A 243,971-nucleotide genomic window follows, 5' to 3' on the forward strand; every position below is an offset into this window, starting at 1 on the left:
AGGCTATGTTTAAACCTTGCAACAAGGGAGCAATGCCCCATATTTTTTCCTCTGCATGTGTGAGTCAACAAGTCCTGATTCCAGATCAGGGAGGGACTACAGCACATGCGGAAACAGAATAACAGCAAGCTCAAATAAAGTCCGTGATTTGAGCGACTGGAACCCAGGAGTATCCTTGCAGTTAAGAAATGGTCTCAGCTTCCAAAGCAAAAACAGAAGACGAAAACCTTTATGCTTATAGCAATGGTTGTCCTGTTCTTAATTCATTGGAGAGTTTCACAGACAATCTTGCTCACTGCTTCAAACACAAATTACTCATAGTTTTTCCACATGAAAACTTAACTCATTTTTATTTGTTTTATACACTAACTCTCAAAGGCACTTTCATGTAACTAACCTCACATTTTTCCTCTACCACAGGGGAATGCATCAGAGAAGGAAGCAGGTCAGCCCGCCTGGGAAGGTTCCCCAAAAGAGCAAGGATTTCCTCAGTAGTTGAGGAGAATAGCCAGGCTGACTGACAATTAACCAGAGCCTCCAGTTGACTGGCTTTTGTTCCAGCTTCCTCCTGCTGCATTTTCATTGTAGAAGCAGTTCCATCCCTTCACGTGCATTTTTTTTCCCTCTTTGAGGAGCTTAATGTAACCGGAACGGGAAAACAAAATACCATCCCAGAATACTGAGAGAACTGATAGAAGCAACAGCTTTGTTTTTGTTTTGTTTTTAAATCAAGTGTGCCAACCCTAGGATATAGAAGAGAAGACATTGTACCTGTATTCAGGAAAGGGAACAATGAGGGCAAATTCAGAATTATTTATCTGGTTTAAATGGCACATAAGGATTTGAAAAACATTTTGCAGGGAACAACAAGACACTTTAGTAAACAGGAAAATGGGACAATATACACTAATTTGAATAGAACTGCAGCCTTTGTATGTTTGCTTCATCGGGTAGCTGAGGTACTAAACAAGGTAGATATATTCATGTATGTCCTAACTCAGCATTTGAAATGGCAAGTTTAATTAAATTGAAGAGATGAGGATTAGTACAGATGGCAAGGAAGAGGAACTAGTAAGGATGGTAGTGGATTGTGCTCAAAAGAAAGCAGACTAAAGAGATGCTACAAATGGAGTCCCTGAGCAATCAGCCATAATACTGTTCAGTTTAATAGTTGTTAGTTGACATTAGAGCAAAAACATGAGTATGCTAAGAAAATTTGCTGATGAGACAAACCTGAGGAGAAACAATACAGATTAGAGTCAGAGTATGTATCAGAAAAGAATAGATGGCATGTAGAAGCAGACTAATAAAAAAGGGATGGAATAGGAGTACAGAGTTCAAAATCATGAGCTTAAGGACTTTGAAGTGTTAATTTTAAACTGAAAGCATCAGCTGGAAAGAAACGACAAGAAAAATTTGTATCTGCCCAGCCCGTCAATAACAGAATATCCACAAGGCATCAATCTGAAGAGATCAAGAAAAAGGACAATACTCCCAGGGGAGTATCAAATGAGTTTGTTTTTGTTTTTTGTTTTTGTTTTTTTGTTTGTTTGTTTGTTTTTTCCAAGAGGAATCTGGAATATAAATGCTGTCGCACTGGTACTATAAAGACATCACCTAAAATACTGCATACAGTTCTGATCACTGATACTAAAGAAATATAAATTAAACCTGAAATGCGCACAGAGAAGGGCCAGGAGAGACAGACATGATTCTGTCTATATGTTACTCTATTAAGCAGACAGTCTATTTTTGCCTATTTCATTTGCTACATCATCTTAGGACCCCTAAGTTGAGTATTATGAAACCCTAGTTGAAAGTAAGACCTTTGAATATAAAAAAAGCTATTAATATAACTTTCTCAGCAAAACCCACATTAAAGTAATAAAATAAATAGCAGCTGATGGAAGTATTTCTAAGCTCCCTACACTTCTCAGACAAATGCTTTCATGGTTGACAAATTTTGATATTTTTTAGCTTAAATCTACGGAGAACCATATCATATTTATAGATTCTTCAAAACCTCTTATCATTTCAAAGTGTGGTCTCACAAGTAGTCCAAGAAGATGGCATAGCAAAACTTAACCAATCCTTTTTTCCCAAATTCAATGTTGACAACATTCAAGTACAAAAAACAGCATTCATGAAAAATATGAAAGAGTAAGAGATAAGTTATCAAAATACTCATCTAAGACATGAAAAGGTGTTAAACACCACAATTATAACAACAGTTTATCACTAAAACCCAAAATAAGTATCCTCTGTACTATCACCCTGCATAGCAGAAAAAACAAATACAGAGATGGCTGCAAACTCAAATTATCAGTTCCTAATAAATAAAATATTTACATCCTGATATCTACATTTGCTGTGGGTAGTCCTATAAACTAACATGATCATTTAAGCCCTTTAACTCTACTGATAAAATAATTTCCGTCTGTAGATTTAACAGTAGGAGAACACACTGCAAGATTATGCTGAATATGCTGCATACAAATTTAATGTATGATTCTGCCCCAGATGTCCCAAGGCAAGCATCTTTACTAGTAGAAACTTTAAAATACTGGCACAAGTGATCAGTCTCAAGCTTGAGCAAAGGTGAAATGTTGCCAATGTCTGACTACTTGTCTTGAATTTATACCCTTTATATCTCTGTATAGTCTTCTCTTTGCTTCTATGACTTGTTTGGTTATGATCTCCATGTAACTATGACAATAATGAATAATTCCACTACATGAATGACTCATTCACTATTGCTTCTTGTGCTTAGCAATATAAATAACCAAAGCTCTCTCCAGCACCTTCACAGTTTTTTATTTTATAGTACATTTAAAGAAAGAAACGAAGTAGAGTAATTCTACATATTGACGAGATTTTTAATACTTGTAGCAAACAACTTTAGGAACCACCTTCTGAAACAGATACACCCTCAGAATCTCTCCTTCCCACCCCCTACAGCTTCTTCTCACTCTTACTGTCACACAGGAGACTAAGCAGGCAGAAATGTCTTTACATGACGCCGTATGGTACGGAACACCCCTTTGTCCAGTCGGGGTCAGTGGTCCAGGGTCTGTCCCCTCCCAGCTCCTGCTGCACCCCCCAGCCTCCTCACTGGCAGGGCAGGGTGAGAAGCTGAAAAGTCCTTGACTCCGTGTAAGCACTGCTCTGCAACAATTAAAACAAGTAGGAGACATTTCTTCTCAGAAAGAGCAGTCAGGCATTGGAACGCATTGTTCAGGGAAGTGGTGAAGTCACTGTCCCTGGGGGTGTTCAAGGAAGGGTTGGACCTGGTGCTTAGGGACATGGATTAGTGGGTGACATTGGTAGTAGGGTGATGGTTGGACCAGGTGATCTTGGAGGTCTTTTCCAACCTGAATGTTTCTATGATTCTGTGTTACACTGATGAGAGGCTAGAGCCTGAGCTGGAAAACATGTGGAACAAGGTAGATAAGGCTGCAATTTGCAAGGTCCTGCAGTTTTGCCATCTAATCTAACCCATGAAAACAGCCTAAAAGAAAGCTGGAGGGGGACTCTATCAGGAAGTGTAGCCATGGAACCAGGAATAATGGCTTTGAACAAATGGAGGGGAGATTTAGATTAGATGTGACATGGGGAAGAAATTCTTCACTCAGAGCGCAAAGCGCACCTGGGAATTAGGGCTGAAGATGCACCTTGCTTCTGTTCTTTTCTGTGAAGAGTAGCATGAAATTACCTAAAAACCAGTGTTAAAAATAAACCCAGGGCACAGGATGGGAGGTGCAGGGCAGTCCCTGTGGCCAAGGGGCAGCCTTTCTCTCTGGCAAGCCAAATGGCCCAGGGGAGCCAGCCCCAGAAAAGGGGCCCTCACCCCCCCCAACCCTCCTCCTTATTCCACGTGAGGGCATCTTCCAGGCTGCTCCCAACACGGCCGCCTTTGGCCGTGTGTGGGCTGCTCCATCACAGAGGCTTGCTGAGGTCACAGTGGCCACCACTGCCCCGCCTTTGCTGCGGGCCCTATAAAACAGGACCCCTGCAGCTGGCCCACCAGTCGCTGAGCTTCTAGGCACTCTGACGGCCAGCATCTGCGGCAGGAGGAAGACCAGAAGCAGGAAGGCGAGTGGCAGGCCTCCTTGGTGTGAGGAGAGCAATGCAGTCTGAGGAAGCACTGAGAAAGAACACACCTAACAAGAAGTGTCGTGGGCAGAGGGAAAGCGCCTGTAGCACAACTGACACCAGTGCTCAGGGGACCTCTGGCACCCAGCCCACAGACACTTACAGGCAGTACCACCGGCACTGCAGCAATGCGGGGAACAGGCCGCCCCCTCAGCCACACAGCGACAGGGGGCCTGGGCCTTCCCGTTGGTGCAACGATGGCATGGGGTGAAGGCAGGAGCGTCAGCCGGACAGCCGTGTGGAGATCAGGTGTGCCCATAATCCAGAATACAGCGTGGGACCCAGGCATGGCCTTAAAACAGACAGCAGCGTCAAACCCACGCATGAAAATCAACCCGACAGTGGCATGGGACCTGGGCATGGAACTGGGCGACCCCCTGGTTCAGCACCCTGGCCTGAAAACATTCCAGATGGAAGGCATCCCGTCTGGGCAGTTCTGGGTAAGGACTGGCTTGTCCTGCTGCCAAACACCGTGGAGCCCATGGAGCTGGATCCACGAGATGTGGAGGAGCCGATGGAAGTGGATCCACCTCGGCCAGAGCAGACCTGGGACTACCCTGGCATGTCATTGCTCTCTGGCATCAGAGCGCTCAAACAGCATCGCAGCAGTGCCTGGCGAGCTCCCTACTCGTTGCTCAAGCTCCATGCCAAGCATTAACTTGGAGCCGCCAAACGCCATGGACATCCCGCAGGATTACCTGCAAGACATCCCGGCAATAAACCACTCTGTTGCTGATTCTCAGGGCTTGCGTGACTGCTTCTTTCCCTACCCCTAGCCGTGGTGCGAGAGGTGGCATCCCTTGTGCACAGAGCCTCGAGGAAGAGCACAAGAGAGGACCCAGCTCCCTTCGGGCTACTGCGCTGGGGTGACAGGAGGAGTCCCCGAGGGCCACCATGCACCTTTAACATTTGTGAAAATAAACTGAGGGATGAAAATAGGAGTGTGTGATTATGGGTGGCTAATTTCTTATATTAGGAGTGAGTTTCTGTATCTGAGTAATTGGCAACGACAGACGTGGAGAAGGCTGAGGTACTCAGCAACATCTTTGCCTCCATCTGCACTGGTAGGCGGGCTTCCCAAGTCTTTCATTTTCCCGAACCCGTAGATGGAGGCTGGGGGGATCAAAGTCCCACCCACTGTAAGGGAAGAGCAGGTTCGAGACCACCTGGTGAATCTAAAAGGTGCAAGTGTATGGGACTTGATGACATGAATCCCAGGGTGCGGAGGGAACTGGCTGATGGAGTTGCCAAGCCTCTCTCCATCACAGTTGAAAAGTCCTGGTAGTTGGGCGATGTCCCTGGTGAGTGGAAAAAGGGAAACGTCATGCCCCTACTCTTCAACAATTAAAACAAAGAATTGAACAAAGAGCACTACTCTTCAACAATTAAAACAAGTAGGAGACATTTATTCTCAGAAAGAGCAGTCAGGCATTGGAACACGTTGCCCAAGGAAGTGGTGAAGTCACCACCATCCCTGGGGGTGTTCAAGGAAAGGTTGAACCTGGCGCATAGGGACATGGTTTAGCAGGTGACATTGGTAGTAGGGTGATGTTGGACCAGATGATCTTGAAGGTCTTTTCCAACCTTAATTTTTCTATGATTCTATGACATTAAAAAAATAAAAATAAAAGCTATTCAAAGCCAAAACATTTACAAGATTGCAAATCTTCACATTCCCTGATCCTCCGCACAGATTCGTTCATATGTTGAGCTTTGCTTGCACTTCATCCCTACTCTCCTGGTCTTCTCAAATGTTGTTTGCAACTGCCTTTTCCCAAATGGCAACCTAGCCATCATTAGAAAGATGTCAGAATCCTCTGTCACACTGGCTGTGTTTGACAACGTCCATTTCAAGTATCCCTTGAATACTGAGGAACCAGGCCTCTCTTTCCTTAATTTTATACAGACTTTAAAACTTTCCCAAAATCAAATGATATAATTAGTCTCAGTTCAGACCAACCAGTAAGCAAAATCAAATGCAGGGAGCATGCTTCACAATACAGCTAAAGAGAGATGATTTTTCTTTCATATCTTAATTTCAAACTGGTTGACGATACTGAGAGAAGGCTGTCATTATTGTAGTGTTACTCATCGCTGCTGAATCCCTAAGTTCTAGGATACCTATATACCTAGTCATTCACTCACACCGCATGCAGGCAAAAGATATTTAACACCCAATAAAGTTGCCAATGTAGGAGAAACCAGAGATTAATATGGAGCCAAACTACATTATCATTCCACTTAGAAAGGCAGTCCCATCTAGGCCAGAATCAGAATAGAATAATAGTCCTAGCATGAAGAAAACTTGCTCTCACAGTCATCATGATGTGTTGACTCTGATGATAAATACGGGACCTTCTGTAAGCCAATTAAATTCTAGTTAATTGCAAGTTGGGTTTTTTTTGGATACAAAATTATTTTTTGAGTGTAATCTCCATCTATTTTTTTTCTTATGCTCCTTCTGATCTTGTTCAATTTCAGAATTAACAGGAAATGCCAGTTGCAAGCCTCTTTTCTTCCTCTTTTCTCTTTCATCCTGCTCTCACACCCTCTGCCTTCAAAACAGCAAGAATACAACCAACACTGCTGACAGATAACAGTGGTTTGCTTAGTAAGTTTACCTGTCGCTACCGACAGGATATGAGCTATGCCAACATTGCACAAATTTGCAACACTTTTCTTGTCTGCAAGTCATCTCTTCACTGCTACAAAGGTAGACATCATTCCCAATTTCCTGTAATTTACAACTGGGTCCATCTTTGCTGTACCAGAAAAATGAACAACTGTAGGTCTAGCTGTCAGCTCCTTCAATCTATAGTCATCCAGAAATTTTGCTTGCCGTTTCCTTCCCAGGAGACTAGTTAAACAGTAAACCAATTACCTGTCAGTGTTTCAGTTTTGGGTGGATTTTCTTCCGTGTGTTCGAACTCATTCCTACATATGTATTATTAGCCTTTCTTTTAGTAAAATAAAGCTATTAATTTGAAAATGACATTTCTTCCTGGAACTTTATACTTGCTGTTGTCACTAACGCCTAGATTGCTCAAGCACAAAAAGCTAAGAGCTAGCAACACTCTAAAATTTTCACTTAAAAAAAATGTTTATCGAATAGCAATTTTAGAGTCAGTTTCTATTCTGCAATTAATCTGCTTATTACTGCTACACAAGCAGGGCAGAGAAAATTATCACATTTTTTTCCTACATGAAAAATACAACCCCTAGTGTCCAAGATATTAGTTTGTGTGTTTTTTGTTTTTTTTCCTCCTCATATTAAAACTTAATTAGTAGATGTTTTTCAAAGTTTTTGTTGTTGTAGTTGCTGTTGGTTTTTAGGAAACATAATTGATTATTTTTTTTTTCCCCACTTGTATATAAAGGTAAACCAAACTCAATAAAGCTGTTTACTCTGGGGGGAAATCAGGGAAAATGTTCCATGCCTCATTTTCATGTACTAGTAGCAACACCCTGGGGATACAGAAAACCTCAGTGCAGACTGCAATACAGTATGGCTGAATAGCTTATGTAAGTACGTGCACCAAAAAAATCCAGCTACCCTAAAATCACATGCATTTTGTATGATGAGGAAATAAAAAAAACTTCACAGAAGGTACATCTGACTGGATCAGCAATGTCTTCCTCTGATTTACACTCGCTAAAAACGATGTAACTTAATGCAGAGCAACTCCAAAGGCAGGCTAGTGGTGTGGAGACACTCAGACCGGTAGTAACATCTGAAATGAAGACCAAGTTTCAGACATCATTATAATGTGGCAGAATTCTGCACCTAAGCATAGAAAGAAAACATTAGATAACTAACCATCAAAGAAATTTCAGAGGTAAAGAGACTGCATTCCAAACTCCCTGTCTATAAATATCTTTCTAGTGGGATCCTTTGTAGTTAAAATTGTCCATCTCTAGCTTAAAGCATATGCAGAGTGAAAGATATTAATGTTTCAAAGCACAATAAATCTGTGACCTACCATTACCTAGGCTGCAGCAATTTTATAAAAAAGTTTAAAATATTGGTAAGAGCTCCCCTTACTGGTCTGCCTTTGAATTGTTAAGCCTTCAATCCTGAACCTCTTCTGATGTGAGACAAAGATGGGTAGAATATTAATTCTATTCCACATGAAAAAAAGAGCTCAGAGCGCCTATTCCTTTTACTTTTCTCATCAGTTCTAAGTCATAAGACCAAAGATAGTGTCTTTAAGATGACTTAATTTGGGACAAATTCTCCAATTTATTGAATCCTAAGCGTGTAAGCTTTGCCAAAGTCTGAACTACAGAACAGACAGGGAGACCCAATTCTGACACACTCAATAATGCCTCATTTCACAGTAAACTCCACCAGCTTTAATGGGATCATTTGTGGGATAACGAACTAGACATTGGGGAGAAAAGATCAGAACCTGCTGTGGAATTGGAAAATGCAAAAAGATTTATTACAAGAAGTTTACTGTTTTTCTTCAATGGCCTATTGTCTGTTTGGAAGAGGAAAATTTACCTCTCAGTCTCTGTTTGTATATGTATTTTTACGTGGACAGATTATATCAATATATTTTTAGATTAGGTTTTTAAAGATTTACTTCTGCAGGCTCAGCCTCGAGGCTGACTGAAATTGGACACTTATGGTGATGGTGACAACTAAGAAAAGTTAAAATAAGCCATTTTTAATGATGCCATGAAATCCCATTATCTACAAGTCACAGTAAACAATCTTGTTAATGCATAAAACACGTTCTCTAGTTTGTTCTCGCGTACTTGAGGTGGCCCCACAGAGTTAACATGAATGAGAAAAAACAGTAAAATCTGTTGTTATGCTGCATTAAAAAAAAAAAAAGAATCAGAAGATATGCCTTAGAATATACCCTGCAATTCTGCAAAAATTGTAAAATTGTTTCTTAATGTACAGAGCTTGGAGAAATTTTTGTACGGCACATCACATTGTAGCCATCTGGCTTTTAGCAGTGTGCTACATGGAACAAAAAACAAACTATCATTATACATGGAAGCACATTAAATCAAATAAAAGCCTCATCATTCTCCATTACACATGGATTCAGATGCTTACCTCTTTATGAAAAAACACTGACAGCTTAGCTGCAAAGCCACTTAATCTGGGTTCTCTCAGGTAAAACGGTATAATTTGCTGAAGCATTCTCTCAGTTTTCTTTCAACAGTTCATCTTTATGCCTACATCAATTCTCTTTAAGGATGTTTGTTTTTTTTCTCTATTACTGCACTGGACAATTAGTCTCCCTTGGCTTGCTGTTGCGCTAGAGGGAAGGAAAGGAGTCTTGTGTGCTCATACCACGACAAGAAATTAATTATAATCTGCATTTGTGTTTATGAAAGTGATATTGATCAATCTGTTTAAAGTTAATTACTACTCAAAAGCAACTGTTCATATCAAAAAACACAACCAGGTGAACTTACAAGTTTTTTTAGAACTACTAAGTATAAGTAATTAGAAGGTAACAAATGAAGTTCAAGTAAGCGTCCCTTAGGTGATAGCCCTACCATGCTATTCCTCCATTAGGCTGTATCACAGAATCATTTAGGTTGGAAAACACCTTCAAAATCATCAAGTCTAAACATCACTTTAACACTACCAAGTCCACCACTGAACCATGCCCCTAAGTGCCACATCCACACATTTCTTAAATGCCTTCAGGGATGGGGACTCCACCACCTCCCTGGGCAGCCCGTCTGAATGCTTGACCAGCCTCTCCACAAAGAAATTCTTCCTGACATCCAGTCTAAACTTCCCCTGGTGCACCTTGAGGCCATTTCCTTGTGTCTTGTCACTTGACACCTGAGAAAAGAGACTGACACTCACCTCACTACAACTTCCTTTCGGGCAGTTGTAGGGAGCAATGAAGTCCCCCCTAAGCCTGCTTTTCTCCAGGCTAAGCAATCCCGGTTCCCTCAGCTGCTCCTCGTAAGTCTTGCTTTCTAGTTCCTTTTTCTAGGTGTTTTCAACTCAGACTGAAGGCAAGATGCTGAGCACCACCTCAACTCCTAGCAGTGAATGCTCATGAAGATAAGGTGTGCTGCTTCACCAGGAAGCAACAAAGAAGTCTGTCATTCGAGCTCTGTTTCCAAGGCTCAAGCAGGGCCTGACCCAAGGCCCTAAGCTGGATACCAGCAAAACAAAACAAAACAAAAACTTCACTAAATAAGGATACAAATGTTAAATTACTATTTAGAAGACTTGCTAAGGGAGTTGAGGTTGTTCAGCATGGAGAAGAGAAGGCTCCAGGGAGACCTTACAGCAGCCTTCCAGTACCTAACGGGGGCCTACAGGAAAGCTGGGGAGGGACTCTTTGTCAGGGAGTGAAGCGACAGGCCGTGGGGTAATGGCTTTAAACTAAAAGAGATTAGATTAGGTTTAGATTGTACATAAGGAGGAATTTCTTTACTCAAAGGGTGGTGAGGCCCTGGCACAGGCTGCCCAGGGAAGCTGTGGATGCCCCATCCCTGGAGGTGCTCAAGGCCAGGCTGGATGGGGCTTTGGGCAGCCTGGTCTGGTGGGAGGTGTCCCTGCCCATGGCAGGGGGTTGGAACTGGGTGGGCTTTAACGTCCCCTCCAACCCAAACCATTCTGTGGTTCTATTCTAATGATCACCATAACCTTCCTCATCAAATTCGAATGATTCTGGTCTTTGAAAAACATAACAGATTGATAACACAGTTTCATTTCCTGAGCACTACTCACCAATACTACTTCATACCTAAAAGAAAGCTATCAAAAATATTAAAAATTTGTAAGTGTAAATAATCACCATCTCAAAAGGTCTTGACAACACATTCTTAAAGCTAGCATTTACTTTCCTCTCATCTGGACAACAGTTACATATTTTTTAAAGCACAAAACTTCTGTGATTATATGCATTAAAAAAGGGCTTTCCGGGGTCCAAACTTACCCAACCTCAAAACCCTAACCGTATTTTGTGTTTTTGTTTTGTTTTTCCTCATGGGATTTCCATCATCATGCTAACAAGATTAAAGACTTTTTCCCCCTAGTTCTTTAGACCCCATAAGATAACAATTTGCTTATTTATATCTTTTAACTTGTTTATTCTTCCATTATAAGATCAGTTAAGTCCAGTTTGATTGTAGGAAAGATCTAAGGCTCTACAGGTTTAGAAGTTGAAAACCATAAACCTGTTTACTCAGGAAAAAAAAAATGGTATAAGAATGCATGTATAAATATTTATACAGGGTAGAACTTCTATCCCTCTGTATTACACAGGCCAATTATTGCCAGAAGCGTAACCCAAAATATATGCAATAATAATGTCGTACAGTTAACCATGAGAAAAGACAAGAACTGCAACAACTTTACCAGACTCAAAATGAAAAATCACAATACACCTGTAGCACTAGACATGCTAAATAGACAGAAGTTTAATAGGTGTAATTCTAACATGATTTTTCAAATACTGTCATTTGATGAGAAGGATCATTTACCTTTCATTGAAATCTGGATAGAAAATAAAGTAGGGTTTCAAAGAAAGGATAAGACACTTAAATAAACCGTATTAAATTATCATAAAATGTTAAGACACACTATTGATAAGCACCTAAAGAACATTCAACAAAATTAATTATGGGGTCAGTATCTGAGCAATTTCAAGAAAGAGTTTAGGAACCATAAACCATTACTCTCTCTTCAAGACCACTTCCTCATTGGCATAGATAACAATTTTCTACTTTTTATTTCAATAAAAACACGTAACTGGTTCTTGATCAACATGAGCGGGGAAGCATTCACTTGTAAAAGATGAAACAATCTGGACCCAAATCCATTGTTCTATACAGAGAGGCGGGGGAAAGAAGGGGCAGGAGTGACAACTCCAGAATTTACAGGAAGCTCGATTCTACAGGATTATTCATTCTTCCACGGAAGCCTGAATATATACAATTTTGCAGAACCTTCTTTAGAAAGATTTTGATCAAAAACATCTAATAAGATTTTCTCCTGAAGCTTCAAAATTCTCAAATGAAAGAAGAAAAACACCCTGCTATCTACTGGATAACCAAAAATGCAATGGTGTGAGAGTCAGATATATTACTTAAAAAAGCCATTCTATTTACAATTGTTTTTTCCCCGAAAGGGAAGATGGCATCTCTCCAACATCGATGAGCAGCTCTGAAAACCAAGCTTTCTTTTGAAGCAATGTCCTAGAAGTCTTTCAATTATAAATGATCATTCATAAATCCAATACATTTGGATATTCTGGATAGGAAGCAGGGTAAGAAAGAAAAAATGTAATGCATTATTCTCGTTTCTGTAACCTGTATCTGTCATATTTGTAGACAGAAACCTTTGCAGGTTTTATCATCATGCACTAGCTGACTTACTGAATAAGCCAGTGTTTAAATTAGCAAGTTACAGATGCAAACCTTCAGCATAAAAAAAATGAGGCCTTTTCTTTGCAGGTTTTATCAAACGAGCAACAGAGGAGAAACAGATAAACTGAACCAAAAAAAAAAAAAAGAAAAAACCAAAATCAGATTTTTTGTAAATAGAGCAACCAATTCTTTATTTTCCCCTTCCTGTTCACATAGCTTCTTGTGATTAGGTAGTAGCTTCAGTAAAAAAAATACAAGCAGTGACATCTAAAGGATTGGTCTCCAATTTATGTTCCCCTTTTAACTTGCTATTGTTGATGGAACTGATCAGTTTACAACTCATATGTTATGATGCAGGGTAACAGATTTTGCCTCTACCTGACAAAACCCTAAATTCCCACCAAACTCCCACCACACTCCCCAAACCCAGAACACAGAAACCATAGCCTTAGTAAAACTAGACAATTATTATGGGGTATCTGTAAAATGTTTGACAAAAAATTTTGATGTATAAAACTCATGAAGTTAAAACAATATCCGATTTCTTCTGACCATACCTTCAACTTACAGGGATGTTCCATCAAGCACAGATACTTTAACAGACATCCTTTACATTCTATCAGTCACACTATAACCAGATTTAATCAATTCCACAGGAATATAACATGTCAGGAAAGTTCATACAGCATTCCAAAACTGAAACACCACTCTAGTTTTTGGGTCATACCATTTAACAAGATAATCCTAAAGGAAAAACAGAAAGCATGCATCAAAAAAACACTCCATGCAAGACCTCAAGTATATCATTTTATGGATTTTAATAATGATACCATAATCTTTCAAAGTGAGAAACAAAATTCAAGAATATTTTGAAAATTATCAATTTTCTAGAATAGCCACTTTCACGTAGAATTTACTAACCACGATTTATCTGTTAAAACAGTAACAACCCAAGTTATTGAAATTCACTATTCCCAAACTGGCAGTAATGTCATTTCTCTAGACTTTTTACTTCTGAGTAATAGGAAAAGAGTTCTGGTCCATTAGCTCGCCCACTCTCTCCTGGAGGAAGTTAACCAACTCGGCTAAAACAAAGACATGAGTTTCATCCAGGTCTTGTATGATGAACTTCTTTCCCAGCGCATTTGACTCATCCAAGTAGAGCAGAAACTGCTTCATTGCTGGGTCGCTGTAGAGACAAACACACATCAGATTGCGCCTCATTGTAATAAGATACAGCTAAAACCAAACCAAAACCCACACCCTTTTAACACATTCCCAAAGTTGTTTGGGAAATAATACTAACGTCGAGAGCTGCTTACAATCTTAAGACAGATTATGAAGCTTTTGAAAAGGTTTTTTACTCTGGCAATAAAAAATTGTTCTGGTTACTGTAGAGATAAAAACATAATTTATAACCATGTCTAAAAAGAATAGGCTGCTTGATTGAAAGAGAAGTGCCACCACACTGCTATTACAAAAATAGCTTAAAAAAAAAAGCCTCACCTTAACAAGGTGAGTTTAAACTTACATTTCTGTTTTCAGAAATAGCACTTTGAACCATATTTTTCTTTAAGTGTAACCAAAACCCAGTAGAACAAACACCTTGAAGTAGAATAGTACAGTAGGCAAGTGGTCGTATATGAACTTTACATTTACCACACCAACTGAACAGTCCCTTCTTTGTCATGATATCACCTTGGAAGTTAAATTTAAATGTATAGAAGAGAACATTTCAGAATTATGCAAATTACATAACTGAGATGGTTGCATTATACTGAGCAGCTAGATAGAGAAAAAGTAGCTTCAAAATATAAGCTTTGATCTACTGAATTTTTTTTATTTTATTTTTTTAACAAAACAGGAAAAGCATGGGTTTTGGTAACATTTAGTATTAGATTGCAATAACTGGTGCATGAATACGTGCAGAAAATACAGAAAATTGCAGTTGGATAGCTCAGAACACTTTAAAAATACAAATATGGTTGTTTTGACAAAGTAGTAATTGGCAACACCATCTCAAAAGAATTCCTTGGTCAACTGTCTCTTTTAAATCAGAGGAACAGGAAGGATCAGAGGAACAGGCCATCAGAGGAACAGGAAGACAAAGTAGAAGATCTCATAAGGGCATCAAGAACTTCCCGAGGCCGATACCAGCGTGAGCCTAACTGGGAATGAGTGGCAAAAGCACCCTATTGTGACTGGCCCGGATGCTCCGTGCATCCTTGGCATAGGCTACCTAAGGAGAGGATATTTCAAGGACCTTTTTTCTTCAGGGAGCCAATATATGCAGGGGACTGCCGGAGATGATTTTTCCCACTTGTTCACTCTCCCTTTCTCCTTCACCTGCCTATTCTCCTCCAGGCTAGTTACGATAGCTCTTCAGGTCTTTCAATATCCTGTGGATGTTCAGACCAGCATGTTCTTATTGTAACATCTCCTGAGTGCGCTTCAGGTGTTGTCCAAGGTTAACCAACTACTTAGGAATGCCATCCAGAGATCTGTTCTGAGGCAGAAGAGTTATGAGTGGCAGGCAGTGTTGGAGGATATGGGCAGGCATCTAGAGCAGTGGACATCTCCAGTGCTTGGGAAATTCACCCCTGAACAGGTGCAAAATCCTAAAAAAATGGAAGAATGAAAGGCTTGAAGAAGGTGTGTCATCGCCCTAGCAATTCCAGAGAGACACAAATCACTGCAACGTGCTGGGGTTTGGCCCAATGCAGTTGCTCACCACCCACTGACCGATGCCCAGCCTGTCCCCAAGCAGCCGGTACCCCACAGTACTTGTCCAGCATGACGCCATACGGTACGGAATACCCCTTTGGCCAGTTGGGGTCAGCTGTCCTGCTTCTGTCCCCTCCCAGCTCCTCCTGCACACCCAGCCTCCTCACTGGCAGGGCAGCGTGAGAAGCTGAAACGTCCTTGACTCAGTGTAAGCACTGCTCTTCAACAATTCAAACAAGTAGAAGACATTTCTTCTCAGAAAGAGTGGTCAGGCATTGGAACGGGTTGCCCAGGGAGGTGGTGGTGTCACCGTCCCTGGGGGTGTTGAGTGCTGACTGGAGTGCTGCAGTGACTGGCTATAGGCTCTTCAGAAGGGCCAGGCAGCAGAGAACGGGTGGTAGTGTGGCTCTCTATATTACAGAGTGTTTTGATGTTGTGGAACTCGAGACTGGGAATGGCAAGGTTGAGTCCCTATGGGTTAGGATCAGCGGGAAGGCCAACAAGGCAGGCATCCTGGTCGGGGCCTGTTATAGTCCGCCAGACCAGGATGAGGAGACGGATGAGGAGTTCTACAGGCAGCTGGCAGCAGCTGCGAAATCGCCAGCACTAGTTCTCGTGGGGGACTTCAACTTCCCAGACATATCCTGGAAATACAATACAGCTCAGAGGAAGCAGTCTAGGAAGTTTCTGGAGAACGTGGAAAATAGTTTCCTGACACAGCTGGTTAGTGAGCCTGTTAGGGGAGGTGCCCCGCTAGACCTTCTGTTCACAAACAGAGAAGGACTGGTGGGAGCTGTCGTGGGCAGAGTGACCACGAAATGGTAGAGTTCTCTATTCTTGGCAAAGTCAGGAGGGGGACCAGTAAAACTGCTGTCTTGTTTACCAAAAGGGTTGTTAGGCATTGGAATGGGCTGCCCAGGGAAGTGGTTGAGTCACCACCCCTGGAGGCCTTTCAAAGACGTTTAGATGTAGAGCTTAGTGATACGGTTTAGTGGAGGACTTGTTAGTGTTAGGTCAGAGGTTGGACTAGGTGATCTTGGAGGTCTCTTCCAACCTCAATGATTCTGTCATTCTGTGTGATTCTGTGTTCAAGGAAAGGTTGGACCTGGTGCGTAGGAACATGGTTTAGTGGGTGACATTGGTAGCAGGGTGATGGTTGGACCAGATGATCTTGGAGGTCTTTTCCAACCTGAATGTTTCTATGATTCTGTGTTACACTGATGAGAGGCTAGAGCCTGAGCTGGAAAAGATCATGTGGAACACGGGCAACAAGGTAGGTAGGGCTGCAATTTGCAAGGTCCTGCGTTTTTGCCACCTAACCTTACCCGTAAAAGAAGTGGCCTAAAAAAAAAAAACCAGAAACGGAGAGGGACTCCATCAGGGAGTGTAGCCATGGAACCAGGAATCATGGCTTTGAACAAATGGAGGGGAGATTTCGATTAGATGTGACGTGGGGAAGAAATTCTTCACTCAGAGCGCAAAGCGCACCTGGGAATTAGGGCTGAAGATGCACCTTGCTTCTGTTCTTTTCTGTGAAGAGTAGCATGAAATTACCTAAAACCCAGTGTTAAAAATAAACCCAGGGCACAGGATGGGAGGTGCAGGGCAGTCCCTGTGGCCGAGGGGCAGCCTTTCTCTCTGGCAAGCCAAATGGCCCGGGGGAGCCAGCCCCAGAAAAGGGGCCCTCACCCCCCCCAACCCTCCTCCCTCTTCCACGTGAGGGCGTCGCCCAGGCTGCCCCCAACACAGCCGCCCAAATCTGGCCAATCAGGGGCCGCTCCATCACAGAGGCTTGCTGAGGTCACAATGGCCACCACTGCCCCGCCTTTGCCGCGGGCCCTATAAAAGGGGACCCCTGCCGCTGGCCCCCCACTCGCTCAGCGACTAGGTCCTCTGACGGCCAGCATCCGCGGCAGGAGGAAGACCAGAAGCAGCAAGGCGAGAGGCAGCCCTCGTTGGTGTGAGAGGACAGCGATGCAGTCCCAGCAAGCACCAACAAGGACGGCAGATGACAAGAAGGAGAAGCGTCATGGGCGAAGGCAGAGCGCCGGCGGCACAAAAGACACCAGTGCCCAAGGGAGCTCTGGCGCGCAGCTCCCAGACGCTTACAGGCGGTACCATCGGCACCGCAACGACGCGGGGAACAGGCAGGCCCCTCAAGCGCACAGCGACAGGGGGCCTGGGCCTTCTCCTAGTCGAAACGGCGGCGTGAGGCAAAGGCAAGAACATCAGCCAGAGAGCCGCAAGGAGCATAGGCGTGATCATAGCGCGCGACACAGTGTGGGACCCAAGCATGGCCATACACCAGATGGCAGCGACAGACCCACAAATGGAAACGAAGCGCAGAGTGGCACGGGACCTCGTCGTGGAAGAGAACGAGCCCGTGGTTCGGCACCCTGGCCTGAAAAGTCTTCTGAACAAAGGCATCGCGTGCGGCCAGGCCCCAGCAAGGACGGGCTCAAACCTCAGCAACTCCAAGCCGAGCGCCGTCCTTCCCCCAAAGCAGACAGCGACTCGGGCCATGGGCCTTACAATTCACGCAACGGTCGCGTGGGGCGAAGGCAGGAACATCGGCCAGACAGCCGCATGGAGCAGAGGCGTGCCCGTAGTCCACAACACAGCGTGGGACGCAGACACGGCCAGAAACAAGATGACAGCGTCGGACCCACGAACGGAAATCCACCGCAGAGTGGCACGGGACCTACGCGTGGGAGTGAACGACCCCGTGGTTCGGCACCCCGGCCGGAAAGATCTCCTGATCGAAGGCATCGCGTGCGGCCAGTCCCCAGCAAGGACGGGCTCAAACATCGGCAACTCCAAGCCGTGCGCCGTCCTTCCCCCAAAGCAGACAGCGACTCGGGGCATGGACCTTCCAACTGTCGCAATGACGGCATGGGGAAAAGGCAGGAACGTCGGCCAGACAGCCGCACAGAGCAGAGGCGAGCCTATCAAACAAGCCCGGACACCTATAAGCGGTACCATTGGCACCGCAACGATGCGGGGAACAGGCCATCCCCTCAAACACGCAGTGACAGGGGGCCTGGGCCTTCCCATAGTTGCAACAGTGGTGTGAGGCAAAGGGAGGAACACCAGCCAGAGAGCCGCAGGGAGCACAGGCGTGCCTATCACAGGGAACACAGTGCGGGACCCAGCCAGGGCCGTAAAACAGACGGCAGTGTCAGACCCACGCATGAAAATCAACCCGACAGTGGCGTGGGACCAAGGCGTGGGACCGGACGACCCCCTGGTTCGGCACCCTGGCCGGAAAACATTCCAGATGGAAGGCATCCCGTCTGGGCAGTCCCGGGCAAGGACTGGCTTATCCTTCTGCCCAACACCGTGGAGCCCATGGAGCTGGATCCACCAGAGGACGTGGAGGAAGCAATGGAAGTGGATCCACCTCCACCAGAACAGACCTGGGACTCCCGCAGCATGTCTCTGCTCTCTGCTCTCCAAGCGCACAAACAGCATCGCAGGAGTGCCCGTCCAGCTCCCTACTCGTTGTCACGCAGGCTCCATCCCAAGCACTAGCTTGGAGCCACCGAATGCCACGGACATCCCGCAGGATTACCTGCAAGACATCCCGGCAATAAACCACTCTGTTGCTGATTCTCAGGGCTTGCGTGACTGCTTCTTTCCCTACCCCTAGCCGTGGTGCGAGAGGTGGCATCCCTTGTGCACAGAGCCTCGAGGAAGAGCACAAGAGAGGACCCAGCTCCCTTCGGGCTGCTGCGCGGGGGGGGCAGGAGGAGTCCCCGAGGGCCACCATGCGCCTTTAACATTTGTGAAAATAAAGTGAGGGGTGAAAATAGGAGTGTGTGATTATGGGTGGCTAATTTCTTATATTAGGAGTGAGTTTCTATAGCTGAGTAATTGGCAATGACAGACGTGGAGAAGGCTGAGGTACTCAGCAACATCTTTGCCTCCACCTGCACTGGTAGGCGGGCTTCTCAAGTCTTTCATTTTCCTGAACCCGTAGATGGAGGCTGGGGGGATCAAAGTCCCACCCACCGTAAGGGAAGAGCAGGTTCGAGACCACCTGGTGAATCTAAAAGGTGCAAGTGTATGGGACCTGATGACATGAAACCCAGGGTCCTGAGGGAACTGGCTGATGGAGTTGCCAAGCCTCTCTCCATCCTAGTTGAAAAGTCCTGGCAGTCAGGCGATGTCCCTGGTGAGTGGAAAAGGGGAAACATCACACCCCTTTTTAGAAAGGAATGAGAAAGTCAGGTTGTTTATAAAGCAGAGGAACTCCTACTCAGACTGGGGAGGGAGAAGAAGACGAGATAGGCTACTCCAAAGTGGCTGGGCCATCAGAGGAACAGGAAGACAAAGTAGAAGATCTCATAAGGGCATCAAGAACTTCCCGAGGCCGATACCAGCGTGAGCCTAACTGGGAATGAGTGGCAAAAGCACCCTATTGTGACTGGCCCGGATGCTCCGTGCATCCTTGGCATAGGCTACCTAAGGAGAGGATATTTCAAGGACCTTTTTTCTTCAGGGAGCCAATATATGCAGGGGACTGCTGGAGATGATTTTTCCCACTTGTTCACTCTCCCTTTCTCCTTCACCTGCCTATTCTCCTCCAGGCTAGTTACGATAGCTCTTCAGGTCTTTCAATATCCTGTGGATGTTCAGACCAGCATGTTCTTATTGTAACATCTCCTGAGTGCGCTTCAGGTGTTGTCCAAGGTTAACCAACTACTTAGGAATGCCATCCAGAGATCTGTTCTGAGGCAGAAGAGTTATGAGTGGCAGGCAGTGTTGGAGGATATGGGCAGGCATCTAGAGCAGTGGACATCTCCAGTGCTTGGGAAATTCACCCCTGAACAGGTGCAAAATCCTAAAAAAATGGAAGAATGAAAGGCTTGAAGAAGGTGTGTCATCGCCCTAGCAATTCCAGAGAGACACAAATCACTGCAACGTGCTGGGGCTTGGCCCAATGCAGTTGCTCACCACCCACTGACCGATGCCCAGCCTGTCCCCAAGCAGCCGGTACCCCACAGTACTTGTCCAGCATGACGCCATACGGTACGGAATACCCCTTTGGCCAGTTGGGGTCAGCTGTCCTGCTTCTGTCCCCTCCCAGCTCCTCCTGCATGCCCAGCCTCCTCACTGGCAGGGCAGCGTGAGAAGCTGAAACGTCCTTGACTCAGTGTAAGCACTGCTCTTCAACAATTCAAACAAGTAGAAGACATTTCTTCTCAGAAAGAGTGGTCAGGCATTGGAATGGGTTGCCCAGGGAGGTGGTGGCGTCACCGTCCCTGGGGGTGTTGAGTGCTGACTGGAGTGCTGCAGTGACTGGCTATATGCTCTTCAGAAGGGCCAGGCAGCAGAGAACGGGTGGTAGTGTGGCTCTCTATATTAGAGAGTGTTTTGATGTTGTGGAACTCGAGACTGGGAATGGCAAGGTTGAGTCCCTATGGGTTAGGATCAGCGGGAAGGCCAACAAGGCAGGCATCCTGGTCGGGGCCTGTTATAGTCCGCCAGACCAGGATGAGGAGACGGATGAGGAGTTCTACAGGCAGCTGGCAGCAGCTGCGAAATCGCCAGCACTTGTTCTCGTGGGGGACTTCAACTTCCCAGACATATCCTGGAAATACAATACAGCTCAGAGGAAGCAGTCTAGGAAGTTTCTGGAGAACGTGGAAAATTGTTTCCTGACACAGCTGGTTAGTGAGCCTGTTAGGGGAGGTGCCCCGCTAGACCTTCTGTTCACAAACAGAGAAGGACTGGTGGGAGCTGTCGTGGGCAGAGTGACCACGAAATGGTAGAGTTCTCTATTCTTGGCAAAGTCAGGAGGGGGACCAGTAAAACTGCTGTCTTGTTTACCAAAAGGGTTGTTAGGCATTGGAATGGGCTGCCCAGGGAAGTGGTTGAGTCACCACCCCTGGAGGCCTTTCAAAGACGTTTAGATGTAGAGCTTAGTGATACGGTTTAGTGGAGGACTTGTTAGTGTTAGGTCAGAGGTTGGACTAGGTGATCTTGGAGGTCTCTTCCAACCTCAATGATTCTGTCATTCTGTGTGATTCTGTGTTCAAGGAAAGGTTGGACCTGGTGCGTAGGAACATGGTTTAGTGGGTGACATTGGTAGCAGGGTGATGGTTGGACCAGATGATCTTGGAGGTCTTTTCCAACCTGAATGTTTCTATGATTCTATGTTACACTGATGAGAGGCTAGAGCCTGAGCTGGAAAAGATCATGTGGAACACGGGGAACAAGGTAGGTAGGGCTGCAATTTGCAAGGTCCTGCGTTTTTGCCACCTAACCTTACCCGTAAAAGTGGCCTAAAAAAAAAAAAACAAAAACGGAGAGGGACTCCATCAGGGAGTGTAGCCATGGAACCAGGAATCATGGCTTTGAACAAATGGAGGGGAGATTTCGATTAGATGTGACGTGGGGAAGAAATTCTTCACTCAGAGCGCAAAGCGCACCTGGGAATTAGGGCTGAAGATGCACCTTGCTTCTGTTCTTTTCTGTGAAGAGTAGCATGAAATTACCTAAAACCCAGTGTTAAAAATAAACCCAGGGCACAGGATGGGAGGTGCAGGGCAGTCCCTGTGGCCGAGGGGCAGCCTTTCTCTCTGGCAAGCCAAATGGCCCGGGGGAGCCAGCCCCAGAAAAGGGGCCCTCACCCCCCCCAACCCTCCTCCCTCTTCCACGTGAGGGCGTCGCCCAGGCTGCCCCCAACACAGCCGCCCAAATCTGGCCAATCAGGGGCCGCTCCATCACAGAGGCTTGCTGAGGTCACAATGGCCACCACTGCCCCGCCTTTGCCGCGGGCCCTATAAAAGGGGCCCCCCTGCCGCTGGCCCCCCACTCGCTCAGCGACTAGGTCCTCTGACGGCCAGCATCCGCGGCAGGAGGAAGACCAGAAGCAGCAAGGCGAGAGGCAGCCCTCGTTGGTGTGAGAGGACAGCGATGCAGTCCCAGCAAGCACCAACAAGGACGGCAGATGACGAGAAGAAGAAGCGTCATGGGCGAAGGCAGAGCGCCGGCGGCACAAAAGACACCAGTGCCCAAGGGAGCTCTGGCGCGCAGCCCCCAGACGCTTACAGGCGGTACCATCGGCACCGCAACGACGCGGGGAACAGGCAGGCCCCTCAAGCGCACAGCGACAGGGGGCCTGGGCCTTCTCCTAGTCGAAACGGCGGCGTGAGGCAAAGGCAAGAACATCAGCCAGAGAGCCGCAAGGAGCATAGGCGTGATCATAGCGCGCGACACAGTGTGGGACCCAAGCATGGCCATACACCAGATGGCAGCGACAGACCCACAAATGGAAACGAAGCGCAGAGTGGCACGGGACCTCGTCGTGGAAGAGAACGAGCCCGTGGTTCGGCACCCCGGCCTGAAAAGTCTCCTGAACAAAGGCATCGCGTGCGGCCAGGCCCCAGCAAGGACGGGCTCAAACCTCAGCAACTCCAAGCCGAGCGCCATCCTTCCCCCAAAGCAGACAGCGACTCGGGCCATGGGCCTTACAATTCACGCAACGGTCGCGTGGGGCGAAGGCAGGAACATCGGCCAGACAGCCGCATGGAGCAGAGGCGTGCCCGTAGTCCACAACACAGCGTGGGACGCAGACACGGCCAGAAACAAGATGACAGCGTCGGACCCACGAACGGAAATCCACCGCAGAGTGGCACGGGACCTACGCGTGGGAGTGAACGACCCCGTGGTTCGGCACCCCGGCCGGAAAGATCTCCTGATCGAAGGCATCGCGTGCGGCCAGTCCCCAGCAAGGACGGGCTCAAACATCGGCAACTCCAAGCCGTGCGCCGTCCTTCCCCCAAAGCAGACAGCGACTCGGGGCATGGACCTTCCAACTGTCGCAATGACGGCATGGGGAAAAGGCAGGAACGTCGGCCAGACAGCCGCACAGAGCAGAGGCGAGCCTATCAAACAAGCCCGGACACCTATAAGCGGTACCATTGGCACCGCAACGATGCGGGGAACAGGCCATCCCCTCAAACACGCAGTGACAGGGGGCCTGGGCCTTCCCATAGTTGCAACAGTGGTGTGAGGCAAAGGGAGGAACACCAGCCAGAGAGCCGCAGGGAGCACAGGCGTGCCTATCACAGGGAACACAGTGCGGGACCCAGCCAGGGCCGTAAAACAGACGGCAGTGTCAGACCCACGCATGAAAATCAACCCGACAGTGGCGTGGGACCAAGGCGTGGGACCGGACGACCCCCTGGTTCGGCACCCTGGCCGGAAAACATTCCAGATGGAAGGCATCCCGTCTGGGCAGTCCCGGGCAAGGACTGGCTTATCCTTCTGCCCAACACCGTGGAGCCCATGGAGCTGGATCCACCAGAGGACGTGGAGGAAGCAATGGAAGTGGATCCACCTCCACCAGAACAGACCTGGGACTCCCGCAGCATGTCTCTGCTCTCTGCTCTCCAAGCGCACAAACAGCATCGCAGGAGTGCCCGTCCAGCTCCCTACTCGTTGTCACGCAGGCTCCATCCCAAGCACTAGCTTGGAGCCACCGAATGCCACGGACATCCCGCAGGATTACCTGCAAGACATCCCGGCAATAAACCACTCTGTTGCTGATTCTCAGGGCTTGCGTGACTGCTTCTTTCCCTACCCCTAGCCGTGGTGCGAGAGGTGGCATCCCTTGTGCACAGAGCCTCGAGGAAGAGCACAAGAGAGGACCCAGCTCCCTTCGGGCTGCTGCGCGGGGGGGGCAGGAGGAGTCCCCGAGGGCCACCATGTGCCTTTAACATTTGTGAAAATAAAGTGAGGGGTGAAAATAGGAGTGTGTAAGTGATTATGGGTGGCTAATTTCTTATATTAGGAGTGAGTTTCTGTATCTGAGTAATTGGCAACGACAGACGTGGAGAAGGCTGAGGTACTCAGCAACATCTTTGCCTCCACCTGCACTGGTAGGCGGGCTTCCCAAGTCTTTCATTTTCCTGAACCCGTAGATGGAGGCTGGGGGGATCAAAGTCCCACCCACCGTAAGGGAAGAGCAGGTTCGAGACCACCTGGTGAATCTAAAAGGTGCAAGTGTATGGGACCTGATGACATGAATCCCAGGGTCCTGAGGGAACTGGCTGATGGAGTTGCCAAGCCTCTCTCCATCCTAGTTGAAAAGTCCTGGCAGTCAGGCGATGTCCCTGGTGAGTGCAAAAGGGGAAACATCACACCCCTTTTTAGAAAGGAATGAGAAAGTCAGGTTGTTTATAAAGCAGAGGAACTCCTACTCAGACTGGGGAGGGAGAAGAAGACGAGATAGGCTACTCCAAAGTGGCTGGGCCATCAGAGGAACAGGAAGACAAAGTAGAAGATCTCATAAGGGCATCAAGAACTTCCCGAGGCCGATACCAGCGTGAGCCTAACTGGGAATGAGTGGCAAAAGCACCCTATTGTGACTGGCCCGGATGCTCCGTGCATCCTTGGCATAGGCTACCTAAGGAGAGGATATTTCAAGGACCTTTTTTCTTCAGGGAGCCAATATATGCAGGGGACTGCTGGAGATGATTTTTCCCACTTGTTCACTCTCCCTTTCTCCTTCACCTGCCTATTCTCCTCCAGGCTAGTTACGATAGCTCTTCAGGTCTTTCAATATCCTGTGGATGTTCAGACCAGCATGTTCTTATTGTAACATCTCCTGAGTGCGCTTCAGGTGTTGTCCAAGGTTAACCAACTACTTAGGAATGCCATCCAGAGATCTGTTCTGAGGCAGAAGAGTTATGAGTGGCAGGCAGTGTTGGAGGATATGGGCAGGCATCTAGAGCAGTGGACATCTCCAGTGCTTGGGAAATTCACCCCTGAACAGGTGCAAAATCCTAAAAAAATGGAAGAATGAAAGGCTTGAAGAAGGTGTGTCATCGCCCTAGCAATTCCAGAGAGACACAAATCACTGCAACGTGCTGGGGTTTGGCCCAATGCAGTTGCTCACCACCCACTGACCGATGCCCAGCCTGTCCCCAAGCAGCCGGTACCCCACAGTACTTGTCCAGCATGACGCCATACGGTACGGAATACCCCTTTGGCCAGTTGGGGTCAGCTGTCCTGCTTCTGTCCCCTCCCAGCTCCTCCTGCACACCCAGCCTCCTCACTGGCAGGGCAGCGTGAGAAGCTGAAACGTCCTTGACTCAGTGTAAGCACTGCCCTTCAACAATTCAAACAAGTAGAAGACATTTCTTCTCAGAAAGAGTGGTCAGGCATTGGAACGGGTTGCCCAGGGAGGTGGTGGTGTCACCGTCCCTGGGGGTGTTGAGTGCTGACTGGAGTGCTGCAGTGACTGGCTATATGCTCTTCAGAAGGGCCAGGCAGCAGAGAACGGGTGGTGGTGTGGCTCTCTATATTAGAGAGTGTTTTGATGTTGTGGAACTCGAGACTGGGAATGGCAAGGTTGAGTCCCTATGGGTTAGGATCAGCGGGAAGGCCAACAAGGCAGGCATCCTGGTCGGGGCCTGTTATAGTCCGCCAGACCAGGATGAGGAGACGGATGAGGAGTTCTACAGGCAGCTGGCAGCAGCTGCGAAATCGCCAGCACTTGTTCTCATGGGGGACTTCAACTTCCCAGACATATCCTGGAAATACAATACAGCTCAGAGGAAGCAGTCTAGGAAGTTTCTGGAGAACGTGGAAAATAGTTTCCTGACACAGCTGGTTAGTGAGCCTGTTAGGGGAGGTGCCCCGCTAGACCTTCTGTTCACAAACAGAGAAGGACTGGTGGGAGCTGTCGTGGGCAGAGTGACCACGAAATGGTAGAGTTCTCTATTCTTGGCAAAGTCAGGAGGGGGACCAGTAAAACTGCTGTCTTGTTTACCAAAAGGGTTGTTAGGCATTGGAATGGGCTGCCCAGGGAAGTGGTTGAGTCACCACCCCTGGAGGCCTTTCAAAGACGTTTAGATGTAGAGCTTAGTGATACGGTTTAGTGGAGGACTTGTTAGTGTTAGGTCAGAGGTTGGACTAGGTGATCTTGGAGGTCTCTTCCAACCTCAATGATTCTGTCATTCTGTGTGATTCTGTGTTCAAGGAAAGGTTGGACCTGGTGCGTAGGAACATGGTTTAGTGGGTGACATTGGTAGCAGGGTGATGGTTGGACCAGATGATCTTGGAGGTCTTTTCCAACCTGAATGTTTCTATGATTCTATGTTACACTGATGAGAGGCTAGAGCCTGAGCTGGAAAAGATCATGTGGAACACGGGGAACAAGGTAGGTAGGGCTGCAATTTGCAAGGTCCTGCGTTTTTGCCACCTAACCTTACCCGTAAAAGTGGCCTAAAAAAAAAAAAACAAAAATGGAGAGGGACTCCATCAGGGAGTGTAGCCATGGAACCAGGAATCATGGCTTTGAACAAATGGAGGGGAGATTTCGATTAGATGTGACGTGGGGAAGAAATTCTTCACTCAGAGCGCAAAGCGCACCTGGGAATTAGGGCTGAAGATGCACCTTGCTTCTGTTCTTTTCTGTGAAGAGTAGCATGAAATTACCTAAAACCCAGTGTTAAAAATAAACCCAGGGCACAGGATGGGAGGTGCAGGGCAGTCCCTGTGGCCGAGGGGCAGCCTTTCTCTCTGGCAAGCCAAATGGCCCGGGGGAGCCAGCCCCAGAAAAGGGGCCCTCACCCCCCCCAACCCTCCTCCCTCTTCCACGTGAGGGCGTCGCCCAGGCTGCCCCCAACACAGCCGCCCAAATCTGGCCAATCAGGGGCCGCTCCATCACAGAGGCTTGCTGAGGTCACAATGGCCACCACTGCCCCGCCTTTGCCGCGGGCCCTATAAAAGGGGCCCCCCTGCCGCTGGCCCCCCACTCGCTCAGCGACTAGGTCCTCTGACGGCCAGCATCCGCGGCAGGAGGAAGACCAGAAGCAGCAAGGCGAGAGGCAGCCCTCGTTGGTGTGAGAGGACAGCGATGCAGTCCCAGCAAGCACCAACAAGGACGGCAGATGACGAGAAGAAGAAGCGTCATGGGCGAAGGCAGAGCGCCGGCGGCACAAAAGACACCAGTGCCCAAGGGAGCTCTGGCGCGCAGCCCCCAGACGCTTACAGGCGGTACCATCGGCACCGCAACGACGCGGGGAACAGGCAGGCCCCTCAAGCGCACAGCGACAGGGGGCCTGGGCCTTCTCCTAGTCGAAACGGCGGCGTGAGGCAAAGGCAAGAACATCAGCCAGAGAGCCGCAAGGAGCATAGGCGTGATCATAGCGCGCGACACAGTGTGGGACCCAAGCATGGCCATACACCAGATGGCAGCGACAGACCCACAAATGGAAACGAAGCGCAGAGTGGCACGGGACCTCGTCGTGGAAGAGAACGAGCCCGTGGTTCGGCACCCCGGCCTGAAAAGTCTCCTGAACAAAGGCATCGCGTGCGGCCAGGCCCCAGCAAGGACGGGCTCAAACCTCAGCAACTCCAAGCCGAGCGCCATCCTTCCCCCAAAGCAGACAGCGACTCGGGCCATGGGCCTTACAATTCACGCAACGGTCGCGTGGGGCGAAGGCAGGAACATCGGCCAGACAGCCGCATGGAGCAGAGGCGTGCCCGTAGTCCACAACACAGCGTGGGACGCAGACACGGCCAGAAACAAGATGACAGCGTCGGACCCACGAACGGAAATCCACCGCAGAGTGGCACGGGACCTACGCGTGGGAGTGAACGACCCCGTGGTTCGGCACCCCGGCCGGAAAGATCTCCTGATCGAAGGCATCGCGTGCGGCCAGTCCCCAGCAAGGACGGGCTCAAACATCGGCAACTCCAAGCCGTGCGCCGTCCTTCCCCCAAAGCAGACAGCGACTCGGGGCATGGACCTTCCAACTGTCGCAATGACGGCATGGGGAAAAGGCAGGAACGTCGGCCAGACAGCCGCACAGAGCAGAGGCGAGCCTATCAAACAAGCCCGGACACCTATAAGCGGTACCATTGGCACCGCAACGATGCGGGGAACAGGCCATCCCCTCAAACACGCAGTGACAGGGGGCCTGGGCCTTCCCATAGTTGCAACAGTGGTGTGAGGCAAAGGGAGGAACACCAGCCAGAGAGCCGCAGGGAGCACAGGCGTGCCTATCACAGGGAACACAGTGCGGGACCCAGCCAGGGCCGTAAAACAGACGGCAGTGTCAGACCCACGCATGAAAATCAACCCGACAGTGGCGTGGGACCAAGGCGTGGGACCGGACGACCCCCTGGTTCGGCACCCTGGCCGGAAAACATTCCAGATGGAAGGCATCCCGTCTGGGCAGTCCCGGGCAAGGACTGGCTTATCCTTCTGCCCAACACCGTGGAGCCCATGGAGCTGGATCCACCAGAGGACGTGGAGGAAGCAATGGAAGTGGATCCACCTCCACCAGAACAGACCTGGGACTCCCGCAGCATGTCTCTGCTCTCTGCTCTCCAAGCGCACAAACAGCATCGCAGGAGTGCCCGTCCAGCTCCCTACTCGTTGTCACGCAGGCTCCATCCCAAGCACTAGCTTGGAGCCACCGAATGCCACGGACATCCCGCAGGATTACCTGCAAGACATCCCGGCAATAAACCACTCTGTTGCTGATTCTCAGGGCTTGCGTGACTGCTTCTTTCCCTACCCCTAGCCGTGGTGCGAGAGGTGGCATCCCTTGTGCACAGAGCCTCGAGGAAGAGCACAAGAGAGGACCCAGCTCCCTTCGGGCTGCTGCGCGGGGGGGGCAGGAGGAGTCCCCGAGGGCCACCATGCGCCTTTAACATTTGTGAAAATAAAGTGAGGGGTGAAAATAGGAGTGTGTAAGTGATTATGGGTGGCTAATTTCTTATATTAGGAGTGAGTTTCTGTATCTGAGTAATTGGCAACGACAGACGTGGAGAAGGCTGAGGTACTCAGCAACATCTTTGCCTCCACCTGCACTGGTAGGCGGGCTTCCCAAGTCTTTCATTTTCCTGAACCCGTAGATGGAGGCTGGGGGGATCAAAGTCCCACCCACCGTAAGGGAAGAGCAGGTTCGAGACCACCTGGTGAATCTAAAAGGTGCAAGTGTATGGGACCTGATGACATGAATCCCAGGGTCCTGAGGGAACTGGCTGATGGAGTTGCCAAGCCTCTCTCCATCACAGTTGAAAAGTCCTGGCAGTTGGGCGATGTCCCTGGTGAGTGGAAAAAGGGAAACGTCATGCCCCTACTCTTCAACAATTAAAACAAAGAATTGGACAAAGTGCACTACTCTTCAACAATTAAAACAAGTAGGAGACATTTATTCTCAGAAAGAGCAGTCAGGCATTGGAACACGTTGCCCAAGGAAGTGGTGAAGTCACCACCATCCCTGGGGGTGTTCAAGGAAAGGTTGAACCTGGTGCATAGGGACATGGTTTAGCAGGTGACATTGGTAGTAGGGTGATGTTGGACCAGATAATCTTGAAGGTCTTTTCCAACCTTAATTTTTCTATGATTCTATGACATTAAAAAAATAAAAATAAAAGCTATTCAAAGCCAAAACATTTACAAGATTGCAAATCTTCACATTCCCTGATCCTCCGCACAGATTCGTTCACATGTTGAGCTTTGCTTGCACTTCATCCCTACTCTGCTGGTCTTCTCAAATGTTGTTTGCAACTGCCTTTTTCCAAATGGCAACCTAGTCATCATTAGAAAGATGTCAGAATCCTCTGTCACACTGGCTGTGTTTGACAACGTCCATTTCAAGTATCCCTTGAATACTGAGGAACCAGGCCTCTCTTTTCTTAATTTTATACAGACTTTAAAACTTTCCCAAAATCAAATGATATAATTAGTCTCAGTTCAGACCAACCAGTAAGCAAAATCAAATGCAGGGAGCATGCTTCACAATACAGCTAAAGAGAGATGATTTTTCTTTCATATCTTAATTTCAAACTGGTTGACGATACTGAGAGAAGGCTGTCATTATTGTAGTGTTACTCATCGCTGCTGAATCCCTAAGTTCTAGGATACCTATATACCTAGTCATTCACTCACACCACATGCAGGCAAAACATATTTAACACCCAATAAAGTTGCCAATGTAGGAGAAACCAGAGATTAATATGGAGCCAAACTACATTATCATTCCACTTAGAAAGGCAGTCCCATCTAGGCCAGAATCAGAATAGAATAATAGTCCTGGCATGAAGAAAACTTGCTCTCACAGTCATCATGATGTGTTGACTCTGATGATAAATACGGGACCTTCTGTAAGCCAATTAAATTCTAGTTAATTGCAAGTTGGGTTTTTTTTGGATACAAAATTATTTTTTGAGTGTAATCTCCATCTATTTTTTTTCTTATGCTCCTTCTGATCTTGTTCAATTTCAGAATTAACAGGAAATGCCAGTTGCAAGCCTCTTTTCTTCCTCTTTTCTCTTTCATCCTGCTCTCACACCCTCTGCCTTCAAAACAGCAAGAATACAACCAACACTGCTGACAGATAACAGTGGTTTGCTTAGTAAGTTTACCTGTCACTACCGACAGGATATGAGCTATGCCAACATTGCACAAATTTGCAACACTTTTCTTGTCTGCAAGTCATCTCTTCACTGCTACAAAGGTAGACATCATTCCCAATTTCCTGTAATTTACAACTGGGTCCATCTTTGCTGTAACAGAAAAATGAACAACTGTAGGTCTAGCTGTCAGCTCCTTCAACCTATAGTCATCCAGAAATTTTGCTTGCCGTTTCCTTCCCAGGAGACTAGTTAAACAGTAAACCAATTACCTGTCAGTGTTTCAGTTTTGGGTGGATTTTCTTCCGTGTGTTCGAACTCATTCCTACATATGTATTATTAGCCTTTCTTTTAGTAAAATAAAGCTATTAATTTGAAAATGACATTTCTTCCTGGAACTTTATACTTGCTGTTGTCACTAACGCCTAGATTGCTCAAGCACAAAAAGCTAAGAGCTAGCAACACTCTAAAATTTTCACTTAAAAAAAATGTTTATCGAATAGCAATTTTAGAGTCAGTTTCTATTCTGCAATTAATCTGCTTATTACTGCTACACAAGCAGGGCAGAGAAAATTATCACATTTTTTTCCTACATGAAAAATACAACCCCTAGTGTCCAAGATATTAGTTTGTGTGTTTTTTGTTTTTTTTCCTCCTCATATTAAAACTTAATTAGTAGATGTTTTTCAAACTTTTTGTTGTTGTAGTTGCTGTTGGTTTTTAGGAAACATAATTGATTATTTTTTTTTTCCCCACTTGTATATAAAGGTAAACCAAACTCAATAAAGCTGTTTACTCTGGGGGGAAATCAGGGAAAATGTTCCATGCCTCATTTTCATGTACTAGTAGCAACACCCTGGGGATACAGAAAACCTCAGTGCAGACTGCAATACAGTATGGCTGAATAGCTTATGTAAGTACGTGCACCAAAAAAATCCAGCTACCCTAAAATCACATGCATTTTGTATGATGAGGAAATAAAAAAAACTTCACAGAAGGTACATCTGACTGGATCAGCAATGTCTTCCTCTGATTTACACTCGCTAAAAACGATGTAACTTAATGCAGAGCAACTCCAAAGGCAGGCTAGTGGTGTGGAGACACTCAGACCGGTAGTAACATCTGAAATGAAGACCAAGTTTCAGACATCATTATAATGTGGCAGAATTCTGCACCTAAGCATAGAAAGAAAACATTAGATAACTAACCATCAAAGAAATTTCAGAGGTAAAGAGACTGCATTCCAAACTCCCTGTCTATAAATATCTTTCTAGTGGGATCCTTTGTAGTTAAAATTGTCCATCTCTAGCTTAAAGCATATGCAGAGTGAAAGATATTAATGTTTCAAAGCACAATAAATCTGTGACCTACCATTACCTAGGCTGCAGCAATTTTATAAAAAAGTTTAAAATATTGGTAAGAGCTCCCCTTACTGGTCTGCCTTTGAATTGTTAAGCCTTCAATCCTGAACCTCTTCTGATGTGAGACAAAGATGGGTAGAATATTAATTCTATTCCACATGAAAAAAAGAGCTCAGAGCGCCTATTCCTTTTACTTTTCTCATCAGTTCTAAGTCATAAGACCAAAGATAGTGTCTTTAAGATGACTTAATTTGGGACAAATTCTCCAATTTATTGAATCCTAAGCGTGTAAGCTTTGCCAAAGTCTGAACTACAGAACAGACAGGGAGACCCAATTCTGACACACTCAATAATGCCTCATTTCACAGTAAACTCCACCAGCTTTAATGGGATCATTTGTGGGATAACGAACTAGACATTGGGGAGAAAAGATCAGAACCTGCTGTGGAATTGGAAAATGCAAAAAGATTTATTACAAGAAGTTTACTGTTTTTCTTCAATGGCCTATTGTCTGTTTGGAAGAGGAAAATTTACCTCTCAGTCTCTGTTTGTATATGTATTTTTACGTGGACAGATTATATCAATATATTTTTAGATTAGGTTTTTAAAGATTTACTTCTGCAGGCTCAGCCTCGAGGCTGACTGAAATTGGACACTTATGGTGATGGTGACAACTAAGAAAAGTTAAAATAAGCCATTTTTAATGATGCCATGAAATCCCATTATCTACAAGTCACAGTAAACAATCTTGTTAATGCATAAAACACGTTCTCTAGTTTGTTCTCGCGTACTTGAGGTGGCCCCACAGAGTTAACATGAATGAGAAAAAACAGTAAAATCTGTTGTTATGCTGCATTAAAAAAAAAAAAAAAAAGAATCAGAAGATATGCCTTAGAATATACCCTGCAATTCTGCAAAAATTGTAAAATTGTTTCTTAATGTACAGAGCTTGGAGAAATTTTTGTACGGCACATCACATTGTAGCCATCTGGCTTTTAGCAGTGTGCTACATGGAACAAAAAACAAACTATCATTATACACGGAAGCACATTAAATCAAATAAAAGCCTCATCATTCTCCATTACACATGGATTCAGATGCTTACCTCTTTATGAAAAAACACTGACAGCTTAGCTGCAAAGAAAAGAAAGCTATCAAAAAAAAGCTTTTACCTAAAAGAAAGCTATCAAAAATATTAAAAATTTGTAAGTGTAAATAATCACCATCTCAAAAGGTCTTGACAACACATTCTTAAAGCTAGCATTTACTTTCCTCTCATCTGGACAACAGTTACATATTTTTTAAAGCACAAAACTTCTGTGATTATATGCATTAAAAAAGGGCTTTCCGGGGTCCAAACTTACCCAACCTCAAAACCCTAACCGTATTTTGTGTTTTTGTTTTGTTTTTCCTCATGGGATTTCCATCATCATGCTAACAAGATTAAAGACTTTTTCCCCCTAGTTCTTTAGACCCCATAAGATAACAATTTGCTTATTTATATCTTTTAACTTGTTTATTCTTCCATTGTAAGATCAGTTAAGTCCAGTTTGATTGTAGGAAAGATCTAAGGCTCTACAGGTTTAGAAGTTGAAAACCATAAACCTGTTTACTCAGGAAAAAAAAATGGTATAAGAATGCATGTATAAATATTTATACAGGGTAGAACTTCTACCCCTCTGTATTACACAGGCCAATTATTGCCAGAAGCGTAACCCAAAATATATGCAATAATAATGTCGTACAGTTAACCATGAGAAAAGACAAGAACTGCAACAACTTTACCAGACTCAAAATGAAAAATCACAATACAACTGTAGCACTAGACATGCTAAATAGACAGAAGTTTAACAGGTGTAATTCTAACATGATTTTTCAAATACTGTCATTTGATGAGAAGGATCATTTACCTTTCATTGAAATCTGGATAGAAAATAAAGTAGGGTTTCAAAGAAAGGATAAGACACTTAAATAAACCGTATTAAATTATCATAAAATGTTAAGACACACTATTGATAAGCACCTAAAGAACATTCAACAAAATTAGTTATGGGGTCAGTATCTGAGCAATTTCAAGAAAGAGTTTAGGAACCATAAACCATTACTCTCTCTTCAAGACCACTTCCTCATTGGCATAGATAACAATTTTCTACTTTTTATTTCAATAAAAACACGTAACTGGTTCTTGATCAACATGAGCGGGGAAGCATTCACTTGTAAAAGATGAAACAATCTGGACCCAAATCCATTGTTCTATACAGAGAGGCGGGGGAAAGAAGGGGCAGGAGTGACAACTCCAGAATTTACAGGAAGCTCGATTCTACAGGATTATTCATTCTTCCACGGAAGCCTGAATATATACAATTTTGCAGAACCTTCTTTAGAAAGATTTTGATCAAAAACATCTAATAAGATTTTCTCCTGAAGCTTCAAAATTCTCAAATGAAAGAAGAAAAACACCCTGCTATCTACTGGATAACCAAAAATGCAATGGTGTGAGAGTCAGATATATTACTTAAAAAAGCCATTCTATTTACAATTGTTTTTTCCCCGAAAGGGAAGATGGCATCTCTCCAACATCGATGAGCAGCTCTGAAAACCAAGCTTTCTTTTGAAGCAATGTCCTAGAAGTCTTTCAATTATAAATGATCATTCATAAATCCAATACATTTGGATATTCTGGATAGGAAGCAGGGTAAGAAAGAAAAAATGTAATGCATTATTCTCGTTTCTGTAACCTGTATCTGTCATATTTGTAGACAGAAACCTTTGCAGGTTTTATCATCATGCACTAGCTGACTTACTGAATAAGCCAGTGTTTAAATTAGCAAGTTACAGATGCAAACCTTCAGCATAAAAAAAATGAGGCCTTTTCTTTGCAGGTTTTATCAAACGAGCAACAGAGGAGAAACAGATAAACTGAACCAAAAAAAAAAAAAAAGAAAAAACCAAAATCAGATTTTTTGTAAATAGAGCAACCAATTCTTTATTTTCCCCTTCCTGTTCACATAGCTTCTTGTGATTAGGTAGTAGCTTCAGTAAAAAAAATACAAGCAGTGACATCTAAAGGATTGGTCTCCAATTTATGTTCCCCTTTTAACTTGCTATTGTTGATGGAACTGATCAGTTTACAACTCATATGTTATGATGCAGGGTAACAGATTTTGCCTCTACCTGACAAAACCCTAAATTCCCACCAAACTCCCACCACACTCCCCAAACCCAGAACACAGAAACCATAGCCTTAGTAAAACTAGACAATTATTATGGGGTATCTGTAAAATGTTTGACAAAAAATTTTGATGTATAAAACTCATGAAGTTAAAACAATATCCGATTTCTTCTGACCATACCTTCAACTTACAGGGATGTTCCATCAAGCACAGATACTTTAACAGACATCCTTTACATTCTATCAGTCACACTATAACCAGATTTAATCAATTCCACAGGAATATAACATGTCAGGAAAGTTCATACAGCATTCCAAAACTGAAACACCACTCTAGTTTTTGGGTCATACCATTTAACAAGATAATCCTAAAGGAAAAACAGAAAGCATGCATCAAAAAAACACTCCATGCAAGACCTCAAGTATATCATTTTATGGATTTTAATAATGATACCATAATCTTTCAAAGTGAGAAACAAAATTCAAGAATATTTTGAAAATTATCAATTTTCTAGAATAGCCACTTTCACGTAGAATTTACTAACCACGATTTATCTGTTAAAACAGTAACAACCCAAGTTATTGAAATTCACTATTCCCAAACTGGCAGTAATGTCATTTCTCTAGACTTTTTACTTCTGAGTAATAGGAAAAGAGTTCTGGTCCATTAGCTCGCCCACTCTCTCCTGGAGGAAGTTAACCAACTCGGCTAAAACAAAGACATGAGTTTCATCCAGGTCTTGTATGATGAACTTCTTTCCCAGCGCATTTGACTCATCCAAGTAGAGCAGAAACTGCTTCATTGCTGGGTCGCTGTAGAGACAAACACACATCAGATTGCGCCTCATTGTAATAAGATACAGCTAAAACCAAACCAAAACCCACACCCTTTTAAGACATTCCCAAAGTTGTTTGGGAAATAATACTAATGTCGAGAGCTGCTTACAGTCTTAAGAAAGATTATGAAGCTTTTGAAAAAGTTTTTTACTCTGGAAATAAAAAATTGTTCTGGTTACTGTAGAGATAAAAACATAATTTATAACCGTGTCTAAAAAGAATAGGCTGCTTGATTGAAAGAGAAGTGCCACCACACTGCTATTACAAAAGTAGCTTAAAAAAAAAGCCTCACCTTAACAAGGTGAGTTTAAACTTACATTTCTGTTTTCAGAAATAGCACTTTGAACCATATTTTTCTTTAAGTGTAACCAAAATCCAGTAGAGCAAACACCTTGAAGTAGAATAGTACAGAAGGCAAGTGGTCATATATGAACTGTACATTTACCACACCAACTGAACAGTCCCTTCTTTGTCATGATATCACCTTGGAAGTTAAATTTAAATGTATAGAAGAGAACATTTCAGAATTATGCAAATTACATAACTGAGATGGTTGCATTATACTGAGCAGCTAGACAGAGAAAAAGTAGCTTCAAAACATAAGCTTTGATCTACTGATTTTTTTTTATTTTTTATTTTTTTTAACAAAACAGGAAAAGCATGGGTTTTGGTAACATTTAGTATTAGATTGCAATAACTGGTGCATGAATACGTGCAGAAAATACAGAAAATTGCACTTGGATAGCTCAGAACACTTTAAAAATACAAATATGGTTGTTTTGACAAAGTAGTAATTGGCAACACCATCTCAAAAGAATTCCTTGGTCAATTGTCTCTTTTAAATGCAGTGTAAGGACCAACACTCCTTTACCTAAAAGGTATCTATGACAACAACAGCTTACACTATGAAACCAAACCCCTCACCATGCTCATCCACCAGCAAGTCGAAAAAACAATCTTTAGTATTAGCCTCAAACTTGTACAAGTATGATTAGAACAAGATGAGTGTAGAGTACAAAATAATTTTGAGGCAAGGAGAATGGGAAAGTCTGTAATCTCTATCTTCTTTAGCAAAGTTATTCCTTATGTGTCCTGGCATGTGAGAAGAGAAGTAAAAGATTACGCAAAAGATTTAAGACAAATCAGATAATAGAAGTATGTGGTTCCCAGCCTTCTTCCACACACCCTTTTTATGGGTGCATGAAGGTTTCTTTTTGCTTGTTTCATTCAGCTGTATCTTACCAACATGCCACTAGTACTAGACGGCACTTGTCCTAGTTGGTATGACCAGCCTGATGATGTTAGGCAATATGCACAGACTAATTCTCACAGAATCAACATACAAAGCTGTAATCAGTGCTAGCAGATCTATGCTACAGCAGAAACGCTGATCTTGTTCAGTATTTGAAGGTTATAACCCTTGATATTTTATCCCAAGAACAGCTTAGCTATATACTGGAATAATATAAAAAAAAGACCTGCACGGGATCAGCATTTCACTGTTTTGTTTGTGTGACTTAAAACAGTCAGAAGCAATTTTTTTCCCCCACTCTCTGCCTGCTTGTTTTCTTGAACATCCTCAAAAATTTGGGTTGTAAAAAATTTGTATTTGAAGTGTAAACAAGGGGACAGTTTTGCAAGAATCTTGCATTTTCTTCTAGGATGGAATTTTGTGCCCAGTCATTGGCTACCCTTATGCAATGGCAGGGAGAAAACAAGAAATATCCAACACAAAGATTAGTTTCCCAAGGGGCTGTCGAAACTGTCTGATGGCATAACAAACAGCGTAAATTTGTTATCACATAGAAGATTCCTTTCCCTTCCAGGGAGGATGATTAAGTTCCATTCTAACACTAACAGGAAAGTGGCCACAAGGCTGTACAAGAACACAGATCTTTCAGTATGTGAAAAACAAATAAGGTGCAAAACACAGCGTTGTGCTAATTGCCTGAGATATCAGAACTTCTTGCTTTGTCAGTCAACAGTTCTGCTTTGGGCACCTTTACATAGTCACCGAAGCACCTACATAGCCACATAGACGCTTTCTTGTGTTCAGGTTTGTCAACGTACTACAGTGGGGACAAATTTGAGCAGATAAGCTCTTTATTATGGCAGAATTCAGGCCCTGAGCTGCTCACACACAGCCATTAGATATCCAGATGTGAGCTGGCCCACGTCTGGTCAGCCTGGAAGTTAAGACAGCAAGCACACAGTTGCTTCTGCCCTTTCGCAGTTACAGCCTGTAAACGTGTTTACAATTTAAGTGTACAGCAGATATATTATGTCATGTAATGATTTGCAATGCCTCCACAAACCTTGACTGATGGTTCCTTTAATGTGGAGGTAAGCAATTATCAGATCCTCAGTCTAGCCTGCATGTAAATAGATGTGTTGTGTGTTTATCAATAACTTATTTGTACAAGTTACAAGTGTACTCCTTTTAGAGCATGATCTACAGAGCCACACATCAGCCCTGCACGGAATTTGGGCTGGAATTCATGAAAAGAAAGCATGGAAAATGACCTATTTTCCCTCTGGAATCACTGAAGGGACACGTGGCCCAGGAACCAAACCAAAGAACACTACTTGCAAGGAACAAGAGGAACATGTGACGGTGGAAAAACAGCAGTGGAAAATAAGTGGCTAAGTGGAAAATAACAAGACCCTGGAAAGAAAATCCCGGAGTGCCCGCAGCGGGGGCAGGGCGCCACTCACCACTCGATGAGCACGCCCTTCAGCACGTTCACCATCCTCGCGGCTCTCGCACGGCTCCCGGGAGGCACGGGCTGGACACACGCAGGCAGGGGAGGCCTGCAGGGAGAAGGAAGAAGGAAGGAGAACGGAGCCGCGGCCGCACCCGGCACCGCCGGGGCCCGGGGGCTCGGAGCCCGCCCCGCCTGACGTGAGGGGGGGGGGGGGGGGGGGGGGGGCGCGATCCCAGGCCCCCGCTCGCTCCCGCCGCGCGCGCCCCCGCGCCGCACGCACCCGCACGCACGTCCCCGCCGCTCCGGCCGCGCGCGCACAGCGCAGGCGCCAGGCCGCGCCCCGCCCTCCTCCGCCCTTCTCGGGCCCTCAGTGGGCGGGCGGCCCGCGGCGCGCTGGCGTCACGGCGGGGCGCGAGGGGAGCGGCGGGGCCGGCGGCGGGAGGAGGCGGAAGGTAGCGGGGGGGGGGGGGGAGGGGGCGCGGGGTTGTGAGGGGGGCGTGTGGAGAATGGCTTCAGGTCGCCTCAGGGGAGGTTCAGGTTGGCAATGAGGAGACATTTCTTGTCAGACAGAGCGGTCAGGCGTTGGGACGGGTTGCCCAGGGAGGTGGTGGCGTCACCGTCCCTGGGGGTGTTTAAGGAAAGGCTGGACGTGGTGCTCAGGGACATGGTTTAGTGGGTGACATTGGTGGTAGGGGGATGGTTGGAGCAGGTGATCTTGGCGGTCTCTTCCAACCTTAACGACTCGAGGTATTAATAGAAGGAAACAAAGAAGTCCCCCTGTTTTGAGGAATTGGGCGCTGTCCTTAAAAGCAATCATAAGTTAGTTTTATTCCTCTTCTAGAGACTACCTTAAATTCAATGAAAGCATCAGGGGCTCCCGTGTTCCGAGATCAGACTTACTGATCAATATTTACACACGTGATACTTTGTCATTTTCAGTTAATTGTCATTGTGGCAATACAGGCTGTATTTGATATAAGGACATCTATATTTTCAACATAATCACTTGCTAAATATGTTAAATATTGATAATGGTGTGATTTAAACCTGCTCGAACAGATTCACTTAATATTTCAATCAGCATAAGTGTATCAATGCAAACAGTAAAATTTCACCTATCATAAAATTTAATTTCGTGTTTCTTCTGCAGCACATACAGCAACAGATTTTTGTGAATTTTGAGGTTATTATAAATGTGTAATATTCTTAGTGGATTTCAGCGTAATTCTTGCGCTGAAAATATATTCAATCTGTTAAGAATTTAGATGAAGTCTTCAGCAGAAGTAACATACAGAATTTGATTATTGTTGTTGGTAGCCAAAGCAAATTTGTATATTTTCGTAACTTTAGGTAAGTTTTTCTTCTATAGATAAAATGTAAAGGCCTAAATTGCCTTGTTTCTTGATGTTTCTGATGACAAAATGATGTTCTTGGGGCCTAGTAAGTCAAAATAATAGATGTGATAAGACAGAATCAATTAAATAAGGCCTTTAAAACCACTTGGTTACTGAGCTGTATTAAAATGTGTGTCATACTGAGTACTGTCTTCATGGAGATGTGACCACATCTGGTATTTAAGGGAGAGTTACTAAGAAGTAGGAAAAGAGAACTTAATTGGGGAAGCATGCTTACTAATATCAACAGTAACACATAATTGTATGAAACACTGCTGTAGACTTCTGTAATTGAAGTGCAGCCTATTAAATTCAGGAGTTTATAGACTAGTTTAATTAGAGCGTTTTATGTGGAGCAAAATGACATAAATATGGTTTATGACCTTTGCTTTTTATTAAGACCTTTATTATTGTGACCTTTGCTGTAAAAAGTTGAGGGGGTGAACTACTATGGGTTTCCTGTTGTAATTCTCAAATCAATAATTACTTTTTTTATTATTTTTTTAATAGAATGTCAGTGGCTGCTTACTGTATATTTTGCTGTAGGCAGATAAGAACCTCTGGTCCACCCACCCAAAAAACCTTACCGTGGAATGATATAAGTAAGTACAGTTTTGTAAGTATCTTTCAGAGGTGCTAATAAAAAGGGAAGAAATCTGAATTGGTATAACGCTATGCATAATTAAATGCTACAAAAAGATCTAAATCTCTGCATAATTTATGATCAGAAGCTTTTATTTGCCTGAGCTGAATGTCTGCTTCTGACCTGGCTTTGCATAGCAGTAATGATACCAGTAGGTTACCTGGATGATGAGAGTTTCCCCAAAATACAGTCTCATTAAATTATTTTAAACTCAATTTTTCATCCTTTTTTTTTCTTTTTTCATTTTTTTATATCTATCGTGCAATGAAACTATTGTATCTATAAACTGTTAGTCACGGGGCAACACTTGAATAAACATTTAAATTTCTTTTGTTTCTTTCTCCATATTTACTGATTTTAGTTCTGCAATCTTCCCTGCTAAGTTCCTGCTTTCTTTGGTACCTTCTGTAGAGGATGAGAATTCTTACAATTCTAAAGTTTATTTTCCAGCACTGAAAGATAGGATATTTCCACTTCTGCTTGACAGGAAGCATTGCATTTATTTATTTTCTCTCTCTTCAACCTTCTCCGCCAGTTATTTCTTCAGCGTGTATCTGCCTCTTGTCTGCATGGCAAGGTTCTTAAAGCCTTGCAAAGGCAGAACCTGGTGACAGTGGGTATGGGGCAAACCTCCCAGTTCTTGCTGAAGAAAATCAATTTTTCATGATAGGTGAGACATGTTCCATTGGGTTTGCGGCTACTGTTATTAATAGAGTTGTTTTGGATTGAGATCCTTACATCCAGATAATCAGCTGAACTCTGTCCAGGACAAATACTTCAAATCTGACAGGAATCTTGGGATTTAAAAGGGAAACTGCTGCAAGGGGCATGTGTTCATTCAACTTTTTCCTTTATAAATTAGTTTCAATGGAATTATTTGAAATATGTATTTTCTTAGGGTGATTCTGCAGGACTTTTCACATACAGTGAAGAAACACCCAAGTAATGTAAGGAAAAGTGAACTTAAAATAACATGGAGTCTCAAGTGAATGCTAGTGATATAGATAGAATTGTTACTGTTAATTCCAGCAGCTAGGCAATGAATCAAAATCAATTATCAAAGTAAATAGCACTGATGAGACACGTTTTATTGCCTGGTTTAGGAGAGCAAGAAATTCTAACTGAATAATGTTTTCATTATTTGTAAATTTATATAGGGATTTCCTGAAAGCCATGGAGAAATAGAAAAACATTAAAAAGCTTACTCTTAATTGCTGAAATTCTTACTGTTTAGTAATCAAATACCAAGTTTTTATTGAGATGATGCACATGACTTTGATGTGATTTTTTTTTTTTCCATTTTTCAAGGAAAAGTTGCAAAGGTAACTGGATCACTTGTACTAGGGTAAGTTGTAACTAACAAGTTTATATGTAACTTATGTATACAGTTAAAATTTTAATGCATGTTACTTTCAAAAATGTGACTATTATGGGACCTCTAGGCATGATAGAATATAGTTTTGAAGCATATTCTCCGGTAATTATTTTATTTATTTATTTATTTATTTTTCTATACTGTTCTGAGTTGAAGTAATTTGTAGACTCGTGTATTTGGTAAAATCTGGTGTTCACAAAGAATGATTTATACTAAAATGATTGTTAACATTTTTGCCGTGGTTTTTATTTTGTAAATAATATTCATGTACAGTTCTCTTTTATTTAAAGAGGTTTTGTATTCATTACATATGAAGTTCTGTCCTTAAAGAAATTACTCCAAATCGATACTCAAGCTATACATCAAGAAAAACTTAAGTCCCATGTATATATACGAACATCTTCTCTAAATCCAAGTGAATATCAAGGTAAGATACATAATTGTTTGGAATCTAAAAATAAAATTTTAAGAGAATAGAATATTTCTGGAATTCACCCTTATATGAAGGAAGATATATTTCTTGAGATCTGTTACAAAAATAATATTTCCACAAAAATAATATCCTCCACAATGTCACCTAATTTATTTTAAGCTGCTACCTGTTTTTTTTAATATAGTCCTATATGCACTTACATATATAATGTACTTTATAGCTAAGTGTGTGTGTATATATATATATATATACACATTTTTATATATATGTGTATATATATATATATATATATATATATATATATATATAAAAGAAATAATGTGAGATAGCGGTCTTTCAAACTTCAAGTAACCTGAAAATACTCTTTTAGGGATCACATACCATGCCAGAAAAGAAATCCATAAAGCAGTGAGGAAAATTCTAGAAACAGAAGCTAAACTTTTCTGGAGACCTTATAATGGTAGGTATTAAAGGCACAGCTTTATCCATGAATATTGATTTTGAATAGTAAACCGTAAGCCTTTTAGAAGGTAAAATATTTTTTCTTAAGAACTTAACATTTTCTATTGTGTTTGAAACAGCGGAAATACTATTTAATAGCTTTTAATATAACTTCCTGTATTAATACAGAATATTGATTTTATACGTATGGAAACCATTCTTTTTCCTTAAGGAAGTAAAAGTGATGGTTAAGAAGAGATTTGTTGAAGAAATTTGAGATTATTTTTCTGTTACAGAAGAGATTTGAAGCTTATGATGCCAAGTTAGTATTTGATTCCCAAATGTCGTATACCAAAGGATTTTTTTTCAGGGAGTGTAGTGATAGAACAAAGGGTAACAGTATTTAATTGAAAGACGGTAGATTAAGATTAGGTGTTAGGAAGAAATTCTTTATTGTAAGGGTGGTGAGACACTGCAACAGGCTGCCCAGAGAAGCTGTGGATGCCCCATCCCCGGAGGTGTTAAAGGCCACGCTGGATGGGGATTTGAGCGACCTGGTCTGGTGGGAGGTGTCCCTGCCCATGGCAGGGGTTTGGAACTGGGTGTTCTTTAAGGTCCCTTCCAACGCAAACCATTCTGTGATTCTATGAAAGGTGTTTTGGAGTTGAAATAATCACTAAAATTTCATTTTAGAAAAGTATGTTATTCTTTCATCAGAATTGCCAACATTAACTTAAAGCAGCACGGTCTTTTTATAAAGGCATGTGTCACTGTTTTTTAGAGTAATTTAAAATAAGAAATTCAATTCTAATTAAGAAACTGCTCCTCAGGCATACTATCTAGCCTCATTTAACTGTCTGTTAAATGGTTACAACAATAAGTACCTCCAGTACAGTGCTATGTAATTAATTGTTCAAGGTCAGAGCTTCAAAGTTGCTAACCATTTTCAGCTCTTACTGGAAGCTGATAAATCTGGTTGGTAAGTGCCAGCCAGTACGTGTATGTAGCAGATATACAGAATTCCAAGTCAGTGACATTAAACTGAATTAAAAACATCCAATTATAAATTAAGGATCAGCATTTTACTAATGTCATTGTCATTGTTTATTGTACCACTTTAATGTTAAAATAATATACTCCAAATTATTGTTAACAGCTAATATTGAAATATTCGAAGGAACAAATGTTTTTATTCAAGGAATAGAAATGTGACTGTTAAAATGCTCTTTAATAATAATAATTTGGTTTTTATTTGTTTTCCGGTGAAGAACACTTCAGTACGTTTGATGGAGAAGATCATGAATGTGCCTTATGGCTCCTCTTGAAAAGGACTCAGTCAGAAAACAAAGAGGTGCGACTGCAGGCTGTACAGGATCTGGCAAAGAACGCTCACTGGCATGGTAATGTCTGCTGATGTAGCTTAATTCAGCTCAGAAACGCAGCAAGTCTCAGTTAGCTGCTGCAAATCCTCTGCCAACACCAAAAAAGCCTAGGAGCTGTGAGGAGTGTAATACGCTCTGTAATTTGGTCTAGAATGTGTTTTTATTTACATATCAAGCATGTTTTTTTCCTAATACCCTCATACAGAGTGTACATCTGCAGTGCAGGCCTCTCTGGTTCCCCACCAGTGAGTTGCAAGCACCAGTTAGAATGACGTCGCCTTGGTGTTGGAGAGCAGTTCAGGTTCATTATTTCCTTGGTCTTTCTATTGGGACTGCTAACTAGGTCGCTAGTTCTGGCAGAGATCATTACAAGGCTCTGTAGCAAAGGGTTTTAAGGCTGTTCTTCAGTTAATAAGAATTGGGTAGGAGCTGATAGGCCATCATAGCAAGGTAGTAATGACAAACTAGAGGTAGAGGACTTGCACGTGCAAGCATTATTTGTAAGCTCTTTTCTATCCTGGTTGTTTTTGTCGCTTTAGTAGGAAGAAGTTCTAAGGATTCCTAACTCTTCACAAGCATATTCCACAGAATTTTAATGTTTTGGTATTATCAATTCCATTATATATCATAACTTACCATTAAATAGGGAAATCTGCCTTTCTTTTATGGTCTTTTCCCCATTGTTACCCACTTTCCTGTCATGTAAACCACCCTCTAAAGCCTGGTGTAGAATTTAAGATCCTTAAGTCTCTCTGTTCCTTTAGCAGCAAATATCCTGGAAACCCCAAGTAGAGGTTATGTGTATGTCCTTCTCCCCACACCATCCCTAGTCTGGATAAACTAGACGATTCTGTAATCTTGACTCTGATTGTTCTGGTAATCCATTTGGTTGAGGACCTGTCACTCTTGCTGTGCTATTCCACAAAATGGGATTTATGTTGTTCCAGACTGTCTCTTTCAATTCTAATTAATTACCCCAAACTGTACATCAAAAAGCTCCGTTTGAAAACATTTGAAAGCTAGGAGGTACTCATTTAGTATGACTGTCTTGTGTTTATGGGAGAAGACTTACCTGTTAGCAGATTTATCTCAGAATCCTTTCTCTGAAGGTCTCCCGTATCATTCAATGCACAAGATGGCCAGTACACAGGAATCTAATTGCCCTTTGGTATATTCTTTTCCCTGTAGCATTCATTGCTCTAGAATTTGGATGTGTTAGAAACCAAAATCATTTTTGTCAACTACCTCATGAAGAAAATGGCTTTTTTTATCTGATATTCCAAAACCTATTCCAGTGGAGATTGAGACTGAAAGTATGTGCTTTTTTTAAAAGTGTCAGTCCACTTACAATATTGTATTTTCCTTCAGTTTGCCACTTAATTTCAGTCTGTACCTTTCAATTTCTCCAGTTGTAAAGTAGGTAGGGTTTGGAAAGGAACACTGGTTACTGGTTACGTCGTTTCCCCTCAGCAGGATGACTGAAAGTTTGTCCTGTATCTTCAGTAAGGAAGGGATACTTAAAACTGCACTGTGATAATATCTTGCATTTTCTAAGGTTACCCTATTTTTTTTTTTACTTTAACAATTGTGTTGAAACACAGCTTTTTATATTGTTTAAAGTTATATGCCTATGTCTTGGCAGCATTTGAATTTAAGACTCAGATTTTTAATACTGTATGCACGGAAAAAAAAATCAGATGCCTTTCAAGTTTTAACTCAAGTCTGGGGTTTTAAGCTTGGATTTGTAGTCCTTGCATTTTTTTCACAGTGGCAATACTGAACATTTGCTTTTGCATGTTTTGTACTTATATCTGAGGATCTTTATCAAACTGGTGTATCATGAACAATTACTGCTCAGGTATATTTTGTTTCAGCATAGTGCTGGTCTAACAAGTGCTGTTTCACCTTTTGGAATTCATGACTGATCAGAAACCACATTTAAAACCAAAGGAGATATTTACAGTCAGTTTTAACCCTAACGCTGAAGTTTTTGTACTACAGATTATCAATATGGTACAGTTGCTCAAGCCTGCGATCAGAGGACTGCTATAGGTTTGGCTCGATCCAAAGATGTCGACCTTCGCTTTTTCCTGCCTCCACCATCACTGCCAAAAATGAAGAATGTAAGTAAATGAAAAGTAGGTATTAGTTGATTTTTGCTTACTTGTTTGTTTTTAGGACTTCCCTTGTTTGTGACCATACTGAGTGGAGTTCTCCTGGAGAAGAAAATCAGTACTGAAATGAGGACCAAAATACAAAACTATAATATAGTGGTACACCTCTGGAGTATATCTGTATTAGGGAATGGCGTGATGCAAAAAAGCTAGGAGTGGGGGTTTGATCAATTATTGTTCTTTGACTGTATGTCCGAATTACATGTTCAGCAGCAATGAAGCTTGTTCGAGTCACAAGTCTGATGCATGCGCTGCCTGTCCGTACCTGACAGGCAATGCAAAGCAGCCTTATATTAAGTCATCCTAGATTGCCTTGTGGACAGAAACCTCCATGCAGAGAGCACTCCTGGAGGACCTTGCATCCTCACTGTGCTCTGAATAGTGCTCTGGCACACAGCTGTAACCTTGGCTATGTAGGTATGGAAACCGTTTTTGAGTGTACCATATGACTGCCAAGTGCAGATGCAAGGCAAATTTGCTTCCTGGAAAAATTTTTCCAACATGTTGAGTTACTAATTTAGTAACACCTGCTTTTCACCAAAACCACTTCTGTCTCCTTTTGATATCTTAACCTACTTATTTTTGCATTTAGAAATCATAGGAAGTGCTTGGAGATGAGCTTTGCTGTTATTACTATGAAGTAAGCTTTAACTGACTTATCACAGTACTTGTTAGATGTAATTGAATAGAATTCCAACAGAAAATTCAGTTAGTGTGATTTTTAGCTACAGAAATGCTTTGTACCTTGATACAGTGACTCAGATTAATCAGTTAAGCAAATTTGTAACTTCTGGAATATCTTTAAGTTACCTGTCTTAAATTCCTGAATGCTTTCAGAGATTCTGAGTTGGAGATATGGTTCTTCTCCATCCTTTTTACATACAGTAATGTCTACCTGACCTGTTTTCTTTATATCTAGGCATGCTATAGGCCCACCTCTTTTTTCCCAGCTTTTGGCTACCAATCTATTGGATAGATTTGACCTTGCTTTGGTTTTATGTAAGTCACTAAGTATGTATATATGATGTTTTGAGCAATCCTGGCATCAGGTCAGCTTCTTAAATACACAGAATTGGCACACAAAGCCTACGATAAGAAGTCTTCTACAATGCTAATAGAACGAATGCTGGCAAAAGTTACTGTCATAGAATACCTGTACATCTTAGGCAATAAAACTCTGAAAATCAGCTTTGATTGGTAGTGACTTTTTTCTTTTCAGCTTATTATTTTTGTAGCATTACATAATGGTGAATCTGTACCTATCAGTTCTGATGTACTAGGTTATACTAGTATACGGTTGTGTATATGTTTTTTTTTTTTTTTACAGCAGTATGATTGCTGGGTGATTGGAGTTACAGTTTCCAAGCTGTTACTTAGGAAGTTGAAGGAAATCATCGTGGCAGCACGTGTTGCTCTGCACATCAGACAGATCTCCATCTCTGTTTGTAGCAAGAATTAGAATAACTAGAAATTCTATGTCTGTGTGCAAATAAAATTACTTTGTTGAATCTGTTCTCCTGTCACCTACCATGGATTACTAAATGAGCACCTGTATGAGTATTTTGAAGATAAAAAAGTAATAGTGCCTGTAGTTTTGACTAGTAATCTACACAGTCATTTTAATACAGCAGCATCAAAATTACTGTGTAGGTATGGGTGAACTTTTAAGCTATTTGCGCCAAGAGCATCCCATTCTTTCTTTTTCCCTTCCACAATTACTAGAAAAAGGCCACCAAAGTATGAAGCTTAAATCTTATTTTTCATCAATCATCTGGTTTTAGAATTATCAGCCTTCAAAGTTTTTACAGGAGTATAACTATTAGACCCAAGTTGCGGAGCACTGAAATCCAGTCCTTATTAATTTAGCTGCTTGAATTATTTAAGATCTTTCTGTTCTTCTGTATCATGTTTTGTTTCATGCTTTGGACAGAATTAACAATTGTTTTGTGTTTATTTTTCACAGGATTATCTCATAGAAGATCAGCTTCGCTTGTTATTAGTGTCTTTACCTCAGACTGGTCTTGATCCATGTGTCCAGTACTTCACATCTCTTGCTTTACGTGAAAGTAGTCAGACTCTTGCTGCACAAAGGGTGAGTTTCCATCTGCAGAACAGAACTATTTGGTTTCTTGTTCCTGCAGAGCTCAAAGATACAAATTGATTTCCATATTTTTGAGCATTATAAGAGGAAGAGAAATACAGAGACATTGTGACGTTACAACTTGGTAAAATCTCTTCTATGTACAGTCTGTGTGTTTGAAAGCTTGTTTATTTTTCCCAGCTGCACTAGTTGGTCTAACAAGAGTTAATCTACAAGCCTTCCCATAAAGCAGGTATTTCAGCATTTTATCCAGAACACTTCCTTCCCCTTGCAGTATTCATAAAGTGATTTTTCACATTTCATCTTACCGTTGTTTGTTCTTTTATTGCTAAGAAGATTCAACATTTTTAAGTCTTACTAGCAAACTAATAATTTATGTGCACGCCAGTGGTAGTAAACTCTGTTATATCTGTCACATGGAAGTGCCTTCCTGTAACAGGTTACTGTTGCCAGAACCTGAGTAAGGAAGTTGTGATTTTTGTAACAAGTGAGAGTTTATTATTTTTGAAAGATGTAATAATAAAAATGACTGTCATATTGTAATAACGATGCCTAACAGGGTTTATTTAGAGATTTCAGAATGCAAGAACTCTTTATTTCCTATGACACAAACAATATGTAATATTTTTACACTGAGATTCTATTATTGTTTACACAGCAAGGGCTCTTGCTACAAAAAGATCTCTGGTAAGGCCACACTTGGAAATATTTTGCATAATCACACTGTCCTAAAAAATCATAGAATCATTAAAGTTGGAAAAGACCTCCAAGATCATCTGGTCAAACTGTTCCCCTACCACTAACATTATCCACTAAACCATGTCCCTAAGTACCACATCCAACCTTTCCTTAAAATTGTTCTTTCTCAAAGTTATTCTGGCCTTCCTACCATATGATTGAGACAGACTGGGCTTCTGAGACTATGCTAAGTGCTGAAGACCTTATTTTCCTCCTCTTCTAATTTTTGCAACTATGGAAGTCTAGCTGAAGTCTGAATCTCTCTTCCTTACCATTAAGCAAACAATCTTAAAAGATGACATTCATTAACATGAATAAAAAACCTACATTTTTCTCCCTTTATTGTATGTTTTGAGGTTAATAGACTATGGAGACTTCTGATTGAAAATCTATTTAATAATTTCAGTTAAAAATAGACATTTTTATGGTATGCTGCTGTATAATTTGTACATTTAAAAAATGCGTATATGCTGAGCACTCTGTAGCAATTTCTATAGATCATTACACACTTAACATTTTACTTTAGAAATGCTTATTTTATGTAACCATTTGGAATGTGTTATCATTTTCACTGATTCTCATTTCAGGGAGGCTTATGGTGTTTTGGGGGAAATGGACTTCCATATTGTGAGACATTGAGTAAAATTCCTTCAGAGACAGTAGAACTCTTCTGCTTGCAAGCTTTAGTGCAACATTCTAAGGTAATATTTCTATAACTGAAAATCTACATTTATAAACACTCCTTTCTAAGGCTCCCATGTACTGGGAAGGAGTTATTTTCTTGTCTCCCACCCCTCATCTATTTGTAAGAGCTTTCAGACAACTGAGACTGATATGAATCATGTGTGTAAGTTATCTAAGTTCTGTTATTATTTCTAATTTGCCTGTAAAAGTTCCCCTGTAATATGCCTGCATACATCTGTAAGTCCTGTTGACTTAGTGCTTTAACAAATGCAGACGATTGTTCTGCTCAGACTGTTGAACTACTTGAAATTTCATCATGCCAAGTGGTTAGTGATCTCGTCTCCCACAGATGTGGAGGAGAGTAGAGTGATGATGCTCAGCATCTTTCAGGTTGTCAATCTGTAGAAATCATGCTTGTAATTTAACATATTAAAATATTTACTCCCTTTTTGACTATGACATAATAAATGCTAGATTAATAAGAATTTTTATGTAATAAGGAGTGTGTATGACATCAGCTCCTAAAAGCTCCCTATTTTCTGTATTAAAAGCATCACAAAGAACCTTTTTTAGAGCATCTATTTATTGTTGTATTTGCTGTATGATGCCAGGTTTCTTCTCACTGTGATAAAATTGAAGCTCAGGGAGGCCTTCAGCTGCTACAGAGGATATACCAGCTACGTAAAGACTCTGCGAAAATACAGAGGAACATAATTCGCATTATTGGAAATATGGCTTTGGATGAACGCCTTCATTCATCCATAGTACGTGCAGGTAAAAGGAAAGAAAGCAAGTGCAAGCAGCCTGAGCGTTAGGTCTCTATATTAAATTTTCAGTGGATTCAGTACTATTGTGAAATGCAAAGGACTGTGGTAATAGTGTGTCTTTTATGTATGTTTTCTGTGTGTGTCTTTTTCTTACTTGTTTGTTCGTTTTTACACAAAACATACAGATAGTTTAGACTGTTGATTTAAAAACTTCTGCATGCTGTCTAGCCAATAGACGTCAGTGCTGCAGAGGTCTTTAATGAATGGTGAAAATTTGGACGTTTTTGATGTTTGGTTCAGGTTACTGGCAAAAGTCTTTTGAATCTCCTGCTCTCACAGATCATCTGCCTTATAGATACTACATTTTAATTAAACCGTATTTTAGTCTCATGAAGGACCAGCTTGTAGTCCTCACATTTTGGAATAAAGTAAAACGTGGCTTCCCAATCTCCCTTGTTTTGTGTTAGGCAAGTAACTTCTGGTAAGCTTTGCTCTGAGGCCCCTTTTATTATTTTATTAGGCCCTTTATTTTATTGGACCCTAGAGATCAGAGTGAAATTCTTCCTTCTTGTTCTGCACCAAACAAATAATTCCCAATGTTTTATTAGGAAAGAAATAAAAAGAAAAATGGGAAATATCGATATTCTGCTTTTTGTGTGCATCCAAGCTGGTATCTACCTCTTAACCAGTGTGCATTTTTGCAAAAAGGAGAAGTAGCAGAGGTACAGTGAAAGATGATGAAGATGACTGAAAATTTGCAATGTCTGTGGTATAAAGAACAAATGACTAAGACACTTTGCCTGGAAAAAAAATGAAGGAGAACATGGTAAAGATTTGTAAAGTCCTCACTGGGGTAGAGAAGGCAGAGAGGGAATGATAATCTGCTGTTTCTTGTAGTGCAGGACCAAAGGTTCTTGTACATTAAGTTATCAAGAGGTAAAACAAATAAAATATGCATTTTTTCCATATAGCACATAACTAAACTAAAACTTGATACAAAACATTGTGGTTGCTGAAGACTTGCAAAGCTTTGAAAAATTTATTAGAAAAATGAATGGAAAGAAAAATCCATAAAGCTTGTATGCACGGATGCTGTCTGTATCTCAGAAAATCCCAAGCTGCCTGCAGAAAGCTGAGGAGGAGTAGTGGAAAATCAGCACTATATACTTGTCTTTTTATTGTTCTATTCTTTTATCTTTCTACAACTGCCATTACTGCTGTCTTTTAGAGAAGGACAGCTGGGACTGCAAAGGCCTTTGGTCTGAGCTGTAAGACCATTCTTACGTTACTACGGTGACTCATGAAACCATATTTATAGAGGAAGAGATCATAACAGAAGAGTAAGGAGGTCTCTGGGACAAAGCTGTTAGTATAAACAGAATTTTAGGCTGTGAACTGGACTCCAGAGATGAGCAGCTGGATGCTGCTGCTGCTGAACCGATAAGACTTGCCATTTGTTGCTAGATGATGCATAGGAAGAAAGAACCTCTGCCCTGTGGAGAAGGACTAGCGAGTACTAGTGGATGATGAAAAGCTTGATGTGAAGCAGCAGTGGGCGCATGCAGCCCAAAAAGCCAACTGGGTTGTGGGCTGCCTCAAAAGAAGAGTTGCCAGCAGGTCACAAGAGGTGATTCTCCCAGTCTGCTCGGCCCTCATGAGGCCCCACCTGGAGTGCTGCATCTGCCTGTGGGCCCCCAGCACAGGAGAGTCACAGACCTGTTGGAGTGGGTCCAGAGAAGGACTGTGAGGATGATCAGAGGGCTGGAGCACTTCTGTGGAGAAAGGCCGAGAGAGTTGGGGTTACTTAGCCTAAAGAGGAGAAGGCTCTGGAAAGACCTTATTGTGGCTTGCTAATACATGAAGAGGGCCTACAAGAAAGATGGGGAGGGACTCTACCAGGGTGTGCAGTGAAAAGACAAGAGGTAACCATTTTAAACTAAAAGAGGGTAGATTTAGACTAGACATCGGGAAGAAATTCTTCACTGTGAGGACAGTGAGGCACTGGAACAACTTGTGTGAGAGGTTATGGATGCCCCATCCCTGGAGGTGTTCAAGGTGTGGTGGGAGGTGTCCCTGCCCATGGCAGGGGGTTGGAACTGGGTGGGCTTTAAGGTGTCCTCCAACCCAAACCATTCTGTGATTCTGTGGACCTCTACGGCTTTTTTCCTTTGCAAAAGCTGTTTGCACAAGAGGAGGAAGAAAAGTGATCGTTGTATGATTCTTGCACATTGACTAATATATATTCTGCTTAGAAATGTAATTTAAATTAATAATTCTTATTTAAAAAAGGACAGTTCTCAAAGGTACTTGGATTTAAACAAAACTCACGTCAATTCATTCTTTCCCTAATTCCACAATGAACTATCTGGAATTAGCAACTTACTGGTTATACTAGTAGCAACATACCATGCATTATTTTGGACCAGTGGTCATTATTTAATTTTTCTTCTTTTTCAAAACAGCCTCCATTTGAAAATGTTTCTTCAAAGTCTTTCCAGGTTTTATTTATGAACTTGACTGTAACGTAATTGTGATTTATATACCGCTCTTTCTAGGATTATCAGGATAACAAGAATTGTCAGGATTAATATAAGGAAATAAAACCTGGCAATACAACTTTTTAATCTATTCTGCCAGATATTTACTTATTTTTATATTAATTTTAAGTTTACTTCTACTTCTTCACTTTTATACTCTGGGAGGTTCAAGTTTTGGTGTTTGGGGGGAAGTGAGAAGAGTCAAGCAAAAAATTAGGTAGCAGACAAGTAAATCTTCTTTAAAATGTTTCAGGTTCAAAACTGTATCTTGGACTTTTTCTCAGGTATATTCTGATGAACATTCTTAATCTTACTTTTTGAGTATGTTTACTCATGGTTTGCTGTAAAAAAGCAATTTTCAAACATTTCAGCATATTTTCTGCTCCTTTCCTCTCCCTAGTTGGATGGTTTCTGCAGAAGGTCTCACTCTGGCCAGGGCATCGCAGAACATCTTGCCAGCAGCATGAGCAGGGTAGGGCCTGGTGTGGTGCTGAGACTGCACCATGGTGGGGAGGAAAGCAGAGGCAGAAAGAGCAGAGGAACCTAGTGACTACCAGGAGCTGTGTTGCTGTCTCTCCGTGAGGTAGCTGGAGTGTAAGAAGCCAGAACCTTCACTGTGGTAGGGACAGAGATGAGCCTGTGTAACTTCTGGTGCCCCTGGGCTCCTTCACGTCCTGCTGTTTGTGCTGCTCATGCATCGTGTTCTCACAGCTGTTCCAGTTTGCAGCCTAGCCCCTACCCAGCTATCCCCTGCTGAGGATGTTTTCCACGAGATTCTTGGCAGCACTTAAATTATTCTTCAATCCACTCTAGGAGCGAGCTTATTTTTAATTTAAGACATTTTTCTTCATGAAAAAATTTTATGTCAGATTTCACCCTTTTCCCTTTTTGTTTGTGTGTGTGCTCTGAATACTCTGTTGGTTTTTGTCTGCCTAGGTTTTAATGTTTTTTCCCTCATTCATCACAGATCCATGCAATCAATCTGACTCAGTTTTCTCTTAAAGCTTTTAAATGTCGTATTTGTGTGTGTGTGTAAAAGATACTCCTTTGCATTTCTCAGCAGTCTATGAACATCCTCATCCATATCTAAGAAACTGTAAGTGTCACTAGGTGAGATAAGAAAAAACAGACACTTTATAGTGAGTTAGCTATGACTTAAAACTTTGAGGAATGTATTCAAAGGTTTCCGTCATTTATTCTCTTACGTTTGTCAAATATAAATGGTATGTTATTGTTAGAATAGTGGGGGCATTTTAATTCCTTAAACAAATTTTACACACTCTGGTATTTAAAATTAGAAATGGCTGTTAACAGCAAGCATCAGTTTTTCCACCTGCCATTATTCTGCTGGGTTGTTTTCTTTCTTTCCTGTGATTCAAGTTTCATTTTCTCTTTGAGGACATTTCTTTTCACTGTCTTTCTTGCATCTTACCTGCAAAAAGAGAGTTGAGATCTGTTCTTTCTCTTTGACTACCGTGCTGACCTGCTGATACACTCGATTTTCCTTCTGAGAAGGGGTTCTGCTTCAGATCATAAGCTGAACAGTAGTAAAATACGTTGCCTTCTCACCACTCTGGATTTTTAATTTTAGCATTTTCACTTACCTAGCACTGGCTTTCCTGCAGTAAAGAGAAGTGGGTTGAAATAATTTGTTTTGATATTACCATTTTTATGTTCTATTTGCACAATTATTACTTTGAAGGATGATGTTTCTGAATTCTCTTGTCTGGCTGATGTTTCTAATTAGTTAACCTGCCGCTTTATTTTTTCAATGTAGGTTGGGTTTCTGTGCTTGCTGAAGTAATGAAATCCCCACATGTCATTCAGTCTTCTCATGCATCCAGAGCTTTGGCTAATCTAGACAGGGACACGGTACAAGAGAAGTATCCAGATGGTGTTTACATCTTACATCCACAATATCGTAGCAGGTAAAGCAGAAGAAATTGTACATGCTGTACTTGGAGTTACTTGCTATAACATTCAGTTAAAACTGCAGAAGAGTTGAGTCAGAATGCAGCTGTACTCCTGTCACCTGTTCCTCTGGCTCTTTGATAGGTTGAGGTGACTTTTATTTAGATCCTCAAATAAGAGAACGATGGAAGTGCTTTAGAGCAGCCCGTAGCTGTGAAAAGAGTATTATTGTATTGCTTGGAAAAATCCAGACACAAACCGTGAAATGAATTATTGCTTTGCATACGTTTAACCTTTGCACTGGCTGTCTTGGGGCACAGTGCCTTATAATTGTTCTGTTGGCAGCTGCATGTTGGTGTAAGCTGCAGTAAAAGAAGTCTCCTCACCTTTTAGTAGTGATTGTTTATCAGCTTCTTTTAGTAGTGATTGTTTATCTGGGACTGAAGCAGTCTCCAACATGGTATGTCGCTTAGTAACTATTATGCCGTGGGTCATTGGTGCTAGTCACTGAAGACAGGGGAGTCAGGGAAAGTCTAATTTGATGACAAAGCAGGAACTGCTAAGCTGCATCAATAGTTGATGCAGAGAATGGCATTTTTCATTATAGAAATATATGAAATAAGAGGTTGGTACTTTCCGTACCTCTTTCTAGATCTCTCTTCTGTGTGGATCCCTGTTGTCTTGATCTGAGTATCCTCTTTGAAATATCATGAAATGTCATGACGTGTTGTCCATAAGACAGGTAATCACGTATAGTGTTAGAAATAACATTTTGGTATCCCCTGGGTTAAATGTTCTGTGTAAATTTAATTTGCTAAAAGAATATGTACCATGCGTCTCTTTAAAAATTCCTTTCTATATCAGTCAGCCCATCAGAGCAGATATCCTTTTTGTTCACGGTCTTTTGGGAGCAGCATTTAAAACCTGGCGACAGCAAGACATTGACCAGCCTTTGGATAAAAAGTCTTCAGAAGTGGAAGAGGAATACAGCCAGTGCTGGCCAAAGGTAAAAGAAAAAAAAAAAAGACACGTTTTCACATACAGTTGGTGTTTTCTCTTTGAGGAGAAATGATCCAGATGATCTAGAATTACGCTGTCGGGCAGTTGTCTATTTTGAATCAAATGACTTTTAATCTGTTACACAAGTAGCTGTTCTTGAGTTCCTCATGTATTTTTGTTAGCAAGCTGAAGTCTTGAGCAGGTTCTTGCAACGGAAAATTCCTGCTCAAGTTAGTGCTCTCAACATCATTCTTCTGCTGGTGAAACAGGAGGCAATGTCCACCTACCTCATACTGTCATTCTTTTTGATGGAATGTTACTGCTTAGAAAGATACATAAAATTACATCTTTAAACAAGTTAACTATGTTTTCTTATGTCAGTGTCTGAGTATTTCAATTTTTGCAGATTGCTACATAAATATTATTGGTAAATAAGTCATTACTGCTTCAAACAATTCATATTGGTATAACCACCAAAGTACCTCTTTAAAACTTGAACTAATCATTCTTTGGTAGTGTTAGTAATTCTTGTGTCACCCAGAAGATGGAGCCAGGAATGCACAAGTTAATCCATCTCCAGCTTCTACCTGCTTTTGGCTAAGGAGCTGGCTAGAATTTGCCAGAATGCAATAAAAGAATAATAGTCTAGGTGTAAGATGTGTTGGGGTTTTAATGAAGAGCAGAAATCTTGCTTGATACTATCCTCATAATAACGGAGCTTTGCTCCGTTGCTTAGAAAGTGCTTGCAAGGGTTTAAGTACTTCAATTATAAGCTCCTTCTGGTGGTGTTTTTTCTTTAATTTAGACATGGCTGGCTTCAGACTGTCCCACCCTTAGAATCATATCTGTGGAATATGACACACGTTTGAGTGACTGGAAAGCAAAATGTCCTGTTGAGCCTCACAGGTAACAAATGAAATGTTTGCAGTTTGAAGGGGAAGCAGGAGGGAGACCTGTAAAGCTAATTCTTTGGATCACCTAGGGTGAAACAGTGAAATTAACTTTTCCTGTTGCCTTTGAAAATCAAACTTAGAAAAACCTAGGGTACAGTCATGGTTTATGTGAACTTTTTAACCTCATGACTTAACTTGTGGCAACTTCCTAATTTCTGACAGCCTGTTCTGCTTCATGTTTAGAGCAGACACTAAACCATTCTATTAGACGTAGATACAACATCAGTTTTGCATGTTAAGGGGAGTATTTCTTAAACTTAAAAATGACCCAACCTTCCTTCATAAGCACAGCAAAAACGTTTGCTGTACTATGACCTTATACTCATGGTAAAACAAAGCATATTATTCTATTCAAGAGATGTTAATTCCTGGAAAGAGATTCCAATAAGTCTTTGACAGATGAAACGCAGCAACTGTTTTAAGATTTAGTCTTAAATAAGAGTGTTTTAGACATTATTGAACTCGGAATTTTTGTAAGAAATTAAGGTTTAGACACACATTAAGAAATAATTCATTAAATCTCAAACTCACACTGAGATTTGGTCAAATAGTGTAATAAAACCACTGCCCTCTCAGAAGAATTGTGTTTTACTGACCACAAACCAGATAGATCAGAGGAAGACACTACCTCCAAACATGTTACTTCTAAAAAATAAAAATACTTTGAGCCTGTAAAGAGGATTTGGTTTGAATGGATTTTAGACTCAGTAATTGACTTCAGTGATCTTTGAATCAAGTCCTAATCTGAGTCCTTCAATCTGTTACGCGGATACATAAGTGTGTAACTAGATTCAGCTCGGGTACTTCCATAAAAGGATGTGTGTGATTGCTGACAAGTTAAGAATATGAAAATTAATTGTGTTTTGTGTAGGGGAGAAAAAAAGCACCATGCGTATAAGAGCTTGAGAGCTTGGCACTTGTTAATTCCCTCCTCCCTAATGATACACAACAAAATGATGCAATTATTGAATGGAAGTAAAGATATAAGCGGGGAAAAAATAAGGAAGATGTGGCTGTTAATATCTCTATTTGAAATTAGGCAGAACAGTGACAGTAACAAACACGTAGATGGGTACCTCCGCAAGAGAACTTTTTTCCTATGTCCATCCGGAGTATGTATAATGGAAAAAATTTTGAAAAAGAAATAACTGTGTATGTATTTGTTTTAAGATGAAGTCTTTTTCATTATGAAATGGAAAATTGTTACCTGCTGCATACAGTCACCCACACATACAGTATTTATCTTATACTTTGACATGGTTCATAAAAATGAAAGATAGTGAAGATATTTTAACTTGCAGCAGCAAAAATGTAGCAGTAGACTCACAACCTTATAATTGCTGTAAGTGTATAGGCTCATTTAGAGTTTCAAAAGTGAGGTTTTTAAGTCCCTCAGCTATCCTAAAGCCTATTGCTTAGCTGAAAAAACACAACCGAGTATCCTTTTCGTATGTGTTATCTTAGAGCTATTTCAAGTGAGAATGCTGAGAACCAAAGGAGATGAAGTGAATTAGGCTTTGCACAGTGGTTGCCCCCATATCCTTATGTTTCCATTATCAAAGCGTCTTTCTTCTGTGTCTGATTATTGTTACACTATGCAAGGAGTAATGATGTCACCCTTTCAAGCTTAGGTTGGGGATTGGGTTGTTGTGGTTCTATCACAGATTCATTTTCAACCTTTAACGCGTAGCTTACTTATCCTTTCCAGAGCTCAGTCTATTTGGTTATAAAGTGGAGATCATTATGGTTTTATCCTGTTCTAGTACAAAGAATTTAAAGATAATTATTTGGAAAAGTATTACAGACATCATCTTTCATTTTTTTTTAATGTATTGGTTGATCATGCAATTAGTTATTAATTTCCTGAATAACTTTGCTCCACAATTTGAGCATTGTTTAGCAAAGTACAATTTTGTCAGATTATTAGGCATATTCTTGTTTCAGGGGGTAAAGTTTATTATGCATTGATGATGCTTTTGTAAAATTAAAACATAATTTTGTAAAAATGTGTAGCTACTTTCATTTAAAATTTTAAAAAGAGATTTGCAGAACTAAAGCTAAAGGAAATGAGTGAAATTAAAATAACGCTTTCAAGCAAGACCAAGAAACTGAATGTATTTAAATTCCTATCATCCTTGTGAAGCTGACCTTGCAAAAGTTTTTGACAATTTTAGTTTTCAATGTAGTAACAATAATTAAGTGATTAATGTTTTATCTACTGAATTCACTTTCATGAACCTGCAGCACTGAAAATTTATTCTGCTTAACATTGCTATTCAACTTATGCTTCATTGTGCCTGTGTTTGTTTATTCTTTACAGGAAGTCGATTGCTTACAGGAGCAATGAGCTTCTTGAGAAGCTCAGAGCTGCTGGGATTGGAGATAGACCCCTAGTATGGGTGTCACACAGCATGGGTGGTAAGCATGTTGCCTGTCTGATATAATGTATTTATCTGCTGTTACATTTCAGAATAAGCTGGTAACCAAATTCAGTCTGAAAAGCAATTATTTGGAATAGTTTAGGTAAAACTAGGTTTAAAACCAAGTTTTTTTACCTGAAACCTAGTTTAGGTAAAAAAATTACGAAGATCTAAAAATGCAGAATAGATTTCTACTTTTCTTGTTGCATTATATTCAATAACACACACTGAATGGATTTGTCTCCTGTTTGTTTGTACTGTGCTGATTTAAAAACACAAAATCAATGAGTTGAAATCCACATAAGTGGCAATTTAGAGGCAAAATTTTCTCCATGATCTGTCATACATTAAATGTCATTAGCAGGCTTAAAGCGAATCATAAAAGTTTGTAGAAATGGATTTGCGTCATTCGTTGACATTTCATTTTAATGTCTCTGTCATTGTTTCTGACTTAATCTTACAGATTTGACAAACCAAGGACTAATCAACTGAGGCAAGAATATGCTTTAGTTGCTTCATGGATAATATAACATGATCATTATTTTCACGGTGGTTTAAATTCCTGCATTAATTCAGTTTCTGTTGCCAGGTCTTCTAGTCAAAAAGATGCTGGTGGATGCTTCCAAGAATCCAGAAATGGATAAAATTGTAAACAACACAAGAGGAATCATATTTTATAGTGTACCTCACCATGGCTCCCAGCTGGCTGAATATTCTATAAATGCCAGATATCTTCTCTTTCCTTCTGTGGAGGTTAAAGAACTCAGCAAGGGTATGCTCACTTTGCTTCCATTTAACAGCAGGGATCTGTGCTAATCTGTTCACGATGTTTATTAATTTTTTTATCGTGCTATCAGAAAAAGCTGGATTAAAAACAACAAACACCCTTCTTATGCTTGTGTTGAATTGACAAGAGTAACTTTTTTATTTGATGGCAGATGTGGGGGGAAAAAAAAAGGAGTCAGAGCAAATTTATAGAAGAGTAGTTTAGTTCATTTAGCAAGGTAACGTGCTGGACTTCAGAATCCTATCTTCTAAATAAATTCCATGCAATGCAGAAGTAAACAATGTGTTCCAAATGATTTCTGGAAAAATGAATTATTTAAAAAAAAAAAAAGAAAAAAGAAAAAAAGATTCTTTTTACTGGAGTCTTTAGTTTTTCCAAAATATCTTGTTGGGAATGGAGTCTTGCAGACAAAAGTTCTAATCTTCTGTTCAAGATACCACTGCAAAAATTATGTTACTCTTTCTCAGATTCTCCTGCCCTTAAAGAGCTGAATGATGACTTCCTGTCTTTCGCCAAAGATAAGGAATTTCCAGTGCTGAGTTTTGCCGAAACCTTACCCACGCACATAGGCAGCATGATAAAACTGCATGTCGTACCGCTAGAATCAGCAAGTAAGTCAACTTTACTTTTGTATATATTCATGTAAGCATTGATTAGGAGGAAGGATTCTATGGTAGAAAGACCTAGAAAAATACACGTGTTACATTTTGTTGTGTTTTTTTTGTTTGTTTGTTTAAACTTTTGGCTGAATTTAAACTACAGTCTCCCTGCTGAGATCAGAGGGAAGCTATGTTTGTGTCTTACAATACCAATTGTTTGATTTTTCCAAGTGCCAGTAAAGCTTGCTTATTGAAAGAAGCAGGTCTAGTGTTACATTGGTGTAGTCCTTTCCTTTATAATAATGAGTAACTGTTGTTCATCCTTGCATAGGTAGGCTGAATAGTGTTTCAGAAGCTCCCAAAAATTCCAGCTATTTTCTCCTTTTAAAAAATAACAGTGAAAATTAGTAAACTGCTTATAGAAATAAAAGTCACTAACCTGTTTTGCATTGTTAAGAAGCCTTTATCTTCCATATTTAAGGTGGTTAATTAACATGGTTTAATATAGAGTTTGCTTTCTGAAAAGTTCCCTCCACCATTTTGCCTTCAGTAGGGAAAAAAAAAGAGGGCTGGATAACAGAGTGCGCAAATAAGCACTGCGTGTTTAATAATTTTGTAGTATATTTCTCCTATTGATGATACAGTGCAGCATGTGAGCTCTCCCCAAAGTGTTTGTAGGGTTCATGATGGTTCAGTGATACCCTGCTCATTTTTTTTCAAAAATCAGGCTGACGAACAGTACATTCAGTGTTTCTTACATACGTGTGTGCATGTGAAAGCAAACCTTGATCCTGCTCGAGTGTAATTTTGTGTGGCTAAAAATACAAAGTTCCAAGCAAAATGAAGGATTTCGCAGGAAACGGAATGAATAGATAATAAACTGGAACGTGACAGTTAGAGCAACCTAAGTGAAATGTAAACTAGTGGTGATAGCTGTCAGGAAAGAGTGAATGCAACAGTGTGCCCCAAGATCCATCACTGAAAACGGAATGCTTGTATTCTACAGCCCAGCAAGGCAAGCTTTTAATCTCCTTGGAACTGTGTGTAGTGATCTGTGGCATATTTCAGCTTCACCCTAGTTCTCTTTTTAATCTCCACATCAAAATACTTCATAAGGAATATGGGCAATTAGTAGTGATGTATAAAACAACATTGATTTAGACTTTTTCAGAATGTGGGTACCCTGGGTTAAACCCTGTCCGTGTATGTACATCTGTGAGTTCCTGATAAAGATAGAAGAACTCTGGACCTAATGGTTTACAAACAACGTGGGTTTTGCAGCAACGTATATAGCCTATCAGGTTATTGACAGCATGTATTGATGCTTTTAGCACGTTAAAAAATAACCGAGCAAAGCCAGTTAAACAGAAGGCAGGAGAAATTACTTTTGAGAGATAAAGTGCTAGCACAACACGTGCTTTTCAGTCTAGGTGATCTTGCAAACTTTGGTAGTTTTTTCTTCATCTCTTTTCTCTCTCGCAGGGTTAGGTATTGGAGACCTTATTCCAGTGGATGTAAATCATCTTAATGTTTGTAAGCCAAAGAATAAGAATGCTTTCCTGTACCAGCGCACGCTGAAGTTCATTCAGGACGTTTTAGCCACAGACCTCGGAGACTGAGGTTTTTGCCATCCTTGTCTACTTATTTCCACTATTTGGTGTAACACAGTAAGTTCTCCTAACATTTGTTAGAAGATCCGCAGAACCACAGAGATGCTATGTCAATAGTATCTGCTGCTAAAACAATTTTTAGTACATCTCCAATTTAGAGACCTCTCTAACTTACTTCTAAAATATTTTCAAAACAAATACAAACTGAAAGATAGTCCCATAAACTTGGCAAAAAGAAAGTGAATGTTGGCTTAGAGTAACTGTGATCTGTTGACAGAAAGTGTGCAAATTCTCCAGCAATCTGGCAGAGAAGGGATGGGGAGTCGGTGGAAAATAAGTTTTACTCAGTGTACAGATATCCCTTTGGAGTAGCAAGTAGACTCTAGAGGGTGGCTGTGCATCTCCTTTTAGCCAGGAAAGGTTGCTCTGAAGGTAGGTAGTCTCATTAAAGTCAGTATACATTTGGGACTAAAGTCTTACGTTGAGAATCAGAAACAACTGAGATGGTTATTTGTTGAGTAAAAAGGGGGAAGAAGCATGTGGCTGTCTTCAAGCTTTGGTTTACTGTCCATGTTCAGTAGTGTGTGACAGAAGCCTGAGGACATTTATCCAAGTGAGTGAAGGTAGCGTTTCAGTTAGTGGCCCAAGTACAGGCGTTTTTGTAATTTGCCTTGGTGAAAATGCAGAGGATCCCAAACATTTGGTTTCTGGAGGCCCAGGTGTATTTACTGGTGTAGATACAGCGAAAGACAGAAGTGGTGTCTTGTTTGACTTTATGTTAAGAATACCTTAACAGTACTGATGAGAAATAATTATTTTTAGATGAAAACGTGGCACTGCTCAGCCACTTTTTTAAAGGCACAGACAGTTTGCAACATAGTTAAGAGAAACTAGTCTAACTGTGGTCTCCTTCCTTCCTTCCCTTCCACCCCCAACTCTCTCTGAAGACAAGCATAGGCTGTGGTTAGGCTATGCTCCCCTGGCTGACGAGTTGTTAAATAAGGCCTGTATTGATGACAGGCTGAAGACACCTCTTAGCATCGCTTATGTGAGATGGATCTGATATTACTGGCCTTGCAATTACGGCTATAAGAACTGCCAGAGATGCGATGCTCCTTGCAGTTCTGTGTGGGCTTGGTGCAGGGGTCAGTGGCCATTGCAGTCCTGCCAGGTTCTGAGGCCCCCTCAGCTCTTCTCACTTCAGAGCACTCTAGTCCAGGAGGACACTACATAACAAGATACATCTTTAGAAGTTGAGCCTTGACCTGCTGGAGCTGCGTGGTAAAATTCACAGCTCGCAGCAGTACAGAGAACGTGCAGGACTGCACTAGCAAAAAGAGCATTTTTCCCCCTAAGCAAGATACAGGAAAGCACGCTAGATGGCAGTATTTCAAACAGAAAATGTACCAGAATCTTTCCTAATTTCTAAAGAGGTTTATCCTGTTTACACCGTGGTTTAAACTTCAGAGTGTAAATATATCAGCACACTTTGTATTCACAAAGTAAAAGGTATGTGGAATTCATTGTCAATAGACTGGACTTCTAATAACTGTGTTCAGTGTGACAAGTCTTGTATTGATTTTAATAGAGTTCTTTGGCTTCAGGGGACTCAAATCAATGACATAACATTAATCTTGTTCAGTAATGCATCTGTGTTTTGTTACTGTAACTGGAACTTGTGAGACAACTTTCTCCTTTTTGTTATTGTGTGTGTATATACGTGTAACTTTTAAAACTAACTTTCAGGATGTTTTTTCTGCGTATGGTAATTAAACGTGTTTTTAAAAATGTATTAGATAAGCCACAAAATGTATTAAAGGTGAACGATCTGTGAAAAGAACGCTCTGCTTTGTGTTCACGTTTATTGAAGACCTGCATTATTTCTCAGTGATTGTCTCGTGCTGCAGCAAGGTAATGTTTTCCCTTCGTCTAAAGGAAGAGCATTGAGGGGTACAGTTCGTCACTGGTGTTCTGCCAGACTGAACAGGTTTGCAGTTGTGCTTTTAGGTTTTGCAGAAGTGCCTCCTGAACTGTGTACAGCCACTGGCTCTAGAGCCATACGGGTCTGCTGCAGCGTTCTTGTTCGCTTCCCGTTAGACACGTAAAGCTCTTGTGCTTCTCTGGTGTCGCGTTAATTCAGAATATAGTACCTCTGTGCAAATTCTTGCAACTCCAACGTTGTCCTTAATCCCACCCAGCTGGGAACCCCGCTGCAGATGTGGCTAGGAGGTATGTGGGAGTTGTCTGAGGAGGTGGGAGTTGTCTGCGCTGTGGGACACAAATGGTAAGGCAGGAAGGGAACGCTGAGAGGAATTTGTCAGTCCTCCTGCGTGGGGTTGTCCGGCACTGTTGTGTACCTGTACTGATATTTCTAGTAGCAACAGTGATCAAGTTTTAATTGCTGTTTAAACAGGCTTTCACTGTGATTTGCGCTTTGTGGTGCTAGGCAGTGTAGCTAGTTAGGAAAGGAGAATTTTTCATTGGTGAAAATGTCAATTTTGTACAAAAAAAAAGGAAAAAATAGTTTTATCAGTATCAGTAGATATTCTAAAAAAAAAAATTTGGTTTCGGTTCTCTTTTTTCGTTTTGGTGAGCCCCTACCTAAAAAGCTCATCAGACTATAAGGAGCTGGCTGACTATTTGCAGCTGGCAAAATACAGTTGTTGTTTTTTCCCTGAAGGAAAGTTGAGAAAGATGTTTTGCATTAAAAGCATACATGCTGAAGGAAGGTTTCTTACCCACCTTATCTTACTGCTCTACTGTTCCAAAATAAGACACCGCTCTTGCTGCAAAGTATACATCTAAATAGTCAACACTGACCAACAGTATAAAAAGCTTAAATTTTAAGCTTTAACTGTATTAAATTTTAAGCTTAATATTAAATTTTAAGCTTAAACTGTAACCAGCTCTGCTGGTTACAATTATACAGTGATTGCAGTCCATTGGGTATGATAGCTACTGAGACTCTCACAAGTAACATTAATAATGAGATGGAGAACAAACGAAATTTGACTAAAGCTCCCACTTTTACTTCCCAAGCTTCTCCGTGTGTGACTGCACTGATTGTTGTGGAGGTTTTTTGTTCTCCGTATCTTTTATAAAAATCAGCGCTGCTGTACTGCCTACAGAAAAGGAGTTGATTTCCCAGAAATCACTAGCCTGGTGGAAATGGCACTTCCGTAGCGTGATGTGAGCAGGAAGCTGATGAAAACAAATCTCAACAGAAGAAAAGGGGAGCAGGTATGGAACAGTTACACTGTCGGTCACTCGGCCTTTGTTCACGTTGTGGTGGGGCCGGGCTTAGTCCAGAATAAGTAGGAAAGAATCCTCCCCCTCCTACAGCCTGAGTCTTCTGTGATGGTTCCCCAAATGCAGAGCAAGCCTGGCCCTGCTTCACTTGTCCAGGTCACAAGTACCTGCCTCTGAAAAGCTCCTGGCTGATGTGTTGGGCACGGTGTGAAGGGTAATGCAGTGCGGGAGCGGATTCTTCATTCTTTGCTCCGTCCTTTTCAGCTGGACTGTTACTTTCCCTTGGTTTGCTGTGATTGAACAGCGTGTGCTGTCACTGGTGGTGTAAAGTAGGGATTTGTACTTTAACGGGCAGCTTGCCACATACACAGACATAAGGGGAAATGGTAAAGGCCAGATATTTTTCTTAGTCAAGGAGAGTAATAAAGTAGATTTTATTTGACTTGTGTAAATCCACTTTAATTGGCTTTCCTGCTAACACTTTCATTACCATGTAAATTAGCTGTCCTAGAGCTGCTAATTATCTTAGCAGAAGATGTTGGCCATGGTCATATAAGGTACTCTTTCTTTTTTATTGCTCTTAGTGTTTTATACTGAACTGTGCCCATAAATAATCACTGCATTTTTAAGGGGAGGATGACGAGGGTAAGGGGCTGTGTCACATTGTAGGGAGTTGACTATCCTGCTGCTTCGTGGTTCACCAGCTGGCTGCTGTGCTGAACTGGCACCTCTGTAAGGAGCTTAGCTCTGGGTTTTATTGGTGTTGGGTGCTGGGGAATGAGAAAGCAGAGGACGGCAGGTGCTCAGACAAAGGCAGCATCCTCCCTTACAGGATGCCGTGTGTTCAAAATTTGGTCACAGCCGTGAGATAGCGAGGTATTAATAGTAGGGAAGTGCCTGAATCCCAGTTTCCAAGCAACTGAGAACAAGTCAAATAATTTTCCTGTAGGGGAAAAAAAAAAGCTCTGAACTTTCTTTTAATACAGCTTTTCTGCAGAGAACCTGAAAACGAGAGAGGAATTTTTTTTAGCCTTACCTACTGCTTTAAAACATTCTCCTTAAGAGAGGCATCAAGAGCTTTTATTATTAAATTAACAAATTACCACAAGATGTTGCAATCATATTTAACTGCTTGCTTCAAACAAATGGCACCTCTCCAAAACAGTTTTACTGCACAGGTGAGGTAAGAGCCTGCACAGCTACGGCAGATGACAGACGTTTTAGCACCATGGGTATCCTCACCGAAATCTTGGGCTTCTGAGAGGGATGACTGATGCTTCATTATGAAGATCAAGCCTGCTTTGAGCTGAGCAGCCACACTTCATGAGCGCACCGTGGTAAGTGACCGATAGACAGACTCACCTGGAACACTGTCCCCATAGGCTCAGGTGGAAAAATGCAAGGGGGAAGCACGGCAGCAGTACGCACAGGAGTACTTGCCTGGAGGTTCTCCAGTGGTACCAGGGGTGATGCTTCCCCTGCTAGGGTGTCATATTCTGAATCATGGAACACGATCACCTTTTAAACTTTTAAACAAATGCCTTTTGTTTGCAAGAACCTGCATAGAACAGATTATGCAGTCTTACACTGCGTTTTACCTGCCTCCTAGGGACACTCCCTCTACTGATGCACGGTGCACCCGAGCAACAGATCTGTTTATACGTGCTTCTGAAATTTGTCTGTAGTCATAGATGCAGTTGCCTGTTTCTAGCTCCACTTCTAGTTTGCCCCACTCACAGTCACAGCTCCTCGGGTCGACTTGGCCCTCTGCAGCGTGGCTTAAAAAAGCTGCTGAGGTTAACAGGAAGCACGTGGCAGATTCTTCCCAGGTACGGAATAAACAGACTGCATGGCTGATGTCTGGGCAACACTGCTTGTAGTTCTGCTTCCATTCTCATAGTACACACCTTCTGTTTTCAACACAGGACTGAGGTAACAGGATAAGTACTAGGGGTCGTCAAGACTGCAGTTATGTCTGGGAAGACAACGCCTAAGCCTTTCCCCAGTGGAAACTTCCTAGCAGAACACTAGCAGTGCTCCTGCTGTAAGTTATGCTGGTGTGTATTCCCCCTAGGGATGTTTGTTCCAGAATAACTATAGCGGTCTAACTAGTCAAGATAAGGGTGCTTTATTTTAGGTGACAGAAATAGGTTAATATATATTTTACAGAAAAATGTTTTTCTTAATATCTTTTTTTCCATATATCATTACATGTTCTAAAATATGACTTGTAACTGAAATAAAACATCTTAAGATGGATTAATAAAAAGAAATAACTTAGAATAAAGAACTTCTCAAACAGACTGTAGATAGTGTTAGGTTGCTCTGTACACGTCCCTCCAGGGGCAGCATCTTTGTCTTTAAACATGGCAATGAAATGTAGCACGGACAGATGGTATTTCCTTAAATATAGAGCTTTGTGCAAAAGGTTTTTATTTTGCATCATAATTATGGGGATTACATTAAGGGGACAAATTTTACAATTCTAAATTATTATTTGTGTTCGCCAAGGCGTTTTTGTTTTGCTCTAAGACAAGCAGTTTGTCGAACCCTTCTGACAGCGCACCATTGTCTTCGTCATCACTGAACGTAACCCAGTGACTGAAATCTTTTGAGCTGGGGACTTTTAAGTTTTCTGGAGTATGTGCTGAAGAAGTAGTTGATGCTGCCTGTAGGGAAAGATGGCAGGAAGAATCCAGGTCCAAAAGACTGGTGTTCTTTGCAAGGGAGCTGGTATCTGAGAGCTGGGGACACTGCCCTTCTGGTAGAGGAGCAGGACCCTGAAGGTTCGCGATCCGTTCTGTATTTGGTGCCAACTGTTTCCTTGTACTGTTTTCTGGGCTGGCAGAGAACGTAGGGGCTAAGAGGGCAGACTGCATGGGGGCAGCATGAAGGACATTGGAGTCCTGAGGCTGGGGGCAGAACCCAGGATTGTTGTTGTTGGAGTTGAACATTAACCCTCTAAGAAGCGGGCTGTCACTGCTCTGCAGAACTTGCAGGTGAAGAGCTGCAGGAGCCGACTTCTTTCTTCGTGGTGGCACCTTCGGGACAAAGGATGTGCTCTGGGGAGGCAGCGCACTGGCCTCAGCTGTGCTTGGTGAAGGGAGCTGCTTCTCACTGCTCTCCTGAGGCTTCCCAGGTTGTGCTGTTCTGGGCTTTGGGACTGGAGTAATCTTGGTCGGACTAAGAATAGCTGCGGCTTCTAGCCAGGGCTCTGTTGAGCCAAAAGGATTCTGTGCTGCCTGTTGGTCAAATTGCTCATCTGTAGACATGGCCTGAGGGGGGGAAAGGAACAAGAAGTTTGAGAACAAAAATGGTACCTTAAGCTGTGAGTCACTTTTAGCGCAAGTTTTATTTATGGCGTTACTGAGAAAAGCTGACAGTTCTGGAAGAAAAAAGCAGTACAAAGAGGAGGCTTGACAGCACAGTTTGAAACTGTACCTGCTTAGTTCTGCCTCAGCCAGCGTGCCTTGGACCAGTGTTCATTTACAGGGTGCTATGTGAGGACAAGGATCCTACAGCCTGTTCACGCCCTGTATGAAAAATAGCTCTTTCTGACCATCTCCCTTTCATGGTAGGATTTAGCTCCAGGCCAAATTGACGCAGTTCTGAGGAGTTATTTATTTGTTACATCTCCCTGCTGACTAGTATTATTTAAGCAAGAATGCACAGGGAGGGCTAAATAAATGGGGGGGGGGCATTAGCTCATGTCTGTGGGTATGTTCTGATACATAAGGTTGGAGGACAATTAGCCTAAGCTAACCCAAGAAATGCATTAATGGCCCTGTCGTGTCTCACTGATGCTAGCAACTGAAACTAAAAGTAAACTCTTCAAGTGCAATTTAGAATATATCCGCTATTTAAAAATACGAAACTGGAGCCCACATCAGACCAAGAGGGCAGGGGTTGCTTCAGATTTCTCAGTGTACTCACCGTGACTGAATGCAAACATTTTAATTCTTTATTGCTGTCCCATAGTGCTAAAGATAATGCACAGGCTTTTTAGTCAGTATTTCACGACAGGCACATCCCCTGTCATTTCTGTCTGTAATAACGCATGCTTTTGAGTGTGTGGCTGTTTGAACAGTTGAGGTGGGTTGGATAGAGGCGTTCACATACAGGACTCACATCTGAACTCACTCAGATGGAGGAATGTGTAAGTCTGATATCAGAGTCAAACTGAAATAGATAAATTCCTGCAAGAGATTTCATATAACTAACACCAAGACAGCACTTTGCAGGAGGGCCCTGGGAGCGGGTGCAAAATAAACAGGAAACAACTAGACCATTCGTTGTTATTGAATGATTAAGGAAAAAGCACACACTGGTGTCTGTTTTTTTCTTCTTTCGTGTTTTTGCTCAGTGGAGATAGCACAAACTCCATTACAGAGAAGGGGTGAATGCCTTGGCAAAGGAAGGTAGGGCAGGATTCCTAACAACTTGGAACAGAGCTTGTTGAGGTTCTGTCAGAGGAGGACTCTGAAAGGTTACATTTGTGCCTCTCTTGTACTTAAACGGCTTTCTCCATTAAATAATCATTTCAGCAGCCCTAGGAGGTGAAGAAATACAGCCATTGTAGAGACCTGACAGATTAAAAACCCATGCCTACGGGTGAGTATTTTTAAGAACTTCAAGTGTTGAGTAGAATCCAAAGTGAAATGTTGAATCCCATTATAAGGCATGTGAGAGAAGTTGGATGTCTCTGAACAGGACACAGAACTGTATACGGATCAAGAAGCTGCCACAATACCGATCAGCACACTCTTGATGTGATTAAAAGTAAACACTGATAAAGAAGGGATGAGTCTTAAATCCTGCACATCAGCTGCCTCTTGCTAATTGGGATTCGTGGCAGAACTCTAACCTGAAGATGTATGCCTCTGCTCTGCCTGTTAGTAAGGCAGCTAGACTCAGTTCTTTAATTTAATACTCAGCCAAAGAGTGCTGATACTGAAAACATCAGACATTTCTAAGCAGTTTTGTCTCTGATTTGAGCTACAGTCTTCAGATAGCAGAAATAACTCAAAAAGAAAAAAATAGAACTGTTGAGATTGACAAACAGTAATTCTTTGTATAGCAAGAAAGTCTTTCTTCCCAATTTTACTAAAAAAACTCTAGATACGTGTGATGTGAAGATGGTTCTGATGCTTCATAATCAACAGAGTAGAAACACAGGAAGAGAAAAAGCACCATGGGAGATGGCTCCCAAATGAGAGTGCCCTTCTTGGTGTACTGTCCTAGAAGTAATTTGCCTGACAAATCTGGTGGCCTTCTATGACAGGGTTACAGCTTTAGTGGATAGAGGAAGAGCAACTGACATCATCTGCCTGGACTCATGCAAAGCATTTGACACTGTCCCACATGCTATGCTTGTCTCTAAAGTGGGGAGACATGGATTTGACAGATGGACCACCCTGTGGGTAAGGAATTGGCTGGATGCTTGCACTCAAAGTTGTGGTCAACGTCTCAATGTCCAGGTGGAGATCAGTAATAAAGGGCGTTCCTTAGGAACAGGTTCTGCTCATGTGAGACCCCACCTGGAGCGCTGCGTTCAGCTCTGGGGCCCCCAGCACAAGAAGGACATGGAAGTATTAGAATGAGTCCAGAGGAGGGCCACAAAGATGATCTGAGGGCTGGAGCACCTCTCCTATGAAGGAAGGCTGAAAGAGCTGGGGTTGTTCAGCCTGAAGAGAAGGCTCCAGGGAGACCTTACAGCGGCCTTACAGTGCCTAAAGGGGGCCTGGGGGAAGCTGGGGAGGTACTCTGTCAGGGAGTGAAGCGACAGGCCATGGGGTAATGGCTTTAAACTAAAAAAGGTTAGATTTAGATCAGATGTAAGGAAGAAATTCTTTACTCAGAGGGCAGTGAGGCCCTGGCACAGGCTGCCCAGAGAAGCTGTGGATGCCCCATCCCTGGAGGTGCTCAAGGCCAGGCTGGATGGGGCTTTGGGCAGCCTGGCCTGGTGGGAGGTGTCCCTGCCCATGGCAGGGGGCTGGAACTGGGTGGGCTTTTAGGTCCCTTCCACCTGAAACCATTTGGTGAATCTATGAAATGAATGTGATGCAATCTGGAGATACAGGGGAAGTAGAGCATTGGAGACAAGCCATTTTTACATTCAGTTCCATACACTTTGACAGTGTTTAGACAAAACAGAAGAAAAGTAACAAAATCTAAGAGAAGAGACCAACAAACAGAAAAGCTGAGTAAGGAACTCAGGCTCCTTTCCTTTCTGCCTGCCTGGTATCTTGTTATGCCCTTAAAGACTGCAATACATGAAACCATTTCAGTGCCTGTTGACTAAGAACTGGGTACGCTTTAAATAACAGGGCTTCCTAAAAACTGTTCAGCAGCCTGCCCCTTTTGCCATCTTCACCCTGTGTAAGGAAGGTTGGATGCCTTTTGCTGCAACTCACATTTTCCATCTTGACTCCGGTCCTTTGCAGAGGTGCTGGCTTCTTTGTGGTTGGAACTTTAGGTGGTGGGCGATGGGGCACAAGCGCTGGTCCTGCCTGCGACCCTGGAAACGATGGTGATTTTGTGATGCTGGGGAGAGGCTCGGGTTTGGTCACCGTTTGGTTTCTAGCTGGAGCAGGCTTCGGTGCATCTTCCTGTAATCCTGAAAAGCAAAACCAGTTACTGTCTTGGCTTGATCAGAAATGTGGCATCAAGATGATTTCTTTCACAATCGTGTTTTCCAAACTGTGTGTGCCTGAAGGGAACAGTGCTCAGGCATGGAATGTCGGGTTTAGAAATAAACGGACCTTGGCGAGCCTGTCTCTAGAACGTTTACATTTGTAAACAGCAGTTAGGGAAAAATTTCCCTGTTTGAAATACTTCGTGCCAACACAGCAGTGCTGCGTCAGCCATTTGGCCCAGTGGATGGACCCTGCCTGGGGGTTCTGAAGTACTGGGCTCAAGTCCTGAGTCTCCTTTTGCCTGGGTTTCCTGATCTGGATCAAACAGATAACAGCACTGAGCACCTCTTGGAGATCACTTTGTGGAGAACTGTAAATGCTACCGCGTGGTAGAGCACAGGCAAGTGAAAGTGATGCTGACCAGGTGAGTTTCCTTATGCAAGCTGAGTGAAATGCTTAGTGTGAATTTCAGAATTAACAGGGAGTATATCTGACTTCACAGATAAAGGCACGGCACTCTCTGAGTAACAAACATCAAAATGCCTTAAAGATATTTCTAATTAAATTAGATTGTTCCAGACTGCATTAGCTGTATTTACAAACAAAAAGGGCCTTTTTTTTCTTGTAAACAGAGAGCCTTGCAAACTCACATAGCAACCTCCCATCATACTGCATTCTTTCTTTTATATGCATCAAAAAAAAAAAAGACTACTTCCAACCCTGGAGGGTATACCTACAGGGCTCGAGGTTCAGAAACGAAGCTCTACCTAGTTTCCTGTTCTAATTTGCCCTTTTATCTCTAGGGCCTAGGTACAGATCCTAATACATGAAGTAGCCTTTCAGCAGAGATAATCAAGCTATAAGTAGCACAAACTTCTATCTAGGTAACAACTACAATTCCTGTTCAAATGCGAGCAGAATCCAGGTTATTTCCCCCACAGCTGTACTTGGTCTGTAAGTTCTGCTCGGAATAGTGAGCATTCAATAAATGGAGCAGCAACTATCTTTTATGCAACTCTCAGGTAACACAAGCAGCTGAGGAAGATCCCATCTTTATCTTTCAATTTTTCAGACTGAATCTGGACATAAATAACCCAAGCTGCTCCTAGTAACGGCTTCTACAAGAAAATATACAACTCATCTAGGAAAAAAAAAAAGGCTAGCATTATCAAAACTGACAGGTAACACTAAGCACAATCTTGCAAGAACGTGTATGTCAGTGTTCAGCTGAGCTTCTGAACAGAACTAAATGCATCTGGGCTATGACAGGGGAAAGATAAATACACCTACAGACTTCTTTATTTAAAGATTTTTGGAAGTCCGTTACAAAGCTGTGCTCACCTCCTTTAGCTTCCATAAGACATCTAATAGCTTCTTCTGCTTCCTCAGCTGTGGTGGTTTTGATCTGCTTGACGTTGTAAGGTTTGCTTATCCCAGTCCGGACTTTAGGCTTTAAAAAAATACAAGAATGAGTAATCTGGAGAGAACTGTTCTTTCTGGTACACCTGTAATCTTACAGCTAAGCTTACACACCTGTAAAGTTCTGGTTTTGCCAGTGGCTATTTAACAATCTATGAACTCTATGGAAACGGTGGGGAGTCTTTTGGCAGGTATTAGGTCTTGGTTATCTGCTGAGGAGACGCGTGGATGGCTTATGACCATATCTGGTCCCTCAGCCATCCCTTGTTCAGTGTGTTAGGGTTTCCATCTAAGAAGAGAGGAGGGGGGAGGTGTTTCCACATTCAGGTCCTGGTTTCCCTGCTGAGAGGGCTGGCAGCCTTGCTGGCAATGGTGAACTTTTCCCGTATGCTAGACACTAGTGTAGCCCATCCAAAAGAGGTAAGAAAAGAATTAAAGCACAGGGCTCAAAATTCAAGTTAGCATCTGTCAGAAAGCAACATGTGAGATAAACCAAGAGTGCCCTGGTTGTGCACTGTTCTCTCTCCCTTTCTTTGGCCTTTTTAATTTTTTACAATTTAATACATTTTTTTCTGGGGTGCAGCACGTCCTGCAGTCTGGTCTGACAGCACAACGCATTCATCTTGGCCTTTCTAGCTCAGGCAAGCGATCGACTTCCTTGTATGACAGGTGGATCATGTACGTGATGCTCGGTGTCTGTGTGGATGGGGGGGAGCGGGATGATGCCACGTGGCAGCAGGGGCAGGGCTCACCGGCTGCTGAGGGGCTCCAGGTAGCAGCTTCGCCGTTGCCAAGATGGAGCAGGTGGAGTGGTTTCCTGAGGAGAGGGAACCATCCGAGGAGGACTTTTTGCCTGACGTTCCAGCTGAAAGAGGAACAAAACCGGCCTGTTAGATTCAACAGCTGGCACAACGTTGTACCTGCTATGGTGCAAACCCCATGCTCTTTGAAAGGGTTTTTGGGAAATGAAGGAGATGCTGCCACCCTCCTGCTCCTCCAGGCAACGGGCACGTTTAGGCAAGACCTTCCTGAGGGATACCAGGGACCTTGAGTCCCTCTGTCCTGGTGCCAAGAGCACAAACACTTTGATCTAAGATGAGTCATGAGCTGAAACTGTTACTGGTTTAGTGTCAGGTGAAAAAATAAAATGAGGATAGCTTGAACTGTTTCAGGAGGCAATTTCCTAGTTAGCCTTGCTTTCGTTTAACAATTCGGTTACCTCAGCTGAGCGTTAACACTGCCTTCCAGGCACAGAAGTACTGATACCAGCGAGTCTGACAGAACTTTTAAATTAAGACTGGAAAATATGTAAAGAAGAGAGGCTTTGGGGATGAAAAAAAAGCGGTGCATAGCTTGTGTTACGCAGAAGGCCGACGTGATTATGCTGATCTAGCAATCATCACTCATCCAGAAGCATCCATAAAAACAGGAGCTGTACAGCACTGATGGCCCCTCAGGTGCGTAGAGTTTTGGTAAACAGCTCCATTCTCCTTGTGCCTCACTGAACACAACAACAAGCAAGAATTGCTTGCCAGGCAGAAAAGGACAGATACTGTGCAGAACAAGAAGTTTTGTTAAAGCTTTTTAAAAGAAGACTACAATTAAGTCAGAAACAAACAAAAAACTGTAAGAAAACATAACTTTTTAAGTCATCAGGAATAAATACTGGAACTATTTTTATTGAGTGATGAGTTAGTAAGGTCACTCCATCCTCACTAAAGCACGGGGCCTTTCTCTGTGGGGCATCTGTCGTCCTAAGGACAGACTTTCCCCCATTGCTAGCTGCAGCCATAGTCAGACTGAGACTGGGAAGCGAGTGTATCCACAGCCTGACGTTTCAGAACAGTTTTACTTTCTTTGTCACCCAGCAATGGCACATAAATAACTGCTGAGTTGGGGAAAACACCCAGTTAAGAAAGTGAAACTCACCAGGAGGAGGAGGCCTCTGCGGTGGCTGAAGCGGCCGAGGCCGGTTAGGAACGGACAGGGACCTGCTTGGAGAGCGGTGGTGGCGCTCCCCACTTCGCTCCAGCTCCTGCTTCAGGTCAGCCAGGGCTGTATCATCTAGGGAAATTATAGAAAGGGTCTGTGTCAGATACTCACTGGAGGAAATGCACCAAATCTGGGTGGCTCCTTTCATACTGTTTTGCTCCCCCGAATGTCTCCCAGTCCAAGAAACATCTACCCTTTTGTCAAACATTTATTTCTCTTTCTCCTTCTCCAGCATTTATCGGCATTGCCACTGACAAGAAGACTGCCCGCCTTTGATTTCAGGGTTACTGGTCACCTCGTTACACTGCCAGCTTTTCAGAGGCAGACTTCAGCAACTGGCATCATTCAAACTGTGACGTGCAGCCACGAGAAGGCTCGTCATGGTCGGTTCCCTGCTCCTCCTTCCTGAAGACTGAAATTCCCTCTGAAGATTGGGCAGCTTTCCTTGCTCAGAACTGTTTTCATGCCAGAGAAAAACCTGCCAGAATCGCTCACTCATCACATCTCTGCTTTCCAACAATGTTTTGTAACAGGAACACCTGCCTCAATGTGACAGCCCTTGATTGCACCTTAAATGACTAGGCTATTGCCCTTTCATCCCACCTAAGCCTCTCTGACAGCTGGAGAGGAGAGGAGCAGGGATTGCTTATTCTCCCAGTTGGCTGCGCTGAGGTCTTTCAGCTCGGTTCTCTCACCTCCCTTCCCTGCCCAGCCATGCGGATACGTTCTCTAGGGCCATAAATCCACTGGGTTTAGTTTTGTCCCTGTGGTTCGGAGAGGATGGGGAAGGAATTGAGAAGCAGCAGTCCCTCATGCTTTAGGCATTTGTACAAAAATTCCCGTTTTTCAAAAAGCCATGCTCTGCAGGGAATGCTGAGCTGCCTCACAATTTCCTGCTCCCACTCAGCACCGGATGGCAGCCGCAGAGACGCAGCCTGTGATCTGCCCAACCTACCCCCTCTTCCCTCTGCATTTTCTGTACTTCTAAGCAACAGCTATGGTCTCATCAGTAGGATCCAAGGAGTCATGCAGACACCTAAAGGCACAGCTTGAAATTCTGGCAGTAACACTGAGCAAAACACAAAAAAGTCAGCCATCGCCACTCAATCCCTCCCCCCTTAAAAGACTGCTGGTTTTTGGCAGTGGCTCCCAGGAACATCAGTTTTGTGAGGCTATTCTCTGACGTCTGAAACACACACACACGCACACCACCGTGCTCCTGTCCTCGGTTTCCGTCCGTGTCTAACACCAGCTCTACAATCACCATACCTTTGATTACAAGACACTCAGGTAGAATTGGAAGCTTTATGGAGGCATCTGAAATTGCAGAGACTTTCAAGATGGATTGAATGTATCATATTTTGACTTGTGTGAGATCGTGACACCAACCTTCACCTCCTTCAAACTATACTTTACAGCCTCTATTTACTTTTTGATATCTTTGCTGGAGAAGAGTTAGCGTGGGTGAAAAGAATCACTGCAATTCTCTGTGGCATAATGAATCCTCACAGAGCAGGCCAGAGGTGCTCGGAGGGCAACTCATCCTATAACACAAAGTGATTGTTTTCACTGCATTTAATAATGACAGATCGCTCCTTGGCTCGGGGCTACGTTTCTGGGTCTGTTCCCACGTTGCACGCGGCATGTGACTTCAGGTGGGCAGGAAAGCTGTACATCACTGCGATGGCTTGGAACATCTGTCTGTGTAAACTTAGCAGTTTTATTTAATCTTTACGAACTCTACTTCTGACTCACCCTTAGAAGGTATTAAAGTTTGCACTTTTATGCCATAAAACTCACTTCTGTGAGAGTGCAGAAAGACAGCTCCTGAATCACTGGGGAAGTGTTTAATGTGTGATCCGTCCTGTCTACGCTTGGCCAGTAAAGCATGTCCTGATCGCACCCCAATGTAATAAAACGGCTGCTGTGGCTAGTTCCTGCTGCAGTTTATATCAGTATTCTCTTCACAGCATTAACTTCTCTTTACCAAGTAATTGCGTAGTAATATGCAAACAAGCCAGGTGACCAGACAAAAAGGGCAACACATTTGCAAAGCACTAAAAGAATGAATATACCTGCAGTGTGAACCTTGACTTCTTCAGAAATAAAATAGAAGTATAGGAGTAATTTTAGGCTTCTTTTGAAGTCAGTTTGAACAAAACTTCCTGGACAGTCCAGCTTACTCCAGACTGCACTGCCACATCTATTGCTTAAAGGGTAAGCAATACCCTTTATGTATACAGGCAAAGCCCATCACCAAATCAACAGCAATCCTTTCGTTTGATTTTGCTCTGTCCCTCACCAATGAGAAAATAAAGTACAGATGATTTTGTATTTTATGCCCTGGTGCTGTACAACAGCACCAAATGGATAAAAAGACTTAATTTCTCATGACTTTAAATGGAAACCAGCATTTCTAAGCATTACTACTTTGCCCTGGGCTGAAGAGAAGGAGAATCTAAGCTTTATTATTTGTATTGTTCTTGTTGCCTGAGGGCCTCAGTTACAGTCACAAACTTGATAGGGGTTGAGCACTGTACAGATATGTATCAAAAAGATGATCATTATCTTTGAAGGACCTACAATCAAAATATAAATGAACAGGGAATACAGACAAGAGGAGAACAAACAACAAACATTCAGGTCTTACTTTAAGGAATGTACATAATTTACCTTTGTACAGCTGTGGGTTTTGTCCAGATTTGTTTGAAAAAGCTGCGGATGCAAAGTGTCCAGAGCCATCAGGCAAATCTGCTGAGTCTGCTTCTAACTGTTGACACAAAGCATCATCTAAGTAATCATCTTCATCCTCCACTATATCACCTGAATTAAAACATAAAATACACAGATTTAATGAGCAAATACATTCTCCGTCTCTCCTTATTATCAATGAATTAATTTAATATACAGGTTGGGCAAGCTCTTTTTGTAACCTGCACTTCACTACATTTTGTTTCTACACAGACAACAGTACCACACGTAGGATTTGCTAACATAGTTTCTAACACTAAATTGTTAGGATAATCCTAGCAATAGTTCTCTGCCCAGGCACAGTGCTAAGGCACGGCTTTAGTTACAATCTTCTTTTTAAGAAGTGTGGTTTTATTGCAAACGAAGATACTGATTGCACTCATACTGTACCTGCTCTGTGCAATCAAAGTCAGCGAAGCAATTTCTCCCAGCTTAGCTTAGAAACCTGCTTCTCACCTTCTGAGTCATAGTCCAAACTTGAGAAGTCAAAATTTTCCTCCAGAAGACAGGAGTTTGCTGTGGGGGACATGGGGACAATGCTGTCCCGTTTTCGAGCAATTTCCTCCTGAAGTCCCTTTAGCCAGTCCTTGGTCTTGGGTCGGATCTTCACTGTTCTGCCTCTGACCTAAAACAAACAAAATTGTTTCCCCTTTGCCAAGTGATTTCACACAATAAGTACACCTGAACAAAATAAGCAAGTGCTGACAGAAACTGATATAACTAAAGCTTCATCTCAGAAGATAAACGAAAAGGAAGCACACTTCCTACCCCAATAACCAAGTTTTCAGACTGTAACAATACTCTTGAAAGAAAATTAGCTTCACAGCTCAAAAGCTGTGCTGCTGCATTTGGGAATTACTTGAGAAATAGGTGAAACATCAGCTATCATCAAAATGATACTGTGATAGTAATAATGGTGTGGGAGGGTTCCATTTTTGAGTCAGTAACTTTAAAACAGGTAGAAACTTGCTACCTGCTGCAATCTGTAAGGAGAGTCTCTCCTCAGAAATCCCAAATATGATGGTTTGTGTATATGTAAAGTATATTATTGAACAGATTAAGATTGCAGCTGCTTATGTGAGTTGCTTCATGACATTTTGGGGTAAAGTGTATCCAAAACAGCAGCTTTGGCAGCCACATTCATTTGGAAAGTTCCTGCCTCTGGTTCTGAGTCTCTTGACACATTGCACACATACAACTGTGTTTGATTTTGTGCTATAAATTAATTGATTAAACGAGCCCAATTCAAAGATGAAACTCCAAATATGAAAGAAGAACAAAGGGTTGAATCCATTACTTCAGTGTTAAGTTTACAATGCAGCCCCACACACAGTCAGCATGAATGAGGGGGTTGATGAAGCGTAGTGTCTGTGTGTGGGAAGGAAGAGCAGGGGCCGAAAAGGTAAACACTTACAGCTAGTGCTGAGTTTACCGTGGAGGGCAATGAATCACGTTGTTCCAGCTTGGTAGAAGTTTATTTCGTACACTTAAGAGAAACAAAAATCTCTAAACAATAATCAGGAGGATGCTTTGGCAACAGTATCAAGTCACATAACCTCTAGAGAACTGCTTCAAGTGCCAAAACAATGACCAAGCCCATGTATTCTGCAGCGTTATCGCAGGCCAGTTCCTAAGCACTGCTTGGGAGCTCCGAGAAAAGTGACTTCCTGCCCTCCTGAAATAAATATTTCATTAAAAGCCTCAGCAGCTGCGAGAGCTAAGGACTTTGTAAGCACTACACTTCTTCAAAATAACGTCACTTGATTTAGCTAGAAACTTAACTATCTCATTCTAAGTAACCACTTCTGAGAAATCTGGTAGGAAATTACGATGATAGGTTTGAGGTGGTCTTACCTTGACACCATCTATATCCATAACACGAAGTGCTGACTGGCTGTCCTCAAACGTCACCAGCATTTGACCTCCACTGATCCTAGTAAAAAAAAAAAAAAAAAAAAAGGCAGAGGAGAGAAAACAGCGCATTTCACTTCACAAGTGAATAAAAAGCCTTAAGTGCAACCACAGTACAGCTATTTTATTTGGTTTTCATTGTGGTTTTACTCACAATTTTTCAAGGAGGAGCAAGTGACCTCCAAGTGAATTCCAGCTGAGCCCTTCCTCTTCCCCCACCCTCTCCTGTGTGACCCCAGCATCATGCCCTTAACTAGGCTGTCCCTGAAGCAGCAGTACTAACATCTCAGCAGATATTAATAGGGTATCTAGTCTGCTAACCATACTCCCTCTGTACTACCTTCCTTGGCTCTGCATCTCTCTCACTTCAGAGAGCATGCAGTGTCCCCAAGGATTAGTATCCAATCAAGCTGTCAAGCAATTTAAAACAAAAACAGGAACTAAAGCATCTTCTTTTCTTGCTCCATTCCTTCACAAGCAAGGTGGTGCTGCTGTTCCTGCAGGGCTGCTTTTGGACCCTCAACTTGTATTTGGTACTTCATAATACCTGATGGTCATCATTTTTCTCTGTCAGTAAGTGGGTTAAATAAAACATAACTTTCTGGTCTTGTTTTCCAGGTCACCTTTCAGATCTTGCCCAGTTTTGCCTGTGTTTCTCAATAATGGAAGTCTCATAACTATGCTGGAGCCCTGTACAGAATCAACCAGACTAAATTGAACTGCTCTCTGCGGTGTTCTGCAGAAGGATCAGGCATCCTCCATACACTTCAAAAACAACCCAAAACAAGCAAAACAACCCTCAGAAGAAATGAGAGCCAGCCAGGAAATCCTAGTGAGTGTGAAAGAGTGCTGGAAGACAGCAGACCTCCTCAGGGGAAGTGAAGCAAGGCCAGCAGAAGCAATGCCCGTAAATGAGGCCTGAGTCTAAAGGTGATGACTCACATGAAAGCCTCTGCTTTGTGGTGCTGTACTGAATAAAGTTCTCTTTCATTTAGACAGGAATGCTGGTAGACCCTTTCTTTAACGGGCTGACGAGAGGTAAAAGATACTCAAAACATGTGTATATAAATTTCTAATGAAGAATTCAACCTGCAGTAAAGGAATTCCACGTACTACTTCCTAATACAACATAAATTCTGTCGGGACAAAAAGGGAATTGCTAGTCTGTGTTTCTGAATGATGATGATATGCCATCTCAGATCCCAGATTTACCTGACCAGAACAATAGTGCCATAATCCTCAAACATTTGCATGAGCTCTGTACGCAAGTCCTCAGGAAAATCATTTTTCTCTTCTGGTGTTGGTGACAGCAGATTTACCACTACTGTGGCATCCAGCGGTCCCTGGAAAGATGACACTTCCTGGAAAACACTCTCACGAGCAGCTTGATTAACTTCCTGAACTTCCACTTCTACAATAGCTAACACAGGCCTACGTGAAACAAAGGAAAAATGCTTATTTAAAATTAACATAACCCAATAGGAAATGCTTATATAACATTAAAAACAATGTTAAACAGTAGGACATGCAAGAATTTGGTTGTGTGAAGGACAAACATATCAACTCTATGTATCTGTGCTCATTTTTAACTCCACAATGTCAAAGTTCATTACAAATATTTAATTAAGCCTGGTATACCTCAGAAAGAAGTGATTATTATTTATCTTCTACACAGAAAGAGAGGCAGAACAAATTACTTAAGGCCTCACAGCAAGAAAGCACTGCAGCTGGCAATATAGCCCAGAAGTTTGGAGTCTGATGGACTGTTTCATTTTTCCTGTAGTGGAAAACCATGCCTTGAGTAGATTAATTATATTCACCAGTCCTGCATAAGCTGAGTGTAACAGTAAGGACACACCACAGACAAATTCAAGTAACAATTGTGTGTAGCACTTCTGGCTAACCGCTAGACAAAAAATACCAGGATACTTCGCTCATTCTTAGACAGATGTTTCCCAAAGCACCTACAGAATAGGATGGCAATACATTATTTTCTGCTAGACATGGCCACATAAAGATGTCTGTCTTCCAAAACCTAAGGACAAAATTCTCTATGTGTATAATGTGGTAGTAGAGTAGAGTAGAGTAGAGTAGAGCAGAGCAGTTGGAAGGGACCTTCAAAGATCGAGTCCAACTGCCTGACCACTTCAGGGCTAACCAGAAGTTAAAGCAGATTATTGAGGGCATCATCCAAATGCCTCTTGAGTACTGACAGGCATGGGGCATCAGCCACCTCGGTAGGAAGCCTGTTCCAGTGTTTGACAACCCACACTGTAAAGAAATTTTCCCTTATATCTAGTCTGAACCTCCTCTGGCTCAGCTTTTCACCATTCACTATAAAAAAAAAAAAAAGCATATAGGAAAGTTAGCTATTTCTACAAACACAGTGAATCATAATGCATTTCCATATGTCACAAAGATATAGCTAAGATATAGCTAAGCCTTTTTCTTCCAGCACAAACCTTGGGAAAACAAACCTGCTGACTGTAATTAAAAAGCACTTTTTGCGGTCAAGTTTGCTGAAATAGAAAACCAGCGTACGAGAGCTGTGTTTCACAGATTGCATCCTCAGGGTCCTATATAATGAGTGCGGCAGTTCCACTGTGCTTTGCCGAACACAGCAATGTCAAAGCCTTGACACAGAGAAATTGATTGCAAGAGGCATGTTCTTTCATTGCTGGAGGAATACAGAACAGTCCTCGCATGCAAGAGCGCCATGAGGAGCACAGAACCAGTTACGGTGGGTCACCGAGCGCTGCTGGGAGGAACAATATCATAGTACTTCCAGAGGGCTAGAAGGGCTGCGACAAAGATTATTCTGAACACAAGGGCACTTTCAGGGTGTATTTATTAGAGAATTTGTTTCACAGAAGTGAAGCAGTAGCAAGCTTACCAAAGAAAGGTCATTCATATCCCTAAAGAGAAGCTAATGAGATACGGACCAGCCAGAGGCACTGGTCTTTGTTTTCACCTCCTTCTGCAATCTCCATTTCTAAGGGAAGACCAGAAGCTTAACACTATTACTATGAAGAGGTCACACCTGGCCCTATGTACACGGCTTACACCTCTTCAGGCCACACTGGCCCACCACCCTCTCCTCCCACAGCAAGCTGAGTGGGAGTCCATGAAAGCAGCCTGGTTTGGTATTGGAGCTTTCCAAAAGCAAGCAACAGAAAGCCCTCAATTTTCTATCCCTGTTGCTGCAACTTATCCAACCCTTGCTGAGATTACAGTGCAGCAGAAACAAATGCAGAACCACAGATACTCTCCACCATGGTAAAAAAAAAAAAAAAAAAAAAATCCAAACAAACAGAACAGTGAACAGATAATAAGCATGGAGTGCATGTTAGAATCAGACTCCATCCCTCACTCTGAGTCAATTGAGTATGACACATTCGAGCCTTGTGGCACTTCTGATTATTTGCTTAGGACTTTACCTGTGGTCAGATGCTTGTAGCTCCGCTCTCCCATAGTACATCAAGGCTCCAGGGGTCCAAGTGTGCCTGACTTTAGTTTCTGCATTCAGATCACTGTCTAGAAGATTGATCTCTCCAGCTGTGCAGCACAAAACATAATTTCAAACCCACTTAAAGCTGTTTTTACTAACAGTGAAGAGAGATTTTATTAAGAAATACTTCGTATACCCTAGCAGTGGGAGGTGTTTGTTTTTTTTTTTTTTCACCAATTGTTCCAGTGTGTGCCATTCAAAGAGGAGCTTGTATCCCAAAAGATTTAGAAATTAGGAAATAGAAAGCAAAATACAGAAAGGACAGGGAGTGCAAAAGAGACAGGTGATCACTAGATTAAGCTACCTGCAAAATGGTAATCTGAATGTCCCTCAGTCAATTACCTGCACAATTGGGGTTGACCAAAGGTCGTATTAGTATTTTTCCTCCTGGCCCCTTACTGAGCATGGAAACAGACACGGTACTTGTGAAATACACTGCATACCTGAATAGTACGCAGGGAGTGAAGAGAAAAGGAAAAAGCAACCTCATGCAAATCCAGACTAAAAATACTTTCTTTGTAAGGCACTAAGGTGACAGAAAATGCTCCAGACATTATGCTGCAGTGAGGTATTACATTGCTGTCAATAACAATAAAAGGTTTTAGGTTACTGTTTGGGCTAATGGATAACTATATTTCTTGCCTGCAGAGCTGAAAATGAGTTAACATGGAATATGGCATTTCTCCCTAATCACTCACATTGGGGCTGCACTTTCCTTTTAGAAAGCAAGCAGTCCTCTAGCCTATAGCTAAAAAGAAAAAGAAAAAAAAAAAAGAATGGGAAAAGAATTGGAGGTGAGAGGCAAAATAGCTTTGCCACCAGCAGAAAGGAGAACTCTGGTGACAAACTGGTTAGAAAACCCTAGCAGGGCTGGGCAGAGGGGCGAACAGCCATATCCCCACATGAGCTGGCTGTGGGAGGCCTATGAGCTCCAAAGCGAGGAACCTGCCTCCACTCCTACACAGAGTGGGCTCTTGCAGACCAGCTAGATGGGTCCCACATTCTGCGTGCATGCCATTCACTGAAGTCCTCCCAGGGACTAGTCTTGCCATGCAAAATAAATAACAAGCTTTGAAAATGCTGAAGGGTTTTCCTTCTCCTAAAATAAGGACAGCCAGCACAAGAGGGATGTTCACTTAATGTCTTAACTTCATTATGTCTTCTTACACCTCTATAAATTGTTTAAGCTCCTTGTTTTACTTTATTTTGATTTCCTTAAATAAGTGTGAATAACTCGGTATCATACCAACATGTCTTCTCCATTTTCCTTTGTAGTTTTTACACTTAATTAGAAGTACTCATGGTATGACTTCGATTACAGGCAGTAGCTCCCTGACTTGTGAAAAAAAAATCACATCTGCAGGCACAAACCAAATTACTTCTCCAGTGATAACACTTTTAATATGAAGTTGTGCAGACTTTATAAACTCTTGGACACAGATGTACCTACAGACTGAGAGAACAGTTATGAAAACTGTCCCTGGACACACAAAGAAATACTTTCTCACCTTGCTATTGTATCTTCTGAATAACAAATGAAAATTGTATATGTTAAGTCTGTTGTGCTGGCCACAAATGATCTCCAAGTACTTTCTAAGCACTAATTAATGAAATCTCCCCCCACTCCAGAAACTAGCAGAAATGTTCCTAGGAGTTACCAAGGCACAAGAAGTTACAGAAAAGTGCTTACACAACTACTGAGGACAAGACAAACTATGAATCTAGCCTTTATAGCATAGAAACTTTATGTGGAGTAATAGTTCTGTTGAAAAGCAACACAATAATTTCTAGATTGCCACAGCTAGGTTGTTTTCAGTTCCTCAGCTAGCTCCTACCACCTTTTCAATCTGTATCATGAAGTCTTTGTTCACACACTCAAGAATAAAGGGCTCTCTATCTCTGCAAGTTATTCCAAATAAGCTGAAATAACATCTTTAGTAAAGCCACTGCAATTTGACTAGGCCTAGGAGACACATGTAAAGATAGCTCTCGAAGCCCAGAATTCACAAACTCCCCCTTCCTTACACGGCTTCTGGATGAAAATTGAAACAATTTCCAAATAAGGAAAAAAGACCCTACACACCTGTTTTTTCAAAAGGCAGTTTCTTTCTCCACCAAAGAACTCGGTCAGTCCAGGCTGGGGTTCTGCACTTATCACTTGTATCGTAAGCCTCTGAGCCAACGTCATATTTATATGTTGGTCCAAAATTAATAGTCCCTTCATGGAAGTCTTTAAAAATCTATGAAAAGAAATACCATCTCTTTGATTAAGTTATAGATGAGGTAGGTGCCATTGTGATCTATCAATTTTCTCGTGAACAGGCAACATTCTGACTTTTAAACAAATTACTACATTCACGTACTACACACAAATGTCTGAAAACGTGTCTCTCTCTTTCTCTCATGGAATTAGAACAAGCCAACATGAAGGTATTCAAAAAGATGGTAACTTTAAAGCATAAGCAAATGAGACACGCTGCCTTACTTTTCCACTGGATTTTTGCTGTTGCAGTTGATCAAATTCCAGAAGTGTTTTCCAATCTTGACGTTTGAGAAAATAAAAGACTTCCTCGTATGTTAGATCAATGCGATAGTTAAAATCGCCACACCAGAAGACATAGTCGTGTGAGAACACATTCCGTCCCTAGTTTACAGTTACAGAATATGGTTAATGTTAAATCACATTCAAGAAAACAACTTTTAAAGTGAAATGTACAACTCGGTCTCTCTGGATTACTACATACTGAAACACATACTTACCACATTCTACTTATTAAAATTCATCTCAGAAAGGACTAGTTACTTCACTGTCTTTTGCATCCCACTGAGATGAATTTTGTAAACAATTCAGTTTACAGATTCTGCCCCCTCTTTTCTGAAGGTATGTCTAAACTGGGACTTCAGTTTTAAATTCACAGTTTAGCTATCATGTATATACATTAAAAATCTGTTTTCCTAGCACATTTCACATATATATATTTACTTATTCTAAATAAAACACAAAATGTGCTTGCTACATGTACCAAGGCACATTAAGCAACAAAGATCTTGATTAAGAACAAACTCCAAATTTGATCTTAGGTGCACATGCCATAGTTTTGAAAATGTACTAAAATAAAATATCAATAAAAATTCACTCCAGTCCTAAGTTTACCATCCTATTTTCTATTCAGTCATTTTCTTTCAATCTATAAACCTCTTAAAACCCAGGGATTCATAAAGGAAACGTTTCAGAGCTGTAGCTGTCATAGCACTAGAGGGCACTCTTTATACGTATTATACACACGAGGTACATTTAGCTACTGCAAGGGTAGAGGACATAAAATAGTTAATGAGGTATTACAAGGAAAAACTACTATAAGCACAACTTTATGATCATATAGAACAGATATTCTATGCAGGACTTCCAAACTGTCAGTATTGTTTCTTACACAAAACACAACTAATTAATATGCTGCATGTGCCAACTCTCTAAACCTTGCAAACCACAGGGAGTTAAAATTTTATGCTTTGCAACCTAAATGCCCTTTTCTGCTGACTATCCAGAACACACAAACTGGTCTTTTCCCTCCCTGGTTTAGGACCTTTCCCAGGGGATCTGGAAAAGAAAACTGTGGAAATTAGAGCAACCAACATTAAGGGAGGCAAAGAAGCACTATTACCATATCCCATGGGTTAATTGCTGGCCTGAGGAGATAAGTGTGAAATAAAACACTAGAGTGATCGATTTGACACCATTCACAGGAAAAATTATTCATACAGACCAATAGTGTCTACTTGCCACACTGAGAAATGCCAGAAGTTCCTTGAAAGTGACACATTCCAGAGGACAAAATGAAGAGAACAGAATGTACCCCTCTCGCTGACCAAGAACTGATACACCATACCCAAGCAGGAGCAGCTGAAGCACTGCTGTACTGAGCTGCACGGATGGTCTGTTAGGAACCCCCGCTAACTAGTGCCAGCAAGAGCTACCAATACCAGGCTCTCTGGCTCTACCACCAGTCACCTAGATGTCATCCATCAGGCCTTACAGATTTGTCAGTTAAGCCTCACTGTCCTGAAAGATCAACTTGAAAACTCTCCAAAGGCCAGGACTTTCCAAGCAGTGCAGCACCTGTATTTTCTGAAAGGTGTACAACTTTTGTAAAGCGAGTGCTATGTTGGGTGCTAAGACAGCAAAGACATCATAAGACCAACGTTCACAATGTAAGGATACAGCCTTTACCTCCCATGTTTTCAGCATATGTACACTTTCTCTTACCATTGGGAAGCTGAGTTTCTGCGTGATTTCTTTATAGTCGTCATTCCTCTCCTTCACCTGAGTCTGCCCAGCAGTTAAGTGACTGCATATAAAGCAGAAACTGGTACTATAGAACTGAAAACGAATGCTCACAGCCCCTTTATTTCCAGCCTTTCCTCCCATTCCTGTCTTCACAGTGTCTATTGCCACATCCCTGTATAAAAAAGAGAGGGGGAGAGAGAGAGAGAGAGAGAAGAGAGGAGAGTAAATGGCTGCAGGGACAAACATTCAATTAACTTTTACTACAACAGAAAGTTAAAGCCTGCTTACAGTGCCATGTCCCTTCCCTCCATAAACTGATACCTGAACAGAAAGCGCGCTGTTGTTTGGCACAACTTTCGGACTGTGACGTTTCTTAATGTTCACATACTTAAGTTTCAAATGAAGTATAATTTAACAGCCTAGAAATAAAACTTCTTGAAATTATATTACCCAACCCTCTTGTCCTTCCAAACATTACAGCAAAACATTATTTCTGAAATAGTGGGTTGGAACTTCTGCAGGATATACATTTCAAGTTTATCTTCATCAGGATCTTAGTGACATTAACTAATTTTGCCATTACATTCCCCTTTACAGTTTTGACCACATGGGAATCCATTTTCAGACAGTTAACAATTCAGCTGGTGTAACTATGTGTTGGAACCCAACTTTACAGCTGGCGCCAGATTTTTCAGTCAATTGAAAAGCAACAGATCATAACCCATAATTTGTTAAATCAGATACAATAAAATCAGTGATTATTGGATACAACTGTTTATACCTAACTCCTAAGATGAGTTCTGTTTTGATGACAAATTGCTTAGGTCTTCCATGTTGCTAATTACATGCTGCTTCACTGTCATGATTAGCATACACTTAGACTCTTTACTGAAGAAAGGTGACTTGCTTGGCAAAGCAGGCCACCTGCTTGTAGGATAATTTCTCTCAGACAGACAGCCTACTTGAAGAATAAACCATGCCTGTCTGATCAGATAAGCAAATGATGAGATCACTGCTGCAAATCAACCCCAGCACTGTGTATATGTCCTTCCCATTGAGAAAATTTTACTTTCCAGATAGAAGTCAAGTAGCTCTAGACTAGAGTACTACTGGCTTTAAGCAAGGGTCAGGGGGAAGAACACTAAGTCATTGCTGGCAGGCACTGATGATTGAATGATTCAAGATGTTACAGGCTCTCTTTATGTCTCTCTTCATATTTTCATCTTTCTTTTTCCCCCATCTTCTGTATCTCTTTTCCCTGTCTTTTCTACCCTCCTGCCCCTTTTTCCTCTTTATTTTCCCGTCTTTCCTGACTGCAGAAAACCACCAGAAGGGTGGTGCCTCAGGGAGGCAAAAGAGGACCATGAAGGTTTTCTATGAAAAGTTGGGTTTCAAGTGCTCTGAAAGAAGCAGGTGTTCAGTCTTTTCACTCTGAGGAGGTCTTCCTTCCTGCTGCCTGCCTATCCAACTGCTGACTGATATTTATCTTACTTCCATTCATGGCAAAGGTTATGTTGAGATAACCCACTGTACATTCACCTGCTTGTATTTCCTCAGTCCTTTCAGTGCTGTATAAACTTCTACCATTCTCTCATTTTATTTCTCTACTCTCCCACTTCTGTCTGAACCTCTTCAATCTCTGTAAGTACAGAAGCTTTTTGTTTGCACTTCTGATCATTCTTGTTTTCCTTTTCTGGACATGGAAAAAGCTACAGAACCATACAGGTTAGGTTTGATTACACTCAAATAACATGTGAGTGTAATATGTATAATATGTACATTATGAGTGTATTAGTGTATTTATGTAATTATGAGTGTAATAATGTGTAACATGCACACAAGCATTAAATAACAAAACTCAGTTGCTACAATCAAACTCTTCCCTTTTTCTCTCAGTTTCAAAGAGCTACATCCAATTCCTATCATCTTGACAGCTGCAGGGGAACCACTGTGCTATTCTGCTTCTGATTTTGATCTCCATTTAAACCATGCACTTCCTAGTGGATTATTCAGATTTCTGGTGAGCCAGGTTACATACTGGCAGAAACACTCCTCCTCTGGACTGTATCAACAAAATAATTCATTTTTAAAATCACACTGAAGAAAGATTACTGTGAATGCAGCCATGCAAGACCGTTAGGTTTACCAGGATGGCATTACCCTACCTAGCCTACAGCAAGAACTTGCTGTTGCACAAGCTCTGCACTGATCTTCTCCGTAGATATGAGATCAGTGGGAAGAGAGGGCATCTCTTGAAATTTTAATCACAAAATGCAGTGCTTCTAATGTGGAATGGAAAGCACTGTTTAGATCACTCTAGACTGTAGGACAGATAGATGCCTTAGGATAGATCTAGCTAATTACTCATTTCCTACCAACTCTCAGTTAGTGAATAATTCTTGCCCATGGCAAAGACATTTTATGCACAAATCACTGTGGCTTGGTACTCTTTACCTTTCCTCTTTAATAAAAATTAGAATCTTCTAGGGGCAAGAGGAGTTTGGTCAGGCTCCAGGGACATCAGTTCTAGCAAGCTGAGGACAACCATCTCTGCACCCTCCTAACTAGGCACATAGTTCTGTTTCATGTGAACTCTGGTAGAGACAAACACTTGAAGGGCTCTTGTAGCTCTCAATTCTGTAACATGTCAGTGGGCAAAATTAGCTCTCTCCCTTCACCCTCTCTTTCTACCTTTTCCATCATTCTTTTCAAGTCTGGAAGCAGACCTCTTTCTGCACAGAAACAATAAGGAGAGGGCTAGAAAGTAAAACCTTGCTCTTCAGGCAGAGACAGGCACATGCCTTCACTTGATGCTCAAAACACTCTTGGACTTACTGGGTCAGGTCATTCTTTTTCCAAAGAAGACAGTAAACCCTAAGTGCACACCTAAAGCATGCCCGACCAAACACGCTACCTGGAAACAAGTCTCTCCCACACTGGAAGTCAGGTCTGTACAATTCCCGTCAAGCTGAAAAATCACTCCTGCCCTCTTAGGCCAAACTCCAATAGCAGACATTACTGAAGATGCAAACTTCATTAATTATTTTTATTACCTGATGAAGGGGACATGAAAGGGCCGTACGAAGATGAAAAGACAAACACCAACAAGTTGTGCTGATGTCAGCTGAATGTAACGATGAGTCCTGGAAATTGCTTTTTGAAGCTGTTCTCCCCACATCTTTCTATTCGTTGTACTGGAACAAACAAAAAATCATTTAATGGAATCAAAAGAAACCACATACAATCAATGAAATGAGCAGATTAACTGTGCTTCAGGTTTACAGACAACCCATTAGGCTCTACACATGCTGCCTCCAGAAGTGGAAGTGCTGCAGGATGCATGTCAGAGACAGCTTGTGAGCCAGCCCAGACAAGCAGGGTCAGTGAGCCAAGGCACAGGCAGAAATACAGCTATCCCACTTCTGGACATGAGATGGGATTTTGTCAGCTATGTTAAGGAATGATCCATGCTGTAAGCTGACTGTAGTAATTATTAAAAAAACAAACAAACAAACAAACAAACAAACCATGTCAAATCTCATGACTTGTAAGATTTCTTGTGCTCAGTAAAGAGACCTCTGGATCTTCTCTGACTTGAAGGTGACTGGTTCTCCTCAAAGGAGTTAGCTATCAACTGTTCTCAGCTGAAGCCTTGTGCATCTACCTCCTGTTTTTCAGACCTAGCCTTTTCTCATCTCCAGAGTCAACTGATACATGCAGGTACACTGACAGCTCAGTTGTCCTGCTAAACACTACTGTAAATAGTCATGCCTAAAAAAGACAACTGGTCAGCCTAATGAATCAGCGTGGGAAATACCATTTTCAGGATCTACCCCAACTCCTCCTTCAGAATTGAAGGGACTCTCATGGATCACAACCTACTGTATACGCTGACATGCTAAGCTCAGACTTTGCCTTTAACTCCTTGAGCAATAATTTTCACAAATATGACTAGCCACAGGGACATTTTGTTCCTTTTTAGAATTCCCACATGAATGTCAATTATGTTTAGAGACACCAAGCACATTTTTCCAACACTAGACAGGGGTTTAAGGGCAAGTGTTAAAACAATGTCAAACATCAGAATCCTTCTCTGCCAACGCAAAGATTTAAAAGACTTAAAAACCAGTGTGTCCTACTGTATGGAGGCTGAAATAGCACTTCCAGCACAGTCCCAGTGCCATTTGTTAAACATATTTCTAGCTATGATAACATGCTACAGACTTGGAAGGAAGCATTCTGTATACCTGACCAGACAAAACGCAATTCTGGAGGCTTTTGTTGGATGGTTCTTTTGAAGAATAGGGTTGTTTTTTGTTTTTTGTTTTTAACCTACCTGGCATTTACAATATTCCCTGCACTTAATTCAACCATCTCTTCAAATCCCACTGCAAAAATGTCAGGAGGACTGCTCTCATCATCTGTTGAGAAGGGGGAAAAGTCACACAAGAGTTACTATTTTGTTGTTTCTTCTAACGACTTGTTTTCTAATTTCTGCCAGAGATCATTCCTGTAGTTCTATCTTGTGTATTCCCTGCCAAGCTTATACATATTCATTGCTCCTTTAATCTAATCTCACAAACAACCCCTGCAGTTCCTCTGATTTTTTTTTCCTGCCTTTCTCCCACCAGTTGGTCTCCATCTCTCTTGCAGGAAGCGGTTCAGAACAGAACATTATATTGTAGCAGTGTTAAGATGAGAAAATATTCACTGTTCTTTCTCCCTCACCCCACACATACCAAAGGCCCAACATCTCACCACCCACCATTTTTCACCCACTTTTCACCCAACTTGCTTATCCTTTTCCTTTTCTTTTTTAACACTGATTCCTAAGTAACTGAACTTACTGCCCATACCCCAGTGTGTCCCTTCCTTCTCAATGTATTTAGTAAATTTATCTGTGACTTTAAGGAAGCCTTCAAAGTTTCTCCTTATCTTCTTAGGTTAGGTCACTCTAGAGCACAGTCTCTGCCTTCCCTGGCCCAAACATTTGGATATTGCCACGTAAAACACCAAAGATGAAATGCTCTCATATAATAGTATGAAGCACATCTGTTGACCCATCAGATCTGTCCATTGCCTGATGGGTTGTGGGATGTTTTGTTTGTTTTAGATTTTGTCTTTTGTTTAAACAGTCATACGCCTAAGATAACAGTACCTTAATTCAACATGAAGACCTGAATTGTAGAAAACCATAGGAACTTAAGTCAGACCTGACTCAGAAAATAAGAACAGAAAGAGAAGTATAGTATACAACTACTCTTTATACATACCAGTGTCAAACTAGCAGATGCCAGCTAGCCTTCTTTATTGGCTTAACATTGGCTTAATGTAACACTGTCACATTAACTACTTTCCATTAGTGATTATGAGCATCTGTTTTTAAATACTTAACTATTTATGCATGAACTGCACGGACATTACCATGAATGCAACCATTTGTGCTGTCATACCCTAGCTCTGCCTTCTTAGCTTCAGATAAAGACCAAGGAAATACTCTGAGAGCACTTAAGTACATAGCTCCCACTCAAAACGAAGAATCAAGGATGGAGAAATTGAGGAATAACAGAGACCACGGGATACAGAATAAGCAGATACACCCCATCATGGCATGAAAGAGATCTCTAAATTCTGACCTGCTGCAGGTTCAAAACAGGATCACCTGGTATAGACCCACAAATTGTTCTGACTGTAAGCAACCCTCCACATACCACTCCATTGCTGAGCAGAGGCTGGACAAGTCTAAATGGAGCTGAATACATCCCTTAGGGTTGACAGAAAATGCCATCCAAGATGATGTCTTGACTTTGAAAGCACCAGCTGGTCAAATTTGGTGTCCCAACTAGCTGTCCATAGAAATGCAAGTATTTCTTGCGCATTTTGACTCTGAAGTCTTACCCTGAAATTCAGAAACTCCAGAGAGCTTAGGAGAATCCAGCAGCCAGTCTGTCAGCTCGCTGGTACCGAGGATGTTGCTTCGAAACTGCTTCCCTCCGTTCACGTTCCAGGTCCCCATGGCAACACGAACACGCTTGAAGCTTGTGAATTCAAACTGACGCTCTGACATGGCCTTCAAAATACTCGGAGTTACTGATGGAAGAGGGGACAGAGAAAAAGGGCATGTAAAACAAAAATGTGCGGTAAAAGGAACGAAAGGATACAGCCAGCAGTGACATGTAAGTCACTGTGAAGTAATGACATTACCCTAGCGGCAACAACGCAAAAGCTAAAGACTGACTCCAGTGGCAAAGGCAATATCTCTAAGATAATTGGAGCCGATGCCATCAATTCCTCTTCAGGAAACCAGGCACCCTATCAAACCCTATCAAAGCAGTTTTATCTATAAAAGATGGGTCACTCACTTTCAGCGTGTTTTCCAGCACTTCTTCCAGCAATGATCTAACAAATTATTTTTCCTCCCTTAGTCTTATCAGTTTAGCCTACAGAGACTGAGCTTGCCACAGCCTACAACTTAAATCCAAGCCGTAAGAAATTTAGAGTGGGGGGAAAGGTGGAGAGTATCTGAGTCTCACATCGCATCTTCAAAGCTGGCACTGTCATGGCTCTCTAGCCTGGTCAGAAGTCCTTAAAGTAGTTTATTTTATTTTATTTTCAAAAGGATGCAATTGCTTATATGTGACAGTCAAAAACAGACAAAAGAAAACTGGAGGGTTTACACAGGCCTTACCCAGCAGTGCAGTCTGGTCCATAAGCATTTTGCCTTTGTCTGCATATTCCTCACTAAAGAAGTCACCCATGAGTAGCAGCTTGATGGCTTCCTGCTTTACTGCATCAAAAAAATTTGACTGAATGGTACGAGACACAGACCGGGCTCCATCCTTGAGTTTCCCAACCTACATCAGACCAAAATCAACAGCACAAGTGACAATGTAGAGTAAATCAGACACTTTTCTTTACAGTCACTTCTGAGGAAACAGAAGTTTTGCCATTTTTCTTTACCTTGTGCTTTCCCTCAAGGGCACGGCTGCCAGTAAACACTCTGCTCAGATTATGACCGTTGAGAGTCCACATTGCTTTGTACGATTCCACAAAACGCTCAACTATAGATTTAGAGTTCAATCCAAGGCTCTCTAGTTGAGTAAGCAGGATCTGGATTTGGTGCAGAAAAACAACAACAACAGCAAAAAACAACGTTTTCAAATATGTTTTTGTTTTTTATTCTCAGTTTAAGTATTCCAGCCAATGTGATTCTGTAACACAGAGCTGGCAACAAAGACTGGTATCACTGAGGCTTATGCCCCCTTTCTTGTCTTTCCTGTGGAACAGGCAACTTACACAGCACGGGCATCCATGAAAGGTCCTCTGACAAACTCACCTCCAGTGCAACGAAGGACTGTACGCTATTAGTACGATCCAGGCAGTCCAAACAATTCATTCGAAAAGTACCTGTCTGCAGACTTCGGTAACCAAACAAAGGAATAGGGAGGAAAAGAAAAGGTATATTTTAAAAATAACAAGGTATAAAGGTATATTTTAAAAATAACAATAAAAATAACATGTTGATTGAACAAGATCATCAAGTGTTCAGCCTGAATATACCCACCCACAATTTCACAGTGCAAGCACATTGTGCATAGCGTATTCCATTACGTATCTTGACTACGTCTGCAACACAGTGTCAGCGAATCCATGTACTGGCAATTTTCCAATTTCTAAACAATGCAGATGCAGTTCAGCTAAATAATCTATCTAGCACCAAGACGACACTTCATCTAAAGATTATATTTCAGGATGGTCATTTATGTTCCTGGTCCAAACCCAGTGATGAACCAGGGAAGGCCAGGAGGGGTGATGCCCAGCTATGCTTAGACACAGAGGCATGGTACACTCACCGTGGACTTACATTCTCGCCCTTTGCGAAGATGCCGAAGTCTTCCCAGTGTAACTTCAGTTGAGGCCTCAGTAAATTTTCCAGCTTTTCGGTTTTCCCACCTTTTGCAAATTGGTGGTAGTCAAAGTTTATCATGGGAGTGTCTGCTGCATGGGAAGAGGCCCATAGCAGTTTCTGTTTAAAAATTGAAAGAAGAAGAACAAATCCTGCTCAAGCCACAGCATAAGGATTGATGCCAGCATGCTTTTCACTGTTAGTAAACTCAGACAGTTTACCACAGTTTTAATTTTGACAAGTTCGCAAGTTTGAAATACCAGACATGGAAACAGCAGTGAAAGTTCCCTATTTGTTTCCTTTCCAAAGGTAAACTGGTTTGTTAGACCCCAATTTTCCTGCAAGGGAACTCGAACTGTAGCTGCAAAGTTTACCTCAGAACTGCTGCTGTCTGTGCCTTGGCTAGTGGCAGCCCTGCAGCAGTGGCCTACTACCTCTGTACAAAAATAGTGGTGCTCTGGGCCAACTCAGGACAAGGGCCCTGATAGGAAGGATGTCCAGAGCTTCTTAAGGTACGTGAACATAACCGTGCACAGGTTTATTTTGTAACCATTCCTTAAGTGCCAAGACATAAGAATATGTGGCCCTAAATTTAGGTGGAGTGTAGCTGGGGAGGAAATAAGAGAGAAATGATGTCCCAGGAAACATATTATAAAATTTTGTGGTAAACCACAAAAGTGAAAGAAGAGACACAAATAGCCTCATTATTTCACCTCCTATTTCCATGACCTCACATGCATTTCCGTAATCACCACAAATCTCATTAATGTATCTGTAATAGATACGACAATAACACATCCTGCTCCTCATGGCAAAGCCAGAGAGAATTGCTATATTAACTCTAACTATATAAACCTTTGTCTATGCCCTTCCCATCTGCACATTCTCATCTCAAGAGACCGATGCTTTTTCCACTTAGACTGTGATACAAACTGAACAAAAACCCCTCTGATATTAAGAGTGTAGGTGCAGCAGTTACACCGGTATAATTGTATCAACTTAGCCCTTCAACCTTCCTTCCAGAAACAAATCTAAAGGTGCTGTGTGATGTCTGGAGAGGAAAATGTAAAATATATTTCATTACACTATTACAAAAGTCAAAACACTTGGTATCTGTTTCATTTCTGTCAACTTGCTGTTAGAGCCACTGGCGATGCACTTGACAATGGCGTTTACCCACTGCCTCAGTGTAAATCATGGTGTACACTACAGCAGTGCTTTTACTGTAAACATAATTACATCTGTTATGGGTGATGTTTGTGAGAAGAAGAGCATTACTGGGAACACTATCGATTTCTGGCCTGGTAACAGCTGATTTGTGTAACAGCTGAAGTTAAGCTGGTGATTTCCAATTTTTTGTTTGCTTCTGTCGCATAACCTAATGGTAGTGCACGCATTCTGATCATGGGAACCCAGTAGCAGTGTCAGTAATTACAAGAGTATTTTGATATTTTGAAGCAACTCAGATAAGACATGTTAAGATTGCAGCAACCATTGGGAGAAGAGTACAAGCACCCAAGGGAAGATGGAGAAACAACGAAATAAACTAATGACAGGAAAGAAGAAAAGTTTTAATTCCTGGTCATTTCCCTATAATTTCTTTATTTTTAATCTGAGCCCTTTAAAATCAAACTAAAAACTACATATTCTTTCTAATCATTCATTTATTAAATCACAAAGGTAAAGACAAAACTAAGAGTCGGTTGGATTCAGTTGGTACAAATCTTCACTTTCCAATGCTGTCAATCCAACCCCTTTCATCCAAGAAAGTACCTTCTTTTTTTAAAACAGGGATAAAGTTTAACAATTTAGTTAAACCAGATCTTTATTTAAAGGAAATGAATGAATGCAAGGTGTTTACTCCAGAAATGTCCTATTTCTGACTTAATTTCAGGTTGTATGATACTGACCAGAACACTGTCTTCAAGAACTAAAATACTTGATAAAATATTGGTATTAAATTTACAAGAAATGTCAGGTTTGTATCCTTATAGTTATTTCAACTTCTTACTTATCATCTCTTACCACTAAATTCCAATGTTTTTCCAAAATGAACTATAAAAACTATTTTAAAGAGAACAAAACCAATAGGCTATAGAGGCTTAGCTGTGTCAAGCAAAAATTCAGTAAAAAGCTGCAGTCAGAAGCTAGGACCTGACTTCATTTCTGTACCTTCCTCACTGGCTCGCTTACTTCAGTCACTGTCTGTGGCCATATTCCATACAGGGGGACACCTTGATTGTGTCATTTTCCACTGGCGAAGCTGGTGATTCCTACCCGCTCTTTCGGAGGGGGAAGAAATGGTCACACAGAAAAACTGCCATTAAAATGCTCCTTGCCTCAAGCACATTATTCCAATAGAGAGGTAAAACAAACAGTAACTATTATTTCACACGAATTTTCATTTTGCTTAATTTCACAGAGTAAACATTTGAACTCAGAACTGTTTTATCGGTCTTTACCAATGATAAATACATGTAACACTTACTACAGGTGTGTACGTAAAACATTCTTCATATTATTCTTTGTAAGATATACTCCAAAGTATGTAGGTCTGACTTCTAAAGCAATTAGGCACTTAGGAGGCAGACCGCCATCAGCCTCCAGGCAGATGCAGGCAGCTGTGCACTTGCACAAATCCTACTGAGTTACAATCCCTAGCTTCAAGCACACATTAGTTTTAAAAATCTGGCCATCCTGCACTAAAATTCACTGCAGCTTTAATTCTACAATGCTTGACATCCTGAAAAGACAACCCAGATGCTTTCAGTTATTAGTTGTGCCTAGGGACATTTAGGGGGAAGGAAAACCTCTCTCAATATACACCAGGCTGTGATCTGGTGCTGCGGCAGTTAATTCCCGTCACAACCAGTACTGGATAGCTGTTTGCCATTACAATCAGAGCTTCCTCTTAGTAAGCCAGGGTCAGGGACTGATCCCAAAGCAGTTCATAGAATCACAGAATCATTAAGGTTGGAAAAGACCTCCAAGATCATCTGCTCCAACCATCCCCCTACCACCAATGTCACCCACTAAACCCTGTCGCTAAGCGCCAGGTCCAGCCTTTCCTTGAACACCCCCAGGGACGGTGACGCCACCACCTCCCTGGGCAACCCGTCCCAATGCCAGTTCTGACAATCTCATGAGGCACCTGACTACAGGTCACTGCATTGGTGACTACATACTATGACAAAGCTGACCACAATTCATTTTTCCAAACATGCACTACTTCTTAGGATATATAGGGCTTTTTTTTTTTCTTTAAAAATAGCCTGGTTGAAGAGAGTGTGTATAAAGATATGAGGAAATAAGCAAGAAGACAGTGCTGGAAATCAAGCCCCTGAGACTATAACGCATCATTCTCCTGTATCTAATATCTAATAAAGAGACAACACAATTTCTTCAGATGTAGTATTCATCATGTACTTGTCCAGAAAGGGAACAGAACATGGAAGCTCAAGAAGTCAGCAGTTTAACAAAAAAAAAGAAAAAAAAATCATTCTTTTTACCTTGAAAGCTCTGTTAAGCACCTCCTCTCCTCCTCTGCTTCCCAATAGGTTAACAATCACTTGTTTTCCATATTGCTCTTTCAGAAGCATCATATGCCTACAGCAGAAGTAACCACAGTAAGCACAGAACATACAGAACAAAACTATGTAACATTGCCTGCTACCTTTTTCAAACCACGGAATGAGAGATCACTGGTTGTTCCATCTAGCAGGTTTCAGCCCCAGCAGCTATAGACATCTTCCTCAGTTTCCTTGCAATCAATTATTAAAGTGCAAGTTGTGCAAGTATGAAATTAAGGAACATGGTATTTTGTGCTATAAATAAAGAAGCATCTTAGAAAGCAGGCCCCAGATCTTTTATGTCGCTGTTAGCTTTGACACTGTCCTTGCGTGCACCCACCTCTTGGCTCTCAGCCTGGAGGCTGCACAGGACAGACAACCAGAGAGGAAAACATATTACAACAGGAATTGCCCTGCATCTTAGGGATGAGCCAACAAAGAGCCAGTGGCAGCAATGGGGTCTAGGACTCCAGTGTCATGGCCAGAGAGGCACAAACACGTCATAGGTGACAGGGCTCAAGTATTTCTGAGCTACTGCAACCCTGAGATAGTCACTTGCAGCTTACTTTTAATTATGGAGGAATGTTATTAAACATAAGTACTGCTACACTGGATCAGACCAAAGGTCCCTTTAGCCAAGTGGCCTGGTCCAGATCCTTCAGGACAAACACAAACAGGACAAGTGATATTTCATCTGGCATGTATTGCCAGCCTCTCAAAGGCTGACATTTAGGGACTTGCAAGTCGAGAGTTTTTAGCCAGATACAGAGGCACCCATTCTCCCCTCAATACATTCTTTTCAAGTTGGTATGCCTGTGCTACAGGAGCTGTGCTAGTTTATTAATAAACAATAAGATCTTAAAGACCTCTTATGCCACATACTACCACCACAGTGATAATTAAGAGGAAGACGGATAAGAATAGACATGAAAAATAAAATATCTCACACAAATGAAAAGCTATTACATGCTGCAAAGCAACAAGGAATGGCCAAATGTCAGAAAGTCAGCAAGTACACATCTTACGGCATGCATTCTTAAATCCTATAACCAGAAATAAGCCACACAAACCATGGAAATGGAGAAATTAAAGAAAACGTTAGCAGCATATGTTTCAAGAAACACGGTAAATGTATTTTCTGGTGTTGTTTGTGCTTCTGGTTCTGCAGCTAGTTCTCTGCATACCAACTCTTCCTGTACATTTGCACACCTCGGATCCCACCATAGGATCCTGTTTCTCCACTTATGTTATTTCTGAAGACCAAAACTGCTGACACTCAGGTCATCTGCTTGAGTACTATGAGAAGAACTCCCCAAGGGTTTATCAGGAAGAGGGGACGAAAAAAGATCCACTAACAAGATCACCATTCCCTTCTCACAGTGCCTTCTCAACACATTAACCTATCAGATAGGAAAATCTAACAGGTTAAACCCACTCTAACACACTGTAGCAGGCTGTTAAGTCTCGGTGCCTGTTTCCATATAAGTAGTTGCTTGTTCTTTGTCCATTTCCAAAGAAGTGTCTTTTGCAGTTCTGTAAGCAGAGAGATTCTTAACTTCACCTAAACTAGAGGCTTTTCTGTGTACAGGGAGAAGAAAGAATAGTGTGAGCTGATCCTCATGCTCATGTTTCTTAGAAGAAACTAATTCACCAGTTGCATTGAGGTCACAGAGATCAGATACTCTGAGCTAAATGGTGTTACAGAGTTGTTCCTTGCTGAGGTACTCCCAATTTGTGGGGAAGCACAAAGAGGATGCCAACAAGTTACTGTTTTCTTTTTACACGAATTACCTCTGCTGCAGAATGCAAACCTCTACAATGAAGATTCAGGAAACTGGCAAAGCAACTTAACACGGCGCCAGGTGACAGCAAGATCATGAGCCTCAAACACATTTGAATTCAATAGGATTTATGAGTCTTAAAGAGCTTTCAGAATCTGGACTAAGTCCCTTTGGAGCAGGGACTGCTATGGTACATAGACCGTTTAGATTGCAGTCCCTGTTTGGGGTCCTTCTGTGCTGCAAAACTATTAACAGTTACTGAGGTCATGTTTGGTAAAAGTTGCAGTACGTGGAGCCATGGAATTAAGAGGACTCACCTAAAAGCACTTTTTAGCTTGGACATAAGATCTCGTTTGCCAAAACCAGAACAAAACAGAAATGAATCACATGACCTGGCACTTACAAGTTGAAATTTTCCAAGAGGCCAAATCCTTCAGGCAATGTTTTCACTGATGTCCGTGGGAGTTTGCCCTTAAAGGACAGCATTTCAGTCAGATATTCCAAGAAATCATGCTGACAGATGGATTTTTTTACTGTTTCCAGCTGCCACGCAGTCTTAATGACTTAAAAAGGTTTACAAGTCAGTCTCTGGGTAAAGCAGACCATCAGCATGACAACATCACACAACACTGGTTAGAGAATAACATGCTGTTATTTCTGTGTAGCAGTACAACGGTGAGAAAAGCAAATCCTGAATGGTTCGGAAGCAGTGTTTGATTTTTAACTGTCTGGGTTACAGGGGTAAAGAAGAACACATGCTCTGTGTACTGTAAATGTAAATTCACATCTGTTGAAATGTTACAAAGGGTTACACAGACCTTTCTTTTTCATACCACTCAGCATTTCTCAGGTTTTTCAGAAAGAAGGTAGGAGACCAAATTGTTTCAATTGGCATTGAAAGAGGAAAAGAAAATGCATAAAAATAAGTCAATAAATAAAGTAAACCTACATAATCCTGCAACACCTGGGAGACTGGCTACCTCATATAAGGGATGTTTCACATCTCTAAGGATTTACTAGGAAGGCATGAAGTTGTGGAATCTTGGTTAAAGACCAGGTTGCTGTGTTATTGCCAAAGTTGAATGAAGCTTACCTGTCAAAGGCAGGAGCATTAGCTTCCAGACCTCTGTTAAGCCTTAGATGATGAGAACCCACCTAAATAAAATAATGGAAAGAAAAGAGAGAAATTTGCTGAAGTCCTAAATCACTAGATGTCTCCCTTTTTCCTTCAGAGAAAACATTTCTTTAACAGCACCAGATACCCCTAACAGACTCCACACACCCACACATATAATATACTTAACACAAACGCCACAGCTTTTATTAGACAACAACATTTACAATTACAAGTGAAAACATGATTATTATTAAGCAAAGGGATATCTACACATCTTTTTAATGGCCAAATAAATCATATCCCCTTGCCAACTTCCTCTAGCAAATATCCCACACCGTATCACACGAATATGCTGTGTGCCCAGCACTCTTCCTGCTCTTCACTCATCAGAAAAGGCTGCAGTTATGCCATTTCCACGGACTGTGTACTGAGTTATTTCATTGTTCTGTTATTTACAGAAACTAGAAATTATCGGAACAGTCCTTTGAAAACTTGATGGTTAAAATCCCGTACCATCAATCTACACTGCTAATTGTTTTTAAGATCATGTATTGTTTCCTGTACACCATCATCTTTCTTTATTTTTCATGAGGTTGGTTTATGCAATTCTTCACCACCATATTCACCCCCAGTGCCAGCACACTCACATCCAAGGAGTAAGAGTTACTAGTATTCACCAACATAAATGAAAGCTGCACATTCTAATCCAGATTAAGCAAAAATGCAGATCATGTCCTTGCTAAAAAGTTGAAAATTCTGTTTAACCAAAGATGCTGTACACTAGCCAAAAATATTTGGGGAAAAAACTCTATGGCTTCATAACACAGAGAACAACAGTGCTGGATACAGCTACAACATGGGAAGGAAGCGTGCACAATCACAGGGACAAACCTCCTTTATAAAAAAGTATTGCCCTGGATGCTGCTAACAGAGGGAACAGTCATCTTTCTTTTGTACTAAATCCAGTAGTCCTGAATGGTTCTTAGGTGCTAGATGTAATGATAAAAAGTATCAAATGATCTTTGAAGAATCTAAAAAAAAAAAAGTTATATAACATCTTCTCTCCACTAACACATATGCATATATGTGCGTACTCAGTCTACTTGCTCATCCCTCTGCTCAGAGGACGTGAAGCGTGCTAGGATGACTCTTATTTGAGCTTTTAACTGGTTATAAACTATAACACATATGTAACCTGCTACGGCTGATGCATTTATCTCCTGATGAAAAGCTACAACTTTGCCTTGCAGAAGATCAGATCATCGTTACTGTATGATCAAAATCTAGCAAACACACCATCCCAACATTATACTTTATTTGAAGTTAAAGTGCTCCTGGTATCGATAGACTCCGGTTTTATTCTGCAGGTCAGTATCATGAGATGGCATAATGTTCCTGCTAACCAGGCATTTCATAATGAAAGGTTATTCCAAATCAAATAAAAAACATTATAAAGGCATTGCTGCAACCTTCAGTTTAGGACATCAGGACACAGTCCCTTACATAGACTTTCCTGCAGAGGCACACAAACACATTAAATGTTAAACCTCAATAACTATAACTATTTGCCTATTGTTTTTTTTTTTCCTGTTTATCTAAACATGAACAATTTCCTACAAAGTAAACCTGAAAAGAAATAGTTCAGCATTTTCAAAGAATGAGCTCTGCATCTCATTTTAAAAAGTACATAAATTTTATGGAACTTCTAAATTATAAGTAGCAAGAGAGGTAAGCAAGGTAGGCTTTTTGATTTATTTGTTTACCTGCAGCCCTGGTTGCTCCCAAAACAGTGGAACAGAACCTCTGATCTGCACAAAGGAAGAGACGTCATCATCCAAGTAAATTGTCTGAAAAAAATAAAATAAATGGAAGGAGTTCTCCAGTTAGAGCTATCAGTCTGTGTCTCCTTCATCAAACGACAGTTTAAGACACTGAATACGAAGGGTGAAAAAAGTAAACAGTCTATCTCACTGTATCCCCTTACCGCTCAGCCACTTTTCCATAGTCTCACACACAGTGGAACAAAGCACAACGTATTTGCTTTCATGTCAACACAGCAGATTCAATTCACTACTCACCGGAAATAAGAGAGAATTTAAAACACCACCACTGGCAATGTGGAAGGGATCTTTCAGCCACAATGAAGATGGATTTGATCTACCAGTGAAGAGGCTCGGGAAGACCAGGACAGTCTCCCTCTGTCTCTCTCAAAAAATTTAACTGCAAAATGTCATTGCTCCTTGTGACCGGTGATGGGTAATGTCAGGTGTGGGATAAGCTTATCCCTTGCTTTATTTACTATTTCTTATTTCACTGCATGTCTTGCATGTCAGAGTGCCCAAACAAATCTCAGTGAAACCAGCAGCTTCGCCACTCCCATCCCGAGATACAGTGAACAGTATGTGATCTATTTCTCTTCAACAAGGTTTACAGTGAAAGGCTCCAAACTCTCCATTTCATTCCCAGACCAGAATTCAACCTCTCCCTTTATACTTTCTATGACCACAGCTAACGAACTGATTTCTAATCAAATTCACGTGAAGTACAAAGACCAATTTCCCCTTTACCTTCCCCCTCTGCCGCCCCCCAAGCAAAGCATTGCATTATATGTTAACTTAGCACAAAAGGTACTATCTTCAGACAGGGTATAACCACAGAGCAACTGTGCAAAGCCTGGCTCTCTCTCCTGGCCTATACTTAGCAGTGGAATCCTGGCTGTTTTCCACATGTGACACACGATACGCATGATACACATCTCTGTTATCTCCTGCATCGCGGCGAGTCTTCTGCAGCCCCGGGGAGGCATGGTATCCATACAGGTCACCCAGGTAGCTGCTTCTCTAACTGCATCATATAATTTAGCAGAACAGCTGCCAGCTGGCTGGTAACCCCCAAAATAGAAAAGAACATGAAAATGGGTTACCATACCGCTTTACTGCGGCTTGTGCTTTGGGATTTGCCACTAGGCATTCTGGTTGGGTGGCTCAAGCGAAGCGCCTTCATTTACCTGAACCCCGACCTTGACCTCACCACCAGTGTACAATTTCTAAAGCTGCATATGTGAAAAGAAGCATATACCTACATCAGAGAGGTAGGTATTCAGATATTTTGCCAACAGTTACAATATTTTTGCAGAGCACTCACAATTACCCCCATTTCACTAAGATGAAAGTTTTAAGTGGCTTTGCCAAGGACACAGTCCGTGTTCGAATGACATCTAGCCCAGATGTACTGCAAAATTGTGTTTTTCACCTCACACCAAGGAATTAAGAACCCTTCTATGTTGTATCTCATCCTCCTACAACTCCTGGAAGAGAGGGCAGGTGCTTCATATTAATTTGTTGCTGACAGAAGTCTCCTGGTGAGGCCTCACAGCTTCAGAAATACGGGTCTAAAACACACTCTCACGATAAAAAATTTTTAAAATTGCCCGTACCTGAATGCAAGAACTAATTACCATGGCAACACTCTTTCTTTGCATTTCTGTGCTCAGAAGAGAGAACAGAATCAAAGAATCCTGGAACATCCGGAGCTGGAAGAGACCCACAAGGATCGTCAAGCCCAGCTCCTGGCCCCATGACCATCCTGCAGCTGGACTGCTGGAGGAGCGAGCAGGCCCACCTGCTTCCTCTTCATTTCCTCACTGCAACAGGCTGTCACAAGGTGAGTCAGTGACTTCTAAACACTGAATCATCTTTTCATGCGCAGTCACGGACCCTCAGGAGACAACTCTAAGGTAAAGCAAATTTGTGTCACTCCGCTGACAGCCCCAGCGTTTTCCTGACTCATACTAAGCAAGGATCTGGTCTTGAATCTATACAAAGAAGAGATAAGACTGGCTCGCTTCAAAATTTGACAATAACCACCTTAGTGATGAGTTGGAACAAAATCTTAAGACTTGATGATGACTGCAGACAAAGCTTCACATGAAGTACAATCTGGCCACTCAAACAGCTTACCACAGAGGATCAGTTTCCTTACTGTCTTCTGGAGCATCCCGGTTTCCACAACTAACTGAAAACTTGACAGCTCAAATATCTCTTTGGCCAGCTCTTTTTAAAGTCTCAGCTCCAAATTCTCTAGACCTACTGATTAAAATAATAACAATTCTAATTTTAATACCTGAAGTTTAACATCTTCCTGAGCTATACTTTAAGTGGCAAGTATTTCATCACAGTTTATAGATCATGAGTATATATCCTGCCTTCTTTACGCCAAATACAGAAGAAAAATACTGACCAAACATTTCTGCTTTTCTGCATTAATAGAATTTATATTCTGCTCATAGTTCCATTTACCAGTGATTCAACATTGTCAGATTTAACAGATGTTTGTTTCTATTATTATTCACGTTTTCTGTTCACTGTTTCTCACCCATTATGTCTTCTGTTTTCTTCTCTATTAAGCTGTCCACTGGAGAACCGAAAAAAAAAATCATTCAAACTATGTGTGGATCATTTCTGTCACATAAAAACACGATGCCCGCAACCTAATGTGATGGATGTGAGGTCCTCTGTCAAGATGAGGTCTAATATAGAGCTCCTCTATGATGATAAGGCATTTAAAAAAAAAAAAAAAGATATTTATGCACATTAACATATAACTTTTAGAAATTCAGATGAGGTTTTTGAACTGGGAGCATGGCCTCTTCAGTACAGATCACTCACAAGAAAGTTCTCCACATTAGCACATTTTTTTTTTTTTTTTTTTTTTTACAGAACTCTTCATTCTGTTCTCTGGAGCAATTCTGTGGTCTTTCACAATTCTCTCACCTCATTCTCGTGACCCAGATGAATCCAAAATTATTTTCTTCAAAGCTGCCAGCGAGTTGGAAAAAGACCTAGTATTTTTTTAATGAGTGGGAGGATAACACTATTTTTGCAAGTCACTCCTTCCTAAACAGACTGTAAACATTTTATTAGGCATTACAACTGTGCAAACCTTCCCTGAATTTCAGCAATATCCATTATCCTTCATTCACCACTACAAGGAACATGACCCCTGATCTTGACACTGCGTTCTGCTATGCATGCCCCTTGGCCCTAACGATAACAGTGGCAAGAACCTTCCTCCCAGCAGACGTCCTAACTGAGCAGGTTCAAAGACCAAGATTAAGAAGGCTTCCCAGTTCAGGAACAGACATTGTCTTAACACCTATATACACTATAATAAAACAATTTTTTAAACTCTTAAATTAGCACTGATAACACAACCAGGTTATAATTACACTTATAAATAAAAGATTCCAACTTTGTTGCTTATGCAATTCCAGCATTTATGCATGGATAAGTACAGAATTTGTTTTATCTTATTCTTCTAACTCTTCATCATTCACAATGTCGTGTTTTCTACAAGCACATATCTGTCCTGCATTTTTTGTCATTCTAGTTTTGACTTCATTGCCCTGTGCCCTAGCAGATCCATTTCTCTTATTCTAAAGCACTACACAAAAGATGAACAGTGCTTTAAGAAGAGAAACTATTCCTTCTTAAACTACAGTTTATTTCCAGAATTTTCATGTCCTCTATTTTCCTGAAGTCACGGACATAAAATACATCCAAGAAGATCACATGGGTTTTCCTCTACCCATTCAACAACAATCACCTATATTTTGAACAACACTTTGTCATTAGGGCTGATACATATTGCTAATGTTATGCCTTTGTCCTTAGGCTTCAAAGAACTACCCAGTTGTGGAATCTTATCTTTTGTCTTACCTCCAAAATGACAGCAAGCTCTTGCCTACCTGTCCCAGGGAGAATGTTCATTCTTATCAAAACCTCAAAACACTGAAGGAGGACTCCTTCATTGACCTCAGTGGGCCTGGGCCACAGAACAATCCAATCCATTTAGCTGGATGGATTTATTTTCAGACATGTTTCCTGCAGTTTCCAGTCAGACAACATAATAGCAACTGGATACTTAGCCCATGTGGAGGACCTCTTTGCCTTGACGACAAATTCCCTGTCCTCTGACCTGTGGTGTTAGAAATTGCCATGTGTTTCTTTTGACTCCTGCCATCTTAAGATTCTTTTTGTGGCTTCATCCTCTGACTCTAAAGGGTGCTGATGACTCAGGAGGACAAGTTTCTCACCCTTTATATTCAGTGGTATAGGGGCAGACCTCACCCCTCTGATCCAAGCACCTCTGCTGGTACACAGTGAAAGCTCACGCTTCATGTACAGGTACTGCTTATTGGCTTTGACCAAGAAGCAGACATCTATTTCATCTAGCTGTTGTTCTAATCCCAGTGTGCTGCTCCTATTCATTGCTCAGGATAATTTATTCACCAACCTCTATCTCTCACTCAGCTTCATTAGAGGGAAATAATTATCCAGTCACAACTTCCAGTGGCAGAATTCGTCACATATTCAAGGGACACAGACAAAACACACACTTGCATGGCTGTTACTGAGATCTCCAGCTCTGCCACACAACTCACAAAGAGCATGGATAACAGATGGCCTAAACATACCTCTCCATGAGCCCCTTTAACTCAGACCACAGGATCCAATGATATACTTGCCAAAATAATCTTCTTTGTCCTGCCTGGGGCCACAGTAAGACTGGATCCAGAAAATAAATCAACCACATGATTGCATCCATTCCTCTCCTGGAGAGCTATCCAACACGGTCTAAGAGTTATTGTGAAACAGGGATCATTTTTCTTAATCAGTGCCCAACATTTTTTCTCAAACTGGTATAAAGGGAAGGTTAATCCAAATTCATGGCATTTCTTTTTGAAGTCTGTCAAGGTTTCCATTTTAAATGCTTCATCAAACAGTTCCATGAAGGGGAGAACAAATGAAACCATCCATTAATTTTCGTTAAATTGGAGTTGTTCACCTTACGTCATACGCTAAGATATTAAGAGTTTACCCCCACTCTTTGGAGGATAACTGGGGAAGGAGATGAAACGTAAACAGTGACAGGCACAAAACTAAATGAGGAAAGCATGCCTTCTTCTCAACGTTATCAGCAGAGAAGAATTCAAAGAATGCGATACAGTCTCAACTCAGCAGATTGATAGGGGAGGTGATGGGAAAGGAGAAATCCTGGCAAAGAAAACTTTGTCAGCGGGTACCTCTCAAACATGAACAAAGCAAAAATGTATTGTTTAAGTTATCACTGGGAACCTGACTAATTTTAAAACTTTACTTGAGGATTATCTGCAACACTGCACTTTGTAATAGAATGGCAGCCCTTTCTAAATACTGGCAACAAAGTTGGAAGTACACATTACAGGGATTTCCAAAAAGCCCTCCCTTCATGTTTTATTTTTGTCTTTCCTACTTTTTTTTTTTCTTTCTTTTTTCTTTGTAAAGAAGCAAGCCAAATGATCAAATATCCAAGAGATCCACTGGTAGAGGGTTGTTGGTTTTCTTTGTTTTGGTGTTTTATTTTGAAAAGCAAAAGTGAAGTGAGATATTTAACTTTTCCCCCCTTCTTCTCAAACACTGTGAGTCACAGCAGTTAAGTGAGCCCACAAAAAAAATGACTCATTGCAGAGCTAAAATGCCACAAGGCTAACTCAGTAGGAGACAAAAGCATACCATCCATGCATAAAAGAGCTGCCTGGAGATAAGACTAATTGTTTCTCCCTCTTCTAAAAACAGCAAAATGTTAGAAGTAATTCCTATAAAGGGGGGAAAAGTCCTGGCTTTTCAAAATCCTAGGGTGCTATTTATCCATGAAAGCACACAGCCAGCATGCCATTATACTGTAGAGGCTGCAGCAAATGGAAACAAAATGTTATTCAGCCAAGATATTACCTCATAGGCGATTAGTCAGTAGTCTACTATGAAAGTAGGAGAGAGTTTATTCTAGGACTCTTCCTTCCTCAGCTAAGCGGGTGCCAGCTTGAACTAGATCTCAGGCATCCCAGCGGTTAGCCCAGCTTTGCTTTCTTAGGACACTTAGCTTGGTAGAGCTAGTGTTTATCACCACTAGCAACAGCAAACTTATTTTCATCTTTAAAAACAAAAAAACGAAACCACAATCCTTTAAAATTGCAAAGCCTTGTGATAATTTTCAACCTACTCGAGCCGTTCACCCTACAACCATTTCACTCTTGCTCTTTTTCTTAACCAATTGCAATGCTCAAAAGCCTTCAGTCCTCCCACCTCACAGCAGCCCCTGGCTGAACTGGAACAAAGCACAGCAGCTCCTGTGAAGAATTTGACCCAGCCCCAGCAAAGGGAAGCATTAGCAACCAAGTGCTCTTTTGCCTTTCACCAGGAGCCAATCCTCAGGGTTTCTGCTGTGATGCAAAGGCCAACTTACTTTTCATGCTAATCATTTGCAACATAATGTACTCCAAGAATGTAATTCAATAGAATGAGCAACTTTTGACCCAACCAGTGAGCAGGATTGCAGAAGTACTTCCTATAATTAGACAACTGTTAACTGTAGGGCCATAAACGTGAGACTGACTTGAAAGAAAGCTGACAACCTTCTTTAACATTTTCTTTCCTTTGCATTTCAGTGAGAGAACATTCTTCAGATCCTCAGTAATGCACTTTACACTAATGCTTGTGAGAAGGCACTCAACTAAAATAGCAGACTGTACCAAGTTATTAGTTAAAATGGCACGTCCTTTTTTCTGTTTCCAAGTCCTAGAGGAAAATTCCACATTTTGGTGAGCAGACCTATCTGCATCTCCCAATGCGTTTTGAAATGACTTTTTAGAAAAGATGTAGATGCTGCAGGAGTCAACTTGAAGTTTCTTTGGAGCAGAGGCACAAAAGAGAATTGTTAGCAGAGAATTCCCTGGCTGACATTAGAGACCCAAACGCTGCAGGGGAAGAGTTTGGCATCCAAAAAGCACAAGTCATGGAAGCCCGAACACTAAGTAGAAAGCAGCCAGGCCAGCCTACTGAAAATGCAGGCAAAGCAGGAAAAGAAGGGATATATAAATGACAGAACTGCGTGAGCTGCTACACTCACTCAATGCCATGAGGAAACTCTAGTGCTCCAGGAGGGACACTTTGGAGGCAGGTCGTCACCCTCAGCAATCAGACAGTCCTACAGTGACACAGCTCTAACTCTCCTGGAACATGTAAAGACACAGCTAGCTTAAGAACCTCTATGCCACACTCAACTGTGTCATGTAGAGAGGTTTCACCAGCCTCCCCTAAGTAATCCACTTCAATTGTACCTGTACATGCATATGTAGGCACATACATACAGAAAAATATGTTATGCTACATACACGGTTTTGTAGAGCTGCCCAGAAGACACTGAAAACAACTAAAGCCTATGAACGGATCCTTGCCCTTTGTTGAGAACTCCTACCAGCCATTTATCTATTCCATTTATGGAGACATCTATTTCTGTATATTAAGTATGATGGCTCTGACTGCTAGTAATTTCTGTTTCTATTCAAAAAGGAAACCACTCATTTCAGCTGGCACAAAAGATTTCAGATTCTCCAGGGTCCAGTGCTTTTTGTTCATTTTCAAAGTAGAAAGCTAAACCATGTACAGTAAAACCAACAGCCTCTGTGTTATTTTGCTTTGCTTTGTCAATCAAGTGAGCCTGCTGAATGTATTTCACCCATATATTTCAACCTCATCTGGAAATAAAGTTTCTACCAAAAATTTACAAAACCTGCACCATATCATCTCTCTCTGGAGAGAATTAACCCACAAATTAAAGGGGCATATAAAGCAAATTCCATTCTAAAATGAGTTGCACTGGAATTTGCCTGACTGTGAGAAGACTTTTTTTTTCTGTTTTCTTTACTGGCCAAAGAGGACTTTACTCCTAACAACCACAGCTCCTTCTCTGGGCAGCTTTCTCCTGACTAGTATGGATATATCTGAGCACAGGGAGAACATTTATCCAATGTCCTCTAGCATGGGAAGCATGACGAATTTTAGTAAAACAATAAAACATACATAGAATGTATAAAAGCACAACGTTTATTCTGGAATAGCTTTTAAAACACTCATTTGTGTAACACATGGGCCTCATGACTGATACTTCTAAGCAAGTCTCTTGTAATCAAGACCCTTCCTGTTACACATGTTGGTTTCACATGAATTAACACCCACAGCTCTCTGAGTAATTCAAAAACCCATGTTTATATTTCACCACAATATCAAATGGCAGTGACTTTCACATTCAGGAAAAAATCAGAAGTATGAATGAAAACACTGTGCATGGAAAGGCCAGAAATACAGAAAAAGAACAGATTGCAAAGAAATGCTTAATGGGCATAAATAGATCTGTTATGCAATAATATTTTTAATATTCTTGGGGAAAAAAATGCTGTTCTTGTTGGAAACCCTATCCCAGCTAAACTAGAGTGGAGTGACTTATTCAAGGCTATTGGATACATTTGCTTACCTGCTCTGTCTCAACGAAGTTAGACACATGTCCATCATCATTGACCCCTCGAATGTGAAACCGAGCACCAGCTCGGTCACAGCTGATCCGAGAGATAAGGCAGGCTTTTGCCTTCTTGTGGGAAGCGTAAACAGTGCGAACGTCCACTACACCACAGATCACTTTCAGCAACCAGTCAGAGCAGTTCACCTGGTAGTGTTTGAAGGGGACATGCAGTAGTTGGTTCCTGTAAAATTCAACAAGACATATATGGTGTACTCAGTAAAATAAGACCGACAGGCATGGGTCCCATCCCACAACAATCACTAATTTAAGCAAGTTTTTGTGACCCCTTTTCTGTTGCAGTTATACCTTATCTGAAATGAGGAAATATCATTTAGGAAAACGAGTATTTACACAATAGGAAATGTTTGTGAACTGCTACAATGAAAACAGTGTGGCAAATTTTAATAGCTCAGCTACTGCCAAACTGCTCTCTTTGCCCCTCTGCCTTACAATTCAGCTTATGCAAACATTGTCTCTTTTAACTCCAGATGTCACAAAAAGTGCTATTGAAATTAAGAAGAACGTCTGTTTTAACCTTCAATTTATTTTAAAATCAACAACCCAAGAAACCCATCATGCTGGTTAACAGTGATGCTGGTCTCTTCTATTATGACTTATTCCTCATCTCATTTTTCAAAATGTGACTTTAGTCACAAATGAGGGCCAAGAAGATCCCTCTTATGATCATTTATGGCTCAACAGCAGATCTATACAAGAGTTATTATATCTTTGGAAAACCCCTGAAGTACTGTTCTTAAAGAGTACAGCATTTCTCTGACAGGGTGAAAGTCAATCCTACATTTTTAAACTAAATACGTAACTAAAAAAAGCAACTCTAAAACAATTTTTGGTATCTCTACCAGCTCCTTTTCCTAGCTCTATTCAAAGAGCAAGTCCCAGTGAGGACTCAGACAAATTCCATTAGATCTTTTTTTGTTGTTGTTGCAGTTCATTTAACAGACAGGTTGCATTGCTTATAATTAAGGCTGTCTGAAGCTTTTCATCATATAACCATTTATCTCACTGTTTGCTTTTTCCAAGAATCTGTTGCTCAGTTTAACATTCCCCATATCACATAAATGCCTTACAATCAATTTTCTTTGGAACACCTCTTTGCCCTAAATGTGACGTTGTCACCATTCGTGCCTGCTCTACAACACACAGCAAAGTGGAACCTCTTCACAGGGTACTGCTAGATTAGTCAGAAGCAGCAAAGAGAAGTTCAAATACTTATCTTCCAAGATGAAACATTTCAAAAGATGGGACAGGTAAGAGAGTTGCTTTTTTTATTAAGAGACGTTGTCACCTTAGGAGATTCTACACTGGAACACAGCTCGTTTGTGTCACATGTCAGACTTGACGTGCTTAGAGAGCTTTTTGAGAGGAATGCGTAATTAGCACAGCTGAAAGCAAGTTTTTATTTACCTCCCTTCTGGGTGAAACTCAAAACTCTGTATCTTACCATTTGTAAGAGAAGGGCAGAAAGACTATTTAGCCTGACTGAACTGCTCCTCTCATGTTTATTTATCACCCATTATGAACTTTTTTGACAATTTGATATTCACCTACTTTAGGCCACAAGACGTATCACACATTCTAGCAGTACACCCACATTAAACTTGGGCAGTTATTTCCCACCTATACCATACAGCACTCATTTGTTTCCAGTACAGCTATGTTTCCTGCATACCTTTTTGTTTAGAATAAACAAACAAACCTGCCAGAACTTGTAAAGCAAACAAACTGAATTGCTTTAATGGGGAACCCACCTAACAGAGACAAAACCCAGCAGTTGTGTTTTCCTTTCCACTCAACTAATATTTACAAGAAATGCTTTTACTTTGCTTTGTAAGGACAAGAAAGTAAGAATTGCAAAGCAGTGGATCACTGGAGTTTCCTTCTGTGTAACATACTTTTACACTGAGCTGCAAACATATTAATATTGATGCTTTCAACACAAAACTAGGGCACATTATTGAAAGATTGAAATGCAGACTTTAAACTCATACACTCTAAAAAATATTTTAAAAAATAAAAAATATATGTCTATGGGTGATGTGATTTATGAACAGTTCAAGTGCAGGTTACTGTTAGATAACTTTTAAAGTAAATTATTACCACAAGGGAAACTATTCTTAACACACAGAGAAACATTTCTGTAGTGTGAACAAGAAATCTTGTGTTTCCTTCTTAAAAACACAAAAAATCCAGTTATTAGAATTGCATTTCACTGTCAGACTGATTTTAATTAAATGGAAGTTACTTTTTTGACACTGTTTTACCATGAACTCAGTAAGGCCACAGGCCCCGTAAAGTGACATGACAACGAAATGAAAGGTGGCACACCTGGAATACACACGTTCATTTCTCTCTGAGGACGTTTGACCAGTAACATACAGATGGGGCTGACAGAAGACTTTGGTACAAACATGCAGTACTAACCAGAAGAACGAGTTACCAGATTCATAGTGGTTATCACCCTGCTTCTGAGCTCGCACAGTCAGGTCAAAGTTTGAGCCTGCATTAGGCCAGGAGAAATAGAACATCCCAGAGTTCAGTATTTTCTTCAAGGCAGTAACACGCTCCTCTTCCTTTGTTTCTTCCTGGAGAGGACAGAAATCTGTTGCAGTAATTTTGTAAACTTCAGCGTCCAGGATTTTTCCCACCGACGAACAGCCTGTCACCAGGACCAGAAAGTGCAGCCGAGTGTTACCTAGAAGGCGATAAGTTACAGAAGGGTTACAGGAGGACACAGGCTTTGTCATTTCCAATCAGTCTTGTCATATGTAATGCTGACAGGGCTCCAGCAGAGGACAGTATCTCTGCTTCAGGAAAAAGAAAAAAAAAAAAGACAAACCACAAGCACATCACCAATGCTCATTTACATTTCCAAGTTCCTTTTGACTGCAGGTAAATGACCAAATTTGCATAATAATCCACATATTTTTACATTTCTATCCTTTGCTGTATTAGAGTGCATTTTTCCCCACTTAGGGCGAGCTCTGTATTGGATCACTACTCAAAATCAGATTTCACCCCCTGGAGAATGTACACTTTTCACTGGATTTGATTCAAGGAAAAGATAAGAACTCTGATCAATTATGAGATAAAGTGTGAACCTCCCTATGTATCTTTCAATTGACTTCTGAATTTTAAAGATATCAAGCACTCAAATTTCTTACTGGTTTCCTCTGAAGCTGGCTGTTTTCAGCCATTCAAAAAGTTTCAGTATTATCAGTTCTTGAGATTTTACTTTTTTGTGTCACAAAGCAGAGTGTATGTGATTAGATGACAACCTCAAGCATCATTAGAAACAATTCTAGCTCTCACGGTTGTGAAGGAAAGCATGAAATCACGAAGCAGCTGAACTCCAGAGCCCCAGAACTAAAAGACAAATTTTGAAGTTTGAGAACACCACCACCATCAGATTTCTAGTACACAGAGGGATTTCAACCTCTGTTCATTCTCCTTGAAATGATAAATAATTAAGAAGCAGCAGAACAATTGTTCTTACAACACTAGTTTTACTTGGAAGAAACTATTTGATTCCTCCGCCAATCTCCCCATGGCAAGGGGGCTGGAATTAGATGATTGTTCAGGTCCCTTCCAAGCCAAACCATTCTGTGATACACTTGAACTGGTCTCGTACAGAGACAATGCCATCCTACAGAGCCAATGCCACCCCAACGCTCTCCAGTCAGTAAGAAAAGGTAGGAGTGAGCCAAGATTTATTGCTTTACTAAAGCAGAAACAAGGTCTGACCTGCCAATAGCCTGTCACTGTGCCCTAAGGGCACGCTTTGTAGGACTGCTTTTCAACACTCCTCAGTGGAAAAAGTCCAAAACCACAGACCAGCTCTCACGCAACAACTAGTTTGTTCCTGAAACATCAGCAGGGGAGCCCTTGCTTCCAGATCGCACAGTGGGCTACAGAAACTGAAGTCGGGGTGGTTTTCAGCAGGGCCAGAGTATTTGTGTAGGCACTTGGGGCTGGGACAGCAGGACAGGGTGGGAGGTTAGACCTTATTCATTCTCTTCTGCTGACTTCGGTTTTGCATTTGCTTCAGCCCAGTGTAGGTGGTGTTTATCAAAAAGCTTTGTTCACCACATTTCTTTCTGTAACAAGGGTTTGCTGTGTTCTCCTTTCTGAGGGTTTTAAAGCCCATCTTCTAGACCTTTCTAGATGACACAGTAGCAGAGGGTTAGAAATACTTATAACCTGATAGTTTTTTCCTCCTTTGCATATGAATGTACATAATTACAATGGATTAAGTTGATGACTACATCAGTTATCACAGTGTTAGTTCATATCTTCATACCATCTCTTGCAGCCAATAGCTTTTGTGACTGGTGAAACCCTGCAATACTCATTTGGAAAAAATGTATAGAAACATTATTAATATCCTTTACTATCAGTCAGCTTGAGGGATAGAAAACCACTAGGGTCAGACCTGAAGAGCTGTCTGGCTGGGATGCTGAGACAAAGAGTACAAGCACTTGCACTGGCTTCAGCGACCTTTTCTAGAGGATTCAGAAGAGAATGAGAGGGAAAGTCAACATTAAAATAACCAATAAGTACTAAAATTTAGTACTGGTGGGCTCATTATCTGTGGTTCTGTCCTTCAAGGAGCTTGTAACCAGAGGGAAATAACTGGGTCTAAATAAAGCAATTCCTTAGTTTAGGAAGGCAGTGTAGGAAAAAAGCACAGCATGAGGGAAAAGATGATCAAATCTATATGTAGTATTGCCTTACCTAGAAGCTTGCTAATCCCTGGCAGAGACTCTAGACTCTTTTCACTGCCTCCTCCACTTATTTACTCACTCTCCAAAAGGGAGTCACATTTACGCATGCAGAGGTCCAGCATCTCTCCTCCCCCAAACCACTAGCTACTGAGCTCAAAAATAGAAATCACAGCTAAGGAGCTGCCGCATTGTCCCCGATGCGTGAGGAGACTGGCAGCTTTCTGAAGCTGTGACAGTCTTTCCTGCCACCGTGTAGTAGCCCCTTACTTCCACAGAATAACTCCATCTGCAGTACTTGGAAAGGAGTAGCAAATTATGGAGAAGCCTTCATCCTTCACGTACTTTTCATGACACCTTAGAACAGCGACAGGCTGGCAAAGGAGTGCAGTGTTATGTCTCACACTTACATCCTAGAACATTAAAGAAAAACGGGGCAAAATTAATGCTACCAAAACACTATTCAGCTATCCATCTTCTAACCACGTCTCCATCAAAACCTAAGAAATTACTTATCACTAAGCTACGCAGCTGTACACAGCAAAATACAGTTTTCCTCTGTACTTCCTTCTTCGCCAGCACCTCAGTTTATATATGGGGGTCTCTTCTTTCAATCCCAAATCTGTTTTTCCTCACACTTTCTCGCCCCTGTGTCTCTCTCCCTTTGACTCAAGCTGCCAATGTTTTTAAATATACTGATAACTGCATTGGACAAGTTTGTGATGGAAATGATAACCAAGCTACAGCCATTCATGGTTTCACTTAGGCGTTTTCTCAGCTTGAAAATGCTATTCCAAAGGAAAAACAGAACTATTACATATCCAAACAGTACCTCGTATGGCAGAAACTTAACATTCCCAGACGTAAGACAGATGCTTCTGCTTATTGCTAGTCACTGAAAGTCTGATTATCATTGTGGATATACTAAAACAAACAAACAAAAACAAACAAACAAACCACAATCCTTTTACATCTAAACTTAAACTTTAAAAAGCCAATGTGGTTTCTTTTCTGGTATGTAAACATCAACAGGCCATAAGATTTCCTGTTGAAAAATAACTACTTAACATGGAAACAGAAGTATCAACCACAACCCTACCTAAATGCATTTAAATTTACAAGGAGAAATTGCTCCAACCAGGACAGATGCTGTTACTGGTGTAAGTAACTTTTACAAGAAGCAAAATAAAATTGATTTTCTAAGAATTGCAGATGCTAAGTTCTTGGGTAATTGTTCATTCAATGGAGGGAATATAACATTTTTAGCTGACAGGAATTTACTGAAAAATTCTTTTAGTTCCTACACAATTCATTTTTATTATCCAGTAAATCTCACAAAAGAATGCAAGAAGTTGCATTCCTGGCTTACTAAACCCTCCCCCACAAAAATCTCCTGCTCTCAACACAACACGAAATTTCCTACGGTATAAGGATTTGTGAGGCCACAGCATGAGAAAGAGAGGATTTTTTAAAAGAATTGGTTTTGCTGAGCTAACTATGAAAATATCACAATTTTAATAAAATCGAAATACCCAGACATTCCTTAAAGCAAAAAGGTATTTCTCCTTAAAACAGCCAAGACTATTCCATTAATTCCTGCAGCCTTAACTTTTTCAAAACTGCAGCTCACTACCAATACATTAAAAATATTACTGAAGTTTCCAGTGAAACTGTTCTTATGCAAGTAGCACTTGAAGTCCCATACTAACACCAGTCACTATGAAAATACTTCAGACGGTCCAGTCAGATCCACCTGGCAGCAGCATTATAAAGCACATTATGGGACTACAACCCTTGAAAGGAGTTAAACAGTATGCAGGGTATTTATGCTTGTTCTGTCCAAAACATCAATAGCTAAATGGATTTAAAAAAGAAAAGGGGGGGCGGGGAGACAACTTTTAATCAAATTTAACCAAGGCTTCCTACTCTCAGGAGCTCCCTGCATATCTGGACTAGGAGACAGACCAAACTCCAGTCTTATTTCTTAGAACAGAAGCCCACAACTGTTATCCCAAAAAAAGTAACTAAGTATACTGGGAGGAAAATTATGGTAATTTTTCCTTGATGTCAACGTGCCGTACAGTAGCAGAAAGCATGCTGCATTCAGCTGACAGCTGCAAAGTGCACGATAAATGGGACCAGCACTAAGGTCAATGAAAAGCATCCCAGAAAACTTTTTTCCTGTGAAGTGCTCAAGGCTCCAGGTGTGGCTCCTACCCTTGACTTTGTACCAACAATCATATCAGCTGTGGACTCTACTATGTCCTCACCTTAGAAACCAAATATCTTTTCTTTAAAAAAAAGAAAAAAACCAACACCTTTTACAAGTAATTTAATATACAGTCCTACTTTTTATTAGCTTTTCTAAACTTTCCCGTAGATGAAAGTGATTTAGGAACATAAGAATTGCAACAGAAGATCACGACTGTAGAAATGTCTCTTGTTTCCTTGGGATACTATCTTGAATGTTTTAAAGAAATCTCTGAAAAGATATCGGAGCAAGAAGTGAAGTGTTCCTTAGTGCCCATTCTTTCCGTAGCAATACACCTATGAAAAAGCAGGATCTACTGAAAGTGCTGAAGAAAAAAAAAATGTTTAAAACTTATTTATGGATCAAATCTTGATCTCAGATACATGGATATAAATGTTCGTGTATTGTGACCAAGATCATTATTTTGCCCTGTTACAGCTATAAATCACCGCTATCATCTGTAAAGAACCCTTTCAAAGAAATATTAGAAATGTACTGTTCGCAGCAATACGCACTGAATGCCCTTTTATTGGGTTGCGCAAGGGAGGCAGAAGAGGGAGAATATTTGGCAGAGAAACAAGACGAAAATAACTTGTATCCTTTCTTCTTTTCTAAAAGCTCTTGTGAAGCCAACTGCCTTAATGGAAGTTCAGCAAGCCTGCCACAGGAAATGCAGTTCTGGTACGTCACACCTACAATAATAAGCTGCAGTTTCTGTATTTAACCTGTCTACATGACTCCAGACAATTGTTTCCCCTGCAGTTTATGGGATGACTTTAGAGCTGCCCGTTATGAGCTACAGGGAAAAGGCAATATCCAATTCTTATTTTGTCCTTTTTAACTGTCAATATTTCACTCGACTGCCTTTTCCTTTTATAAATGAATCCACTCCAATTTTTATTCCTTCTCCATTCCAACAGTCATGCCATTTCCTTATGTTCCCTCGGCATGTTCCATTTCCAGTGCATTTCATCTTCACTCCCCACATATCTCCACTTCACTTTATAGTCCACTGAAAAACAGTTTTCAAAGGTATTTACGCCTCTCATCTCCCTTCAAAATTAGCCACAGAGTGAAGCAGAGGATCTGATTCTAAGCAACAGGCTGAAAATCTCTGAGGAAATCTATAGCAGAATCATAAAAAGAACCAAGATTTTCCAAACTACAGTTTTAGCCTCAAAGACGCTCTTTCTCCCTCTCCTAAGTAAAATTATATATTAGGAAATGATTAAAAGGAATAGAAAACAGGTACTTAGTTGTCCTTTTTTGCTTTGAGAATTCTTCCTTTAGACCATCAAACACATTGTATGCACAAAAGCAAGAGTATATACAGCCAAGTTAATTCAGAGCACCTCCCCAAATACAGCAGCTGTATTAAACTAAGCAACCTACATGGTGATGTTGCCAAAATACTACTTTATATACGAACCTGTTCCTGACATCACAGTGTTTAAAGCAAATGCTGCAAAGTCAGCTCTTAACACTTTGCTTAAAATGTATTTGCCACTGCAAGATCTTCTTTGGCAGCAAAATCTTGGCTGGGATACAGCTCCGAAACACTGTACAATTCATCCTGCTGCCATCCATCTCACAAAAGAAAGCAGAAGAACTTAGTGAGTCATGTTAACAGACATAAGTACATAGAAGTGAATGTTATCACTGCTGGGAAACATTAACTTTGTGAGTCAGCTTCACATATTTCATCTACTTTCTTGTGAAAAGCATGATCTATTCTGGCACGCTTACAATGTGATTTATTTGGATTCCTAAGTAGCGATATTTACAGATTAATTGAAGTGCTCAGAGACATCTTTCATGTCTTGAAAAAGTCTCCCCTTCTGCTCTACAAATATGCTCTTTTAATATCCCTGTGGAATGTACTTATACAAATATTTTCAGTTAATTTATTACTTGTGATCTGCAGGTTTCCAGCTGTAAAAAAAACAATAGAGATACTTCTGAACAAAATGTATCTGATAACTGATGGTCAGTGAAGAGCTGGCCGATTATGCCCTTGTTTGCATAGAATATATTACCTAAGAAAGCAAAAAGTTATATTACATACATTTTTGGTAGTGTTAATCTTTTACGTAAGCAACAGCTAAAAGGATGGCGTATACTTACGGGCAAGATGGAAAAACTAACTGAGACTGTGAAAAAAATGGGCTACTTCTTTACTGGTCAAATAGCAGGCAGGCAATCATCTGTGCTTTTTTAAACATGTTCGGCAGCTGAAAATCTTTGCTTACCTTTGCTTACCATTACAGCATGACCCTCCTGACTTTTCACTCAGTCAAAATTAGGAGTTGACCTCCAGCAGTAAACTTTTTTTTTTTTCTATCATCCAATTACCAATACAATTTTAAACAATCCTTTCCAAAGGAAGTCCTGTACCAGGACTTGTAATTTAACAGTAGGACAAGACAAAGGTACAGTGACAGAGCTCAGAGATGAAAAAAACTCACTCTTCACAGGCACTGAAGTTAAGCAGGTGTTGTTCAAAAAGAAGTAAGGACATGGCAACACAGAAATAGGAGAAAAGAAGAAAAGATAAGGCTGAGTATATTTCATATCCCAACTGAAATAATTCACATTCTAATATGAAGACTAAAACCAGATATATTTAGTTCCCATCACGTACAAGAAACTACTCTCATTTGTAGCTTGAAGAGCTTGACTTCAATAGCTGCATTCCTTTGCTATTACAACAGGATTAATTAGACTACTATGAGGAAAAACAGGTCCAAGTGCCAAGAAAAAACAAACACAAATCCTCCATTTTTAATTGCATTAACAAATTGATATACATCTCCATAGAAATGCCTAATTAATTCCACAAGAAACGAAACAAACAAAAAGCCCACATTCATTTAAAAGACTAGATGGGCCTAGAGTTTTAAATTACGACACAGAAATCTTTCAGACTGCAGCCACCTCTTCAGATCAATCTTGCATCATATTCCTTGAGCCATAAAATGGTAGGTAAGCTATAAAAAGATACACTTACATGTACTGGTCTAAATAAGCCAGTGCTTACACCTCCATTGCCTTCCGCAGATTCCTTGATTAAGCACTAAGTTATATGAAAATCAGTCTTGTCATTTCTCCAAGTCAAAATTAAGGTTTACTCTAAGACCACGAGATCAAGTCTTATACAGCTTTCCTTAATGAACACAGAAAATGTTTGAACTATACCATGTTTTAATACCACTAACCTTTTGTTTTAATGCATCCTTTTCATCAGTGGATTTGATGTCTGCTGTGCAAGGTACTATTACCTTCGAATCAGTGACTGCAGTCCTGTGCCTAAAACATGCTATTTCCATTAAAATTCCTGTAGGCAGCGTAATAGCAAAACCTCTGCTAAATCAAGATTCCCAAACTGTACAGAAAATTAAAGTAATGACAATAAATATTCCTTACTATTCCTTACTAGTTGAAGTTCAAGGACTGCTTCTGCAAATCTTTTTCCATGTGAATTACACAATTAAAGGCAATTGGGCATTATAGCAAAGACTAGAAATCTGCAGTTTCAGATGGCAATGATTAATCACTGTTTAAATATGATCCTTCAAAAAAAAAAAGTGAGAAATCAGTTTGCCTTGGATGATTGCAGTAAAAAAAAAAGACAGACAATTATCTTCAGGCAGCTAAGAATGTCAGACAAAACAAAAGCAAAAAAAAAAATCCAAAAATGCTTAGACTATCACTTGGCAGTATGCTTTTGGCACAGCATAGAAAAAGAAGTAGATCTTTTCCAGACTACGCATAACAAGCTGCAATTAGCTTTGAAATGTTAAGGAACTGGACAACTTTAGCCATTTGGTGCTACAGCATGCCAGCACTGTCTGGACATTTTTATAATCTTAGTCATACAGATGGTCACTTACCACATTTAAGCTGAAGCTCTCCTAAACAGCCATAAGCATCCATGAGTTTTTCATATTGTCCTTTAATTGCATCCTTTTCTTCTGGAGCTAAGATACAAAACAAAAGACAGCAAACCTTAGTGTTCTGGTCCTTATCAAATTTTAAGATTGCTATAGTCTACACCAATCCATCCCAGCTGATCTCAGTCAGAAAAATAATTACATTAGTAGAGTTAAAATGCTGCAAGAACACAGCATGTGTTGTTTTAATGCTTAAGAACGTTAAAAAGCAATGGGACAGAAGCATATAGCCTCTCCTCCCACCAACCTAGAAAAAAGAAGGGCACGCACTACTTTTCCAGGACACATAATTATTAGTAATGCCCTAATTCTACGGTGGAGATGTTAGCAGATGCCACGCTAGTTTCACAATGTGTAAAGGAATGTATACATATATTTAAACTTTACACTGTTCAAAAACAAGAGCAACAACAAAAAAATTGTCTGGCCATGAACTAAAATATATCTTTTCCTGATGTACAAAAAGAGACGGTTTCTGTTTCCAGATTCTCACAGCATAATTTCAAACAGAATCAGAATCTTTTATGCAAGATAACATAATCTGATGTAGGCAAATCGGATGCTGATTTCTAGAGGAACTAAACTTATATCTCAATCAAGTAAGAACTAACTGTTTAAAAATAAATAAATAAAATTAGAGGATCAAATGCTGTTGTAAGATTTGTGTATTTCTGCAATAAATGACTTCAATGGGCACAAGCTGAACACTTAGATTGACTGAGTATTAAGCCAGAATATGCCCCAAGCTCGTCACTGCTACTTTAGGGAAAAATCAAGTACTTCCTGAACCAGTAAGCCTGCATTTTGTATATATTTCCTAATGAGGAGCAAATTTAGCCTCATGAATGAATAAAACAAGACTGTGACCCTCAAACGTCCGTTTACTCCTTGACTGCAAATAAACAGACACATGGTTCTTTCACAGGTTAGCTAATGCTTTAAAATCTTATGCTCCTTGCAAACTTCAGCAGTTAAAAAAACTTAAAACCCCCTGGCCGACAAATGACAAGCTGAACTGCTCGAAGTGGATGAGAGAAAATAAAGCAGCAGACTTTTCTTTATGAACGTCAAGAGGCAAAGTAGCTCAGTGAGAAGCATGGAAAAGAAATAAGTATCTCATCTCTCTCTGACATTTTGAAGTGAAGGCAAGGACGCTTCCACTTGCACAATTCCTGTAGTCCTTAGTAGAGGCAACCCCCAGAGGAAATGAAAACGCATTTGTCTCTTGTTTTTGCATCTGTGTTGAATAAGGAAGAGTTGTTAATTCTTTTCTCAATTTTATTTTTGCCACCAGGCTTTCACAATCTATTTTGCTTTCTTACAAACACTGAGTGAATCACACAAATCCAGCAAAATGTTGATACCACACACACCAGTGAAGTAAAACATAAGCAACAGGAAGCAAATAAAGGGATTTTTATTGTTTAATGTAAACCTCTGGAGAGCAACAGTTTAAATATTCAATAACAGCATCTCTTAAGAGCTGAGACTCTGAAAGCTCACTTCAGACAAAACTTCTGCAACAACAGTTAAGATAGAGTGTCTCATCAAAAAATAAAAAAAGATTGTCAGGCCTTTCTTGTGTATTAAAAAAAAGACAAAAAGAGGTTAAAAAAGTAATGTCTCTCTGTCATATTCAGTAACTAGAAAAAAAAGCAGCAAAAAGATACTGATATTTTTCTTAAATTTGTTCTCCTCTTTCAAACTCTATAGTTTGAAAGAAAAAAAGAAAAAGCATACACTGAATTCTTGCTCCAAACATTCCACCTTTAGGAAGAAATAGGGAATGACAGAAATAGTGAGAGATTTAGATCTCAGACTGATGCAGGACCTTGCAAACCTTCAGACTAGACACAACCTGAAAGCATTTAAGAGACATCTTGAAAGCACAGCGATACTCTTCAAAATAAAATTACGAGTTGGAAAGCTGGCCATTAACATGCCTGGTAACCACATGATCCAAAAGAACAGAATTTGTGGAAATAAGCAACACAAAAGTCATGCAGCTAATGGCAAGAAGCACCTGACACTGGCATGTACAGAAGCCACCAAAGTTTCCTCGGTCAAGCCAGCAGCATCACACGCACATCAGCTCTTGGCACGGCAGTTCTCCAAGGGCAGACAAACAAACAGCTGGGTTTTGCCGACAGCTGTACAGGAACAGGCTGTGTCCTGGGCAGACCAGTTAAAAGAGGATTTACCAGCCCAGCAGCATCAGTCAGGGCATCAGTAGCAGAGGAGCTTCCTGAAAGAGAGGAGCAGGCTCCCAATGCAAAGCTCTGGGAGGACTCTGGGCTCTGCTGCCTCTCTTTCTGGCTGGCTAACAACTCACCAAAATTTATACCATATAGCAAATCCTGTTATTTTTTCTGGGTTCATTTTGCTCCTAAACCAATTTGGATTCAGAAACCAAAGAAGGGTCAAAGGGATCTTCCCCCGACCACCTCTGTGTGCCCCCTGGAGAACAGCGCGCTCCTCAGGCCTCACCCAGCAAGCAGACAGCCCACAATATGTTACTGCGCAGAGACCAAACTTTTGTGTGGAAAAAAAACCATAATCTGTTATAGAAACTGAAGACTGCGGTCCCATTATACACCCAGGTGCTTCACAAACTCCTGAGATGCACTTTGATCGCTGCCCTTCTGCTTGGGCCAGGGCCCAGGCCCCGCGCAGCAGGGGTCAGGCACAGTGCCCCCCCGGCACAACCTCCAAAATGGCTCCTCGAGGTCTGGGGGGCTCGTTCCTCCCTCATGCCCCCCAGCTCGGCCTGGTCTCACTCTGTGCCCTGGTGGTGGGCAGGTCAGAGCACGGTGCCTTCCCTCCAAGTGCTGGGGAGCCCTAGATGGATCCGCACGTATCCCAGCCCATCTTCGTCTTTTTGGAGGGAGGAGGAGGAATCCCCAACAACCACTATAAAAAATGATACACTGAAAGGATGGCCAAAGCGTGACTTTAAAGAACATTGCAGATGACTTGTGCCAATGTCATACCTTATTATTAAAGAGAACTATTTAAAAATCTTTAAAATTTCTTAAAGGAATCTAAAGTTTCACCAAAACCTGGCCTTAAGCATCTCCTAGACTATTTGCAAGCAATGCTAGGACAATAGAGACAGCATCAGAAAGCAAGTGACTAGAAACAGAACAAAGCTAGCCTATGTGCTATTGCCTTCACTGAACAAAGATCAGAGGTAAGGGGAAAAAATACTACAGAAGGATTGTTGATACACAGGGAGAATATAAAGCATATTGGACAAGGCTGAACAATATTGTAAACACTGCCTTAGTGACAACATTTGACAGCTGGGTATGTCCAAAGACAAAGGTCTTTTCTAATCAGTAACAAAAAAATTATTTATGTGTTTTTCTGTTGAAGTTTCCATTGGCAGAGTTTTCATTCTGTAAGGGCTCTCACAAAAGGCCTGAAATGCAGAGGCAAGGAGTGCTGTCTGCCTAAAAACCTAGGACAAATAATGGAAGTCTAACTACATTCTACTCACAGGTAAAATCCTTCCTTTTTCAAACAAGAAAGATGGAAATATATATATATATTGTTAGTGGAAGTAGGTGCTACAGAAGTTATTGAAATTTACCATGAAGATGTCTACTTGGAGGACAAGTTGAGTTTTCCAAATACATGGTGCATTTGTTTATTGCTTAATAATGGCTTCAGGTACTACAGAGTACACCTGGTAATTACCAAACTTCGCTAAAAGCTTCCCACTGATACTTTTTAGCAATCTTTCCTTCCACTAAACATATAATTGAGTATCCACCCTTCTGCACTAATTGCAACTGTGTTGTATGTTCATAACAGCGTTAGAGAACTGCACACAGTGTGCATTCCTCAAGCGCTTTTTTAATGTTAATTATTTAAAATCTCCTGATGTAAATTATATATAAGGTTAGCATCTTAGGTGAAATTATTAACTCTTGCAAAACAAAAGGTGCACAATAATTCAATAAAAACAAGCTATAATAAACTCAGCTGAAAGTGACCTTTTTCCAAGCGTAAAATGTTTCAGAGCCAAAGGAAAACACCACGAGACGACATATACCTGCTATCCAAGTGTGACTTCCTGCTTAGACAGGCTGCAAATTCGATTTAATGGCTAGCAGGAACTGGCCAGGCATATGCAGTTTCCTTTATCCAGCCCTTCCTTAGGGTTCATCTCCTGGGCTTCAGCAGGAACCACAAAGGCTCTCAGACACGCCGTGCCCAGGAAGCTCCGTGACTGCAGGAAGGGGGCAGAAAGGTACCACCAGCCCAAGCCGAACATTAAGGACAGACATAGAAACACCTACAACTTCCAGGTAAAACCACAGAAAGAGCTCTTTAATAAAAAAAAGCCTGGGACTGGTTTACAGATGCTGGCTCTCCCCTCTTTCTTTAGCCTGACTCTGGAAATATTTAGACACCTGCTTAGCCGTAGGTACAGCCTTGCATACATGCTCTGAACTGTTTGTAAGTATTTGTAGAACCCAATTGGATTGACGTGACAAGGGTATCAAGGAGCTTGTTTCCTTTATTTGTGCTTCCTTCAGCATTTTGGTGACAGGTGTGAATTTTTATGAGAAAGAATAAATGCATAATCAAACAAGTTTGATACACAAAAACACTTGAGAAAAAAAATATATACACTATGTCCAGCATAATAACCTAGAAATATGTTCAACGTCTGGTGTTATATGAGTTCAGATCATTAACTTGCTTCCAGCTTCTGTTTTCTGTCATCCTCAGACAAACCCAAAGCACTTTGTTGTATTTTCATTTACGTTCATAGTCTTTCACTGCTGAAGTCTTCCCATTCATATCCAATCCAAGCCATGTAGGCATTGTGCAAGTCAGGCTGGATTATGTAATAGCACATACATCAAGCAATATAGGGTTGGGAAGAAGTCTGTGGGCAGAGTTAGAGTTAAGAGAGTCTGGATATTCAAAATGTTAAGCAATATTTTTTACCATATATATTTCCTAGAAAGTGTATTGCCTTTTTGAAAACATTGCAAACAAATCAAAAAAGGAGCATTTTGAAAAGGTTGGTTCACCAGCTTTCTATATTAGATGGAAAACACTGTTTCTAGTAAGGGATTATATTTTCATACCTGTATATTAATATATTTATTCACAGCCAAAGAAGAAAGGGTTTAAAAAAAAAAAAAAAAGGTTTGTACTGGCCACTCCTGTGGTCTGCAGGCAGTCAAGAACATAGAGATAAGTCTCTAAGTCATTTCCCTAGAACCTGACCATGTGGTTCCTGTTATATATCACATATATTAACACAGAAACACTGACAGTGTAACCCAGAAAAGCAAGGCTTCTGTCAAGTAGATTATTTCTACTGCACGGTTTGTAGGAATCCACAAACAGGAAAAGTTTGAACACCACTAAACCACAGAAAAAATTATATTTTTTTTTCTTTTTAAAAATTGTAGTAAGTTTTAGAAATACAAATATAATAAGGAGACTAGTTATATAAATATCCTGGCATAAGAGTAAAATGAGTCATGCTGTGGGGCTCATTGTTTTTGATAGCACACAGAAATATATTCACAATATGTTTGCACAAGTATTAATGTTTGATTTCAAAAACCCCGCTCAGTGACATATTTGTACATATAATTACAAAACTAAAACTAATTGTAAACATCGAATGTACACACAGCACAGAAACGGCTTTCTGTACAATAAAGATCCGTAGGTAAATACCTGCCACTTCCTGGTTTTGCATCCCTGCTCCGCAAGGCTATGCCCTGATTTCCCCCCGCCCTAGCAGGGAACCACACAGCTCTACCTGCAACCAGGCTGCAGGGGAGGCACGGGGCTGCTCTGTGGAGCACTCCTCTTGACTGCATTTCACCTGCTATAATAAAGTTAAATACCTATATTTTCAGCACTTTAGCTTTAGTATAAAGTTCAGTTCATTTATGAAGTGTTAAAACTGTAACGTGTTGAAAGTAGCACAGCATTTTGAATCTATATTCCCCCTTGTGTAAGCAAAAGCTTCTAAATCAATGACAATTTTTCCTCAATCTTCACGACTGTAAGTTTCTTCTGTAACAGAAGCTACTTATTGATGTTCTAGTTCAGCGAATTCCTGGAAGAATTGTTTACGCTGTCACCCATCCTTCTGGACAGGACTAAAGCCTTAGGGTTGCAAAATAAAGCCTCTTGCAAAATGTACTTTTAAATGCAAAACAGCAAGTTTTACCTTACAGTGTCATCATGAGAAGAGGAAGGGAAAAAACCTACCGTCCTTAAAAATACTGTTTAACTGAAAATTGTGTGGCCATCATATTGCATCACTATTCAGAAATGTTAATCTTCTACTGAGGTGTTTTATGGCCAGTAACAACCCAAAGCCAGTCAAAACAGAATTCGTGTTGTTTCTGTTGTCACCCTGGCTGTGGAGTTTCCTCTTTGCAATTCTTGTAAATTTACCATCACAATACCTACTGCTGTTTTTCCCTCCTTTTCTGGTCCTTTGCTTCATAAAGAGAAGAAATGAATTAAACAGGCTCAACTGGATAAACTAGCTCTTCCTACAATACAGGAACAAACCCAGGCAGGAAGAGAAACCAGATGAATTAAAATGACAAAGCTATTAACATGGAGTAGGTTGGGTGCCAATGCATAAATGATTACAGTTATCTCAAGGGGTGACATTGGACTTTCAAAAGGCATGAGAAACAAGCCTTTACACTAGCCACCATACAGACCATTACTTCAAAATTCATGTAGCAAATTAACGTGTATTTTAAAAGAAACTGTATAAGTTCTCTAATCACTTCTAGCTATGGCTATTTAGATGAAGGATAGCAACACTGGGAAAGAAACATCTATTTTAAGTTGGTGATTCCTTAAATTAGTAGGATTACAAATAATCTTCCCAACTACTGGTCATACAAATGGCTTGGGGTCGCTAGATGAACGCTGGTCTCTCAGTATTATTCATGCACATTGGCTTTAGACGGTGGAATTGCTTTGGATGTATACCAGAATAACAAAAGCCAGATCAAAATTCATTGATGTCAATGGAAAGTTTTAATGTCAAAACGTTTTTGGACCAGGGAAAGTGAGTAAAATGCTGGTCAGTACTACCAGACCTATCGCTTTGACAGTTCACTTAAAACTGACAGCAAAACATATAGAAAAATGTAACACATTTTTCTGCACATTAATGTCCACCGTTACCAATGAGTCTAAGAAGAAACTGAACCCTCAACGTATCACACAATATAACAGTCCCATAACAATTAAAAAAATGCAGGCTGTGACAATAACAACATCTTTATCAGGACACATCAAAAGATTTGCACTCTTGGAGCTTGTTCTTATGCAAATCATTGGCCTCCCGTATAGCTTGTTGGTTTTCCCCGTTCATATAAATCCCTAACACCTGGAAATGGGGCATTTTGGCCTGGATGTCCTGCCACAGCCTGCCATGGAAGATCTGATTCAGCCTCCTCGTGTCCTGTTGCTCTCCTCAGTGATCAATGTGACCGGCATTGCACAAAGCGCAACGTACGGACAGTTTTTACCACAAAACCCACGGTTTAAGCCTCACCCCTTTCCTTTGAGCTGCCTGAACACAGACCCCCCCCACACCACAACCAGCGGCACCACTGCAGGCGCAGGTAAGCGCTACGTGCCGAACCAGTTAACCTGGCACAAGCACGGCACCTTCCCCTGCATTTTTCGTGCCCAAACACTCTCAAATCACCCCATTTTTCTGCGCTACCGCTGCATTAACTCCTGGGCGGCAGGTGCCAAAGCCCAGGACGAGACAATCCCCAGCACGCCCGTGAGCGCCTTCCACTGCCCGGGCAGAGAGCAGCAGGCCCGGGGGAGGGCTGTGAAGGGCCGGGCTCTGCCGCGAGCGGCTCGGGACGAGTGCCCCGAGCCCGGTGCCCACCCACGGCCCCCACGCGTGTACCGGACCCCCCGCATGTGGCGCACCGGGTCCCCGCCCGCCCCCGGACCCCCCGCATGTGGCGCACCGGGTCCCCGCCCGCCCCGCCGGGCACTTACTGAGCGCCGCCACGGTGCCGGCCTCCAGCAACAGGCAGTCCCGGCGGCTGCGAGCCTCCAGCAGGGCGCTCGGCCCCGGCTCCTGCTTCCAGAGCAGCCGCAGCCCTTTGCTCAGCGCCATGGGGGCCGCTGGGCACGGCGGGGGAGGCTCGGTGCCCGGAGGCCGCCCGCGGCAGGCGGTCACCTCGGCGGGCCGCCGGGAGGCGCCCGGCGGAGAGCTGCCGGCTGCCGGTCCCCCGCCGAGTCCGGGATCGCCCTTCCCTTCTGTTCCCTTCCCCTCCCCTCTTCCCTTTCTCTTCCCACCCACGGTCCCTTGGAAACTTTCGAGAGTCAACTTTGTCCCTCCGGCTCCCGGCAGCTCCTCCTCCTCCTCCCCCGGGACAGGTAGGAGCCGCCGGGGCGGGGAGGAGGAGCGGCGGCCGCCACCGCCCCGCTGCCCTGCCAGCAGCCCTCCGCGTGTCCTCGGGCGGGGAGTCGTGTGCCCCCCGTGAGGCCGGGGACAAGCGAGGGGCCCTGGAGGCACCGCAACCCTCTCCCCCGCCGGTGCGGGAGGCTCAGGCCGCTGCCCCGGGTCGGCTCCGTTCCCCCGCCGCTTCCCGAGCGGAGCGGAGCGGCCGGGCCTGCCCCGGCATGGCGGTGAGGCGATCCCCGCCTGCCCGTCACGTCGCGCCCCGCGGGCACGGAGGGCTGCGGCCGGGCCTCCAAAACGCTGTCCTGCCGGCTGGCAGCAGAGCTTTTGGGGTCGGAAGGCGCCGTTTTCCCTTTTGACTTGATTAACGATCAAAAACAGTGCCCCTTCGTGTAAAAATACTACTTTTTTTTCTTTAGTTTTGCAGGATTCCTGTCACAAATCTATGCTGAGACTGCACGGGATGAAGTATTTGTAGAGTTCAGCCATAAGGAATAGATCGACGAGGTTAGGCACACATGCAAGTACGTGCAGATGAGAGATGATCTGATGTGCTTTCTATCAGAAAGAGTAATCCTGTTTATACGCAGATGAAACAAGCGTGATGAGTGAGAGCGTGCAGCTTGCCCAAAGTCTGGGGGCCTTGGAGGATGTAAGAAAGAGTGCGAATTAATCACGTGCAATTTTAAACAGAAAAGAGAGACATGGTTTTCTTACAGCTGACTTATGGAAAAAGCACAACAAGAATCTGTTTACATCTTTCACTGTGAACTCTCTTCATAGAGAAAAGTGCCTACTAGAGATGAAATGCTGAAAGAATCACTTAAATAATCAGAGATGCCAAAGACAACTCTATCATATGATTTTAAAAAGTTGCCCTGGATCATTCACTTACGTGTTTAAAAATAACAACAACAAAAAGTCTCTTTTGATGTTTCTTTTGCCCTTGAGGAATGATTCTTCATCATCCTCTGTAAACTCCATTATGAGAGTAAACCATCACTTTGAGGGCACTGGCATGTCACTCTTGCCCATGTTTGTAATTCATTAGCAGTTTTTGTCAGTAGTGCTTTTTGCAGCAACTCACAAGAACACATCATTCTCCTAGTTAAGTTAATTTTCTTCATAGAGGCGTATAGAATGCTGTGTTTGGGATTTTTTAGGAAGGTGTTGATGATAACATATGAAAACATACTGATGTTTTTTGGTTGTTGCAGAACACTGATTGCACAGTCAAGGATTTTTCAGCTTCTCATGCTGCCCTGCCAGTGAGGAGGCTGTGGGTGCACAAAGAGCTAGCTGGGAGGAGACACAAGTTGGACAGGGAACCCAGAATAACCAGAGGGATGTCCCACACCATGTGGTGTCATGCTCAGCAATACAAGCTGGGGTAAAAAAGGAGGGGGACATTTAGAGTGATGATGTTTGTCTTTCCAAGAAACCATGACATGATGAGCCCTGCTTTCTTGGAAGTGGCTGAACACCTCCCTGTCAATGGAAAGTACCAAACAAATTCCTTGTTTTTCTTTGCTTGTACACCACAGCTTTTGCTTTACCTAGTGAACTGTCTTCATCTCAACCCACAAGTTCTCACACTTTTAACCTTTCTCATTAAAGAGAATGAGAAAGGTGAGAGACCACATCCCAGCTGGGGAGAGTGAGAGAGCAGCTGGGTGGTGCTTAGCTGTCTGCTGGGGTTAAACCACAACAATACATAATTAAGGATTATTAAAAAAGCATGTTGTCAGAGTTGTTGAACAAAATACTAGAAGTGAAAGAACTGGTGCACCTTGGATAATAGTGTTTTCAGCACCTCAAATGCATGTGAGGAAATGAAGATATGAGAGGAAAACTCAGATGAAGGTGGAAAAATGGACCCCCTTAGCAGCATGAATGACAAAGCTCATTAAAAGAATCCTTTTTAACCTGCTATGATCAGACCTTTTTGGAGGGTTCTGGGTACAAAACATCCAAAGTACAGAAAGATGTGTTTTTAAAGGAGTGATGTCACAATTACTGAAAAAGCAGTAAGTCAGTTAATTAGATATCTCACAGGTCAGTTGCCTTAGAAACATCACAGAATGGCTGAGGCTGGAAGGGACCTCTGGCGGTCACCTAATCCAATGTCCCTGTTCAAGCAGGGTCACTGAGAGCAGGCTGCTTAGGACCATGTCCTTTTTTTTTGAAGACCTCCAAGGACAGTGAGGGGCTTGACTGATATACAAGGGGGGCATGCAAAGGTTTTCTTTGCTTTGTTTTATGGTAGACAAAATCTTTTCACCTAACCAAACCAACCGTCACTCAACACAAAAATCCATATTTAAGTGAAAATATTGAGATTAATGGCTCACCATTTAGGTGGTGTTTGGAGCTGAGCTGTCTTTTGCTGTGGAGCTTTTATATGTGAGTAACATAGAAACTGATTAATTCCTGAGCTGAGGAGTCCCCCAGGTGAAATCATTCTCTTTCCCAGAACAGCTGTTTTCACATGGGCCATAAACCTTTATCGACTCCTTGACATTTTTTCATTTCATCTTCCGTTCTCAGTGAACTTTTCCTTTCCTTTAATCATTTGCTTTGATAGTTTCTTCATATTACTCTTCTACTCATATTTCACTCTTCACATTCATGTCTTTTTTTTTAATCACCTTTTCTACATCTGAGCAGCCACAAATATTTTGCATCATTATCTGAATGTTCTCATAGCTAAATATTGGGAGGTGATGTTCTGATGTCTCTGCTGCCTCTAGCTGACAGAAGCAACAGGTCAGTGGGCGAACTCTGCTGTTCTGCATGCAGGGAACAGCAGGAGTGTTTGAAGAGTGGATTATCTCTTGGCAGCAGTAACGCTCCTTTGCTTTCCTGTTTTCCTTCCAACTCCGTTTGTAAGTCCTGTATCTACGGGAGAGGGAGGGAAATCCTTCTATCGATCTCCCTATCAGGCAGGGAGGAATTCTTAGGATCTCTTGTTTGCTGACCACAGTTATGTGAAATGCAATTCAAACAAAATTGCAGCTCTGATATGTTAGAAGGCTAGCCTCTGTGGTAGAAGGATAGCGTTCAGCTAATAAAGTTTGCTTCCTGTTAGCTCACCTGTGGTGAACTGTGTTGAAGATAATATATATATACTGTATGTATATGGATTTTTAAGCCTAGTTCTTTTGCTGTAATTAGAAATTCAGATGTTACCTCAGCCGCCATGGGCAGCTGTGATTTCTGAACACTTCTATCTTCTAAGTCATTACTCAGTTCGCTCTTATTTTCAATCCCTTCATCTCCCCAACTCCTTGTTTACCTCTGAAACTTGCTGTGCATTTAATGACTTCCACTCCTAGGTCCTTATGGAAATGGATGTTTACGAGGCCTGGATAACCACCTTAATGACAAAGAGTCCTGCGTGCTGATTAGCAGGTGGCTTTGAACATCGGTCCAGAGACACGGATCACGTACGTTGATCAGAAGGGCACAGAAGGGGAACAGCAGAGGTGTTAAATATCAGAGTGGGGCAGAACTGGGGAGAGCTGGTTGTGTTATGCCTAGCTGTCTACTAGGATGCCTGGAAGAGCCCTGTGAACTCCATATTCTAGGCTTTGGGGCATGGAACAAATGAATGTCCATGTATTCATTTGTCTTTATGTGCTATTGAGTGATCTATGCAGGCAGGGGGACTTTCCTACAAAAATGCTGATAGACAGTAGAAACAAACAAAAACCAGTGTGGAAAAAGAAGCAATGGTAATTCTTTTTACAGCTCTGAAACCAAATATCAAAGATTACTTGTGAGGGCATTTCCTGGAGACTTAACGGCCACCTGACATGTGGTCACAAATGGCCTTAGTGGTCACAAATTCCTCAGGAAATGTGCGTGCCTGCAAGGTCATTGAAAATATTTTGGGTTTTGCCTTTTTCTGAGAAACTTGTGACTACACAGAGCAAAGAAGAAATAGGGGAAATATCTCAGCCTAGCTTTTCCTGCATGACATCTAAAACAATAAGTTTGTGTTGCTAATATGCAAAACCTTTTATTGTTTTCACATTTTCTGGTTAATATTGGAGTAACTTATTTTAAGCTGAATTTGCCACAGAGAAGAATTTGCAGGCTGAAGCGCTCAAGTGTTGCTCTGAAAGTAGCTGTAGGTTTTTCTTGTCACCTCTTACATTCCCAGTGAAACTGAGAGAAGAGGTTTCTATTCTAGTTGGTTACGCTTGTCTTGCCTGTGTAAAGAACTTTGTGTGCAGAAGACATCTGGTACTTTGTTACAGAAACAGTTTGATATACTTTGAGCTAGGTCACCGTTTCTCAACAAAGTCAACAACATCTCCTTTAAAATAACTCTGGGAAGTGTAAGAAGCACACGCGATAAATTAGCATGCTTTATTTGTCTGTTTAGAAGCTGACAAGGAACATTTGACCTTGCCAGGAGCGTAAGAGGAGTGATGCAGAGACACTTTCTTCACTTAAGACAGTGGCAGTATTTTCCACTTGCCACTCTTTTACAGCCTTTCCCAACGAGGGTCCCTTACTCCTCACCCCTGCAGTCTGTGATCCTCACAGCAGGAAAAAGAAACTAAATACTAATATTTTTGTATTGGTATTACCCTTTAACAAATTATTTGGAAGGGAGATGGATGGGTTAACGAAGCAGACCTGATCTTCCAGTTTAGCAGAACACTTAAATGTATGCCTAGCTTTAACTATGTGAGTAGTTTAAATCTCACAGCGCCTTTCTTGGGTGAGACTTGTCAAGTGAACAAACATTGCAGGTTCAGCTGCTGAAGGTGGTTGGACTGGAAGCCAACTGGCTTTAGACTCAGCCTCTCTGGCCTCAGGCTGTACTTCCAGACTGGCAGAGGACTGGGCTGTGAATTCAGGCTCTGAACTTGTACCAGCAGTGGCTGAGGGATGCTCTGGTGGAGTGCTGACCGTTTTGTAAATGCTGCTAATGAAAAAGCTGTGTGTGAAGTCTTGTTGGGAGGTCAGTGGAATTTCTCACCTCCTCTTCCACTTACTTGTAGTTTAACTGTGTGTGTGCTAAATCAGAGATCTATCTAGCAAGGCAGGCACTGCATTTGCAGAGACTAGCCTTTTCTTAAGATACTATTTTCAGTAACAGCAGCTGTTTTAAATCTTAACGTTCTTCATCCCAAAACTATGTGCAGATGAGCAGCGTTAGTCAGGCGGCATTTTTTCAGGCAGTAATAGTGACCAGACAACCAGATACAAATGTTATTCTTTCTTCCAGACTGACATGCTTATGATTAGTTGTAGGTACTCCTCTCTCATGTTCAAAGGACTAGGAAGCCACAAAGTTTTCCACAGCTTCTTGCCTAGTCTTCTGGAACTCCTTATAGGAAAACCAAGATGCTTGGTAAAATAGAAAGTTCAGATTTAAAGTGAACTGTTCAGTACCTACGCGGACAGAGATGTCGCATGTAAGTTGGCACATATTTCTGGTGAGCAAAAGGTCTTTTTTATCTTCTGTCAAATTGTGCACACTTCTGTTGAACGTGAAGAGCGATAGCAGCTTTGTGATTACCCACATCAAGGTGTATGGTTTTGATAAGGCGTAGGAGGCCTCCCTCTTGTCCATGAGCCAACTATGAAGAAAATTTCAGAAAGAGGCAATCGCAGACTGCCTGTTGTGGCATTTCTCTTGTATGTGGCACATACCATCATTACAGAGAACTGCAGGAGACAAACCGCTGGCCCAATGCAGCGAAGTCATGCCTAAATTCATTCCTAAATAAGAATTGAACTGTTCTATTAATTCTCCCTATTTGTAAGAAGGAAGAATAGAGACTTCCTGGTTGTTTAGAATCTGTGACTTTCATTGTCTGTTGAGGTGTTATAGCTAGCTAAACAAGCAGGTGAATACAAGGGTAGAAAATGCACAGATACAACGAGAAGCTGATTATTATATAGAAGATTAATGTACATGTAAATAATTGAAAAGAACAGAAAACAAGCTTGCATTTTTTTTTTAGACTAACCAAGTCATACAAAAATTGGAAAAGTTGAGGAGAAAATAAAGCCAATCAAGTCACAGCAGGGTTTCATATATACAAGGTTGATTTTCATGGCACAGTACGTGATGTCTTGAGAAAATGTTAGCTTCTGATCCCTTTCACTGTGATTCATATGTAAATGAATTATGTTAACACAAGAATCTTCCATTAGTTGTTGTTGGGTAATACGGAGGCTACCCATCAGAAAAGAGGAGTATAAAGAGCAGATGGGTCCTCCAGTGAGGCACTTAAAAACGAGGGATGGGAAGAGAGGGCAAGGATAACAGAGCTTCCATGCTCAATATGTAATTCTAATTTATGTTAATTTATTTAAAGCTTATTTACAGTCTGCCCTCAGTGCAATTGGACATTTGAGGGTGCATATATTCTAAGAATTTCAGTGTATAAGCATTACTGGGAGTTGTTTGAACACTTGTGAGGATAATTGGGCATTTATTTTCACTGCTTGCTATTTACATTCGTAGCATTTTCTAATAGGATTTTGTTAGTTAGGTGAGCACATCTTCTGTGTCCACAGAAATGCATATATAAAGGCAAGGAAACTGATATTTTAAAGTAGTCTTGAGCCAGTCGTTTTTTTTTTCTTGCACACATAACACAAAGGTAAAATAAAACTAAACTTTTTTTTTTTTTTGTGAACAGAAGTGACCGTTGGACACAACTTGTACAAAAGTTTCAGATTTGCTCAAATATTTAGGAAAAAAAAGAGGGTGGGGAGGGAAGAGAAGAGAATGGTCTGTTTGGAAAGCACCACTTTTATATGACCAAATCATGACATCAGTAGGTTTTTAGAAGCTAAGTGCTTCCCTTGTGAAACATGACTTTGTACCAAGAGTGCATGAGATCACTGCTTTCCAAAAGAAATAGCCTACTTTGGGGAACACAAGGCAGAAAAGCGTATTGCTATTCTTTGACTCGTACTTCCTCTTGTGTGGATGAATATATTATCAGCACTTTTACTTCTTGTGTACTTTTCTTCAGAAAGGTCTCATAGGTCTTTCTTTAAAAGTGCTTTAAACAGCGCATGTGGCAGCGGGGATCTGTGCCCGGAGCATGGCAGAACCCAAGTGCTGTCTAGCAGCCAGTACCACCACCCTACAACCACTGACAAAAGGAGCCTTGTATCTCTGCGATTAGGGTAATTTTTCCCAAATCTTAAATATAATCCAGAAACCCAGTTCTCATACCTAAGGTCAATGGGAAACATTCCTTAGGTGCAAGGTTCGGGAGTTTTTTTGCTGCATATTCCTTACGATACAGGATTTCTAGGCAGTGCCTTTGATAACGGACCTGGATCTGGTTGTATACCAGATATTAACCACACAGAAAAATGCCGTGTATTCAGTCACCCTCTCAAAACAACCCAAACTGTCCTGCGCACACACATTCTCTCTTCTATTATCACATCACGTCAACATTTTTTTTCCCTTTTAGTTGTTTCCAGTACAACATATGTGGTGCTTTTAAGTTCAAGTTAAGCCTCTTTCTCTCATTTCATTCTATAAACAGACGCTGTGTGGTATTTATGCCTCATGATTTAGAAAGCCCTGCCCATTAATTTTCAGATTTGGGATGAGTTTCAGACCAGAGAGCAAGGGGAGCAAGAGGCAGTGTAATAACACATTCATGTGAAGGAAGGAGAACATTTTCGTTTACCTGAAAGACTAAGGGTTGTTATTTTTACTATTTTCTGTACATTTTTATAAGTCTTGTAAAAGTGGCATTGGGCAATAAATCTCAAAAATTCTTCTTCTTGTCAGCAGCTTTATGACAAACTGACTTAGACTGAGTAGTCTGAAGTGACACTGAATGTGAACCAGTTCAAACCAGCGTCCTCAGTGGGGTTCCTCAGTACAACACCAGCCGTGAACTGGAGAAGTGCTAGGCCGTGTAGGAGAAGGAGCAATCTGGCTAAGGAGCCAAGCTGCTTCACAGCCCTGCAGTTTATTTGCATCTATATGGTGAGTGCAGAGGGAACAGCGTTGCTTTTCTTGAAAGGAAAGGAGTTCTCCAGGAAGAGCTGTTATTTCTGTTAGCACTGCTGTGAAGGGGGGGCTGGCTAAATAGCACAGAGCATGTGAGGGGAACGGACCAGAAAAGAGAAGTACTGAGGAAATACCATGGTTTAAAGTCATTTGAACAACTGTTTTGGTATGCTGTATTATTCCTAATGCACCCGTTAAACCCACGGACAAGTAAGCAGAGAGGCTTTCATGTGGCTTGCTCGTCAGTATTTGTTTTTTGACAATTTGACTTGTTTGTTTAGGTGTGCCGTTCTGCTCCAGTAAAAAAGATTTTGCATTGCTTTTACAAAAAGATTTGCTTGTACTTCTAACCCTTGCCATGGCTGCTGTTAACATACAAACCATAAGGGGAGTTTGAGGTTGGCTAAGGGTTATCCGTTCCTACCCCAGAGTGCACAAGGCTTGGATTACACTGTCTGTAGTCCTCCTGCAATCTCTGCTGGTGTGAGGACTGCTCATAGCACACGTGGCAGAAGCGTTCACCCCACATAGGCGGGCAGGCTGGTCTAGAGCTCCCTGACCCTGCTGATTGAAGGCTGCAGGAATTACAGCTGAACTCATTTTAAGACTGTTATCCTGCTCTTACTCCAGGGAGTGAGGCTCAAAAATTGCAGGGCAGAAGGGGGGTGAGAAACCAGTGTTCCCTGTGGCCTGCACTCTGTTCCTAGGACGTTTGCTGGCTTTTGGTTCCAGCTACTGTTCAGGACTTCCCGATACCCCAGGTGGGAAGGGGTGACCACAGCACCTGGGCAGGCCTGAATAATCCCAGCAACATGGTTAGAGCAAGGGGGGTGAGGGGGAGTGGAAAGGGGGCTCATGAGCGTGGCTGGAAAAGCTTCCCACTCCTTCCACTGCCTTTACCCGTACTCTTTGTCACTAGCCCTCCCTTCTCCCTGCTTTGTTCTCTGCTGCTTTCTGTCCAGTCCCTCCCCTGGTCTTTACTTTCTGTTATTAGTGATCCTGGTGCACGGGGAGAGCGGCATCTTGGCCATCCCTGCAATTCCTTCCTGTGGCTTTTAAAAAGATGGGCGCAACAACAGCTTTCATGTGCTTTTCTTTCAGAGTAGCTTTCTCTGCATATTTTGGTAGGAGTTCAGCTGAATTCTCTCTTTACTCCTTCCAGAAACTGGAAATAAACTTCGTCTGGGCCTGGAGATTTATTGCAAACTACACAGAAGGGCCAGAACTGGTGCAGAGCTTTTCCACATGGAAAGACTGATGCAGAGAGCTCATAGTGTGCCCAAATAAAAGCAGAGATGCTCCGTCAGCCTAAAATGCCTCCTAGACGAGAGGGTAACTAAAGCTTGGTTCAGTCCTAGCAGCTCAGAAGGCTGACCAGGCCAGCAGCCACCTCACACAGCCGCTGTTGCAGGGTGCAGAGCAGTGCCCAAAGGCTTTGGAGGATCTTTGGCTGCACACAGGGTTGGCCAAGGTGCCCTTGCACCCTGGGGCTGATGGAAGCAGACAGAGGTGACACATGTCCGTCCTGTCTTTCCCCATGCCGGAGAAAGGTTTATTACTAATCATTTTTATTAGACACTAACACTAGGTAATTACAATATGAATGCGGTAGCTCATTCAGAGAGGAGTGGTGCCAGACAGCACCTACAAACACAGCTTTTCTGAACTGTTCTAGACCCTCAATCCCCTCTGAAACCAGTGCAGTCCTCACAAGTTGCCCTTTCCTCATGATGGATTTGCACCACATCAGAATAGATGCCACACATCCATGCTGGAGGTTTATGTTGCACCATAGCATTCTTTAGCTAGCAACTTCCTCTTACTGATCGTGAATTTGGTTTAAATTTTGGAAGACTTTCTTGGACACTTACTTTTTTTTTTTTTAAATCCCCTCCTCTTCTCCTTTCTGCCAAGAGTTAAGGCTGTGTTTATAAGCAGCAGCTAGCCTGGCACTAGTTCTTACTAGTAAAGCTTATCTAGTGCCAAGTAAACACAAGCATGTGCAAGCCAGGGAAGAAGCTTTCTATTCCTACCTCCTTCTCAAAGGCTTGCCTTAGATGAAAAAGTCCCTGCTGTACGTTTGGTAGGTGCAATTGGGGAACAGCCAGGGAAGTGTCGCTGTTTAAACAGGGAAGACAAATGAAGAGCTTCCTTCCTTCTCATCTTTCTTTGTAGGCACGATGAATCCTGAGTGATGCAGTCCTGTGGAGCAGGATCAGATGGACCCTCCTGGGGCGGGGTCAAGCTCCACAGCCCCCCCCGACAGCAAGTTGTGTGGTTTGTATTTTGCTATTACAGCGCAACAGATGCTATATTTAACTTCCTACTTCTCTTCCAGCTGTTTAGTTTTTAAACAAAATCTGAGCTTAGAAATACTAGTCAGCTAGTCACAAACAAATCATCAGTTAGAAAGCTGTCCCTGACTCCTGTACAGCCCTCACTTCTGAGGTGCCTTCCCCTTTGGCAATAGTTTAACTGTTTGGTGAATCATTGCGTTATTGGATGCACCAAATTTGACGAGATCCTGGGTCTGGCTTGGAAAGAATTTCATTGAAAATAATGAAATAGATGAACAGTGGATAAACAGGGGGTCTTGTTCTGGGCTTCTGAAGGTCTGTGCTTCCAGCATGTCATTAGGAATCATAGTGGCAGTTAAGAAAAAAGTGGGTGTGGAGAGGAGGATTCTCATATAAACATTTCAGGGGACTTTGAGAAATGCCAGTAAATATTTCAGGTTCCTAGTACAGTTGTGACTGCAGGTATTATGATAAGGAACCTTAAGCCTAACCTAAGCCCTCCAGACAGCCCTACAGAATGGTGAGAACATACCAACAACAATGTCCTTCTGCCCTATGAAACATGGGACCTCAGAGATGCCGACAAAGTGAATCTAGTGCAATTTACATTAGGCACACAAGAAACTTTCACAAGTCCAGAAAGGACTAGATGAGCAGACAATACACAAGGATCACATGGGAGCAGGGAGGTCCTCTTCCCCAAAAAAGCGTAAAGCAGAGAGGTAAGCAGAATGAAGTGATGCATTTTACTTAACTTTTTCAGTTCATAGATAGTTCACCTCTTTTTAATTCTATCTAGATTTACAAATATTACAAAGAGTTTGTGATTTGTTGAGCTAGGCTTGAAACAGAAATATTATTTGCTAACCATTTTAGCCTGGTTCTTGTCCTAGGATAATTCATAGTCCTAGGAGACCTTATTGCTCTCTACAACTGCCTGAAAGGAAGATGTAGGGAGCTGGGGGTCGGCCTCTTCTTGCAGATAACCAGTGATAGGACTAGGGGGAATGGCCTCAAGTTGCACCAGGGGAGGTTCAGGTTGGAAATGAGGAGACATTTCTTCTCAGAAAGAGCGGTCAGGCATTGGGACGGGTTGCCCAGGGAGGTGGTGGAGTCACCGTCCCTGGGGGGCGTTTAAGGAAAGGTTGGATGTGGTGCTTAGGGATGGTTGGACCAGATGGATCTTGGAGGTCTTTTCTAACCTTAATGACTATGATTCTAAGATGCCACCACTCTATTACACAAAGGGCTATAGAGCACAACATTGAGTGCCTTAACTGACCTTGAGTACCTTAAGCAACCTAGTGATCTTGATGTGATTACAAATCTGAAAGCCTGATACTTAGCTTCTGCATTAGAAGTACCATTGTGTTTAACATCCTGTTTCATCCACAAATGTAACTTTTTTTTTGAACAGACTGATCTTCTACTATAATTGATTACAAATGAAAGGCTAGCCCCTCAAATTATAAAGGTCCCCTTTTCAGGCCTTTTATCCTCTCCTTTAGCACAGAAAGAATAAGAGCGTGCTCTTGACAGCCCCTATCATGTAAACTCCAGTCTGCTGCCTTGCTATTTTCGAGGTGCCTGTGGGTGACCAACTTCATTAGTCACTGAGGCATCATATAATTGCAGGTGGATGTGGGTGGACGCTATGACAAGCAATTTAATAGGTACTTTTTGCACGTGTCAGAAACTTTACCATTACAAACCATCAGGAGCTCTGGAGTTCTTCTTCTCCTTCAGCTGAAGGGGTAGAGAGGGTGAGGAGGTGCCCCAGGCACCTTTCTGTCCCAGGATACTTTTGGTTTTGGTAACATGCCGTGCTCTTCCTTCCCTGCACCAAGTGCCACATTTACAGACACAGCCTTTCTGTTGTCACCCCTCTGTGTACACGGGCCCGCACAACCCACCTTCTCCACAGCTCCAAAACCAGGGCCACCCCTTCTTTTTTTATCCCAACAGCTTACCCTTCCAGGTAGTGCAGCACAAAGATGTTTTCCTAAGAAATGTATCATGGCTGAAAATGCATAAAAGGGCTCCAAAGTGTAGTTATTTCTGGCAGGAACCCGTACAGCTAAAAGTTAACTTAACCATTGCCCCATCTCTCACTGCTTCTGGCCTGCCTTAGGGCAAATCTTTTCAGGAATCCCTGAAAAGGATGTTAAAAGCCTAAAAAAGACTATTTATTTATTTTACTCCAGAGTCACAGACCTGTCACAGTCTCACAGTCACAGTCTCTGCCTTTCCAAGGGCTTCAGGCAATGCTTTTCCACTGCTGTGGCCAACCCTCTTCTGAGCTGCCTGATGACAAACACTCTTCTGTAGCCCTCCTTCCCTTTTATCAATTCTGCTAGATGGTCAAAGAACCTGCCTGGTTACTTACTCAGTTGGCAGGTCTGCTTTCCAGATTGATGCCTTTCTTCACCACACTCGCTGCACAGCCTTGTCAGCCCGCTGGGACTGCTCAGCATCCTTACCTAGCACAAGCACTGCGCCTCGCTGCATACGTGCATACAGATACGCCGTGTGTCCTCTGGGCCAGTGCCTTGGGGGCAGGATCAAAACTGAAAAGTAACCCAACCACATAGTACTTCTGTAATACTTTTCAAAAGAAAGTCTCCACAATCTATATACACATTTTAATTGTATTCTATTATATTTTTAGCAAAAAGTATGTCTTGGAATAACAGTCAAATTATTTGCTGTTATTTTTTCAAGGCAGGGGGAGAGAGATGTTTCGAAGACAAACTATACTAATGAAGAATAACAGTTTTAGATCTGCATCTGCTGAGATTCAATTGCAACAGAAGGTAATGTCAATTAAAAGTGATAAATATTTGCAAAGACAAAATAAGTTTATTAGCAAATGATTTTAAAAAGTGCAAGTGTCTAAAGACAGCAGGTACAAGAGGAAAACTAAGGGAAGCAAAAGTGTGCTGTTATGATCATACAGTAAATGATACACCACCTTGCTTCAGCCCTAACAGAAAAATTGGACTTATCGAAATGTATTTTAACAGAAGAATATAGCCGCAGACCAGAATCAGGAAAGCACCGTGTTTAGTAAATATGACATAGCTGGATTTAGATTGACTGGACCTGATTCAATAAAACTTAACAAGTAGTTACTTGAAGATAGACTTGACATCTGTGTAGATGACAGGAACCTGGAGTTCAAAAAGAACTCCAGGAGGATGGTAGATATGCAAGCAGTAATCTGAAGGAAGGCAAAAAATATATATATCTTTTAAAAAAATGATAGTTTAAGAAAACATGACCAATTAGGAAAGATTAAAAGGCCAAGAAATTAAAAATATGTAAACACATTGTTTATAAAACAAGGAAATTATGTCAGCTTAAATTCAGTACACCAAGGATGCTAGAACAGTACTTAAACAATTGATGTGCAAATAGCCATAGGATAAAAAGGTTAAAAAAAAAAAAAAAGGCTTATCTGAGTTTGTTGAGAAGAATCAATGTAAACAGTCAACTTCCTCAGACTAGTCTTCTAGTCAAACTAAAAGCAGGGAATATAGAAGCACAATACAGAAGGGTTTTAGTACTAATTTTGAGAGATTACCCACATTCAAGTGTTATAAGAAACTTAAAGGAATATATTCTAAACGTGATGACTACCAGGAAGGCGTAAAACAAGCTTAGAATTGACTTACTTGGAATATAATTATTAATAAACTTATCAAAAGCAAAAAAACCTCAGTTTGGTCTGGGTTGAAAAGAGAGACAGAACTAAATATCGTAAACTGAAAACATGGCTGGGAATTACGGTTCATTTGATCTAGTTGCACAAAGCTCTACACATACTATATGAACGCTGTATGGAAGTTACCCAGCCAGGCAGCAACATAGAGCAACACAGGAGTTAATACCATAAACTGATGAGACAGCAGGAGGTGAGAACTACAGTCCTCATTCTGGCATGTATTAACAGTGCTTGCACAAGGAAGAGGACAGATCTCACCGTATGTATCACAGAAAAGTTTCAAGTACACTCCTTTTTGTTTGTTTGTTTCACGCACCCCTGGGAAGAGAGGTGATACACATTGATAGGAGGAAAGAATTACTAAAACAGAATGGTTTATGTTAGAAAGATTGCTGAAGGGATATAGCAAGACATCTAGTACATAAGAATTATTAGACATTGTTTAACTGTTCTAGCTGAAAAAAATAAAGCTTTACGGTAGCATTTTACATATGCACAACTTACGTAAGTGATGGATGTAAGGGAAATCTTTCTAAGTGATAACATGCTTGTCTACTGAAAAGGGCTATGCTGGCATGTTCTGGAATCTCCGTATTATAAAGTGTGTGTCTATGACTCATATGTCCTTTAAAATAGTCTGGCTATAATTGATACTGTCATAGTATGGGACCTACAGCTTGATCTCCAGCCAGTCTGTATGTTTCTAATTCTATGAGGTTGGTTTTTTTAGGGATTCTTTAGACAGAAAAAAGTGTTGGTTTTTTTTTCCTGCTGAACATATTACCTTTACTGTTCCATGCTTGTTTGCAATTTTATTAGTGTCATTAGTGCTAATTATACACGAAGAGTTACAGAAAAATGTGGAGAGTACATAGAGCGTAGAAAACAACCAATTCTAAAGCTGCAGATAACTCACCTTGCCCTGGCACATGCTCGCCCATCTCAGCGTGAAGCACTGAGGCAGGCAGAAGCTGCAGCAGCAGGATGCTCACCGTCCTTTGCTTCCAGCAGACGGATGCACACCACAAGGCTGTGGAGTGCTTTTGGCCCATCCAGACTGCCTGGTGTACTTCAAACTACACCCCAGGAGATGCAGCGCCTTTCTCTACAAGGCTGTTAGTCTGAACCATCATGCTGCACTGCACAAAACTGATTTTGGTAGCAGTAAAACAGATGTATATTATTTCATCGTAATGTACAGTATAAAGTGTAGGATAAGGTACTATTTGCTGAAGAACTTTGTCATTGAAAACAAATTGCTCAGTAATGTCCAAGTTCCAGTGTTCATGCAAAGCTAAGCCTCGTTATAACATGAAAGAATGTTCTAACTGCAATACAGTAAGTACTCTTCCAAAAAAAACCATCATACATTGCAACAACAGTCTACCGCTGCAGTCTAATCCCCACATGGTAGGTGTTGCTGCAGACAAGAAATACATGTAGCACTTCCTTTTGTACAGCTAATTTTTTATTGTTAAATAATGAACGTTGTAACGGAATAAACTATTAAGAAATTAAACCAAACAGCTAAGGCATTTGACATGTTTTACAGTCATTGGGATGGTGTCACTGTTTGGATATACCTTACCTTTCAGGAAAACTGTAAATCAGGAAACAGGTTTAAGGCTTTTTGCTACTCCAGAGATTAATTATTCAGCTATGACAAATGAAATACTGAAGGGCACTGCTCAAGTCTTACTCTAAATTGTTTTTGTTTTATGACTGCATCTTCAGAGTGAAGATTTTCTGTTGCTCTCAAATCACTCAACTTAACTATGCCACTATTCATGTCTAATTAAAAAAAACAACTACCAAAGACAATCTAATTTCTATTCTGGGTCAACACCGTGCTGACACAAAGCCAGGAATACACAGCAGCACTGTGCTCTCCTACTTATTTGCAGTCAGGAGGGCTCCATCAACCACGAGCTGGGCTGACCTGAATAATGAAAGCTTACAACACACGCATAGCTTTTGCTGTTTGGCAGTCAACTAGCACTATTATACCATTATGTTCTGATGCCTGCTTGAGGGAAGGCACATGGACGCTTTCTCATTCTTCCACTAGCCAGTGCCCATAAGCTGATGAAAAGCTTATAAAGAGGTTTTGCTTCATTCTGCATCACCCTGTTAAAAAGCAATGTGGTGATTTAAAAGAAAAAAAGATAGTCTTGTGGGTATACATAAATATTTATTATCATTTACTTCATTTTACTAGAAGTCCTTAAACAGTTTTTCTTTTTTTGCCAAAACGTTGCATCTCTGACACAGTTGCTACTATCATAGCTTCCCTGCACTGGGAATGCACAGCTTACACTTAAATTTCAAAACAATCTATTCAAGATAAAGAACCTTCAACTGTAGTGCATATGGAGCTATTCAAAGATTGGTAAAAAAGACCCCCCGTTCCCCCTCCCAAATTGAGAATCTGTTACAAAGAGATTTCCTTACCAAAAAGTGAATATACAAAAGCTAAAAAAAAATGCTGGCTTGAAAAAGTGATTTCAGGATTTACTGTACACATTGTAACAATTTATTATATAAGCTGCTTCTACATGCAAGCAGATCTTACATTTGGTGTAAAACATTTATACACATTCTTTACAATTTGTACATATTTAAATGGCTGTATCAAACAACACTGCGCTATGGAATTTTGGAAGCAAACAACTAAAACTGGGAGGGGGAAAAGACAAGGTTTATAAAACGTGAACAAGACCCGTGACACTGAAAAGCATCTGGACTTAGGCTTGTCTTGCTTGTTTTGGTTTCAGGTTATTCAGGCAGACCTAGATTTTCCTTCTAGCACACAAAAATAACACCAATGCAAAATAGAGTAAGGCAACTATTCAGCCAGCAGACTGTACCCGTCACTTAGAATGGCTTGTGGGAAAATGCCTTTGCTTTAAAGTTAGTTTTTTGCTAAAATGTTTATGTTCTAGGCACATTTTTAGCAAAAATTGCACTTTGGCTTTTCTGATTGCTTATGACATTAAATGAATTACTGTAGTTGGTGCCCATTTTGAACAGGACTGGGGCTGGGGTTTTTGGTCAAAAAAGCCCAGGCCTCAAGTGATATTTCAGTAGTAAGAAAGATGGCAGTGGGGCACTTGATAAGAGACGATCAAAGCACAGAGTCTGTGTGATAACTGATGTTATTCAGTACCTTCGTCACCTTTTAGTTCGTATTAGAAGGTAACAAAAGTAAACCCAAGCCAATAGCATACCATACTGCTTTGTGAAAACCTGAGCTCTGTTGGAATCTGGGGACTTCTATCAGTTTGTGTTATATGTGACAGTGTCCCCTTTACTGAAACACTTAAAACTCTTTAAGAGGTACAGCACTGAGGAACACCAGTGCCTTATGGCGTAACATTGCGTGGGTGTCAAAATGCTGGCATGGAAAACTGTTTTTCACACCTTCTTGAATGGCTCTACGTTTGTACTTTGTCTTTTTACACAGTGCATAGCAAGAAAGGAGGAGCCTTGATATAAGCTCTGAGGTGTTGTGCCACAAGAACAAAGTTTAGTTATAAGGAAAAGAAGAAAGGGGAGAATGAATGATATTTACTAGAAGTCATAATGGGACTTCTCACTATGACCCGTGCCATGGCTGCATGTGGGAAGCAAAACTTAGAACAAGTGTTTGTTCAGGAGATTATCATGAACATGTACCAGAAACATATACAAATATAATTCCTCCTGGCTACTGAATTGCTAGAGAGCAAAACTGAATATAATGAGCAGTAAAGTCATTTTATGAGGCTTGTCTACTTCTCCACTTAAAACTGTAATTCTGACACTGATGAAGGGATTTTGGAAGAACATCTGAGAGATGCAAGTCTTCATGAAGTCCATGGCAACATACCAGTTAGATCCCTACAACTGACAGCATTTTCTAGCTGTTTTTACTTAAATAATGATGCAAAGGGTAGAGCATTCAAGATAAAAAAGAATCTTATGGATTCAGGCTGATAAAGTAAACATTTTAAATAATTCATTTTTTCCCCACAACTATTTTTTTTGGCTGGCAAAGGCTAACAAGTTTATTGGCATTGCCCCCAAATCAGAAAAGCACTTCGGGGTTGTTCTTCATTGTTGGCTACTCGTTATTCTCTACATCACAGGAAAGCGGCTGAGTGCCTGCCTCAGCTTCTGTGCAATCTGAAACAAAGAAACAGAACATATTTAATATGTAGTCACTTTACCCTATGCAGAAACAAGATTTCATGCTGAGATTAAACAGATTGTTCCCTTGTCTTCCAAAAACTGTAGTCTTTCCTCAGTACCCTTAATGTGTACAAGATTGACAACACTATGTTCAGCTGCTCTCTTAACACTGCCAGATACAACACGGCATCTGAGCAGGGAGTGCTGTGCAGTCAGTATACTCCAGCTCTGACCTGTTGCTGCCTTCTCTTGAAAAGACCAAATGTCAGAGCTGTCACCAACAGCGTTGTTTAGTTTGTGGTAATGCGTGGCTTTGGTCTTGGAAAGCAATCATCTGTTCAGCAAAAAGATGTAATCAATAAATGTGGTTGGTCATGACTTAAAAGTGTTCCTGTCTTTGATACGAGTTTACAAGCTACCAGCAGTCCTTCAGCAGTTCAACTTGCTCTCACAAAGAAAATAACTGATTTTATTTGTTTTACTACAGATGTTCTAGTTCAAAATCCCAGGTGCACTCAGGTATGAGGAAAACTGAAGTAGTAGTCCTTTTTCCTCCTCCAAATCTCGTTGTATTTGTAAGCTACATCTCTCTTCAAGTCACAGCACTAACACTGTTGAGATAACCTGGTGGAGCAGAGCAATGAAGCTAAGCTTCTTGCCTGGCTCTGTGTCTAATACAGCTCTTCTTCCAGTTAAGGATCTATTACAAATGGTTGTTACAAATGTGTATGAATTCTCTGCAGCTTATTTTTTTCCTGCATACTGAGACACAGGAAGCAGACGTGCTGCTATTTCCACATACAACATGGGCACCAAACAAGGATCTATACAGATTTAACTATTCACTGTCACATTGGAATTATCGCATTAGAAACACTGTTCTCAAGTTTCATTTAATAAAATACAAGTAACAGTCATAAGAACAATGTTAAATGAGAACTAAGGTTGTAGGTTTAGTGCTCAGAGTTGATGTACTTAGTAAGTCACTAAGCCACTCTGATCCCTCACCCCACACATCTATACGTCAGGCTTTAAATCTCAGAAGTTTCCCTTTGTCCTTCCAAGCCATTTAAATGCTTTATTGCTGTATTCATTGCTGCAGGTCTTATTTACAGCAAATTATCCAAACTCAGTTTTGAAAAATCTGTGTGCACAAAACTAAAACAAAATTCTTTGTAACTTTAGTACTGGCATTGAAAAAAAGAAAACAACAAAAAAACCCACACCCAGAAACACTAAGCTAATATCTAATATCATATAGCCATGCACATAGGAATAGCATCTACAAGAAAATATTTTTTCAATTCATTCTTCTTTCATGTGGGCTTTTTTTTTCCTCCCCCTTTTATAATTCTCTTTCAAATATCTGCTCTCTGGGAGAGGTTCATACAAAAAGATGATTAAGTACAGTGAGTATTTCTCATAAAAGTAGCAGCACAGTATGTGCCAGGAAAATGGCACTGAAATACTACATCTTACCGTTTCATAAAACTGTGCCTGCTGCTCCAGATAAAGACGAATGACACTGTTGTAGTCATAAATCCGGTTACTGTGGAAGTGATTCATCTCAGCTGCAATTGGACCCAGAAAGCAAATTATTTAAGAGAAGTGCTCATAATTAGGAACAGTTTCACTCAGCTCAGATTGGTTAGCGTGCAACAAGCTCAGTGTCCAGCCCTGGCAGTATATTTACTGTTCTCATGCTTCCAAACTGTTTTGCCTACAACATTTGCCTACAACACTCAAGTTTTGATGGAACTGTTCATAAAATTGGTAGGGTGTCAATTACTCATGCTAAAATTCAGGCACTTCCTGGATAAAGCCAGGTTCTTGTTATAATACTTTGGTATACAAAGATTTGATAAAGAAAACAAGCACAGTTTTGTCCTGTTGGAGTTAACTGTTCTGAAGTTTTTCAACCAGCATTTGGTGGCTACAGCCCTCAGATTTCCAAGGCTGTAGATGTTGTATGGCAGAGTTATAAATGTTCATAAAAAAAAAAAGGCACAGCCAGTAGTGTTTGACCCATTCTTGAGTGCAGCTGTTTCAGTATGAAACTGAGAAACTGCATTACTGGATCTGTAACACTTTTCACTACTTTCTGCATCTCTTGTCAGATTACAGTTTATGGCTGAAATAAAAAGTTAAATATATTCTGAGATACCAATAGAGGGGGGAAAAATATTTGAGATTGCAACAATCTTGGAGGTCTTTTCTCATGATTACCGCTTAAATGAAGTCCTTTTGCATCGCTGTGACCAGGAAGAAAAGGAGGGGAAGGAAAAGTGGAATATTTGTTATTTTTTCTTAAATCGGCTTTGTGTTCTGCTCTGACTCTATCCTGTAAAATACTAAATACTCTCAGCTTTAAGTCAGCTAAAGAAGACAGAACTCTCTCAGCAATGAGTAATCCCACTGAAGACTCAGGCCCGCACTTACGGGCCTGGTATCCTGCAGGACTGAACCCTGACTCCTCATTTCCCATTTTTCAGTTGCAGACTCTCACATCTCACAACATCTCTAACCTAAAGAAGAGAAGTTCAAAGAACATCCAGGAAATGAAATCTTATCCACAAGAATATTAATCTCAACTGGATCACGTCTGATTAAACCATGAGTCAGAAAAACACTTACGCATGTGCTGAAGTGTTTCCTGCATCAGGGCCTGTGCTTTTTCTTTGAGACTCACTGACATTTCAAAATGAAAAAACTAGTAGCCCAGGGCGTTTTTGTTTCAAATATCATTTTACTATTGCAGAAGATACATGTTTTGGAATTGCAACTTTTTTTTTTTTTTAAAGGAGGGGGAACAGGACAGTAAAATAACTGCAATTCTAGGAAAACAAATGTAATAAATAAGAGCTAGGTATTATTATCATTCCTGGTAGAACAAAGATTCTCTGTCAAAGTTTGTTACTTAAGAGATACCCTTCAGGTCTACAACATTGCCATTTACCCCAAAATTTGTTTTACCTTGTAGTGCATAGGCCATGGTGCTCACACGTTTCACCATATTCTGTTTGTCTTGTGGTGTTATTTTACTGGTTGCAACTAATTTGTCACTTTCCTTCACTCTTTCTATTGCTCCCTGTAGAAACCAAATGCAGGAAGATTAAAAGAGAAGTCAACTGAAAGGTCTCTATAGTCATCGAAAATGTCACTGGCCAACATTTTGAGGTTGCACGCTATATGCATGCAATGACTGATTCAGCCTTCCCATATGTACACCCAAGGTTTGTTATTTCGCTGTATTGCTTTCAAGAGTCTTAACAGCTTCCAAGAAGTGACCTAAAACACAGGCATTAACACAGTCACCAAGAAATAAAGATTGATAAAGGCAGTAATACACAAGGATACATACACAGAAAAAAGGACCAGGTTGCAAAATCCAGCTGACTGACACAGCATATGCCAAAAGCTTCAAACTATCAAACACCTCTAAAACCTTATCTGCATGTTATACAACATTCAGAAAACACACACTGCTCTCCAAGAAACTACAATTCATTGCAATATGTAATGTGATTCAGGCAAATCCTTATGTCACAAGCAAGAAGGATAAAAAGAAATGCCTTCCCCTTCACAATATATTTATATTGCGCTTTCCTCTTCATGCCAAACAATATTCAAAAGTATCTATTTACATATCTCTTAGCAAGAGGTTTCAGATTCAAGTTTCAAACACTTTTTTTTCTGCATTTTATTTATACTACTTTCTTCAAAGGTTTTCAGTGGTGTTGGGGACCATTAGAGTCCTGAAGAAAGACTGCACATAAATGTGACATGCTTTTATGTTTTTGGTCTTGCAAAAGTATGTTCTTGTTTTATACATCTAATATTTCCAGTGGTAGAAAAAACATTTGTGTATGTGTTTAATACTTCAAATATCTGTAGTTTCCTGAAACATGATACAGCAAGCACATAAACGTGAGGACATCTCTAGGATAAAAATAGGTAACGAGAATATTCAAAACTAGACACAATAGCCAATTTTACTGTTTTACTATTTGATGACTTTCATAGTACAGGGAACAAATTATCATTTTTTTATTTTTAATATTAAGACACTTCTAAGCAGTCCATGATTATCATATATCAATATGCAAACCATGCAAGTATACACACTTTTCCTACAATACCACTGTGCTTTAGTATCAATCACCACATAAGATTCCTAAACACTAGAGATTTTTACTACTGCCATTCACCATATAGGCATGCGAAGCTATCCTGGAGAAAACCCTGAAGCTTCTAGTGCTCTACCATAGCAGACAGTAGAGGTATTCTCAAATCTTGAGACAAGTTCTAGCTTCCCCTTCTCCTCACCCCCCAAATATTTTTTATTTTAAAAATGAACATGCCAGCTTCACAGAAACTTTCACAGTGTGACTGGAATCAGTGGCCAGGCTGTTGCACACATGCAGTGATCGATACCACCACTTTTGCTGCTCCCTATGCAGGTCTTCCCACTGCCCAACCCTTACCAGGAAAGACACCCTCACATACCTTATGAGCTCCTATGATGTCAGGGAAGCAACCAAGAAATCCCTTATATTCATGATTTGTTTCCATCAGAAAGTGCAGGTCTTTCTTCGGCTAATAAATGAAGTATGAATGTTAGTAAAAATATCCGTGACAGTAATAACACAGACACAGAAAAGAAATGATGATGCCAAAAAAGGGAATTAAAGAATAGAGGGAAGAAAAATCTCTGTTGCTTATGGCAGATTTTTCCATAGGTAAACAGGCCTTTTGGAGTAAGGCACTGAGCACCAGAGAGCAGATGCCTCCGTTCTTTGTTTTACTTAACACTGGCTTATGAAGTGAGGTGTTTTACCTCAATGTTTCTTTGGAGTTACCAGTTCTAGCAATGGCAATTTCAAGCAATAACGTCCTTGCACATACAGATGTGTACATGCATGGGTACATCTTCTTAGTTGCTGACTTGAAAAGCTGTTTAAGAACAACTTACTCAACATCAAAACTAAAAGACTCTACATTTTGGAGACTGTGGTGGTTTTACCATGCTAGGCAGCTTAACCCCATCACAACTGCTCTCTCACTCTTCCTCCTTAGAAGAGGAGTTAACATCCCAGCCAGACCCAGTACAGAGACTAAGCTTAACACACTGTAAACACTGATCTATAACTTGAATACTGACATAAAATCAAGATTTATTTAAGACAGATTGTTACTGAAGCTGGCAATTACAAGTCAAGACAATGAAAAGTTGCAAGATCTGGATCCTGTAGATATCTGGGGAATGCAGAGAAAAATGGAAACCCTATCCTTGATTAAATCTCACTCTGTTGTATCAATAATGAAGACAGTTCACTGACATCAGAAAACAATTAAAGAGAAAGCAAACATTTTAGTGTTTTAGAAACCAGAATGTGAGTTTTCTGATCCAAGAAAAATACCCTCCCATTACTTCTCCCCAGAGCAGACATACTAGAGAAGACGAGGGTGCATTTAAAAGTATTAACAATAATTTCACTTAAGTGGTATGCAGCATTAACCTTTATTATGTCTTAATAGGAAAGAAAAACAGAAAAACAAGTCAGAAGTTATCCACACAGGACACGTGTTTGTACACATGATTTCAGTGTATTCATAATGCTTATACCTGATCTGCTACAAGACTGGCAATTTCTTCATAGGTTTTTCCTGCTTCTGTTATTGCTTCATTGAGATCAGATTCCCCTGGAAGTAAACATCAGTTTTCAAATTACAGCAGGTCACATCTTGATTCGAGGCAAGTTTCTAAAATAGCTTATCTTATAATAATAAAATCCATTCACCATTTTATAACTGGGAATAATAAAGAGGTTGGAAAAATACTGGTTTTATACCATTAAAGAAGAAAAACCCTAAAGATCTTGTACAACGAATGCTGAAGGGACTATTTATACCCTGTTCTGCCATCGTAGCACTATTCAGCTCCACATTTCATAACTATATGTAGTTTAAATACACAGGTATTCCCCCACAGGGGACAACAGAAAGCCTTCCAGAATTGGAACAAAGGGAATACAAGGAGAGTGACACCAGAAGGTAGACCAAAGCTCCAAAGAGATCTACTGTTCTGGTTTTTAACAAATGATTTTCATACCTGATAAGCAGTAAATTCTCCACAATGCCCTATGGAGAAACGATAATAACCTTAAGCTCTTCAGCAGTCATGGATCACAATTATTAAAAGGCCAGAGAGGGAAAAGGAGGTTCAAATAACATTTTTTTTTCATTGCCAACAAGATTTTTCAGCCTTTAGAGAACTATTGGATAACATTCTCAAACTCTGTAAGAATCTTTTTGAAAACGGGCTTCTAACTTTTGTTGTCACATGAAATAAATCTAAGGCCCCACAATCTAAAAATACAAACATCACCACAAATCCTATGCTAGACAACACCACAAGTGCTCATAACACTGTATTACTAGCGGGACACGGCTATGGGGGACAAAGATGGAAACAAGCCTTACATTCTTGTTTTTTCACGTCACTTCACCTTCCCAAAACACCAGTTTTTTCCATCCCTGTTAGCTTGTCCAAAGCTTGCGGTCAACAGTACGGAAAGCAAATTGAGGTAGAGAAGGGGGAAGGTATAATTTGTAGATACCAACTATTAGCTCAAGAAAAGGTTATTCTTTCAGACATGTCCTGGTATTTGGCACAGTTAATAGTCTTAAGAACATTTTGTTTTTATTCTATAGACATTAATCAGTGACCTAACTGAAAATTACCAAACATTGATTTCTTTAATGATTGATTTGAACATTAAAATAGTTTATTTTACTATGACAAAGAAAATAATCTATTAGAGATCTATTATATAGGATTCTTTCATTTTAGCGTGTCCTAAAGGAAACAGGGTAATGACTAAATATTGCTTCAGGTCTATCAATCGATTCTTACTTTCCATTAGACTGTTTTTATGAAGCCAAAAGCTTTGACAGAAAGCTACTGATCCTCAGCACTAGTAAGTCCAGCAATACAAACATCACTATAAAACGGCTTTCTACTATTTAAGCCTGTCTGGATAAGAAAAAACCAACATGAATCTCATGGTGAGACCTAAAAACTACAGAATTTGGAAATTATCTTCTCATGGTTAAACTATAAAAAATTCAGATCAATTTCATTCAGGTAGAGAAATGATTTCATTATTTTGGAATTACACAGAAGTAACTGTGAAACCTTGAGTTTAGCTTAAATGCTGCTTAGGCAACTGCTAGATTTTGGGGACAAAAAGATGGTATGGCTTTAGCTTGATTCAGAAACCAGACTCGTCTAGATATTGCTATTCATGTTGTAATGCTGTAAAAATAAAATATCTTCTCCCACCTGAATACAAAGAAGGAAGAAGAGTGTTGGTATTTGAGAAGAAAAAGTAACTCGCCACTTGTGTGCAGAATTCACCCAAGGGACTGGAGTGTCCAGAAAATCTAGTTAAACCCTCCAAATATCTCTCATGTGGGGGCAGTGAGGCACAGAGTCAGCTTGTAGAAGGAACAGAATTTATTAAGAGTTTCTACTACTAGCAGAGGCATTCACTCTCCTACAGAAGTGTACCCTTGATGGTACGTGTAAAATTTGTTCCAGACAATGGATCCCAACAGCAGACAGGCACACAAGTGGTAGAAGAGTATCTACAGCTCCTCACACTGCATCCTGGTCTTCTACAGTCTACTTCTCAGGTCATACCAGGGCAACCTTAAAGAGTCAGATTTTACCTGTCACTTGCTGCATCCTTCAAGTTCTAATACGTATCTGCAGAGTCATGCCATGCTCAGTCAGTCACTCCTTAATACCCCACCGCCTTTTCGAAGTTATTGCATACAATCCACACACTCACCCATCAAAGCAACTTGAATTCCACCAGCAGATTGCTCCCATTAAGTGTTGTCAGCACGGGTTTTGCTAAGAGTCTTATTACTTGGATAAGGTCATGTTTCTAACATTCTCACCTTCTAGAGAGCTGGGCAAGATGCGAAGCTGCAAATGGGCTGCTTAACTTGAACCATGAAGACTGAGCTGGGTCCCAGTGCAAGGCTATACCAGGATGTCAGGGGCTCTTTCACCAACAGAAAAGCAGAAAGCCCTAACCAACACGCTACTGACATTTACAGCAAAACTAGAGCAGTGTGCATTACTTGTATCCCCAAGAGAAACAGAGAGGGCTTCAAAGCATCGGTAAAAGACACTTGTAAAAAGACCAGTTAAAATGGCTGATAATATTCTACAGATATTTTAGCTCAGCCATGAGGAGAAACTGTTATTTTCATTGCTTCACAAGCCGACATGCTGTCACAAGGGAGATGAAGGAAGATGTAGAAGTATGAGGAGTCATAGGGAGATATTTTTGAGGAGCATCTCTTATCAGCTTAACTGGTTGGTAAATGGCAGTGGTAATCACCTTTTTAGGAATACACCAGGCATACTAAGGGAACTAATAATCTGTAAGACTTGATTAGGATAGCAGATTGTTTTCACAAGAGGTTTTTGTGCCATTCTCTCTCCACCAAAGTATGTTTTAAGAGAAACCAGGAGTAGAAAAAAGATTAAGATTGATGTACTGTGGAACAACACACAGCAAGATTTTTTTCTGAAAAGTACACATGAGATTGACATCATTCAGCACAGAAGCAGCAGCATGGAAGGCAAGATGTGCTTGTTGCTAACTGGTATGATTGTGAAACTTACATGCAACTGCCTAAGAAAATGCTTGAGGATATAGGATTAGATCTCACTTTGGTTGAGTGGCCTTCCATAGCCATTCATGTTTTCTTAATATGGAAGACTTGCCTAGATTTGACACCACAGAAGAGAAGCCATGCTATTTAACCTCAGAGCATCACATGATGCAATAAAATAGGCAATGTAGTGCTAGGCTGCGAGACACTTCCAGTCATGTTCTGGAACTGTCCAATATGCTTTTGGGGCCAGGATCACACGTACAAAGCACTTGTTCCTAAAACAGACTGAACAGTGCGTAGGCCCATGGTCAAATTAAAGGAGACACTTTCAATGTGTCGTTAATAGTTTTAAAGGTACCCTTACCTCTGCAAATACTGGGGCTGAATTCCTTATATGCACTGTGGGTGGGAACGAATTGATAAGACTCATTCTGCAGCATAAGAAAAATTGCTTAATTGTGTCAGTTTAACAAGTGCTTCTTGACTACTGCTATCTTAAACATTTTAGGCTGAAGTTATGAGAGAAGGCAGTAGACATTCACCACGCCAGGCTTTGCAGAGCAAGCAGGCAGCACTGATGAAAGAGGTAAGGACAACAGATGTGTCCGTCCCATACAAACTGTTCAAATGAACCAACCGATATACCAGATACACTGTTAGAAGTCAGCTACTGGTAGCTGAAATTGTTCACGTAACCAAATCAATCATTGCCATCTTCAATGAGCTACATGCTTAAACTTTGAGAACTTAATCTTCAAAGGTAAATATGCACAGGGGAGATGGGTATCTGAGTCAGTATTACAAAGAAGAGGATGAAGAGATTCAGCTACCAATGGAAATGGAACTCGGTGCCTTTAAGTATGGCTGAAAGAAACAATCCTCTTCAACAACAGTCCAGAGAAACCGCACCCCATATTCAGCCTAAATGGTACTTTGTTTGAAGGAATAGGTCCAGTGCCACGTTTGTATATTGAGATCAGGAAAAGTTGCATTCCATCAGTTTAAATCCAGGAGCTTATCTCTCTTGCACGGTCTGTTCAACGCACAGATCTCTGTCTGAAGTAGCCATCAAATGAAATTGTACACAGACAGCAGGCAGGACAGAGTGAGGGCAGCAGTGATGAAGACACTGAAGGCAACATGTGCACTGCACTTGTTCTCTCTTCCTGGAAACTGAACTTAAAAAGCAAAGTCCCACATATTCTTAGTTGTCAAAAAAATATAGTGGTATACCAGTTATTAAAAAAGAGTAACATATACAGAATTGGAACAGAGGCTGTAAGTGGGAAGAGCATTTTTCTCAGCAAGATACCAGTGTACAACCAGGTACAGCTGGGCGAACAGCAAAGAGCAATATCCTTGCTTTGCTCCCAAGCAGCATGTTTTTTTATTTTATTTTTTTTCATGCTGTTCAAATTGAAACTTTCCTTTGTAAGGTTGATCTGCAAATTTGCGTCCTAGGTTTAAATCGTGTTTTCCCTTTAACCTGGTAAAAGCACATGCATTATAGTTCAAGAAATTTTCAGTCCTTTCTCAAGAATTGTTGCTTCAGAATTTATCTGGATAGGATTTACAGTTTTCTAACCTACACTGAGTATACATAAGCATGCAAATCCAGTACTTGGTTCTTACATGCAAAAGTAACATTTTCAGCAAGTACAGGACAAAGATGAGAACAAACTACAAGGAGTACAACAGCTATTTCCAGCATTTCCAGCAGCAGAGCTCCTGAGTTTCAAAACTAGTTGCATTTTAATACGTAGATCACTGGGCAAAAAGTTTTATGAGTACAGACCAAGGGACAGACAGGTAGTCAAAGTAGGTACTGTTTAAAAGTCCTAAGATATGAAGATTAGAGTAAGCCTCTATGCTATGCTTTAGAACAGATTAATTTTGCTATTAAATATAGGAAAAAAAATGTATTTGACCTAAGAATCCCAGAGAAAACAGACCCAATTAGCTCCCTTTAGGATATGAAGAATGTTTTCCAGATAACTAGAAAACATCAGCCGAATTTCGGATACCAGAGCAGGATTTTAAGTTTGTCTTAAAGACTAAATTTTAGAAGAACTTTGAGAAGTTTGCAAAAAGAAACTGCAACTGATTCCCTCCATTTCTCTCCCACAGCCTTCATACCTAATGTGACAAGCTCTGTTTCAGGGCTCTCAAAGAAAAAGAAAGGGTAAAAGACAAGAAAAGGCTACAGTAGCCAACCCTCCACCCCAGATAATGGCATACAAAAGTTTTCCATCCTTGTGTGAAGTTGCTGTTTCATAAAGTAGTTCTGTGGCAGCTATTTTCAAGGCTGCATTTTGTCCTCTTTTGATATGACAGAAATATAGGTCACAAAAATGCTACAGCATGTTTTGTCAGTCGGGTCAGCAAACAGATTACATGTTAGTAAGATCTAACTAAACTCCACCACTAATAACCCACCACATGATTACAGAACGAGAGAAAACAAAACAAGACCACAGACTAGAATATAAGAAACCCTGTAATACACATGGTTTTAGTATTTTTCCAGAAACATGACTGACGTCTACATTCAAAGAGGAAAGCATTAAGACCTTTGCCAAAAAATGTAGCATGACATAATTTAAATATATTTTGCTAAGTGAAGTACAAATGAAGCTATAAGAATTACCTTGGTATCCGCTAGTGCTGAAGACCACTGCCAGGCTCTGCAGCGCTTTTCCAATCTTCTGGTATTCCTTGGGTAGCGCTGAAAGGGATAAAGGGATGGGAAAAGAGGGAAACAGAAGCAAAACCGACAAGTTTAAGTCTGTAGCATTTCCAAAACTTGATAGAAGCTGATGTCAAAAACAATTAGTACATTCGCGCTAGTGAAGTGTTTACAGTTGCATTCTCACCCCCCTTCCCTGCTACACGAGTTCAAAAACTGGATAATGCTATTGGAATCCAGATTCTCGAAAGCCACAAATAACTGAAGAACAGTGTGTGAATGCTATAAAAATCTCACTGCACTCCTAGCTCAGCCTTCCAGCTTAGGCAGTGAGAATTTCTTCTCCCCCCGCCCCCTATAAAAAAAAAGGGCAACAGTGACATGAAGCAGAAATCTAACTATTTTAAAGAAGGGATTATCTTACAGACCTATAATACCTAAACTCTCCTCAAATTATGGATTTGATAGAAACCAAGGTTATCATGGAATAAAAGTTGATGCAAGTATCTGAATGACAAAATTGATTTATAAAGTGAATTTAAAAAACGCATGCATAAATCGCTTCCTCACAATGAAGTCAATAAACTGATTTATGAGCACATGTTCATTATTAACATTTTGACTACCACCACCCAAGAGGCCTAAACAGCAATCTGAAGAGTTAAAGCAGTTTTTTTTTTTTTTTTAAATAAACTACCTATGTCAGTAGAAAAAAAAAAGTAGATTTGCTTTTTATTGTCAGACATCTGTGTTCACAGGATATGCTGTCTGGGTAAATAGCGCTGTTCAGTTGCTCCAGCATCTCACACAGATTTTCGGGGGGACCCTAATGTAGTCCAAAAAGTGTAATTTTATTGATCATCTTGTATCAAATTCTTTCCCAGGAGCTAGATTATTTATGAAAACTGGTATTTCCTTATGGAACAAGTACCATTCAGCCTACTAAAGCTCTGTTATCAGCCATTAACTCATTACTGAATCTCCAGTGATAACGTCAGTGAAGAACATCCTGTTTTTTTTCACTTGCATTTTGGAAGTTCCCACTGTCAGTCAATTTAAATATTATAGAACGGAACGCACATAAGTATTGCTCAAGAAGTGCCAAAAATAATTCTGACTAGGAGTTGTGACTAGAGCTGACATGGAAATGAAGTTTTTAAGAGACTACTGAAATTCTTCAGTTTTGCAAATCCAGATTTACCAGTCTGCCTTTTTCTATTCAGTATGAATATCAGAAAAGTTAAAATTGCCAACACAATCGCTTTTGACTTACTGTATTTAGGCAAGCTAATTATTAGCTGTGACTATTGGAAAAATTATTCCATACCTAAAGCAGTACTGTCATACGTTTAAGGAGATTTTAGCAGTGAAAAAAATACTGAATTCCCACTGTAAGCACAAATCACAGCCATCCCTTAACTATGGTGTTTTGGTCATTTCTACCGTGACTGCAAAGCAACACTATTTTTCCAGTCTCCTGAGAGACGCTCTTCCTTCCCCTGCCCTCTGCTTTCCCCTCAGTGATTCCCTCGTGAAGCGAGAGTTGTACAATGTTAGAGTTGTGCGTCCTGTGAGATAAGAGACTTAAGGCTTAGCCTATTTTTGACCTTAGAACCAGGAAGGTCAGTGATGTGTAGGAGAAAACCCTCTTAATCAAGTGGAGAGTGTAAATAATTTAAAACCGTATCCTTCAGGTGCTAACGTAATCACTGCTAGAAGAAACAGCTCCTACACTTCCCGTTCCTTCTGGTCAGCCCCAGATATTCAACTGCAACGTAAGATTAGATAGTGGCAAAGAGATAACTCAGGAGATGTACTTACTGCTAGGCTGGGGATATATATATATTTTTGGTGAGAATTAAAAAGGAGAAGCAACAAAACAAAAACGGGTGGGGGAAACATTGAGGAGACTTATGTGATAGGTCTTTGGTAGCCAGACACTACAGCCTGCCATGAAGTGCTTATTATGATCCTCAGCTGTAGTACCTGCTTCCTTTCAATAGCTGCCTTGTGGTGGCCACAAACACTGAATACTGCTGTGGACTAGGAAATTAGAGCCCAGGCAGAGTCATAGGGACTTGGTGTGAAGTTCTGCAACCCTAAATATCTGCAGAAAGGAAGAGATAGGAGAGAGAAAAAAAAAAAAAGAAAAAGAATTGGGCTAAAGGATAAGTTATAATCAAGCTTCTTTTTTTTTGTTTGTTTTTCCTTTTTTTCCTGCTTTTTAAACTCTTTCCAGCTTTAAATTACTCCTTCTGGCATGCAAGAAAAAGGGGTTAATAAAGTGCAACCATTTATGACTTGATCAAAGAGATGGATCTACTTTGCTCATGTCACTAAAATGTAGATGAATGACATAGTTGAACAGGTACACCAAGGATTTTAGATGGATGATGAGAATTATTTAGCTTATAGTATTTTTAAAACTATGGGCAGGTACCAGATATTTCTGTTATGGGCAAAAAAAGAAACCAAAACAAAAATGTACACAACTTATACTTTCAGGCACTGAAAGCAGCAAGAAAGGCATACGATTCTCATAATAATTTAGAATTTCCTTTTGTTTTAAGCTGTGCTTCAAGTTATATATATAAAAAAACCCACATCAGAAAAACATGACTGAAAACACCACTGAGTTCAGAAGGAATACTTACGCCCTGTACACCTCTTCCAGTGCTCTTGTCCCACTGTCAGCAGCTCTTTAACTCCATCATCCATTGCTTTGGTGAATCTACCCACTGCATCACATTTCTGTTCTCTATAGGATTTGGAAAAAAGCAAAAACAAAAAGCAGTTTAAACAGATGCATTACTCTCTAAACACAATACAGAAATATTTAGGAGTGTCAACTATGCTTTAAAAATCAAAGAAATAAATTCCATGAAATCACTGTCATTTCACTGAGGACAGAATTTCCATCGTTAGTTCCAGGCATTTTTCGTTCTATTTTTCTCCCCCTCTCTTAAACATGTAGATCTGGACTGTCATTCTTACTTTTGATTCTTGCCTTAGAGACAAAACAAAACAAGCAAACAAATAACGCTCGTAGTTAGACATCCACCACAATGGGATCAAATAAGAGAGCAGCAAAATCCGATTTGAAGTGAATGCATCCCTAAAGCACTAAACACAAGCAGAAGCACCCCACGTTGACAGGAATAAAAATTACAGTAGTTCTTCTAGGGAAATATAAACTTAAGCATACATATTGTATTGACAATACTGCTGTCTTCAGTTGTGTCAGAGAGGAAAAAACATCAGTTATGCTCAAAACAGAATTCTTTATTTGCATGCGTCTTTTTACCCCTCTGTTTTCATACAGCTACCAAAACTTTTCCACTTAATGTAGCACTGAATACATAGCAATACTCCATGAAGTCTACAAAAGAAAACGAGACACATTTTGTAATTTTCAATGTGAATTATTCAAACTGCATCAGATCTTACAAGTGCTCTCAACCAAAGCCTGTACAAGACAGCTCCTACGAGACAGCTCCTTGGCCTCTTGCTCTCACAACAAGGCGACCCTAAGCAAATCCCCAGAGTTGGGGTCCCAGCAGCTCCGGCTGTGGCCCAATCTCCCAGAGCCCCACCTGCACCTCCTGCCCTCAGCTGCTGACTCTGCCTGAAGAGTCTACCTGCACAGAAACAAGCTGGACTTTACAAGAAGCCCTTGTCTTACTCTAGTTTCCCCAGTAGCAAATCATTCTTTTAATGGTGTCATGATCAAAGGACTGCCAAAGTACTAGCAAAATTGTTTCGGTAAACAGCATCTTTTCATTCAAGAACTATTCAACACTGAAGAATTCTCACCTAAAAACTGTTGAACAAGTTGGCTTGTCCAGTTACAGAAGTTATGGCTTTCAAGACCATAAAAATAATATTTCATGTTTTATTTGAAGTTATCCTCTTTGGAAAGAGAACAAATCATTTGAGGAAAGACACAAAATACGCCACAGCTGCACACCCAAATAGACTAAGAAATAACACAGGTGAATAAAGTGAAATTGTGCAGTTTCACAGAAAGAAAGGACATCTGACTGACCTCCAGCAAGGCCCTCAATGCAGCATGAAGGTTTACATGCAGTCTTCTCTACTATCACTACTGTATCTACTTTGATTAGAACTAGTGAGATGCTTTAAGTGATCTTCCGGGAAACTAAGTAGACAGATCACTGCATCTTCCTTTCCCCAGCCTGGCACAACAGCAACAAAAACCCCTGTACAGAAAATACAAAGGTAAGGTGACGGAAAAAGAATGGCCAAAGAGTTTAAGATTATTACGAAACTGTATGCTGAAGCTCATGCATGAGCTTTTCTCTTTTCATGCTTAACACCACAGGTTTAGAAAAATTATTAAATGAGGGAGCCTGAACTCAAAAAAAAATCATGATGGAAAGAGCTTACTCCAAAATACTTCATGTTATACCAACAATGCTATAAAGCTGACTAGTTTCAAAGATTCAGCAAGCTGTTCTCACTGTATTATTTTCATTCTTGTTTTTCCAGAAGATGCCATCATTTTAAGTGATTACAGAAGCGGTCCTATTTTTGGGCTGACTTTGGGGAACACTGGCATGTTACAGTCACAATATTCTTTTCTTTGAAGTAAAAGAAACCATGAAGTTATCTTGTAAGCTAAGATACATTTAAGTACACTTTTTCAAGTTTCTTTCGTTTTATGAATCAGGATCTCCTTACCCTTTAAAACTGGAGGTTCTCCTTTAACTATTCCTTTCTAATAAAATAAATGTTGATTAAGGTGTACAACCACCTCTTTGTTACTGTTAACAGCATAGGATCAGTGACAGAGCAGACTAGCCAAATGACAATATTGCTATACCCGTACTAATGCGCGTTCCTACATGTGTTTCCCAATAGCACCCTGAGACGTTCCCAGGCTCTGGAAGGTGGTGTGCGTGTCCGTGGTGCCACAGCCACCCTGAAAGCAGGCAGGCAGGCCTCCAGCACCACCCCAGGCTGCCCTCCCCAGCCCGGGAGCCAGAACCCTCTGGCAAGCATTCCCTGTAGGCAGCCCGCCTGCCCTCGCCGCCTGGGGACTGTTTATCAGCACAGAGGCTGGTCGCGTTCCCCAGCACAGCTCACGTGCCAGCAGGAGAGGCTCTGGTGGAGTCACCCAGTTTGCAGTGGGGGTCTCCCAGGGAAACAGTAACAGGGCTGATGGGGTCAGGCCTAGAAGCAGTAAAGTGATGCCACTACATGAAGTCTGTCCTACTGGCAGCCTCACAGAAGTGATGGGCTTCTTGCCAGTGCTCAGATCAGTGTTCTCTCTCTCGGGTATATCAAGAGGAATTCAAGCCATTTATGTTCAGATACCTAAGACGCAATTCAGTGTCAGGCACCCAAGCCCCGTGCATAAACAACAGAAAAATCTGGCACACTAAATGAAGTTTTACAAGGATTTAACTTGTATGCCTATAGGTATACAATAGGTGTACTCTTCTGCACAAACTCCTCCCTCTGGTTCACCTCCTCAGCTTTTATACCACTGGGATAATTAAAGCACATCACTTGAGAAAAGCAGAAAAGTTTGAAATCATTGCTTTCAAAGTGGAAGTGACCTACAAACATCCATCCTTTTTATTAGTACACAACTGCCACAGCACAGCTATTGCATGTACCTTAAAAGGCACTGCACCACTTGGATGAAGTCCATGCTGGGCTGTTTCCATGTGAAGGCACGCTATTGTTTTGCTACTATAAACACTTCTAATTCTGTCCCAGTAGTTTTATCCATCATTTCAGACCCAAAATATTATCCAAGTTTGTGTTCCACAACAGCAAGGAAAGCGTGTCACGCATACTACATATCTACTAAGAAAAATGGTTAGGCCTGAAGGAGTGAAAGAGAGGCTGCAGAGTAAACCCAGTCTTCCATAAAGTATGAAACCCAAGGTCTACCACCGAGAGAACTACACATAAACAGTGCACGTATGCTGTACATACACGTGTATGAAATATATATCCATTTACACTTCCAGGACAATATGCAAAAAATGTAGTAACTCATTTAAAATGAGTTTTGATCATTTAAATCATTCTTCGTTTGTAATTTCTTTCCTTGCATTCTAGCCATTAGAACGATACTGTGTGTATATTCTATGCAAGCAGTTTTTTGTTGTTGTTGCTTGTTTTTTAAACACAGGAATACTGTATTCCTTGATGGTTTACTGTTATCCTAAGCTACCTGACAGGTCTAGCACACTTCAGAACTGTTCACAGTTGAAGGATTAAAGAACAAAATATAGCCCCTCAGCAGTACAAAATATAATTCCATGGGATCTGTCAGTAATCCCTCATCAACTAGTTTTGCATAAATATTTTTAAGATCAGTATTCAGCCACTAAAGTCAAAGAGACATCACACGGAATGCCACGTTTTGGAGGGGTTTATAGGAAAATCTCATATGCAAGAAATTTTTCAGCTCTGCCTTCATAAACACCTTTTCAAATACAAGAATGCATGTGTGCATACTTACTATTTTAGTTTTATATTAAATCAGTATATGTTGCCTATACAAACACATAATATCCATGAAAAAAACAAAACTAAAACCAACCAAGCAACAGAAACAATCAAACAGCTTAAAAAAAAAAACAAAAAAACCCAACACCTTACATTTCTACCATGTCCAGGTCAGGAGCGTCTGGTTCCATTGTAGAAAAGATCATGACTCCTACAGTTTCATCTTTTTCTGCCTTCCGCTTTCCAGTTTTCCACTCCTTGAGGAAAGAAAAAATTAAAAATTGACCATCGCTGTTCATCAAACTTTAAGGACATGTGCTGAAGCAGTGAATGAAATCTCTTGGAGAACAGACCACCCATACATGAAAACATTTTAAATGAAAGTTTCAGTAGGGGCAACGTTTCTTAGAGTTACCCTCCCCCCTCCTTGTGCATTTTGTTTTCTGGATTCTGAGGGTAAACAGACTCTTTTTGTATATTACTGAAATACAGTTTAAGGACAATTATTTTCAGCTGTATGTGCATGTGATGGTGCTGGTATCAGAACCTACTGAAGATGATCACGAGACTATTATGCAATTGTCATACTAAGTTCTTAATGGGAACAGTCAAAAAGATAAAATATTCCAGATGTATCACATCTGTTCTGTTTACATCACTCCGTAAGTTAGACGCTAAGAACCACTGACTAACTAGCACAATTATACAACTCTCCACTGGCCATCCAAACAGCACTTCATTAGGACTGCAATTGTTATGTTATTAAACCTTTACTTAACAGAATAATCAAGTTTGGAATTGACTTCAGGAGGTCTGTAGTTCAACCTCCTACTCAAAAAGGATCAGGTGTGACCTGAGGGCTTTATCCAGTCTGGTCTTAAAAACCTCCAAGGATCATTTACTTTTTGAGTAGAATCTCTGTGTATTTAGTATAATTATTTTGTGGAGAAAAGAACAGAATTTTCCTGTTTATTTCCTCATCAGTAGATAGCTAAATTATTAATGGAGCTGCATCTCAATCTCAAAGAAACTATTACTTACTGAAGGTGAAAATACTAAATCCCTCAAAAAAAAACAAACCCATAAAGAAATGAAGGGAGGAGGCAGGGAGGAAATCAAAAGGGCTTCTTTTATCAGATAAGACTGCAGCATAATCCTATTACCACTGATTCCATTTAAAACTGTGTTTGGGATTTTTTTGTTTGTTTTTAAGTATAATACAGGATCAGACATCTCAGTTCTGCTGTGAAATAGCTTCTGTTAGCAAAGCAGTACCAGTCAGAGGACTGCAGTAATTAGTAAGTCTGACAGAGATGCATTAGGGAAAACAGCCAAAAGATCTCTCATATATGTTTCCTTTCTGCTGGAGGACACAAACTGTTCTTAAAGACTGGCAGCAAAGCTACTTTCAAGAGCACATCTGTTAGAATGGCATAGAGCATTTCAGACAAGTAACTTTATGCCTGATTTTCATCAGTCAGCTAAACACACCAAGCCCAGCAGCAGTTTACAGATCTTCACTACTGCCCACAGGGGGGCAGACAAACGAGGCAGCTACAAAGCCAAATTCTTATTTCAGAGGGAATGGTAGTGGGGGGGGGGGGAAACAGATCCTCAATCCCAGTCTTTCCTACCTTTTCATCTCGGAAATTGAGAAATTGCTGGAAAACTTCACTTTCTGAGACAACAGGATGGCGACACATCCTTGTCATCCAAGCTTGCAGTCTCTCCATGCGCATTTTGATAAATTCTTCTTCAAAGCGCCCTGTTATACATTGAACAATAATTGTTACATTTCCACTTTAGCAACCCTGGCTTGTCTTTTTTTTATATTCACGGACATACACACACATTTAGTGCATATATATATATATCTATACACACAGATCCTGTAATTTATCTAGTGAGTTATTAAAGGGATGCAGAACTTACACGAAGTAAGTTCTTGACTTGCATTATGCTGACAAATCAGAAGAACCTTAGAGTGCAGTATATTGATTATAGCCTGGGAACTGCTCCTTTTAAAGATAGTCAGGAAACACTAAAGGAACATAATCCTCACCCACGGTTCAAATAGCTTTTAGGAAAAAAAGATTAATAAACTTGCGGATGGAAAAATTAGATAGTCAAATGACTCAAGAGAGAAGCTAGGCACAAACTCAGAATGAAGGCATTTTTCTGTCAGTCTTAAAAATTCTTGGTCAATGTCAGTTTCATAACAGGTAGAGAAAAAGGAACTAACCACCTCTCAAGACATCACAGTCCAATTTTAAACAACAGATTTTAAAAGATGATACCTCCCACAAACATAATTCTATTACCTCTTAATTTACCATGAATGTTTGAAAGTAATTTGAAAAATTGCAATAAACCATATGTACAAACTAGTTAGAGTACATATATGTAATACTCAGTAACTAATTGTTTTGTCAGTTAGATTTTATCACTAGTTAATCAAAAATATTTTTTAAGCCGGTAGTGCTTCAGCACTGTGTATTTACAAGAACCTTTCAGTTTAACACAAATTGGTTAAGAGAGAATGTCTTAAGAGAATCATTTCTAATTAAAAAAAAAGCACCGTATCAGACTTCTAGAGCATAGAGTGAGTAAGACGTATTTGAAAGGAATGAGAGATTCCTCCAGCACACCAACTCTTCTGATTTCCATAGCAGCACAGATGACAAAACTTGAATGCATGTACTTTCAATGTAATTCTACTGTATAGTTACTATGGCAGCAGCTCTATGAGGGTGTTTTTTTTTTTCCAATTGCAAATATGGAAACTGGCATGACTAGCAAGTAAAGAACACCATTAGTGAAAAATGAAGTATAGGTACATTTCCTGAAAATTAACAAGAAAGAAAAAATCAAGTACTATGTAAGAGAAACTATATAACCCACACTCATACCTTGTTCCACCCTTCAACTATACTGAAATAGCAGCATTTCTTTAAGTAATATTTGGAAGTTTTGTGCTAGTCATTAAGCCAGCAAAATCATGATTCTGAGCAATGACAGTCAGAGTCTCACAGTGCTAAGACTAGTGGACAAAAAGAGACATTTCTAGACAGTCTTCGGAAAGAACCCTCCTCAACAGTGTGAAAGATAAAACACCATTTTTCAGTGTTTCCTGTAACATTTCAAAAAGAAATGAGACAAGTTATCCTCTCCCACAGACTCCAAAAGACAGAAAGCCACAGACAAAGTTTAGTCAAGATGACAAACTCCTGAGTCTTAAGATAATTACAATGAAATCTACAGACCCCATCAGGTCTTCTGGTTTCCTTTTAGTCCACATGCACAAATTGGTCTAACAATATTGGTGAATTCTAAACACGAGGCTAACAAAGGGGAGGAAAGGAAGTCACTTCCTCACTTTTCAGTTTCCTCGGCATTTATCCCAGCATTTGCATCAATGCTTATCTTTCTTCAAACACGACAGAGATGCTGCATTTTTTATGCTCACAGCTACATGGTTGGCTACATGCCCTCTGTCATACGTTTGGTTTTAGCTGGTTGTCCTAAAGGCTTTATAAAAATCCTACTACTAAACACACCAGTGGAAACATGCAGAAGTAATGCATTTTCCTCCTATACAGGTACCCATTTGTTTCTTCACAAACACCCACACCCCCTTGTAGAAAGATGGGCTAGAGACCACTGAAAATGCACAGGCACTAGCATATTCAATTGCAATGACTGAACTCGTGAGCATTTAAGTTGTCCAATCCCACTTTCCTTGAACTAAGAACAACAGACCTCCACAGGCTTCAGAGAATGATGCCCATCCAGCTTGAGCAAAAACTGGAGCACAGTATTATACAAATAAAAGATGCTTTCTGAAACAACTGTAAAAAATCAATCAATAGGAGGAACAGCTGCAACATTTTATTTATAAGCAAAGAACAATTTGTAGGAGGATGCTCCCTTTCCTCAGGGAGCTTTGCTTTAAAGGTCCTACAACACAGCACGTTTGCAATCAAATGAAAAAGAAAAGCAGCACCAAAAATCTCAAAATCATTCCTCCAGAAAAAACTGCAAATACAGAACATAAATAGTTATCCCTTCTCTCCGATAAATATTCTCTTCTGTAATAAGGATTTTTTTTAGACCCACTGTTTGTTTTTAAATCAGTGGCCTAGTTTTAAATAATTTAAAATTAAATTATTGAAATAATAAACCTGAGTTTTAGTAGTGGTGTTTTGTTAGCAAAAGTTTTTTTTTTTTTAATATCTTCTTTAAACAGGGAAAAAAGCAAACAGTAAGAAATAATTGAACCTTGAACAAAAGTTATCTCCTGATTTCTCTTCCACAGCTGGGAAACATTTACCTGTTACTTGCTTATCTGGAAGAGATGGAATTGGAATGGCTAATCCAAATTTAACCAGGAGACGCTCATACAACCAGTCAAAGTGCTTGTATCTGTGGTTGACAGACCGATTAGTGTTCTGTAAAAGAAAGACAGCTCTGAATTTTGACAGGCATCAATAGAGAGTGACATGAAACAAGTGTGACCGGAACAGTAAATATATGGAATATAAATAAAATTTGATTTACAGCCTTGAATCTATAGCTACAGAAGAACTTGAAATGCTAGAAAATAAAACAACTCCCTGGTGGGAAACTTGTGAAAACTACCACTTACAACCCTGCTACCAACTCACATGAACTGTATTATATGTAGAAATGACCCATATTTGTGAGAGAGATGGTCCTGTTTTAGATACACTTACAGTGCAGGTCAGCTGATACTCAATGTAGCTCTTGAGACCATACATTTTAGAACCTTTTTTGGGATCTGCCACGACACAGTCAAATGTAGAGGTAGGATAAACCCACATTGGGCCATAATCACCGATCTGCAAGAAATTGCAAATATTATTGTGTTTCATTCAACATATCACGTTGTACCAGCTGCAAACAAGGAAAACGATACTTTCAGTATGAATTATGAGTATTTTGAAAACAGAGTTCCTAACTCTCTTCATTTAAAAATTTCCATTGATTTCAGTGAGAACCTGAGAGTCAGGAAAGTGACGTTTCTTGCAGCCGAAGCTAATTCACCACAGTTGTGTTCGTGTTCTCCGTATTTTGCAATTTTTCCCAAATAGTAAAGGAGCAGTGAATTGTAGGAATTGCTACTTCAACCACATTTCACTATCATAGCATATATCTAGAACAGTCTGTTTATTAGATCAGAAGATGACCTGGCCATCATGCCAGAATATTGCAAACCTTTTTGAATGCAGTTCTACTGTATTTGACAACTATCTAAAAAGCTGATAGGCGGTGTAATACATCTGTTCTGCACCCTTCACCTCAAAAAGGCTTATTTTCACAACCACAATTAACGCAGGTAAGAAGAATTTTAAAAAATATCAGCACACTTAGAAGAAAGGAGTTAGGACTTGACCCTAATGAAACCCCTCAGTGGTACTCTGAAGTGTTGTCTATGTGACATTAAAATGCTTAAATAGTGTACAGTTTCATGATGATGGTTGTATTTCTAGTTATGGGTTAAGCACCCATTTCATCTAACCCAGATACATACAACTAGCCTAAGCCTAACAGTCAACATGGGGAAGAATGGAAGGGTGGGGAGAAATAAAAAAAAAAAAGGAAGGAAAAAAAAAACAAAAAGCAACCACCACTTCCCTTCACATCCCTCTTCAACCTCTTCCCCTCCCCCCCGCCAAAAATAAAAAAATAATTAAAAACCAACAATTAACCCACCAAACAAGAGCGACACACACACAACTTACAATTATGGGAATCTTCTCTTTCGGTTTTGCTAGCTGTTTTGCCAACAGATACTGTTCCATTCCAGGTTTTGCAAATCCAGGAAATCTAACGAAAACAAAGTGGTAAGTTTACTGCGCATTCCCTTTTGATATGTACAGAATTCCCAACCACTAAGAATAAAGCTTAGCATTTCTCAAGAATAGAAAAGAACTATAACATGGATTATCAACTATTTGCCCTGAAAAAGTAGAACAGTTTGAGCTACTAACTGCCAGCTTTTATCTACAGAATGCAGCCCACTTCTTGAAGGGCAGAAGTACCTACTTGTGCTCTGCAGCCCATCAGAGCAAATGTAATAGTAGAACATGAAGCAGCATTTGCCACTTTGTTCACTGCAGCCCAGTCTGCAAGAGTACACATAAGCACATGTGCCCATGTGCAGATGCACACCTTCTTGCTGTTTCAGACAATGAGAATTCAATCATCCGAAAGAACAACACATTTTAGATTTAACAAGTATTTCTAAACACGAGTTAAATAATTATAAATAAAACCACAAAACCCACCAGTGTCCTGAAAATCTGTGTAAAAAGCTGTAAAAAGCTTTACAAAAAGCAAACAGTGGTTCTTTTTTAATTAAGAAGATACTTAGCCGTTGAAGTACTGCCTACCTACTGTTTGCTTGCAGAAACACTGGAAGTATGACTTACTTTACAGACAAATAAAGCTCTCGAAGTGTGTTTATGCTGGTCATACTAAATGAGTTTGCAACAAGTAGATGTCACAATGATGGAGAGGTACTCTTGCAAAACTGCACAAAACATCCACTGATCAACAAGATCAACAATCTCTGCATGACCAGTCATTAATTTTAGTTATGTACCTGGGGAGACCATCGTTGTAAAACCGTTTTCTGTTCTGCTTTCATTCATTTCAAGATTACCACACAGTAACTTCTCAGAGTAACAGTAATTTTAGAATAAACATACATTAAGTTGTGACATGAAATAATGCATAACCCAGACCAAGCTTCATGCTACTGTAAGATTTTATCTACATTTGCCAATCTAAAAATAAAATCAATCTTCCTATGGCTTAAGAATCAACCTGGGCTGATACTCACAAGACAGCAGAACAACTACCCACTCCTAGCAACGCTAATTGCTCAATAATTCTGGAGCAGCATGCCTGATTAGTCTTGCTGTATGCACACGCCATCCATCACCTTTCATTTTCACTAAGCACATATAGTGCTAAAGATAATTAAAAATTTAAAGAACAGTGGGTCCAGAAATTCAGCACTTGTAAAAGCATCATTTGCCTGTGTAATATTTCCAAAAATAGGTTGTCATGTAATTTCAGGCTTTCATGAATGTGCATTCTCTGATCACAAAGAGTCAGTGCTGAATCCACCTCCATTTTTACCCCAAAACTAATACGTACATTGCATATTTCAAGAAGGTTTAATAGGAATACATTTATACAACTCTACAAATTCCAATTCTCTTCACTAAATACACATTCGTCCTGCATTTTCCATTACTTGTTAAGTGGTAACTTCATAGCAGCTGCACGAGAGTTTCCACGCTGAGAACCCCCAGCCTCTGACGACTCAGTCTCCTTGTAACCAAGATAAGATGGTGAAGATGATTTTGGGTCATCCCAGTCATCATCCCAATCATCGTCATCAGCAGCTGCTAAAGTAGGGGAAGAAAAAAGTTAAATGTTTTCTCTTTATAAAGCAGAAGCAGCCTTCTCAGCACTTATACATGATCAACAATATAATAATACTGAAGAGCTAGTTGAACTTCGTATTTTTTGATTCTTCTTCCGTTATCATCCCCACCAAATACATCCTGCAAAACACTACACTAGAAATCCATTGGGATGTGAGGGAGGGGGAGGAGGAAGGCAGACGTTAAAGAGAGATGCTGGTGTGTTAAAAATAAATAAATAAATAAATAAAATCACTGGTCTTCCATATTCATATACTCCAGGTTAGTGTTCCCCAGTTCTGAGTTCTCCTCTTAATTTAGGTCTTTACTACAAAAAAAGTGAGGAGCCTTCTGAAAGGCTAGATACTTCCTAAAAATCAAGGACTTGGAGACTTCTCCTTCATAGGCCTGAGGGTACAAATTCAAGGGCGTTTAAGTTCCAGTTAAACAACATGCCTGAGAATAGATCATTTGTGCACAAGACTTTGGCTTGCCAGATTTCCATACAGGTTTGAGGCATTTGTTATTGTGGATCTGATTTTTTTTAAACTAAATTAATTTAAACAATATTAAAGGAAAAGCATTATTTTCGTATTCAGTTTATCCATTTGGTAAATTTGCTACCAGGAAAGTATTCCCACATCTACTGTCCACCTACTCTAATTTATTAAAAAATAAGAGCATTATTAGCACACCTGGTCCTTGATACGCCTGTGGATGACCAAATGCTCCTGCTGTATCCCAGTTATTTGAAACACTGTTCCTCTGGCCAGCTGCACTTTCAGGTTTCGTTGCCCAGCCATCACCAGAGTTTCCATTATCCCAGTTCCCAGACTTCCCAACATTCCAGCTTGACCAAGGATCACTGGCATTGTTTGCCTACATTGTTTAAACAGAAGACAAAGGTAAGGAAGGAATTGCTGAAGAAGTGAGTAAAGACCACTTACTTTCTCCCTGAAGTCCTTGATCTCCTGCTGATAAGACTGTGGGCTTGAATTTAGCATTTCACACTTGTTTGGTTCAGTAGCTGCAGACAAATCTTATGTTCCCAGCTACACAGCTCTTAAACGCAGCTAGCACCTGGAAGAACCGATCAGCTCTCCAGCAATAGGATGCTAGTACATGGCAGTAAGTTTTACATCTCCTTAGGGAACTTAAGCCACTTGTTCCAACAGTGTTAAGAAGCACTCTTACCCATGGTAATTATTTTACACCAAAACCAGAAGTACAATGCACGCGAACTCTTAAGTACATAAAACCACAGACTAGTTAGCACGCTTGAACCAAAATGTCAGAAGTCAAGGATTAGTATTTTATTGAATGTTTATTTTATCAAAAGCAAATTAGTAGCTTTACTAAAAGCAAATCATCCACACCATCACTACTGGCATATCAGCTATGGCCAGCAACTCGCTCTGTTTTCTTGTCAGAGCTTAAGTCATTTGCAGCAAAGATGAGGGAAGGAAACAAAAACCTATCATGAAACAGTCTGACATCTCCGTGTAGACCTACTCCCTCAGCATAAGCTTCTGGTGAAGGTAATCGCATGCCCTTCTACTGATGTTGCTGTGGAAGTGGAAACCTCAGGGAAAGAGCGTACAACAGACGTGTCTCTAACTACTGCATTGATTTCTCAGGCTTACCTATCAGCAAACTGGATTAATAGCTTAGCATCCTGCTCTGCAAACTCATTTTAACACCATACTTTGAAAAAGCATCGACTAGCTAAATACAGTCTCTGCACTGTGTTTGGAGCAGACTAGGTGGCAGAAATAGGAAAAAAAAACACAACCAAAAACAACCAAAAAACAACCAACAACAAAAAACCCACAAACCAAATCAAAACCCCCACACACAAAGCGTAGGAGGAAGGAGGAGGAGAAGGGGAAGGAAAGAAAACAAAGCCTACAAAGCTTGTCTTGTTCAGCAGAGGGAGGAACTGTGTTTTGTAAGAGAGGAAAAAAAAAGAAATCTCAAAGCCTACAAAATCCAGTGCATTGTCTGTATCATGAAGCAGCACATCAAAGAAGGTATGCCTAATATAAATTAATTGCTTTAACAACTTATGTGAATCTGTAACATTGACACAAAGCTTAGAGCATTTGCCAGAAGATTTAATAAGACTCCCACTAAAAGCCAACTTATTCTCCCTAAATCTTGCAGAAGTGTTGAATGCTTGTTTCTTACTAAAAAAGAAGATGCAGCTATTCTACATTCCATTTTTCTTCACTGAAATTTTCCATTCTTATTTCAGCTTACCAGTAAGTCCATTTTTCTGCAAATTTCTGAGTAAGAACTGGTGTGTTACACAAGTTTGAAACATTCTCTGATAAGCAACAAGAGCAAAAAAAAATTGTTTGTGCAACAAACAAATGCTCAGGAGGTAAACGTTACAAGTTTTTCCAGGTATTCAATCCATTAAAAAAATGCACATACACAAAACTTAAACAGCTGCACCTGTGACTTTCTTGTTTATACTTCTTAACGCTACCAAATGTCAAAGCTGCTGTTATAGTAAGAACACCACACTTTACCCACCACTCAGAAAAACAAACACTCTTTTCTATCACACACAGCTCTAGTTATGCTGATCCATTAGTTTTCAATAGTTCTTTGAGGTAATCCTTAGGAATGTGAGCTCTTGCTTTAGGTTCCCCTAAAACAAAGCCTCCTGCCACCAAGATTTGAAAGACACTACCAAACCCGTAAGGCTTGATAATGCTTTGGACCTATGTTGTTGATATCGCACAGCACGTGCTCTTCAGGCACAGAGTCCTCAGAAACTGGAAATCAAGGCCAAAACTTCAAGATGAGGGAAAATTATCATTCAGAAGATTCAAGAGAAATAAACAAACTAGGCAGCAGTGGGTATCTAGGAACTGACAGAGAGCTATTGGACAGCTTCTACACTTTTATTTTATATACTCTACAATTTTATTTTATTTTTTAATGAAACTGATGCAAGAACATAGGCACGTTACTCCCTAGGAGACTAGTGGAGCTATATAGTTGAGGTCTACCTAATTCTTGGATAGCTGACACACAGCGCTACTCTCAGCAATCACAAACAAGTTGCTGGTAGCTTACAGGGTACCAGCCTGCTCATCCTATGATGCTCACCTCATACAAGGTTACATAGTGAAAAAAAATACATGCCATCAGAGTTCATCATCTTTGATGAAGAAAGACACACATGTTGGAGCTCAACCACATCGAAAAGTGTTCCTACTCTAACATAACTTAGAGCATCTAGAAAAGAGTAGTTTACATAATATTCATTTGCATATACTTCTGCAATATATGTTGTGCTGATCACTGGCAAATGAAAGCCCAGAAGTGGGATGATTGCCAAGAGGCTGAGTAAAGTTTTCCTCTTCTCTGCGGTTCATGTGAAATCTGGTACATGAGTGGGTGGCAGCAAAACCTTAAGATCGGCTGCAAAACAAGGGGGAGGCAATAATATTGAGTACAGCACTGAAGAATGACTGTCAGAACTGATCATCATCACTGAACTTGCAGACAGTTGCTGATATACATTAAATGCTATACAGCAAGAGGAAGTAGATTACTTCAATGACTCTTTGAGATGTTTTACATCTGTGCCTATATGGAAGAACTACTCAAATCAGAGTTTTACCTCTGAGGTGTCTGAGGAAGCTCAGGGGTAAGCTCTTTCTCCTGGGCACATCATGCCCAGGCTATAAAAAGTGTGGAATATGATGTTCTCACTCAGCTTCTTTCAGCTGAAGGGCCCACAGTTCTTTCAAAGGCACGGGGGAAGAGGGTGAGAGATGGGTTAGGAATATGTACATAGACAATATGTCCCAAGGAGCATTTACAGGTCTCCTTTCATGTTTCATCAAATGTTTGCCCAGATACAGACATGCTGTGGACACTTCTAAGTGGAAGCCAAAAATCAGTAAATGTGGAGAAGGGTTAAGCAATCCAAAAGCCTCCTATCCTCAAAGTCCCCCACAACACCATGGAGGCCCATGCAAAGACACAGCATTTATTAAAGGGGTAATCTCTGCTCCATTCAGCAGTTCTGCAGATCTCAGCAGCTGACAAATTCCATAAGAGAAACCATTTCTGCGGCTTAGCTCCGGTTGAATAAACCTTAATTAAGCCAGCAAGTATTTTATAAGTGATTAAATTACAAGTTCTCACCTTTCAGTTTTCCATAACTGAAATTGATAATCTTTTGATCTTTCTTTAGTCAGCACAGAAAAGAGGAAAAGTCCTTTCAAGAAACTATTTAGTCAATAGAAGTTGACAGAGCACACCTAACATCCAAGTACATAAAGCAATCTCAATGCAAATGCGCAAAAGAGAAATGCCACACCATGCACAGTTAAGAAAGTAATCAACCTTCAAATGAAATGTTACATCTCTGCTCCTCAAGGTAACATCAAACAAGTAAACAGATTAAATTCAAGGATAAACTCCTTAAAGGCAGCCAGTTTTCCCTGGTGTATACTACTACTGCCTTGCTTGGCTCACTCCTACTGCTCTAGGAGAAAAACTAGAACAAAAAAGCTATTTGGGGAAAAGACAATAGAGGCAACACATTGCTAAATATGTTAAGAGTCTTCCTTCAAGTGCAGATTCAAATTCACTTTAGAACCAGATCGTTACTGCTGGGGGATGGAGGGGAGAAGTCTAGTGTGTTTTTAAAGATCTAATTATAGTTGAATGAGGAAAATAATTCCACCACAACAGGAAAATCCTCAGCTTGGAGATGGAAAGTCAGTATCTTCAACAAGTGAATCATGAATGAAACAAGAAGTGATATCTTCGCTATCGTCCAGTTTTACAGCTGTCTCCATGCACACAACTAAGGCAAAGTGTTCGGCATATTCAGACATTATTAACCTCAAGTTCTTTAGATAACAGCGCCTCTGAACAGATACGTACAAAGAGTAAACAGACAGTCACCTTAAAAAAAGTCAACCTTCTTTCTTCAAGAAGGAACTTGAAGGCTGAAAAGCCTGCTCTGCAGCCATCACCCAGCTGTGTTCACTAGCTATATTTACCATGGAGCAAGCGTGCACATGAACAGATACTGAAGTGGCTGTCATGCCCACGATGTTTTATGTCCAGGATTACTTCCTGGTAAATCATTACCTTGGCATTGTGGGCACCTCTTTTAACTCCTGAAGGAAGACCCTCTTTTCTACTGCACCATTTGAACACGTTTTCTCCTTAAAGAAATCCTCTAGGAAAAACGAAAAGTGGGAACAGGCTTGCCTAAGGGACAACCAACCTTTTGGACTCGCATACAGGAACATTCCTGCTGATAAACACAGGAGAGGACCTCCAGACGCAGCTGACAAGGCAGCAGCAATGCTGTCCAAAGAACGTATTTGTTCCTCAGCTGCTCCTGTCATCGTTACTTCCTTCCAGAGCAAACCATTACCCAGCATCCCGGCTTTCAGCCCCCACCTCCACTTTCCCAAAAAGCAGTCCCTGTAAAGGAGTTGGACTTTGCCTGCTTGCATGTTATACGTAGCCAAGGCCCACCCACAGGACACTCCTTGCATTCAGGTGGAAGAACTGGGTTACTACCATAGCACTAAGAGCAAAGCAGTTCGTTTTTTGTTATTTTCCCAATTCCAATCCCATTTCTTTATCTGTGAAGTTATTCACTGACAAAGTAGCCTAGAAGCTGCTTCACGGTGGATTTCCATCTATTAACTTCTGATTTAACTCAAAAAAAACATGTTTGTGACAGAGCATGGACTTTATAGGATACATCATTTAGACTCGAGAGAGGAAAAAACAGCAAAAACCACCCCACACCTCAGTGATCGGGTGAGGCAAGGGAAAAAGCACGTCTATTGTCACCCTCACTGCTTAGAGGAAGTCATTTTTTTTTCCCCTCTCAAGTCTGCTTAGCTTCAACTTTGTCACTAAAAATCCCGTATGTGTTTATTCAGTGAGGTTCTCTCAAGCTTCTGTTTTTGTTATCCACACAGGAATATGTAAACGGCAACCAAGTCACCTCCATATTCTTGTCTTCTCTCGACTTCATTTCAGCCCCTAATGGCTTCTTCTCAATACACAGGTGAGGAATTTCAGACAGTTTTTCAAACAGCAGTCACAGCAAAGCCAGAAACAGAAGAAAAACTCCCTGTTCCTCCTTGATGTTCTCAAGACATCCAAAGGTCAGGCTACAAAGATTAAGCAAGGCTTTATCTCTATTTATTTATTTATTTATTTAGGTAACAGAAAACATGGGTTTCCCGTGTTGTCCTTTCTGGAGGAGGAAAGTTGAAGAGTGTGACTAGCCAAGACTTTTCAGATTATCACTCTCAATTACAAATGCTACAGATATCACCTTAAAAGTAAAAAACATTTAACGAGCAAGAAGAAACTTAAAAATCAGAAACAGTATACTGCTGGAACCACACACGCCACAAGGCTAGCTCACAAAACAAGAAATCAAACGAAAACAAGTCTACGAGAGAGCATGCAAACACTAAATTGTGAGAAGATTATTTCAGGAACATTCAGATTTTGCTTGATGGTATGGGTGCGTGATGAAGATGAAGAGTGATCTATAGTTTAACAACGTGCTGCCTGAGCCTTTATTCCACTGGGAAACTCAAAAAAGACAGCTCTGTAATTTGGACAGGTATAACCACTGCCTTATTTTGGACAGTTATTTTTTAGTACATGAATGCATTTCATTCCAAGGCAAGCAAGCCAGTGTTTCCAGTGTTTTATGGAAGTCATAAGCTGCCTGGTGTTTTTGCTAAAAAGAGTTGGTCACAAATTCCTGATACAAGTCTGAGTGCAGTATTGTGACTTAGACGTTGGGAAAAAAGCGTTGATTTCAAACTACACGTAGCAATGAAGGATGTTGTAGTGTCATCATCTGTAACAGGAACTGGAAGTTACTAATCACGAAAACCAGCAAACTAGCATAAAACACCGGGTATTTTTGTGGCTTACCAATAGTTCTAACCCACTAGCTTTGCTTGTGCTTCTTTAGACATCTTTTACACTAAACCCTTCAAGAGATGATTAATGTAAAGTTACCTCTGTGTGCGCTTAAAAACTTGCAAAAATACACATTTACACAGAGTCAAGGTTTTTTATTTAGGGAAGCATGTTTCCAAAGTCCATCAAAAATTACAACTGCAACTTCCATGGTGATCCTACCTGCATGTGTTATAAGATACTTTAGCATACTGGTTTAACAAGACAGACTGGACTCAACCGAACATGAGTGAGTCACACATTTCCCACAATACTCGTACCTCACTGCACACACGTAGCAATATCAGAAAATGGAAACGCTCTCACAGGAACGCAGTAACATGTGTGTCAATTTCCACAGCAGCAGAATCATGCACTCCTAGTAAGAACACTATAATTCTATTTATTTTCTTAACTCGTAATATCTAGTGCTTTTCATAGCAGTTCTGGGCAGGCATGGTATACAAATTAATGACTACACCTTGCATTATGCTGCAACAATTGGAAAAGATATGAAGTACAACTATGGGAATAGCTTTCTCAGTGTCCTCCATATGCATGTTCAACAACGTATGTCCTACACATCTCGTAACTTAAGAGTTGCCTCAGTTCCTGCGCACCAAACTAGATGGTTTTTTACTATTGCTGATTCATCCCGCCCATACAGAAGTCCCACAGTATTCTGAAGGGAAAGAATCTTCTACACTTAAGAGAGTCCATATATTTTTGTACTCTTCAACTGGGAGAGAAACCATCCCAAGTGATTTCACTTCCCAGTGGATAAGACAAGATGAACAAGAGGTTTCTGTTAATTGCTTCCTGTACCTACTCCTGGGCCCTTGTTGGTCAGCCTACAACATATCTTAAGACATACTACATGTGGGTTCACCAAGGTCACTCTGGAATTAACTGACAAATCTGCAATTCACAAAAAAGCTAACTTGCAGAATACATATTTTACCAAGAACTAAAAGAGCTGTACAGTCATCTTTATACAGAAGTGGACTTGGCAGTGATCAGAAAATCAACGTCAAGAAAAGGGAACAAACTCCTCTACAAACGCAACTTATGGTTAGTTACAAGGACTACTTTTATATCTTAAGTACTGTGAAGCCACATCTACAGCTCTTACATATATAGCTGGTGATCCACTTCCACACCGAAACTGATAGGCAGTATTCCACTTTAACTTCATTTATGCATTTTTAATACTGATTTTTGATTCTTCAGAGGGAGAAAAAAAGACTTGATGTTAAGCTGTAAGGAGGAGGGAGTAGAAACCATACATGCTAAAATATAGTATGTTGAAGTCTTTAGCACTTCTGTGTTCAAACATGCAACACAGGCTGCAGGTAGCAGGACTACATTGTGACTAACTGTACATACAGTTTGTTTACATACCACTAGTGAGACTACTGCTCAGACAAAAAAGGCTTAGCTTTGTAAAAAGGAGAACTAGTTTGGACCAACGTAATTGTAATTTAGTCAGATATACACCATTTAAAAATGGCAAGCTTCCCTTTGGTCACAACTTTTAAAACATGTTAATTTAAATAAATGAAAAAACACCACAAGTTGTGGTTCAGAATGGAGAAAGATCGTCACTGTTAAAATAGCAGTTTCTGAACCCGGAACACGTGCAAAATAAATGCAAGTGCATCTATCTCAAGAAGCAATATTCTTGATCTCTCAAGTGCAGATTCCCAAACACACACACACAAAAAAAACAGAAGAGACTACTCAGAAGGAATTTTAGATTAATGCTTGTATTTCCATACATAATTTAAGTACCAACACTCTAAATACAACCAAGCTAGCTTCTTAGTCAATTGCAATAGGAAATACTATTAAACAAAAGTGCCTAAAAGGATCTCTGTTGTGCTACAGCCCCTGGAAACAATTCAGCACAAGAAAAAAAAAATACCACTTGTCTTTCATCAGAATTGAGAAATTTCAGGTTTGATGTATTACAATAATTTAAATTCATTCCAGTACCATTATTGCCAGTGTTATTTTAACACCAGAAAAGTTCACAGGCAACTTTCTTTAATGTATATATGCAATTCTAACAAACAAAAAACCTGAGTGCTGATATAGTTACTCACTGGTTATTTCAAATGACTACAAATTAGCAAGCCCGAATTATCACTCAGAGGAACAGTGGGTTGACAGAGAAGAAAAACTTTTCATTCCTTTACTTCCTTTGTGTAAGAGCTACAAGGTCAAGACATTTAACAGCCTCCATCTTTGCCAGCTAGGGGTTACTTCAATTATGTTTTGTTGACTAGCGTTTTCCACAGGCTTTTCAGACATGAAACCACGAACATGATGGGGAGATGTAACATTAAGATCTCATATCTGCTTTTCTTCTCTAGGTGTAAAAATAGTCACATTCAGTAATTTTTTTCCTTGTTTGCATATAATTAGCTTTAGTGCTTCCTCTGGTTGCTTTCATCTCCCCCAGTGTTTTCTACACATAGTTCTTGGAAACATTCACCTCTTCCTGGCTATCTAGGCGTGAGTCTCTGTTATCTGCTTAAGACTCCTTTAAGGAGCAGCTGCAAGTTCTACCAAGACATTTATTGCTGAGACACTACTGACTCCAGGAATTAACTGAGGAAGAGTAAACTGCCAAGTTGTGCCAAATTCTTTCCTTCTCTTTAGGAAGTACCTCTGTGCTCCATTTCTATTGTCATTTTACATTTGTGGCAAACCCAGGTATAGCACAACACCAAAATGTTGCTGTGGTCATTATATATTTCTCAGTGGAAAAAAAAAAAAGGAAGTAGAACTCCGTTATGTATTGCTTACTAATTATTTCTCAGGAGACAATTTGCTAAATGACAACAAAACATCTTAGAAAAGGAAAGACAGGCAGCACTGTTCATGCCGATGTGTTGTGGTTTTTTAAATACCAAAAAGAAAAATGGTCCATAGTGGGAAACCAAAGATCTGTTGTTTGTCTGGAAAGCAAAAGGGGATGGGTGTAGATAGAGGGAACAATTTAGAGTTTTTTTTGTTTGTTTTGAGATGCACGCACAGGAACCGATTTGGGAAAACTGTCGTGATTTAAGGTTCTGTATCATATACAGCATTGCTTCTTGATAAAAGCAGGTCTCCTAAAAAAGGGAACCAAATAACCCAACACGCTAACTTAGATAAATCTATTATTTTTAATATGGTTTGGTACTGAAAGACTGTGTGAGAGTCCATGTTTTTCCTTACTGTTAGAAGAACTGTAGGCATTTCAAGAATTAAGATGTCTTTTTGCCTTACTAAAATAGGGGGGCTGTGAATGTTATATGATTATATGTACTTTAAAGTGACTTTAATACAGCAGTAGTAAGAAAAATCCTAAGAACACCCTGTTCATTTACAAGTGCTTTTATAAAATCTTATTGTAATAAGCTTGAAATCCCATGCTACTATAAAGTGGCAGGTAACAAAATGTCAGCAGTTAGGAATGCTGACATTTCTTATTCAGTGCACAAGACTGTACCTATGAACATTGTAGTTTCCACTACTGTAGCACTTCCTTCATCAATTCTGTTTACATTAGCAACTAATTTGTCATATTTCTATGCCCTCCAGAGCCAGAACATGCAAATTGCATTTGTAGATGAAGGACTTTGTATATTGACTCAGTCACTCATTAAATCAACTTGAAAATAGTAAGTCAATTGCTTGCAACTGTGCATCTGAATACAGTTGAATCCAGAGTGCCTAAACAAACTCACATTAAACAATGTTAACACAACTGAGTGTGGAGTACTGCATCAAGGAAAAGCTTCTGCACCCAGAAAGTAGAAGGCTGTATTCTTAGAGGCAACAGCTCTAAAAGAGAAGCATGTATGCAGTGGATGAACAACTCTGACCTCGTGATGCAACACCACAAGAGCCGATGCAATCTTTCAGTATATCAGGCTTTTCTATACCAGAACAGCAATATTAAACCTCTGTTTTGAGTCATGTGATGTACACAGGAGGAATGCATAAAATTCCAGTATCTTCATTTTACAGATGAGTCACAAGATCAGAAAGATCGCAGAAGGCAGCTTTTCGTGGAAGGAAAAACTTCTTACATGAAGCAGCAAACAGATAGAGCTTCTTAATCATGAGGGCAATTAACCATAGAACTTTTGCAGGGAGAAAATATCACATACTACAGAGCTCTCTAATCTGGGAGAAAGGCATAACAGCCAAAAGCTGAAGCCAGACTGCTCAGTTTACAAATTAAATTCTTATTACCAATAAACTATAGGAACAGGCTACCAGATGAATGTCAGAAGCTGAAAAAACTTCAAAGCAAGACCTACTGCTTTTCTAGAATATATACATACACCAGAACAGCAGTTTACTGAACTCAGTTAAAAGAAAAAACTTGAGAAAACTGAAATCATGACAAAATCCTGACCATGCAACAGGATGGTTTCTGTAATGAAAAAGCAGGAAAACAAAAAAAACAAACATACTAGCCTGAGAGAATTGATTAGTTTCCCCCACATCTTGCATGACCTTGCCTGCATCCAGGCGCACCCTCCCCTCTCTCCTATTGACGTTAGCAGTATAATTTTACTGTAATACACCGTGGTACACAGGTTCTCCAAACTGTCTCACGAAGCATTTGAAGAATAATGGAGAGGGATCAGACAAATAAGAATAATTTACTGACAGAGACGAGACAAGCTGTTCACCTGAAGTTACTCCATTCCGAAACTTACGAAGAAACGGCAAATTTGTTTGTATTACAGAGTCAGTAAACTACTGATCCTATGATCCCTGCATTTTCAAGCTTCTCCCTCCTCTAAAAATTCATCTTCCAAAACTACACTGACACATTAATTCTTTATTTCCCACAAAACAGATACCTTTGTTTTTAACTTTTCCTCCCATGACTTTGCCTGGAGCATGCCATCAGGGAGCACTTACAAGTACCACTAGGATCTCCCCCCTACTCTACCACCTTTTCTTTTAGACAGTCACAACAAAGCAAACTACAAATGATCACTGAAGAACAGTTAGAAACTTTTAAATAAAAGCTTGGGAAGTCTTGTATTACCCCTGGCATTGTCTAGCCCATACAAGGAAGCATAAATGAAATGCCATATAGTCAATGAACTGTTACATGGGGCATTTCTGCATGACAGTCGATATACACTTTTCAAGAGATCTCACTTCATCTCAAAGTCCCGGTAGTGCAAGTTACAGTTAAGAAAACTAATAACTGTTTTTTAAGTGTTCTATGAACTAGGTGTGTTCCCAGCTGCTACAATGAGTGAAGCATTTACTTTCCAACACCTGAAACCTTTGCATGCTGCTGATGGAAAGAGCAGGTTTCATTCTCCTATTGACCTATGGACTTTGACATGTTTAACTGTTCCTACGTGTAAGACATGCAGTAATGCGTAGACCATAACAAACAGCCTGTGTTTAAGATGATGTCTGCCCTCGGATATGCAACATGAAACCAAATACTTGCTGCTTGATAAATTGACAACGGACAAAAAGCTGTGAATAAAGGAAAAAGGGAGAAAAGGAAAGGAAAACAGTCTTCCAGCAAGAACAAAGTCAGCCTCTTCTTCAATAAACTAGAAATAATGCCTGAAATTACTTTATCTTTTTTTAATCAAAGAAACAAACCTTACTCAAATTCTGAACAAGATGTATATACATCACTGGCTGATGATGCGTAGAACGCTCAATTATAGTAGAAATTAAAAAAAAAAAAAAGGAGAAGGAAAAGAAAGGAGAGGCATGGTTTCTTAAAAAGGTAAGCATATTAACAAAAGTTACCAAGAGTGATTTACACACAACTGGGGTACAAAGACTGAGGTAGTCACGGATTTATATGGTTGCAGACAGGAAAAAAAAATAAAATGCTCTATTTTTGAAAGTGGTAGAATGCTCCTTTTTCCAGCAGTGACAGTAGCTGAAGAGACATACACACCACTAACATTCAACAGAAGTGATCCCTAGGGAAAACACAATTATTTAAATTAGTACTTTTATGAGGGTTCACAAATATGGTACAGCACAATGGAGAAGTGCAAGCAGTTATGCCAACAGAACCTGCCATGCCCACTGTTGCCAAAAAACCCGGAGACATACCTGATTACTGCTTTTTGCAGCCGAGTTGGTCTGAGCTGTATTTGAAGAGAGGGAATCAAAAAAGGCTTGGTCAGCTAATGAGTTACCACAACTAATTCCATCTTTTGTACTGTCGGTTATAATCTGAAATGGAAAAAGTTGCAAGAGATTTTTTTATGCTTCCATTGATCCAATTACATATAATCTTCTAACACTAGATGTTATGATGGCAGCATACACCCTGAATTCAAATTCAATAGCACCTTTTACAAGAAGTTGACTGAAGTAAATCTAGAGGATTTATTTCCACAACAGGTAGAACTGGTTTGCATTATAGCATAACATATTTGTGGCAGTAGACACCTATCTATAAATTAACAAGGGATTAACAAGGTAGCTAACGTTACTGCTTGGAGATTGGGAACTCAATACTCAGATGATCAGTTTGGGATAACAAATTTGGAGAGCTAAAAGCTACTTAGAAGCTAACAAACTGAATACAGTAAGCTGCCAACCTGCAGACACCATGTGTTCCAAGAGTGAATTAGATTCCAGGCTTTACTTTCAGAGACCTGTTCCATCCCCACCCCATTAACAGCAGTCCTTAAGCAAAGAGTAGATCAATACTGAAGAGACAGTACAGGCTCTCAGGAAGATGATGAACTGAACAGTCCCTGGATTTGGGATCCCATATCCTGAGCCCCTGAAATGCAGTTCCATTCTAGAGATTAATGAGCATGTGGCAAGTCAGCCACAGCAACACCAGTGTAACTTGTATTACTCACTCCACTTCTACATCTGCATCTTCAGACAAAACAAAATCATTGGATCACGAGACAGAAAACCAGAAACAAACTCAAAATAGGTCACGTTCTGCAGATCACTGATATTCACTATGGTTAACCTCCTGTTGCATTTCTTGGGAAACCACTAAGAAGCACAGTAGCTTTAGATGACATGTTTGCACTGATCTCCAAAGTCAGCTACAGCTGCTTCAGTAATGTACATTCTGAGCTTTAACACTGGAAGTTTCACATTTGAGCATTAGGAGTTTGATCAGCAAACCAAAGGGTTGCTTCTTCAGTAGTGCTGCTTTCTTAGTGCGTAGCGATGCAGTCGCTTACCTCAACATAATCTGTTGGAACAAGTCCTCTCTCTCCTTGGCTGTTTTTTCCTTCTAACCAGCCTCCACCGACATCCTAAAAAAAAAAAAAAACAATATGGAAATACTTTTGCTAGATGGATCCCACAGCATGCTTTAAACTCAGAAGGGAGCACTGGCTTGCTATTAAATGTGGAACGCAAGGTTCAATAGACAGGTCTGACTATATGACCATGAACAAGCTCGCTTAAAGTTGCTGAATAAGCAGATACTTATTTAAACAGGACACAGGCCATGATTGTTTCACATGGCTATTGAGGACTTTAACATGCATGAGGGGAAAAAGCTTAATTTTGAGCACTCAATCATTTATGCATTATGCACAGCCAATTCTGTGCACAGCCATCATCAAAATACAGCTATTAGAATGCTGTTCCCAAAGCATTCATTTTATTCAACAGATTATAAAGGAGACTCAGGGAATTAAGCTACTGGTAACATTTGTATAGTCTGGACTTCACGTGTGGAAGGTGCAGGAGTGTGATGAGAGGCAGCTATAGCACAAGAACAGTAAGGATAATCTCAAAGGTCAGAGGCACATGCTACACAGCATCTGGAGACACTCCTACTTTACATTTAATACCACAGAGGCAGGTCTCAGACTATCACTTTGGAAAAAGCTAACACAGTTCAGACCTCAGTGGTGCAACCTGCTATTGGCTTTTTTTTTTTTTTAAACACATTCTACATACACTGGAAAGCCTTTGCAGAACTTTGCAGTTAAGCAAAGTCAATTCCAAGACAGCATTATCTGGAATAAGCCAGTTCTGTTTAAAAAAAAATCAAAAAAAATCAAACTGTTTCTTGAACAGAGTTACATGTCAAGCTAATTCAGACCTGAGAACTGGAACCACATATGCTGGACAGCAATTACTGAATTTCAGGTTCTTAATCTGCTTTTTAACCGATATATTCGTTTATGCACAATTTTCTTCTTTTACTTTGAAATTTTCTATAATCCTGCACATAATAAAGAGAAGTCTGCTTATGTATTTATGAGTTTAAATAGTAAAGACCAACCAGTTATTGAAATAACAAACTTTCAACTGCTTTTTCTTATATACCTAAAAGACTACACTTAAGAACACAAACAAGTAGATATCTCAGATTAAAAATTCAACTGGTTTGGTTAATCTACAGGGGTAATTACATCTTCAGACAGAAGTCACATTAGTACCACCGCGCTTATTAGCATTCCAACAATGGAATTCCATGACTTATGCCATTGCTCTCTATAAACTTATTACATCAAAAAAGATCTAGAACCTTTGTGGCAATCTATGCCACAGTTTAGTCATAGGCAGCATGAAATAATTTTTTACTTGGTTTTGGGTTATTATCTTCTCACACAGACAGCTTTTTCAGCAAGAGCAAATTTAAAAGCTGTAAACTATTTATTGTGAAACAACATAAAACTTCTGAATTATTTAAAAAGTTACCTCTGCTACAGTACAGCATCCTATTCAAGAGGGTGCTGATTCCATTAAATATCTGCTTCAAATATTTAAAGTCAGTGGAATTAAAAAGTATCAGGATTATACACGATTATGTTCTTTCAAAAATTTGTTTCGTCTGTACATTTCCTATGCAACCAGATAAATAAAATCTGACATCCAGATGAGGGGATTTTGTTTGTTTCAAAAATAAAGCCTATTCATTGAGCCATATCACTAAAGATTCAGAAGCACAGAAGATTCAACTAACACTTCTGTTCAATTGTAAGAATTATATAGGAGAATAAAAGCACGCTGACATTAATAAATCAAATAGCCCTGCTCAAACATACTTTAAGAATAATTGAAATTTTCCTTGGTAGTATTACCTTAATATTTTCCCCACTCCTTCCCTGTACCTTGTGCACATTGCTTTCACTATGGAAGAATGTACATATTTAGAAATTTTGTGACAAGTTCTTTAAAGAAACTTGGAATACTGAAGTCATTAATTAAAAAATGCAAAACCTTTAAGGGAGCTGGCATGTCAGAATTATTTAAATTCAAGTGGCAAACGTGAGAGACTACATAAACACAAAATGTGGAACACAAGGCACAAAAAAAAAGACAACACCCAGATGTAAAGGGTATCACTATCATTAGCTCTTTCTGCCTTGGCACTCTGCTCTATTTAGCAGAATAAAAAAGCTGAGCAACAAATTCCAAAGTGTGTAGGCACAGGCTGAGAGGGCCCCTGACCTCCACAATCATGCTCATTGCATTTGTTTCCACAACACTATTAGAAAATTCTTTGGTTTTAGTTTGTGTACTACTTCTTCAGTGGAAGGTAGTCACAGATTCACGGAGTCACCTAGCACATCTTTTCCTTCACCTGCTGAATTAGGTCAGGACACTGCAGTGAAGCCCTGTTTCCATGGCATTTTTCTTACCGGGTTGGTAATTATGATGATCTCCCCTTCACTGACGGTCAGCTCGTTGTTTCCAGGCTCAGCAGCAAAGTCATACATAACACGAGCCTATAAGCGAAAAGAACACACCAGTGAGCCTTCCATGTTATTTAGATGACTGCACAGAAGACTCATTGTTAAATAGCAGAAATACTAGGTGGGGAGGGGCTGGATGTATGAAGAGCAACTCAGCACGGTGGAAGCTAATATCTCCTAAATTAGGACTCCAAACTGAACACTAATGCAAACTTTACGAGACGAAAATCTCCTGCACAGCTCTTACAGATGACCACTTTTTTCCTGGAAGATTCACAATATTAAACTTGTTGTTCTCTGCCCTGTCCAAAATTGTCTGTACAGCTTTTTCCAAGGGGAAGAAGGAAGGGCTTCTAACTTTAGCAAACAATCCAATTAATATTTTATTCTACAAGACACATTCCAACTCCAATTTGGGTAAAGGGGACTGTTTCATAGAGCAAGCAATTCGGACAGAGGAAATCAGAAGTGATTGCACATGTGAGTAATCACTGCTGCACACAAATAGTAATACGTACAGTGATGTTTTGAGATTCTCAGTAATCAGGAGGAACTATTCTATGAAACGCACAAACAGAGCGGGCCTGTTACATACTGGCACAGGCAGGGGGGAGAAACACAAACAAAAAGAACAACTTAATTTTCAAGTATTTAGACACAAAAGTCTTTACTGTGTACTGACTCTGCAATTGCACCACATTAAAAAAGATGTTGTTAGAAACACTGACAAAGTTGTCTAATGTTTAAAGACCAGAGCTGCTATATACAAAGAGTTGTGGCATGGTGTAAGGTTATATTCCCAATTATCATTTCATTGTCTTCTCTACTTTAGATTGGAAGGTAATGTAATAGAAGGCTATCAGGAATTAAAAGTGACTACTTCCTCACAAACTGTTCAGATTGATGCAGACAGTATCTGATAAAAATCACATGTAATCCACCCTAGAATCTTAAAGGAAGATTCTGCCATTAAAGTAGCGTATTAGATAAAGGGTTTCATGCTGTCTTGTTTGCTCAGGTTTAAAATTTATCTGTGCTTACCTTTCCTGGAAATAAAACTCATCACACTAACAGAACTTATAAATAATAAAAACCTTATAATTTATATCTCAAGTTGTCACATTAGCCAGGTGCCCCAGAAGTGCTCAATACTTATTTTATCCCATTGGTGCCAATGCTGCTTACCACAGAGCAACAAAACAGAAAGCTAGACGACTGGTCAAGAAAGTCAAGCAGGAAAATACACGTGTTACCAGACAGTGCTAACAAATAGATTTACTTGTGCAACTAAAATAACAAGCTATAAACCCAGTAACAAGAAAAAAAAAGTCCTTAGTAACTTGAAGTTTAGGAGAGAAGTCATTTCTAAAAACAAAGTTTCAGAGATTTGTGTGTGTATACAAAGGCCTCTAAAACTGGTAGTGCAATCTTTGTTTCACAGGCCCCAAATCCACAGAATGGACAGCAAGGAAAAGAAACCTCCTCCCCACCAGCTCATATAAGATTATGAGCAGCAGAAAGGGATTAATATATATATTTTATCAGCAGGAAATATGCCAAAAACAAAAACCAATTTTATGACAGCGTTACTAACAACGTCAGATACTGCCCACAGCAATGAGGGCCTTCTTGCACTTGGAGGTCAGGGGAAGAAAAAAGTGAAACAAATGGTTTTTGCCATAAATATCACAGTAAAATCATTATTTCCTCTTAAAAGCAAACTATATAATAGGAAAAAAGAAAAAAAAAAAAAAGGAAAAGATACCAGAAGACAGACATTCATCAAGCCTCAAAACTGAAAGTTGTTATGATCCCCTTCCAGGCATCCCTTCTGACATAATCCCAGAAAAAACACAGCTTCCGTTCCTCACATCTTAATTTCATAAGTATCATGTAGAAATATTTGTCTGGTCAAGATACTTCACTTCAGCGTAAATAAAAACAAAGAGGAAAAAAGCACATCCTGTAGCTCAGCTGACAAAGCTAGTCAGGAGCGACGTGCACAAGTCAAGCACTTGGTCTATTCTACTAGAGAAGTGCAACGTTTAAGAAAATCATGTGTCCTAAGCACATTTAATGCTTCCTATTATTATTTTTCTTCCTTTAGAAAGGAGGCTTTCAGCACTTTCGGATTACACCATGCAAAACCAAGATGACCAAGAGAAAACTGTTTTCAATAACACCACCGACTGCTTTCCTCCCAGCAGAAAATCAGGCCTCCCTGCAGATGGAAGAACAACCCTTCTTACTCTCCTCAAAGCAATAAAATTGAAGATAAGAAACATACATTTTGAACTGCAGGAACAATTTACGTAAGAAGCACCATTCACCAGCCCTCTCCCCTCAGCATTAAGACGTAAAGGTGTTGAACATGTCATTTTTACAGCAGGTTACCCATATATATCCCATTACACAAGTCACCTGAACACAGCTTGGGCATCTGGCCTGTGGGGCAAGCAGCCTTCTTCGCATCCCTCAAGCAGTACAAGATGATATCAAGTTGAGGCTTTTGTTCATGGGAAATAGGAGTTCACCAGGACATGACCAAATTTTTAGTCTTCAGAAGTGTCTCAACACCCTACAGTAATGACCAGACTGGAAAGCTAAAATATTTGTGTCTAATAACTTAAATATCATGTGCAAATACTTTGTTCTCCAAGGAGATTAAGTTATGCAGAGAAATCTGGAAGTATTTAGCACGTATGGAAGGAAAGACCAAGAGAGATGCACAGAATTTAATAAAGCCCTCGTGCCAAATCTATCCATTCACCTGCTCCAGATTCCTATTTCAGAAGTTGTTAAAAGAGAAATAGGAAAAGGGAAGAAAATGCAAACTCAATTTTTGCCTTACTGCATTTTGACAAATTGAAAAAGGGATGCATAGTAATACAAACATGGATTATTATAAAATTATAAATTATAATTGGTTGAGTTTATAGGTGACTCGCTCCATCTAATAAGTGCATTGTTAACAGTGGAAAAAGCCCTTCCTCTGGCATTTCCTTGCACTGAGGCAACAGCCCCACACCTATCTGATTTTTTGACAATCAGTTCCAAAACATGACAAAGGAAAATGGTGTGGTTTGGCAATAAACCATTTCCTACTTACTAGCCGCAGATGTTGCATCCAAGTGGTACTCATAGCTTAGAGCTAGATCATTGCAAAATAGCAGACGTATATGGAGAGAAGAAAGCACTCAACCAGAAAAAGATTTTAGCTCCTGGGTACTGCAATATATACATTGGATATGAGGTCAAAGTTTATGGACATTTTGAACACCTATAAAATGGGAACTGCTGAAATAGCAAAGACAATTCCAAATAATACAAAATGACCACAAACGTACAAACATAACTTCTTCAAAACATAGTTTAAAAAAGTGTTACAGTAACTGTTTTGCTTCATATTTACATCTGATCACATGTAAAAGGATCTAAAAATCCAAGAACGATAGGAACTTCAGAGATTCAAACGTTCAGTTCTCGGAATAAAGGCCATTGGTTCAGTTACAGAACACTGCAAAACCACAAAACACGTACCTGCTGCTCACCACCTAACAAGAAGAAAAACAAACACCTGATGCTTAGCATACATTATAGTTTGTCTGGAAGGAGAGGAAGACGGCAGTTTTCTCTGCAAATTAAAGACAGGAGATCTCCTTATTGAAGGAAAATGCCACACTGCTGAAAAGCTCATTCAGAAATGGAAATTAATGCTTCTCAGTGGTACACCAGCATCCTCGGGAACTGGTTCCACGTGCTGTTGAGTTACACATCTGGGCTGCTGTTACAGATCTACTGACTTAGAATTTACAGAAGTTAGACTTCACACTAAGTATCATCATTGCCATCTTTTTAAAATAACAGTAACAGTGTCTAAGCATTATTAGCACTAAATAGTGTCTAAAATACAAAGATTCTTCATATTGAAAAGCAGTACCTGGACTAGTCAAAGCGCTGTTCCTCCGCAAGTTTGGAGCAGTTAGCTTTTATCCATTATTTACATCTGTCAGACCTGCACATCTTCTGCTCCTCCCACCCCCCTTTCTTTCCAAGAGGAAAAAAATAACCACGACCACTTGCCAACTGATTTCTGCAAACAGACATAAGGCTATGGAACTGCAACTGGCAGCATGTCGAGATGCTTAGCATAAATTAAGTGCGAATTTGGCTGCAAGAGTCATTAAAATGAAATTCTAATGAAGGACTGCATTATCACTACGATATGTGAGTTTGAGATTTCCACAGGCAACCTGGCGGACCAGATCCTCTCTGCTTGTCCCAGCACCCTGGAGGAGGAGAGGGAACAGTTGCTCCTATTTCTCATAAAAGGAACCTTTACATCTTTTCTAAGGCGCATCAGCAGTGAGACGACAAGCTCAGGCAGAAGAGCAGCTTACCCCCAGGTCTGACAATCCTGATGTGCACAGGCACAGCCCACCAGCTGCACAAATTCGAGAACAGCATCAAAACTGGAGCATGTCAGTGATACCCACCCAAAATTTGAACTTATCTTTGAAAACACTTTCCCCGTGGACAGGATTTCATTCTATTAGAAAGATCTTGTGTTATGCCAGAGTCATGGTTTTCGGCCACGTGTTAGTGTTTAAGGAACTTACACCACAAGATGACAGCTTCTCTAGGATAGCTGGCAGCAGCACACAGTGCAAAGAAAATGTCCATAAAAGGTTCAAAGCATGAAATTCCTCTAATAAATGCATGCCTTCCTTTTAGCAGATAGCACATGATTCGGAGCTTCAGCCATTCGGTATTGCACTTCTCCAGGGACAGGGATTCACAAGTTTAGTCTGCTTGGTGCCACTTGTCTTAAAGGCAACTGCAGCATCACATCACAGTAGAAATGAGAGCAGTAGACTGCAGATTCATGCTTGCTCTCCAGCATAGCGTCCTACTTTCTATGCTGCTGGTAGCAGTGATTCCCAGATTCATAGAAAGATCAAATTCTGTATCATTTTTCCAGAAGGTAACTGGGGCAGATAAATCTTTTTGAAGAAACCTGCAACCCACTAGAGAAGCAGAAATCATGAATTGGGAAGCCCGGCAAAATGTCTTCCAAAAAAAAAAAAAAAAGCACTGACTTTTTTTGAGCTAGGACTCTTCTTCTCAACAACTTCTTCTCAACTAAACTCCTTAATAATTTTAAATAGCCATGACAGTGAGCAGTGCAGAAGATCCAATAAACTGGCTCCCTTCTCTTTCCTATGCTCCCTCACCTTCGAAAAGAGCTCTCAGGCAAGTCAAGATGCTCGCTAAGTCACACAGTTGCTATTACTAAGGGAACTGTGAGAAGGTGAAGAATTAAAACAACCAGTGTCCGAAGAGCTGAGGAACAAGAAAAATGCTTTAGGAACATTAAAGTAGGAGACATCCCTTTTTTCCCACCTCAGTGTACTTCCATCAGTGGCTATCACTTAGCTATACTTAACCTTCTCCCCCCTTTTTTTTCTAAAACCCAGGCTCACCCAAAAGCCACCAAAGTACTCCAGGACTGAACAGTTTTTTATTGCAGCAACTGCAGCATCTGGGGACATGATTTAACAAAATTGCCTCCTCATGTTAGTCCATCCATCACAATTGTATCAGACTGCTGGATTAAGTGCATACTTGGACAGCCTAAGAAGAAACGTCACATGGCTCTGAAAGTGCTTATGCCTTTCAGCCTGGAAAGGTAGCTACTTTCTGTCTTGGCTACAGTAAAGAAATTAAAAGATTAGGATCATTTTAATGTGTAAACTAATACAGAGCAGACTGAGAAAATGTGTATTGCTTGTGTAATGCTAGGCATTGCTGTTCTTGTAGGTGTGCTCAACACCTACCCAGACAAACCCGTCAGGCTGAAGAAACTGAACTACCCCTTCAAATTTGTTTCATACTACAATTTTATTAAAGAGCAACTGAAAGCTAAAATTCACTTGTTTAATAAAAAGCTCCCTTGAGTGCTACATTTCTTTACTAACACAGTTGGTTTTTTTGCTTTCAACAACACCAGAATTAAAACAAACTCACCCAAAAAGTGAAATATCGTTTAGTGAAGAGCTCCTCTTCTGGACCAGCAGAGATCACAGCCTTCTGCTATCATTACCCTAAGTCCCCCCAGCAGCTGCAGGATCCCCCCATTACTCTGCAAATCCAGACTGAAAAGTGTTCTCTTGGCCTGCTGGCTCGCTTTCTTCTGAGCAATTTTTCAACTCTAAAATAGTCCAGTAGCCTGCAGCTAGTCATTTGGAGGTAACAACGCTGACTATAATCACATTAGGAGCAAATTAAACACAGATAAAAAGCAAAGAAACGAGGACTTGCATCATTTCATCCTGCTAATAAAACATGCTTGCAGACAAGAGGAGAGGGCAGGGAACTCCGCTTCTCCCTCAGAAGCTGCACGTGCCTCCAAGACTTCAGGCAGATACGTAATTAAATAATGGCACTGGATTAAAAGACCTACCTCGTAATCCAAGGGAAAGGTTAACAGAGCATTAAAAGGTTCCAAAAGGTACAAGGTGCAAAGTCTGAAGTGTTTATGAGGTAAGGGACGGTACTGACATACTTGATTCCCACCAAAACGCGTGTGGCTTAAACCAACAACTCTTTAAAATTAGAATAAAGGTGTAATATGCATACCTTAAAGTTACTTCTACACATTCTTCTGTGAGAAACAAATGACTAAGCAAGTTTTCAAGTGCTAAAGAGACTTGAAAAACATTTTCTTTAGTCATAAGGGCAATGGCTTATTAACCTTCTTCAGCAACTCGTGCTTTTGTTATGTGAGGGCAGACTGGCTCTTCAGAGCTGAGGAAGAGCAAGCTCCTGAAGAGGGCTTTTTACTTGCTGAAAGAACCTCCCCAGGCACACCCACAGCTGATAACCCCTGGAAGCTCCTCGTGGCTCTTGGCACAGGTTCTTTCTGAGGAAAGCTGGTTATTTACATCTAAGGGCATTTCCCAATGAGAAAAATAGGGCAGGGAGACCACTTAACTCCTTGCAGCGAGTACTAGTTCTGTGAAAGGACCAAGCTGAAGTACAGGCAGCTTTGGCAGAGCCAAAATACAGGGATACCATGGCTGAGCTTGGAAGGCCAGGAGGGCAAGGGACCCGAGGAGCCCCTTCAGCTACTGCCAGCAGCTCTCAGAGAGAGAAGACGACAGGCATTCAGTTAAATGAGTCCTGCTTGCTTCTGGTTACGTACCTCATTCTTGATTTACAGACCCTGGACTTCTTTATAGCTGCTTCCCCATAAGCAAACATCGGCACGCCCGGCGCCAACACAACCAGACTGCTGGCCAGCACGACAGGCAGCGCTCACACTGAGAGCTTGCCTTCAGGTGAATTCCTACACCTCGGGGACCCCACTGCTCAGCTCAGCCATCTGGGGCTGAACATTACAAGGCATGATAAGGACTCAGAGTTATCAGCCTATGCTAAAGATCTCTTACAAGTGTTGGAACGTAATACTTTAAGATTTTAAGATCTGTTAAAGGGAATTATAGCTCCTTTCCCTGCAGTTAGCAATACAGGTGGGTGGGTAACCACTGCCAGGAACAATGGAAAACACAGCAGGTTTTATTTGCGCGCTCATGACCAAGCTTAAGGATTTTGAAGCTTGCAGATCACCCATAAGCAGGTTGTTAGTTTTAAAAAGCAGCATTCAGATGTGATACTTGCAAAAGAGCCATGGTGCACTTTGAAGTTTTAACAAAAGAGGTGCTCAGATACCTTTTGCAGTGCCCATACAGATGTACTGATGGAGCATTGGGGAACCAGAAAACAGGATCTGCACGCACCCGGGCAGTACAGAAGCAAGGGAAATGCAGCTGCAGAAATACACGCATCGTACCCATGCGATTTAGAGATGTTTCCAAATACTGACTTAGGTACTCCTGCTCATCACATCTGAGCTTTCTACTGGGTTAAGCACAAACTGTTTTTTTTTTCTTCTTGTTCAAAGCATTAGTTACAAACCAGTTACCAATTAACAATGTATTGCAATACTTTAACCATGGGTGAGGAGCTCCAACTCTGTCAGAAGACATTTTTCAAAACCAATTTGCTGCACTATTCTGCATGCCCACACTGCCTCGTGTTTTCCTTTCTGAATACTGATCTGTAACAGGTCCACATCTAAACAATTTCCAACCTGAGAAGATTAATTCCAGTTACACCAGCACGCTCAACTGCAGTGAGCGCAGCACGGCTTTGTTTTACGGATGTTAGGCAGGATACATTTATCTCAAGGGCGATTACAATCTCTGCCCAGATTCAATCACTACCGTGTCTCTGCAATCAAACTACCCCCTTGCAGCTGTTTGCCGACCCAAAGTTTATCTGTGTATTTCAGGAGCCTGCCACGTTGACTTCTGGTATTAGCCTGAGACCTTGCAATTGTTGGCATTAAACCCTCGCAAACCCATCCCTGAAGAACAAAGCTAGGAAGAAGCAAAGGTTTTGAGAAGATGCCTGCAGCATTCACCAGAAAATCTGTCATGTCCTGACCTACTCATTAAGACAGCCTGTTGTCACACAAGAGTGCTTCCTCTGTGAGAGGAGATTACAGAACTGTAATTATCCCAATAATTAGAGAGACGCGAAGTTTCACCAAGGCAGGCTAATGAACGTCAAGCCTTTGCAGACTCACCACACTATTACTGGTCGTGCATCTCCATGTGCCAGCTGCAGAGGCCAACCTAGATGCGAATGAAGAACTTGCAGAGCGCCCAACCTGCATGCTAAAACGATGCTACTTCAAATACAACTCGACCTGCAGGTAAATTACAGAATGGAGCAGCCTTACAACTCCAAAAGGCCAGACACTGATAACACTAACTGGGAAACAAGTGCTCAGGAATATTCTAGCTGAAAACATCCAAGAGAAAAAATTAAAATGCAGCAAAGCAGATCCTCAGCATGGAGTTCTGCTAAATTCTCTGTTAATCAAGTAACCAACATTAATCAAGACATTAAATGTTTTGTGATCTCTCAGTCCTTCAAGAAACAAAAAAAAGCAAAAAAAAAAAGTTCATGAAAGCCTGATAATCGAACCATTTCTAGGTTTATTTTTATATTACGAAAACAAGCAAGGAAACTGTCTTACCAATGTAAATACATTATCACTTTATCACATGAAGTCACTTTACTGTATAAACAGGCAATGTTCAGGTTTTTTGGGTTCTAACATACCCCCAGGTTACAGCTGTTTTAGGCTTTTCCGTTGACACTGTAGAAAAGCCCAGGAGTTATGAATCTGTCACCTTCTGCAGCGGCTCATGTGCGCAAAGCTCAGTCACTAGGCCCAGCTGGAGAACAGCCAGCACTGAAACCGGACATTGCTCACCTACAACTTCATGCAGCGTGCACGCTAGCAGTACTGTCCTATCCCACTACGCTAAAAAAAATAATAAAAGAAAATGTCTGGACAGAAGCATCACAAAAAACAGTACTTCAATGACAACTGGAAGAGCCACATTTCAGCAAGTCATATACCTTTTGAGGTTTCTCTTTTACAGATCTCCATCTTCCATTATCTAGGAATGGATTTAAAGTGGACACCCCAGAAACTCTTTGTCTGTCACTACAGAGGTTACTGGTAAAAGAAATGAAAAAAAGAGTCAGAAAAGAAAGTTTAAACTGCTCCTTCCTTACAAGTTTCTAGAAAACCTGGAAGCTTGACAGAAGGTGGCAGAGCTGCTGATATAGCAGTTGAAATTCAGCTCCTGCATACAAACTTCCAAAAAGACAGTCTAGTTATCTGCAGTGAGAAAGATGCTTCATTTTGTGTTCCGTAAGCAACCATTTTCAGCAGACAAATACAGGGCTGTTACGGGAGGAAATGACAGTACTGCTAAAAGAATTGTGTTGTAACTAGCCAAACACTAACTGTACTAATATATCATATGGTATCGTGATTTTCAATTACTTCAGTCTTAGCCAGCAGCAACCCCCCCCCCAAAAAAAAAAAGAAAAAAGATGTTTAATCCAGTGGAGGAGATAAAACATTTAAGCTTAATTCTCAGATCTGATCAAGCTCTAGGACAAAATGAATTGCCTCATCATTCATGGCCTCAGTGCTGCAGAAAGGTCAATTGTACAGGCTCTTCATGGAATGCCAGGGCTCAATCAGAACCAGCAGAGACAATAAATGTGATAGTCTCATTGACTGCCTGCGTGACAAACGGGAAAAACTCTCACACAGAAGAGAGAACCAGGCACCTAAGAGAATTTGTATAGCTTTTGTTCCCTTGAAAATTAGCCATTTTTATTGTGTCGGCCAAGAAAACAAACATTTTGCTTGAGTTTAACTAGAACGAAGAAGACAGCTTATTTTCGCTCTGAACATTGAGAACTGCAGTCTCTAAATGCTGGGAAAAGGAGAGCAACTCCAAAACCTGCTGTGTATAAACAGAGATACCGCGTGAAGACACAAAATACAAGCACAACAGTTCCTTTGCCAAGGAGGAGCAGATGGCAAGTCAGAGCAGAAGTCAGCAACACAGAGCTAAGTCGCGAGAAAACACCCATCACCGGGCTGTACACGAGTCCCATGTTTTACAAGAGAGGGGACTGAATGATTTCACCTGGGCAAGTCCCGCTTGCAGAAACCCCAGGTCAGGCACTGCTGCCCGTCCCCACATGCAGCTGTTTTGCTCAGACTCCCCCGGGACCTGCCTTAAGCTGCAGGGCCCAGCATCTCCCAGCGGCCCTCTCCTCCTTCCAGCCGCATTTTGCATACTGGAAAACCCTCCGGTAAAGCAGCTGCTTTTATTGGCGGGGGAAGCTCTGCCCTTAGCCTCCTTCTGAAGAGCTGCTCTGAAATACAGGAGGAAAATAAAAGTTTCACTAACCAACTTAGCAAAACAAAACATCTGCTCACACAGAGGCACTGCTTTGACCTGCTACGAGCACACACACCCTCTTACTAGCAGTGCCCAGGACTGCTCGTGTGACCTCCACTCCATGCAAAGTCCTGAAGGTCCTCTCTCGGCCACCGAACAGCTGGAGCAGCCTGCACGAAGGCAACTCCCTACAAGAAAATTTATGTCTCGTGCCCTTTTCCTCTTACCGTTTTGGAAAAAATAAGGCTCAGAGCTCCAGTTCAATTTTCCAGTGAGCAGTATGCAGAGATCCTTCTCCTCAGTAGCGCTTGAGCTTTGCTTGTTGAATTACTACAAGAATGCCTTGCTTTTTGAACTTGGTGTTACTTGGGAAGCTCCTTTTTGATCACAAATTGCTGAGAGAGCTGGAATACAACTAAAGAAGGTAAAAGCACAAGCTTTGATTTTTGCCCCTTTCAGAATATTGAAAGTGAAGTTGAATGACCTTCTAATTGCAAAACGTGCTTTGACATAGAAAAGTTGTAGCTTTAAAGGCAGAACACTGCAATAATTATTCACTTTAATAACATTTAGATATCTGGAATTATTTAATCTGTCTTACTGCAGTGCTGACTGAAACAAATCACTCCCACTATTTTACAATCTCTACTACCTGCTTTTGTAATCTTTTCCAAGACTGCTTCCAACAGCAATGTTGCAAATGAGGGCAAATACAATATAGGAGGGAACTGATATATTTAAAACAGCTAAATTCTCATATACGTTCCCTTCATCTCTCTGTAAACTTTGATTTTTGAGATTTGCCAGACACCCTAATCAAATAAGGAAGTTTTCATAGACAGAAGAATGTGCGGATGTTCTAATTTAAGCAGATTTTCAAAGACATTAAAAACAAAGGTTCTAAAAGAGATGACAACTCCCAAAGAAAAACATTGAAGGAATGGAGTAAAATAACGTTTATTACCAAGCCACAGCTAACTGTAAAGACTTATTGCTCAAACTTTACTGATACATGGAAAAATTCTACCAGCGTGAAAATCTGAATCACTGAGCAAATAAACCAGATGAACCATGAAACATGATAGCATCTGATACCAGATTTCCTTCTCCTTCACTACTGTAATCATATTTTTAAGTGACGACCTCTGGTAATGAGCCTCTTATGACTCAATGCCCAGGTGTTTAAAATAACTTTGAAAAATTGAGTCAGAGGAATCATTAGCCAAGCATAACATCATACAGAACCCCATCAACTCGCCAGCTTCCTAGCCCAACAGCCGGCTGTCAAACAAGAAGCCTTGCACTAATAATTGCTGGGACATAAAGTAAGCCACTTATCACTGAACTTTTAAAAGATCAGAAGTTCAAAGGCAAAAGAACAGAAAACCTGCATCTTAATAAGATGTGTCAGTGTTAAGTTCTTGTGTGGTTGAACTCATCCTAACACCTCACTGTATCAACAGGTCAGGTATTTAAAGTAAATTTGCATTGCCACGCATTTTCACCCACTCTCCTACTCTCGTTGCCCCTTAAAAAATACAAAGAAATATTTTTACACCTATTTAATTATAGCTTAGCAAAAACAAAAAACAAACAAACAAAAAAAACCCAACAAAACCCACAACTTCTAATGTGAGTAAGACCATTAAACTAAAATGACTACTTAACCTAATCAGTTTTGTTCCATCACAGCCCACACTTGTAAATGCAAAGAACGAAATCATGGTTAAGTCTTATTTTGCTGAATTCGAACAGTGGAACATGTTGGCTAGAGTACGAAGTGATCTGCACAGTTTAAGTTCTTTCCAACTCACAGATAATATTAAGATTGATTAACTGAATATTTTCCCAAAATACAGTTTCCTAGGAGAGACTTACTGCTGTCAAAGTTATGACAACACAGAAGGCAGACTTGCACAGTGCAAAGTTTGGGTATTTTGGAGCACTTGGCGCAGAGGGATATTTCACTTCCCAGCTGCAAATCAGAACAAAGAATTGTTTCTGCCTGATTCATAACGTAAACACACAGACAGCTTCACAACGGTACAAATGAAAACGAGAGGCTTCTTTTGGTGAGCCTTACATCAGTACAGGAATGGAAAAATTAAAGATAACCCTTCCTATAATTGAAGTCTAAAATATTGATATTTTTTTTCTATCTGAAATCCTCATACATAAAGTGAGCTTCCCTCAACACGATTAGAAGAACCATGCTAAATTCAATTATACCTGGTTAATGACATTCACAAAAGCTATTCCAAGGTCATTAGATGGACAAAAAGCCTTAAACAACAAAATATTTATGTATTAAAAAATTGCTAAGCTATATCTTCTTTTAAGAACAGAATATCCCGCTTAATAGCTTTCACCTCAAGAGACTTCTTCACAGGAAAAAGGGCCCAGTCCTATAACCAGAACCAGACAAAACTGAGTTCCTGAAGTAGACAGACCACTGAACAGCCAAGCGCATCATGGTGCGATACAGGTGTATTTCACCTTGTGAAATACCTGTCTTATGAAAGTAACGTCACCTGCTTCAATAGCACAACTCCTATAAATTAGAGGTTATCAGCTCCTAATTTCATCTCCAGCTTTTACATTAAACCCCTCACTGCACATTAATTGGCAACACAGGTTCCAGAAGAACTGTCTTTGACCACCAATGTGCACTCACCTACCAGCTTCCCTTGACAATTGTGCCTCCGTCCCTTGATAACTGCACTCCTGAAACTCCAGCCTCACAAAGGGCAAAACTTCGGCCTTATCAAGAAATGGACTTGCCTGCGCTTTTAAACAAATGCCTCTAAAAATAGACCAAGGTAGGGAGCACGTTATTTCAAAGTCAGCATAATGCTTCCTGAGATTTCTAGCTTTCCCTATGCAATGAATCTCAAAAACAAAAGAAAGGACATGAGTAAAAGTTGGGACTTTGCAAACTCTGCAGGGGAAAGAGAAAGAGGAAAGGCCAGGGAAGGCAAGATGGAAAACAGAAGCATTCATAATGTGACTTCTCCAAGCAAATACCAGAGAAACACATTTATGATATTGCATTTTCTTTGTGACTGAGTTTTGAAAAATTTTTTCACTCCATTACATACTTTTAAGCTCAGAAACTTTTTAGTGCACAGCTAAAAATCAGGGATTTGTAAGCTCAGCTCCATCTCTGATGAAGCATCCAAAACAACATATGCAACTTGATGCATCAGTTCTTAAACATGGACATGAAATGGCCTACCTCTTAAGTCATGTTCAGTTAAAGTCCTGTAAAACTTTGCAAGTTAGGATCTCCTAAACAATCTTTTTTTTTTTTTTAAACTTGCTTCAGCTTTTAGAGCATGTGACCTTGTGAAAGACTTCAGGGAATCAGAAAGGCCGCTGCCAAGTTACAGTAAGGCTCTAGCTGACCTAAGAACTGCCACGAGAAGCCTCAGATCCTCTGTTTCCTACTTTCCTGCTATACTTCCAGCCTTCGCCATGCAAATCTCCCCTGCTCCACACACACCAAACCTTTTGCATCAGCTCTGAGCAAACTTTTAGCTACTTTACTTGCTGGAACTGGATGAAACTGTCTCGCTGCTCTCCTTCAGGTAATCTTTTGCTGTTTTAACAACTTATAATAGCTCAAAGACAGGCCTGACAAGTCACCCTGTTGGAGTCACCTCCTGTACAGAGAGCATGGGATTAGTGCAGGGAAGGAGAAGGAGCTGTGGTGACTGCTGGGTCTGCTCACAGCAGCAACAACCTCCACGGCCTTCAGAGGATGTGGGGCCTATGACCCTTCCTTGCCCAACTTCAACAAGTGGCTCTCTGCAAAGCTGCCAGTTAACAAGTATGCCAGGAGAGCATTGGTAAAGGGCTTTTTTTTGCATGAAAATAGTAGTTCTTTCCCCAGAAAGCTTTTGCTGCTTCAGTAAGAAATCTCATGCACTTCTATGGTACAGGGAAGAGCCGGGAGATGAGGAGACTAAATCATATCAGTGCTTCAGTTCCTAGAGTGCATCAGACTGGAGTGCTCTAGGAACTCAATTGACATGGTTTACCAAGGAGAAAGGCAAGAAAACTAGCCAGAGTTTACAAACAATTTATGGAAGAAACCCCAGTTTCTCCTTGCCCAACCCCAGAAACCCCAACACTTTGATATGAGACCTTGTAAACCTAGCAGACAAAAGGATAAAACTGGAAACAGAAGCTAGGCAGGTTTAGATTCAAAACAAGAAGTGTCAACAGCAAGAGAGTTGATGGTTTAAAAAAAAAAAAAAAAAAGGCTGGACTTTCCATCACTGAAAGTGTTCAAATTAAGACTGAATTCTCCCCCTCCTTCTTGGAAAGTATATTCTAGTTTAAACAGGAATTAATTCAGGAAGCACTAGTAGCCTGTGCAGCCTGATTATCGGTCATCCCTACCAGCTACATAGGTTTTAATGCTGTTAAAAGTTTCAGAAATTCAGAGTCCAGGTGACTAGTTACAGTATAGTTTTGTTAACATTCTCTCGTGCAATTCCAATAAGCTTTTTCTTTTAAATTCCAAAGATATTTTGGAAGGAGAGCAAGTAGAAGGTGGCAAGTTTGTTTACAATTTAAAAAGCAAAACTTAATTTCCAAGTGAAATTGTAACTTGTTATTCAGCAGAGTTTCTAAAGACTATTCATTGAGCCAGTCACCCCCTTACACTGCTGCAAAAATGTATCCTTTATTATAGCTGACATTTCAATAAATTTAGCAAATTAAAACCCACAGCAGCTGAGAGGGATCTAAGTCATGGGTGAAGCCTACAAAAAATATAGCAACCTTCTCTTCAGTAATGCTCTCAGTCACCAGCGTATCAACATAACAAAAAAAATATCAAGTCTTGACTATCACTTCCCAATTTTAACACGCAAGCTCAAGTAAAATGCTGTAACTTGCAAAACGCAGAATGAAAAAGCCTTGCACCGCCTGGTTTCAATACAGTCCTGGTTCGTAAGTAAGAAATGACGCACCTTTTATTTCAAGGCCATGATGACCACAAAAATTTATTTCGTGAAAAGAGAAGTGAAAGCTTTCAGATATAAGGACAAAATGGCTTCACGTGATCCTGTGAGGATGCTGTACCTCAAAGCCAGGTGAAAAAACTTTAAACCATTTTAGCATAGTGCTTGCTTAGTGTGCTATGTATTTCATATTACATATATACCTGGGAGTTTTGTTTTTATTGCTACCTACTGTAGGTAGGTTAAGTGTGTTTACATGTTATTCATACTCACATCCCACAAATCAGTGGAAATTACCAATAATAAAACACTAACAATATCCTAAACAAATACATTAACAATATCCTAGAGCCTGTATAGAACAAGAATTTCACCATATTGATACTTTTTAAATTAACTACGTGATTTTGAAGCCTAGACCACCTTCTTCTGCACATCTGAAAGTTTACCAAAACACGCCCAGCCATCTACTTAGACGGTTAGGGACTGCTACTTAGATGTTACATTTTAACCCATTCGAGATGCAGGATTTCTGACACTGAAAAACAGTATAAACAGTGCGCTGTATGGGAACTGCCTCAGCAAAACGAAGTTTGTGAACGGCTGGCCAAGGTTGCGGACTCAGATGAATCTGCAAGTATTGCTTCAAACCCAGGAAGCCTTCCACAATATTTAGACAACTTGGAGGCGCCGCTTTCTCACCTACACGGGCAGAGACAAAACAGCGCAGCCCCTTCACCAGCCAGCACAGTGAACAAGCACTACTGATTTAGAAAGCCACCGCTTTCGGACAGGCCGGGCTAATTCCGACTTGCTGCCCCAACAGCCGGCACCGCCGAGGAACCCAGCGGCGTAATTTCGCTTCCCCGTCCCCCCCCGCCTCACCCAGCCCGGCGGCGGAGCCCCCCCGGCTGCCGCCGCTCCGCGGCCTACCCGAGGCCTCTCCCCCGCCAGCAGCCGCCGCCCGGGCAGGGCCGCCCCGGCCGTGGCCAGGACCCCCCCGCCCGCCGCCCCTCACGGCGGGGCCGAGCCCCGGGGGCTCCCCTCGCCCTTCTCCCGCCGCCCCACGGCCCTCCGGCGAGCCCGAGCGGGGGCAGGCAGGCGGGACGGCCGGTGCCCGGTGCGGGGAGCAGCCCCCTTCTCCCGCCGGCTCCCCCCCCCACCCCACCCCCGGGGGCCGCTCACCTTGGTGGCCATGGCGCTGCCGCTGCGGGCTCGGCCGCCGCTCTCCCGTCCCCGCCGCGGCCCGCGGCTGCTCGCTTCGCTTCGCCTCGCCTCGCTCGGCGTGTCCGGCCCGCCCGCCGCTGGGCCGCGCAGGCGGCTCCTCCTCGGCGTCCCCCAGCAGCAGCCGCCGCCGCCTGGGGGCCGCTGGGCGGCTCAGCAGCCGGCCCCGGCGCTGGGCAGGCGGGGGCCGTGCCCCCTGCCTCCGCACAGCCCCCCGGCGGGAGCCGCCCCGGCGGTGGGAGGGCTCCCGGGATGCCGCCCCCCGGCACAGGGCAGTCAGGGTTTTGCCGTTTCGGTGGGGTTTGGCCTCGAATTCCCGGTGCTGCGGTGGCGGAGTTATGGGCAGCCCCGCTCCTGCCGTCAGAGGCCACTGGAAACTCCTCGCAGCGCTCTTCGGTTGTCTGTGCGGGGTCGTTGTCCCTCGGTGGCTTCCGAATAAAAATTTCGAAGCAACAGCGAGGACAGCGTTTGTCCCCGCGCAGCTGTCGCCGAGAGGTGCTTCGCCCAAGACCCCCGGTGCGGCCGGGCCTTGGTGCACAGCAGCTATTGGCAATGGAAAACAGCATCAAGAGATTCATGGAGAGTGAGGAGGAGGAATTCAGAAGAATCCAGAGTGGTCACCACTATTTTTCAAATCATTGAACCGATTAACTAGAGAAGTTTTTGAACTCATCTCTTCAGTTCTTAACTTTTTCAGAATTCATTTAAATGCGTACAATGGTTCCAACCTTGTATTCCTTATGACAGCAGTATCTAAAGTGAAACCTTTGCCTGTGGACCACAAAAGACCTTTTATGATACTGCCTTTAATTTGAGGTATGGTATTGAGGGCTGGTTTTGCCGTGTGGTCCCTCCCAGCCTGGTATTTCATCCACTTCAGTATCCCTTCAGGAGCAAACCCCTCTGAAGCTCTGCTTCCTCTTTATGCTTAGGGACCCCGACCTTCTTCTTTCTTGCTAACAATCTTTTCAACATCGCGCGTTGTGAAATTGGTCGTGTGGTGACCTGATGAGGATCTTTGCAGACCTCAGTACCAGTTCAGTGGAGATTGTCCCCACTCCATCCTTCTGCTACCTGGGAAACAGCCCAGCAAAATCTGGCTGAGCAATGGAAGAAGGCTGGGAGAAGGGGCATCAAAGCTAGTAGCAAACAGCCTGTTTGCTTCCTAGGGATTTATCCACAGATGGAAATAAAGATTGTGCATTACAGATTTATTTTGTCTCCAGCATTTTTAGGGCCAGAAAAATGAAGCTTCTGGGTAAAAGAACAGAACTTCTTATGTCTGCTTGGATGGAGGCCTTCTTCACAGTACGAGCTTTTGGGATAGAGATCCTAGACACGAGTGACGTCTAAATTTGCCACAGTTTAAAGGAAGCATAGCTATCTCCATAGTGCTAGCAAGGAAAAAAGAGCCTGGGACTGATTTCTGATTTGAGTAAATCACTCACGTCCACGCTGCTTGGGATTAGCTCCCAGGACAGCAAATTTGTCTGGCTGACAGAGAGTTGGAGTGGTTTAACAGCAAGTTAGCTAGGTAGGTTAGAGTTGAGCAATGTGGAGATTTAGGTTATTTCTCCTATAAGTGGGCCTAACTTGATATGGACAAGGGTTAAAGGCTGATTCTCACAGGCGTAAGGTGTGGCAGCAGGCTGTAGGTCCAAGAAGGACCAGTATGTAGTTAAGGAAACCTTGAATGCTATAAAATGATGGAGGTGTGAAATCAAGAGGCCCAGCATCTTTCTTCTTATTTAGGGTTCCCCAACTGACAGAGGTGTGTGAAGCACCCTCTATCCATTTACCAGATGCTATGTTTTGGTATGATTTATAAAAAACTTGTGGCTTTTGCATCATTTGGGGCCTGTGTCATTCTTCACCTGTGGTCGGGATAACTGCCAGAAAAGCTCGGTTGACAGCCGCTGACCAGTATGCTTTAACAGAGCACTGCTTGCCCTTCTGGGGAATAAAGAACAAAGCCATGATTTATTCAGCCTCTCTATATGCCTGAAATCTCCGGTTTACAGTTTTCCACTGTGAATTGCTCATAAAAATAATTCTTGCTTGACAAGGTTGAAGTTCAGGGTGAAAGAATGTTCTGAGAATATTAGTTTGGTGTTTTCTTTCCAATACTATTTGCAATTAATTGCCCTTAATTCTTGCATTAATAAAGGCATTCTTAGGAATCACTTTGGATTGCAAATAAATGTATCTCTTCCTAGCTGCAAATTTTATTATTGCTTAGTGCAAAGGGCCAAATGACAATGAATTGCCAATGATGGTCACTTAGTATTTCCAAAACTTTCTAAATTGGCTAATTTTCTGCTACCAGGCTGAGTCCTAGTTAATTAAGACTAGATGTTTGCTTAGCTCTAGACATACAAGAAACCTTAGTGACTTCAGCTAGGTTGCTCACATGCGTAAGCATTTTTGTAGGCTGGAAACAGAGCGTTCTGCATGGAGCTTATCAGCTTTCAAACACAGTTGGCTCATTATGCACTTTGCACTAAAGCCCCAAAGTATGCTTTAAAAGTTAAATATCTGCACCCCAGGAAAAAAAAATACATCAGTAACAGAAGAAAATCCTTTACCAAGTGCCTAATTTATTTATTTACTTGTTAATATTCTCTATAATTTTCTACTAAGCCTGTATTTTTGCAGTTAACTTGTCTGCAGCAATTTCCAGGAACAACTGCTGCTGCAGAGTTCAGTGGGAAGTGATCTGTTGCAGACCCTAATGAAGTAAAAAGCTCCTACCAACAGTGCTATGCAAATTTCTTTAATTAAAGATGGACTCTGGGAAAGGATATGGAGAATGTTTGCCAAACACTGTTCTCTGCTGGGCAAGGCCTGCCTGTAGCCTCAAGAACACTGCAAGTCAGTGTCCTCGTAGCTGCTGACTTATGCAAGCTTGGTAGGGAATGATAAAGAAAAAAATAGTGTTATTCTGATAACCTTCAAGCTGAAATCATCCGGAGAAAGAATTATGGTCTGTGTGTCTCTGATCTACTGTCCTCAGGAGTGCCATGAGTTGGTGCACCCTAGATTTCTCCCTGCTAGCAGGCTGTGCCCTTAGGATCACCTAGATAATGCATTGAGGATGACCCCAGGAAGGACAGGTGATACTGAAAAATTCCCAGTTTTTCAGTGTTCATTTTATGGAACAATTTAATTATCTTTGGTTGAATAAGTGGCATCAACTTTGCAAATGGAGCAGGGTGTCAAACACACCTAATGTCAAAGCCTTTGCAAGAAACATACTGAGAGAACATATTGTTCCAGCCCTTCATTTTGAAAGGTGCTTCATGAAGTAAGAAGTGATTTTTCTTCTTTCCTGCTTGAGAGGCTATCTATGGGATGTGGACAATAAAATCAGTTCCATACTATGTGCTGTTCGCTCAAGAATGAAAACCAGTTCTAACTGTGATGACTGGGAAAACCTAACAGTGACTAGGGATTAATTAAAAAAGATTTCAAACTTTTTGCTCTCCTTCTTAATTGTGATGTTTACCTTAATCACCTGCTACACCTCTTGTTTTTTGTTTTGCTTTGTTTTAAAAAAGGGGTACAGATTTCAAATTTTCAAAGCCTTGAAATGAACCCTTTAGACAATGACTTAATTTACAAATCAGAAATAACAGTGGGATATTTTTCATCTCCAGAAGCCACATACATGGTTTCACCTACCTGACCCAAGAGGTTCTTTGAGCACCCTTGTGTTTCCTCTCAGCTGACCAGAGTCGCTGTTTCAGTGTTGGGTTAACAATTTGGGTGCCATCCTTGGTGTTTCTTAGAAGTTTGCCAGAGAGCAATATGGATCAAATACCTCCTATCTTTCCTCTCCTCCCCTCCCCAAAATTGGACAGAAAACTACAGGAGTTGCCATATACATGAAACCTAATCTTAGCTTCATGGAGCAACAGGGGAGAAGCTGGTGAACCCTGTGTGCATTGCTCTGTACAATGTGGCATCCTCTGCACATTTTATATGAAAAAAATATATCTAATGAAACATTCAAAGGAAAAATATGATCATTTTCCTTTATTTTATGTTGTGAGTCTTTGGCCAGAAAGGCTCCAAACTCTTGAATCATGTAGTATATCTGCACCAAAGCACTACTGCCTCTCACTTAGCCAGAATTCTGGGCCGGTTTGAAATGATGCTCCAGAAACTGCAGACACACTTTTAAATCATACTCTGCTGCTGGTGCTGAAAAATCACTACCAAACCAGCAAGCCAGCTGATCTTGAAATACCATAGGATGTTAGGTTAAGATTTCCCCAGCTCTTAAATGCTGCTCTAGACAAATGCACCCAGAATCGTATCCAAATTCCTCTGAGTTTTTCAGTCTCAAAATTTTCTCTGAATAAGCACTTCTGAGAAAACCTGTGTTTTGTGCATTTGCTTTGGACTTAAAGGTTTTGTATCCTTACAGCTAGTAATCGAGCACCATTATTATCTGAACTCTGGCATGCTATGTGGTCATTTTTGTATTATGTTCGGATTTGACATGGTTATATTTTTAATAAATTCACAGCCAGGATTGGTTCTGTATTGTGTATGAATATACTGTTTTCTTTACACTGGAGGGAAAACATTAAGCTATGCCAGTCTAAAATCCTGTGCTCTGAGGGTGTGGGGTTTTTTTTTAACACATTTTTGTGAAAACCAACAGTTTTAAATCATGCTAAACTTCCTGGACTCAGTTTTCCCTTTCAAAAGCCCATTAAAAAAACTGCTGACTATTGAAGATGTGAAAAACTTACACTGAAAAATAAAAAAAAAAAAAAAAAGGAGGTGTTCCAGAAACAAAACACTGTTGCAATATGCTTTTGGACACTGTCAATCTTTTGAGTTTTTTTTTTTTTTTCTTGGAGGGCGGAGAAGCTGATCACAAAGGTCATGATCTTTATGGGTGACAACAACTGCAACGGTTTTGTGTTTGCTTGGTCGTGACAATCTACTCCTTTAGATAACAGTGTGCAAAACAATTTTTTTTCTCTCTTTTTGTTCTTGTAAGTGTAATAAATGTTTTTACGCACTCTATTATTCTTTTTCTGCTCTTATAGCAGAATAATCAGGGATATATAGAGATATACATATTTAGCAGTATAAGCTTTGAAAAAAATGCATTAAAAAGTCATGGTTTCTTGTGCAAGCAACAAAACAGATAACCTGAAACATTTAACACTAATATCAATCTTACTTTCTGCACTCCTTTTTGGCCTGCACACTGATTGTTAGTATATTATGTATATATACATGTGCACATATCACACACTTTATTTGGTCTGCATTTGGATTTTTTGTTAGTATTTTGTATTCATTTGGGTCTCAACACAATGTCTGCTGAGTTCAATAGGTTTTGGACTCAGCTTTTCAGAAAACTTGAATACAGGTTGGTAAAGAGAATATTCAAAAAGTACAAACACACTGTTTCAAATTTGATGTTTGCTAGCTTTAGGAAAAGTGAGGAACCACCAGAGCTATCGATCCTTACCACTACAGAATCCCTCCATCAGAAATGCTGACTGCCTGTGGCTTATTTCCATTTTTTTTCCCTGTTATGGTGGAAAGTCTGTGGAGCATCAGGGACCTGCAGCTCAACTAAGCAAAGTGATAGGAGAGGAGCATGTTCTGCTCTGTGCTCCAACTGACTGCGAGGACATCTAAAGGTCCCGTTAACTTTAAAAAGCCAAGGATGGCACCCAAATTGTCTTCCAAAACATAGACTGCCAATTGTACTACAGGTAAAGATGAGAAAGCTGCAGAAGGTCACAGGACTAATGTTAGAGATCCAAGCCCTCTTGCTCTGGTTTCTGAGCTCTCACAGCGGGGAGCAGTGGCACACTATGAGCCTGCCAGCATACCACCAGGCTGCAGGTTGCAAGAAAGCATAATGAAAGTAGGAAGCTCACCAAACACAGGCCTAGGGGACCTCAATATGTATTTCATTTATGCCCAATTTAACAACACGGTACATATCAAACCAAAGTAAGGATCACTTCATTCTGCAGTGTGATAGATCACACAAAGCTGCAGACCCTATGGAAAAAATGTTTGTCATTAGTGTTTTTTTTACTATAAATAAACTAATTCAGGTGTTCTCCTTTATAAAAATAAGAATTACCATTTTACCTACCTGACAAACATGGATCTTGAACGTATTTTGTCCTTGGTTTAATACTTGTTCTCCAGTCTTCCAGCACGCAGCCTTCACGCTTCTTTTCCTGTGACACAGACAGACATTTTGTGGTAATGTGATTCTTAGTTTTCAAACTGCCTGTGTCTTTCCAATCCTAACAGATTTATTACTTTATTACAAATTTTTGTGCTTTCATCATGGAAATTTGGGAGATTTCAGGGTTGCTAGGTGACTGTGTTTCCATACACAGGAAATTCAGTGCTGTGGCACTATTATGGTGAGGTCACTAAAAGATTGGACCAGGCCTTAGTGTCCATTGCCCCTTAAATCTTGCTGTGAGCTGTTGTTTCCTTCAGAAATAATTGACAATGAAATTACTGCATAGAAAGAAATTCTTGATCAGCGCACCCCCAGGATTCATGCCCATATTTAACGAACACAGGTCAAGAAGAAAAGAAAGCAATTGCAAATTAATGTTAATTTCTAGGAGCGACCTGTGCTTTCTCTAGTAGGGTTAAGGTGTCTGCAGCTAGAGGAAGAGTTATGAAGCCTCTTTCTAGTGCCCATATATTTCTCTCTTACATCAGCCCATGTTAGATCTCCAGTGCATAAAAAGCCTTCTCTCTCAGAAAACCCCAAAAAGGAATAAAGAAAAGGGATAAACTGAAAGCTTCATGAATTTCATTATTGTATAACTAGGTGTTTTTCCTGTCTTAAGGAATGAGCTTGGAATCCTGAGGTCCCTTTTTACCCTACTTTTTGTGAATTGGTCTTGCAAGTTATAGCCAATAAAACCACATTACCCTAGTAAAGATATTGTACGACAGAGGAAAAAGCAAAGCCTGTGGATGATCGTCTACAAAACAGGCTTTGTAGGCTGCATACCTTACATTTTTACTGAGGAATTATGCGACTGTGGGCAGGTCAGAAAATTTTAAATATCTAAGTAATTGTTTATAATCAGTGCCTCAGATTTGGGTTTGCAAAAAAAAGAATTAAGAATTTCTCTGGTTGCAGGGCACAGGACAGTTCATTAGTAGGAGTATCAAGCTTACAGTTGGCACTTCCAAGACACATTTTAGAAACAAGTTTTCAAATCCTTTTGAAAATCCACTATTAGTAGCAAGTCTAGTCAAGCATTTCATTTATTACCAGTGCTAAAATAAAAATGATACCCTAGGGATTTAAATGCTTCATATCTTTCTGTATGTGAATATCAAGATGTTCACACTAGCTGATAGTTCTTTTCTTCAAATTAATAAAACCAGCCCTAGAAGTATTTTTTCCTACCCTCTAAAGGCAGATGTCCAAAAATCTACAAAAATTTCCTGGAAATATGACCCTTACAATGAAGTTAAAGAAAAGAGACAGAGAGAAATTTCGCAGCTTTCTTTTGTAGAGTGCAGATTTTCTAATTTTTGGGGTACTGGTCATAAAAATCTGACATTTACTTAAATGAAGAGCAAGAAATGCACTCTGTAAAATGAGACTTCCCCTTTAAGTTTGCAGAATATTCTTGTCCAAGGTTTTTGAACTTGAGGGGGACATACCAGATGCAGCATTCAGTCATGTGCCTTGTTTGTGGTTAGCCACACAAAGCCAATTTTTTCAGAGCTAAGCTACACTCTTTTTTTTTTTTTTTGGTGTTGTTTAAAAGAAGAAAGACTGAACACAGCTGGTCTTGACATAAAAAAATAGTTATTGAAGATTTAAAAAATGTCTATCCTACCCAGCTAACAGATGAAATTTTGAGTCCATTGCTATGAGTTTATCTAAGAAATGCTGGGGATGAAAAGGACCTGCTGTACCACAAAACACCTTTTCTAGTTTGCTTGAGCCCACCTGTACATTTTTCACCATAACACATCATTGTTTGTCTACAATAATCTGCTTACCCAAAAGGGGTTCTTTATCACAAGTTTTCTGTCTTTTGCCTGTCATTGCCATGTCAGTCCAAGATTTTACAACACTAAAATCGTGTTGCTACAGACCATGTTGTCACAGAAGGGTTAAGTTGAAAGGATGCTCCTTTAAAGTTATCATAACAAATGAAAGAGGAAATGGGCCTGGAATCTGACATTTAAAGAAAGAAAAAAAAAAAACAAAAACACACAAAACAAACAAACCTTTGAGCACTGCAGTGAGGCATGGAACATACTATTATTCAGAATTTTGCTTGTGAATCTTCTATTTCCAGGCTTTGATTTCCAGCACGAACATCTAGCATTCGCTTTATTCTATCTTTTTTCCCCCATGATCCAGACAGATGCTTTGGAGCAGTGTGACCACAAGCTCTCTACCTGGCCATGCCCCGTCCACTAAATGAATCACATCGCTACACTTCTTTGTCTGCATTTTTATCAAGGCATTTTGGGTACTTCAGGCTGAACGAATGTATTTGGTTATTTCATTCCCAGATAGCAAGAGAAGTTTTCCTTGTTATATTACTTCAGCAGCTGGGTTGGTTGCAATTGAGATCATTACTGTGCATGCAAGTCAAGGCCTTGGCATGGTACTGCAGGCTGCCCCGAGTCAGTGATGCAGCTGCAGCACAGACAAAAATCAGGGCCTTCCCTCGCTGGTCTCAACAGGGTTTCTAACCTGCTGAGCTGTTTTGTGCCCCACACAGAAACCCACCTGTGGCCGCATCCTTCAGGCCACTTCTCCCACTGCCTCTCCTGGGCAGGCCCCAGCCAGGCCCTGCTGAGCTGCGGCTCTGACCCAGCTGGCAGCAACCATTTGTTGTTTTTCCCTCAGGCTACAGCTGCTCAGAAGCCTCCTTGTACAAAAGCAGCTATAACTGCAGGCTTCTCCTCCAGGCCAGATGATTTGTACGCTTGAACTCTCCAGACTCTCAGTCGTGTGATCTGGAAGAGGATGAAGAACAGGCAGAGAGGAACTTGGGCTGAAAAGTTGTTCCTCTGGGCTCCAGAGCTGTTCCCTTACACAGACAGATCAGTCCCTGTGTATGCGACAGGCAGACGTGTTTCCTTCACACAAAGAGGCCTGCTTCTTTAATTTAGCAGTTGGAAGGTGCTGGTCTGAACCAGCAGCAGTGCCTCCAGCCCACATAGATGCTGCTGTTCCCCTTGCACCAGCTGGCTGCCAGGAAACATGGCTGCAGCTGGGGCTGCAGCGGCCTACCCTGCAGCAGTCGCTGCTGGCTCGCTGTGCTTGGTCAGAAGCCTCTGGCTGTGCTACAGCCTTGGCTATGGTATGCTGGGATAGTTTTCTCGTTTCTTTTCCTGTAAGAAGTAAAGTCCTTTTTATGGGTGTTTTGTCTGAAAAGAGCTCTTGACATCTGTTACCTTTAACTGAAGGATGTGAGAAGGAACACTTCAGGCTGTTTCCAACTACATTTTTCTGACAGCATGCCTCCTTCAGGTACCCCCATGAACCAACAGTTTTTGTTTCCAAAATAACCAACCCTGCATATTTGTTTTCCTTACTCATTGGCTTCTGGAACATGAATGCCAACAGACGTTTCAGAGTAACCTAACGGGCATTTCTTTTTCCTACACGCTTAGCAGAGTCCAGGTTTCACAGCATCGAAGTAATTTGTATGGTCCTGTCCTGTGGGAAAGCTAAACCAGCAGATTCTGCTGCTGGCTTTCAGTAAGCCACTCAAGTGAGGAGGGAAGATGCAGTTGTGTTTTAAAGCATCAGTAGATTAATGGCTATGTGATGAAAATTTCTGCTGGCACAGTGACAACCTGAATCAGCACAGGGCTGGGCCCTGGCAGGGATGCTGCTGCTGCAATTTGCTCTCTAAGGCTTATTATCAGCGGTCTATGGCAGAAGTACATGGGGAAGTGCCCTGGCTGTACGAAGGGCTGAAGGTCATTTAAAAATAAAAGTTGAAAGTGCATTGCCTTTTCTGCTTGTTGATGTCAGCTTTGCGTTCCTGTACCACAATTTGGCTGCTCTTAATATGTCTCTCGCATAGAAAGTTTTCTCCACTAAAAATGATGTCATATGTATTCCTGTTTAAATCAAATAGGTGTCTCATCAGACAAAAAAGAAGAAAATAATTTTACTTTGCAGTTCTTATGGCAGAACAGCTCGTGGGGGTTCCCATAACTTCACCAGAAGTGCTCCCTGCAACACTCACTAATTCTCTTTTCTGATGCCACACAGTCACAAAATCTGTGGATCTGGACCCCTGCTCTCGCTCTGAGCATCACTCACTGCAGGATACGTCTGTGCCAATAGTGATTAAACAGAACCAAAACTCTGCAGTGCTCCTTTTATCATTGCAGGTCAGAGAGGTTCTCTGGTCTTCTGTGACTGTCCATACTAGCAGGTTAAATGCAGACACTTATACTGGTAAACAATTAGCTTGTTTCCTGGGTCAATTTTGGCCTTAGCTAATAAATGCTCTCCTAAACTACTTGTGAATAGAGTTTGAAAATCATAACATTACAGAGACCACTCTGCTGCGAAGGCTAAGGGTATGTACAAGCACGGATGAGAGCTATGCCATGCCAGTTGGCCCCAGTGGCTGGGGACATTCCCAGAAGCACTTGATTTGCTAGGGTATACAGAGAATACACATAGCTTGCTAGTATATATAGGCTACAATACCAGAGAGCCTGACTGTCAAAATTCAGGAATAAGCTTGGGTTTAGATAATGAGTAAAATAAAGACCTCAAATAGTCCCTGAGTTTGGCAAAAGACTGTACGAAAATGCTCACATTCTAGATGATCTCCTGTTAAAGAGTTATTCCTTAAATCCCTCCATTAATTAATTAAATCCCTCCATTAATTTTATTTGGGAAGCCACATTGTTTGTTTTGCAACACTTCCTTTCTTTCACCAGGAAGGTGGTTTTCTTTGCCACCTTTTATCACCTTTGTTCTTTGATATCTGAATTTCATCAGATATCCACTTTATTTTTGGGATTATGATATTGGGAGCTTCTCTTTTTCCACATGCATTCCCTGATGGACATCCTTCCATCAGCTCACCACTTATCCATGATCTCATTTGCTGAGGAAAACATTCCTCACCTTTTCACTGTCTTCATAAGACAGTTTTTTCTCCAAGTCCTTGACGGGCTCAATTGCCCTTCTCCGTTCTCCCACCTTTTTAGCCTGCTGCCTGGAATATTATGAATGTAGCCAGTAGGCAGACAAAGCCTTCCCAGAGTTATCTAAGGTTAAAACAGTCATTGTTTGTTCACCATGATATTCCTCAGGCATCCCATTGTCTTGTAAGTGGCTTAAATTCATCTTCTGTATCTCTGTGTATTTGGGCCAGTTCTTGTTTAACTGAAGACTCTGTCAGGGCAAAAGTCTCAGCGGAAAAGATGGAACCAGATTTCCTGCAGCACAGTAGATAGGAAATGAGTGAGAATTGTCTGGCATGTAATCTTCTGTGTAGTTTGAAAGAGAAAACTGAAATGGGTGTTTATTCTATGGTTCCGATAGGGAAATTAACTTGGAAATCAGCGTATATAAACATTCAGAATCCTTTTGGACTGGATGGAAATGTATTCAGCAAATGAAAGACTTCAGATTTGATGACCATCAGGTATAACGAACAGGATGGAAGAGTGGAAATGAACAACAATATTTAGGGTTTCTCAAGAGTAAAACTAGCACAGGACTGTCACTGCGTAGGTCCCAAATTCAGAAGGGATTCACATAGTTTGGGTGCCTGCACTGGAGTAGTGACCTGGAGTCACTTCTGAACATAGGACATGAGGCCCAAATCACTCAGATGTGACTGCAATTATATAGTTCCTGGTTTTAGGATTATGACAATGGAAACCTGTTGTTTTTAAATGAAAACATTGGATTTTTTGACTGATTGACAGTTTTATTTCTTTTAAATCTGCTTTCTATGAAATGAACTCAGCATAGATTCTCTCATGAAAAATTTCAGCATCTTATGACTTATTAAAGAGGAAACATTTTCTTCTGAAGAAAATTCCCATCCTCTTGTCTTCAATTATTCAAAGATGCTTTTGCAAGTATCTAGATCATAGACGTTTTGGAAGATGTTCTCTCTGGTCTATTCTAAGGTCTGGAATTTCACTGACTTTTTCTTATTTCACCCCCTTCCTATTTTGAAATCTCAAACTGCAGTATTCTACTTGGGCTTTTGCTTTCATTAGCAGAGTGAACACATGTCCTACAAAATATCCCAAGCTAGACAGATTAAAAAAAAAAAAAACACCAAAAAACCACGTAGTAACAGCTATGCTTTCATGGTAATTCAGAATTGTTATTTGAACTGCTGCACATTTATTTTCAAACACAGTGTACTTGCCAAAGCCTATGCAAAAAGCTAGAAAACTATTATGTAAATATTTCCTCCTTTGTAGTAATTACAAAGGAATAAATTTATAATAAATCACAAAGGAATACATTTGTATTGAATCACAAAAGAATGCTGATAATTGTCACATTTTGATTACAAAGCCTGACTTGGATAAACTGACAAGTGAAATAACTTAAAATAGCTTTTCAGTCATTTTTTGGTGGGTTGAGCGCTTTGGTACTTGCATGTTTGAGCAGGGAAAATCTGAAAAGCTGATGTGTAATTTGTTTTAACTAAGATAAGCTTCATAAATTTATAGAGTTAGTTTTTAGCAAATGTATTTTCTTTTTGGGGAAGCTTAAAACTAAATACTGACATTATTTCTCCTAAACAAACATTGATATCTCTGACATTGACATGGACTCTTGTAAGAGAATTTCTCTGCTTATAAGAATTTGGAGACTTCTCAGCTTCAAATCCATTATAAGCCCCCAAAATTGCCCCCAGAGCTCTTTTAAAACACAGTCTTAGCTGAAATCTTTGAATGTGGGAGTATTGCTTCTGGATTTACATTTTCAAAAGACATTTCACTGATAGGAACAGAGAGGAAAACTTGATACGTAATTACTTAGCTGTAGGGGACAGCAATATACTACAGCAATAAAGGAGAACTTATATTCAACTTACAAAAGCGAACAAGGGATTAATGTCTAGAAAAATGTGGAGAAAGTAATGTTTCAGAAACAAGAGGGTAATGTGCATCTTGGGTAACAGAAGGGTAAGTTACAGCCTAATGGGAAAGGAAGAAAATACTGATTCTTTAATATAAAATTTGCTATTTTTGTCTTCATTAAGCAATGCACTTTTACTCCCACAGCATAGTGTTTCCTTTCACATATATTCCTAAGCAGGACAGGATGGGAGATGAGATTGCTATAGATAGGAAGAATGTATAATGCCAGTTTTAAATAGAGGAAAAAAGGGGAAGCAGCTAATTATAGTCTTTTCAGTCTGAGGAAACCACTTGGAAGAGTCTTGGTCCTCTGGGAGAGACTGGGAAGCAAGGTAGCTGTCAGGATGGGTTTACAGCAGAGTGGTCCCAGCAGACAAAGAGCGTGTGCGTCTAGATGAGAAAAGGAGGTGACATTTAAAAGCAAGCTAGCTAGGGTAGAGACAAAGACTGATCCTAATCTCCGAGATATGTTAAACCTGTTTCAAATAGCATTGACAATTAGTTTGTTTGGGGGTGTTAAGGGTACGTTAACCCACATCTGACCTGTTTTCCCAAACTGGACACAGAATTTTTGTTGTGGTGGTGGTTTTTTGGTTGGTTGGGTTTTGTTTGTTTGTTTGTTTTAATTTCCAAAGGGAAACTGACAAACAAAACCTGTATCAGGCAAATGGTTAATTTTTGTGGGAAATGGATGTATTCTGAATGGTTTCCAGACAAGCTTTTTAGTAATATATTCCAAAGAAAAATAATTAGTGAGCTTTAATAATGTGGGAATTGTGCTTGATCTGAGGAGAAAGCTCCACAGGAGACTAGGTAAGAAAGAAATAAGTGATTGGACCTTGATTCAGAATTTCTCACATCTGAGAGGAAGCCTCCTGTTCTGGGCTTTAGAGAGAGCATTCCTGGGGCTACAGAACACCACAACACAAGATGAGGAACCTAATAACTTTATCCTGGCAGTCCACTGCCCCTCCACAGTACCTTTCTTCTCAAGCTGCTAAGATGTTTTAACTTACTGTGCTCAGCAAGGGAGTTAAATAATAGTTTCCTGCTAGTTAATCCAGGTGCAGAAGAGATTTCACAAGCTTTGCTAAGGTCAGGGATCACATGTTCATGTCGTAGGCATCTCAGTCAGTGTTTTAATTGCTCATTAGCATGAGTAAGGCTGATACTGCCCAGCCCAAATGCCTGGTACATAGTGTTATATGGAACCTATGTGGGATGGCCATCAGTAGCCTCCTGATTTCAGAACTTCTGCTGATCAAACAGGCAAAAGTTCAACAATATTAAAATATCAAATCAGTTCCTGGGGTATGATCTAGTTGCAAGAAGTAGCAAATGAATGAAAGAGTTAAAAAAAAAAAAAAGGGACCTGTGGATAAGCATCACCCAAAATTGCAGACACCCCTGTAGGAAATCACAATTCAGTCAGCAAAGTCTTCCCTGTGACATTAAGGGTTTTACTGGTTGGAGGGGCTGATCCCAAAAAACATTTTTTGCTATCCAGCAGCCAGAGCAAGACCTTTCACAACAGATGCCAGCGGACCTGAGGCAGTGAAGCCAGATATCTACCTGGATTTGATGAGCGTCAATGTAGGCGGAATGAGTCTACCTCTGAATCAAGGTTCTTGGTTCTAACCTAGGAAAATCACTAACCAGGTCTGTGATGGAAACATAAACTAATGCACATGTAATATTTTATGATACTATTGGATTGATACACTTCCCAAACAAAAAGCTTATATGGGGCCTCATTTTCTCAGGGATGGCGTAATTATTAAGTGGAAGAAAAATTTCGCGAGAGTGACGGTGATATTTAAATTCAAAGTGCTAAAAGACTGAGAGTGTCTCAGCCATGACATTGCAGCAACTTTGCAAAGTGCCCTGTACCAGCTTCACTCTTCCAGTCATCTCTTTCTGGCTTTTGGCAGATAACTTGTCCCCACAAGAGATTATGGACCCAGACTAAATCTGCTCCTCTCTTAACTCTGAAAAATGCTAGGGCAGGTGCTGGGGTAGGAGGCAGCATCATTTTGTCTAGGGTCATCTGAGAGAGGGAGAATTAAAGGGGGGCACCGCCAGCACACCCCACACTGTTTTCCCTGTTCTCAAGTGCAAAGGATGTTTTCAAGTTTACAGCAATGATTTCTTGAGGAGGCTTTTAAAACTCAGACTTGTTTTTGCCCTATGTAAGTCTGAAACAAAGCAATATTATTTGTGAGATAAATGCTAATTGTTCATTAGGAAAACCTTCTGCCAAGTTTCAAACACTTTTGGCTTTGCCTGAGCTGCTGGAATGTGTATATTGGGATTTACTAAAGCAGAGAGAATTTCTGATTACAAAAAATTACTTTTTTTGCACTTAAACAGCAGTTCAAGACAAAATAAAGCTTCTTACATTTTCTCAAATTTCAGGAAATTGTAAAATGTTTCTTTGTGCTTTTTTTTTTAATGTTTCATTTTCCAGCTTTTCATAATAGCATAAATAGAGCTGAAACATTAAGTGTTTGTTTATAGAGGCTATGTTTGTTAGGGCCTGGTGAGGAAAGGAATCCTTGAATTAACTCCATTCACTGGTGTACTGGCACTGACGCTGCTCAGACACTTTTAAACCACACTCAGCTCAAGTCTGCACTCTTCACGTTGATTTCTAAAGCTTAAACACTATGTGGACCTTTCCATAGCCAAAAAGGCCTTGCACAGATTTTCTCTGACACTGGGAAATCTCATATAGATTTCCTCTCAGTGAAGCTTGATTCGCATATAGGGGTTACACTGCACTGTCTAATTTTACAAACAGGAAAAGGTTAATGCCTGCAAATGACATATTTTCTTGGGCACAAGAAGAAAATACCCTCCCCCTTATGAAAGTCTTTTAATAAAGTATTAGTTAATTTGAATATTTCATCAGTGAAAATAATTTTCATGTTCCTGACACACACCCTACCGACCGTAGACAAGCGTTGGATCAAACCCGATGTGAAGCACAAGTCAGAGCTGCTGCTGAATGGATAGATCCACCTCTCTTAGTTGTGGGGAGCACGTCTCGGTACAGCAAGCAGGCAGTCATTGCCTGTCAACAGCCAGAGACATCCTTTTATAAAATTTAAATCGATTGCCCTTTAGAACAACCAGTTTTGCAGAGGGCTGCAGATCTAGACTTCTGCTGTCTGTGGACCTTCCTCTCCTACACGGCTCTTTAGGAGATATATAGGAATAAATCCTGTGTTTTCTGACTTACTACAGTTCCTGTAAGAGTGAGTGAGAGCAGTGAGTTGTCATGTATTAACACAGTTTCCCCTCATTGTCCTTCTCACTTAGACCTCTCTGGCGAGAGTGCTGGCGTGCCACATGAGCAGCAGCTCTGCCCGGACAACAGGAACTTCTGTCAGCAACAAGGTTTGGAAGGGCACAAGAACCCGTTAAGGAGCAAGTCCTCTCCCTGCTTTCCGTAGGGATGCCTATTCTCCTGGAGCTCAGAATATTCTTCTGAGCTTCATGTAGTTTGTGTAGGTTATAGATTGCTGTGTTAGCTGCTAGCTGTTTATTTGCTTCTTATCAGTCTATTTTTGAAGCTATTTAAATAAAAAAAAATATATATTCATTTTAAAGACTCTGGAGCATGTCAAACTTTCTCAAAATTTTGTTCGTGTATTATAGCTTTAAGAAGGATACAGCATTCTGTCATCAAAGGCAGCCGAATCTATCCTTAATGCAATTACATGAATTTTGAGATGGTACTACAATAAAGTTGAATTTGATCATAAGCTTTCAAAAAAAAAACCCACCAAAAACAAACAAAAACAACAACCACAACCCACAAAACAACTGAATGTCTCACCATTAGTACTTAAGAATGGCAAAGAAGTGAAAATCCCCTCATGGTTCATACCCAGTCACTGCTGCACTTTAAAACTTTGCTTCATCCCAGTTTAAATTACTTTCTTATTGCAGGCAGCACATATAATTATCATTTGCTGAGGTGGATGCTAACAGCACCTGTCTAGTCTCAGACATGTAATAGAGCTGCATTCTTAAGGCTTGACAAACGTTTCTTTAATTCTAACCTTACAGCCGCAATTAAGGCCTGGCTGTGTGCAGGGTGTTGCTCTGTCCGTACTCCTTTGACCCACTGCATTTCTGGTTTAGGAACACCCCAGATCTGTGCCAGCTAGCTCTTTGTTGAGGTCACTTCTACTCCAGCCAACATCCTCCAGTCACCTGAAGGCTCACGCCCAGACAAACATTTGGTGATTCACCACTGCGGCCTGGAAAGGCTGGATTAGCCACTCAGGGATTCCTAAGTCATGAGCCTGCTGCTATTTCATCACATGCTTTGCTCTGAATTGTAGGCAACTTCCTTTTCTCGGTTGTTTACCTCTCATGGGCCAGCAGTCCTTTAACTGATTCTCCACTACTTGTTATTTACATATCCTCCCTAGATATTTGGCTCTGGGGGCATCACATGCTTTGTTCTAGGGGCGTGTGTGTGAGAGTGATTTAATGACTCGCTGGACGAATTTCTTCATGGAGTGAATCACACTGCTCTGCCAAATCTTTCCTCCACCACTATCAGACAAAACAGTCTATTAACTCTAGCCACAAGTGAGGACAACGTGATAAGAAAGCCAGAAGGAGCTTGAAAAACATAGTGAAAGATCCTATCTCTGAGAGGCAACGCATACTGGAGTACTGCAAACGTGCAGGTCTGGTGTCCCTTGGGTTTCCAGTGCTGATCTTCACCTACAGAACAGTGTCAGCTGTCCCCTATTCTTGCAGTAAGGTCCTTGTAAACTCGTGCTGAAGATGATCCAATTAACATGAGTAAAAGCAGAGATGACTCCATACAGATTATCTATATGGAATATTTGATATTTTTTTCCAGCCTGGCATAAACTTTTCAAATATATCCAAACTTAGATTTTCAAAAGGGTTCAACTTTTATGTAAGCAGTAACCAACGAAACAAACAAACAAAAATGTTTCAAAAGAATTTTGCACTCTGTGCATAAAAATCTTAGAAAAGCCATCCTTTGACATCTGTTATGATGCTGGCCAAATACTTTGCAGGGAGCAGAAATTATTATACACAATAGGAATTTATATAATTTAGATTATAATTAGATTTCCATCAGAAGGAATATATTTAACATAGATACTTGGGCTTTTTTTTTCTTCTAAAATCATGCTGCAGCTAGCAAGGTTGCATCTAGCAGAGGCGGTGAGAATATGAACCAACACAACTCAATCTCTAACAAATCTTGAATCTCACCATAATGATTTACATACCTTTAATCATCCTTTACTGATGTATCTGTACGCATCTGTTTCAAACTCTTTTTATGTATAATTACAAACTAATTTTGAAAAAGATCTTCAAGGAGTTTCACAACCTTTGCATATTTAATTATCTATCACAGAATCACCCTTGCTAGCAAATTACATGATTAGACCAAGCAGGAGCAAAATTCAGGATGTTTGATAAGGTATTTCTTTCCACAAGTCGGTAAAGGAAATTCAGTGTCAGACACATCCTGAGAAGATGGATGGCATCCTGCAATTAACAGACCTCTATTTTTTATAAAAAGAATTTCCTTTTCCTACCTTCTCCACTCATCAGAACTGTACTTCTTACTTGTGGAAGTAAATATATAAATAAAGGAGAGATGTGGTTATTTTTTGAATCATATCATGCTAGATTTAGGTTAATCTCCTTGTCTGCCTTAGGGTGAATACGCCAGAGGGATTAGGACTGAACTGTTATCTCTACGTTGTTACAGAAATGGTAACGCTTACTATAGAGACAGTAAGTACAGATGAATTTAGATAGATTTGGTCAGAGGCAACTTTCCCCCCCACATCCTCTGAAACAGCTGAGGACATTCCCTTGCACTTTGTGTGACGGACCACCTCACCATTTTCCCCAAAAAAGTATTGGACAGAAGTCAGGGCTACTGTACTGAGGTAGCTCCTATTCTTTCTTTAGGAGAGTTGTGAAACCACTTCATGATGGATCCAGGAGCAAATCCTCTCTGCTCTCTCACTAATGCTTTTAACATAAATTATTAAAACCCACACATAGGTATTAGCATATAACATTTCATACTGCTTTGATTTGCTGTACTCTTCTGCTCTGTATCCCAAGCTGCTCACCAGAGACTGAATTTCCTGAAAACTGGTTCCTAAATCAAAATTTTTATCTTTCTTGTCAGAATGCATCATGACTAGAAGGAGCATCAGCCTCTTGCATGCTTCACAGAATCCCCTGTCAGGCCACCTGCCCAAATTTTAGCAGGGCAGAGTAGTTTATGCAGCTCTGCTTCCTGAAAATGTGCTATCAATATTGCACTTTGTGTTATTTGTGAAAGAAGTGTCAATCTTTTCTGAAATAATCCGTGCCACAACTGGTGTCACTCCCCATATCCAATAGTTTGGCTGTAAATGCTACATTCATTTTCAGAAGCAGATGATTACAATTATTGATATGTTAAATAAGTGGAGAATACACCTTAAGAATTAGAATTAGAGTTCAGCTGAAGAACCAAGCATGTTTTTTGTTTAACAGTATAACACTGAGTAGCAGGTACAGACTGACAGAGGGCACACAAATACTCAAGATACTGGAGTAAGGGTACCCTAAGTCCAAAGAAGAATGGTACCCTATATACAAGAAGCATTTTCAGCTCTTTCCAAAATTGTATATACACAATGACATGAGTTTAGTTGAATTAAGATATACTGGTAATCATATTTTGTGTTTGAAATTACTTGTTTTCCCTCTTTTGCCTTTTTCTCTCCCAGCTGTGTCCTCAGATATCCTCGGTCTTTATTCTTTACTATGCACATAAAAAGATTTGGAGAGCCACTCCTGTGATTATGTAGAGTGCAATGTATAGTCAAAACACTACAGATGGACCTATACAAGATTGGAAAAAAACAAAAGCAGTACAGAAGGCCAGCTGGACAGGAGAAATAGAATTGCGGGAAAAACAGCTGTATTTGATCTTGAGATGGACAGTCAAGAGGGATAGGAATTTCCAGCTTGGATTCAAGCAAAAGTAGTTTTGAATAGAAGTTCTAGCACATTTTTTCTGAATACTGCAGTCCATTTAAACAGATACTGAAGACATCAGATAATTGATACTGATAAATTTAAAAACATAATGAAGGCAGTAACAGTTTCCTCTGTTTTTTGCTTAATCAAAATGTTTCATATTCTATTTAGTTTAGATGTCCAGAAATTGATGTTTTTAATCAGATTCACTCAGCTGGATTTGAGTTGTTTAAGACCAGCATTTTCCATTTGCCTGACATTACTCACTTTTGGGAAAGATCAGCTTTCTGGGACTTCTCCATTTGTTCCAGGGTCATCTTTTACTGACATCGGGTCTGCTCAGACTGAGACTTTTTTACATGAATATTGCGTAAGGCATAAATATAGCACGACACCCTCCGTGACTGGTAGCTCAGTGACAGGACTGGATGCTTCTTCTAAACAAAACCAGGAAACAGTCAAAAGTCTTCCTATTTCTTGGAAGAAAAAGGCAGGGGAATAAACAAATAACCTTTTAGTCACCTCATACAGCCAGAACCAAGAATACAAACAACCCAGCTTTATTTAGATCAAGAATCATACTATCCTCTGACAACTTATTCTGACTTAAATTAGTCCTATGTTAAATATGTAAAGCAATCATGTTTTTGCATTTTATCTGCACATAAAGTAACACTGCAAGAAAGTGATTTCCAACATTGCCATTCACCACACTTTGAGGTCTATTGCTCTTTCCATGAGCAACTCCCTCATTGAGAGGATTGATCTCGGCTGTAAATGCTCCAATCTGGACTGAAATCTGGCATCAGACCTTCTGGATTCATAATATTAATAATACTAACCAAAAGCATGCAGCACTTTCAGAGGAGCTATTTTCACCTGTTGAATTAATACTGCAATATATTTTCTTCTCCTTGTCTTCTAACGTCATCCTCGTGAGTTGCCCAGTCCTCACACCACTTACAGAGCTTGGAGGAGCATCACAGCTTGCTCCCCTACTGTCATCTGGGGTGCAAACAAGTCCTCTGTCTTTTTTCCCAGGTACAAGCCCTCCAGTGGTGCCTAGCAAAGCTGTCAGAGCACCACAAGCCCCAGGTGGCCCTCTTTGCCCAGCAGTGTCAGCTTTGGGACCACACTCCTCCATGCAGTATCAAGCAGCTGCAGAGCAGGAGAGGATCTGGCTCTGTGCAGGAATCGCAGGAATGTACATAAAACTTGTTCTCTGAGCACCAGTCACAGACAGATGAGGTTGTGTTCACTCGCACACAAGCAAGTATTTATTCAGTCCTCAGCACACTACCTCTGAGAGGTGCTTGTCTCGCAACTTCCCATCTCTTCAAGCAGGAGAGAAAACAGCAACAGAAGCCAAGAGCTCCTGCTTTTCAGCTTGACTTCTGGTATTGACTCGTGATTTGGCATTACTTAGTCATTTAACCTCTCTGACTTTAGTTCCCTCACTGAAAAAAAGGACTAAAAAAAGCTGGATTTGACTCGGCAAGACAGCTCTCCTCAGGAAACCAACCCGGGAGTGTTGTGGAGAACAGGAGCAGTTCTCTCCGCAGGGCAGCCTGCCACAGCAGGAACGGAGCAAAGTGCAAGGGGCAGACTCAGACTGTGACCAGTGATACACCACTACTAATCTTTAACCTCTGAAAGTGATTTTCCTGGGCTCCAGCAGCACAGCTCCCTGTAGTTGGCATAAAATAGACACGAAGCTTCAGCGTGACACTGAAAATTGGAGGGGGCAGCTGTTTGTCCGTTCCCCCTGGGAAGGAGAGGGTCACAGAAAGGGCTGCAGGTAGGACCAACTAGCCAGCCTTTGCCACGGACATAAGAGACAACTGGAGCAAGGGAAGTTCTCTGCCTCAGAAAATACCCAAAACAGCGCTGATAAAAATTAGGGACCTTGTACGTACCCATGAGCACACTGACAAACCTACAGCATGAGAGACAAGGAGAAGTTCTGCCTGAATGGCCGAACCAAAATAAAATCATGATTTGGGTCACTGTGTTGTGAAGATTTCCTCCTAGCAAAATGTCATGATAAAATGTATATTCTGTGACCATTGGCAAGAAGTCTTCCAAGAGAACTAAACCAGTTTAACAGGTAGCTTTGTGGAGCCCATGCCCCCACACATAATATGACCGGCAGTATAACAACATGTTTTTTAATCACTATTAACAACAATGAACAAACAGTTCTTTTCCTTTCTAGTTTCTAGATTTTTAAATTCTGATACGGTGACATTTCCTCCTTAGCTGTAAAAAAAACAAGGCTAGAGGTTGTAATTTATCCTTTGGCTTCAGAAGCTGAAGCTTAGCAGAGCAACTCAATAGCTTTTTGACAAAAGCATGAAAGCTGGCAACACAAGAACCTGCCAACATAGCCACTTGCCAATATTAACAGATAGAAGAGATGGGAAAATATTTCAAAGCGACAGTGAGGGAACCAAAATGTTCTGTAACTGAGGGGTGTCTTTCAACATCTATTCAGCCTGGATGAAGGTGGAACAGGGAACTAGGTAGTTCTGGCCAACACAGCCACACTAAGCGGTGCTTGAACACTTGCCAGGGCGCTGGCTGGCTGACTGCTTCATAATTCTTATCGCTCTCACAGCAATGAAGCACCCAGCAAGGGTGGGAATCAGGAAGAAGTCTGACACGTGCACCCCACACATCCTATCCGTGCATGGCACCATCCATGGGCAGGTTCAATTACATGCTTCTACCCACAAGGCGAGGGGCTTGCTCTGAGGAGCAAGTGCAGCTGAGATGGGCCAGGAAGAGAAGACTTAACTTCCTTCGTCTCCAGAGGAGATCAAGCAGAGGTCAGAAAAGGAAAGTCAGTCCAATAAGTAGCATATTGGCCTTGGAAGGCCTACCTCAGTTCCCTTCTCCAACACTGCCTCGAAGTCAGATGCTTCACAGGAACTCTGCAGAGGAATTTGAGCAGCTGCCACCCATAAAATAATAACCACACCGCAACAACTGAATGTCCCAAGGCAACCACAGATCTGGGAATTGAAATGTGGGTAGCTCCTACAGAGAAGCAGAGAGTCCTCCACAAGGCCTTAGAAACTCCCAGGGCTACGTCCCTGTCAGGGAGGTGACTGCACCTCAGCTCCTGTCCCAGCCAGAGAACGTGCTGCAGTCTGTTGACAGAGACTGTTTTCCCCTCAGTTTACCTCAGTTTTTATTTATTTATTTATTTTTATTATTATTTTTTCCTCCAGAAAGGATAATTTGGTCTTAGGTAACATTTCAGATGGCACATTTTGGTGAAGAAAAGCCAAGGCATGCTGATTAAAAGCCTGATTAAAAGATTTTGCAATGACTAATATGTCACATGGAGAGATAACTCACTGTCTATTTCAGAAGTAGGGTTTGGGGCAAGCTGTTCCTCACAGAGCCTATACTGCAGTGAAAGGATTTAATTAATAGTGTGTCCACAGTAATTGGCTCTATGCATTAAATCCCATGAATTTTACTTGACAAATCCTACTATACACACTGCCCCATAAATTCATATGCTCATATCAAATACAGGAATCATTATGTGAAAAAATCTGCAATCTGGAATATGAAAGCCCCATGCAGAAAGACATTCTGCTTCACAGTGGGTTTGCAATCTGTTAGGGCTCAGGTTGGCACTGAAGCAGTAGTTACTCAACTGAGTTTAACGTTTGGGAAGGCAGTAACTGCACATGGTCAGGCTGAAACAGGAGAGGACAGCAAAAAGTTTGGCAGAAGGAAAACAAACTATAGGCTCAAAGGTTAAAAAAAAAAAAAAGGAGATAATAATGATCCTGCTTTGTTAATCTAATGTTCTCTCTTGTAAATACACCCTGAAGGGAAGAGACACAACATATACAAGCTGTACCTTAAGAGTGCAGAATATATAGCATGATAAAATCCTTTCTAGGATTTTTAGTGTCCTGTCTAGTGTTTACAGTTTGTCACCTAGATAAGATGAAATCCAGAAGATTTTTCCTGTAAGATGAGCAAGTGTGGCTTTCCTTACTGTCTTTTATAAGAACCTAAAGGAGATTTGGAACAATTGCCAAAAAAAAGTAATGACTCCGCAAGCACGCCTTACTGAGCATGGCAAAGTGATAAGGAAAAGGTCATGATTCAGTCTTGGTAAAAGTAAAGTCATTTCAGAGCACAGTTATTTTGGGGGTGATTTGCTTAGGGAATACCTTCTGCAGAGATACTTGATCAAGCCTCAAATTACCTCAGAAAGTTGGGCAGTCAGGGTACAGTACAGTGCCATTAGTGTGGGATGTGACCTAAAACAACTTCTGCTGAGAGTGAGACTCTTCTGCTTTTAGTCACTAAGAAAGTTACTTGTTCAGACAGAACTACTTTGTTCACTAGACGAGTGGCAGAGTTACTCCAGCTGAATATCTGTGCAGCAGATAGCAGACAGCTCCTTTCTGTTAAAAATGCTAGATAATGGCCAGTCTCATGCATAAGTGGTATGATAATCTGGACATTCAGGTAATCTATTTTTGCCTTCTCAGAACTGCTTTGAGCAATGAATGATACAAACAACCATTTGCAGCCAAACCCTTCTTGCCCCAGCCTCTTGCTGGCCTAGGAGGAAAACAGGAGCAGATCTCCCAGAGCCTGCTGTGACCAGTCTTGGCTGTCAACCTGTCCTGCCCTTCTGATCAGAATGCCTCATTGCAGTAAAAGAATGCACATGGGGAGAGAAAAGGAAAAGCACTGGCATAATTAATGCTCTCTCGATTACAGCGGCCTGAGCTGAAACCCCTGTGGGTTTACAGAAACGTATCCTAAGAGCAAATAACACATCAGCAGCTGAAGCACAGGGCTTGGGTGACAGATATTGGTTTGTGCCACAGCTGCACAAATACCACGGGGCCAGAAGTCACAGGGTGAATCAGTGTTACCCACAAATTGTGTGAATGATGGTCCCCAGTCACTTTCTAGTGTCAGTAAGCAAGCGTGCTTAGTGTTGCTGTCAGCAGTTTGAAGTAGGGATGAGTAGATCTCAGCAAGCACAAAAACTAATCGATTCTGGGATCTAGCAGGTGCAGAAGTCATAGACCCAAAGAGGCTTACCATCATCAGGAGAAGACACAGCTGATTTTACAGAAGTGCGGAATACCAAGAAACTGAAGATACAGCATGGTAAAGCATTCAGGTTGAAACAGTCACCACTCTCTCCTATGAATGTCTTACCACACTTATTGGAAGGTAATACAGACACTTACGTGAGCTTCTTCAGGAGGAGTCTGGAAAAGATGCTTTAATTCTAAGATATAACCATTTCTGGTATCTTTTACCCAGTAACCCCTAGTTTCACCCAACACAGAACCCAACAGCACAGAAACAGCCAAACCAAATGTTGTTTGACATACAATGACTGCTCAGCAACTCTATTGCTGACTCCATGTAGCATATGCCAACACAATATGAAAATGTGGGACCAGGCAAAAGTTGTATCTATTGCCTAATTGCCTCAGAGATTGCAAAGGCCAGTCGTCATGTAAATGTAAAATTATTGACCCTTATGCATTCTTTTAAAAACTTTTTTTTTTCTTTTTTTTCTTTTTTTTTCAAAAAAAACTAAGCATTTGTTCATTACATAGTAGCTATATGTAGCTGACCTGCATGCAGCAAAAGTTCTGGCCCATTTGTGCATGGGTGTGATGATGGTGCAGGAGCTGACTCCAGCTGGAACAGGGATGATGACAACTGCTGCGCAAGAAACCAGTCTCAACAACAGCACTGGCAAACTCTGCCTCCAGGTGGAGAACATGAAATAGGCCCAAACAGAAGCAAGCTCCTGAAGAGTAAAAAAAAAAAAAAGCACACCCTGCTTTTACACAAATATCCATATTGATAACAAGAAATATAAAAGAAATAAATCTAAAATACGGTTCCTTAATGGGAAACTTTCCAAATTTCCTAGAAATTATGAAAGTGCTTTTTAACTTCACAGGCAGTAAGTCGATCCTTGACTAATGGTTGACCTATCTCTATGAAATCGAAGTCAGCTTCATTACAGAACAGGTAAGGCACAGGAGGTGATGGTGCAAACAGCCCCCCATGGCCAGGCCTTGCTGGGGAGGTTTACCTGGTCTCCCAGCTTGTTCTTTTCTGTTGCTTTTGCCAGGACTGATGAAATGATCGCACTGCTGGGAACCAGTCATGGAGGTACATCTGCAGTGTTTGTAGGGCCTAGTTAACACTGCAGCTTCCTGTGCAGGCACTGTGAAAATGCCATGTAAGAAACCACCTGTCCATGTTACGGTGAAAGATCCTCTATAGAGAGCATAATTTATCTTTTCTCAGCCTCTGCTGAAGGAGTGTACATTTAAATGCGCACTTTGAAGGTTAAAGCTCCACAGTTACTTGTACTGCTGGGCAGCTGCACAAAGCTTTTCATACCCCAGGTCCACCTCAGAAGCCTAGGAATTCAGGGGGAGTTTGCTTGGGGCAAATCTCAGCAAAGGAGATTGACAGCTGAACCCTTATTTTTTGAAGTGACTTAATGCCAATCCTAAAGAGAGCTGTTTCTGGAGACAGCCCAGTGGGTCCTGTGCTTGAGAAGGGGTAAGAGCTGAGAAATGTGTGTGTGTTCTGCAAGCACTGCTCTTCTCAAGCACTGCCTCCACATCCATCTCTGCAGGTAAGCAAATCACCTGGAACCTTGGGCAAGCAAGGCACCTATTTACTTTTCCTCAGAAAACAAGGGGGTGGGGGGAGGGTGGGGGGCACGAAGGACACAAAAACCAGTTTTAATATGGACGTCAAAAATGAGGAAAAAAATATTCGGGGGAAATGACACGTGTTCAGTAATTAGGGAAATTCCCTACCACGTGCATCACAGATGCCACAATCTTATAATATTTTTGATTCTTAGGAATCAAAAGCATCAGACATTTCTAGGAAACCATAGAACTACTTGAAGGTTTTTTGTTTGTTACAAACATCGTTATCCTGGATGTTATGGAATGGCTGAAAAGGATCAGGTTTCACATCTCAGGCCTACATTTCCTAGGAGAGATTATTTCCTGGCTGCTCATGGCAGGATATCGTGCATTTTCCCTCTGGTCACTGCAAACAAACGTCACTGGTCTAAACAGATCAATGACCTGATAATTGCTGCTGCTCTATTCTGCATTTGTAATTCAGGTTACTTCTGAAACTTGTTCTGATTTAGTATTTTATTAATCGTGCAGAGACATCTCAACTGATTAAAAGTATCCTGATTACTTTAATAAGCAAATAAAGAAATTAACCAGTTCCGGGAACATTTTCGTGCAAAACCTGATTGAGTTGGACTAAATGATTTATTAGGACACTGCAGATGCCACCCAACCTGCTGACAGGGAATTAATTCAGAAGAAATACATATTTAAATTCAGTTTATTTTGAGCAAATTTGATCCACTAGCTGATGATTAGGGGAAGAAAACTGCCCTCTCCATCAAAACTTTTCTACCTAACAATTATTACTTTTACACTAGTACTCGGAGAAAAAGATAAATAAAACTATTTTTTTCCCCCTGCAGTTTGCTGAATTGAGCTTAACTTCGAAAAGTTGTTTGCTGTTTCCTTGTCTTTTTGCTAGTGGAGAAAAAAATTTAGTAAGTTAATTTGTGTAGAGCCAATGCTTCAGAATGAAATAAAATTTACTGAGCTGTCAACATCTTTTCTTGGTCATTTGGGCATTTGGAGCATTGCTGTAAGCCAAGTAGCTACAGCTGGTCCTCATTCCCCAATGTCTGTCATAGGCACGTATCACTGCCATTGGCGGACTGAAGGCACGGCCCATCCTCTCTTTGCAATTCACTTTCTTTTCACAATAGAGTCCCTTAAAGAAAGGCAGAACAATCAAACAAACATACCAACAAAAACTAAGAAAAAACCCACTCCTCTCTGCTAAAGACCAACGCTACAACTGAAAGTTACAGCCTGGAAAACCAGCATTTGGGTTTCAATACATTTAATGATGGACTGGAAATAGACATACAGATTGATAGTCTTCCCTGAAAGGTGTAGTAATTTTAGCAAACATTAAGATATCTGAATAATCTTGAAACGTGGCTTGAAAGGACAGAAAGTGATGTGCAGAAATAAGACTATTTTGAGGATACGGATCTGTGTACCATGCAGGAATGTGGATCACAAAACCTACTGGTCTGCACCCTCCTAGAAGGTAATAGAAAGGGTCCAGAAGGCTAATAACAAGGATAGCTACAGCACAGGCACACATTCAACTCTGGATAACCATGAAGTTGTGGAAGGAGCCACAGATATCGGTACCTGAAAACTTACTCTCCGCATTGGAAATAGTTAGATCTAGACTGCCTAGAAAAAAGTTGTAAGGAGGTTTGCCTTTCTTCCTTTTCCTATTTCACATCTGTTAAGGACAGTCCTAGCACTAGGACAATACCATTTCATCACTGCTTCTCAGGTCCCTCAACAGTCAAGTTTGCCAGACCTTAGTGAATACAGTTGATCTATGCCAACAACAAGATGTATTCCGGCCATGGCCCAAATAAGGAAAGCTAGAATATTCCCTCTTCATTTACAGCCCTGTGTATTATTTAAAAAAGGACTGGCCTGGATTCTGGCTTGCACAGTCAGTGCTTTGAACTACCCTGGCAATGCTAAAAGGCTCCAAGGCTAGTGTCATTGCAAGGTCTCCACGCTGGAGATTAAACCTCCAGTGGCACCGCATAGCATCTGCACTGCATTCCTCTTGGATGAGGAAGCCTGGATCCTTGCACACTGCCAGCTCTTTTCTACTGCACTAGATTTCTGAAGACATTATCAGCTAAGCCTGGGCAGCAGCAGTTTAAAGCACACCAGCATTCTTCTCACAAAGTGACAGTGTACAGCTGTCTCTGGTTGGGGCACTGGAGCCTGAAGTCACTTTCGTATAATTTCCCCCCAGAGTACAACAGCCATCTATCCTATGATGAGAGCGTAGGATCCACCTTTTTTCCTATGTGACATAAGCAACAAGGACCTTGCAAGAACTGTTTCAAGATCTGGAGGGTGGTGGTAATATGCCTCAGAAAATCACTCCTCTTATGCCTTGGAGAAGCAGCTGGGGGGAAGAGACGTAATTTAGCATTTCAACATCTTGGCACATTTGAACCCCTGTGCAACTCTCAGCAATCTGGAAGATAGATCTATAATGAAGCCAGCAGAGCTGCAGATTTGCACTAGTATCTTCTGAACCTGAACTGCATCTGTCCCCACAGATACGGGAAGGGCAGGTATAGGTTTTAGCTAAGTGTAAAATCAGGTAACTTGGCAGATGGCAATGTCAAAAACACCAGAAAAGCACCACCTGGAAAAGTTCATCAGAGCCAGAGGTTGCCAATTCTGTTCCTAGACTGTGAAGATGGCTGCTATCCCTTCTGCAATTGACCGATACCATCTTTTTAGGGCAGTGACAGCCATATATTTCTTATCAAGGCAGTAACAAAAGAAGCTCACAATACGTGTGTGTGTGTTCATATATATAAGTACAGTGCAGCAGCAAGAGCAAACAAGACCAGCTCATTTTTTATAGACTACTGACATGAAGTCCAAGAATTACAGATGGTCTGAGAACTAGAATTTGTAAACCATTAGACTGTTAAATTTATCTCCCGATATTTAGATACCATTAGATCTCTATATAGCATCTAACACATCGTGACCCAGGTTACCACAGACTTGCTTCCAGCAGTGATCCATAGGACATACTTGCTACTTTAGAAATATAATGCCACTTCACATTAATAAAATAAACATAGATTGAAGTGCAACATTTTCACGTGTCTTCTCCTGATGGGACAGCACAAGAATAAAACCTCCTGGAATGAAGACAGTTTAATGCCTGACTGTAATTCAGGTAGGGCAACAATTTTCCTCACTTTGTTGCTGTAACCTACTGTGACTACTAATGTCAAAATGTGTTTGTCTACACACAGAGTTATTTAAATGTCTGGAGGTAAAGGTGTGCATGTACATATCCGCATGCAAAATAAATATGGTATGTGCCTAAGTAAAAAATAGTTGATCTGTGATGACTCTATAATTTGGTGTATACTTAAACCACATCACAGTACAGCATATACTACTCCTGGAGCACCTGGGGGAATGCAGAACATGATAAACCTGAACCCCAGAATTCCCAAATTATAAGTTGCTGGTAGTGATTTTCACTGCACTAAGTGATTTTAACTAAACTCAACTCTTCGCTGAGGGGACAGGAGGAAAGCGAGAAGCCACATTTTATGTTATGAGGAAAGAGAGGATTAAGCTAAATTGCTTTTCTTCCTGGGAACTGTGTCTTTGTTTTGTAACACAATGTTAGTTCCCAGAATGAACCCAACCAGTCTGTAGAGCATCTGGTACAGTAAACACGTTGACAATAAACAACTTGCCTGAGATCACACACTCAGTGATCCAGCTTCCTGAGTCCTAGGACTTAGTCACCAACAGTGGATGTACACAGCACACTTACCCCAGATGACTGGCTCTACTGACTGAGCACCAAGATTAGATCGACTACAGTTACTGGGCAAACATGCCTTAAAAGTCTCTCACTTACAAAAAAATAAAAAATAAAAACCCTTTAGTATTACTGTCCTGTATTCACAAGAAGACTTTCATTTCTTTCCAATTAGAAGAAGAAACACAACCTGAAAGATCATGAGGGACAGGGTGTATATGAAGCATCACATTCCCACAGCAATGGCTGCTATATTTTTTTCTTCCATGTTTCCTACTTAATATATTTTTTCCTGTGTAATCTATAGCTTCAGCCAAATGGCTGGTTCAGAGATCTGGTCTTTCTGTGTCAATTTTTACAGGATTTTTGAGGACCTTCACTTCCATCTGTGCTCACTGAGATGCCACCTTTTCAGAAGCACTTTTCTGCTGAGCGTTGAGCTGAACCAGAGCCTGACTTGCCCTCTCAGGGCACAAAAATCCTACCTCACAAAATATCCCTTCTCCACAGCACAGGAACTATTAGGATCGTATACACAACCCATGCAGCCTTTCTGAGAGCACTATAGGTGATAGGATCTGACAGAGATGTACCAACGTAAAGTCTCTTCTGTCACCGTACAGTGCTACCTAAGGTAAGACTCACTGACCTGATCGCCTCCAAGAGACTCTCAAGACCGTCAGAGATTGAAGTCCTCCACACTACCACCCGTCTTAGAGCAAGGAACGAGGATCTGTGTTGCGTTGAAACTTCAATTGCAACTCTGTGATGACAACCACCAGATCTCCTTCTGAGGAATCACGCTACTTGTCTTACGAATTCTGGAAGAGAATTTGCACCAGTTCTTCAGCAAGAAACGTAGGCCTTCAAGCTGTTACCAAACTGCAAGTGTCCTAACTGGTAAGGGAAGGATAGGTTTCTGCTATGTGGACAGATGCTCTGCCTCACTCAGCGCTGACGAGGGCTCAGCTGAGTCTGGTGCCTGGCTTTACACAGGCCTTGCACCCTTCTGGCCGCAGAGCCGGAGCCCCACCAGAGGAGCCCAGCGGAGCGCTCGCCTCAGGGCGAGGACGCAGCTGCTGATGCAGAGATAAGAGCAGCCTGCCCAGTGCACCCCAAATGGCCAAAACACGAGGTCATGGGCGTGAATTACCTTGAGGGAGATGCCATTTACACGCCGAGGAAGCTTATCTAATGGTGAGGCTACTGAAGCGGTAGAAGGGGTAAGCCTGGAGAGGCTGGGAAGGCATTGCACACTATACAAACAAAAATCTTTCAGGCGTTACAGAACAGGCATTCGTGTGTGTTGGGACATGAGGAGAGGTTAGATGCTCTCAAGGTCCCTTCCAGCAATACTTCTTAATGACTTTTTCCTGAATGTAACTTATGGTTTAACACTTTCAATCAATATCTTTTGATTTCTGTAAAATATAATGTACTGCAGTACTAATGGCAGTTTAACTTCTTTAATAGGCCACAAATCTCTAATTTACTTTCCTCAACAGGGAAAACAGAGAGGGGGGAACAACAAAAAACACTTATAAAATACATTTCACTTCCTTGTACAATGATACCTTTTCTTCTCAGAGCCTGAGACATGGATTAAATAAGAACAAATGGCCCCCATTTTGATACCGGGAGGTTTCAGGCAGGAAAACCAACCAGATAATTTCCCAAAAGACACAAAAGCTTCTTGCTTTCTTGTAAATTATAAAAGATAAATCAGAACTCCGAATCTTAGTTTACCAAGGGCAAAAATAAAACAACAAATGAGAGAGGACTGCAAAATGTAATCTGCTTACTAGCACATGCATGCATCCAACTCTCACCACAGCAGAGTACTGATTGTAGATTTTAAGAATTTAACTTGGCATCGGTGTAAACCTATTCATATAATTGTTCTCATAAAAAATTAACCCGAGGCAACTGTGATTCAAACCTTGGCATATATAGCAACGGAGAGGTCGTATGAAAAGGGATTTTTCTTTTTATTCCTAATTGTAAATCTTACCTAAATCTTGTCTCATTAATTCACTGGTTGACAAGGTCTTGTACAATACTGAGTGTGCTGTTTTCCAATACCTATTACATACAGTGGGCAAAACTAAAATTGCTTAACCAATTTTGCAGCATAAAAGAAAAAGACTTTCAGAAGAAATGCTGCAGACAAAATTTAATCTCTTCAAAGTGGGTTCCTTACTGGGGTCTGTTTTATTTATTTATTTATTTTGACATATGAATGATTACAAACTCTTTCCTACTCACTGGAGAGCTACCATATGCTAGCAACTCATGAATTCCTCTGTTATTGTGATTTAGTCAAAGCATGTTTTTGGGGTTGTAATGCTTGCTGATGTAGGACAAAACACATTACAAAACAAAAGCTCATTTTAAATACCCTACTGTTGTAAAAGTGGTTATGAATAGTAGAGGTGAGTTTTCTGTGGTCTCTTTTTTCATTTGCCTGAAATGCCTTCTACATGACTGTCTAGATCAGACCCTGAAAAACATAATTATTTTTCTTTGAATGGCAAATACATTAAATTCCCATTGAAACTCTCATTTGGAGAATAAGATCTTTAAGTCATAAAGAGATAGAGACTGCAGACACAGACAAGTGGGCCCTCTTCACAGAGTGGTTTTTCACTGAGCAATCTAGTGAAAAACTGCATTAGAAACTTCCCATATTGTTGCAAGTGGGCACAATTACTGCCTGGGAACATTCCTTTTTAAAGCTTACAGTGGTTGTTATTTATAATCCAGTAAACAAACATTTACTTAAACAAATGGAATAAATACCATGCATCTTAGGATGTTGTAATAAGCATACACTTGTTCACAGCACAGATATGTTCAATATATTTTCACAGGAAAAGAACCACTATGTTTTCTGTGCAACTGAACTAGCACATCACTGAACACAACTGCTCTGTAATAAGCAGTTATTCTGGAATTAAAAACAGAAAACTCTCACAGCATTTTTTTCTATCTGATAAGTTTTACATGCTCCAGTATAATAACACAATTAAACACAGCTCTGCTTTTGTTGTTCCCCTGCCTTCTAGTCCTAGGTCCATAACTCTATAGTCCTGATATCATTGAACATCGAGCAAATGATCAAAGAAAAAAATATCTACAAGCAACAGATTTGCTTTAATACTGAGTGAATCGTGTTTCTTTTTGTATATGCCTGTTCACTCGAGTGTTAAATACCCTCTGAATTATAGAACACAACCTAAATTTATCCCTTCTGGAAAGACAGGTACTAAATCATTTATAGGTTGGGTCATCCACCAAACCACTTAGAGAAAGTAATCTACTATCTTGAAGCTTTCAGCAGACTTTCAAAATCAGCTCAAGAAATAATTGGAGTTGAAACCTGGACGGACTGGGGAGGTACAGAAGCACACCAAGATCAGCTCCGAGCCATGGCGTATTTTCTTTGAGTAGAAAAGAAAGTCCACTATTAGCATTAGATGCATGTGGCTAAAATGTCATGCTTTTGTGAACTTACACGGAAT

At 41.0% G+C, this 243,971-nt stretch overlaps 4 protein-coding genes and 2 long non-coding RNA genes across 24 annotated transcripts; 2 read left to right on the forward strand and 4 right to left on the reverse strand.

Moving 5' to 3' along the window:
- Nucleotides 1-35,574: 35,574 nt before the first annotated feature.
- On the reverse strand, nucleotides 35,575-39,110 carry GTF2H5 (general transcription factor IIH subunit 5). Of its 2 annotated transcripts, none has more exons than XM_083827749.1 (3): nucleotides 38,974-39,110; nucleotides 38,704-38,799; nucleotides 35,575-35,964 (listed from the first exon to the last, which is right to left on the reverse strand). In XM_083827749.1, exons 2-3 carry the CDS (start codon nucleotides 38,736-38,738, stop codon nucleotides 35,784-35,786), a joined length of 216 nt encoding a protein of 71 aa, XP_083683875.1. In that variant the 5' UTR covers nucleotides 38,739-38,799; nucleotides 38,974-39,110; the 3' UTR covers nucleotides 35,575-35,783. The 2 variants fall into 2 exon arrangements, with proteins under 2 accessions (XP_083683875.1, XP_083683876.1); XM_083827750.1 differs by lacking the exon at nucleotides 38,974-39,110 and adding an exon at nucleotides 38,964-38,967.
- On the forward strand, nucleotides 39,020-78,798 carry SERAC1 (serine active site containing 1). Of its 10 annotated transcripts, XR_014581098.1 has the most exons (21): nucleotides 39,020-39,145; nucleotides 40,598-40,689; nucleotides 42,039-42,075; nucleotides 42,396-42,532; nucleotides 42,909-42,998; nucleotides 44,248-44,379; nucleotides 46,363-46,484; nucleotides 48,499-48,627; nucleotides 49,962-50,075; nucleotides 50,670-50,832; nucleotides 55,140-55,290; nucleotides 56,138-56,279; nucleotides 57,078-57,178; nucleotides 59,546-59,643; nucleotides 60,235-60,417; nucleotides 60,900-61,043; nucleotides 62,514-62,698; nucleotides 65,681-65,881; nucleotides 67,069-67,227; nucleotides 75,193-75,401; nucleotides 76,169-78,798. XR_014581098.1 is itself a non-coding variant. In XM_083827745.1 (18 exons), the coding sequence occupies exons 2-17, from the start codon at nucleotides 40,599-40,601 to the stop codon at nucleotides 62,648-62,650; spliced, it is 1,971 nt and encodes a 656-aa protein (XP_083683871.1). In that variant the 5' UTR covers nucleotides 39,020-39,145; nucleotide 40,598; the 3' UTR covers nucleotides 62,651-62,698; nucleotides 76,169-78,798. The 10 variants fall into 10 exon arrangements, 7 of the variants coding, with proteins under 7 accessions (XP_083683871.1, XP_083683872.1, XP_083683866.1 ...); XR_014581096.1 differs by having other exon boundaries at nucleotides 65,681-67,227; XR_014581097.1 differs by lacking the exon at nucleotides 75,193-75,401 and having other exon boundaries at nucleotides 65,681-67,227.
- Nucleotides 68,308-132,919, reverse strand: SYNJ2 (synaptojanin 2). Of its 4 annotated transcripts, none has more exons than XM_083827736.1 (27): nucleotides 132,131-132,919; nucleotides 124,040-124,126; nucleotides 115,602-115,872; nucleotides 113,115-113,340; nucleotides 104,528-104,611; nucleotides 102,741-102,802; nucleotides 99,807-99,903; nucleotides 96,245-96,417; nucleotides 95,728-95,809; nucleotides 95,352-95,501; nucleotides 95,080-95,245; nucleotides 94,290-94,481; nucleotides 92,728-92,812; nucleotides 91,445-91,585; nucleotides 88,371-88,563; nucleotides 86,592-86,750; nucleotides 86,190-86,346; nucleotides 84,036-84,153; nucleotides 81,811-82,029; nucleotides 80,542-80,620; nucleotides 79,144-79,312; nucleotides 78,610-78,759; nucleotides 75,874-76,008; nucleotides 74,697-74,809; nucleotides 73,867-73,975; nucleotides 72,304-72,506; nucleotides 68,308-69,165 (listed from the first exon to the last, which is right to left on the reverse strand). In XM_083827736.1, the coding sequence occupies exons 1-27, from the start codon at nucleotides 132,249-132,251 to the stop codon at nucleotides 68,368-68,370; spliced, it is 4,539 nt and encodes a 1,512-aa protein (XP_083683862.1). In that variant the 5' UTR covers nucleotides 132,252-132,919; the 3' UTR covers nucleotides 68,308-68,367. The 4 variants fall into 4 exon arrangements, with proteins under 4 accessions (XP_083683862.1, XP_083683865.1, XP_083683864.1 ...); XM_083827739.1 differs by having other exon boundaries at nucleotides 115,602-115,762; nucleotides 132,131-132,182; XM_083827738.1 differs by lacking the exons at nucleotides 124,040-124,126; nucleotides 132,131-132,919 and adding an exon at nucleotides 123,365-124,003 and having other exon boundaries at nucleotides 115,602-115,762.
- Nucleotides 132,392-149,799, forward strand: LOC310895991. Of its 5 annotated transcripts, XR_014581105.1 has the most exons (8): nucleotides 132,392-132,514; nucleotides 132,959-135,305; nucleotides 135,875-135,985; nucleotides 137,802-137,971; nucleotides 140,329-140,526; nucleotides 142,726-142,827; nucleotides 145,569-145,660; nucleotides 147,391-149,799. It is a non-coding gene; the product is annotated as an uncharacterized lncRNA (long non-coding RNA). The 5 variants fall into 5 exon arrangements; XR_014581103.1 differs by having other exon boundaries at nucleotides 135,875-137,971; nucleotides 140,326-140,526; XR_014581104.1 differs by having other exon boundaries at nucleotides 135,875-137,971.
- On the reverse strand, nucleotides 148,743-210,184 carry SNX9 (sorting nexin 9). Of its 2 annotated transcripts, none has more exons than XM_083827748.1 (18): nucleotides 209,734-210,184; nucleotides 192,681-192,767; nucleotides 190,260-190,334; nucleotides 189,157-189,279; nucleotides 176,763-176,946; nucleotides 175,896-176,046; nucleotides 174,373-174,457; nucleotides 173,344-173,469; nucleotides 172,941-173,058; nucleotides 170,245-170,375; nucleotides 168,764-168,867; nucleotides 164,779-164,882; nucleotides 162,086-162,163; nucleotides 156,368-156,444; nucleotides 155,248-155,337; nucleotides 153,715-153,829; nucleotides 152,221-152,312; nucleotides 148,743-150,735 (listed from the first exon to the last, which is right to left on the reverse strand). In XM_083827748.1, exons 1-18 carry the CDS (start codon nucleotides 209,743-209,745, stop codon nucleotides 150,688-150,690), a joined length of 1,800 nt encoding a protein of 599 aa, XP_083683874.1. In that variant the 5' UTR covers nucleotides 209,746-210,184; the 3' UTR covers nucleotides 148,743-150,687. The 2 variants fall into 2 exon arrangements, with proteins under 2 accessions (XP_083683874.1, XP_083683873.1); XM_083827747.1 differs by having other exon boundaries at nucleotides 175,896-176,049; nucleotides 209,734-210,168.
- LOC310895992 lies at nucleotides 201,854-209,717 on the reverse strand. Its single transcript, XR_014581108.1, has 2 exons — nucleotides 203,806-209,717; nucleotides 201,854-202,329 (listed from the first exon to the last, which is right to left on the reverse strand). It is a non-coding gene; the product is annotated as an uncharacterized lncRNA (long non-coding RNA).
- Nucleotides 210,185-243,971: the final 33,787 nt, after the last annotated feature.

Source organism: Anser anser, assembly GCF_964211835.1.
Source record: "Anser anser genome assembly, chromosome: 3".
Lineage (NCBI taxonomy): Eukaryota > Metazoa > Chordata > Aves > Anseriformes > Anatidae > Anser > Anser anser.

Bases quoted from the DNA above. Each gene is read 5' to 3' on its own strand.
- SYNJ2 (XM_083827736.1), bottom strand. From the start codon at position 132,251: ATGGCGCTGAGCAAAGGGCTGCGGCTGCTCTGGAAGCAGGAGCCGGGG. The intron at 95,810-96,244 runs GTGAGTGTACCA...TGGTTACCGAAG, and splicing joins GGCGAGAATGTAAGTCCACG to TCTGCAGACAGGTACTTTTC. The intron at 72,507-73,866 runs GTGAGCACAGCT...TTTGCTTTTCAG, and splicing joins TCTTATGGAAGCTAAAGGAG to GATTACAGGAAGATGCACCG.
- GTF2H5 (XM_083827749.1), bottom strand. From the start codon at position 38,738: ATGGTGAACGTGCTGAAGGGCGTGCTCATCGAGTG. The intron at 35,965-38,703 runs GTGAGTGGCGCC...TTGTCTCTACAG, and splicing joins AAGGGCGTGCTCATCGAGTG to CGACCCAGCAATGAAGCAGT.
- SERAC1 (XM_083827745.1), top strand. From the start codon at position 40,599: ATGTCAGTGGCTGCTTACTGTATATTTTGCTGTAGGCAGATAAGAACC. The intron at 56,280-57,077 runs GTAAAAGAAAAA...TCTTTAATTTAG, and splicing joins ACAGCCAGTGCTGGCCAAAG to ACATGGCTGGCTTCAGACTG. The intron at 61,044-62,513 runs GTAAGTCAACTT...TCTCTCTCGCAG, and splicing joins CGTACCGCTAGAATCAGCAA to GGTTAGGTATTGGAGACCTT.
- SNX9 (XM_083827747.1), bottom strand. The intron at 176,050-176,762 runs GTGTGCTAATAA...CCCCTACTTTAG, and splicing joins ACAGGCGTATCAAGGACCAG to CAGCTGCTGATGACGATGAT. The intron at 162,164-164,778 runs GTAAGTATTCCT...TATCCCTTTCAG, and splicing joins CTGGAAGAGGTGTACAGGGC to CGCTACCCAAGGAATACCAG.